At 37.7% G+C, this 210,393-nt stretch overlaps 1 protein-coding gene across 9 annotated transcripts; it reads right to left on the bottom strand.

Annotated features, from left to right (window-relative positions):
- Nucleotides 1–31,870: 31,870 nt before the first annotated feature.
- On the bottom strand, nucleotides 31,871–202,409 carry CCSER2 (coiled-coil serine rich protein 2). 9 transcript variants are annotated; one of them, XM_019795458.2, is made up of 13 exons: nucleotides 202,170–202,407; nucleotides 196,003–196,065; nucleotides 160,317–161,766; nucleotides 158,973–159,169; nucleotides 128,143–128,233; nucleotides 118,828–118,990; nucleotides 106,340–106,535; nucleotides 79,468–79,551; nucleotides 73,908–73,994; nucleotides 64,514–64,603; nucleotides 49,417–49,501; nucleotides 43,521–43,560; nucleotides 36,486–36,690 (listed from the first exon to the last, which is right to left on the bottom strand). In XM_019795458.2, the coding sequence occupies exons 3-13, from the start codon at nucleotides 161,725–161,727 to the stop codon at nucleotides 36,627–36,629; spliced, it is 2,508 nt and encodes an 835-aa protein (XP_019651017.1). In that variant the 5' UTR covers nucleotides 161,728–161,766; nucleotides 196,003–196,065; nucleotides 202,170–202,407; the 3' UTR covers nucleotides 36,486–36,626. The 9 variants fall into 9 exon arrangements, 8 of the variants coding, with proteins under 8 accessions (XP_034518687.1, XP_034518688.1, XP_034518689.1 ...); XM_011219940.3 differs by lacking the exon at nucleotides 43,521–43,560 and having other exon boundaries at nucleotides 36,453–36,690; nucleotides 202,170–202,406; XM_034662796.1 differs by lacking the exons at nucleotides 43,521–43,560; nucleotides 49,417–49,501 and having other exon boundaries at nucleotides 31,871–36,690; nucleotides 202,170–202,403.
- Nucleotides 202,410–210,393: the final 7,984 nt, after the last annotated feature.

The following is a 210,393-nucleotide window of genomic DNA, read 5'->3' as shown; positions in this document are numbered from 1 at the left end:
CAGCTCAACTCAGGGGACCGGCTGAAAAAGGTGTCCCCTACTCCTCCGCCATCTTAACCTCCCCCCTAGTATATATTCTATCTGGGCAAGAACTTGCTTTTCCCTAGACCACAGCATCCCTACTCTACTCACAGGACAACCTTGAGCAAAGATGTGTCAGAGCCTAGGATTTGCAGCCAGTTCAGCAGAACTCAGAAATGGTAACTGGGCTAATTCTACCATCTGTACTTGCATTAACTGTATTACTTGTAAAAAAACAAACAAACAAACAAACAAACACAAAAACCCAAACTTATCTAGATTGATATATAAAATAACAGTATTCCTTGATAATCAAAGAAATTTATTTTTAAAATACTATTATGATGAATAAGTGAATGTGAAATGGTGGCTAGAGACAAGATAATTATACAAAGATCAATACTGTTTTGTTCTGTTTTTTTTTTTTTCTTTTCCCCTGTACCAGTCAGAATTCTTGAACATATACAACCAACTTGGGTTAGTTTAAACAGAAAGGAAATGTATTAAAAAATACAAAATCTCTTAGAGGATCAGAGAGTCAGGCTTGGCATTTAGTCAGTGTCAAATTACTTCACAGAACTGGAGCAACAGAGTCACCATTGCTAGGAAAAACATTACAGCTTGCATCATTAACCCCATGGATACCAGGCACTGTATGTCACAACTAGAAAATGCGCTTCTGCAAACTTGGTATAGCTCCTTCACACCATGCCAGAATTCTTCAGTACATCTTTCTATGTCATTAGCTTCTGACTCAAAGTCTGGAAAAATATAACTAAGTGGCAAAGCCAGAGTCAAATGCCTGAGTCTCAGCTACAAGGGAGGCAGGGAAATTTCCATATGGGAGATGGTCTGTGCCTCCCACCACGATGCATAAAGTGGGAAATTCCTCAAAGATAGAAAATAAGTTCAATGCTCTTCGGTAGCCAGAGAGAATGAGAAACGTCTATTGGAGTCTACTCTTTAATTGTCCAACATCAACATATGACTCTCTTCCCTAATCTTCCAAATCACAACAATAATGATCCCACCAAAAATAATGAAACTATCTGCCCCAGCAAAATGTACTCATGCTCTTCCCTAAAACAGAGACAATACAAAGCCTTATTAGATACCTCACCCAACCCCTTATGTACGCTTACTGAATCATGTCTATTCCTCCTCTAGTTCTGTGATAAACATGTTTTGACATTCTGTAAATCATGGACTAAATGGTAGAGTTCAACATCATAATATGCCCTACATAAAATTATCAAAAAAGGAAGATGAAGGAAGAATATAATTAGCTAAAATATATCATTATATCGATGATATTGCAAAGAGAAAGTGCCTGTATTTATATTTCCAAACAATACAATCTTCCACCTAACATAGTGCAACTAGGACAAATAAGGGTATGCTAACCCACTCCCCAAAAAGGATGACTCAAAGCCGGTAAGTTACTAAATCCATATTTGGATGATATTTATTTATATCATTTAGTCATAATTCTCTCTAGAGTAACCTTTCTGGGGTAACTCACAATTGCTCTCCTGAGTAACCTGAAATTGTATTATAAGATTAACTCCAAATAACACATATAATACAAACTAGTATGGAGAAAAGAGATGGAAACTTGATGAATGTATGAAAATATATACATATCAACATAAAGATGAATTTGTATGGACACTGCAATCATTTCTACAACTAGATATGAGGTCATATTTAATGATTAAAATTTTCTGTTTCCACTATCCACCCTTCCACTTTTAGCCCGTCTTTTAGCTCATTGTAGCTCTTTTCCCAGGCATTACCCAGCCCAACCTAACTCTGTCCAGCAGTACTCAGCAAGCACTTGGAGAATGCTTGCTGGAAAAGAAGTCGTCAGCCTGTAGCAGAAATATGAGGCTGAGTAAGTGAGATGTGGGAGATCAGCTCTGCTTGCTGCTGGCATCTGTTCACTGCCTACTCAGTCCTTCTCAGCACTCAGCCCCTTCTGTCCAAGGCCTACAAATGCCTGGAAGGACCCACTGGCATAGGAGGAGGTCTGGTGACAACATGTGACTGCACATAAGCTCTATGAAGCGGAAAACAGGTATGCTTGGTCGGTTCCCAGAACCCAGTTTAATGTTTGATTCATAGTGAGAAGGCCAGATGAGGTTTGGGTCCAAAGCATAAATCCAGGTCCAGACAGAGCTAGATGAGAAAACAACCTCTGACTCTTGTTAGCTTTGTAAATTTGTGCAAACTTCTTCATCTCTCTGAGCCTCAGTTCTTTGTAAAATGGAAATAAAAACAGCAACTCCTTTACAGAGTTGTTGCCATGACTAAGGGAGAGAATGCACGCAAATACTTAGCAGGGTTCTGGGACATAGAGAATGCGCGATATATTCAGGTAGTATTTCTTTTTGCCATAGATGTCACAACAGATTTTTTTCCCTTGATAAGCGAGCCTACATTCAGGGAGCTTGGGGTCCCTAGCACAGCCTGGTGTGCCAGGGCTGTCCCCAGGTCCCTGCCCATTCTGTTTTGGTTCTAAAAGGTGCTCTGGGGCTGAAAAGGGTCCTTCCCCAGAGCTCTGGCTATTGTCTTGGGCTCAGGTCACCTCCTCCAAGCTTTTACATGTCCCAGTCTTGGCAGTATCTGGATCTGGAATCCCTCTAAGCATGCCCCCAGGAACAGAGAACTCCTATTGACTTAATCATCAACCCCACCGTCACCCAGAGGGTCAGGCTGTTGAAGCCTGATCCCACCCTCAGGATTCCCTGTCCAGCCCTCGCTGAGACCGAAAGCCTCCTCCCCCTCATTCTCTGTGGACAGACGGCTGGTCTTTCCCAGTTGGCCTTTCTCACTTCATTCTCAGCATACCTGAGGGCTAAGCTGTACTGGGGAAGAAAATGGACTAATTCACTGAAAATCAGTTTGCCAAAGCCAATTTGTAAATTATTGGGCCATCAGCTTATTGAGAATTAATTTTTGTTTTAGTTTCGTCATAGGTTTCTTGCAGCCATTTAACTATAGAGCAGAATGCTCAGGTCAACTGAACAGGAAAACCTGCTGTGTTTCACAGTTCAAAGGCAGAGCAAGGCTTAAAATGAACAGCATCTAACTATGAACAGTTGGACTTTCTTCTTTTTTTCTTTTTTAAGATTTTATTTATTTATTTGACAGAGAGAGACAGCCAGCAAGAGAGGGAACACAAGCAGGGGGAGTGGGAGAGGAAGAAGCAGGCTCCCAGCGGAACAGGGAGCCCGATGCGGGGCTCGATCCCAGGACCCTGGGATCACACCCTGAGCCTAAGGCAGACGCTTAAGGACTGAGCCACCCAGGGACCCCTGGACTTTCTCTTAAATTCAGTCCCTATCTTCTTTAAGTATCTTTCCCTAACCCTTACTTTGCTTCAGAGTCTTCTTTCCATGTGCCTCTTGCTCTGACGGCACAATGTCTGCAGCCAGTCATCTAAAACACGGTGGAGGGTTGGACGGTGTTCAGTGAATTGGTCAGTAAGTTATTTAATGATTCAGCAAATTTATTTTCAGCTAATTAACTTTTAGTGAATTGGCTTTGGCAATTAGCCATTCAATAAATTAGCTTTCATCGAACTGACCTAGTTCCATTGGCAATCTAAGTTCCCAAGTGATATTTCAGAACAAAATGCCAACTGGTAGCAAAGAAAGAGTCACATTTTTCTTATACTCTAAGAGAACTAGGACTCACTAACTCTCAATCAGTGTGTGTGTCAATATGTGAGTGTAAACACACACACACACACACACACGCACACACACTCATGCTCTTTTAACAAAGGATGCATTTGCCACATTGCAATAGCCAGAGTTTATCTGAACAGATCTGGCAGTCCTCAAGAGAAAGGAGGTAAAGAGGATGGGATGAGGCCCCTTAGCATGGCGCCACCCAGAAACAAGGCATTGTGGAAGCCTGGATATATTCAAGAGTTGGTTGTTAAAACATAAACAAATTACCTGGTTGAGAATCAAGTTCAGTGGCTTCACAATGATGACTGGGTCTGATGATTGTAATAACATACACTGAGTACTTTATAAATACAGGCATCATCCTAGTCCTTCCATCAATTCTGGAAGGTGAATATTCTTATTATCCCCACAACAACCAAAGAACAGTGCCGTGAAGTAACTGGCTCAGTGTCACACAGCTAATGAGTGGTGGAACCTGCATTTAAATCCAGAGCCCAAAACACACTGTTTCTCTGGTGGTAGTCAAAACTTGATCTCAGCTCAGATGGACCCTTGGGAAAGATGGTGCCTGGGCCACAGTCCAACAGTGTGGAACAAAGCCATTGCCCAGCAGTAGGAATAGAAGATCAGAAGAGAGAGAGAGGAGAGAGATGAAGAGGAATGATTAGATACTGAGCTCCTGCACTGTGCTAGGAATTGTGGCCAGCACTTTATTCCCAATAGTCCCAATGCCGAAGATATGTCCCAGTTGCACAGAGAAGGAAACTCAAGCTCAGAGAATTGTTCAGGGCCCACAGCCTCAAAGTGGGAGAGCTAGGCTTAGCATTCAAATAGTCAGACTCTAGAACCTACAGAAATCGGGCTCAAATTTGGGTCGGAGCAGGCTGAGGAGAGAAGACAAAAAATGGAAAGATGATCTGTGTCCGAGGGAGGCAGAATCTGGTTCCATCAGGAGGACCACTTGTTTTCTCAGAGGCAGCATTCAAGGAATACCCAAGACCAGAAAAACTATCACTTGACTCTTGCAAGTGTTTGCCAAGGAGTGGCAGGATGTTCTAAGGACAGCCCCTGCCTCCTGGCGGCAGCCAGGCACTTGTAGTCCTTTTATAACCCCCCTTCCAGCTGTCAAAGGCAGCCCACCAAACCATTTAATTTGGCAGAGCAAACACTGGTTATCAGTTAGAATGCTTATCAAATGTCAATTAGTACTTTGCGGTAATTGATGTCAAATTAACATACCGTCGCCTGTTGTTGGATGCCAATTAAATGCCTAAACAGTCCTCTCTATTTTATTGCACCAACAAGACAGTAATTGTACATTTCTCAGTTCAGTAACTTTGGAGTTAATTTTACTGTGAGCCTTTGGAATATGGAAACCCAGAGAGAACTCTTAGGCAGATATTTAATTGATATGCCGCTTTGATATTGCTAAAGTCTACCTTATGCTCTCTACCTTCCTGAGAAATCAAATTATTCCTTTCTGTAAAGGTCAAACTCCACTGGAGGTGTCGGTGCCACGCTTGGGCGAACACATATGACAGAAAGGGGCTGGACAGGCTTAGGAGGGAAGGGAGAAAAGCATGTACTTGGCTTCCCTCCCTCCCAGACCAAATGTCTCTGGAAAGGGGCTTGCTCACTGCAAGAACTCACAGTAGAACATGGGCTCTGGGGCACCCAGGAGTGGGATGTGTGCTGGGCTGTCTCAGCCTCTGTATGAGGACATACCACGGACACTCCTCAGTTGGGTTTGGAGACAGACCTTGGCACTCGGCCCCCTGCATCCCATGGTAATGTAACAATGGCTGTGTGGAAGCTGAGGCATTGCAGGGCTCACTGCGGGGCACTGCAGCCAACCAGAGTCCACCTGGGTAAGGGGCATGTCCCGAGATATGAGAGACAAGGCTGATGCGCCAGTTACTAAGTAATTGTCCTTCAGCTCCAAACCCACCATCCTGTCTCCCTTATGTGATGCTGAAGCCGGAACCCTGCCCACCACACGCAAGCATTGTCGGCGGCTCCCATTAGACTCTACCAGTAGGGGGCGCTGCGGAGACTGTGAGGCTGGAAGAAGGAGCCGGGCTTGCTCCTCCCTTCTGTTTGCCTCCTGTTCCAAGGAGGGTCACCCAGCATCGTGTCTTCTCGCTGGCAGAGGCAGTTCCTTCCCGTAGCAGGAGCTGAGTCTGTCTGCAGGTTTTTCCTCTCAGTCTACCTGCCCTACCAGCCATGCGGAGACCCCGCTGCGACCCGCTGAGCTCCAAGATCTGAGTCTTACTAGTTCCATTGCTCCAGCCCTACAAGCGGCTATGGCTTCTTCCAGTCACTTACTGGGGGACACCCTAGAGTCCTCTGACCCTTTCAGTCATGCAATAAACAACTTTGTTTTCTTTTGTTTTTAAGATTTTATTTACCCATTTGAGAGAGAGAGAGTTCACAGCAGGGGGAGGGGCAGAGGGAGAGGGAGAACCAGACTCCCCGCAGAGCAGGGAGCCTGATGCTGGACTCAATTTCAGGACCCCAAGATCATGACCTGAGCCAAAGGCAGATGCTTAACCGATTGAATCACCCAGGCGCCCCAATAAGCAACTTTGTATCTAGTGAGAATCCTTCGTATTCAATGCTCTCTGCTTAGATGACCCGTGTGGCTTCTCTAAAAGGACGACAAATGAGCCGTGAGGGCTGAGGGCGAAGAAGCCCACCTGCTCAGGTGTGGTGGGGAGGGGTAGCCTGTGGGGTTGAATCCAGTTCCGCCTCCTGTTCTCCGTGTGGCCTTAGGCAAGCTGCTTAGCCTTTCTATGCCTCAGTTTACTCATCTGTGAAACAGAGGTGGTATCAGTCCCTGCCACCCAAATTTGCTCTATTTAATGATAGTTAAGTGAAGGCATTTGGCAGAGTGCCTGGCATAGCAATGTGCGATAAATGCTGCCTATTATCGTGATGATGGTCGTCACGCTCCTCATCAGAGGGCAGTTGGAAGGAGTAAGGAAAATGATGTGCAGAAAGTACAATAGCTTGCCCAAGACCACACGGCCAGCAGCTGCCAGCCACTGCATTGAGAGGAAGTGCCAGACACCGAAGCCTGTGAGCGGGGGCGCACTCCAGGCCACATCAGTGTGTAGCCCTGGCAAGGGCTCCTAACCCTTCCTGGAACCTGGGAGGTACCCTCCCGCTGCCCAGTGGAGCTCTCTGACCTTGGGGTTGAGGGCTGAGTCTGTGGCCCTTCCCACATCCTCGGGCTCCTTCAGTGATCTTTCTACTTGGAACAGAGCTGTTGGGCAGAGACAGCTCCGGATCACCCACGCTAAGAGGCTGAGGTGAGGTGACCGCCCCCCCGACCAACCTGGAGGCACATCCAGGCAAAGGACAAGCTCTTTCAAACACCTTGGAAAAAGCCACCAAATGGTGGCAGCAGGGCCTCTGCAGACGTGACCACTGCAGGGAACCGCAGCTCTGGCCTGTGTGGCTGCCAGTCACAGGGAACCCTTGGCAAAGCCTAAGTGACATGGAGAAGGGAGTAGAAGAGGGTGTGGGTGCTGTCGTGTATGAAATGACTGAGCTCATGCAAGCAGCATGAAGCCCGGCACGTGTAACATGCAGGCGGTCAGTAACTGGCGGCTCTCGTTCCCTGGACTTATGGGCATTGCGACCCTCCTGATAACAGCCTGTCCTCCCTCCAGGCCCCACACGGTGGCTGTCAGACATGCCTGCACCTTACAGTCCCCCCACAGTCAAAACACCACCTATGCCCTGCCTGAGCTCCAAACGAAATGAGAACTTCTGGGGGCAAGGTCCAGGTTTTCATAGGTCTGGAAAGTTCTGTCACGGTCACTGCTCACCACCACCCCAAATAGCTGGATATTCAGCCAGGTCAGGGGACCACTGACTTAGGGCTGTGATTTCCAATGCCAGCTGAAACATTAGAATCACCCGGAGCGCTTTTCAAAAATCCTAGCTTCTGGGCCCTACTCACGGAGTCTGCTTGTACACAGCTCCTCTGGCAAGGGAGGAGGGGCCCCACCAGCCACAACCACCAAAGCTCCTGAGGGGGGCTTGTTCTAGAAATCAGCCAAAGATGGGCTCTGTGTATTGGCCTCTAGGTTGTATCTTTTCTTCACTGCAGGCTGAGACCCCTTACTTAGCCCCAAAACCTGCAGGTGCCAATCTCAAATATGTACATATCCAATTGTTTTAAAAATAGTCGAACAAGCAAATTTTTAGCCATTTAGAGAATGCCAGCTTTGCATAGCCCACCTCACCCAACAGCTGTTACCTATTGATAAGACTGGGCTTTGTGGCTAGAAGGTGCCAAGCTGCTTGGGCCCTTCAGAGTTCAGACTCCCTACCACGCCGTGCTGCTCAGCACCTCACCAGACACATAAGCCCCCTTTCAGGCTACTCTCTCCCAGGGAGTTCCCTTGCCCCCTCCCCTCTGAGTAGTGACCCTGAGCTACCACAGGCTCTAGACAGAGTCTTGCTGCAATGGGCTTCCTTCCCTGAAATGCAACCATGTCCAAGCCTCACCCAAAAAAATCTCACTGTGTGATACTGCATCTTGAGGTCATCCCTTTTTCCTTGATTGGCACCCCCCCCCGATCCCTACAAGACTGCAGCCTCCTGAGCAGAAAGGCCAGGTGTGGATCCAGGGACCCATGCCCATCCTTTCATGACAGGCCAAGGAAGGGGGGCTAGGCCCAAGACCCCTCCATTGGGAAGGCTGGAGGCAACCAGCAATGCAGCCTGGCCTGATGGGAATTGGAAATGCACTCTAGAAAAGACACCCCTGGGACCTGGAAGTTATTTTTGTGCATGGGATGAAGCCAAGATTTAAATGTTCTTGTTTTCCAAATATTTTGCCAGAGGTTGCAACACTATCAGATAGATAATTTTTCTACTGTTTTGAAATGCCATATTTATTATGAACTAAATTCTGATATTACTTGAGTCTATTTCTGCATTTTAATATTGTCCACTAATATATCCCTTTCTCTACCAGTACCATATTCTTTCAATTATTGTCCCTTTATAATAGGTTTAATATCTGGAAGAAGCTTAATATCTGAAAATTTTTCATCTCAGGATTTTCTTGGCCGGTCCATGTTCATTATTTTAGATGAACATCATTAAAAGTTAAAAAATAAAATAAGGCCCCAGTAATATTTTAATTGAACTGGAATTTTATTTATAGACAGCTCTGGGAGGATTGCCACCTTTAGAGTTGAGTGTTCTGGTCCCTTCGTTCACTGGCTGAATAAATCATTACTGGGGCTCCTCTGTGCCAGGTGTAATGCAGGTGTTGGGGTGCTGGGCAGTGTCATCGATGATCCCTGTCCTCTCAAAGCTTATTCTGAATGTTATATTTATTTAAAGAATTATTCTACACATAGGTAAGAGTTGAATTCTGGCTGTGAGTGCAAGTGGGTCTTGGCTAATAAAGGACATGATCAGGACTCAGGATTCCATTCCTCACTTCTCCTACGGTGACTGCAGGAAGAGAGGGCTGTTAGCTCACAGTCCCTGAACAGCACCCAGGAGCTGTCCTCCCTCGAGTGTGTGATCAAATGGAGAACGCATAGGAGGCTGTTTAATGACCCAGAACAGTAGCAAGATAGGAAGAAACTGGAAATGAAATGTCTAAATCGGAGTCCTGAGAATCATGGCAAATGGGTTCACCTTAGGAAGCGGACTGAGATCCTGGCTTTTCCGGGCACATTTCTTCCTGCCTCCCCAGGATGTTAGGGAATAACTTGCAGACAAAGTCAGCAGGACCCAGAGACTCTTCATGGAGGGTGAAACTGACTCCTCAGCCTCCCTGCCTCCTGTCCTGGCCTCCCGCAGCTGTGGCCTCATTTCTCATGGGAGCTGCTCCTGCTCGACCCCTCAGGCTTCTCCTCCCTAACCTGCTCCCCAACAGAGGTTTTCTTTAAAGTACAGCCCTTTATCCTTGGCTCAAATCCCTTCCCAGAACCTCCACTTCCATCTTCCTGCCCAGCTGGCTGTTACCTCCTTCCTATTCGCTCAGATTCGAGTCCCTAGCATGTGGCTTCCAGGCAGACCCGTCTCCTAAGCAGGCCCTGTGCTCATGCGTGTTACTTCACATGCACAGTGAGGCTACTAGCTTCTCTGGGCCCATGGGCTCACCTCCTTCATTCTGCCTGAGAAAATTAATAAGAGGGAACTTCACTAAAATGGAATCCAGAGGCTGGAAAGGGAAGCCAAAACCACTCCATGTCAATTACAGGAAAAACTGTCAATTACAGACACTAATAGAAGAATCCTAGACTGGAAAGGACCATCAATTTCAGGTCCCAGAAAGGAAAGATGTACATTGCATCTCCTGCAAGAAATCGACCAACACCCTTGCAACTCAGCCAATGAGAAACCGTCATCACCCTGAAGTCCTGCTTTTCTGCAATGGACTTGCATTCAAAGCAGCCCCTCCCACTTTTGTCCTTTTTCATAAAATAATATCCTTCTCCTTTGTTCCTTGGATTTATTTATGGTTTTGCCACAACTTTTGCATGTTTTAAATTGCAATTCCCTGCTATTCCCAAATAAGTGCATTTTTTTTTCTGTTAAGATAACTATTTGATTTTTAAGATTAATATCTCTTTCCAGCAGACATTCACCAAGGGCTGACCCTGTGTCTGCCACTGGGGGAGTTGCAGGGATGCAATGAAGGGTAAGAGAGGGTTGTGTATAACAGAAAAAGAAGTCGGCTTCAGAACACTCTCAGAACGACAAACAAGTCATTAGGAAAACTGGCAACTCACAGGAGAAAACCTGAGTGACCTGCAAACATAAGAAAGAGGCTCAGCCTCATGAGTCATGAGGAAATGCAAATGAAACAAAACATCATTGCCTTCTAATCAGCGTGACAAAAATTTAAAAGTCTCACAACAGTAAGTGTTGATGAGATTTGAGGGCAGCATGGAAATGAAATCCTTTGGAGAGGGGGTGTAAACAGGTCAAACACCCTGGCAAGAAGTCAGGCAATGTTTATTAAAGTTGAGGGTGCAGAGACCCCACTTACATACTGGCCAACAATTCCACCACTACCAGTATATCTGCTGATGCCTTCCTGCCTGCGAGCCCAGGAGACACATGCAAGAACATTCACTGTAGCAAATCTGTAATGCTGAAATACCAAAGACAAACCCATTCATGGGAAGGAGAAAGGTAAGTAAGGTTTATTGTTAAAATCAAAAGCACTCCGTTGTTGCACAAAGAAACAGGGCATTTACACAAATCAACACAGATAATTCTCAAGAGTGTGACGTTGAATAGAGACTCCATCCAGTTTCAGGAGCCTGGGAGCAGAGGGAAAAGGAGTAGGGGATTGGGGTTTTAGTTGTATTTTCTAATTTTTATTTCTTCAAAGAGAAAGATAAAACAAATGTGGCAAGCTGTTGTTATCTATTAAATCTGGGTTGTGAATACATATTTGCTATTTTCTGCAGTTTCCTAATGTTTGAGATGTTTCATAATAAAACATTTAAAAGAATATTTTATGGCACAGTCCTTAAGAAGTTTCCGGAGGCCTGGGGGCATGAGACAAGGAGGCAGCTATTAAAACTGATAAATAAAGGGCCAGCACAGAGAGCCAGAGCATAGATAAGACAGCTGCCTGGGAGAACTTGAGGGAGGCATCACAGAAGGAGTGACGCAGTTTGGGTCCTGAGGGATATAGAGGAGTTTTCTAGCTGGCGGAGGGGCGGGGCAGGGGGGTGGTCGGGCACCTCAGACAGCTGCAGGTGCAAAGCCCAAGCATGGGAAAAGCGTGATTAGGGGACCTAGACTCGTCCAAGAAGGCTGGAGATGGGGACACACTAAGGTCCTGGGGCCTCATCTTACAGGAGTGGGAGCCACCAGGGTATCCGAAGGGGAGTAGAATACTCAGGTTTTGTGTTCCTCAAAGGTTTCTCAGACAACAGTGACTCAAGAGGGAAAAATAAAAACAAATAAATAGGCCTATAGCAATGCAGGCATGAAAGAGGACAAACCTAAGAGCTGTATGAAAAGAAATCCCACATCTGTAGGGTCCATGCGGATCTGCCTTCCTAAACCACTCCAGCAGGCTCTGGGCCCGACCCTGCTTCGCCCACCCAGCCTCCCTGTCATCAAGCGTTGTCGGCGACTATGAGTCACCAGACTTCTGACAGTGACTCATGGAGGAGCACCCTTTGGGGACCATGTGGTTCAGGGAGAGTCCATGGCCCCGGTCTGGCTAAGCACAGCAAGTATCTTGACTGGCACGGGGGTTCAGGGGTGAGCACGTGGCCCAATCAGTGTCAAAGGTAGGCAGTGACACTTTTAGTGGGTACTTAGAAAGGGGCACTCTGTTTCCCCAGAGCCTGATAGGATGTGTGCACTGCCAGGAGGTGGAGCCTGACCACGACAGGGAGCCCGAGACAAAACCCAGCGTGGAAGGGAATGGAGCACAGAGAAGGAAAAATGAGAACTAGCCTCCCTTGGCTTCCTGTAGGCTCAAATCAAGCCACACCTGACCCCCTTCTGCTTATCTAGTTTTCTGCCACCTACTTGAATCTATCCCATGGCTTCACTCCCAACTCAGCTTGGAGTCAGCTTCTCTGTATTCAATGTCAGGGCCCTTGCAGGGCCCCTAAGACCATGGTCTGTCTCTTCCTTGGCCTGTTGGTGCCCAGGCTGATGACCGGCAGTGTTCCTCTCTCTCAAGGACCTGCTTGGGACCTTCCCCTAGGCCTAGATGGCCAAATGCCTATTGAGAGTCCAGAGTGATGGCCTGAAAGACTCCAGGGGAGGGGGCACAAAGAGGCAAAAACACCCTCTCCTCCAGGAAACATGCAAGTCACGCACTGCCTCCTCGCCCTCCTTATTGGTAGGGGGCCTTCCACCATGGCTGTGTTGCAACAGGCATATTTTATATCACCCCTTTCCAGCGGTGACAGCCACTTCTGCATTCTTTTCTCAACGCCATTAACATAGAAATAGCTCTATAATGACACCAAGCCTTACCGAGCATCGCTATCCATTCATCTCATTATAAATGAAACTATCTTGTGATCTGGGTAAACTGGAAACAGAAACGTTCTGTGTCAGATGTCATGGGGCAATTGTCTTATTATTTCCTCATACCTAGAGGAACTGGAGCGGCTGCTAAAATCTCCTGTTTCTTGAGTTTTAGAAGCCACATATCAAAATAGAAGCTTGGACATCACATGCAGTGAATCCTACGGGGCCCCTGCACAAGGGTACGTTTTCTGATGTCAACTCTCAGGCATGCATTGTCTTTGCACAAAACGTTGCCCAGGGAAGACACAGTAGGAGGGCAAGGGGAGATGGAGGAGGGGTCCAGAGATGTCCAGAAAGTCCCCCAAATTACCATTGTGTCCAGATTGGCAGTGAGGTTGGAAAGGGAGCCCGCAGTGATGACCAAAGGCCGGCTGTTAACAGCCTGCATGAAACCTGTGGAGATCTACCCACCTGTCAAACCAGAGGGAGCGATCTCGTGAATCTCCCTTGCCTCCTGCTTCTCTGAGTTCTAGCAGCAAATATGCATGGGATGTGGCCTGTCCCCCACACCTTGGCCCACTGCTCCCACAATGGCTTTTCCTGGCCGTTGGTGAATTGCCACGGGATACCTGCCTGCACTGGGCCCGCAGGTCCCCGGCTGCCGTACTTTACGGCTGTCAGAAAGGAAACCACTTATCCAGTGTGTAAAGTCAAGGCAAATTGGAATATTTAGAACACATCTGACTTAAATTACAGGAGGACCAGAAGTTCATAGTACTTGGAAATGCTGATCTAACAGGCAGCAGTATCTTCTGTGACCTCGGAATGGAGACAGGACAACTGCCCCACCTCCACTCACCAGGGGAAAGGAAACAAAATCAGACTCTACCATGGGGGTCAACCATTCCCTGAGTGGAAGGCTACAGGACTGTGAGATGGCTAAAAATGCTATTGTAGCACCGAGTACCGAGCTGAGCTCATCTAGAAGGTCCATGAGGAATTCCCTGCCAGCTGATGTTGGGCGGGACGCCTGCTCCTCACCTTGGACTGGTGTGTAGGCCATTTGTCTGAGCTCTGACTCCCCAAACACACACACACACACCACAGACCACATATTATACACTCACACCATACATACACACCATACACACCTTCCATATGCCTTACACACACATCACATAGCCAGAAACACACATACCATATGTATATACCATATATATCACATATGCACACACCACACACATACACACACCATATATACACCCAAATATCGCATGAACATACCACACATACACACACCACAGAACTCCTCTCCTACGTAGGACAACAGCAATCTGGCTTGCACAATCTTCAAAATATTATTGTCCTTATGATGTCCTTTATATCATGGTATTGGGCTGTAACTCATTCAGGACTGACCCAGGAAAGGACACTAGTCAGCTTTGCTGGACAACCAGCACAAACTCTTGGTGGTGTAAGGCCATCGGAGTTGATCCTGATGCTTATGAATGTGGGCCTCTGAGTACCGCTGGCCAGGCTGGGCTCCATGGCAGGTGTGCTGTCCCCACGGTACGCTCAGGCCTGTGCTGCCTATGTGTGCTCATGGCGGGGCCCAGGATCTACTTGGGGAAGCTGGTCTCATGTTTGATTCCAGAGTGCAAGAGGGCAAATCCAATCCGTCAAGCACATTACGAAGCCTCGGCTAACGTCATGTCTGCTAACGTGCCACTGGCCACAGTCATATGGCCAAGGCCGAAGGCTGGGGCCTGGAAGTACACTCCACACAGCATGAGGCCATGGTGAGGGTGGGTTTAGGATCTTGTTACAGGTTGGATCCGGACCAGTACTTCAATCTACCTAGGGTAACTTCTCAGGGATTTTATGGGTGAGAACCTCAGATTTCTAAGCAGTTAGTTGACAGCTAAGTACTTTCACAAGAACGCAAGAGTTTAAACTAGGGTAATGCAGAAAATCCACTCTTTAATTGGGTACCTGTTGGGGTACACTGTCTCTCTTCCAGGCTGGTACTCTGGCTGTCCAAACGGGCTCTGCCCCTGTTCTGATGCCATGAGAAAAGAAGACAAGGGCTAGTCCCTGACTGGGGGCTGAGGTTCTGAGAGGCAGGGCAGTCCCCCAGCCCGAGGGCCAGAGAAGAAGACCAGAAGTTTCTGTGTGGGACTGCGATGTCCTCATGCCAGGCTTAAGGGCCAGACCAGATTCCTGCCACTTTGTCCTACTCAGCCCGGGGAGGGAGGGCTGGCATGGACTTAGGGTTCTTTCCTCTCCTTTTGCTTCCAGCAGTGAACATGTGGGTGCCGGTGCCACATGAAGGGGCACAGCACTGGCTCAGCTCAGCCTGAGCGTGGTTCTGTGTCCCATCCCCGGCCCCAGCCTTCACAATGCGGTGCTGGGGAGAAGAAAGCGGGCCGCAGCACCTGCCCCAGCGGTCAGTACCCTCCACCCCGCTGAGTCCTCAGGCAGAGAGAGGCAGAGGGGGACACAGGCTGAGAAGCTCCTGACCTCAGGCAAAAATGAGGCACAGAGCCTTCCACACCCCTGCTGAGGGCCTGGGCTCATGCATGCATGCATATCATGTACACACACATAGAACACACACGCATACATACTGACACACAGAACCATAGAGAAACACACGCGTGCACCCTCTCACACTCGCACAAAAACACATGCATTCACAGTCACACATAAAACACACGCACACACAGAGCCATATGCATACACACAGAATGACAGAAACACATATGCACACTGACACAGACTACACACCTAAGTACGCATACAGAAACACATGGAAACACACATACAGAGAAACACACACACACAACACACTCCCACAGATACCCCAAGGCTCCATCTAGTAATCTCCACAATCCAGAAGCCTTGGTCGGCTGACATCTTAACAGCATGCCTGGGCTCTGCAGCACACATGCGCCCCCAGATGGGTGACCCAGGCAGTCAGGATGGAGGAAGGGCCTTCTGAGAGTGCAGAGGACAACGGGGCTGATGCTGCCTGGAGAAGCTGGCTCCTGCCTCTAAAAACCCAGGTCTAGGCCCTGATTCCAGTGCTGCAGGCAGTGGGGTGGGTGCCTTTGATTTCAGCCAGGGAGAGGAAAACCCAGGAAGTTTCCAGAGCTTACAGGATTGGAGGAAAACCCCACAACAACTTCACAATATGGACGCTGGAGAGTCCACCATGACAGGCAGGCCTAGAGCCGGGCAGCATGTCTGCCGTGTGGGAGAGAGAGGCCAAGGGGAAGGCCAGGGACAGGCACAGACACTGGGTGCCCATCAGAGAGGGGGCTCAAGATACACTTCCCCAAGCAGATGCCAGGAAGGAGAGCTCAGAGGAGGGGCTTCTGCAGGGCTTCAGGCAGAGAGACAGTGGTGCCAGGCCAGGACGCATTCTTGGATGGTAGGGGAGAGGGAGGCAGATGCGGCCCAGGACACTTCCTGAGCCCTCCTTTCTGTTCACTTTATTCTTGTTACTCTCACAGGAATATTGAGGCTCAGAGAGGGTAAGTAACTAGCTCGAGGTCCCACAATAGGCTTGCACTGACATCTGTCAGACCACAAAACTCAAAATCACATCCCCGCAGCTCTAGTCTAGAGTGAGGCTGGGGGACCCTCAGGCCTGGGCCTTGGGTTAGGCTGCCAGCCAAGTCCACATTCCTTGTATGAATGCAACTGTGTTCCGCAGGCCCTCAGAGGTTGTCCGGAGGCCACAGATGGTGAGGCAGGCAGGAGCCCAGGAGGATGGCTGGTCTCCCAAGGACACTGGGCAGCAGAGTGACCAACCTTCCAGGTTTTCCCTGGACTGAGGGGACCTCCCTGGTGGTGAGACTATCAGTTCCAGAGCTGGGCCAAATCAGGACAAGATGACCAACCGCTCGGCCTTCAACAGAGGACTACCTGACCCCTGGACTGTAGTCATACGTAGGGCTGGGGCACCCACGTTTCAAGGAGATGTCGAGAATCGTGCTGGCAGGGAGCCCTGACTTCTAGGGCGACCTAGAAGAGGGTGACCTCTTGCAGGCCCATCCACAGAAGACCTAACAATTCCCAAAGTAGGACCCTGGGGTTACATACACCAGGCTGGGGCCTTGTAAATGCCTCCTTAGCACATTAGCTGGCAAAACTTCTAATGCTTTTAAATAAAACAGTCTTTGAAGGTCAGATTCAAGAATTTCTGCCTGCTATCCAAAGTTTTCAGTTCTGAGTATTAAATGGTCAAATATAAAACTGTAACCAGCGACGGATCTCAGAGATATTCACTTTTTGTAGTTTCTTGTCTTGGTGTCCCTGGCCTTGCTTTTGCAAGAACTGCTGTCTCTGGAGCTTGGAGGTCATGACCCATCGTTTTTCTACAGATGCTGCCCTGAGGATTCCGGGAGGCCTCGTGACGCACCCATCTGTACCAGGGCTTAGAAACTGTGCTTCTCCAGCCCTTGCGGCCTCAGGTCAGAGGATGGGGTCACCTGGCTCACTACTGCACATCCCGCAGGGATCCAGTGAAACAGCCGTGACCCCCAATCAAAACCAGAATCCCACACATACATTCACACACATGCTCCTCTCCTGTCCTGCTTTTCTTCCTTAGTGCACAGCGCCATTTAAAGGTCCATTTATCTTACTCATTTTCTCTCTTTCCCACCAGAATGTGAGTTTCATGAAGGTAGGGGTTTGTGCCTTCCCCCTCCCCCACACTGGCGCATCCCTAACACCCAGAACTGGATCTCACATAGAACAAACACCCTATAAATATTTACCGAATAAATGAACTCCAGACTTCCATTTATAAGACACAGAACAATCCTCTGGGAGTTAAGAGACACCTCCCTGACCCTTTGCACTTGGAACTCTGTGCCCTGCATCCACGAGCTCTTGGCAGCTGCCTGCTGGCTCACTGGAAAAACTATTTCCTAAACCCCACTCTGGGCATGGACCTGCCCTCATGGGCTTTCAAGAAGCTCATTTCACCCCAACAGTGAGAGAAGGTCTAGGCGATGTTAGACAAGGATGCTGAGCTCAGGTAGGAAGCCCAAGAAGCTCCTGGCTGCGAGGAGAGCGGAGATTCACCCCTGGGGGGAGTCTGGGTCCTGCAGTGGTAACCCCTAGAAGTGGGCGGCTGAAGGCAAGCTCCTCAAACTGACTGTGCTCTACTTCCTCAACTGTAAACTGGGGACCAGGAGCCCTATGTCCTGGGGCAATGTTTGGGATTAAGCAAGGACTCCAGGCATCGGGTGCCAGCCTGTGGGAAGTGCTGACGTTGTGTGGGCCCCAGCCTCTCCTGTGAAAGTCAGAGGTAGGCTCCCAATATCACTCTGGGCAGAACTGAAGCTCAGAAACCTCGGCTTCGGTTGTCAACTGTGCAGCTAGTCCCTTTGTCTAACTGTGGGTTCTCTGCAGCTCAAGGCACAGGCCTGGGGCCTGCTAACTTCAGACAGACAGACCCCCGCCCTGGGGGATGTGGCCAGTAGAGCCAAGATTGCAGAGGGTTCCTGATGGAGCCCCCTGCCCGGCTGAGGTTCCCAGTCCTAATTGACACCCTGTCCACCCTGCCATCTGCAGGACTGCCCCCCCAACAACACCTCCACCCACACCCCTCAACCCCAGCAACTTCTGTTCTGGAAGAGACCCCCTTGCATCTTCCCTGCACTTGAAAGGGACTAAGCATACCCTGTGAACTAGTGAAATCTTTCATTTCTCAACAGCCCTGCAAGGAGGGCGCTGTCATCACAGCTCGCAGATAACCAGCTAGAACCCAGGCTGCATGGCTGTAGAGGCCAAGGGCAGGCCACCCAAAACGTACCACCCCAATGGCATACTGATTATTTTGAATTGAAGCTACTTGGGAAACAGCAGGTTCAAGGACACTCAGACCCTCCTCTGCCCTCTGAAAGCAGGAAACAAATCTCCCATAGGTAAGGTAGCCTCCTGGTGCTAAGAAGTAAAACGACACCCTTATCACCAGATAGGAACTTAAAAAAATTTTTTTAAGATTTTATTTATTTATTTATTATTTATTTCTTGAGAGAGAGAGAGCACGTGTGAGTGGGGGGAGGAGCAGATAAAGAGGGAGAGGGACAATCTTAAGCTGGCTTCACGATCAGGTGCAGAGCCTGACATAGGGCTCTATCTCACAACCCCGAGATCAGAACCTGAGCTGAAATGAAGAGTCAGATGCTTAACCAACTGAGCCACCCAGGTGCCCTAATTTATCATTTTTTAAGATTTTGTTTTTAAGCAATGTCTACACCCAACGTGGGGCTCAAACTCACAACCCCGAGATCAAGAGTCCATGTTCCATCGACTGGGCCAGCCAGGCGCCCCCAGATAGGAACTTTAAAGCCAAGAAAGCTGTAGAAACAAACCTTGTCACTTTTTAAATAATCTACTTAGAACTCCTTACTAGTTAAAGCTCCCAAACATCTATTTTCTTTATCCTGTCAATTCTTCACAAATGTATTGTCTCTGTCTAAAAAGTATAACAATTGCCTGCCTTGGTGTCCTTTCTTTAGGTCTCAATTTCATTATTAGGCGTCCGTGCGCACATAATAAAACGGGTTTTTTTTTTCCTCCAGTTAATCTGTTTCATGTAAATTTAATTCTTAATCCCATTGTAAGACCTTGAAAGGTAAAGAATTATCCCCCCTCCCACAGCGCTCAGTCCTTTCCGGGCTGTCCTTGGCATCCTCGGAAACAAAGTCAGAAAAGAACTCAGGCACAGTGGCCTGGCCGCTCAGATGCTCAAGGAAGATCCCGCCCTCAGACAGGGCTCCTGCGACCCTAAGAGAAGTCCTCCTCTACACCCCTGACCTCCCGCCATCCCCCAGCCTTTCTCCCTCCTCTCCCCATCCAGACCTAGGATGAAATTGCTCCAGAGAGGGATCCACGAGCCCCCTTGTGGCCGTGCCTGGGAACGCAGGTCCTGTAAATCGGCCACTCCAGGCTCAGGCCCCGGAGCCCCTCTTAAATTGGAAAGCACTTGCCAAAACTGGATCTCCTAGGACAGCCACCCCCCTGAGGAGCATTGCCCTCAGGGGAGGACTGCCGGGTGGCACAGCTCCCACTCCTGAATCCCAGGTTCTTGCTCCCCAAGGACTTTGCCCTCCCCTGACAGCTTTACCCTGGTCTGGGTATAAGCCCCGCCTCCCCCACCATCTCCTCCCTGGCCAGGGTTTCCCTAGAGATTTAAGGGCAGCTCAAAAGCAATGGCCCAGAGTAACAGGCAAAGAGACAGAGCACAGCTCACTAGGCTTCCTCCATGCATCCAGCAGGACTTACTGAACACCCACCTACCTACTCAGCTCTCTACCTACTTACAGAGCATCCCGCCTATGACAGGCTTTCAAATCTACCCACTGAATTTCGGACTTACCAAAGGACCAAAGCCCCACTGTGAATCCTGTGTACCTCAGCGGGGGGCTTCTCATCTCAGGTGTGAGCCCCAGGAGAAGGCCTCATGCACCTCTGATATTTAAGAAAGAGCTATCACGTGGGAGGCACACACAGCCCTCCACTAATCTGGGCGGGGTTAGGCTGCCCACATTGTACCAAAGAGCTGGTGTGTGACCTCAGATGTACTAGGAGTAAACCAGAAAGTTTGAGGAAGCCCGTGCAGACAAGTTGCTTTCACAAGTTGGCCAGTGAAGAGCCTGATGCCATTTTTGAGATTCTGTGAAAGATTCCCAAATCTGTGATCTGTCCTGTTCCAACAAGTCTCTAAACGAATTTTGTTTCTTTTGGTAATTATGCAAACATGGTGCCCTGGGATCTGTTGACATTCACTGGATGTGACTGTGAGAGTTTTATTCGTATAATTGGTGCAGACAGAGAAAAGCTGCTAAAACTTCTGGGAAACTGACTCTTAATATTGTAACATATGATGTAGAAAAAACAGAATCACAGCCATGATGAGACTTGTGGTTCCCGCATGGTTGAAAACGTATGCACTTGGAACTTTGATGGTTTATGAAAGTTGTGTGCTAGAATCTCCCCACTTCCAGCCTTTCCAAAATCCAAAGGAAATTTGCAGAGACTTGCTTCCAGAAGTTATAACCGATGTAGCAGCAAATCAGAGCCTGCCTTAGCTGGAAGTGAAACCCTGGCTCCCAGGCCTAGACCCTGCAGAGGACTGAGCAATATACACCCGGAGACTGGGGAACCCTTTACAAAAGGGAGACCTCACTTTGGGTACACAGGGTTGTTCATTCTGGACTCCAGAAAAACAAACCTGCTTTCCCCTTCCTCCTCTCCCACGGCTGGCAACACTCCCCTTCCCCAGCACTGTGCGTACACATACAGCGAACCAGATGTCCCAACTGGCAGAGCAAAGCTGTTTGGGAGTACTGAGCATTTTAGCCAAATTCTCCAAATCTAACCCAGCTTTGGTGTGGTTCTTATCGAGGTCTTGAAAATCCCCTCTGGAACCAGCTTGTATTTAGAGGACAAGGACAAAGTTCCTCCCCTGGATGGCACAGAACATTCTTCAGAGTCCTGGGCATTACACATGACAACCACAGTGCCTTGTCCATCTGGCCTCTGGCAGGAGCCGGGTAGAAAGGGCAAATGGTCAGGACCCCCTCTGTGTTACAGAAATACAATGCCAGCCACGTAGGTAATTTAAAACTTTTTAGAGGACACATTTAAAATTTTAAAAAGAAGTGAAATTAACTTTCATAACATATTTTATTTAACCTAATATGAAATAATTTATTTCAAATGTAATGGGTATAAAAATTATTAATGAACTATTTTACCTCTTTAAATATGAAATCTGGTGTGGATTTTATACTTACAAGACACCTCAGTCAGTCTAGCCACATTTCAAATGCTCAGTAGCTCTCTGTGACTCACAGCTACCTCACCGGACTGCGCGGGTCCGGAGTCCAACTCTGGGAGTCCAGGGCACAGCTGAGCAACATCACTGACATTCTCCAAAATCCTAACCCAGGGGGTCAGGTCCTCAGTGCTGCTTTCAAAACATAACTGAACCTAAAGTATTGAAGTGCGGGAGACTGGGGCTGAAAGACCGAGTGGATAGAGTTTGCCAAAGCCTTCACAGGGCATTTCCATCCGGGGAGCCATGGCTCAGGGAGAGGAGGAGGAGGCTGAGCAGGGCTGTTATATAAACAGGCACACCTGTTACCCTGAAACCCTAGGTTGGCTTTTCCAAGTTAATGTCCGCATGGAGGGCGTTTCTTAGTACTATTGTTGTTGAATGACTGATGAGGTCCAAGATCAGGCAAACTCTTGTGACTTACCTACTATTTTGGGGCAGTGAACGCAATGGAACGCTTAAGTTTCCTTCTTTGCCTTAGCTACTAGGAAACTCAGAGTCATGTGTGTTCTCAGTGCAAAGATACTGCCTCAGTAATACATCCATTATTAGCTAGTTACGCTTTCACTCTTATTTGAATATTTTGGGGATTTTGCCAGGTTTCTGTCTTCTGAAATTTTTAGAAACCTTGAAGTCTTTTGGAAACGGGTATGAAATGTGTAAGGAAGTTTCCATATATTACCACTAGATGGCAGCATCGTGTAATAGACTATCTTGGTTTCATCCCCATCAGTCCTATTCAGCTATTTAATAACTGTGTGACTATGGGACAGTGACCTTTAATACCCCAAGTCTCAGTTTATCATGTGAGGAAGGAAGGGCTATTGTGAAAATGAACTGAGATGAAATACAGTTTGAGAAGTGGAAATAGCCCTGGGATTAGTTGCAAGAACTCTGAGCCAGATGTCCTGCTTTTAAATTCTGTTGTGTCATTTAATAACTGTAAGGTCTCAGGTAGGTTATTTAACTTCTCTGAGTCTCAGCTTCCTCTCTGTAAAACAGAGATACTAGCGCCTGCCTCATAGGATTGTTCTGAGAATTAGATGGCAGTATATAAGGTGCTTAGAACAGTAGAACACACAGAGAATTCAGAGTTATTGGCTTTTATCATTGTAATTAACACATAAAGTACCCATCAAAGTGCTTGGCATGGTGCCTATTTAGACACCAAGGTTTATACTACGGTGCCTGTGAATATCTAAGATGTTTGAAATGGGGCCTCTATATGGCCTATAGGCTCCTGTGTGTGTGAGGCTCTGGGACTGACTCCTGGCCTTGCTGCCTTGGGGTAAGAGACATGGTGTGGAGGGATGCAGTGGGTGAACAGGGCAGAAAGATACCTCAGAGTGGCTCAAATGTGGTGAAGGCTTGAGGGAAGTGAGCTGGACAGGTGGAGAGACCTCTTTAGGAACGTTGCTGCAAAGACTTTGTATTTGGATTCCATCATAGTTTTTCCCAAGGCAAGTAAAGAATTTACACTACCGTGAAATTATTTTTGGTAGCCAGATTGCGTTTGTATTTTCCATTTCACCTAGCATCAACACTGAACAAAATGGGTCCTTCATTTATAACAGTTGCATTTATAAAGCATTTAACTCTATTCTTGCAAATAGAAAGCCCTCACCAAACATTAACCCTTATTATGTGCGAAGCTTCCTCATTGAGCACCAACCTGGGGGCCAGAGTAATGGTATTTCCCCAGTATAATCTCTACCAGCAAAGCGGCAGCAACCCTACATTCCATGTTTCCTTTGAGACTCACAGTATCTTCTGCAGTTTTCAGTAACAAAGATAACTTTGTTGAATCTAATTTTTTTTTATACTGCAGCAAAAAGAGTTCACATTTGGAAAACAAAATTCAAATTATAGAATTGAATATTCTTTCTTTAGAGTGTACCCATCAGACATTGTAATCTACCTCAATGAAGGCAGCTTAACCTGCCTTAAAGCTTCTTGGTACCCATGAAAAATAATCTCCTTCCTCTCACTCCCTACATCTCTATACCTCTTACTGTGCTAAAAAATATATATGTATCAGGCATGAGGCTCTATATTCCATTTGGGGAGCATATATCTAAAACCATAGGTCCTACGGTCTGGCATGCTCAGCTTCCCAAATGCCTCTATACTTTATTTCTAAGATTCCTGATATTTCAGTAAGGGAAAATACAAGATGAATTTTATCACAATGTAGGGCCACCATTTGGGGCCTAAGCAGTCAGCACCTGTGGCAATGTGTGTTTGCAGGAATAAGATACTTAAAGCCTTCAGTGGGGCTCTCAGAACCAGGAGATCCCAAACTAGGGGGTCCAGAGGCTCTGCACACTTTATGTGCTTCCTGGCTCCATGGGCCTGTGTGACAAGCCTCTGACGAAGTGAGCACGGGCTTTACCCTCCTTGCCCCACAATGCTATCCTGCAGGCCACTAAAGACCACACCAGGAGTTTGTGGCCACAGGGAGTCTCTCAAGTTTGTCCCACATCAGCAGCCTGAGCCTCTAGAGGGCCATGCAATCAGACCAGGAGAAGAAGGAAAAAGACACCCACATTGAAAGGAATAAGTAAAACTGTAACTGCCTTTTTTTTTTTTTTTTGCAGATGACATGACCCTATATGTAGAAAGTCCCATAGAACCCACAAAAGTTCTATTAGAACTAATACATAAGTACAGTAAGTTGTAGGATACCAGATCAAGATACAAAAATCCATTATATTTTTATATATGAACAATGAATAATCCGAAAGGAAATTAAGAATGTAATTCCTTTCACAATAGTCAAAAAAATAAATAAAATCTTTAAAAGTTAATAAATAAATAACTGAAGAGATATTTCATGCTCATGGATTAAGAGACTTGGTGGTGTTAAGAAGACTATTGTCCCCAAATTGAATAGATCGCATGCAACCCCTATCAAAATTCCAGCGTGCTGTTTGCAGAACTTGACGAAATGATCCTGAAGTATATGGAATTATAAGAGGCCACGAATGCTCAAAATAATCCTAAAAAAAAGAACAAATTTGGAGAACTATAACTTCCTAATTTCAAAACTTACCATAAAGTTACAGTTAGGGTAAAAGCAAGGTCCTTGTAAAAGGATAGACATATGAACCCATAGACCCTAAAAGAGAGCTGACCGTCCAAAAAAAAATTCTTTATATTTGTGGTTAATTTACTTTCAACAAAGGTGCCAAGACCATCCACTGAGTAAAGGATAGCCTTAACAAATGGAGTTGGGACAACTGGATATCCACACGCAAAAAGATAAACTTTAAAACTTTAACTCACACCCTACACAAAAATTAATGCAAAATGAATCACAGACTTAAATGTAAGAGCTAAAATAATAAAACTTTAAAAAGATGACATAGGGGAAAATCTTCAAGACCTTAGATTAAGCCAAGATTTCTTAGATATGATACCAAAAGTACAATGTATTTTTTAAAAATTGACAAAGTTGATCTCTTTAAAATTGAAAACTTCTGAACTTCAAAAAACATTACTCTGAAATGAAGACAAGCAGTGGATAGGGAGAAAATATCTGCAAAACATGTATCTGGTAAATCTAGAATATAAATAGAATCCTCATACTTCAATAATAAGACAAGCAAGCCCACAAAAAAAAAAGACAAAAGATTAAAATAGACATTTTACCAAAGAAGATTTATGAATGGTGAAAAAGCCCATGAAAACATGCTCAGCATGGCAGTCATTAGGAAACCACAAAGCAAAACCACAATGAGACACTGAACAATGAGCCACACCTGGTAGGGTGGCTGTAATAAAATACAAACAATAACAAATGTTGTCAAGGATGTGGAGAAATAAGAACCTTGTACGTTGTTGTAGGGACATAAAATAGTACAGCAACTATGGAAAACAGCTTTGCGGTTTAAACAAAAATTTGTCCTATGGCCCAGCAATTCCACTGTTTAAGGTATCTACCCAAGAGAGATGGAAACGTATGTCCAAACAAAGACTTACACATGACTGTTGTTAGCAACATGATTCACAGTAACCCCAAATTGGAAACAATGTCAATGCCCGTCAAGAGCTGAATGTGGTGTTTCCATGCAATGGAAAACTATTTAGCAATGAAAAGGAATGAACTGATTCATCCTATGACTTGGATGAACCTTGGCACATTATGCTAAGTGGAAGATACTATACCCAAGAGACTATATCTTATTTGATTTCATTTATATAAAAAGTTCAGAAAAGGCAAATTTATAGAGACAGAAAGTAGAATAGTGATGCCTAAGACAGGGGGCAGGGAGTAACATTAATGAGCATATGGGATCTCACCAGGGTGAGGAAAATGTTCTAAAACTGATGTATACTGAGGGATGCACGATCTGGTAAATTTTTAAAAAAGCGTTTGGCTTGTATGCTTGGAATGGGTGAATTATATGATATGCAAAGTGTGCCTTGATAAAGTAGCATTTAAATAAAAAAGTAAAATGAGGCCACACAGCTTTGGAAAAAACAACCTACTTTATCTCCCTACCAGTGAGTATCAACTCTGGGAGGGGGAGATGTAACAAGCCGGGGAATGAGATCTTATTTAAGGATGCTTAATCAACATAAAATACAAAGACCTCAGGGAGGCTGGGGCAACATCCTCTTGCCTATTGGGAACACTCAGAAACTGGAGTAAGAAAGTACAGGCAGCAGGAATCAAAAGGGTTAAAAAGGGCGTTGTGTCTTCTTGCCCACGTCATGCAGAAGAAGAGCAGCCCCTCGCCCCATTCCCCACAGAGCCACCCACCCCCTGATCTGCACAGCTCGCTGCTCTGAACATTCGTCTCTTCTCTCTTCTCAGGCCCTGCAGAGAATCACATGTTGGATGCATGTGGCACAAAAGCACATGTCTTTGAAGTGCTGAACTTGTCACATACGATTTACAAGTGTCGAGTGGCATAAGGACAAAATGGTTAAGCATGGGGGCTTATTCAGATAAAAGGAAAAATTACCATTTCCTAAGGCGGGAGAAACACAGTCCTTAGTCCAACAACTTCATTTGCAGTTAGAAGCTACTGGGGAAGTGGTGGCGAGGTTAGGCCGCCAGCTACAGAAAAACAAGTATTGATAATGAGAGAGACACAGTTGTCATAGGAAGAATTCTCTCTGCACAGTGAGTGAATACACGCTTAGATTTTCACCAGGTTGCGTGTTAGGAATTCCTTTTCCTGTTCTGCTTTTCGACCTCATGCAGTTGTGCGTGGTGTTCCTTAGGGGAGGAAGCTGTAAGCCGACCCTGGACTGTTCAATACTGGGGACCGGGACTCTGGCAGACTTTTCCCACTCACCCCAAACTGAATTGAAAATTTAACGTTAAAGAAACCATCAATCAATGATATAATATAAGGCGGAGGTCTTCCTCGTTGGCTCAAAGCAAGCAGAGCTGGGTGGACTATTCTTCAGCTTGCCCAAGTTTGGTCAAGACAGGAGGCAGCAGAGACCGAGCTGAACTGACCAGATGAGTCTTTGGTCTGTAATCAAAGCATGGCCAGGCAAAGCTCTGAGACTTGTGTGTTCTGGTTTCTAGCATCACTGAACCATACTTAAAAAATCTATACAAGCACATGATGATAGACCTGAAGGTCCGGTTATATAGGATGAGTTAATATCCCACAACAAACAGCTCTAATGATGCAGCGGGACACAGGTAAGGATAAATCAACCTATACAGATTTTCACTCATGGCACTGACATTTGAGAGCTTGTAACTAAAACCAATGACTAATAAGAAAATACTACAGGGAGAAGGGTTGGTATAGATATGAGATGAGTGTCTCCAGGCCCAGTTAGTACATGCTAAGTGTGTAAACTATTCAAGTTTGGAAGAAAGATATTTTGTCACTGATAGTGGCCCTACCTCTGATGCAAACCCCAATTACCGAACGCAAAATGGAGTAAAACAATGATGCAGCGGCACTACACTTGGTGTCAAACAGATCTGCCACTAGCTGTGTCTTTGCATAAATGACTTAAAATTTGCTGACACATCACCCTGTACCAGGACACTGTGAACAAAGATGGTTCACCACTCCGTGGCTGTACCCCTGTAACCAGAGACTGCTGGGCCTGGGGACCCTGCAGGGGGTTGAAGGAAGCCCAGGACACATCTATTCCCACTCCAGAGAAGTGTAGAGGGACACAGGAGACGGGGAACAAGCAGCTGTAGGAAGGGGACAGTGCAGGTAGATTTAAACAGGTAGATGAGAAGGAATTGGCTCTAATGGATACTGACCAATATACTGATGGGATCCTGGTGGTCATGCCAGGGCAATGGGCCCAGATGCCACGAAAGGGAGGTTTCCAAAGCTCCTGCAATTTTCTTCTGGCTTGGGCACTCGCTATATGTAGGGATCATCACTGCCCGCCACATCTTTTTGGAGTGCCTTCCTCTTTAGGGTTTTACCCATGCTGTTGAGTGGGGCAACATGGTTAATAAAAGTAACCATTTAAGAAAATGCAACGATTTTGTATGCCATGGATTTTAATAATAGTTCCAGTTCCTGTCCAATAGCCCCAAACGTATGTCCTTGCTCCACATAAGTCTGGTGGGGCACAGGAATAAAATTCTGCTAAGGCCAATGTGACCATGTTGTGACATACTAGTGACATCCCATGTTCCGTTATATCATGTTCCTAGAAAACTAAGTATCTTCTATTTCAAATGTTTTAATTCACTGTTGCTAGTTAATAAGAGAAATTTTAAAGAATTGAAATGCCCCACTCCATCCCCAACCTTTTCCCAACTTCAGCTCAATTGGTTGGGGGTTTTCAAATTCATGGTCACTCTGCAGGTCTTATCGTGAGTGTCAGTCCCAGAGGAGTGGTGGAGAGGACCAGCTCGCTCCAGGGTGTTGAGGGCTCCCACTGAGGAACGGCTTTCGGGTGCTGTGCACACCCAGTGGAACCAGAAAAGGCTGGACAAGATGGAACCCTGAAGGATGAGTAAGGTTCAAAGGCAGACCAGGCAGCACCAGGAGCTTGGAGGAAGCCTGGCTGCACTAAGGATTCCTGTCCTCCTTAATTTTACTAAGTCACAGCCCAAGTCAGCTGGGCTCAAGGAAGGCTCTAGGTCTACTTCTGGGTTCAAAACTTAATTGAGGACTGTAGGATTGTGGTGCTAGCCACGAGTAAAGTCAGAAATTCCTAAGGACAAGGTGACCCAACTTTCCTTTCCCATAAAACTTTTTCTCTAGGCTCAAAATAGTGTGCGTGCTAGGGGAAGTGGGGTGTGGAATAAGGAGAATCAATTATTCAGTGCCTTTGTGCCAGGTGCTTTACAAATGCTGCCTAGGCAATAGAAATGACCTTGCTATTTAAAACAAAAAATCCCTTTTCAGACTATAAGAGCACAGTCTCTTGATTTAAAAAAATATATAAGATGAAGATTAAAAAATAAAACCATCCATAATCTTATCACTATTCTTAACTATTGTTCTTTTATCTAGGTCTTCATAAGCACATATAAACTGGGATTGTCCTGCATTCACAGCTTTGTTACTTTGCTTTTGTCCCAGTTATGGTGTGAATACTTTGAGTAAATGTTATAATGTGAACACTCTAAGTATTTTTTAAGACATTAAGAGACAGTCTATTTTCATAGTGGATTTTCCTATGTGAATAATTTAATTATCCCCCTCCTGTCAGAAATTTATCTCCCATTCTTTTAAATCGGTTTTTGTATACAAAGGTATATAAATGGCCTGCCATTCTATTTTGCCTCACTCTACTAGCAAAGGTCAAGTTTTCATATTTCATTATACTTTTGTCTGTGGTTGGTCCATTCTGCAACTTCAGTAATGTTTTATGTAACATTCACAAATGATTGTAAGTCCATGGTCTCCTCTCCTTCTCCCTTAAATTCTTGGGGAGCTCTTAAAGGCGGCTTACTATGCTCCATTCCCCAGCCCTCAGCCCAAGCTCCCTTTAGAGGGAGAGCAGTCAGACCAAGGTCTAGGGTTCTCAGGAAGTCCTGAGATGAGCTGCCTAGGTCAGGCCTAAACCCATTCCCAAATGTCTCCTCTAAGCTCTGCCTAACCTTGGATCTTTGAACCGGACTGCGGTAGCAAGGTGCCTGGAGTACATGTGTTTGCATCTCAGCATTAGTCTGGAACACAACTTAAGAAAAATCATGAATTAATAATTCATCAAAGATCCTCTTTTTTCTTTTCATTGTAATTAATGAAAACTACTTTTAATTTACATTACATAGATGTAACATTTCATCTAAAACTTGTCATGAAAACTCCTTAGAACTCAAAAGTATTTTGAACTAATCATGTCCTTAAAAAGGACTCAAGTTGGTTGAATGTATCATTACCTACTACATATTATGTGATAATAATTTTTACCTATAGTTGAATAAAAAATTCTAACACAAATGCACATTTGCCAAGGGAGAATGGTTTTGGAGGTAGCCCTCCACTGTTTGGGGATCTGTCTGTTCTGCTGTAATGTGATCTCTTCCATAGCAGGAACGGTCTCATTCCTCCCCTACAAGATCAAATCCAGGGTTTGGCACACAACAAGCATTTTAACAGTATTAATTGGGAGGAATCAAAGAAAACTGGTACCTTTTTCACTTTAACAGATGAACATTTTAGATGTATTTTTGCAGGAAACTATGATCACCTCAAGTATTACCAAAGAAGCATTATTCATACTCAAAATGAATGCCTGAATAAATTTATGTGTGGATTAGATCAGATGACAGGTCACATTCCCAAATCTGGAAAACAGCAGTACTGTTTTTATGGTTGGGAAATCAGAGAAAGGCCTGTAAGGAACGGTTTCTCTTTTGTTTTTTTTAAAAACATGGATGCTAATTTGAGGATTTTGGGGGAGGAATTCATGAATGAGGAAAAGGCTCTTCCAGATGACCTAAATTTCTCCAGAGAGATCACACAGCAAAAAATGGCAGGTAACCAAAAATATCAACTAGGCCATACTAGATTTTATATGTATATGAGAATGGGACAGAAGGAAAATAAAGCCTGGGCATGAACTGTGTGAATGGAATGTTAGACTTCAGGTATACTTCAGAATGTGAGATCCTATGGGCCAAGGTCTAAAAGGGAAGGTGATTTAAGAGAGTTGAGAAGCCTCAAAATTAAATCCTGATTGATGACATAAGAAAGAAAGGGCAAAGATTTTAAGAATATTTGATATGGCTAAAGAAGGAGTTCCTGAATCAAATCAGATTATCAAAGGGAAATGAAGGCATGTAACCAATAATTAATACAGAAGCAAAGATGTGAATAGTAAAAGGCAGTTAAAGCCCAGAATGGAATGAAATGAGGGGAAAGGAGTTTTCCTGTTATGTTCTAAACAATATGATGAATAGGGCATTCCTGCACAGGATTAAAATCACTTGCAGCTCCTTAAGCTCCATGAGGCAGGAACCACATGGTCTTCACCTCAGTACACCCACCCAGCAGTTAGCACAGGGACTGACTTCTGTAAGATATCCACAAAAATTACTTAAACCCCATTAATAGAAGGATAAGTCAGATTCAACTTCTATAGATGTCTTTCTGTGGGGGGAAAAAAGGATTTTCAGAATGGAAAATGTGGAATGAACACGAGAAACAAATGAAATTACTACACTTGATAACAACCTGAAAAATAAAAATTTGGAGTTAAACTAAGAAAGTACTTGCTAGTAACTCAGAGGGCTTTAAAACTGATACAGATGTCTTAGGAGGTGGTAAACGTCATTATTAAATTTATTAGTAATGAAATTTCCTTCATTCTTTTTCCAGCATTTATAAGACCATTTTGAATATCACTGTGTCAACTTTTTACATCCCATTATATAATGATTACCACATATAAATTGGAAAATAAATTATAAATGCCCTGTTCCTTTTGTTCCTAAAAACTACATAAAATTTCATTAAGCCCTCTTGTTGCTTCAAGCTTTTTAATATATGTTATGTTTAAAAAAAACAAAATAATTAAAATTATAATGTCTGCCTCTTTTATGCAGCATTCTTACTCAAGGTGCTAATATTTTTTTAAGTAAAAATTATGTTATCCCAATTATTCTTCTGAGATAAAGCAGGCATTTGATTAAAATGGAAACTGATGTATTAGATCACTTACAGAGTCTGTGGAAACACTACACTATTGTTCACCTCCTACTCAATCAGGGCTTGGAGTGTGGTATGTGTGTAGAAGGGAGTGTGTAAAATGACACAGTTTGAAAATCACCCGAATGAAGAGCATTTTAGATCTTTGTGGAAAAAAAAGATATCCAAGAAAAAGTACACTATGGAAGGCAGTGTTGAGGACAAGAAAACTTTTATAATTATGAACTTTATTTTTATTTACTATGCCAACATTTTCAGGAAAGAGACTTTACATCCAGTTTTTATAACTCATTTTACAAGCAAATTCTAATATACAGTATTTACTCTGGTTTTTAAAATCAACGGGGAAAACAATCCTGCAGGTATTAAAGACTGTGGTGTTTTTGTTTTTAATTAGTAATGACTTAGAGACTTTAAATTCGTAGGGTATTATTTTGTTATGGTGACGCTCTAACGAGGAGAAAGTGGGTAGCTTTTCCCCCAACACAGTTAAAATAGAAGATGTATCTTCAATTCATAGCATAGTTGTAGATCGGCACCCACCATCATAATCATTTATCCAAGTGTATTCTTTCAAATTGCTGCAGCAGAAAAACCGAAGGGAGGTGTGGAAAGAAAATTAGAAAATATAATTCAAGCATCAGAATTAAGAAAAACAGCAAGGCCATCATCTTCAAGGAAAAACATCAGGTACTGGTATTACAGCTATAATTAATTTTCAGATGTGTGCATAGGCATGCAAACATAACCACCCGAACTAATTTATAAACACGAAAACGACTGTGTAAGAGGAAGAGTAAACTGAAACTATGCTGCAGTCTTACTGAACTTCATTGCAAGCCTAGTTGGTGACTCCAAATTACATCATCAGTGCCCCAGAGACCAGGAAACCATCATGACAACTCTGCTCAGAAATGAAAAGTACACTTCTGTGTCTGTAACAACCATCTATGCTACAGGAAGACCAGAAGTGACAGCTATAGGAGGGATCGTGTTCTCCTTGACACACTGAGTAAAATACTTAAGGGTACCATGAAACATTCAAAGAACTTAGTGCTTTAATGAGTAAAGTGACATGCTGAGGATATAGTTCTGTGAAAGGCTGTACTTCAAACAGCAACAATTATAGAGAAATTCATTTCAACAAAGAAAGCCACGCCCAAGAGGCATTTTGATATTTCAGGCACAACTCCAAGCAATTAAGCTCATTTAAAGTGCAAATCTGATACTTTCTCTCATTATTCAGATTTTTACTTGTTAAAATACTTACTAAGTTCCCTAACATCTATATAAATACAATGAACATAGTCTATATGCCTGAAAATATTGCACAAATTAAAATGAGACTCCAAAAGAAAAATGCTAGAGGGTCTCAGTTATTAGAAACATTCTAGATGATATAACTATATAATCCTTTGTTTAATGCCTTAAAATCATCTGCACCTGTACTGATTAACTCCTTAGGCCAAGCTTTCTCTAAAGAATTTGATGTACATCCATCCCATCAACAGCCGAATGTCTAATTCTACATGATCTATTACTTTTCTCATTCACAAATGTGAAACTTAACCAACCCCCACAAAACTTTTTCTTCAGGATTTACAATTCATATACTGCAGCCATCTTCACCGAAATCACAAGAACTCAGAAAAAAAGTGATCTGTGTTCCCTTACAGGAGGATTTTGGCACAGAGTTGACTTATAGAAGCACTAAACAGAGATCAAGCCAAATCTGAGAGTGATCCCTGATTATTCAGGTGAGTTAGAGCCTCACCTCATTTCTGACTTAATTACTATGGAGTAGTTTTTAAAGAAATACTCATGCAGTTTAAAAAAGCAAACTGCAGGCAAAACTTGTTTTGTACAAGCATCCTAGATTTTTTTCTCTTAAATATATTATGCTTCATAATTATATTGCTGAGCCAAGACTAAGGCTCAACAAAAGCACAGAGAAGTTGATAAACTGATGGGTTACTATTTCTGTAAATTCATCAGGGAGAAAAAAATAGAGCAGGAAAAAGACTGGAATAAACAAATTGCAGGAGTCAACATTTTTATATAACAAAGATATTTCCCTCAGACTAGGGGGTCAAAAATTAAGCAAAAGTTTTGAACTTTTCTCTTAAAGGCCTACTTGTAAATAATATTTTACAAGAGTCTACACCAACTTCTAAATAAACCCAAAACCAATTCATCAATGTTTACTTTAGGAAAATACAGTGTGATAACATCCCATTTGCAATATATGAGATCAATTTTCTTTGTCCTTCAAGATGATATACCACATGCACCCACTTTCAGCTGCCAGACATCACTTCTTGTCTCTATGAACAAAGAAGAGTTTGCTGAGACGTCTGAGTACTTTACACTAATAATATCTGGACTATGTGAAAATCTTTCTGAATTTTAGAGCTTCTCTGACAAAAGTGCTGTTCAATGAGACTATGGTACTAGATTTATGTTGCTCACCTATTACCAAATCCAAGAATGTTTTTTTTTTTTTTGTATCCAGTGAATGGCAAATTCACTGAATGGTCCTCTGGTAGGTAAGGGAAAACTGCACCAAAATGACAGTGAACAGCTCTTCCTAAATTTCCACTGAAGCACCTGCTGTTGTTTTCCTTAAAAGGGGCAATTTCACCAGTGTACATTTTTTAAATGAAATCCCTAGAACTTTGAGTAACTAACTTTTTGGTCATAATCACTTATGATACATTTTTGGTCAGCTGATCACAACAAAAACTGACTTTGTAAAAGGCTATCTGTCTGAAAAACATTAATTCTAATTAAAGCAGCAACAGGTGAGCAGCCTAAAGATGACATGATTTGGGAGAACAGAGGGCAAATTACTGAACCATCTGATGAGTGGCCCGCGGCATGATAGGGTTAGTGCATATGGTCCCCTTGGCGGTTCCCCAGCTACCTTCCTAGAACATTAAGATAGCTTTTAACACCTTTCAATAAAACACAATGTCCCCTCTCCAATTCTATTTTTCGTCCCAAATCTACTTCTCAAGAAACTGCCATTCAAACACACTAATATAAAAAGGAAACCTGGAAAACTCAGAAAAACAAAAACTTAAGAATTCCAGCTTTCTCAAGATAGTCTTACTTAAATTTATAATTATTCTCAAAATATTTTAACTGTTTTGCTATAGAAAATAGTTTCAATTCTGTGGGGTATTTATAGCTCATCAAAGGTTTGTGCAAACATTTCAAGTCCATTATTCCAGTCTTCAGATATTAGCAGAAAGTCAATAAATATAAATATCATAATAAAGACTTAATTTAAAATATAAGCTGTGGAACCTTAAAACAGCTATCATGGATCCACATAAGCCTACAGGGCTCAAAACAATTACCAGCAAAACTCTAGCACCAACAATACGTTACAAAATGAATACATCTTTAGGTACAGGCTTCAAGATGTAACCCAGGCTTTCCAGAATTTATGGAGTAGTGAAAACAAATACAAATGGGGGGTGTGTGTGTATGTGTGCGCACATGCGCATGCACGAACAAGATGCTAAAGCAACATATAATTGGTTTTTATATCGCACGAAACATTTTTAGCCAGGGGAATTTGGTAAATAAATAAATACTGAGACTAATTGGCTGATCCTAGCAAGGAAAAATAAAACTTACATAGACTTCCCATTAAAAGCCTGATCTCCTTTATTCATCACAAAGCTTTTGCATAGACCTTTTGAATACACAAATCACTGGCCAGAATTTTACTTACAGTCTACCATCTTCAATTATCACCGTATCTTTAGTTAAAACAGTGACCATATTCACAGGAGGGACAAGTGAGAAAGGGTGAGGCTCTAAGAACCACATTTAATACAGACCTTAAAAGGACTAAATGAACAAAGCACATTTCTTGCCTGCTAAGTGGAATATGATGAACTTTCTGATGTGTGAGGGATGGATAACATGATTACAGCCTTCTGCAGGCCTCTGAAATGGGTAAGCAAACTTTTGTGTTTACCTGAGACGAATATGCTCAAATGCTGTGTACTTCAACCAGGATATAAAATGGAAGAGCCAAACTATTAGAAGCTTCCACATTTTAATTTTAAGATTTGCAAGCTTTCAATGGAACCTCCATCATGGTAGCAAACTGCAAACTGTAAAGCTATTACAGAACAGATTGTTTTTTAAAAAAACAAATTGGCAGGTGATGGCTATGCACTTAATGTATCTTTGGTTTAGGAAGACGGGAGTATCGATTAGAGGCCAAACAATCCCCAGAATTCAAATTGCCATTCAGATTCTGCATGATTTCTTTTCTTCTTGTTAGAGGCCTTGGGATGCTTGTCTTGGCCTGGAAGTTTTGAGGCTCTAGTTGGGAGATGCTTATTTGTTTTTGTCTGAAAGAGCCAGAAGGGGGGCGGAGCTTAGATGCTTTTGGATTTGGATTACTTGCAAGATTTGTTTGACTAGATGTTGGCGGAAGTTTTGATGAATTCCATGGTGTGATTATTGGTGACTTTTTACAAGCGGGAGTCCTACTTGGAGATGATTCAGAAACTGGAGGAGGTACCAAAGAATTTGAGATGGATGGCTTACAAAGCGGTAAGGATTTGGGCTGGGATGTGTAGCCCTCCAGTGAGGACTGATTTTTTCCAACTCTCTTAGTCTGGTCTACTGTACTTGACTGGGGAAGCGTCTGAAGGGAAGTAGGTACAAATTGCATGTCACTAATTTGATTATTTGCCGAATGATAAGGCTCTTGAGCATTCGTGGTCATGTTCAAGTTTGCTTCAGAAGGTGTACTCTTAGTAGCCACATCCTCAGCGAATTGTGGGCTTGAAGAAAAAGGCCGGTCTTCCAGACCATAGCTGCTTTCTTGCTGTAAGCCATGTGTAAAGCTTTCATCCAGATGTGCAACACCCTGCTGTATGCCCTGGACTGTGCATTCACTGTGGGCCTCGATATGTTGCGGCTTTATTAGTTTTCCCTGGGCGTGGTCTGTGGGTCTGGGAAGGCTGCTGGAAGGCTGTAGTACTTGAGGCTATTAAAATTAAAAACAACATTAAGCAGCAATTCATTTTACAAATGCCACCCAGAATTTATGTAAGTTCCAATTAGGCTGTGTTGATACTTATGTTTAAATATGAGAAGTACGTGGGTTTTTTAAATAGAAAAATAAATTGCAATATTCAAGTGAATTCATGAGACACATACAAGAGTGATAATGCAAACAAAAAATGATACAGGCAGCAAACACTAAACAAGATTCTAAATCAAACAGGAAAAGAAAAATCTTAAAGTACTTATTTATTGTAGAAAAAAGATTTCCTGCCTTGATTCATTAAGTATTTAAAAATTTATATGTAAGATGGCTTGACAGAGTATCTATAGCACTTTGATTTAATCTTCAGAAGCACAGATAAAAACTATGACCATTCAGAATATTACCCATTTTAAAGACTTTTTTTTTTTAAAGGAAAGCTGTGTAACACTTTACCACACTTGGCCAGAGAAAGTATTAATTTAAAAGTGTCAAGGTGCTGTACTTCTATCAGGAGTTAAAATTACCAGCAGATAAACAAGGCTTAGATTGATTATATTCTCCGTTGATGTGAAATTCTAATTATTTAAACAAAAATAGGTCAATACATTTAGCTAACACTAACCTACCTTTAACATTCTTGTTGAAAAGTTTCAGAATAAAGTGTTTTCACAGCTTATTTGTTCAGTCTCACTGCCAAATGAGGAATCAACTAAGGTTCTGGTAAATGGAAAAGACTTACCCTGCCCAAGAGTGAACATTCATTTAAGATTTAAAATGATCAGTCTTTTGAATAACAACAGAGAGTAAAACGAATTTGAAATTACCTGTAACTTTTTTTTTTTAAAGATTTTATTTATTTATTTGACAGGCAGAGAAATAGCCAGTGAGAGAGGCAACACAAGCAGGGGAAGTGGGAGAGGAAGAAGCAGGCTCCCAGTGGAGGAGCCCAACGTGGGGCTTGATCCCAGGACCCTGAGATCACGCCCTGAGCCAAAGGCAGACACTTAACAACTGAGCCACCCAGGCGCCCCTGAAATTACCTGTAACTTGAACTAAAGCTGAAGCCTACAATAGCAAAATTCTTTAGGCCAATTTGCCTCACACACATTTCTCTGGAGCTCACTGTGTGATTATATTCTATATAAATCAGAGTAAACATGCAACTCTTGGGCAGTCAGTAAAGAAATACGAACCTTAAAGTTATCTTTCAATGGCCCAGATAGTTAGAGTATATAGGGCAAAGCCTACTGGTCATCCTATTACAGGGGAAGTTGTTATCAATGTATAAACACACTTTAATTTAATTTTCTATTAAATAATGTGGGCCGAAAATATAAAAAAGTTTGCCAAAGGGCTTTGAAACATAAACTTCAAAGGGTCAGCTTTTATTAATAACTTTTTTTGTTGTTACACTAATCCACAAATAAATCTATACACTATCTCTAATTTCTCCAACAAAAGGGGCAAATCTATTTATACTGCATCATTCATGTTTTGTCACTTTTTCACCTCCTTCACCAGTATTCGATGATGGCTGCTGGGGCCAGGAGTCAGGCAAATTATGGCAGGGTTAAGATGACTGACAGCAAAGTTTAATGACTTGTAGACAGAGGGCAGGCCAGGATGACTACTCAAAATTCATACAGAATATGTTACATTAAACTCTTATTTTAGAATATTTAAAACAAACAAGCCATCTCAGTTTCTGCTTCAAGCTAAATGTCCTAAACTTTAAAGTCCAGTGGGCATTTTCACAATAAATCCCCACAGAGATGAATAAACTGTCCTTCAAGAAGGAAGGTACTAAAATCACCAGGAAATGACAATTAGCTGGGATTCCCTAGAAAAAAATGACAGTCCCAAAGTGATCATACATTTTAGGAAAATTACTAAAAATATACAGCGGGACGGTATTAAGCGAAGCAAAATTTACCAAAAGGAAAAAAAGCAACCAAAGAAGGGAAAGGTGGCAGCATCAAATGGCTGATTGAAATGGGGACTTCCTTTCCCTTTTCACCTCTTTTCAAAACTTTCAAAAACATCAAAAGATATTCTAATCTTGAGTTAAAAATCATAAAGCAACTTAAGACCTTTGAAAATATGCATAACAATTTAGAAATGACTTTATTGTAATATGCTTATTGCTAGTAAGAAAAAAAGTTTAAACATGTGCTATCAGCTCAGAGCATAAAAAGGTATAATTTCCTAATTAAGTAATAAACTTATCATTAAGATAACCAAACCTCCAGAAAAGGGGCACTGTGAACTGTAGATAAATTATCCATTTGCACTGATTATAGTCATCCCCCCTTATCTGCAGGAATAGGTTCTAAAACCTCCAGTGGATGCCTGAAACCGCAGCTAGTTATGAACCCTATATTTACTATGTTTTTCCCTAAACGTACATACCTTTGATAAAGTTTAATTTATAAATTGGGCACAATAGGAGATTAACGATTACTAATAATAAAAAAGTATAACAGTAATAAAAGTTATGTGAATGTGGTCTCTCTCAAAATATTTTACTGTACTGTGTTCACCCTTCTTCTTGTGATGTGAGATGATAAAAGGCCTACATAATGAGGTGAAGGGAGGTGAATGATGTAGGAGTTGTGACACATCATTAAGACTACAATTGATCTTCTGACAATATGTCAGAAGGACAATCATCTGCTTCCAGATGGCAGTCAACAGCAGGTAACCAAAACCATAGAAAGCGAAATGGTGGATAAAGCAGGGGGACTACTGTACTTTTATTACCCAACTGACTACTACTGCTTATCAGAGAACTAAATGGAAGTCCAGAAGGAAGTCGTGCTGCCTGTATTAAATGCAATAAAGCTCCATATCAAATATTAAAGAATTAGGAAATAATCAGGTTTTTAAAAATAACAAAATTTTTAGTTTTCTGAGAGTAGGTTAAACAATATATAAAAGACGCCTATCACTTAATTACAGTGAATAAATTAGTGGTTTCTAAGTGCTTTATAAATAATGCAGATTTTATATTTTTATTAAAAGTTATTTTAGTGGTATGATCTAATTTCCCTATCCCCAAATAAATGTTCTGTTTTATTATTTATTTGGAAACTAGTTTGGAAATCAATTCCACCACTGTAAGAAAAAAGTCTCTCAAAGAAGATGAAGAAATGACTACAGGGAGGATCAAGAAAATGACTTTTACAGGCGGATGACTGTGTAGAACTGGTTATCCACGAAGGACTGAATTGTCATTAGTTACCTGCGGGCGAGTTAAACAACAAGCTGCCTCTTCACCTCTAGTAAACAAAGCAAAGATGCGTTCTGATAGCCTGTTGTTTGCAGCACAATTTCCCCCAAATTCTAAGCACGCAACTGTATTAACATAAAGGCAAGATATTAACAATTCTTCCTGCCCACATTCATTACTGATTCTATGCCCTCAGACACCTTTAGAATGAATTCTAAATAAATAAATAAAAAAGATCCCATATTCTCATGGATAATAAGACTAATAGAAGGAACATCAAAGACCATTCATTTTTTTTAAAGGTCTACAATATATTATGCATTGTACTAGGTATAAAAAAATATGGAGCTGAATACAATGCTGTTCCTATGGAACCTAGAGACCTAGTGAGGGAGATAGGTAAACAAATGACAAGACCATGTCTCAAGCATAACAACATATGAGAACAAAAAGAAAAATTACGCCTGATTGTAGAGGTCATAGAAGGCATCCAAGAATCACAAACATTTGAACTGAGTTTTAAGATGAGTTAAGCATTTGCCAAGTAGACAAGAAGGGAAGAACATTCAGGGGAGAGCACCAGTACATGCTAAGCACAAAGGCAAAAAAAAAATATGGTATGTTCCAGTACTTCCAACTGTTAGACTGAATTTGGAGATCACAGTGTTGGTGGAAAAGCACAGGCAAGTGCCAGCTCATACCTCCCATCAGGCTAAACGGTTCTGACTTTATGCGGCAGATAATGGCAGATGCTGATCAATTTTACACAAAGGAATCATAAGATCCAATGTGTATTTTACAATGCTATTTTGGTAGAATTAGTGAGGAATGTACAGGAAGGGTGACTATAGGCAGAACCGCCAGGCAGTATGTTATTGCTGACAGCACAGATGATAAATTATAAGGGTCTAAAATTAATACACTGAAAGCAAAACTGGAAAGGATTGAAAGGTTTTTTTAAAGGTGGTCAGGTAAGCAGCTGTTTGGAAGGAATTCAAGACGAGTTACAGGTTTCTTGCTTTGGAGATGCATGATGAGGTCCTAATCTGTATCCAAGAAAGTTGCCCACCGGCCCATTCATTTCATAGCGTCTGCAGCCCAAAAGACTCAGAGGACAAAAGGAATCCCACCACCTATTGGGGGGTGGGGCAGACTGCAGGAAATATCCTGTAGTCACAAATAAGTAGAGCTTTAGTACTCCATCCTTGCAACTTTCAGAATGGTTGGTTACTGAAGCTTCAAAATGTGGGCACATCCCCAGGCCTGAAGAGCTAAGCACTTCTAACTAGACCCAGTAATTCCATGTCTTACTTTAGTAACATAAACCTCAGCACACCATTCTGAGAATTCTCAGAAGCAACGGTTACAGGTGTCAAGGTCAAGAGTGAGAGCGGCACTACTGGATAACTGTGCAAGGGGACTGGTAGGATCTTCAGTGATAATCTTAAACATCTATTCTGGGCTGCCTACAAAGATAACCAGAGATACGAGCTCCTTACAGGAATGTGCCATGTTTTATTTGTTGTTGTAGTTGGTATTCCTAGTATTTGGCACATTGTAGGGATCAAATACATATTTCCTAGATAAACTAACAAATAAATGAAATTAGTAAGTAGTATATTCCAAAATTGCTTCTTTGGTAATAAATGACCAAAATGATACTTCCCTATTAGGTCAGTGATAAATAACCAAATAAAAAAAGTATTTAAAAAAAACTGATGAAAAAGAAATCTTATAACAGAAAAAAAAAGTTTATCTAAATAAGTTTGGGGTTAGCATAATGATTAATGTTTAGAAGGGCAGCAGGAAGAATTATAAGTTAACCAGAACACAGCACCTCTCATGACCTACTAGCAAAGCTACAAATATTTTTTATCTGGAGATCAACATTTCTGGATGAAATAAGCTGGGAAAACTATCTTAACAAGCATTCAACTATTTTCCATTTCTAATCCTAATAATTAAATATGATTATACATGTAAAACATGTAGCACAGGACCTCCTAGCACATCAAAAGGGCTCAATAAATGTTACCTATGATTATTAAAATGTGTGAGAATGATGAATTCAAGCCATGGCCCTTTTGTAACTGGGTTTTGAAAAAAAGGGGGCAAGTTTTAGAGCAGTATCCTAAACTAGTGGCTGTAGAATAAGAGCTTTCCAGGCTTCAAATAAGTATTTCAGTCATGTCAGTTATATCTAAGTGTTTTAAATCCATAGCAGGCATATCTGATATGATATAGAAGTCAAGGTTCCTTAAGTACCTTCCTGAAGATAAAAGAGAGCTAGGACATGCAAGGCACTTTAAAGTATAGAAAGAATTTATATATGGCTATATGGAGGAGCTAGTACAACACAATACTGAATCACTGAGCTTTTGGAATCAGACTCACCTGGGTTTGAGTTTTGACTCCATCACTTACTATTGGTGAGTTATTGAGTAAATTATCTTACTACTCTGAGATGGAATTTCATAATTTATAAAATGAGGATAATAACAGTATTTACAACTTACTGAATTGTTTTAAATAATAAACGATAACATGCATACCAAAGTGCTTAGTATAGTGCCTGACACATTATAAATACTTGAGAAATGCTATATTCTGAGCTCTGAGAGAACAGCATTTCCCTTCTTCCAAGGGCAAATAGTCAAATACTAAGTTTGCATGTAAGTTTGCATGCGTGATCTCTAATTATCACAAGAGCCTAAGTGGAAAGTACTGTCTCATTTATGTAGATGAGTAAAGCAAGTTTAAAAGAAATTAAGTAATATTGAAATTCACATACTTTAGCAAATGGTAAAGGCAGAATTTGAACTGACAGAGAATTTAAAATGCAGCACTACAACTTTATTATTCTGTGTTACTTGGGTAATTCCAATGAGTTCACAGACTTTCAGAATATGTAGTATAGCAGGAGGATTATTTTAAAAAGTTAACAGGCAAATTCAATACCAACATTCAGATACCAACTTCCCGGATAATATCCTATGTCTTTCTCAGCTGATCTATCCTACACAAGATAAGTTTCAGACACCAAACTCAAGCCACACTATGCAGCAGTATTTTGGGAGGAAAAAAAAAAAAAAAGGTCCAAGTGACCTACTGGAGGAAATACACTGAACACAAGGAGAGGCAAATTAGCACTCATCACTGAGAAAAACTTCACCTTCACTGTTTCCTACCATTTCAAAGATTTCTAGCATTAGCATAAGAAAAAATACTCATAGCAGTTTCTGTAAACATTTTTTCTAGAGTTACCAAATGATAAGATGCCAGTTAGAAATGTCAAATCCCGACTGAGAAAAATATGTCTAAGTGTGTAAGGCAGAAAGCAGGAAATGTTCTGAAGCATAATAATGCTACTGCATAGCAGACAGGAATTACTTAAAATGATTTTCTTGGTACATAGAAGTTTATTATTATTATTAAATACATTTTAAAGGCTAAAAAGGAGATGGAAATGGAGCCATCTGTAACATGCCTGTAATTTCATGCAGGCTCTGACATGCATCATGCAAACTGGGAAAAAAAAACAAAACCAGAAAGTGACTATGAGGAAGGTGGTAGGAAGAAATCTGAAATTGTACTGTACCACGCTTTGTCAGAGAAGTAATGGACTAACTTCTCAACTCCTTGCCAATGGCATAATGGGAGAGCAGAGACAAGAAAAAGACAGGACAATGGTGTCAGAGACCACACACAACACCAAGGAACTGCCATGACTGGGTATAGCAGCCAACAGTATTTGCTTAGCTTTTGTTGTGTTTTTCCAGGCAGTATTATTTTATTTAGTATATTTATGTAAAATGAAAACATTTTAAATAAATTTATACTTTCTTGCTAAAGAGGTTTGCAAGTTAATATAAATATTCATAACCACAGAACAGTATATATAAAACTTCTCACACTTAAAAGGAATCACTTGAAGAATCTTACCAAATAAAATATTGAAAGGGTTTTGACACAATTTAATATTCATACTCCAAAGATCTAAAAAGGTTTAGCCACATGTAATCCCTTACAGAGCAAGTAGAAATTATTTCTTTAATAATTTCAGAAAGTCTTGCACATTATAAACTAAATACAATTCAAAATTAGTTTACTTATATTACTATTGCTGCATTAAAGGCCAATTAAAGTATAATCTGATCTTCACGTATGTCTATCTTAACCATGATGTTCTAATTTATAAGGGAAGCTCCACACATCACTAGAAAGATGGAAGACATGACTGGATCGCGAGTATAACTAGATTCAAAGAATTTTGCTCTGTAATTTACATGAACCCAATTACAACTTCCAAAGTTTTCTAGGAACTAGGAATGCTCTTATTCCTCTAGATCTCAGAATGATGCCTCTAGATCTTAGAGAATTTAGAGAAGATAACTGATTGATAAATAGAAATTACATATAAACAAATTCTGAGATAAGGAGTTCAACAGCTTTTCTAAGTTGATCAGTTAACTTCTTTAAAAACTATCAAACTGATTAATATTGACTTAAGTAATAAGCATTTACAACCGAGGCACAATCAGTGTGAGATGCTTATGTTCATGGGTCTTTATCTCTAAGACACAGAACTCATTAGCATTAACCTCTGGGATTCAGAGTAGTTCAGAAAACAAAACTAAACATCATAATAGTACCATTCCATTGCTGTGACCAATATGCATGGTATATTTATCCAGAGAACGATACTGCAGGCATTACGGTACAACAAATACAGCTAACAATTTTACAATCTACAGAGCAGGTTGTTATAAAAGTCTTATGCAGAAAACATCAATTGCTGTGTTTCTCATAATTACAAAGTGCCCAGAGAAACTAGTTTATGGGGCAGCCCCCTGGACCATGAGTTTAATGCACATTTCCAGTCAATTAACCAATGACTAATGTAAACAGCACTTGAAATTAGCTACAAAAATGGACAGAGTGTCATATTCTGTATTATTTGTTCAGTTTTTACTGAGTTACCCTAGTTTCCATTTCACTGAAAATATTTTATTTTTATGAAAAGTCACTCCCAGAGCTAATTTCTCATTAAAGCACTGAAGCTAATGCTACCCTTACATACAAAATTGATTACAGTCACATGGTAGAGCCAATCAGATTGAGCCACATGAATGTACACCTTATGAACATGTTTGGCAGCTCAACAATACACATCAAGTGTTTTTAGAAAGTGCACAACCCTCTGATTAAGCAACATCCTTCCAGTAATCTATCTAAGAGAGACGGTGATACTGATATATACACAAGGATAAACGGCATTGCACGGATATCTCTATTTAATAGGGAAAAATGGAAACATCAATGCCCAACAACAGGAAAAGATTATAGTACAGCCACATAATGTATTATCATGTACCCATTAAAATAATGCTTTTAAGAAATATTTAATACATTGAAAATGTTGATATAATGATACTATGTGAAAAAAGCAAAACAAAAAATTAAGAAAATAGAGTATTATATGTTCTAAGAGAAAGTACTATTTCATTCAACTTTTTTTTTTTTTTAAGATTTTATTTATTTATTTGACAGAGACAGAGACAGCCAGCGAGAGAGGGAACACAAGCAGGGGGAGTGGGAGAGGAAGAAGCAGGCTCACAGCAGAGGAGCCTGATGTGGGGCTTGATCCCATAACACTGGGATCACGCCCTGAGCCGAAGGCAGACGCTTAACCGCTGTGCCACCCAGGCGCCCCTTTCATTCAACTTTTATCTGAATTTTAAACACACTCACATGTTTGTTGGGCTGTTAAGTACATAGTTTCATTTAGTAAATACACACTGGGTTGTGATATAAAATGAATTTTAAGTGTCATTTGTCAAAAAGGTTTGCGAAACATCTCCTGAGGGTTATAAGAGGAGGAGGAGGATATAAGACAATGTAATCATCATTCTTAATGTAATTCTGGGTGGAATAGTTATTTATTATAATATAAATTTAAAAATCAGGCAATGCTAATGCTATATCAAGAAACTGCTGAGTTATTAAGACATAGGTAGATGCACTTATATTATTTTTGTTGTTTAAAAACAATTTTTGTCTCACCTAAGTTACTGCACATTAAAGGTAAAGGTTGGTAAGATTTCTAAATTCTTCCAATCAAGGTGTTAAAGAGCAAATTTAAAAGTCTTTTTAGGCATGACAAGAAATAGGTATTACTTCAAAATACACTTTTTGAAAAGTCAAGTCTTCCTAAAAGTATATGCTCTGACGAGAAGTGCAACTTGAGATTACCATTAGGGCTTTTTACTTGCCAAAAGCAATTACTTTTATTAAATTTTCCTACTATGAGGTAGGTTATTTATCATTCCTAATTTTATACACTGGAAATCAAAAAGGATAAACTAATGTTAGTTAAGTCAATTTGGACAAAAGCTGAAGTCAGGACAACAAGAAGACCCCTTCTATGTCCAAAGGTAGGTATTTTCTACTAGCCCAGAGAAAAATTTAATTTGAAATTGGAAGACAAGCATCATCAAGTTGAGACTAGTAATATACTCAAGAAAAGAAATGGAAGTCACGATTTCCTGACAAAGAGAAAAATATGTAAAGACCAGGATTTTCCTTTTTTCTCCATTCTTCTAGAGTTATTCTTAAATTCAGCAAGAACATCCTTGGCCAATGCAGCTTTCCTAAGTGACCAGAGCTAAGCATTCCCTGTAAACATTATTTCACTCTTCACATATCCAGAACAGGCTATCTCATAAATTAAAAACAAAAACAAAACCAGATTGTCCTTACTGAAGCCTGCCTGACTTTTGCATTTAGAAGAAAAGTCAGTTCACTTATGTTATTCTCAAAAAGAATTTATTAATGAAACAGATTATAATAAAGAAGAACTCTCTCAACTATCTACCATCACTTACAGAATTAACCTCTCCAAAAATCAGCCCTAAGAATCACATACTAACTAAACATGGAGACAAATATTGTTTTACTAAATATAAGTTCAGTGTAGGAAGGTGAAGATCTATTCCAAAACTCTATGAAAACCATTGGACTCCATACTTTTCTATATATTTTTAAAAGATTTTATTTATTTGAGAGAGAGAGCACATGCATGCATGAGCAAGGGGAGGGGCAGAGGGAGAGGGAGAAGCAGACTCCCCACTGAGCAGGAAGCTCGATGTAGAATTCGATCCTGGGGTCCCAGGATCATGACCTGAGCTGAAAGCAGATGCTAAACCGACTGAGCCACCCAGGTGCCCCCTTTCTATATTTTAGAAAAATTAAAAATATTCTTTAAAAAATTAAAATTCTATATTTTAGATAATTTACATATAATTCTATATTTTATATTCTATAAAAATTCTATATTTCAGAGAAATTTAAAATATCCTTTAAAAATTAAAATAATAATAATTTTATTAGTAAACTGCTTTGGCTGTTCTCAGGGTAAATCCAAAGTAGTGTAGTAGTTCAGAACATGTTTTTCCTTTAAAGGAAACTTCCCCACTCAATAAGAGGTATCAAAAAGCCATTAATAAGCCATCTAATTATCACTTTCCATAAACAGGGTCCTACAAGTCTCAATCATCAAGTTCCAGGGCCAGTTCTCTTAGCTACGTAAACTGTTTAGAACCTACTCAAGAAAAGACTCCAATATGTATTATCTTCTGAGAGGTGGCAAACACATCCATACTCTAGAGAACAAAAACTTTCTCCTTACTAATTTAAAGATGAGGAGAAGGAACTTTGATCTATAAAAGCCAGAAAGACAGATCTTGATAGTGTTGCAAGACAGTGCCTCTTCACAGTTGGGAAATGGAAAAGGCAGCTCTAACCCAAGAGGAAAGAAGGGAGAAACATTTAAAAATGGAGGGCCAATGACTCAAGGGAGGGACAAGAAAAGTCTAAAGCTTTGCAAATAAGAAACTAGTGAAATGAGTGCTTCTAAGAAACATGTTTTAAAAATAAACGTAAATCTTTGTTTTCAATATGACGTAATTAACCTTAAACTTCAATTCCACATTATAGCTAGCTGAAGGGAAGGAAAACGAGGGAGAAGAATGGTAGCGTAAGAGGATAGGAACTAAAAGGGAGCTACAGTAAATTCAAGGAAGGGATGTTAATCTGAGGTGAACCTGTCAAACCATGCAATTTACTAGCTACAAGCCTAAAAATATATTATTACGTTATAGTTGCCTTTGAAAGTTGGATTAGTTCACTAGCGTTTTAAAGTAATTTCTTATGTGCTATGAATACTTAAATAGAGGAGAAAGGAAAGAGAAGTACTTGAAGACAAGAGAAGTAAAAAGGAGGCCAATAGAGGTGGTAGGGGATGGAAAAAGAAGAGGAGGAGGAAGAATCCCTCTTCTCGTTGCTTCCACTAAAGAAATTAACTTGCTACTAAATAATTTGACATAAACACCTATACAAACTTTCTATTCCATTTTCTTTGAAACAAAAAACACACAAGGGAAGCAGAGGCATAATAGCTATAAATAAATAAATAAACAAACAAATAAACCTCAAACCTTGTCTCAAATTCATACTGATACCTCATAATTTTGCTTAATTCAATAAATGAATTTTTATTTGAATAAATCACATTTCTTAATTTTAACTGCTTAAAACTTTGGGACCTTTGATACTTCACATGGATAAAGATAATTTATGAAAAAATTGATCTGAATCAAAAATCAGGGTAAATCCATGCAGGAGGCATGAAAGTGACTGACAATACTAATATCTCTTTTTCATTAATATTAGCTTTTTTGGGTGACTTTTCAAAAAAGATAAAATATAACCAACTTACCAGGTGTACTTAAGTACATAATATAAAATAATAAACACTGTTTTGGAAAGCAGATTCAATGTAAACAAAAATTTTTTTAAGTCAAACAATTACTAAATCATTAGAAATGTTAGTAAACCATGCATATTCAAAAGCCATTTTCTTCTGTACTGTAAAGCAGCTGATGAATTACAAAAACGTATTAGTTGTTAAAAAAAAAACCACCCTTGAAATGATTAGAGACTTCTTTTAGATGACAGTGAAATGCAATCAAAGCTTCTTGATTAGGAAATATTTAAAGAAATGTGCAATGGTCTAGTAAGCCTGCTCCCTCAAACAGTATGCATCTGTCCATGTCACTGAAGATAGTGTGTACATTTTTGAAGTAACTAGATAAAAAAATTTGTTATTCATATATCTCAAGGTCACAAAAAAAGAAAATACATTAAAGGCAGATGCATGTCAGTAGGTCTAGGGTCACTGGCAATAGGTTTAAATAGCATTAGAATGAAATAACTTCAGATAGTTCTCCTAAAGGCTCTAAGTAGAAGTCTATTCACATGCAGTCAAAGAGGAAGGGTTAATTAAGAGAAGAGAGCCCAGGGAGTGCTGGTTTAGCACATGCCTGCAGGTCACTCTGGACAGGAGATAGGGTGCTGGGGGAGGGACAGGTCATGCAGAAGGGAAATACCATGAATGGGAAGCCAGAGCAGGATAGGAGTGAGAGACACAGACTCACTCTGTCTGCGGTGCGGCGGAACAGTCCGTGGGATCCCCTGGAAGGAGCCCTGCCAAGGAGAGAAGGAGGGAGCAGAATACCCACCCTGTGCAGAGAGAGACAGGGTAGGGAGGTATAATAAAAAAGGGAACCGAAAAATAGAGAAACCAAAGTCATACTTTAAAAAAAAATAACAACAATAATGTTAATAAGAAGACAGATTTCATTTTTTTAATATATGTAGTTCAAATGATTAAAAATACATCATAATCCAAACCTAGGTATTATTCATATATTTAAAAAATTATTTCCCCCTAATATTTATAGTTAATGCATAAGAAATGAAATACATATTCTTCCTGGTATACATTACATTTATCATCATATAGCTCTTTTTTAAATAGCAGATTCCAGTCTTTTAAAAAAGTGAAAGCATTTAAAAAGGGAGATAGACTTTTAAGTGTTAAACACAGAAACTGCATCAATTATAAATCAGGCAACAAAAAAACTATCATACAAAAATTTTTTATTTCTTTTTAAATCATAGGTTTTCAGAGGATTAGCAGGTAAAGTAAAGAACACTGGCTGAAGAGAGCAGAACCAACACAGCATTAAAAAGACTTAGGATGTTCTGAGAGTGAGTACTGTCAAGAATGTGACATATAGGCCACAGGTTAAACATGCATGCTTTTTAATATGAGTAACTTATGGCTTCTTATATTTACTTAATAACAGGCTATCAGAATTGGAATACATCTGCAATGGCATTTACTTTAATTTCCTCACTTTCCAGATAAAACTGGGTAATCAAGAAAAAAGTCTGTTCAATGTCTCACAAATAGAACCAGACTGGGTCTCAGGTCTGTTCCTACCACCCTCACCAACTGAAATATATCCATAAATAAAACTATTAAAATACTAACAAAATCATCAAGGAAAATGAGCTGTAAATCATTATCATACCCAGTTCAATTTTCAAAAGAAAGTCTGCATAATTTTTCAAATTAATCTGACACAGAAATAATTTATCAGAAAATTACTAATGTAGTTTTATTGGTGTTTACAGATTTCATAAACACTCGTCCAAATAAAATTTTTTTCCACTTCTGATTCAATATTTCTTGGTTCAGTTCAGTGTAATCAGATACTCCAAATTTAAGAGTAATCGTATCTACACTGCTCAATATAAAACAAAAACAGAATGATCCACTTTCTATGTTAATGAAGAGGAAAAACAGCTCCCAGAAACCATGTGGAATTAATGATTTTTAGAATATCCTAGTAAATAAAGATCCTATCTTTTGAAATTATTATCTTTTCTCCACTAATTTAGCCACAGATGTTTGTGAAAATAGCTTAGAAAATATTTAGTAGGGTGATAATCCCAAGTGTTCTCCAAAGATATTGCCTGATACAATTCTATTTTGCTGTTTCAGAAATATTTTGGTTCAAAAGCTTTACAGAAAACAAATCCTCAACCAAGAAGAGGCGCACACTTTTCCTATAGTTTCAAGGGCCAAGCTTCTACCCACTGTACTGGGTGAAGACACTTTCAGATGGGGATTTTTGTATATAAGCTAAACCAGCAGCCAGAGATTCCTTTTCAAAGAAATAAATTCTCTCTGGAGGTTTGTGAAAATAGTACTGACTGGGGGCCAGGGGAACTGTTTTTCTTTGGATCTTCCATTAGTCCTGTAAGCTTAAAAAGTCACTGATCTTCTTTGAGCCTCAGTTTCCTCATTTGTAAGATGCAGGATTAGAAAGTGCTAGAGAATGAATTATTTGTGTTCCCCCCAAATTTCATATGGTGAGACCTATTTCCCCAGTGTGATGGTATTTGGAGGTGGGGACTTTGGGAGGTGAGTAGGTCATGAGGGTGGAGCCCTCGTGAATGGGATTCTTGCCCTTACAAAAGAAACCCCAGAAAGCTGTCTTGCCCCATCCACCACGAGAGGACACAAGAAGATGGTTGTCTATGCAGGCCCTCACCAGACACTGAGTCTTTGCTCTTGGACCTCCCAACCTCCAAAACTGTGGGGAAAAGATTTCTATTGTTTATAAGCCACCCAGTCTATGGTGTTCTATTATAGCTGCCCGAACACACTAAGACAGAATGGTTCATCTCTAAGAAGATCCTCACTTTCAGTTCTTAGAATTCAGTTACTCACATATCTGTCCTTATCCCTACTCCAATCATTGTTATCCTTTAGTTTTATAACTGCTTATATAGCATCTAAAATAATCAACTTTGTATTAAATTGTCTCTCATGATAATTCATTAGCTCTTTGAAATAATTTAAGTGAAAGATCTGTCACAGATACCGAGAACCTGGCAGGAGTTTTAAAGGATGTTAAATGTCTTACTTTCTTTGCCTAACAGTCCCTAACACACAGCAGGCTCTAAATAACTGTTTATGGATTTAAACAGAATTAAATGAAGCTATTAAAAGACAAATGAAGTTATTGTATTTAACTAGAGATAAAGCTATAACATCAGGCCTGGATACACATTGCAAGCACCTAAGAATTTTAGAAACAAAAATAATGATACCCGTCTTCACTCACCCAAGATCAACAAAACATGATCTCTGGGATGGGTTTGAGCATGAGAGGTAAAGACAGACAACCTTGTGAAATAAATACATAAATAGCTCTTGCCTGCTCCTGCTAAGGGGCACCCGTTTATTACCAGGTGAACAGCTGTCATTTCAGCTTATGCCTAGTAAGGCAAAAAATATTACTCATTTTACTTACTTCACTTTAAATGTCTCCTTCCACTTCTCCACCCATCTACCTAATTCCTATCATGCCTTCCAAGCCCATTTCAAACCCATTCCCTAAAAGCTTCTCTGGATCCTACCTGAACTGATTATGATCATTGTTGTTTATAAATATCGACATCATTTGGTGGGCACTTGTCTCAGGGAATTTTTCTTCTGCTTTTCATTATGTTGATTTGAATATTTCTCTTTTTCTAATATGAAATATAACCACCCTGAGAATAATGGCTTTCTCACTTTTCTTGGTGTCAATTATAGCTTCAGTAAGTGACTTTCACAGAACAGAAATATACTTTGATTAAAATTTAATAGAAGTGGTATTTCCAGTTTCAGCACAAGATGGAATAGATAACACTTCCCCCTTTTCCTTCTGCAAAGTACAGGCAAAAACTCTCGACATTATATATAAAACAAACAAAAAACTCTGAAAGGTGAAGCTAAGAAGATGATAAGCTAGGGACTTTGAAAATCTGAGGACAAACATAGTAGAAAATTCTTGGGGTATCTTTTTTGCCTAATGTACCCTAGACTAGGTGATAGAGAAGCCAGCACACAGAAATGCCAATGGGCATGGACAAAAACAAAAACAGAAATAGTGTCAAGAAAATCCTGAACCATGCCAAAGAACCAGGAAAGAGGTAGCTTAGCAGTTCACAAAACCTGTATACAATGACCTGCTAAATGCCACGGGAAAAACTGCAGCCCCAGCCCTATTCCCAACAGAAAAGACCAACGAGGGAGCCTAGGCTTCCTTCCCTGGCTCTATTATTATCTTATGTCACTCTTAATGTATGTATAGGAAATATTTAAGACACTTATAAATGGGGGAGAGAAAGGAACTTTGGGCAGAAAGGTTCTCTACTTAGTAAACTACTAAGTTATCTATGTATAATACCTATAATACCTAAAAGGTATTAGTAAAATACAGAAAGGCAAGAAAAAGAAAACAAAAATAAGAGAGGGAAACAAAACAAAAAATAAAATGGCAGACTTAACATATCAGTAATTACATTAAATATAAAGGATGTATAGACACCAATTAGACAGACTGGCAGAGTGGAGAAGGATCATGACCCAATCATATACAGGACACAAGAAATTCACTTTATATATAACAATATAGTTGTTTTAAAGTAAAACAGGAAAAAGTTATACCATGCAAAAAATCACAAGAAAGTAAGAATTGCTATATTAATATCAAATGAAGGAGGATTCAGAGCAAATTACCAGGCAAAAAAGTGACCTTATAAAATGATAAAAGGATCAATCTACCAAAAAGACATAGTGATCCTAAATGTGTACACACCAAACTATAGAACTGTGCAACACATGAAACAAAAACTCATAGAACTGAAAGGAGAACAGCCAAATCCATAATTGCAGTTGGAAAGTTTAACACTCCTCTCTTAATAATTGATAAAACAACTAGACAATAAAATCAGCAGTGATATAGGAGGACTCAAGGACACCATCAACAATCAGGATCTAGTCAACATGCATAGAATACTTCATTCAGCAAAAGCCAAATAAACATTCTTTTCAAGAGTCCATAGAACATTTACCAAAACAGACCACAGTGTAGGCCACAACACGAACCACAGCAAACTAAAAGCATAAAAATAGCACAGAACGTGTTTTCTGACCACAATGGAATCAAATTAGAAATCAGTAACTGAAAAATGATAGAAAAATTCCCAAACCCTTGGATACTAAACAATGTAATTCATGGTTCAAAGAAGTTTCAAGGGAAATTAAACACACACACATGCACACACAAACACACACACTGAATACAAAAGAAATGAAAGTTGTAGAACACAGCTACAGCAGTAACAGAAAAGAGAAAAAAAAACCCTCAAATCAATAAGCTGAACTGTCACCTTAAGAAATTTGGGGAAAAATACCAAAATAGACCAAAAGTAACTAGAAAAAAGAATACAATAAAGAGCAGAAACTGCAGAAATTGAACACAGAAAAACAGAGGTAATCAAGGAAACAAAAAGTTCGTTCTTTGAAAAGTTTGATAAAATTGACAAACCACACTACAAATGATTAAGATGAGAGAGATGATTCAAATTACCAAAATCATGAATGAAACAGGGTCACAATACAGATCCTCCAACCATTAGAAAGGGATACTATAAACAACTCTACAGTCATAAACTTGACAAATGAGAAGAAACGGACAAATTCCTCAAAACCACAAACTATGAAAACTCATCTGAGATGATAGAGATCATCTGAATAGATCTATAACAATTAAAAAACTCCCCCCAAAAGAAATCTCCAGGCCTAGATGGTCCACTGGAGAATTCCACCAATGTTTAAAGAATCAACATCAATTCTACATAATCTCTTCCAGAAAACAGAACTAGAGGAAAGAATACTTCCCCACTCATTTATGAAGCTAGAATTACCCAACAGAAAACAAAAAATAAGGATAGTATAAAACAAAAAGCCAGAAATCAACAGACTATTACTCTTCATGAATATAAACATAAATAAGCTTTAATAAAATATTATTGATTAGAATTCAAAAATATATAAAAGAATTATACACCGTGATCAAGGGGGGTTTAGGTCAACAAGACTGATTCAAAAATGATCAAAGCAATCAACAGGCTAAAGTGTAAAAAAAGACATGTTCATATATATTAGCATAGCAAAATGACTGAATAAAATCCAACACACATTCATGATGAAAATTCTCTGCAAACTAGGAATAGAAAGGAAATTCCTCAACTTGATAAAAAGCATCTTTCAAATATCTATAGCTAATTTTTATTTAATGGTGAAAGACTGAATGCTTTCCCCCGTAGATCAAGAACATGACAGCAATGTCCACTTTCATCATTCTTATTCAACATACTATTGGAAGTCCTAGCCAGTGGCATAATGTAAGAAAAGGAAATAAAAGACATATAGATCAAAAAGTGAGAAAACTGTTCCTATTTGCAAATGACATGATGGTCCACACAGAAAATCTAGATCTACAAGAAAAACCCAGAACTAGGAAGAGAGTTTAGTAAGTTTATAAGATACGAGATCCATATACAAAAGTCTGTTGTACTTCTAAATACCAACAATGAACACATGAAACTCAAATTTAAAAGACAATAAATACCATTTATAAATAATCACTCAATATGATGAAATACTTAATAAATCTAAGAAAGCATATGCAGAACTCATATTCTGAAAACTAAAAATGTTGATTAAAGAAATTCTAAAAATGATTTAAATTAATGGAGAGATATACCTTATTCATGGATTGGAATACATAACATACTAAAGATGTTAACTCCAAAATGATATTTAGGTATAATACATTTTCTCTCAAAACCCTGGCAAGATTTTCTTTTTTTAAGATAAACACAAGCTAATCTAAAATGATGCGGAAAAGCAAATAAATTAGAATATACAAACAATTATGAAACAGAAAAAGTAGAAGAAATCACTCAACTTAAGACTTTTTACAGTTACAGCAATCAAGACAGTGCAGTATTGGTGGAGGGGTAGATACATAGATCAATGCAATGGAAAATCCAGGAGTAGATCCATACAAGTATATAGTCAACTGACTTTTGACAAAAACGCACAAGTAATTTAATAGAGAAAGGATAATATTTTTTAAAAAATGGTGCGAAGCAACTGGGTATTTGTAGGAAGATAATGAACCTTGACCCAAACCTCATATCTTACCTAAAAATTAACTCAAAATGGATCACAGATTTATTTATTTATTTTAAAGATTTTATTTATTTATTTATTTATTTATTTATTTATTTATTTGACAGAGAGAAAGAGAGACAGAGAACAAGCAGAGGGAACACCAGAGGGAGAGGGAGAAGCAGGCTCCCCACTGAGCAGGGAGCCCAATGGGGGGCTGGATCCCAAGACCCTGGGACCATGACCTGAGCCCAAGGCAGACACTTAACTGACTGAGCCATCCAGGTGCCCCGTGGATCACAGATTTAAATGTAGAATATAAACTATAAACATCTCAGAAGAAAACAATATTTTCAGTGTCTTGGCCTTGGTAAAGAGTTTAAACATAAAGTAAAAAGCACAATCCATAAAAGAAAAAACCGATAAATTGAACTTCAAAATTAAAGTCTTTTACTCTTGAATGACTCTGTGAAGAAGATGGAAGACAAACTATTGGGGGAAAATACTTGCAAACCATATACCTTACTCTTATGTAAGGACTCAGGAGTATACAAAGAACTCTAAATTCAACAGTAAAAAAAATAAAAATCAGTTAGAAAATGGGAAGATATGAAGACATATTTCAAGGAAGATGGCAAATAAACACACAAAAAGGCATCAACACTATTAGCCATTAGGGAACTAGAAATTAAAACTACACTGATATATCAATATACACTTACTTAGTATGGCTAAAATTAAAAAATATTAACACTACTAAATGCTGATAAAGATGCAGAGAAACTATCACTCATACAATGTTGATGAGAATCTGTTCTGGCAGCTGTGATAAGCAGCTCAGGAATTCTTTTGAGTACTAAACAGAATTGTCATATGACCCAGAAATCACACTACTGGGCATTTATCCCAGAGAAATGAAAATGTGTATCTACACAAGTCCTCTACACAAATACTCAAAGCAGCTTTATTTGTAATAGCTAAATCTAGAAGTGATCAAAATGTCCCTCAACAGATGAAGTGGTTAAACTATGGATCACCTGTATCAATGGAATTCTACTTGGCAATAAAAAAGGAACAAATTATTGATAGACACAACTTATTGGATGAATTTCCAAGGTGTTATTCTGAGTGAAAAAAGTAATCTCAAAATCTTACACACTATAATATCACTTACATAACATTCTTGAAATGACCGAATTATAGATATGGAAAACCAGATTAGTGATTGCCATTAGGAATAGTAGAGGAAGAAGGGGATGATTGTGACTATTAAAAGGCAGCACACAAGGCAGAACTTTGTAGAGGTGCAATAATTCTGAATCTTAAATATGGTGTTGTTGCTGGAATCTACACAGCAATAAAATGGCAAAGAACTACATATATACTACTGTCAATTTCCTGGTTTTGATATTGTACTGTACTTATATAAAATGTCATCATTGTGGGACATTGGGTGAACCATACAAAGAATCTTTCTGTGCTATTTTAATAACTTTTTATAAATCTATAAGTATTTAAAATAAAAACAGAGGAATAAAACCATAATGCATATTAGAATAATAATATAGAGGAAGATTATTTAAAATGCTGATTATATTGGTAGGGTCATATTTTCTTGGGGAGAGATAGAAAACATGTCTAAGAATATTCTCATCTCTAGAAACTAAAGGTAATTTCCCTGAGTATGAAAAGAAGAAAGATTATTTACTCCTTTCAACAGTAAACAACTGAAATAGCTATAAAATACATCACTAACTAAACCCTGAGACCAGGCAAGTTCAGAAATACTAGATATCTGAGCAACACTAAGCAGCAACACTAAGAGCAGGCATTGTCTCCCCATGATTCCCTGTCTATTGGGAGTGTTTCTAAAACAATAGACAACTTATGGAGAAGAATTTAACTTAGAAACTTAGAAGACTTAGGATTTATAAGATGTAAGGAAAGGGTGGGAGACCTGATCTACAGCAAAAAGACAGCAGAAGCAACACAAGTTCCCAGATGCACGGACCTGTTCCATTAGTGAGCACTGGACCATGCCACACTCCTGAAGTGTACCATAAGTGATGGCAGTTTTAAGATGGATCTGAAAGCCAGGTCTAGTCCCCAAATCTGCAACACATGTCCACCTTCCTCTGGTCCAGAAACAGCCTCACTCTCCTACCAACTCAGATTTACCCTTTGCTGTCTGCTCATGAGGATCATAAACTAAGAATCAGGCAATATCTTTGATTTAATATCCAAAACCCTTAGCACACTGGGATTGAAATATAGAATTAACTAGCCTAATTTCACTGAATGAACAAATAAATGGCTCTATGGTTTAAAAGCTGAAGGAATGTACCCTTTTTTGGGGGGGAGGGGTGTCATTAATTCCTGCTACTTAGTTCAGGTTTAAAGCCTAATCCAATGCCCAACACACAGAACTGATTTATGGATAGTCTAAAATGAAATGCTGTATAAATGTAAAACACCCCCAAATGTCAAAGACTTAGTACAAACAAAAACCAAAACTAAGAAAGTAAAATATCTCAATATCTTCTTTATATTGATTCCATTCTTAAACAGTACTACTGGGTTAATAAACTATTTTATTAAAATTAATTCTGTGTGTTTCTTTTTACTTTAACTTGGATACTAGGAAATTTACATTATATATGCAGCTCACATTATATTTCTACTGCAGCACTAATCTAGAGGACAGAGAGTGCATAATTCTTCCTTAGTTGATGCCATGAACTCATGAAATTCCCTAAGCTCTAGCCAAGAAACTACCTTTTGCTCATCTGAATCTACTTTGAATCTTCTGATGACTTTTAAAATGAAATGGTAGATATGAGATGCTTTCTGCTAGAGAAACCACAGTGGTTTCTCTAAAACACTTTGTTTTATATAAAACAAAGAGCAGTAGGTACACATATGAATATATTCCACCCAAGGGGAGGAATAAAATCAACTTGTAGAAAAACATACCTGGGATATCTGACATACAGTTTAATAATATGCATAACATTCTAATTATACTTTAAATTGGTGGGACATTAAAAAAAAAAGTAAAGGAAAAAGAAAACATGAGAAACAGAAGTGTCTGAACTCAGGGTTTTAGAGGCAACTTCATTTCTCTTAAGATAAAGCCTAGCAAGTCTTCACATAAAACACTGTGTGAACTCTGGGATAAGACAAGGAACTATGAGGCAATTCCTCCAGAACGCTTGTAGCTTTTCCCTCAAACAGCTGCTTTTTCTTAACCGCAGAGGTGAGAACATATGAGCGTTTTCACCTGAAGCTAGAGTGTGGGGTAGTTTTATCTTAACACTGAAGACGCGAAACTCTTCCTGATTCATGATTAGTTTGCCTATTTCTCCCTCTTCTGGGAGAGTTTAGGAAGCTTCCTAGAATGGTCTTTCTTGCTCCCAAAGGGTCTGTGGCACTTGGCACTACAACACTGAGCTTTCCTAGTAGATGAAGCTCTATCACTAAGGATTTCTGCCTTCCATTCACTCAAGTCCCCTCCACACCCTGAATCTACATCTCCACCTAACTTCTCCGGAAAGACTGATTTGATCAAGTGGCTTCTTGAAAGCTAACAGGATTACCCATTTCTCAGTGATCATTAAATTGCTAAGAGTAAAATCTATGTCCTGCCTACATCCTTGATGTACAAGTCAGTAAATTAAAGTCTGTATTATACAAATGAAATGGATCCCAGTAGTAGAAGACTTTAGTAAATTCCACTGTTTTCTAACTACAGTGTAAATAAACTTTGCTTCTTCAATGGATACTTTAAACGAAGTTTTAAAAATGCTTTCTATAGTTCTGGCATTTGGTATTAGAGGGTGCCGATTTAGATATCCTTAAAATTTATGACTAGATAAGTCACTCAATTGCTAAAATCATCATATTTAATTTGTTCTTAGCCTTGAAAAACAATTCTATTTTTCAGTTAGTGGTTTCAGATGTATCCACGAAAGTTACAGTACAATTGTTTAAAAATCAATGTAAAGCTACACATAACTGGATTCTTGTTGTACTGTCATAAATACATGCGGCTAGCATGTGATGTCTCAGCTACAAAGATGGCTCCTGTCAGCATTTAGCTCACTGAAACATAGGCCATATTCAACGGTCTGTATCTAAAAATGACTAGACATCAACAATTTTAAAATAATTACATGATCACATTATAATTATTTGTTTAAACACCAAAGTATATGTACATGTTACTTAAAAATACTTCTAGTGGCATATGCTATATATAAACTAGTGAATATAAATAAAGACCTCCACAAAGAAAGAAATCCTTTAATTCCCTCTGGAATATATATGAGTAATAATATAACACCTCTCCAATTGGGATAAAATGAAATACCAAAGTTTAAAATCAGCACATTAATCTCTCATAAAAATCAACTAATAATGCTCCCAAATCAGGAAGGCGTACAGCGTAAAAGAAAAAGGACTTAAGAGAGAGTCCTCTCAAGACAAATCTTTAGGTTGTGATGTTCCTTTCATTTAATATTTTATCTTATCTCCCAGGCAAGCAAAAAAAGGGAGGGAGCAGAGTTCTTTAATAGTACATATAGCATGCTGCTAGGAAGTAGCAAACTCCTCCTTTGGAAATTATGAGCAGTTGACATGATTTCTGTGATATCTCTGTGACAAAGTTTTCCGATTTTATGTTTTCTATTTTATAAATAGTTATGATAGGAACATACTTGACTATGATATTTTGAACTATATGCATAATCCAGTAAATCTGAGACATGAGAACCTAATTCTAAGTACAAGGAATTGCTGATAATGCTGACCATACTCTGTCGAATTTTTATAAGTTACATACATATCTATCAAATACACCATAAAATGGATGAAATCTTTGATTCACTACTAGAAACTAATTCTAAGAGAACATTTTTAAATGCATATAAAATCATCTTTCCTCACCTCTTTGCTATCTAATAAAGTGAGTTCTTAAAATATGAGAGAAAACTAGTAACAGATCTAATTGTGTATATTCTGAATTTCAACTGGTAGGCAACTTTCCCACTGATACAACAGAATTTATTTCTACACTCGATTTTAAGAGTAATCCAGTGGGTCATTATGTGACAGGCCAGGTAGATCCTTTGGGTCCATCTTACAATCCTTTCTGTGAGATTCAAGGGGATAAATAAGAGAATTGATGGTTTGAGTCTAGAAATGTTTTCTTTCTTTTTTTTTTTTTTAAAGATTTTATTTATTTATTTGACAGAGAGAGAGGCAGCGAGAGAGAAACACAGGCAAGGGGAGTGGGAGAGAGAGAAGCAGGCTTCCCACTGAGCAGGGAGCCCGATGCGGGGCTCGATCCCAGAACGCTGGGATCATGACCTGAGCTGAAGGCAGACGCTTGATGACGGAGCCACCCAGGCGCCCCTAGAAATGTTTTCTTTTTTGATATTTTGGCTTCTCTAGTTCATCTGAGATATTTAAACAAAGGCTCGTAAAAATGCATATATTGTGAAAATTTAAAATTTACTTAATGTGCAAATCTTCAAACATTGATGTTAAATGCTTTGAAACAATATTGGAAATAGATTAAAAATATTTAATTCAGTCCAAGATAATGCTATTTATAAGAACATACCTGTACACAAATCAATAATGTCATAACTTTAAAAATAAACTTTTATAAGTTTATACATTTTAAATGAATCTTCTCACACAATCACCATCTTTCCTCACATAATCACCATCTTCCTAGTGTTCCTAGTCTTACTTCAACTATTTTTGTGCAAATGATTAGATACCTTCCACACTGTTGTTGTTCTTTTCCATGTTCCCCATTTCACCACTTTATCTGGGTATTCTGTCCCTCAGATGAGAATATTTCACCAGAAGCAGACTTACCACGTTCCTCTGAAGGTAGCATCTTCTTCTACAGCTCATTCTTATCTCTTTTCCCTCTTTCTTTCCCTCCCTAAATCTGAAATCCATCTCCTTTATTTCCCTTCATTTCTTCCAAAAATGTCTATTTTTTTTTCATGTTTCTTTCTATATCCTAAATGGCTGCCGACAAGTATTATGGATGGTATCTCTCTCTTCTTCACCATCCTTCTCTGCCTTCTACTACAACCAGATTTCTTCCTTGGATGCCAGAAAATATTCTGAGGACATGCTTACATATGCCTCACAAACCTCTGAAGTAGATTTTACTTTAGATCCTCAACTAAGTGTGTCAAGAAGGGCATTTAAATTTCCCAAGATATTCAGGGAATGGTAAAGAACAAGGACTCAGACTATAACTTTCAATCTTCCCAAAGTCTTATTAGCCAGATCAAAAAATGGTACCTACACTCAACCTAGGGATTTTGAAACATAACACATTTTGATTCCCCAAACTCCTACCTAACAAACTCATTGTTGCCAAAGAAGGATCCCCCTGCACCTCCCCATCATCAACATCTTGTTTAAAGATGTTGGGTTCCTGCTAAAAAATGAACATGTAGAGTCAAGTATAACTTTTTAGAAGAGAAAAGAAAATCTTTATTATAGTAAATGGTTTCTAAAATAATTTTATTTCAAATGAATCCTAAGTCCAAAAATAAAATAAAAATCAGAGAATAAACTCAATATTTAATGTTAACAGTTAATAATTATGATTCAACTAAGTAAATAAATACATGTAACTACCTCTTTAACTAAATACAACTCAGTAAAACTACTTTTCTAGTAATTCCCGGATAAAATTTTTAATTCTATTTTCAAATGGGCTTTATACCAACTTTGACTACTTTCCTAAAAATACAACTGCGTTGCAGCCAAAATCATGTATTTACTATTGCCTAAATGGATCTTCCTACCTCATCACCTTTACTTGTACTATTCCTTTTGTCAAGGATATTTCTCCCATTTCAATCTGCAAAACCTCTCTCAATCCTTCAAGGCTCCTCAGTGTGCCTTTGGGGGAAGGAACCTTGAACTAGCAGTCAGTAGCCCGATGTGAAAGAGCACTATCTCAGCCACTGATTGATTATGGAAATTTCAATAGGCCATTTAATCTCCCTGCCTTTTGTTAACTTAGATAGCTATAAAACAAAGGTGCTAAGCCAGGTGATTCCTATATGACAAGGAAGCCTAAAGTCTGGGTTTGTTAGCAGTGCTAGGCTGGAAAACTGACTCTCATTTCACCCAAAACTAACTGAGGAATGTCTTGGGGTTGTTCTGTACCATTTACTTTTGTCTGATTAACAGCCAGTTTTCAGAACAGAAAGATCGAGGAACACAGAGATGGTATAAAAACACCCAGGAGGATGGGAAAATGGAACCTCTCACACTTGAAGAAATCACCTATTTACTTAGTAACTGTCTGAAAGCACAAACACCTGTGAGGAAAACTGGAGAAATGGGAAAGCCCAAACCCCCCATCTAGAAGCAAGAGGCATGGTCTTATTTTACAATTTCCTTCAAACAGGAAAGTTACACATCCTTTAAAGAAATACTGTATCATCGCTGTCTATTGGCATCTTTTACTTTCTAAAATTCAACCACAACCTTCACCTTTTTCACCAAGCTCCTTGATTCTTCCAACTAGACTTTCCCAGTCCTTTGAACCTAACAGACTCACTACACTTTTATTTTATCACATCACCAGTTCCTTTAATAAATGCTTGCTAATGGAGGAAGGAATCCTTATTGGTCTGTGTAATTTTTCTACTTCAAGAGCCTAATAACTGAGATGGGAGAGGCTTACAAACTTTTGTTGAATAAGTTTATTATTAGCATTATACCTTATGTAGAGCACACAAAAAAATAATTACTTACTAGATGAAAATGAAGAGAGTATTTTATAAACTTTAACGCCTATAGCTAAGTTTTAAAAATTGGATTGTTGATTATATTAACCATTACGGTTCCCTGTTCATTTCTGTTGCTAGGATTCCACTGCTAAAATAAGATAAAGAGGAGTCAAAGGTGGCTTATTTGGCATTTTCTTAACAAAAAATGTCTATTAGTTGGCATCCAACAACAGGATTATGATGACTGGATGGCCATGTGATGATTCTCTGGTGCAGGCACATCCTGAACTAAGTTTCAGAGCTCAGATTAAATTATGGTCAGTGTATATTAGCCTAAATCTGTTTTGAAAAACAAGAAAGCATGGTCACTTTCTACTGTTCAGAAGAAACCATTCCCTAACCATGCCTAAAACATACACTTTACTATCTGTATCTTAATGCACGTATACTTCTTAACAGCCTCAATATTTGAGTAATTATAATAGAATATATTTGAAAAGTTTCAACAACAACAAAAGAATAAGCTACATCACATATTTCCAGAGAGTCATGCTGCTAAAGAGGGAAGACTGCAGTTTTTGGATTTCTATTTCTTTTAGGGCATGGGGAAATACTACTCTCATAAATACATGCAATGAGAGGAGACTAAACACTCAAATAAAATGGGCTATTGTGTGCAGAATGGAAAAGCTATTAAATGTACATTCATTTATATAAGACACACAAAAGAAGCTTTAGAAAGGACACAAACACCTAAGAGACAAGAAAAATCAACTTACCTAAAAAAAAAAAATTATAGCCATGGCAGAGTCAAAATTATTAGATTAAAAAGAATGGAACAAACATCAAAAGAGTAAATGACATGAGAAGAGGTTAAGGGCATATGTTACTTACAGGAATTCTTCTCCAAGGTGTTTGAGTATATTTATCAGCATATGTGCATTTTTCCTCTTTAGATTTTTGGTGGCAGTTACACCGAGTTGCCTGAATAAAACCACAAATTTTTACACTGGTATATTCTATATATACACATATACATACAAAAATAGAGACTCTCTTAAAGGGTGTAAGACCACCATCACAAAAAAGGGGCAAACATCCAGGTCTATTCAGTGGTGTCCCATCTTATTCAGGGACTAGATTCTAGAGTCAGTCAGTAAAGCTAAAATTTTGAATAGTAAAAATTAACCATGGGAATCTCTTACATTGTCCATAAACACACTATCTATGATCTTATGTATACAAATATGTATAATACTATGTATATAAATGTAGAATATATATAGCAACATACAGATTACAAAGAATACAATTGCAAAATATAGTCTCTAAACTATGATGATACTATAGTCACTACACCATAGTTTCTTAAATTCATTTGTGATAGCACTCTATGGGTATTAAATACCACCAGTCCACAGGTTGTCTATTCACATGTGTAGTGCTTTTTAGCTCCCTTAATGATGTGTTAATCTTATTGGACTAAAGAATTTGACAAGATCCATCTGACCATTTCAGTTCACAAATGAATTCTCTACATATGATTTCACTCAAAGCATAATCATTTAGTCACTTATATAACACAAAGCAATGTACCTATTGTGGAAACTTTGGTCTCTCAAATAAATAATGATTAAATTTAAAAAAAAAAAGAAAAGATTGATAATGAGAATTTCTCCCTAGTGTGAAGTTGGAATATAACCATATTATTTATTAAACAACCTCACTGGAGGTAAACATATTTTCTTGTAGGAAAACCTACATCACAAATTCTTGACTACTGCATCAAATTAAAATTAGGTGTCTATTTTTAAAAATTTACCAAATTTCAGAATTTTTCTTAATTTTAATCAGATCATTCCATTTTCCACCTATAAAATAAGATCTAATTAAAAACAAAAATCTCTGTAGTGCAGACATTTTTCCATTCCTTATAGTACGGACATATTTCCCATTCCTAAGAAATGGGATAGTGACTGAAAAAATTCACTATATAAGTAGGCAACTTAAGAGTCTCACGGGGGCACCCGGGTGGCTCAGTTAGTTAAGCATCCAACACTTGGTTTCGGGTCAGGTCATGATCTCAGAGTCCTGAGATGGAGCCCCACATCTGGCGCAGCACAGAGTTTGCTTGAGATTCTCTCTCTCCCTCTCCTTCTACCCATCCCCTTGCTCATGCTCTCTCTCTCTCAAAAATAAAATTAAAAAAAAAAAATCTTAAAAGAAAAAAGAGTCTCACAGAATTCACTGTAATAGGATGTAACTTTTAATATATACAGAAGGTATATAAAGAAAATATAAAATATTTATCTTAATGCGAGCACATTATGTATTCTATCCTGACTACTGCAATTCCAGAAGTAATTTCCTTTTGTAGTCTATTTAACATATGAAGAACATTATTTGGCAAATGTTTGAATTTTTCATAACTTGAAACACCTAGTTTTTGGTGACACTTCAACAGATGTAAAAGAACTATCCAAATCATTCCTTGCCCAAATGCTTTTCTTTTTGCCGACAGATTGTTTGGATGCTCACATTCTATGTTGTCCCATATTCAGGGAGTGTATCCTACTTTTTGACCCAATGATGTATTTTGATTAGTGAACCAATCAGATTAATCCCATTCCACCATGCTTAGGAAGGGACAAAGAATCCAAACCTAGCCAATAAAACATGTGAAAAGTCTGGGTAATTTCTGAGAAAGTACTCTTGATTTTAAAAATAGGCATGCTAGAGGGGTGCCTGTGTGGTTCAATCAGTTTAAAAAAATATATATATATATATCAAGAATATATATATCAAGATAAAATTGAATAGAGTGAAAAACGGGCTCGTATGGGGCATAAATCTATAAAACATAGACGTGAAAAAAAAGTTAAAAAGTGACTTAAAAAACATAAGGTGGGAAATTATTTGAATCAGGAACAGGGTAAAAAAAAAAGAAAGATTAAGAAAAGAAACAAAAAAAGAAATGTAAAATTTTAGCGGGAAGTATAAAGAGTTATGAGCCAACACCTGGAGCTCCCTATATTATTTTCCCCTGGTGCTAGAGTTTTACAGTCCTGTGGGAAAAAAGCTTATCATTCACCTGCTCCTCCAGTCTGTCTTCTGGGGGAGGGGCCTGCTGCTAGGTTTCTCAGGCATCTTTGCCTGGGTAGAGATGCCCCACCCCTTGTCAGGGGATGGGCTTAATGTGAACTGGTCGGCTGTGTGGCTTTTGTTCCCTGGCGTCTTTCCAGTTTTCTTTAGAGGGTCAGAGCAAATATGGCCATGCAAGAATCTCTGGCCCAGAGCTGCAAGATTACAGTCCCCGTTCTTCAATAAATCCTCCAGGTCAAGCCATCTTTACTTCTGTGCTTACCAAACTCCACGGACTCATGCTATTTGTGCCAGACGCAGCTCTCCTGGGGGGAATTACGGGGTCCTGTGAGCGTCTCTGTGCTTTGTGACTTTGCAATTGCTAGCGGCCATATGCTCGCAAGTGCACCCTCTTCCACAGCTCCCAGGTCACACAGGGTGCTGCCCCAGTGTCCCTTCAGAGGACACACCACCCTGAGAGCTGTTGCCCTATCATGGGCGCAAGCTGTTTTATATCTCCCTGAGGATATTGAACAGCCCGCATCCTTTAGTCCTTTTCAGGGTGGCCAGGCAGAGATCGGTCTCCCTACTCAAAGGTTTATGGTGACCTGAATTGAGAGCCCCTTCTGGGCTTGCTGACTATAACCAGTCTCCCCTGTTCTCTCCGAGTCTCCTAGAATCCTGAGACCACAATGATTCACCTAGAATTCTGTCCTATTCCTCGCCCCCCGCGCCCTTTTCAGAAAGGGGTGTCTTTCACTAGAGCACATTTCCAAGGGTCCTGGTTTTTTGCTCCGGTGATATATCACATTCTGGTGGCTGGCTTATGGAGGATCTCTCCCCTGTCCGCTTATCTTCGGATATTTCTCCCGAAGATTCAAGCTTTCGCACCTACTCCCTTGCAAAAAGTAGTCGTTTTTCTGGTTGGAGAGGTCCAGATAAATCTTACATCTCAGGCTGAATTTGTTATGTTCAGAATGGTTTGACAGATATCCAGCTAAATTCAAGGGACCAGATGAAAGGAGGTTCCCTACTCTGTGGTCATCTTGCTCCCCCCATCCCAGAATGTTCTGATTATATCTGTTAAATCCATCCATCCCAGTGTGCCATTCAAGCTCCCTGCTATTACTGTATTACTGTCAATTAGTTCCTTTACATTTGTTATCAACTGTTTCATGTATTTGGGTGCTCCCATGTTGGGTGCATTAAATATTTACTATTGTTATATCTTGTTGGATTGTCCCCTCAATGATTATATAGTATCCTTCTTTATCTCTTGTTACAGTCTTTGTTTTAAAGTCTATTTTGTCTAATACAAGTACTGCCACCCTGACTTTTTCACATCCATTTGCATGATGTTTCTCCATCCCCTCACTTTCAATCTGCAGGGTTTTTTTGGTCTGAAATGTGTCTCATAGCAGCATATAAATGGGTCTTATTTTTGTTATCCATTCAGTCACCCTAAGTCTTTTGATTGGAGCCTTTAGTCCATTTATATTCAAAGTAAATACTGATAGATATGAATTTATTGCCATTTTGTCACTTGTTTCATGGTTGTTCTATAGTCCTTCTCCGATCTTTTCTTTTCTTGCTCTCTTTCACAGTTTGCTGGCTTTCTTTAGTGATATACTTGGATTCCTTTCTCCTTATTTTAGATTCCTTTCTCTTTATTTTTTGCATATCTTTTACTGGGTTTTGATTTGTGGCTATCATTAGGTTTGTATGTAACATCTTCTGCATATAGCAGTCTATATTAAGTTGATGGTCACTTAAGTTTTTTTTTTTTTTAAAGATTTTATTTATTTATTCGACAGAGATAGAGACAGCCAGCAAGAGAGGGAACACAAGCAGGGGGAGTGGGAGAGGAAGAAGCAGGCTCATAGCAGAGGAGCCTGATGTGGGGCTCGATCCCCTAACGCCAGGATCACGCCCTGAGCCAAAGGCAGATGCTTAACCGCTGTGCCACCCAGGCATCCCAGATGGTCACTTAAGTTTTAACTCATTCTTTACTCCTCTCCTCTCCACATTTTAGGTACATGGTGTCATATTTTACATCCTTTAATATTGTGAATCCCTTGACTGATTTTTACAGATATACTTATTTTTACTGTTTTTATGTGTCCTACTTTTCTTACTCTTACTTACAGTCTTTCCTTTCCACTCAAAGAGTTCCCTTTAACATCTCTTGCAGGGCTGGTTTAGTGGTAACTCTTTTAGCTTTTGCTTGTCTGAAAAATTCTCGATCTTACTTTCTACTCTGAATGATAGTCTTGTGGAATAGAGTAATCTTGACTGCAGATTTTTCCTTTCAGCACTTTGAATATATCATGCCACTCCCTTCTGGCCTGAAGTTTCTGCTGAAAAATCTGCTGATGGCCTTGGCGGGGTGGGGGGGTCTCCCCTTGAATGTAACTGTCTTCTTTTCTCTTGATGCTTTTAAAATTTTCTCTTTATCACTACTTTTTGCCATTTTAATTACTGTGTTTGATGTGGACCTCCTTGGGTTAATTTTGTTCAGGGATCTCCATGCCTCCTGGATCTGGATGTCTGTTTCCTTCCCCAGATTAGGAAGTTTTTAGCTATTATTTCTTCAAATAAATTTTCTGCCTCCTGTACTCTTCCTTCTTCTAGGATCCCTATAATATCATGCTTGATGGGAGTCTCTGAGTTCCCTAAGTCTATTCTCATTTTGCATAAATTTTTTTTTCTCTCACCTGCTCAGCTTGATTACCTTTCGTTACTCTGTCTTCCAGGACATTAATTCATTCTTCTGCTTCCTCTCACCTGCTATTTATTCCATCCAGTTATATTCTTAATTTCATTTGTTGTGTTCTTCATCTCTGATTGGTTCTTTTTCATCTCTTTGTTAAGGATCTCACTGATGTCTTCCACTCTTTACTCAAGTCCACTGAGTGTCTTTATCATCACTACTTTAAATTCTTTGTCCGGCATATTACTTCTATCTGCTTCCCTTAGAAGTCTCTTACTGTGGTTCTGTCCTGTTCTTTCATTTGGGACATACTTCTCTGTCTTCTCATTTTGTCTAACTTTCTGTGTCTGTTTCTATGTGTCAGGAAAGTCAGCTATGTCTCCTGCTCTTGAAAAGTAAAGCCCTTATGAAGAAGAGGTCCTATAGTGCCCTGCAGTGCAGTGTCCCCTGTTGCCCAGGCATTTCGGGGGTGGGGGTTCTCCTATGTGTGTTGTGTGTGCTCTGCTGTTGTGTCCTGGTCACTTTTTCTTTTAGTCCAATTGTTTGTAGAGGTTCTCTTTGCCTGTTGTGGGCAGTGTTTGGTCCCTGGCCGGGGTGCACAATTTTTTAACACCTTGGGCTTCCACAGGGCCTGCTGCCAACCCAGCCTTGCAAAATGCCTAGGTCAGGAGACAGTGTTGGCAAGGTTTGTACAGGTCTTCTGGGGGAGGGGATCTGCAGTACTGGGGACTGAGGCAAATGTGACTTGGAAGGGTGGATCCCCCAAAGCATGAGGGGGTGGGCGGGGCGTGGTGTTACCAAGTTAGGTAGTGAATGTCAGTACTTGGCTAGTTCACACAGGTGGCCATGTGTTTATGCTGGGGGGTGGAGGAGGCAGATGGTGCCTGCTGTCTCCTTTGTTCCTGTAGAAATCCCTCAGCAATCCCTGTCACTCTGGGACATGCTCCAAAATAAGTAAACTACTCTCCCTTACATACATCCCAGCTGCTTCCATACTGTATCTCTGTGGGTTGTTTGTCGTGCTATCTCTTTAAGGGCATGGATTCAGCTTCCTCTCACCTTTCAAGCTCTCCCAGATCCAAGCTCACTGATTTTTAAATTCCAGGCTTTAAGTCCCCCTGTTGTAAGAACTCATGAAATTCAGCCCCTCTTGCTTTCAAAGCCAAATGTTATGGGGATTCACCTTCCTTACACAGGTGTCCCAGTATGATAGTCTGTTTCTCTCCCTTCTCTGTGCCTGGGGCTCCCTCCCCTCTGCCGATGGATGCAGTCTGTTTTGCTCCCAACCACATCTCTGCCCTTCCTACTCTCTTCAATGTAGCTTTCTCTCTACCTTTAGTCACGGAGTTTGTTCTGCCTGCCTTCAGGTCATTTTCTGGGTTATTTACACTGATGTGAGTGTTATCTAGTTGTATCTGTGGGATGAGCTGAGTTTAGGGTCCTCTTGCTCTGCCATCTTCCCAGCCTTCAAAACCTTCACATTTTTGATAAGAAAAGCACTGGAGAGGGCTGGAAACTGCCTATGTCATTCAGCTAATTAATACTGAAGGCAAAACAAAGTCCTTTATCCCCTTTTAAAATTCTCTTGATTTGAAAAGTGACTTCGTAGAGTTCCATTACTAAAGTAGGTGATGAGCTCTTCCAAACTAAATATGATTTCTAGGTTTAATATAGCAAATATAGAGAACTTCAAAGCACTTCTTGCTGAAAAGTAATGCTTTCACTTTTCTTCCGTTTTCTTTCTTTAGGATTCTCTTAGATATTTCTAAAACCTTTCTAAAAGTTATTTGCAAGGTAAGATATTGTTCAGGACAATTGGGCCAGTCTCTTCAATAAGTCAGTATAGCAACAACATAAAAGAATTGTTCTAAATGAAGAGAGACTTAAGAGATGTAACTAGATGTAATGTACAAAGGCAAAGAATATTTTTGAATCTAGGGAAATCAGAAGATGGACTGGATATTAGAAGACATTAAGGATTTACTATTAGTTGGTTAAAGATGGTAATATTTCAGCTATAAACCATTCTTATTTTTTAAAGAAACATATTAAGATGAACAAAACACTATTAAAATTTCTCAGCATAAAAATCTTTACCTTTTCAGTCCTTATTAATCATATATCAATATAAAGTGACCTCTTTTCATAATTCTTTACATCTTAAATTTATTTTTCTATTGCAACCCCAGCTTTTCTGATGAGAATAATTTCATTGTCTCACCCAACCTTTTATGTTCAGCATTATTGTACCATTTTAATTGATCTAAATTTCTTTTATATACAAAGAAAATTAATGGGTTTTGCATTAAATCCTCAATGAAACTAAGGGAGAAAGACCATTTTCATTTACTATTATATTTTCACCTTTGATCTAATTTCTGTCACCTTAGTTCTGCTCTTTTTAGATATCCTTGGTATTTTTGTACTTTCTATGTCTTTTTTAAATTTTATCTTTTGCAAGATATATTATTCTAACCTAATAGTTATCTTAAAGCATTTCATAAACATTTTATAATTTATGTGAGTATATCAAAATAATTTAAAAAATAATTTTAGATATCCATTTGTAGAAGATAAAAACATCAGTACTTCTGACTTCTTCAGGATATTCCTTATTTCCTTCCTCAAACCTTTAATGTAAACATTTTCAAGAATTTAATAGTAAATTAAAATTTTAAAAACTAAAAACTTCTAATTTCAAGAAAATAAAAATGTGTAAATTCAAAAACGTCCAACATTCAAATGATACATAATTACATAAGATAAAATAATGAGCAATAAGTTTTCTCCCATTACTGGTTGGGAAGTTTATCTCATCTAGCATACCTAAAAATGGTTTTCTTTCTTTTTTTTTTTTTTAAGATTTTATTTATTTATTTGACAGAGAAAAAGAGAGAGAGAGAGACAGCATGCACAAGCAGGAGGAGCAGCAAGCAGGAGAAAGAGAAGCAGGCTCCTCACTGAGCAGGGTCCTGGGATCATGACCTGAGGCAAAAACAGACACTTAATAGACTGAGCCACCCAGGTGCCCCAAAAATGGTTTTCATTTCATTCCTCATTCATTTTCATCTTTACCTCCTAATTCTTTTTTAAGATTTTATTTATTTGAGAAAGTGAGAAGCATGAGCCAGGCAAAGGGCAGAAGGAGAGGGAGAAGCAGACTCCCTGCTGAGTAGGGAGCCCCCATGTGGGGCTTGATCCCAAGACCCTAAGATCATGACCTGAGAAGAAGGCAGTCACCTTACTGACTGAGCCACCCAGGTGCCCCCTTTACCTCCTAATTCTTGAGTTATTTTTAAATTTCTCCCTCAAGTATTTGGAATGCATTATTAAGCAATTTTACAAAGATAACTGGGTGGCACAGTTTTAAAAATTTGTTTAGATATAAAATATGAGATATAAAATTTTTTAGTGCACTAGACACAATTCCTGTGCCCTGTAATATATTTTTGCAAAATCTGAAGCTCACTTAATTCCTAATGCTGTTTTTCTTCTCCCTGAAAACTGGCTAGGTTTTTATCTTTAGTTTTGAGATACAAATATTAAGGTCTTATTATTTTCCTTTTTCATTTTATATTTGGTAGGCCCTCAATTTGCAATATTCATTCATTCATTTTTCAGATTAAGTTTTCTTCATACTCTTAAAACATAATATCTGATCCATTTGTCCTTATTATTTATTCATGAGTTGGATCTCTGTGATCTCACCTCAGTGGTTCAGAGTTCAGTACATCCTTTATATTTGAAGTGATATTAATATTTCATATTACTAAATTACTTTGCTATACCAAAATATGCTTTTGACTTCCAACAAAGATTTTCCTTGGTCTACTGTCATTTTTATGACACTATGTTACTATCCTGGCCTTTTAGATTTTACGAACTAAATTATAATTATGTCCAAGACACTGCACATATTGTTTTTATATGAGACTAACATTTGAAATTGTAAAAATTATAAAATTATAAAGATCTAAACATGAGTCTGAGGGATCACTCAACATCATCCACGGGGAAGAAGCATTTTCTTGGAATACTGTTTACTCTGACAGTCTTACTGACAGGAACCTAAGCCTAAAATCCAGTTTAGTTTCTGCTCTCAGAAAAAATGCCCTGTTCTCAACTCACCAGTTCATTTCTTTAAACATATATGAAGAAAGACATTTACCCTTCATCAATAACATGAACGTAAGTTGGTGGATTTCAGAATCTCCAAATGAAGGCCAAATGGATTGATGAAGACTTTCTTTACATTTTGAATACTTAATGTTTAGACTAAACTTTTTTAATTTTTAGATTGAAGTAAATCACATACTTTTCAGAGTGCATATAATCTAAATATAATATAAAAGTGCAACTCTGAAAGCCAAAAATGAAATCAAATTCCAATTCTGGCCAGACTTTTATTAAAACAACAACAACAACAACAACAAAAACAACACATACCTCATGCAATTTGAAAAGCCTCTACTTTATGTACTACACTATAATACTTACAAGCTGATTTTCTAATAGTTGGATTTTTTCATCTTTTTTCTTTATTTCCTCTTTAAGTTGTTTTATTTCGTTTAATAAATCTTCATTCTGAAATATTTAAAAAATTAACAAGCATTAAATCAATGATGAAGACTGAATAATGAATGGTTTTTGTTAAGGGGAAAACTCTTTTTAAATATGCCAGCTTTAACCTATACACAAACAAAACAAACAAACACCCATTTTGGTCTTCTAAGAATTCATAGTGTAGGGGCGCCTGGGTGGCTCAGTCCATTAAGCGTCTGATTTCGTCTCAGGTCATGATCTTAGGATCCTAGAACTGAGCCCCTCCTGGGGCTCCATGCTCAGCGGGAAGTCTGCTTGTCCCTCTTCCTCTGCCCCTCACCACATTCATCCTCTCTGTTTCTCTCTCAAATAAATAAAATCTTAAAAAAAAAAAAAAAAGAATTCATAGTGTAATGGAGTCCAACATGTGAAAAATGAACAATAACAGCAACAGAGCTAGCATTCATTAAGTACTTATTAGGTGCTAAGAAGGAAATACTTTTAGATATCTAAGCATTTGATCCTGAGTATGACCTGACACCCTGAGGTAGTTACTACTATCCCCCTTTGCAGATAAGGAAATAGGGACATAGGCCAACAGTATAATAAACTACATATGAAACAGTAATAAGTTCAGGTAGATTTAAAGGGATATATGAGAGTTGCCTATTAAAAACAATGCAAGGCACAACCAACAGAAGAACAGGATAATTAAGGGCACAGAGTCATTTCACAGCTGGTTCAGAAATCAGCAGAAAGATAAATATGCCTGGCAGGGTAACAGGGAGATTTTTTTTTCCCATGAGCCACTTTCCTGAGAACTGCCTGACTCAAAGACAAAATACCCTGTCAATTTAGTCTATAAGAAATTCCTAATAGTATTAAATGGAAACCTATTGTCAAGTTAAGCAGGAATCCAATTACATTTCCAAGTGTAAACTATCATTACCTTATAGTTAGTCCATTGTGTTTACTACTATTCAATTATCCAGAAATATCTACTGAGGAAAGAGTACAAGCAAGGAAATAAGAATATATATACATGAATGATATATCTTTCTGGAGAGAAAAATATGTAAGCAAATAATTATAATATGTTGTTACTGAGCAAAGTATGCCATCTCTTGCAGATAATTTGGAACAAACACAAAATATTGCAGTCTCTTTAACAAGAGATCAGGAATAGACATTTTACAAAGGGTTTAACATAGCATACAAGCATCACAAACAATGGGGAAGAAAAGATTTTTTAATGCTGTTATGTATACTGCAATGGGACAAGAATGTTAATTATATATAAAAAAAGATTTCCAGATGAATTTAAAGAGTTTAATATTTTTAATCATAAATCAGGACCAAGAAAAGAGAGAATCAGATTGCAGATCATGAAGGATACAATTGTAAGCTCTGTGGCAAATTAAGCTATTAAGAAACGATAAGTGTATTTGATTATATAAAATTTTAAAGCACCTATATAATTAACATTAAACCTAAAAGCTGGTGAAAACCTATGCAAATATGACAAAGGATTTATACTCAAGATTATTAAGAGCCTGTTCAAACATACAGGATCATTTTCTAGGCCCCAAAACAAATAAACCAGTTCTCACAAATATACAGATAACTAGTAAAATATTCTACATGACTTGTTGAAGAAATGCAAATACAAGTATAAGGTATTATTTTATAGGTATTAAGTTGGTGGGAGAAATATTCAGTGTGATTAACAAAATTGCAGGAAAAAATGGTACATTATCAGACCTCAAAGCTGGTCTTTCTGAACAAACATGTGGCTTTACAAAGAAGAGTCATAAAAATGCTTGTACTCTGCTTCAGTTGTCCCACTCCTGGAAACTATGCCAAAGAAATGATCCTAAGTATGGAAAAACCCACAACAAGGTATTATTTAAAAGTTTACAAATTTATAATTGTCCAAAAAGGGGGAAACTGAAATACAATGTAGCAATCTGATGAAATACTATGTAACCATCATTCAGTCACTGCTAGGTCCTGCCAGTGTTGGAGGAAAGAGGCCTGAAAATGAAATCCAAATACAATGTGATAACATATTAATAGCTAACATGTATATAGTACTCAACTTTAGGACAGAGAGTGCTCTAAGGACTTTACACATGAAGATGGGCAAAAACATATCAGGAAATAGGTAACTCCAGTGACTTCTTAAAGGATGGATGAGTAAAAAGTTCTGAATTCAGACACAGAAGTGTATCAGGCTTTGGATTTTAGAGTAAGAGATTCTCAGTATCATACAACAATACAGAGATGAAGGCAAGCACAGCATAGCATAGGAGAATTACAAGCAATGATGTTGTCACACAAAGGCTATAGTGAACAGTGGGTACCAATGTGGTTAGTAAACTAAGCAAGGGCTAAATCATAGAAAGCCATGAACATCAAGCATGGCCTAATAAACCAGGGGAGTGACAGTGCATTTGAGATGTCTTTGACAGCGGTTTAGAGAACCAACTTGACAACAACAACAAAATTAGGCTAGGGAACTTGTTACCAAGATGTAATACTTCAGATGACGTAGGAGCTTGAGCCAAGAGAGTGATAACAGGGAGAAGGAGGAAGAGCAAGAATCAAAATTAGGAGATTTTGGTGATTGTCTCCATGTGGAGGAGCACAAGGGGCAGTCAAGAGTGATTACCATATTGCTAGCTTGGGTGATATGGTGATTAGTTGTGCCACCAAAAGAAATGGAGAATAAAAGAGGAGAAATACATCCAAAGAGGAATATTTGTGAGTTTTAGATATACTATTAGAGGTACCTGTGGTGGCACACAGTGAAAATGTTCAGTGGGTAAATGGATCATCAAGTATGAAAGAGAAACTGTATATGTTATCAACACATATGTCATATATACAGTAAAAAATTCAAAGAGAACTGGACAAAATATATAAATCTCTATTCTAAAAAAGAGAAGGAACCTACAAAGGAAATGGGAAAATGTGAAAATGTTAAGGAGTATAAGGAATTTTAGAGAGAAGTGACATAAAAATCAAGGAGCTGCTTTCATCTTTCCAGGTTTCCATGTTAACTGGACAAAGGTTTAAGGAGAGTCAAGGAAAGGTTTATTTGGTTTACTGAATTTATGACAAATTTATGATACAGAAATTTATAAACTGAGGGGTGCCTGGGTTGCTCAGCCATTAAGAGTCTGCCTTCAGCTCAGGGTGTGGTCCCAGGGTCCTGGGATTGAGCCCCGCATCGGGCTCCCTGCTCCACTGGGAGCCTACTTCTTCCTCTCCTACTCCCCCTGCTTGTGTTCCCTCTCTTGCTGGCTGTCTCCCTCTCTGTCAAATAAATAAAATCTTCAAAAAAAATTTATAAACTGAGGATAAAGAGAAAGTAGAGAAAGCACACTGAAGAGAGATGAAAGGAGGAGGTGGTAGTTAGGTCCTTAACACCACAGCAGAAGATAGTCAAGAATCTAACAAAGGATGGTCTTCCACAGCACAGTGGCTATTTTTGTCCTATAACTAGAACAAAGTGAATGAGAATGGTAACAGATACAGGTAAGTCAGAAGGCACGTAGCAGATCTTGCTTGATGAACACAAGCCCACCTTCAGAAACTGAGAAGAGAGGCCTGAAGAGAGCTAGTCTCATCAGGGGAATGGGAGAGGGAGCTGTCTTGAGATAAAAGAGAGATTAGAGACATGGCAGGTCCAATGGAGATTTTAGACCCTAAATTTGCCATGACACAAGTCACCATATTTGTATCATTTGAAACTGTACTGCTAAACCATCTTGGATGAACAGGGGACATAACTGGGAATCTGATCATCAAAGTGCAAGAGTCTAGTGTACTGGAGACATTATCAGCTATAGCATCTCACCTTGGAAAAGAAGGAAGACTAGGAATGACCTGCTTGGAAGGAAATGGAATAGGGACAAGAAATAAATACTGTATACTGTTAACAATATATTTATCATGTAACATTAAATATATAAACAAACTACAAAGGAACACAGGAAAAACAGACACTAGTTCTGTAAAAAAATTATTTTATATGTAAAAATTTTTCACAAAAAAGAATGCAGGAAAAGTCAACTTTACTTTAAAAATGTCAGTCACAAAACTTAAAATTGAGAGATAATCAGAGACCATCTAAGTCAATGGTTCTCAACTGGTGTGTATGTAAAAGTTTTTTTAAAAAAGAGATGTCTTACTGCAGACCTGCTAATTGACAATACTATATATACCCACAACAGAATGGAAGCACAGAGATGGGAAGAAATTTGTGCAAGAACAGGTAAGGTAATATGTTGAAAAACTAAGACTAGATAACCAGATGTGACTATTAATCCTATATTCTTTTGATTTTGGTTGTTTTATATACAGTCTTGTTCCCACTAAGTCATCCCACATCCTACGAGAAAATTAGGCTTCTCTGACCTCTAATACCAGCGTTGGCTACTTGTTGGAAGTGAAATAAGCAACATGCAAGCAGAATCCACATGTGGTTCTGCCAATGCTCTTTTCCCTCAGGTACAAAAGCATGTCCCAGGATAGGGGCTGATCCTTCAGCCTGGGTCCCAGAATGAAGAAGCATAGAGTCCCGGCTGATCTACAGTCAATATGTGACATATTGAAAAATAAGAAGTGAGAAATACATTTTTGTCACAGTAAGCCACCAATATTTCAAGATTATTTGTTGACTAGCAAACCCTGAAAATAGAACGTAAAAGAAAAAATAATTTTACTTGGAAACGTTAAACCAAGAATGCTTTAGTGTGCTTAAGAAATATGTACTTCAGAAATAACTGCAAAAGAAGAGAGCTTTTCTTTTTCTAAAAAAGATTTTATTTATTTATTTGAGAGAGAGAGAGCGAGAGATGGAGAAAATGAGTGGAGGGAGGGGCAGAGGAAGCAGCAGACTCCCCACACAGTAGGGAGCCTGACGTGGGACTCGATCCCAGGACCCTGGGATCATGACCTGAGCTGAAGGCAGATTCTTAACCGACTGAGCCACCCAGGCACCCTTTTAGAAAAGAGCTTTTTTTCAACTAAAAATGAGATTTATAAAAAGTATACTTTCAAAAACTAAAATGCTTCTGTTTTCTATAACTATTACTTTTAAGCATGAAAAAAGATAAATTAATCTCATTTTCTGTATATTTCTTCAATGTTGTGATTATATGAGGAGTACATGTTAGTCATTTTAATTGGTAGTTATATTTTAAAAACTGTTATTCATAATTATCAAAAAGAATTTAATAATTTCTTGATTTAAGAAAAAGAATCCCACACCGGTAATAGGGAGACACGTAATTATCCAACTGATAAAATAAATTCAAATTAAAGTACCACAATGATATCATTTTAACTTAGTAAGGGAGCAAAAGTTAAAAGCAGATCTAATTAAAACTCAACACAGCAGAACCTCAGGTTTTAATACATTTATTATTAAATGTTTTAATTGTTACTGCTTTATAATTTTAGTAATAAAAAAGAATTTTGAAAAATTTGGCATGACTCTGAATCATACCTTATATATTTGATCACCATCTTCTGGTTCTGGACTGGACGGCAATGAGAGCTGAATATCATGCAATGAACCACTTCCATCATGCTGTCAGAAGAGAAGGAAAACATGAGATTAATACAATAAACTGCAGACACTCATTTCAACCTGAATTCACCCCAACCAAATGCTAGCATGGCAAAGAACAAACAGGAAATAAGATTTTAGAAATCTCCTTTTCATCCCTATGCGCAGGTAAAAGAAAATGTGGAAGAGGGAAAAAGAGAGCTAGTGCAAGAATAATTTGTGGAAATAAATAAGATACTATATGAGTGGACGAAGCAAAAAGCCACTGAAAGTTTTAGAGTGAGAAAAGGAATATGGAAAATTTCCTAGAAAATTGGAAGATTATCTCACCTACAAAAAATACAAAATGAAAGTCAAATGAAATCTGCTTTAGTTTAGATATAGTTTTTTGAGTTTTGTTTTGTTTGGTTTTTTTTAGTCAGAGATAATAACCCAACAAGGCATGGCCACAAAAGTCATTTGATTAAAAATACTAGACAGGAGTATACGCATGGCATGACTCTATTTATATGAAGACTCAGAGCAGGAAAACTAATTTATGGTGCTAGAAATCAGAACAGGAGTTGACTCAGGGGAAAGGGGCTACTGACTGGGAAAGAGCATTAGGGAATCTACTAGGATGCTGGAAATCTTCTGTCTTGACTGTATGGTGGTTATGTGGATAGGTACATATGAAAAGTTCAAGTTGTACACTTAAGACTGGTATACCTTAAGCACCTTACTGGAATGTATGCTACACTTCAAAGAAGGTGAAAAAATTAAACTTCTCATCCTTAAATGCAGTAACAAAAATGACAAGATAAGAATTAAGGCCTACCCCTTGCTGAACTGGTTAGGAATAACCAACTAAGAAATGCCATGTTGAATAATTCACAGATAACTTTGAGAAAGAAGAACCAGTAAAGAATATGCCTGGGATGATGCTGAGGGACTGAGCCCCTGACAAAGGCAGCACAAACATGTGGCTGGACACCTGGTTTGTTCAGATGGTACCTAACTGCCTTGGGATACCCACTGAATCAACAACCTTCAAGAGTGCTACCATCATAATCCTCCTCAGACATATCTGTCCTGAGGAAATCTCCTAGACCATAGAAATGTCCTGTATTAAAAGAAGAGTGTTAAAGTAGAAGACATAAGCATGTAGGTCATTTTCTTCTTTATTTACTATACTGTACACCCACTGAATCAGAATCTTTAGGTATGGGGTCTACAAATGTATATTTAGTAAAGTTCAATAGGTAATATTGATTGACAGCAAAAAAAAAAGCATTTGTCAAATTTTTAAAATAAATAAATTATATTTTTATTGGTGATGTCATATAGAGATTAAGAATTTGACCTGAGAGTGAAGACAAGGTCCTAATGAATTACAAATGTCTTTAGAATGCCACATTAAATGTTTAAAATAAAAAAGAAAGAAATTTTACAAGATTCATCTCAGTAAAAGTTCATCTCTGCTGTAAATACCTTGACATATAAAAACAGTCCTACATATAAACTATATATATCTGAGAAAAGAGGAACTGTAAAATCTGACTTATTTTCAAACATCTCAATTATCATCTTCCTGCCCACTGAAAAGCAGGAACCCCAAAGAATGGGACACAATACAAGTATACACTGCTTTTGTCTTGGACACGGTTATAGCTGTGGAAAGTAAGTAATAGAACAGGAAAAATAAAACATCAGCTTTCAGGGTGGAGGAACAAAAAGGGGAGCCCCAGGTAAAGAGAAAATATCATGGAGCCCGTGAAGTACCAGCTCAGGAAAGTGACTCCAGACAGCTGTACTATGTAACTTTCTAGGTTCACCCCTCAGCAGCACTTGGCTTCAATCTGATCCTAAACATTATATCAAAGACTTTGAGAAATAAACTAAGACCATTGCCCAGACCCAATCTAGCCTCTGAAAGATGTATACTAAGAACAGATCTGACAAGCATGGCAAAGGCTTTGAAATAGAACTGACATTACAACCACAATCCAAAGGTGGCTGGCTAGTTGGAAATTATAGCCTGAATCCAACCAGAGTGTTTACCTGCTTTAAAATTAAAACAAAAAAACAAAAAACAAAACCCCAAGAAACCCCACAGTATTCTCTGCAGCATTTAAACAAAATTAAGTGTCTCATAACAAAATATGTGAAAATATACAATCCAAAACTACTCAACCCACAAACAACAAGGAAAATCTCAACTCACACAGGAAAAGACAATCAATAAACACCAATGCCAAAACAAGACAGAGTTTGGAATTAATTGAAAGAGATTTTAAAAGAGCTATTATAAAAATTCTCTAAAAGTAAAAGAGAACTCCTGAAGGGAATAGAAAGTCTCAGCAAAGAAACAGAATATATAAAGTGGAAACACATGCAAATTTTAAAACTGAAAAGATTCAATAACTAAAGTTTAAAATGCACTAGCAGGATTGAATACCAGCATTTGAGATAACAGACTGAACTTGAAGACAGATCAACAGAAATCATGTGATCTGAGCCATGAAAAGAAAAAAGACTAGAGGAAAAAAAAAGAACAGAGCCTGCTGAGGGAGTTATGGGACAAGAACGAAAAATGTAGTAATACTCGTATCATTAAAGTCACAGAAGGAAGGGTGGAGGGAAAAAAAGAAAAATGAAGAAATAATGGACAAATGCACCTCAAATCTGGTGAAACACATAAATCTACACATTTGAGAATCTCAATGTAAAAGAATAGAAAACAGACAAAGCATGCTCTCTGAATACAAGGGAATTTAACTAGAAATCTTCAAACTCCTGCAAAGTAAACAACAAACTTCTAAATCATCCATAGGTCAAAGAAGAAACCTAAGGCAAATAAGGAATTATTTTGATTTGAATGAAAATGAAGATACCACATTATCAAAATTTGTGGAATTCAAATAACACACTACCTAGAGGGAAAATTGCTGTAGGAGATGCTTACATTAACACAAAGGTGTCAAATCCACAACTGGAGCAAAATAAACACAGAACAAGCAGAAAGAAAAAAATAATAAAGAGCAGAAATTCATGAAATTAAAATCAAGAAGTAGAAATAATGAAAACTGGTTATTTGATAATTGTGAAACTGCCAAAGAACAAAGATAGAAGGCACAAATCAGACACATACCAGGACACTGAAAACATACATCAGGAATGAAAACAGGGATATCACTACAGATGTCTCAGGCATTAAAAGTAATAAGGCAATAATACTATGAGTGACTCTATGCATACAAATTTAACAACTTACATGTAATGGAGAAATTACTCAAAAACCACAAACTCAAAACTCACCCAAAATGAAACAGACAACCTGAGAAGATCTCTGATTATTAATAAATTTAATTTATAACTTAAACCTGTAAAACAAATATTGAAGGCCGGATGTTTTCCTAGCAGATTCTTCCAAAGTTTAAAGGAATAATATCAGTTCTACATAATCTCTTAGAGAAAACATAAATCAAGTTAAATTAGAAAATTAATCAAATCAAGTTAATGAGCCTTGGGGTGCCTGGTCAGCTCAGTCAATTGAGCATCTAACACTTGATTTTGGCTAGGGTCATGATCTCAGGGTTATGAGATTGAGCCTGGCATGGAGCCTGCTTAAAATTCTTTCTCCCTCTCCCTCTCCCCTATCCTGTTTACAAAAAAAAAAAAAGGCTAGCACTTTCCTGATAACAACGACAGTATAAGAAGACTTCTAGATCAGGGCACCTGGGTGGCTCATTCAGTTAAGCGTCTGACTCTTGATTTCAGCTCAGGTCATAATCTCAGGGTTGTGAGATCCAGCCCCATGTCAGGCTCATGCTGCGTGTGAAGCCTGCTTGAGAGTCTCTCTCTCTCTCCCCCTCTCCCTCTGCCCCTCCCCACTCCTTTCTCCCTCTCAAAAAAAAAAAAAAAAAAAAAAAAAAGAAAAAAAAAAAAGAAAAAAAAAAAAAACATAATGGACANATATCAATATCCTTCATGAAAAGTCCTAAAGACACAAAAGTCCTTAACAAAACATCTTTAAATCAAATTCAAAAATATATGAAAAGGAAAAAAACGATCCTGAACAAATGGAGTTGATCCTTGAAATGTAAAGCTTATTTAATAGTTAAAAAGCAATGTGATTACACATATTAAGAGATAATCTATATGATTACCCAACAGATACAGAAAATGCTTCTGCCAAAATTCAACATCATTCATGACAAAAACTCAGCAAACTAGGAACAGAAGGGAACTTGCTCAACCTGATAAAATCTAACTTAAAAACCCTCAAAATTAACATCATATTAAGTGAAAGACTGAGTGTTTTATCCCTAAATCCAGGAACAGGTATTCTATTATACTAGAGTTTCTACCTGGTGTAACAAGGCAAGAAAAATAGAAATAAAAAAGGAGGAAACGAAGAAATAAAACCATCTCCATTCAGGTAATATAATTTAGCTGTAGCAATTCCCAAAATATCTATAATAATACTAATACATGAATTTAGGAAAGTAACAAAATACAAGGTCAATATATAAAAATGTACTATTTCTATGGTAAAGAACTGAAAACTGAAATTTAAAAATTACTTCTATTTACATTAAACCAAAATCCATGAAATAAAAAACAAACAAAACAAAAAAAAATCAAAATCTAAAATTCTAAAAAAAAGAAATATTTAGGTACAAATCTAACAAAACCTAGACAAACTCTCTACATTAAAAACAAAACAAAAAAATCAATGAAAGAAATCAGAGGTGACTTACATAAATTGAGAGGCATATTCTGTTAATGAATTTAAAGACTTAGTATTTTTGAAATGTCAATGCTCTTCCAAATTTAACTACAGATCATTGACCCCCCCAAATTCCCAGCAGAATTTTTTGCAGAAATAGAAAAGCTGCTTCTAAAATCTATACAGTAAGGCAATAGAACTAAAACATCCAAACACTTTTAAAAATAAAGCTGGGAGATAACATATTACTTCAAGACTTAGTATAAAGCTATAGTAATCAAGAGAATGCGATATTGGCAAAAAGACATTGATCAAAGGCACAAAACAGAGTCCAGAAATAGACCCACATATATCTTCAATGGCATTTTTGACAAAAGTACCAAAGTAATTCAATAAAGAAAGGATGGTCTTTTCAACAAACGGTATTAGAACATCCGTATACAATTAAATTAACTTCACTCATACCTCATACCATATACAAAAATTCTCAAAACAGTCTGCAGACCTATATGCTAACTTAAAACTATAAACATTCTCCAAATAAACAGAAAATCTTTGTAACCTTAGATTGGGCCAAGATTTCTTAAATATGATACCACAGAAATGGCCATTAAAAATACTGACAAATTTGACTTCAAGAGAAGAACTTCTGCTCTTTAAAAAACGATTAACAGAATAAAAAGAGAAGCTATGAACTGGGAGAAAATATTTGCAATAATTCAGGTAAAATACTGAGCATAATGTCTAACTCATAGAGCGCTTTTATAAACTGTTAGCTATTTTTTAAACAATGACAGTAAAAATAATGATAATGTGAAGTTCTAGGGTTTTTAACGGACTTCATTAACTCAGAATGGTACATAGCTGCCTAAAAAGCAAATTTCATTTTTTCAATATTCATTTGTTTCATCATTTACATGACTGCTAAAGTACTTACATATAAATACATAAAGAACTATAAAAAATCAGTAATAAAACAGACAACATTTTTGTTCATGGGCAAAATAACAGACACCAAAGAAGGTACACAAATAGTAAATAAGTACATGAAAATATGCTCAAAATCATTAGGCATTAGGCAAATGCAAATTAAAACCACAGTGAGATACAACTACACATTTATGTGAAGGGCTTTTGAAAAACACAATACCAGGCACAGGCAAGGTTGCAAAACAACTGCAACTTCCGTTAATCGCTGGTGGGAATACAAAATCAGAGAGCCACTTTGGAAAACAGTTCAGGAATTTCTTTTTTTTTTAAAAGATTTTATTTATTTATTTGACAGAGAGATAGAGACAGCAGAGAGAGAGGGAACACAAGCAGGAGGAATGGGAGAGGAAGAAGCAGGCTCCCAGCGGAGCAGCCTGATGTGGGGCTCGATCCCAGAACACCAGGATCACGCCCTGAGCCGAAGGCAGAGGCTTAATGACTGAGCCACCCAGGCGCCCCAAGCTCAGTAATTTCTTAAGTTGAATATATACTTACCATACAACCCAGAAATCCTACACCAAGGTACTTACCCAAGAGAAATGAAAACATGTACACATGAAAATCTGTGCATAAATGTTTATAGAAGCTTTATTCATAAATGCCCAAAACTGGAAAGTGACACGAATATCCTTTGACTCGGTTAATGGATAAACAAACTATGATACATGCATACAACGAAATACTACTCAGCAATAAGCAGGAACAAATTAGTGACATGAGGACAGCATGAATGAACTTGAAATTAATCATGGGAAGTGAAAAAAGCCAGACTCAGAGGCCTATATATGATTCCATTTATATAACGGTCTTGAAAAGGCAAAACTACAGAGACATAAAAAAAATATCAGTGGGAGCCAGGAGCTATCAGTGGGTGTAAGGATGGACTGTAAAAGTTAAAAAAAAAGGGGGGGAGGTGGAATTTTGGGGATGACTGTAATACCTATGCAATGGTACAGATTTGTCAAGCTCATAGACTATACCACAAAAAAGGCTGAATTTTAGTGCATGTAAGTTATACATCAAAAGAGCTGTACTAGATTGAATAGTGTCCCTGTAGAAATTCATGCCAATCCAAAACCTGGGAATGTGACTTCATTTGGAAATAGGGTTTTTGCAAATGTAATCAAGTTGAGGTCATAATGGATTAAGCATCAAGCTTAAATCCAATATGACTGGTGTCTTTGTAAGAAGAGAGAAATTTGGGGACACACACACACACACAGAGGTTATGTGAAGGTTATGTGAAGATGGGAGGCAGAGAGCAGTGATGCACGAAGGCAAAGAATGCCCGTGATTGCCAGCAACCACCAGAAGCTACAGAAGCAAGGACATTCCTCTCCTAGATCCCTCAGAGAGCACATGGCCCTGACAACACCTTGATTTAAGATTTAAGATTTAAGATTTCTAGCCTCCAGAACTGAGAGAACAAATTTCTCTTGTGATATGTCACACAGTTTGTTGTACCATATTATGGCAGCCCCAGAAAATTAATAAAAGACCTGATTAAAAAAAAAATTAAAAGGAAATGAGAGTGTAACACCAGACAAATCTCAACAATGATGAGAAAAATAAAACTGACATACCGATATTATTATAACACAAGAGGCAAGGTAGAACTAAAGATAAAAAGTATTAATGAGGATAAAAAAGACTTTAGTGATCAAAGAAACACTCCAACAAGATGATACGCCAATCACAAACATTTATATTCCTAAAAAAATAGCCTGAAGATACTAAAACAAAAATTAACAGCATTAAAAAAACTGAAAAATCTGTAATTATAGCAGGAAATTAACACTTCATAGATCAAAGACAAAAATTTAGTAAGGATGAATAAGATATAAATAATGCGATTAAAAAGCTTAATATAATAAATATACTGCTACCTAAAATATAGAGAATATATGTTCTTTTCAAACAAACATAGAATGGTCACAAAAATTGAATATACTCTAAGCCAGGGAATAATAAATTATGGTCCACGGCCAGCCAGATGTCTATTTTTATTATAGTCCATGAGCTTAGAATGGCTTTTACATTTTTAAATGATTCCATTTTAAATGATTTTATAAATATCAACATAAGAGCTACAATTTTTCTTCTAGCCCAAAAAAGCTAAAATATTTACTATGTGGCCTTCTAAGGAAAAGTTTCCCAACCCCTGCTTCAGGACACAAAAGCAAATATTGACACATCCCAAAGAACTTACATCATATAGATGCTCTTTTTTATTAATGTACTAAGACTAGAAATCAATAAAAAATGAAAGCCCATACACAAACCAGTATTTTTGAAAATTGAAAAAAATATTATTCTAAGTAACATAAGTTTATAGTACAGGCCAAGACAATTGAGAGTTACTAAAGTTTAAGTTATCTGCTATGCCTCAAAGAAAAAAAAATTCCACTTTTTTTTTTAACAGTCTAGCAGTCTAGATTTAGGCAATCAAAGAGGGAAAAATTTATTTCCATCAGAGTACAAGAGCCTAAAGATCATGAATAAAATCTCCAAATGAATCAATTAATAAAAACCATTTCCCCTTCAAATAACTCTGACACTAACCAATGATAGTACTCCCTACTAAACTTTGACTCAAATGAAAAGTACCCAAGTCTAGGTTAGGAAAAGCTTTTTTAAGCATTAGAGGGGGAAGAAAAACATAAAACGGACAGAAAACCTTCTCTTTCTAAAAAACACTGAATAACAATCATGCATGCAATGCTTCATGTTACATATACTAAGAAGTTAACATTTATTGAACAATGCTGGCACTGTTCTAAGCATTTTGCATAAACATATTTAACAAACTCACAGATGCAAAAATACATAATAACTATAACACACCACTGCATGAAAAATAAGCAATTGATAGTTAACTGATTATCCAAGTATGCTGGGCCGCTTTACTAAGTGAAGTGTCTCAGAAGCTTCTATGGGTTCTAGTTAGGATTTTTGAACTCTAAATACAATTAACCTTAATTAACTCTTGTGCCATTCACATTTTATTTAAGATTCAAAAAGATAGATAAACTTTCCTTTATTCTAAAAGCATTAGGAGACTACTGTCAGCAAGTCATCTTTTACTTTTTTCTTTTAACATAGCACCAAGGTAAACTTTCGTTCTAATATTATGATTCTTCCACATATTAACTTATTGGAAAACCCTATGACAAACTCCATCTTACCCAAGTGGTTCTTCCATGAGTTTGCAAAAACTGGGATCTTCCTATGAGTTCCAGAGCAGCTGCAATGGACATGGATACTTGAAATGACTAACAAAAAAGTTTGGCAGCGTTGACCAATCTCTGCTGACAAGCATCATCAGTGATGTCAACAAAGCTGCCTTGTTTTTCAGATATGCTACAACACAATCACAAGAGGCATCCTAGGAAAGGGAGTAGAGGAAGAGGAGAGATTGATTTTTTCATTTTCTTTTTGAAAAGTTGTTTCTTTAAAAACAAATGTATATGGATGAACAATCACATCACATCACAAAGACTCTACAATGTGCACTGAGAATAATTTTTGAGTAATGCTGTAATTCATCTATGGGATTTAACATCTAATCATTCAAGCTATATTTGAGAGGATTTCTAAAACACAAACTTATAAAGCCTGATTTTCAATAAGAGCTTCAGAGACGAGGTGATCCTAACAAATGGTTGGGAAAAAGATATTTTTTAAAACAGAAAAAGCTGGCATTTCAATTGACTAGAACACTGTTACATATGGACAGGTCTGTAATATTCTAAGCAAGTATTTACAAATTTCCTGTTTCAACTTTTATACTGAACCTAATTATATATATCTGAGTCAGGATATCCTTCTCTATAGATTTCTTTCGTCACTTGAAATTATTAGTTGTAAATTTCTTCTAATTTTTATAATTAAAAAAAAAACCTTTCCAAACCACCTGTTTACTATAGTATGAACTAAGTAACTGCTTCTATACTACTGAGTTTTTCCTCAACATTTCCTTTAAAATCCTTTTGTGTCCAATTGTTTTTTAGTAGATACCTCAGCACATATGTCTGCATTTTCTATTCTTTTCCACTGCTTTATGTTCCTATTTGTGTCAGTATTATATCCTACTCTAAAGAGCTCCCCTCCCACTCCCCATTCTCTTTTCATCTTTCTCAAAGAACACAAAGAGTAAGCTCTTTGGTGTTAACAGTTGTGGAGTCACTTTCATGAATACCACAAAGGTGTTTTGATTTTGATTGAAATGGTATTACATCTATAAAAATAATACTGGGAAGAACTATAAGTTCCAATCATACACAGTTTGTATCTTATCTTCTGCCCTTCGTAACATATCATTTTTATAATTACTTAATGCTTATATGTTCTCCTAGAGTATAAAGTAGTTGCCTTGGTTACAACATCAATATCCATGAAGTAAGTTAATTTTCACAACATTTAGCCTTCCTATAGAACATAGGTATTTTCTTCAAATCTTTTATACAAAATTTTACAGAAGTCTTTATAAAATGTCACAAACATCTTTCAGCATATTTACTGATGATTTAATGTTTTATTGATGCAGTGATCATTTCACTAATTTCAATTTAAATCTATGATTTATTATCTTGGGAGTTTGGAGTATAGCATTGTTTATGTACTAGAACAGGTTCATCCTGGGGGGAACCATAACCCATAATAAATAATTTATAATCCAACCAAACATACATATTCATGAATATCTGTGCATGTATGTGTGTGTCTGCATATATCTAAATAAGGATGGATGAGTTGATAGTGGACATACAGATAGAGATATCACATTAAAAAACAAGTTCTACATGCTATATGTGATGGCCCGATAGTGTCTATACTATTCTACTTTATTAGGAAAAAATTCTAGTTATAATGGTCAAAATTTATTTCAAAAACCACTAACCAGTTGTAATGTGTAGTTTTAACAACAATTCACTACGTATAAGACAAGAATTGTGTCATCTTTCTTTTTATCTTTGTTATTACCACAATCTTAGTACAATCTTAGTACTCAACAAGTGCTTAATAAAATATACTGAATGATGGAATAACACTAATTTAATGAATACTAAAGTAAATGGAATTAGCTTTTTGAGCAGCCACATAAAATTTTGAGCAATGCAAGCAATTTAAAACCCTTGACCTTCACATTTTTGTCATTATTGTTACCACTATTGTTAGTAATATCTAACATTTATTAATTACTTTTATGCATCAGACATTATGCTTAGCATGTTATTTGAATTTCCTCATGCATTCTTTACAATAGTCCTAAGATAGGAGCTATTATAATTTCTGTATTTTTTTATAGGGAATTTGTCCAAGACCACACAACAAACAAGTAGAAGAATTGGTCTAAATTCAAATTTTAATTTTTTGAAATTACATTCATTCTTATTAATTTTCATCATTAATATTTAGAAATTCAGCATTATCCCAATTACCCCACAACTAAAAACAACTCAAATGTCTATCAACAGGTGTATGAATAAAAATAAAATTGTGGTATGTATGTGTGTGTGCATATATATATATATATGCACACACAACAAAATGCTATTCAGCAATAAAAAGGAATGAACTACTGATACTTTCAAAACAGATGAATATCAAAACCATTATGGTGAGTGAAAAAACCCAGAAACAAAAAGAGTACACACTGGATGATCTCATTTAGATGAATTTCTAGAAAAGACAAAGCTTCAGTAACAGGTTTGAGAGAGGACTGACTCAAAAGGGACACGAGAGGATTTCAGCAGCTATAGAAATATTCTTTATCTTGATTGTGGTGGTGGTGGTTATACAACTGTAGATATATTCATCAAAACATATAAATTGTATATGTAAAATGGGTATACTTTATTTGAATGTGAATATACCTTAATGAAGTTGAGAAATTTTTTTTTCTAACTTGCTTCTTCCTCTTCACTATCTTTTCCCTTCCTGAAAAGCCATTAGGTGAGACAGAGCAAGGTAAGTCTCTACCCAAAAAAGCCTAAGTAGAGAACAGGTCCCCGCAGGGAGGGGCGGCTTACCAGGCATGTCAAGAGTCCACAAGACTGAAAAGGACATCCATAGAGGGAGTAGGTGAACAACGTGATATCTGCCAAGCCTGAGTGGAATGAGAAGGGCACATGCACTAATGGGCAGCCTGGTATGGACTGTCAGAGACCAAGATGACTGAGGTGGGCATACACACATGAGATGCCCTGGAGAGGGCTACCAGAGCTCAAGCAGCATGAGGAGGGCATCTATTCAGGAAAAGAACTAGTGCCAGGTGTCAGAAACAATTATGGCAAGAAGTGTGTCCATGTGCAGGCATCAACTGACATGTGAAATCAAGCCCAATAAGATTAAGGAGGCATCCATGTGGGAAGGGAGACTGGTGCAGGATGTCAGAATCCAGAGGGCTGGCTGACAAGGAGTCAAGGAGTTAGAGCCCAAGAAGGATAAGGAAGGTGTACACTGAGGATGAAAAGAAGCTATGTATGGGGATCTCACTAAGATACACAATCTTAACGGGGTGAGGAGAGCAACTACACAGGAGATGGTGGCAGCGGTGGCAGGAAATTGGTTGCACCCTGGATGACTGATTAAATGAATAAATATATTAAGGAAAACAGAAACCACTTTTCTCACTGTTGGAGGAGAGAATTATAAATACAGAAAAAGAGAAATGCTGTATTTAGACTGGAATTAAACTTATGAGAACAAACCCACAGTTTTCAATAATAGAGGCAGATACAGAAATAAAGTTATAAGCACACATATAAATACCCACAAATACACACATGCACACTCACACATCTTGAGGAGGCTTAAGGGCGCTGACAACCCAATTGCAATAAGCACACCTAGCCCCCAAATCTTGGCTTCTAAATATCATTCTCCACTACAAGTAACCAGGGTTCCTTAAAAAAATGACCTTCCAGATAGGAATAGGGAAAATACTAAATAAGAATGGGCTATCTTACATTGCCAAAAAAGTACTCAGAGAATGATGGGTACAAGAAGTCAAAAGCACGCAGAAGTCAACCTGAAAGTGTTCTCAAATGCCAAATCTTGGACAGTGTGAGCATCACAGTAAATTATATTCACAGATTAGAAATGATGATATAAAATCAGGAACCATGAGTACATGCATAATTACATAAATAATTCAGTGAATAAAGTGGAAATCTGACAAGGAATAGGATATTTATATAGTTTCAAAATTCCTCCCTATAAAATACTTATTACAAAGGGGGAAAGAGTAATGTCACAGTAGAGAAGGCTAATAGATAATACCTTTATCAAGTGATCGGAGGTAATATCACTAATGAGACAAACCGAAGTCATGAGCCACCTGAGGAGAACAATGCAGCACCGTTTCTGTGACATTCCTGTTGAAGATTTGTAACCTGAATCCAATCACATGGCTACAAAGACAAACCCAAACTAGGGGGTGTTCTGCAGAATAACTGGCCTATAATATTAAAACGTGTCAAGGTCATCAAAGGTAAGGAAAAACTGAGGAAGTACTAGTTTGAAGAAAACTAGACACATGACAATTAAAAACAGAATGTGATTCTGAATTGGATCTTTTTGCTATAAAGGACATTATTAGGACAAATGGCAAGCCCTGAACGGGCTCTGAAGATTACATGGTAATAATGCATCAGTGCTGACTCCCTGATTTTGATGACTGCATTTTGGTTACGTAGGAGAAAATCTTTATTTGTAGGAAAAACACACTTAATATTTGGCAGTGATGCACTCAGCAGTCAACTTACTCTCATATGGTTCAGGGGGAAAAAAATTATGAAACTTGAAGTACTTAAAATGTTTTTGTAAGAATGACAATTTTTTAAAAAAAAACTTTCATATTAAAAAATAAAATAAAAAACAAATTTCTTTCATCTCGTTAAGAGTCTCCACAAAAAAGCTACGGTGGATATCATGTTTAACAGTCAAACATTGAAAACACTCCTGTGAAGTTCAGCAGCAAGACAGAAACAATTCAATATTAAACTGCAATTCCTAGCCAGTCCATAAGGCAAGGAAAAATACAAACACTGAAAAGGAAAATGAACTGTTATTATTGCAGACTATATAATAATCTAAATTAAAAAATTCCAAATAAATCTATGGGTAAATTATTAAGTAAGTAATAATTGTATCTAGGGTGCTGGATACAAACTCGATAATATATCAAGAGTCTACTGTACTTCTGTAAACCAGCAACAATCCGTTAGAAAATGATAGCACTTAAAATTGCAACAAAAACTTAAAGTACTAGAAATAAATCTAAAAAAACTATACAAGTCTTTTAAATAAAAAAGTGTAAAACTTTATTGAAAAAAATTCTTAAAACTGAATCAATGGACCTGTTTATATCATGGTTTTGGATACTAAGTCTAAATATTCTAAGATGTGGGTCGCCTGGGTGGCTCAGTCGGCTGGCTAAGTGTCTACCTCCGGCTCTGGTCATGATCCTAGGATCCTGGGATCTAGCCCCATGTCAGGCTCCTTGCTCAGTGGGGAGCCTGTTTCTCCCTCTGCCTGCCACTCCCCCTGCTTGTGCTCCTGCTCGCTGTTCTGTGTCAAATAAATAAAATCTTTTAAAAATAAATAAATAAATATTGTAAGATGTTAATTCTTTCTGAAATTGATCTATTAGTTCACTGTTATTCCCATTAAAATCCCAAAAGAATTTTTCATAGGACTCAACAAAATGATTCTAACATTTTATGAAAAAGCGAAAGACTAAGAATAGTCAAGTTATTTTAGCAGAAGAGCAAGATAGGGAACCATGATGATGTATTAACAAGCCTTATTATAAATTTTAGATTCTGTTACTTGACACTGGGATAATGTCACATACATGCACAGGCACTGCATATCTGAGGAAAAACAGTGGATTCTTAATACTTTTAGTACTGAAGTCACCGATTATTCACATAGAAAAAAATGAAAGTGGATCTCTATCTCACACTTACACACACTGAAATCAATTCCAAGGTATTTGTAATTTAATTGTGAAGGTCAAAACTTTTAATTTTTTAGAAAAGAAAGGGAGATAATGTCTATAACCTCAGGGCAAGGAGAGATTTCTTAAAGACTTCTGAAAGGAAAAAAAACACACAAAAAAAGGTCTGATAAATTCAACTACATTAGACTTGAGAATATTTGTTCATGAAAAGATACCACAGAATGAAAAAGGAGGCTACAGAAGGGAAGAAAAAAATCTTTATAAAAAAAACAAAACAAAAAAACCCCAAAAATACTTATATCTAGAACATACAAAAAACTCTTAACACACACACACACACAAAATACATGACCAGGCAACAAACATTCCATAAACATACAAAGACACTCATCTTTATTAGTAGTCAAGAAAATGCAGAGTTAAAACCACAATTAAGTATCACTATATTCCCATCACATGTCAAAAATTAAGAAGTTAGATAATAGCAAGTATTGCACAGATGTAGGACAATGGAAAACAGCATAAGCTACATAAGGGGAGTGAAACAGATTGAACAATTTTGGAAAACAGTATGGTATTTCTACAGTACAATGTTTCTATGTCCCATGATTCAGAAATTCCACTCCTAGTTAATCCAGAAGAATTTTCACACCTATGTAGCAGGAAAAGGTTCATCCTATTTGTCATAGCAGAAAAAAAATGGCAAACTGGAAAGAAACAAAGTGTACACCAAAAGTAAAATGGGCAAAGAAATTATTGTTCATAAAATACAGAAATGAAAATTTATGAAACAGAATATAAATATGAATGAACCTTAAATGGTGAATAAAAGAAGCAAATCACAGAGAAACACTTACAGTATTATTTCATCTATATAAACTTCTAAAAAAGTCAAAACTAGTATCCATAGGACTACAAATTTAGACAGTTAAAAATTAACAGAAAAACAAGGGAAATGCTGGATTCTGGAAGAGAAGTCACTGCAATCAGGAAGCAGTACAAAGGAGTTTCTTGATGCCTCACATTTCTTAGCCCGAGTGTTGAGTACAAACGGTTTCACATTATTCTTTTAATTGTACCCTTTTGTTGTATATGTGTTTTCCATGTATATTTCATAAACGTTTTTCCCCCTAGAATGATGAAAGAAGTCCGGAGATAAAGAACCATGAGTTCCCTGGCTTTTCCGTGGTTCTCTGCTACCAAGAGGCATTATTTCAGCAGCTCCTTTAACTCTTAGTACACTCACCCAGGATGCTGCTGCTTCAAATATTCCATCCGTTACACACACACACACACACTCCCTCACTCACACAGAGAGCAAGAACCAAGGTAGGGGGCAGACAGGAGCAATAGAACAGGGAAAAATTATTGGTTTTATTTTCAACATTGGAGGTGAGAGGAAATAATGAAATAAAACATTTGTATATTACACTTGACCGCTCATAAACACTATTATACACTTCTTTATTTTCATCCCCTAAACAGGTAGATAGGGTATGAATCATCACGACCAAATACTTTACAATCCCAAAGAAAATGTCAGAAAGAGGTATCATCATGCTCTTCTCATTATTCCATCTAAGAGTTTTCATTTCCTACCCCAGGGTCAAAACAGATGCTGACAATGATAATATGATAAAAGCAACTGGGAAAATAATGAAAAGAAATGGGAGGAAAGCAAATGGATGGGCATAACTACTTTGGAAAACTGTTTTTGCACTATATACTAAAGCTGAGTATCTACATACTTTATGACTCAGCTACCCCACTCATATAGACCCAACAAAAATGTATATATATGTTCACCAAAAGACACATACTAGAATATTATAGCAGCATTATTCATAGTAATCCCAAACTGGAAAACTGCTAAATGCTTATCAACTGTAGAACAAATAAAGCAATGTGAATGAATACAGAAAATGGATGACTTACAAACAAAATATTCAGCAAAAGAAGCCAGATACAAAAAGAGTATATACAATTTCACTTATATAAAGTTCAAACACAGGCAAATGAATCTATGTTTTCAAAAACTGGTAGTCACCATTAGAAATGAGGGGTAGTGATGCTTCTGTTTGGGGTTTCTGGTAAAGCTCTGTTTCTTCCTGGGTGCTGTCCACATGTGTATTTTCAGTTTGTGAAAACGGAGACAGACATTTATTAACTATACCCTTCCCTACATGCAAGCGTTTGAAACAGTATACAGAATTTAAGTAAGGAGACAAGACACCACTGAAAAAAAATTTTGGGGGGGTATGTCCCCATGTTCCAGGTCAGGATCAAAATTCTTATTTAAATATCTCCAAATTAGGCAACAGGAACTAAACTAGAAAATTTCAAAAGCCCTGAGTTTAAAATGCATTCTGCATTAGAATGCAACTGTGTGACCCTGAGAAAAACAATTAAATCTGGGAATCTCAATTCTCTGCCATTAAAATAAGATGACTGCAATCCTCTCTGTCCCACAGTGTCTTTGTGATAAAGAAAATAGGGTACATGAAAGTGCTGTTTAAACTGTGAAATAACCTTGAACTACATACAACAAAAACAAAAAAATAGATCAAAGCCCAAATAAAATAGTTTACAATTTTAAATTTTATCTGTGTGCAATGAGAACTGTTCAAGTGAATGCTTAAATATAGAGGCTTATTTAATAAAGATTCCATAGCTGTGGGTTTGGCTGAGGGGATGCAAGGTGATGGTGAGGAGCTGGGGGCTGCCTTCGCATTCTCCTCTCCCTGTTCCCCTCAGTGAATCTCCTAAGAATGCCACTGTGTGCAACAGGCCTTAGAGTCATGAAGATTGAGGGGAGGAAAATCCTGGTTTTATCACTAATTAGCTACTTTTTTTTTTTTAATAAGATTTACTTATTTTAGAAAGCCCACGAGGGTGGGGTGCAGGAGTGGGAAGGAGAGAAGCAGACTCCTCACTGAGCTTGGAGCCCTATGCAGCTCAATTTCATGACCCTGAGATCATGACCTGAGCTGAAATCAAGAGCCCGATGCTTAACCAACTGAGCCACTCGGTGCCCCACTAATTAGCTTTTTGAGCCTCAACTTCTTCAGCTGTGAGATGAAGCAACTATCATCGACTTTTCAAGGACCAGAGATAATGTACATTATTAAAAAAACCAGAAAAATGCCCAGTATGCAATATAGACAACTATATAAAAGTTTTACATACACAACTCTGTAGGACATATGCATGAAAGAAAGCACAATTTTAACTATTTTCAAAGCAATTAAATTTAACAAATTTAGGCTAAAACTTGGATGTCTGCAACAGCCTCTTAAATATTATGATTTAAGTCATTCCCTCTGCTATTCATTTTCCACAAATCCCTTCAAATAATATTTTTAAAATTTTAATTTGGCCATTCACTCATCTGGCTTAATAGTGTCTAAAGAGTAAAGCTCAAGCTCCTTTTGTGGCACACAGGACCTTTACAATCCGCCCTAAACCTTGTATCACTACTGCCTCTTCTCTAGCATCCTATGTTTTAACCATATCCTGTTACGAACTGATCTTTGAATAGGACATGTACTTTTTTCAGTAACTTTTCCAAAATAGTAAACACATATCATAGAAAATTAGAAATTAGAAAATGTAGATTTAAAAATAAAAGACATCAGGGGCGCCTGGGTGGCACGGCGGTTACGCGTCTGCCTTCGGCTTGGGGCGTGATCCCGGCGTTCTGGGATCGAGCCCCACATCAGGCTCCTCCGCTATGAGCCTGCTTCTTCCTCTACCACTCCCCCTGCTTGTGCTCCCTCTCTCGCTGGCTGTCTCTATCTCTGTCAAATAAAAAAAAAAATCTTTAAAAAAAAAATAAATAAAATAAAATAAAATAAAATAAAATAAAAGACATCACATTCTCACCATCCGGGTACCATCACTATTAACACCTTAGTGCATTTCCTTCTGGAGATACACCTATATAGATATATGACTATAATGCACATACTGTTTTATAACCTATCTTTAGTCAACGATCTTTATCTTTCCATTTCAGTAAATTTCTACCTCATGTAAAACATAGGCCATATTCAAATTTCCCCCAGTTGGCCAAAAACGTCTTCTATAGTTGATCTGTCAACCAATAACCAATTTAGAATCTCACATTACATCTAGTTGTCCGTTAAATTTCTTTTAATGTAGCACTTTCACCTCCCCACATCAACTTTTTAGGACACTAACAAGTGAAAGGGATATTACTGTTTTTCCTACAGAGTTTTCAACTGTATCAATTTGTCTGGTTCCTTCCTTTTTCTTCTATCACCTGTTTATCCTATAAAAAGAAAGTTGTAAGCAATGGCTTGAGGAATTAAAACTAAATGGTTTCGCTAGACTATATTATGCACAATTATGTGTATCACATAGGCAGACACATACTATCTGGATAACTCAACTCACTAATAATGGGAAAACCATCTCTGGATTAGGGTGATAACTGTTTGATTTCTCCAGTGAACAAGTATGTTTTTCTCTTGCAACCATAAATAATTTATATGGTGTTACTCTGGCACAATAAGAACTGACTAGGAACCCATTGCCCATTCACCTAACAGTTATAGCAACAATAATCTTGGCATAAAGCAGAAATTTCTTTAGGGTTTGAAAAATAATGTTTCTCTAATTTTATCACACCTTTTACATTTATTTGCTGGCATTCTTCAGCAAAATTCAATCCTTTTTCATTAAGGATTTAGTTACTGAAATTTAGATGCCACTTTAATTACTGAAATATAGATCCTGCTATAAATGCAATATAATTGCTTAATTCTTCTTATTAATAAACATTTTTAAAGTAAGAAGTTGTATTAAAAGTTACCTCAAAGTGTATCAAGTGAGCACTGCTTTTTCTGGCCTTCTCTTTATTGATTATCTTACATACTCGTGGGTTTTCCCACAGTCATTATGACGAATACAGCTCATGCTCTCAAGAACCTGGAACTATGTTCATGCTGATTCCACAGATCTCCTCCAAATTCTTCACCTGATAAACTCAATTTACAGTTTCACATCTTCTCCATAATGCCACAGAATGAATTTCTTCATCTCCAATCCCAGAGCAAATTTTCTATTTCGTATACTACATAAGGACACCTTTAGTGTAATATTTGGTTGCATATCTTTTTCATTTCCTGGACTTCTCTTTCACAAGTAAGGCTAGTATCTTTCACCAGTGTTATTTACAGTTTGATTTGCAGATCACTTCTGGCATGAAGTATTTTCTGCCTGTGACACAATAAAAAGCTTGTACCAGACTATAAATCAACTAGTTACTAAACAAGTTTAATTTTGGCTCAGTTTTTTTCTTTGATAGCAAGAATTTCTGGAAGAAGGATGAAATGTGTTTACTTTGATTTTGGCAAGAGCTACCTTAACTCTCCATGGCCTAATACCAAACACTTGTACAAGCTACTTTGAATAGCACTGTCCAGTCATCAATTCACCCTTAACTGCCAGGAACACAAAAGGAATATAAACCATTGTAGAGAAAGAAGGCAGTGTGCAGGAGTAAGGACCATGGATGTGTCAAAATATACCTTCTAAGTTAAAGGATAAGTCACTGCATCATCTGGATCCTCCTATAACCAAAAAAGATGTACAATACCTAGTAGGCATCTTTGGATTTTAGAGGCAACATTGGGTGTGTTATTCTGGCCCACTTACCACGTGACCTAAATAGCTGCTAGTTTTCAGTAGGGCCCAGAAGGTTCTGCAACAGGTCCAGGCTGCTGTGCAAGCTGCTCTGCTGTGTGGGTCATATGACCCAGCAGGTCCCATGGTTTGGAAGTGTCAATGACAGGGATATTGTTCGGAGACTAGAATGGACCTTTGTAGGTGGATCTCAGTGCAGGCCCTTACAATTTTGGAGCAAAACCCTGCCATCCTTTGCAGATAACTACTGTCCTTTTGAAATACAGCTTTTGGCCTGCTACTGTGTCTTAGTAGTGATTGAATGCTTAATCTTGGGCCACCAAATTACCATGCTACCCGAGCTGCCCATCATGAATGGGGTATTATCTGACACACAAAGTCATAAAGTTGCAGGTGCATAGAAACATTCCATCATCAAATGAAAGTGGTATAAATGTGACTGGGCCTAAATAGGCCCTAAGGATGTAAATAAGTTACATGAAGAAGTGGCTCAAATGCCCATGGTCCCCACTCCTGCTACACTGCCTTCTCTCTCCCAAACTACACTATGGCCTCATGGGGGGTTCCCTAGAATCAGTTGACAGAGAAAGAGAAGACTCAGGTCTGGTTTACAGATGGTTCCATACGATATGCAGACAGCATCTGAAAGCGGACAGCTGTAGCACTACAGCTCCTTTCTGGTACAGCCTAGAAGGATAGCAGGGAAGGGAAATCCTTCCAGGGGACAGAACTTCAAGCACTGCATGTGGTTGATCACTTTACTTAGAAGGAAAAATGTCCAGACATGCAATTATATACCAATACATGGGCCAATGGTCAGGGATTTAGAAGAAACATGATTGGAAATCTGGGGAAGAGGTATGTGGATAGACCTCTGTAAATGGGCAAACACTATGAAGGTATTTGTATCTCAGGGGATAGTCTGATCCACATTCCTGGATACCAGTAAGCCTCTTTCCCCAGTGACCTCTGTCATCCTCCAAAGGGCTTATCAACAAAATAGCAATGATAGCAGAGATGGAGGTTACGCATAGACTCAGCAACACGGCCACCTTGGCTTTGGTCATTGCTTTGTGCCTAACTCGCCAGCAGCAGAGATCAACACCGAGCCCCTTATATGACACCACTCCTTGGATGATCAGCCAGCTACCTGGTGGCAGGTTGATTATACTAGACCACCATGGAAAGAACAATGTTTTGTCTTTACTGGAATAGACAATTACTCTGGATATGGATTTGCCTCTCTATTCACAATATTTCTATCAAAACAACCTCCATGAACTTACAGAATGCCTCCCCAATGTGGGTAAGCCTCATCCAACCCACTGAAGGCCTGAATAGAAGAAAAGATGGAGTAAGGGAAAATTCTCTCTCTTTCTGTCTGTCTTCTAGCAGGAATATTGGTCTTCTGCTGCCTTTGAACTCAGACTCATTCTGGAACTTAACTGTTGGCTCTCCTGGTTCCCAGCCTTCAGACTCAGACTAGAATTATACCACCAGCTCTCCTAGGTTTCTAGCTTACCAACTGCTAATCCTGGGATCTCTCAACCTCCATAACCACATGAGCCAATTCCCTATAATAAATCTCTTCCCCCCCACTCGGTTCTTTCTCTTTGGAGAACCCAGACTAATTCCAAAGGCAATTCCTCCAAACTGGTAACAGACACTAAAGGGAAATCTAGAAAATGCAAAGGTGGTTTCTCATTTGTCCTTATCAAGTACGGCCTCTTGATCAAGTCCTCAAGATCAAAAAAATAAAGACAGCAATGAGAGGCCACTGGATTAAGAAATAACCAGCAACTAACCAGGTAAGGCAATTATAAAACTGTCTGATTAAAATCAATCTAACATACATTTACTGAATAGTAGGTAATAGAAATTTTACATATTTATATTTTTTCAGGAGCTCTACAAAATTCTGTTGTTTCTACTAAGAATCAGGCTACAGAAATCATTTTTACGATACTTATATTTTCATTAATCATTTCTCTTTAGTTTCCTTTTATGAATTTAATCTTTTTTTAAAATTTTATTCATTTATTTGAGAGAGAGAGAGAGCGCACAAACGGGGGGAGGGGCAGAAGGAGAGGGAGAAGCAGACTCCTCACTTTGCAAGGAGCCCAACACGAGGCTCAATCTCAGGACCCTGGAATCATGACCTCAGCCGAGGGCAGATTCTTAACCAACTAGGCCAACCAGGCGCCCAATTCAATTCAATCTTGTAAGGTGAAATAGCCTAACTAAACTGCTGAAAATAATTAAAGAAAAGATTTCTGTCTAAATTTAAGGAACACTGCCTTGAGGTGAACCTTTGGAAGAGAGAACAGCAAAGTAAGAGAACATAAGAGATAATGCAACTACCTCTTTCTTTGTGGACATTCTTCTTTCTGAGCTAGCACTCAATCAAATCTTGCAGGGCTTCATATTTTACTGAAACCAGGGTGACTTCTCCCTATCATAATCAATCTCTCATGAGTAGGCCCAAGCAGATACTGGTTACCAGTGCTTCTTTAAGTTCTTATGTTTGCAAATGAGTGCAAAACCCCTCCTCTCTAATAGCAAATCCAGCAAACAAGAATGTGCAAAGAATAATCAAATTTTGAGCTGTGACAAAATGAAATTTCAAAAGAAGGCATTCACACAGCTAAAGTAATTTAAAAAATATTTTTACTATATTTTTTAAAAGAGGAGAACTTTTTTTTTAAAGAGAGAGTGGGGGAGGATGTGGGAGGGGGTAGAGACTCTCAAGCAGGCTCCACACCCAGTGCAGAGCTCGAGGCAGGGATGGATCTTACCACCCTGAGATCATGACTTCAGCCAAAATCAAGAGTGGATGCTTAACAGACTGAGCTACCCAGGTGTCTCAACAGAAGAGGATTTTTGACTAGAGATACTTTTATCTTTTCTTTTAAACCTATAATGAAATGATGGAGAAGAGTTTTTAAAAACATATAAACCATAATGATAAAGAGAATTACAAAGGGGACAGAAACTTTAATAAGTGATTTAGCAGGACTAGAAAAAGACATAACTGAAGTATGTATAGATGGGGAACATGGAACAAAAGAGAACCAATTTGCTCTGCACAACCCCAATGAGGGTCAAAATGCTAGATACAGGAAAAAAATAAGAATATGACCTATCGGGGTTAAAAATGATGGGAATTGGGGCGCCTGGGTGGCACAGCAGTTAAGCGTCTGCCTTCAGCTCAGGGCGTGATCCCGGCATTATGGGATCGAGCCCCACGTCAGGCTCTTCCGCTATGAGCCTGCTTCTTCCTCTCCCACTCCCCTTGCTTGTGTTCCCTCTCTCACTGGCTGTCTCTATCTCTGTTGAATAAATAAATAAAAATCTTTAATAAAAAAAAATGATGGGAATTAACTGGAAGTCTGCATAAGGCAAGAACAGACTTCCAGTCTTCCATTTCTATTCCAAGCAAAAAAATCAGAGGTTGCTTCTCTGGAGAAAACAGAACAACCTAAGAAGGAAAAATCCTTCACTCAACAGATATTGAGGGTCCTCCAATATCCATCTAGTACTATAAAATCAAGCCAACCAGTTGACCAGCCCAGCCCACATACAAAGAATCCTGAATCAACTTTTTAATTCTTCACTCTTAAATATTAATGAACAACAAATAATCATTAGATATTTGAAGAAAGATTCCAAAAGAAAGAAACCAAAATAAGCACAAAGAACAAAATGACTGTTTGGAAAAAGAGAGATAATACAAGGAACTTGAGAAATCTTAACAAAACCTAATAGGAACACTCTACTTAATATAGTCACTGATAAAACAAAAATTGAAAGATATGAATAAGGAATGGCATATAATAAAGAGTTCCTGGACACTGAGGATACAATTGCCAATATAAGTAATTCAACAGAAATGGAGAGCTGAAATATGATGTTGAGGAAATATCCAGAAAAGACAATCAAATCCAAAGGAAAATATGAAAGAAAAAGATAAAAAATTGAGAATCAATTCAGAAGTTCTGGTTTGTAATTACCAAGAATTCTGGAAAGATACAGAAAAAATGAGGTAAAAAAAATCATAGAAATAAGAAAATTTCACACAATATAAATCTAAAAGGAATCTACTAAATTAAACATACATTAAATGGGAAACATACAAACAACTACAACAAAACTCAAATCCCAGGACATCTCTGTGAAACTACACAATGCCAGAAATAAAAGATTAAAGTGCCAGGAAAAGAAAGAAAAAAGATTACAAATCTCTCAGATAAATAAAAACAGGCTATATAAAATGCAGAATGGATCAGAATGTAGACTCTTCTCAGTGGTTAACCTGAATCCTAGAAGAGCAATGCATTCAGGCCTCTAAGGGAAAACTCATTTCTTCCATCCCTGCCAAATCATTACTATTAAATATTAGAGTAGATAAAAGAAATTTTCAGTAATGCAGTAACTAAAAAAAATTTACCATCCATTTACCCTCTCTCAGAAAGTAAAGATACACTCTAGCAAAACGAAGAAATAAACTAAAAAGAAGAAGAAGAAGAAGAAGAAGAAATACAAGAAATAGTGGACCCAAGCCCAGAATATGACAAAAGGCCCTTCATGATAGCTCTAGAGAAATCTTCAGACGGTAATCTGTTCAGACTAAAAAGGTTGACTAAGATGGAGAGGACAGAAACACTGCATTTTCATTAAGTCTCTGAATACTATGTGAATTTTTTACAACTATGTCTATGTATCACACCGAACTTCTTTAAATTTAGTAATATTAAACAGGGAAAAAATATAGGTAGTTATATGAAATCTTAGACTCATTCAGCTTTTAACTTCTACTAGCATTCTGGGAAGTTTCAAAGATGCCCTAAAAAGATTCTACAATTTTTCTTCTCATAATTTTGTTTTCATTGCACAAACAAAAAGTAAAGTTAACTCGATCAGTGTTTACTGTAACATTTCAGAGGTCATAATGACAGAAAAGAGCCATTAAGAGAGTCACAGTTTTTCTTAAAGTGTCTAAAAAAAGTTTTCTATTTTTATGGTGCTTATCATTGGTTACCAATTCACGTATTCTCTCCTGAATTATACTACTTCTCCCATGATTAGACGTGGTCTGCTTTGATTAGCTAGTATTTATCATGCTTCACGTTTTAGAGCAATAAACCCAGACACAGAAGAGGGTATGTGGTATATGGATAGTATAAGGACTGATTCAAAGTATATATCAAACATATTTTAGTTATTCCCCACCACTTCTACCTTCTCTTTCCTTTGACTCTGAAGCTTCTGATGAGAAAATCTCCCCAGACTAGTGAGCAGAGAAATACTATAAACCGGAGTCTATCTCCTAGTTACAGTTAAAATTTTAAGCTCTATGTCTGGAAATTTCAGTCATGAAATCTCTTTCTCTCTCTAGAGAAGTCCCAGGATCTCAGATCTGAAAAAGATCTACTTCTTGCTCCCAGCCATAGCACAGAAAAGTTTATTTTCAAAAAGTAATCCAACATCCAAAATAATGGAGAAGAGAAGTCCGAAGAATCCATAATCAAGTACTTACGTAACAATTTTCATGACTTTAACAGGATATCTACGCTAATCGTCATTACTAACACAGGAGCCGTATTTCATTTCAACTAGCCTTTACTGAGCGTGTATCAAGAGACTGGTTTTGATGGACACCAGGAATTCTAAGAATTGGTCCCTAAGAAGCTACAACATACAACACTAAGGAAGGTAATCCAGAAAATAAGTTCAGCAGAGAAGCTAGATTGTTCGTTCTCAACCATAATTTTAAGGAAAATGTGGCTAGTCTACAAAAAATAAACATAGCTTTAAAACTAACCAAAAGATACCCATGATTTAAAATTAGTATTTTATTCCTCAGTTTTCTGCTATTCATCTGACCTTGTCTGAAAGCTTGAACAAAAAAAAAGTACTACTGAGTGAGAAGCCAGGTCCTAACATCCGCTCACCCTGTGTCTTTGGACTTTGGACAAGTCACATCACTGCTATGAGTCTAGATTCCCCCCCGCCCCGCGCGCAAAAAAGTGGAAGGACTAAGGAAGACTAAATTTGAAGATTTCAAACAAAAGTTAAATTATATGGCTATGATTATGTAAGTAAAAACTGCTGTTTATTTCCTACAGCCACTGATAACTAAATGCCTGAATACTAATCTTCAGGTGTTAGATCTCTAAATTTACAACTAGTATTCCTAATTCTGTCAATAACCTTATAATGCAATAAGGAAATAGGAGAAAAATTGGTTTACCAAATATCACACAGCTCATAAATGTTGGGGACTGTACTGAAAGCATCACATAAAATCCCACGTTTTTTCCTCCGACAAAAGTTTGTTATGTATTATTTACAAGCATTTTTTCTACAGAAATTTGAATAGACATCAGAAACCCAATTAACTTAAAAAAAAAAAGTAAAAACAATCCATTTTGCAATTCAAAATATCAGAGCTAAAAATGTTTATATATACTCACCTGATGCAACAGACGTTTCAGTTTGAGTAACTGAGTTTTTACAGCAGTACAATCTTGGACCATGTGCCGGAGCGTCATCTCATCCAGTATCACTGTATTTTCAGGTACATCTACAAACATCTTCTGAGCCTGGAAAAAGGGGGTCCCTCCATAGCTTTCAAAATGACCCAAAGGAGATTCTCTATAGGGAGAGCCTCTGGAAGGGCAGGGGAAGAAGTTGGAGGGAAAAGACATACAACATAATTTCAGAAAGAAATAGGGTAATGAAATTATCGCAGTGATTATTACAAATCATTTACCATTATCACATAGCCTTTGACTTTTGTTTACCTCAGACACTGAATTTGTTTCCACCAAAATTTCCAATCAGTTCTAGTTCTCATTAATATAATTATCTTCTGCATTCTTCCCCCTTTTTGTGCATTTTCAACATTGGTGAATAAACCTTATTCCTTAGGAAATGAAAGAAAAACAAAAAACTCTAGGGAAAGGCCTTGCCTGAAAAAAATTATACTTATTTTCCTTGCCTGAACAGACTGTCTGCACTTTAGCTTTTGACTTTCATTGGCCTCTTGAACTTCACATCTTTTTTTAGCCCCATAACTATGCTACCTATGTTAATTCCCAGTTTGGTCACACACCCCTAGTTTCTGATCCTTTGTTAGTTCCGGCAAAGAGTTAAGACAGACGAACTGTTGCTTCTTATTTTTTTACATTATTGATAAATTTTCTTTTCCAACAAAGGTTAAACTTGGTTTTATAAAAGTCTTATACTCACCACATATTTCCTAATTTTAAGCTATATTTTTAAAAAAATCTACTCTAAGAAAGTTTAAACTTCCCTCTAGTTTCATACAATATACACGCTGAAAAAGCAGGAAAAAAAATAACTAGGGCTAATGTGTTTTACGGATGTGAAAAACACAATGTTTTAATCAGAAGTCACTTGCTACAGCCATTTTGAAATTACTGCATTCACATAATACATAATTCCAGTTGGTTCTTAAGACATGAACTTTTTATATATGTAAATATATATAAATATAAAAATAAAAAATATATAAGATATATAAAATAACACACTGAAAAAGTATTCTCTTCAATATAATGGCTATGTTAATATAGCAGGATTAAAGTTAAATTCATGATGCATTAAATTTGCAAAAGCCACAACACATTAATTTTTAACCAGACTGAAAAAGTAGAAACATGGTTTTCACCAAATTTTCTAGTTTTTAAACAACTAGTCCCAAATCTCAAAGCTCTTAAATATTCAATATAAGCTTGGTTTTCACAAGATTGTATTTCTCTGAAACTGTATTTTGTACATGATTTCAGGTCTGATTGTTTTAACCCAAGGAAAAAAAAATTTAAGAACTTTCAAATTGTTGATCTATAGCTGAGACCTATGTGTTTATATATAACTCTGCTTTATTTTTATTGGTTCAAATTAGAGTTGAATTATTAAATTCAAATACTGATCAATTAATATTATTTAACCATTCATTACTGAATAGATGGGCAATCTATACATGGAATGATAAAAAATATATAGTAATAATAAGTTAGCAAAGCAGTAAAACAAAAATATAGAATCATCTGGCATATGAAGAGTAGAGATAAGCAATATTTCCAAAGAAAAAAGTTGACATACTTTGGAAGATTTTCTTAGGCAGAAAAGAACCTGGGATGAACTATAAAGTATGAGGTTTGAATTTGACTGGAATGAAAAGTGAAGGCTTTCTGGAAAAAGAAAATGAAAAGCAATGGCACAAAGTACAAGGCATGTTTTTCAGGGACAGGGACACTTTCAAATATGGCTTATGAGGCCAAAGATAGCCTGAATCCAATTTATTCTTTAACTTCATCCCTTAACACATCTGCCTCCCGCAGACCAACTTCTTAATCCACAGTCAATTACCTGAGATTGCCTGAAGCACAGTACAATCTCCCTCATCTCCAAACCTATGTCAATCTCTCTGTATTCTGGCCAAGCTACCCACCCTGCCCTCCACTGCACACTTGATCTGAAGAATGATAACTCTTCATCTTAAATTAGTTGGCATTTCCTCAGGGAGAGCTTTCTTAATCCCCCAAAGGAGGGCTTCGTACTTCCACAGGTGTCCTTATAGAGCCCTCTAGTATGCCCCACCATATTACCTGACATAGTATATTGTGTTGATTTGCAATCTGTGCCAAATTATAAACTCCCTGAAGACACAGACTGTATATTCTTTTCCTCTGTATCAGAGACCAGTTAGCTTTTTGTTTATTTTTGTTGCTGCTGCTTTCACTGAATGATTAAGGATCATGGATTTTAACCAGTAGGTTGTTTCTTTTCAAGCTTCCATCGCTGAAATTCTAAAGTTCTTTAGTTCTACTTTAAAATTATAATCTGGAAGCAGTTACATTAAAGTCCCAGTTAATAATAAAATTAAACTTTACCTTCTATGTTACCAAGTGAATAAAACAAAGATTAGAGAGGGAAGAGACTGAAGGAGACTACTCTGCAATCTACAATATGAGAAATAGGTACAGAGTAAAGCTTGTTCCAGGCTGACTAAATATTAACCACGTGGAAGGAACTAATGAATTAAAAACATTCAAAGGAAGAGTCACAAGTCTTTATCACTAACAATAGTGAAAGATTTGGTATCTAGAAAATCACAACGGTATAAAAGAGCCACCTCTTGACTAGGATTACGGTTTAAGTCCTGACTGACAATAACCAGCTACTGAAAATATTTAATGTTTTTGGGCCATAATTTCTTTAACTCTCAATGTTCTCCAGTATGAAATAAACAAAGTTCAAACACCTTCGGTGGAAGTTCAAATACTTACCCCATGAGTTCCAAAATGGAACTTAACATCTCCTCATACTAAAATGCTACTTCCTCTAAAAGCCCTTCCTGATTCCCTCAACTAGATAAAATTAGCATTTTAGGATTCTTAATTTATTTAGTACAAATTAAAGAAATCTATATAGCTATCACCTCTAACTAGATTACAAGCCCTTTGCAAATAAGACCATATCTTATTCATTTTCATATTTACCTGCACACATTTCCTGAGTTCAAATCTCAGCTTTGTCACTTACTAGCTAGTAACAGGACAAGTTACTTTAACTATCCTTCACTTTTTTGATCTATAAAATGAAGATAATACAAGTACTTACCTCATTAGATTGGTGTAAGTCTCAAATGAGGTAATATATGTTAAAGTGCTTGGAATAGTGCCTGATATATTGTAAATGTTAAATAAAAACTAATTGCTATTGTATTATTGTTGTTACTATAATTTGCAACTTCTTTATATTGAAAAAATTTTCTAACATAAATGTCAAAAGCATGCTATAATGTCATATAACCTTCACCTATATTCTTCAATTGATACATTTTAACACAATATGTTTATACTTTGTATTTGGTGTGAAACGATCTGACAATACATTGGAAATAACATTACACCTTACTGAACTTCGCTGGAAAAAAATGAAAATAACGGGGAAGGTCAAAAGAAGACAAAGATGGAACAGAAAGCAAATATATAATGGGTTATTTTCAGAAAATAAAAGGACCCTATTAAAGATAGGAGAGGAAAGAAAATAGAACCGAAAGATAATGAAGATTTTGAGATTCCACATTCCGAGAGGATGATGCAGTTCACACATGGGAATCTGAACCTTAAAACAGAATGAGAGGTAAAATCACTTTCTAAGAGTACAAGCACAAACCCAGGGTTGAAAACATAAAGAAGGTAAAGAAAAAGAAACATGAAAAATAGAGAAATTACTGGACACAACACCTCATAACACTGGACAGTAAGCAGTGTGTTAGCATAGGCAGACTCTCTGCAGCTGACCACAGGCCAGGTAGGCTACTGAACATGAAGAAATGAACCAATACAGGTATGGATTAAGGCAAAAATGAGTTCAGTAGTTATAGAGGCATGAGAAAGAAATGTCCACCATCACCAATATTATTTAACATTGTTCTAAATATAGCCAATAAAATCATCCCCCCAAAATGGGATCAGAATAACTGTAAAAAGGAATCTCTAAGAGATAAGCTTTTGTTTTTAAACCATTTAAATTGAATCCATACAATAGCAGCACCTGATATTCAATCCACACACCTAATAATCACAACACTGCATAATCATTATTGCCGTTTTAAAGGAATCTCCCCAAATTACGTGGCTGTACCCATATACTTATATCCTTCACTTCTACCCAAGCTTCTTGATTACTACGATGTGTGATTCTGTGCTAATCTGAAGGTTTGTGATTCACACATTAGCAGTTGGAAATGTGTATGTGAGAGAAACAGGGAGAAAGAGAATTTTTCTTCTTCATTTATTTCCTAATCTGAGTCACACTTTGATTTCACAAAACCTTTAGTGTTTCTTTTTTCATCTTTAATAAAAACTATATATTAAAAGTTAAATATATGTATTTTTATATTCATGGTTATTATATTTTTTCAATATTAGATTCAATACAGTCTCAATCAAAATCCCACCAAATTATTTTGTGAATTTCAACAAAGTGATTCTAAAGTTTATATGAATAGGAAGAAGAGCCAGAATAAACAATAAAAAGAAAAAGAAAGTCAGAATACTGACCCTATCTGATTTCCAGACTTACTACATAAAGTGAGAGTAATTGAGACTGGTGCAGATGAAAAAATAGACAAATAGATCAGTGAAACAAAACAAAATATATCCACACATATAGTCAAACGATCTTTGATAAAAGAGCAAAGGCAATTCAAAGGAGACAGGTTAACAGAAATACCATATGATCTAGTAATTCCACTACTGGGTATCTGCCCAAGAAAACAAAAACACTAATTTGAAAAGACACATGCACCCTTATGTTTACTGCAGCATTATTTATAATAGCTGAGATACGGAAGCAACCCAAGTGTCCGCTGATAGATGAATGGATAAAGAAGATGTGGTGTGTGTATGTGTGTGTATGCACACAATGGAATATTACTCAGTTACTAAAAAAAAAAAGAAAAGATCTTGCCATTTGCAACAACATGAATGGACCTACAAGGTATTATGCTAGGTGAAATAGGTCAGACAAAGAGAGATAAATACCATGATTTCACTTATATGTGGAATCTAATAAATAAACAAACAAAGAAACAGACTCTTACATACAGAGAACAAACTGATGGTGGCCAATGGGAATCTAGTTAGGGGGATGAGTGAAATGAATAAAGGGTATTGATGGGTACGAACTTCCAGTTATAAAATAATAAGTCACAGAGATGAAAAGTACAGCACAGAGAATATAGTCAGTAATATAATAATGTTGTTTTGGTGACAGATGGTGACAATCTTTATGGTGAGCACTGAGTAATGTACAGAACTGCTGAATCAATATGTTGTACACCTGAAACTACTATAACACTGTATGTTAATTATACTTCAGTAAAAAAAAAAAATAAGAAAATATAGGAAAAGAAAAAAAACAAAAAACAAAAACAAAGGAGACTGGATAGTCTTTTCAACAAGTAATACTAGAAAAACTAGAATCCATAGAGAAAAAAAATGACCCTTCACACTGTTCACAAAAATTAACTCAACATGTATCAAAGACCTAAATGTAAAATGTAAAACAAAAGGTAACAAAGAAGAAAATCCAGGTGACACAGCATTGGGCAACAACTTTTTAGATATAACACAAAAAGTATAATCCACGAAAGAAAAAATTTATAAACCTGACTGCATAAAATTTAAAACACTTGCTCTTTGAAAAAAACACCATTAGGAGATTTGAAAAGGGAAGTCACAGACTGGGAGAAAATATTTGTAAAATATCTGATAAAGGTCTGGTATCTAAAATATACAAAGAACTCTTAAAATTCAACAAGAAAAAAAACAACTAAATTTAAAAATGAGCAAAAGTTCTAAACAGACATCTCACTAAAGAAGATGTACAAATGGCAAATAAGCATATGAAACAATGCTCAACATTATACATCCTTAGGGAACTACAAATTAAAACAGCAATGAGATATCACTACCCACCTATTAGAATGGTTAAAATTCAATACGCACCACCAAATGCTGGTGAGGATGTGTAACAATAGAAGCTCTCATTCACTGCTGGAGAAAATGTAAAATGTACAGCCAATTTGGCAGTTTCATACAAACTAAACATCTTACTACATGATCCAGCAACCGTTGCTTCTTGTTATTTACCAAAATGAGTTCAAAACTTACACATGTAAAGGTTTAGAGCAGCTTTATCCATAATTGCCAAATTTTGGAAGCAATCAAGATGTGTTTCAGGAGGTGAATTGATAAATAAACTATAGTACACCCACACAATAGACTATTATTTAGTGATAAAAAGAAAGGAGCTATCGAGCCATGAAAAGGCATGGAGGAAACTTAAACGCATATTGTTGAGGGAAAGAAGACAATCTGAAAAGACGACAACTATATGGCATTCTGGAAAAGGCAAAGCTATGAAGACAGTAAAAAGATCAGTGGTTACCATAGTATTGGTGGGGGCTGAGGGAGAAGGAAGGGATAATACAAGGAGGACATGGGAGTCTAAGAGCAGTGAAATTATTCTGTATGATAGGTAATGGTAGATACAGATCATTATGCATGTGTCAAAGGCTACAGAATGTATATACAAAGAGCGAACCCTAATGTAAACTATGGATTTTAGTTAATAACAGTGTATCAATATTGACTGATTGATTGTAACAACTAATCCAAGATGTTAATAGGAAAAATTGTATTAAAAAAGGTGAGGGAGTATATGAGAACTCTCTGTGCTTTCTGCTCAATATTGCTAAAACTACAACTGTTCTAAGAAATGAAGTCTATTAATTAAAAAAAAAAAAAAAAAGACAGAAGGAAGTATTTCCAGAAAGGCAGAATAAAGATCTCCAAAAAGTCCACCCCTCCATAAAAGCACTGAGAACACTGGTGAATTTGTCAAAATCAACTTAGTCAATACCATGGAAAACAACCAAACGTCTGCCACAACCAAGGAGAAGAAAGAAAGGAAGAAAGGAAGAAAGAAAAGAAAGAAAGAAAGAAAAAGAAAAATGGAAAAAGAAAAGAGAAAAAATGAAGAGACAAAAGAAAAGAAAAACCCACTTGAATCTTGGTGAAAACAAACTCTGTGGATTTTAATTTACTCTATTGCCACGCCTATCTCCCCAGCTCTGTGGTAGCTTTAAAAACAAGAGCCTTACAAGCATAATAGCAGTGAAATTCAGTAATCACTAGAGGGAGGAGTGAATCGTGAACTGGGTTTGGAATTCTTTGAAAAGCACCATTTCCAGAAAAGAGTTACTATTTGATCTAACTAGCACCTCCCTAGAAAAGGCCCATTCTCAGTTGTTGTTTTATTTGACCCAATTCTGAGGTTTCTCAGTGGGAACAGCCTTATCTCTAGCGCATTTGTTGAAAAAAAATCAGTGCAATTGTTTAAAATTTCAAGCTGCCTCAGACGGGCGATCAAAACAAGAGGTGATCAAAAAACTTAAAAAGAAAAACCTGAAGAAGGAGATGCCCACAGGAGGCTTTGAAATGCCCCAGCATATTCTTGGACACAGAGAAGGCCATACAGCTGTGTAGGTCTGTGTGCATACCAAGGAAATACCTGGGAAGGCCTTCACCTCTCACCCTTGGCTGACCTTGAGTCTCTGAGCAAGGAGGAAATGAAGGCTAAGGCAGAGCTGCAAACTGCTTACAAGGTTGCTGAAAGTATCCCTAAACACACGCATATATAAAGCCCCTTGGCAAAGGCTGGGATACTTACTAGTTCAAGGCATTTAAAAAAAATTGTTGTCTAGTCATTATCTCAACAAACTCCAAGATATATTAAGAGACACATAAAATAAACTATCAAAAGCTAAAGAAAAAGTGAGAATTCTGAACAAAGCAGGAAAAATATGACTCATTAGAAGACACACTCAGTAAGATTAACAGCTGATTGTTCATAAGAAAGCATGGGGGTCAAAATGTTAAAAGGAAGACTGTCAACCAAGAATTCTATATCTAGCAAAATTAATGAGTCTTAAAAATTAAAGAGAAATTAAAACATCACCATATTAAAAAAAAAAAACTGAGAGAATGTGTTGCTATCAGATGTTCCCTACAAGATAAACTGTAGTTGGAAACTTTAATACTTCCTCCTCATTAATGGATACAACTAGGAAAAAGGTTAGCAAGGAAACAGAAGACTTGAACTATACCAAAAACTGACAAAACTCGGTAGATATCTATCTAGAGAGATTAAATTAGTAATCAAAAAATTTTCCACAAAGAAAAGCCCAAGCCCAAATAATTGCACCGGTGAATTCTATAAGCTCTTCCAAAAACAGAAATGAAAGAAACACTTTCCTACTCAATCTATATGATCATAATACCAAAAGCACACAAAGACATCTCAAAAAAATAAAATTATAGACCAATATTTATTATGAATATATACACAAAAATCCTCAGCACAATACTAGCAAATTGAATTTAGCAATATATAAAAGGATTATATACCATGACCAATTATTATTTAGCCAAGAAATCCAAGGTTGATTCAACATATTTAAATCAGTCAATGTCATATACCACATTAAGAGAATGAATGCAAAAAAAAAAATTTATTATCTCAATAGTCACAGAAATAGCATTTGACAAACTCCAACACACTTTCATGATAAAAACACTCAACAAAATATGAACAGAAGGGAACTTCCTCAACTGATAAAGACTACCTATGAAAAAGCAGAGCTAACATCATACTTAACAGTAAAAGTCTACACGCGTTACCCTAATATGAGAAAGGCACAAATGTTTGCTCTCACCACTCCTGTTCAACACTGTATTGAAGGTTCTACACACAGGAATTACGCAGGAGAAAAAAATGAAAAGCACCCAGATGGGAAAGAAAAATGTAAAACTATATCCATTCTCTGATGACATGACCTTGTTCGTATACAGAAACTCCTAAGAAACTAATGAGTTAGGAGGTTAAATGAATCATATACCTGAGCACTGGAGGCATTCAGGATTGCAGCAAAGCTTAAAATGACAGGGAAAATGAGCCAAGGGTCAAGATTTTTGTGAGCAAGGGGTAGGGACCAATAAGGATGATTTGATACAGCCAAATGCCCTAAGTCTCAAAGGAAAGAGACTGAAAAATACTTTGATTAGAAGCAAATAAGAAGTGAAGACAAAGACCCCAACTCTAAACACTAAAGTACTGGAGTGATTGGAAAATAAGAATCCCTCATATAAAAATACTACCAGAGAATTAGTACATTTAGGAAACAGATTTCAGTTATAATCAGGAGAATGTAGGCAAAGAGTAAGTAAAAAATGTTGAGTTTGTTCGGATGTGAGAGAATTCCATATAGCATAATGGAAAGTACAGGGAAAGAAGGAGGTTGCGGGAGAAAGAGGAGTGAAAGGTTAGGCCAGATGAAAAGAGAGCATAGTATAATGATAAAAATAAAAGGAAACTGTTCAGTGGTTCTGAATTACCAGTCCCCTACATTATGGATAAGACAGATTCCTATAATTAAAAAAAAAAAGACAACGATGGGAATTAAAGAACAGAAAGGAAAGGGAACTTAACGCTCAAGAAGTCATAGAACAGGAAGAGATACTTTTACACATGTGATGTCAAAAAGGCCTTGGGATTAGCGCATCCAAACTTTTTAAAATCAAGGCATGGAGAGAAAAGAATAGTTTTCAGGTGTACTGGAGAGTAAGGCTTGTCTTGAATGGGGTTTCTCTCTGTACCACCCAACCTCATAACTAGCTCCAGGGGATCTAGATATACCAAACCCAGATGGCCACCTCAAAGGCCAAAGGGATCAATAAAATGGTTAACCTGTAACTATTCATGACAAACCAGTGTGCCCACTCGTTGGGAAGTCCTGCATTGAGTCAAATGAGCAACACCCAAGAAAAGGTGCATATCTCTTTCCTCCCAGAGAATCACCAGGGTGGATGATCCACAAATCACTAGTCCCTCAAAACACAACGTGTAAAAGAGATCTGTGGTCAAGTGTTTTGTGAAATGGCTACATATTCTATCTTTTACCACATTTTGCAAAATCATAGTACTATATCTATGTATTAAAGGCAATGCAAAGTCCACTTTTAAAAAAACTCATTTAACATTAATTTGTTCATCCCTGTACTTATTTGATCAGATAATCGCTCCTCTATACCTATGAACATCCAGGAATATGGTTTTTGGAAAATGTTCTTGAACTTTCTGAAAGATGACTAATCAGTCTCAGCTTGATCATTCTCAGGGACAGAGATTACTACCTCTATCCAGGTAATTCATTCCATTTGGAACAGTCTGATTTATAATCCCATTTTAAGCTGAAATTTGCCACTCTTTATCTTAAAATAGGAAGTTTTGCTGTTAGAGATCACATCTATTCATTCCTCCAAATGACCTAGCAATCCAACTAAAAACTTAGTTCTCTAAAAATGCCACAGTACTGATATATGGTTTTGCACATGTTATTTTTTCCCATCTGAATACTCATCCTTCTCCTATAGAAACCACTCCTCTGCAATCTCTAGTCACACTTACCAGTTCAATAGTAACTTCCTTTACACACCACTACCTTAGACAAAAACCAGATGCTGCATACTTCTGGAGTCCTATATAAATCACTTTAATTAAGGCACCCATCATCATTGTACTGCACTAATACTGCAATATACCTGCCTCTCCCACAGACTTAACATCCAAGAAGTATTACTACTCAACTTTGTATGGGATGGAAGAGGCACATGAATCTTCTACATAACCAATAACTGTAATGACTCCAACTGAGCTCATGCATTACATAATTGTTTTTAGCATCCTCAGAACAATGCTCTAAGAAGTCATTACCAAGCCACAGCTATCACCTCTCACACTATCTCCAAATACACCCCAGATTGAGAATTTAGCACAGGGTTCAACATATAGGTTCTCAATGAGTATTTGTTAAATGGATGAATAAATCTTACCAGAAGTATAAGCAATGGTTCACATTTTAGTTAGGCTTCTAAATTTTCACAAGTTGGCCTTAAATTTACCTCCATATAAACCAAATATCAATGATGAGGGAAGCATAATCTTTATTATTTGCAATTACGACTATCTTTACATCATATTCTTGCCTGACAATAACAACTCTCTGATGTCCCTTGTTTATCAAAAGCCCAGCTATAAAAAACAACAGCCAAAATAATGCCTAGAAAAATATATACTCCATGTATTCTTCTAGATCTTCTACGTTTTATCCTTTTGTCAAATTATACCAACAGAAGGATTCTTAGTTAAACCTCATTATTTTGTGACCCACTGCAGAACTGCCTTTTCTCACTAGTCTAGAGTTCTTTGTAGCTTGCACTGAAGAACACAGGTACAAAATGGACTTAAGGAATTTATCATTTCTACTTTAGGAAGCTGAGACCTGTTCCACTATAACACAAAGTATTCCCCTTCTAAGAATTCACGTAAAGCAGCTTCTTTCAAGTTTCTGTCTCATGAAAGCAAGTCAATTCAGGAGAAACACATTCTTTATCTTGTAGTATAGGATAAATCTTGTAATGGATTAAGGTCTGTTCTTTGTTTTTGCTGCAAGGATTCTTAGAACCAAATTTTTTTCTTATTTCAGGAACTATATGGGGTCATTTTCCTTCCATTGTTTCCTTATCCAATTTTATTATCTGTATGGTAACTGTGCCCCGAAATGACCTCAAATCCCTAGTGAAATGAGATGAGGAAGTGAAAAGGAAAAAAATTAATAATAACTACCACCGCTGGGTGCCTACTCTAAGCCATATACTGCTCAAGCACTTTTGTCTCTCATCCTTGAACACTGGAAGAAAGCTATTATTAACTGTGTTTTACAGATGATAAACTAAAGTAGAGAGGGTTTTAAAAAATTATTTAAGCTCACAAAGCTAATTTGTGTCAGGCCAGGGATTGATCCCAGGTTTGATCAACTACAGAGCCATATTATACATAAGATCTTATGAATTTAAAAACTATGCTATGCTTCAAAAAGGAAAAGAATTCTGGTATTGTACAGTATCTTCTGTTTCTAATAGTGCTTCAGAAACTTTTAATTTATCTATAAGCAAAGAAGATAGTCACTTGGCACTAATTTCATACATTATTTTAAAAATAATTAACTTTAACAAATTCAACATATAATCATTCCCAAATGAAAACTAGAAAATCATAACAAAACATGAAGTCCAAACAGCAGACATAAATAAAATACTTTTATTTATGATAAAGCTAATGAAAAAAGATTTGGGCCGAAAGGAAAGAATTAGACAAATTATTCCAATTAGTACCACATATAATTTGAAATATTTTTTGGTGCCTCTAAGAACCAAATTAAAAAATAGTTTTGAGGGGGTAGGGGAATATTATGATTCAAAATTAATCAAAAGATAGGAAATGTAATCTAAATTAGACTCACCTGCTCAAGTCACTTTTTCCATGGTGATGATAGTGGTCAGGATGGCTAAGGTGGTAATGCTCCTGTCCACTCCACCTCTGGGGTGGCCTTTTCCAAAATCCTTCCTGAGACTGCCGAACATTTCTGTCTGACCGGTCAAAGCGGTTCATATTGTCACACTCCACTAGACACATTCAAAAGCAAAACACTATTAACATGTACACACTCTATAAAAGTTAACTCTTAAGCTTCATAATTAAATGCTGCTGAGAATATAAAAACGATGTGCTAAAAATACCAGCCATTTATATTAGCTAATCACAAAATCAAAATTTCCAGAAGAAAAGTAACCAGTTCTTTTGGTGAAAACTGAACTTTATAGTATTCAAATTGAAGTAAATTATAAAACTTTCATATCACAGGCACTTAAGTAACAACGGTCCCAGTGTTTTAAAACAAGCAAATTATCCTTGTTATCAACATTATACATTTTAAACACCAGTAATCAGTTTTTAGTGGTTTTCATCATTATCACTAGCTGGTTCTGACTTCAGAATGAAAATGATTAACAAAAGTAGAAGATTTTAAGTCTAGTAGAGAACTTGTTCGCAAAAATAAATGCCACAATTAGCTTTCACCGATTTCAAGAAGCACAAATTAAGTTTTCATCACAAAAAAATCATATTTTTTAAATTAAGCTCACAGTTTAGAAAGTAAGAAGCTTCACTCTGTCTACGGTAGAGCTTGTTCAAAAAGTCTAAAATGCCACTGAAAACAAAGCCAGTACTTTGCAGCAACAAATAGTACACTCCCTGAAATCCAAATGCCACAAAACACAAGAAGAATCTCCTTGAAACACCCCAAGCTTCTCCTTCACTTACCCAAACACTTTTTCCTCACATATCTGAGCACTCACTAAGAGAGTTACTTTGTACAAGGGAGACATTGTGTCGCCGGCTGCCTACTCAGACATAGTTGCATACAAGGCACTGACAAACAGGCCTTCCTTCCTGCTCAACTCCCAGCCCTCCCTGTGGGAAGCAAGCCCAGTTTACCCTGTGACTCCATCTTCGCTCAGTGGTTACATAGCTACTGAGTTAGGACTGTTACTAAAAATACAACTGAACACTAACTCAAGCCAGGGACAGAAAAGGTTTCTCTAGTCTGAGAATTATTACATGAGAAAGTTCAAATCCGGAATGCTTAGAATTCCTTGATAAATAAGCTGTAGAAACCAATGTAATCCCTAATTTTCAAAAATTCATTATTTAAACGTTTATTTTCACCTAACCTAAAACTTGAATTTGAAATATGGAAAGTGCTTCATTACAGTACACCACATAAAAACAAACTTCCCCACTTCAAAAAAGTAGTCAAAGTGCAGATGTCCAATTCTCATATACACTAAACTCAATGTAACATATTTCTTCTAAATACACAAACGTTTTATATAACTTTTTAAAATACTTTGAAATTTTGTTCATAACCTTTAGAGAAATCAATTGTGGGGAAAAAAACTATACATTTTAAAGTTAAAAAAAATTTAAAGGAAAATTTTTTTAAAGAAGCCTTACATTTGAAATTATTTCAATTTCTTGTCATTTTATTGAGATAAATTATAATATATTCTTAACATATTTTTTAAAGTTCAATTATAGAAAACCTGACAGATAAATAAAGGCATGGTGACCATTATAATGAAAAAAATGAAGAGTAGAAGATGAGATCAGAATAGAAAAATTAAATTTAAAATATCCTAAAAAGGCTTAAAACTGATTTTAGTTCACATCTGTATTACACTCAGAGACTCAGTAAAGCTCATGAAGTATTTCAACATGGCATTAAAATGTCACTTTAGTTCAAGCAATTCTACACAGCTAGAGATGCTCTGTATCTACTTTTATCTGAATTCATTAATTCAGGCAAGTAAAATTCCACTCACTCCCCAAACAAGAAATTCTGTCATAAGAAGAATCTGATATGTAATTAGGATATCATCGACACAGGGCATACGGAGTAACAATAAGCAAATGAACCAGGCAAACAGGCCAGGAGATGGGGTTAAATACCGTGGGAAATTAAAGTGCATAAAATTGATGTGCCACTTTTGTTTTTGCTAAAGAGGCTGTTGATAACAACAGAGAGGCTACAAGTTAAAGCACCTTTATTGAAACAAGAACTCAACCACAGGCACAATGGCAAATAAACAGTGGAAACAAACATTTGCCATGACCACAAAAGACTACTGATAGACACTGAGATAGAGGGGCCTAAATTCTCAGATAAATGACTGCTCCAAGACTCTTTAAGTATTCTGCTTATATAGTTGACCTTTGAACGATGTGGGTGTTAGAGGTAGGGACCCCCTGCATAGTCAAAAATCCCTGTATAACTTTTGACTCCCCAAAAACTTAACTACTAACAGCCTACTGTTGACTGGAAGCCTTACCAATAACATAGTCATTTAACACATATTTTGTACATTATATGTACTATATACTGTAATCTCACAACAAAGTAAGCTAGAGAAAAAAAATGTAAATAAGAAAATAAGAAAAAATGCATTTACAGTACTGTACTGTACCAAAAAAAATGTTAAGAAAATCATAAGGAAAATAAACATTTACAACACTCTCCTTTATTTGTTGAAAAAACCCATATATAAATGAACCCACATATTTCAAACCTGTGCTGCTCAAGCATTAACTATACTCCTATCTGAGGCACCCACCAAACATATATTTATATAATTTAAAATGTTACTAAGAAGATAATGTGAAATAACATTAGTGGTGGTTTCTTAGATAAGATTAGGCGGTTCTCTGACAAAATGAAAGAAATAACAGAGAAAAGAAAATGGAAAGCAAACAAAATTACAAAATGGAGATAAGTCAAAACCGTTTCCATAGCCAATGATGGAATGGACAAAGACGACTAAGAAATGAAATAAATCCCTCTGAACATGAAATACCATAGGGCGTTATGAGGCAAACCAAAACATATCCTGGTTTGAAAAATTGTAACCCAGTGTGTTGATCACAGTTCTCTACACACCATTTCACCCTAACTATGCATTTAGGACTAGAAAATAAAGAAAGGCCCTGTGAAAGAGGCTGCCAGGTCCAAAAGTAAAAGGCAGCAGGTTTTAGTTCTTTTACTGTGAGCAGGAGACACAGATAATATCAGGACCTTTACTTTCTGGAAAGGGAAAAAGGATCTAATACAGATAGCTAACTGAAAGGTATGGGACATGGGATGCCTAGATCTACCACTCATCGCACTCATTTCTTCTGATTTGATAAAGGAACAAAATATAACACCAAAAGTAACCTAGATTATTTCTCTGATTATTTAAAGTCATAGGAAGGTAATGGATGACATTGGTAGTATTTCCACCTGTGAATAACAATTGGCTACAGAAATGACAGGAAGAAATTAAACATTACAAAGCCTAGAAAGAATGAGCTTTGCAGGAGGTTTTACAATCTGATCAGAAAAGCTTTGAACTAATATTTGGCTTGAAAGTAGAAAAGTTCATCTAAAAAAAAAAATCATGAACATTGTTATTACTAAACACAATTAGCACTGAAAAAGAAAGATAAATTTCCAGAAGAAAATACAGTAACTGGAAAGTGATCAAGGACAATACTATAGAACTCATATGACTATACCTCAATAAAAAGCAAAAATGTGGCCTTAGGAAATATAACACAGAGTAAGTACAATTTAATAGGAACCATAACTTGGTGGTGTGGAATTCAGGAAGTAATTAGAAAGATATCTTTCTTTCTTTTTTTTAAAAGATTTTATTTATTTATTTGAGAGAGAGAGAGAGAGAGAGACACAGCAAGTGAGTAAGAGGTGGGGGGAGGGGCAGAGGAAGAGGGAGGAGCAGACTCCCTGCTGAGCTTGGCTTGATCCAAGGACCCAGGGATCATGACCTGAGCTAAAGGGAGACACTTAACCAGCTGTCCACCCAGGCACCCCAGAAGACATCTTTTTCAACAGAGAGAAGTTTAAAAACAGGAGTAGATGAAATAGCACACGTAACAAGGTATACACTATGGAAACGTCATAAACCTCAGGATTAAACTATAAATATGCCAAATGCCAGGCTTTTTTTTTTTTTAAGATTTTATTTATTTATTTGACAGAGAGAGAGATAGCCAGTGAAAGAGGGAACACAAACGGGGAATGGAAGAGGAAGAAGCAGGCTCCCAGCGGAGGAGCCTGATGTGGGGCTCTATCCCAGAACACCGGGATCACGCCCTGAGCTGAAGGCAGACGCTTAACGACCGAACCACCCAGGCACCCCCAAATGCCAGGCTTTAATCTGTAGGCAATGAGTGACCATTAGATGTTCCAGAGCAATAGAATAAAGCAATACAATTGTGTTTTTGATGTAATCTGAACAGTTCATTTGAGAGACACTTTAGAACAAAAAAGGAGCAAATATCAAATACTAAGTAGTCTGCCAAAAGTAATTCAGACCCAAAACTGTTTCCTTAAGAGAGTCCTTGACAAAGGTAAAAGGAAAAAAATGTAAAAGAATTAAAACAATTTTGTCTTTCAGATCCTTCCTAATCACAACTGAAAACTGAAGTCCTTTCTCCTTTTATTCTTCTTCCCTCATTCTACACTCCTCGATTTTGCTCTGCCCCATCTCTCCCTTGACCTGTTTCCCTACTCTGAAGCTGGCCAGAAACCTCAAAGGCTCACTTGATCTCTTAAAGTTAAACCTCCTTCTGAAGCAGGAATACCCTGTAAGACTGATTTTTAAGACCTGGTCTCATTCTAAAAGCTGAGAGTCATGGCTGCATGTTTTCTAAGATCTAAATAAGACTGGGAGAAATCTAAAGAGGAATTTAGAATAGATTTAGGAATTGGTAACCCAGAATCTCTAGATCTATTATCCATTAGTTCATATATTAGAGGGAACCTCAGGTGCAAAAAATAAAATGGAAAAGGCACAGTGTGAAGAATCTGAAGGTCATGTAACTTAAGAACCCATGACTGGTTGTGTAGAAGAGGAAAGAGTTTTTCTTGACCTTTGTAGGGTCAGAAAATTAAACTGACAAGACAGATTAACAGATGGAAAGCATGCAAATTTATTTAATATGATATGTGACATGGGAACCTTCACAAGGAAATAAAGACCCAAAGAAACAGTTAGACCTGTGTATTTTGATGCTAGTTTTGATAAAAAGTGGTCACTCGTGGAGGAATATGACAGGTTAAGGAGTATGAGGTAACTGTAGCAAACTGAGGGAAACTTAGCAAGCCCTATTTTTTTAGGATTCTTCTTGGGAGTCTCTTTGTCTTGGAAATAAGAATGTGCCTTTCCGCTAGGTATGGGGAGGGTACTCTCACATGAGGGTTTTAGGACCTGTTTCAGGAAAGGAGGGTGAGGTCAGGAGGAGGTCAAAGTGACTTTCCTGCTTCCGCCACTTTCTCAAACTCCTTGACCTTAAACTATTCAATATGCCAAGGTGCCCTATTTTGGGGTAGTACATATTGAAGTCCATCAACTGCATAGGAAACTAGAAGAGGTTAGAAAAGGACTTTCAGAGGCTGTCAACAAAGTCTTCTCTATGAATGCAGATCAAGCTCTGATTCAGTTCTGTAAGGAAAGAAAGGATAAATCCACTGCAGACTTCAAGAGTAGACTCACACCTTTACATAGCATTCAGAGGTAGATTCTGAAAGAGATGTGACCAATCTCTCTTCTCACGTTCTGTAAAAGATTTTAAAGTAGAAATAGGATAAATATAGCCTCACTGTCAGACTTCTAATACTTGGAAAGAGCCTTAGAAAAAAGCAGAATACAACTCAGAATAAAATGACGTCCTTCACATATCACAACGAGGTGCCTCCACCACAGCCAGTTAAACACTAGAGGAAGAGGTCTCTTAGTACACTTATAGCAGCAGGGCACTGGAAAAACAAGAGTCCTGCATTGCCTAAGAAATAAAAGAAAAAATAAAGTAGGTCATTAATCAAAGTGTTCTGAAGAGGAGATCAAGTACTCAATTTCCAGTTTTATCCTTGTACTCAAAAGATAATTTTCTCTAAATATTAAAAGAAAATCTTGCAAATGTTTTATTGCTACAGGCACTACAATATCAACCCTAAACCCTACTATTGTTATATAATCTCCCCCTCAGTGTCACCAAACAATTCAGTTATGAATATTTCCAAAAACTCTCACTTCCCAAATCCTACACCGTAACAACCCAAGAAACACCTGACCAACAAACATTCTTTCCTCCTTTGTGTTATCACATATGCTCCCTGATGGGTCATGATTTACTACACAAATGTAATTGCCAGATGAATATCTTCATGGCCACCTCCTTGAAATCCCAGAAGATCCCTTATTCATAACAAAGTCGTAACAAGCTTGTGTCCAAAATCAAACCCAAACTTAAGATCTCAACAAGGTCTCAGACTTCTTATTGGTAAAAATTCCACTGATATTGGCAGAACTAGCAATGCTGAACACACCAACCTTCAGAGTGACCCATTCAAAACTTTGACCCAAATTCGCATAATAGCCACCAAAACCAGAAGCTAAAGAGAATGAAAAGCAATAGTCAAAAGTATATTAGAAGACTCCTTTAAACTTAGTACCAGTCCTTGTAACATTCCTATCCTCCCAATAAAAAAAAAAACTCAATGGGGGGTATAGTTATCCAGGACCTCAGAGCTATAAAGAGAACAGTCATTCCTTACTCCCCAGTAGTACCAAACCTGAATACTATTTTATGTTTGGTGCCTCAGAAAGCTACATATTTTAGACTTATGTTCTGCTTTCTTCAGTGTTCAGTTAGCTAAAAACAGTCAATACCTGTTTGCCTTCTCCGAGGAAAATCTACAATATATGTGAGATGTTATACCTCAGGGGTCCCTCCTACTTTTCACAAGTCCCCAGCCAAGATCTCGAAGACTTTAAATTTCCTATGATTCCAATTTTATGTAACATGAGGTTAACTTTTGTTGTCCTGTAAAGATGAGGCAGGCTCTAATACCGATTCCTTTAGCTCAGAAAGGGTATACAATTTCCAAAGAGAAGTTAAAATCTGTCAAAGTAAAATGCATTATCTAGGATGTGATTTATTCCAAGGAAGTATTTCCCCCACTCCTCACTACCAGCTCTTAAAACTTCACATGAAATCTCTTAGATCAACATCTCATTTCCCCCCCATAACTGTCCATGGTTATGTTTTCCCTCTGTGTTCTACAATATTTTTCCACTTGATCTTCCAGGCCACTAATTTGGATTTCAACAGCCGCTATACTTTCTGTCATCTACTGAACTGTTCTGTTAGGAAATCCAGAAAGCACTGTGCTGCAACTGTATTTCATTAAGTGCTTTCACTATTATACCTTGGGCCACTCTAATCCTGGGAGTTCTGTTGTTTTCCCTATTCTTCCTGAATGTTGGCTGTGCTTTTTCTTTCTCAGTTGACTGGAACTCAGCTCTGGTTGCCAGAGTATCCCAGGTGACAGAAGAACCATGAGAAAGTGCTACAGTCTCTACCCCTGTGGTAAAGCAGATATTGTTCTCAGCTCTTCACTCTCTCCTTTAGTAGACTTATATATTTAGTGTCCTTTGCCACAGCGTTTCTCACTGCAAACAGAATACACTTTCCAGTCCCACTGGTATTAGGCTTGGCCATATAACTTGCTTTGGCCATCAGAATGTGGGCAGAAGTAACAGTGTGTTGGTTCTAAGTCAAGACCCTAAGAGATATTATATGCATGTTTCTGTTCAGCCTGTTGTCCTTCTGCCATCTGCCATGAGAGCAACCTGCTCCAGGTAATCCTGGTCTCAAAATGAAGAAACAAGGAGCAGACCTGAACTCGATCCCACAGCCTGAGCTGTTCCAGCTAATCTATAAATCCATAAATAAGGAAAATATATATTTTGAAAGCCACTGAGATTCTGAGATTGTTACACAGCATCCTGGCAGCACGGAGGGAAAAAAAAGTGACAAAGGTGAGCTCCTAGTACCCTCAATAGCACTAGAACAAATACCTGCCGTCTCCGAAATATCCCTGAATTTTTCTAAAATCGTGTATAAAAAGGACTTCACCACCTTGCCCCTGAGAGGCCCGAGAGACCAGGCAAATGTTCACTGACAGGGAATCCACAGATCTTCTGAAGCCATTCCTCTTCCCAGAGGATTCCCATTTCAACCCTTGCCCCAGGGGCTTTTTTAGGCTGGTCTCTAATTCTAGATCAGTCCTTAAGATAGAAAATCCTACAAATAGGGGCGCCTGGGTGGCACAGCAGTTGGGCGTCTACCTTGGGCTCAGGGCGTGATCCTGGCGTTATGGGATCGAGCCCCACATCAGGCTCCTCTGCTATGAGCCTGCTTCTTCCTGTCCCACTCCCCCTGCTTGTGTTCCCTCTCTCGCTGGCTGTCTCTATCTCTGTCAAATAAATAAATAAAAAATCTTTAAAAAAAAGAAAATCCTACAAATATTAAGTCAGCGGGGGCAAGAGTACCCAGGTCCCTCTTGCATATGGATTGTCTAAATCCCTACTCCAGCAGTTACTGGGATCCAGAGAGGAAGAGAGATTGGATGTGGGAGTAAAAAAAAAGTGTAATGATTCATTCAGGAGGTCACCATTTTCCCAGAATTAATCTTTTTAAAATTTTCAGAATTGATGTTTTAAAAATAATATTCATCCTTAGTAAAATTATTTATCATAAGTAAAACTTAATGAGTTTTACTGATGTTTCACAAGTCAAATGATATCTGTTTCTCTAAATTATTTCTTCTTAGAATCAAAATGAAACAAAGGGAGGGGCGCCTGGGTGGCACAGCGGTTAAGCGTCTGCCTTCGGCTCAGGGCGTGATCCCGGCGTTATGGGATCGAGCCCCACATCAGGCTCTTCCACTATGAGCCTGCTTCTTCCTCTCCCACTCCCTCTGCTTGTGTTCCCTCTCTCGCTGGCTGTCTCTGTCTCTGTCGAATAAATAAATAAAATCTTTAAAAAAAAAAAAAAAATGAAACAAAGGGAGGAAAAGTTGGATATATACACAAGGACAAAAAGGACAAATCCTATCTATTACTTACTTTGTAATACAGATATACAATTTTATTGGATCACACAGAATTAGATCTAAGGCCTACAAAATCAAGGTTTTAAACATTTAAATAAGTTTGCAAATGAATCTGTTTAATATCACTTAAGAATGATTCTCAGTCTGACAAGACTTCCTCCATTGAGACAAGGAAGTTTGTAAATAACAAGTATTAAATTGGCCCTAGACAAGCAGCTCAATGATATATGCCTCTGGAGTCTCAAAGTTGTCCTCGCTTACCATTTTCAAGAGGAGCATCCTCAGGCAAATCCACATCAAGCATAAGGTCATCGTCCTCAAGGTCACATGATTCAAGATTATTCAGAATATCCTGTGAACAAAAGCAGTAAAAAATGCTATAACCTACCTCAAAAAATGTATGTAATCATTAGTTTTAAAAGCATCACTCTATGATAGTCTGAATTTACTCAATGTTTATGTTATAAAAATAAATTTTTAGATAAAATTTTTTAATAAAAAAGATTTAGTTTACTTGTTAAACTATCTGTAACATTCTCTCCTACTCTTCCTCCCACCAAGAAATTTTTAATTCATTTTTAAAAACTTACACAATGCTCACTCTCTGTAAGATATTGTTCTAAGTACTTTAAAAATATTAATTCATTTATTTGATCTTCAAAATAATTCTGTGATTTAATGGTTAGTACAATTACTAGAAATTAATGTACAGAGAGCCAAAATAGGATGTAAACACAAAAGGTCTACCTCCTGAGTCTTTGCTTTTACCAATTTCCTTGATAACATGAATAAGCAAAGCTGGTAAAGAATCTCCCAAAACTTACTCATATTTGGTGTGAGATGTTGTGTTTATTATTGGACCACGCATTAAAATTAACAAAAGCATTTAATTACATGATTATTCCATTTCCTTTCTTGTGCCAAACCCACCTACTCTTACCTTCAGCACCACTACTACCCTGGCTTGGTTTGCCTTAATTTGTTTTTTCTATAAAAGACAAATAGTACTGGACTAGTCAAACTGTTATAAGCAGCCACTCCTGGGTTCTATTTGCAACTCTGCCAGCTCTCACCTGTCCTGAGAAAAGTAATGTTTTGCTTTCAAAGACTCATATTCTGAAGACTAACTAGCAAAATAAAAACTCCTTTAAAGTCAGGAACTCAGTTTGACCCGTAGCCCACTAAAGGATCCTTCCAATCCAAGAACTGATTCAATACTGAAAGACCTTCATTAGTATATATAAATAAAAAGATGTAAAAATCCACAAATTTTTAAACAATTTAGAGATTATGGACTTGAAAAACTCCTATAGATGGGGGATGTCTACTTTATTACAGATGATATGAATACAATTAGAATTTGTTTCCTATGTTGGGTATTCCACCCAAAGCTTTCCAATTTTGTGTTGTTGGCCTTCCTTCCACAATGCACTGAGGACTAAAAGCAAATGGAATAATTGCTTCTGAAAAAGCAGAAACAAACAAACAAAAACACCTCTGGATAATTATTTAACCTTGACACAAAAAGAGATTATTTCACAGAACCTCTTTCCATCATGAAATACCTGCTGTCCTTAACAGATAAGTCTTCCTAAAAGCAAAAAAAAAAAAAAAAAAAAAGGACATGGAAAAAAACTGGCAAAGGCCGTAATAGACAATTCACAAAATAAAAAATAAACAGCCAATAAATATGTAGGAAAAAATGCTAACACCAATATTGATTTACCACAATTGAAAAGAATCTAGTATTCATTAATATTCCAGATAGGATTAGATTCATAAACTTTCTGAAAGCCAATTTGTCAAAATTTAACTAAAACCTTTTTTAAAAAGACAAGTTTTTCCTTTGTCTTTTTAGCCCTCAGAAACAGACAAATGCAAAAAAATCTATGTTTAAGTATGGTTACTGCACATTATTTAGAATGGCAAAAAAGTAGACATGCCCAAAAACAGAAAAATGGCTAAACACAAAGTATGACACAGTCGTACAACGGAATATTATGTTTTCTTAAAAAATAATAATGAAAATATATTTATAGACATGGAAAGATGTCAACTGGGGAAAAAACAGACTGGGTTGTTCCTAATCTGTTGCTCTTACAGATGTTTTGATGAGTCCCTATAAGTCAAAAGTAAATTAAAATAAATGAGTCTAACTGTAAAGTTGATGGCATTATACTCAGAAAGAAACTATTTCAATGAGGAAAAAATTTCAAACTATTTTCAGTAGTTACATTATGGACAGTAGTACTGTTGTCATTATCCTGGTTGTGCATACATGGGTATAAGTAAAAACAGTTATATTGGTGTTTGTTAAAAAATGGATTCTCATATTTAAAAAAAGAAAATAAGGATGTAAAAAACAATGAAATTAAAACCCTATGTTCCTGAATATAAGTACAAAGTATTGGTGTTAACACAAAATGTTTTTAATCTTAAATGAAAAAAATACATTTTTCTACTGAAAAGGCCTAGATATTAATTTAAAAAAACTAGGTCTATAAAACAGAATGTACAGAATTATCCATTTTATGAAAAAAAAAAAAAAAAGAAAACCAACAACATTGTATAACATGCAAAGAAAAAAGCTGAAAGGGAGCCAAAACATAGGTTATGGAGTTTTTCTTTTTCTTTGTTTTCTTTTGTTTTTGTTAGAGTACTTGCATTTTCTAATTTTCTGCATTAAGTATTGACTTAGGTAGTTTTACTAAAAAAAAAAAATCATATCTCCTACAAAAACATTTAGCTGTCTGTGTATATCTAAGTATGTGTGAAACAAATTAATGTTGGGTGCCCCAAGACAGCTCTGATAAATAAGGATGCAGCAAAGAATCAAAGGCAACAGAGAACCTCATTTTCTAAGTCTAGAACAGGCCTTGGCTTGCTGAGACACGCCAATCAGCAAAAGCAGCACTGCCACCACTGCCAAAAAGATGTTCAACTTTTAATAACTAACTAAACCCTACATTTGTTTTGTGTCGTTTTCTGTAGGTTTCATTTTATAATGAAAGGTTTAAAAAATTAATCTTAAAGAATGAGAATGAGCCTGTTCTAATGAATGTCAAAGTAACAGAATAATTATGATATCACTCTTAGAAGGTACTAAGAAAGCCCAGTGGAAAAGGAAGGGGAACACAGTTATCAGTAGTTACAGTAAGGAAGGGAGGGACGGAAAAATATCCATATTTATGCCTCAAACTTAACACTCACCAATAAACCATTGCATATGTTTCATAAATTTATCTAGTCACATGGGAAGATGGTCTGTAGCATGGGGGTAGGGGAAAGAAGACTGCATATGTAAAATATGACTTCATCTTTAATGCTGAAAAATACATCAGGATGGTGATAAGCCAAAGTATTATTACAATTTTCCAATATGTGAGGTAAAACGTACTTATGCTCTTTATATTCTTTTTAATTTTTCTGTAGTAAGCTTTTATAATATGCAAAACTTCATGCTGGAAAAAGTCTACCCTTCTTGGCATCAGCAGAGAAGTTCAAACCACACAATCCTAGCCTGAGTGTGGGAACCCATCAAACTGACACATCCCTTAACCACACTAAAAACCAGAGCTATCTGCCCCTTTTAACTTCACTCAAACTATCCTGGGCCACTTTGGGTACCTGCCCTGCTCTCCCCAGAAAGCATCATTATGTGAGTAATAAATCATTTCATACCCTCTTAGTATATAGTCTTGACATCTTAACAAATTTGGAAGGAGGGAAGTTGACCCTGTCCCTCCACATGGCAAATTAAAGACACACTCTCTTTTTTTTTTTTTTTTAAGATTTTATTTATTTATTTGACAGAGAGAGACAACCAGAGAGAGGGAACACAAGCAGGGGGAGGGGGAGAGGAAGAAGCAGGCTCCCAGCGGAGGAACTTGATGCGGGGCTCGATCCCATAACCGGGATCACGCCCTGAGCCAAAGGCAGACGCTTAACGACTGAGCCACCCAGGCGCCCCAGAAAGACACACTCTCAATAACTCAACACATATAGTAACCAATATATGGAAGGCACAAGATATACCCACGTCTTTGTCAAGAGTTTAGCTAAACTACTCTATGATATCACTGCTTTGGCATCCATTTTGTGTGGACAAGGGACCTGCAGGGGACTTGAACTGAAACTAGCCCCTCCCATGAGTTCATGCCCTACATAATAGCCCCAGCATCACAAGCAAATATAAATTCCTGATATGACTTCCCAACAGCCCTGGTGAGCAATAATCACCCTGCCTCCCACGGCCTTCCCCTTGTGCACCCCTTAAATAATCCCACGCGGGGCTTATCAAAACCCTGCTCTTTTCAGTTTGAACTGACCAATTTAGGAATCCCAAAGCACTCTAATCATCGACCCTAATAAAGTCACATACCCCAGGTCCTGTGACTCTCCCTACCTGCACTTCTATGGCCCCTCCAGGCATACCAAATACTTCCTTTAGAACCTGTTAGTAATAAACTTCTCTATTTCAATTTCCCTTGTGGTCTTTTACTGAACTTGGGTTCGCCATCCAAAACTCCAGGGCTCTACTTTACAAATGTTAATTTAACAAAGTTGCAACAGCCCTCTGAGGCTACCTGTCTTCCCTCAAACAGTTCCTTTACAGTATGGTTATGGCTCAACTACCATGAAAGCACAATGGATGGATATTTAAGTCTTGGAATGTCAAAGAAAACCTAAAACAAAGTCAAGTCAGAGAAAATCTAAAGGACAAGCAAATATGGGGGCCTCTAGAACATGGAAGAGGGAAATACCTTCTGCATAAACAGTATGCTAAGGACAAGGAATCAAAAAGCATAATCTATTCTAAGTGTTAGCAAATTTATTTTTAAATGACAAAAAGTAAATAGATTTTGCAGGCCCACAGACAAAATCAGTATATTATATAGGTACATATATAACCATTTGAAATGTAACCACCTAAAATGTAAAAAACATTTTTCAGCCTGTGAAAAACCAGGTGGTTGTCCAGGTGTGGCTTATATGACACAGTCTGCTGACCTGCTCAATGCAAATAATTCCAAGTAGTTCATTAATACTTGTTAAGGACTGAGTGTCTGTATTTTCCCAAAGTTCTTATATTGAAGCCCTAGCCCACAATATGAGGGTATGGGGAGCTGCGTTCTTCAGGAGGTAATTATAGTTTTAAACAGGGTCATGAGGGAGGGAATCCCCTAATGGGATTACTGTCTTTTTAAGAAGGGAAAGAAACCAAAGCATACACTCCCACCCTCTCCCAACCACATGAGTATATAGTTAGAAGGTGGCTGTCTGCAAGCCAGGAAGAGGGTCTTCACCAGGAAATGAATTTGCCAACACCTTGATCTTGGACTTCTAGCCTCCAAAACTGTGAAATAAATGTCTGTTGTTTAAGCCACTCAGTCTACAGTATTTTCTTATAGTAGCCCTTGGTGACTAAGACAACACTCAAACAGAGTATAACAGGAAAAAACAGAGAAGCAGATCTACATCATGAACAACTATTTAGGCCATATTAAGTAGTTTGGACTTTATGTCAATGAAAGGGGTATGACTGATGAGTTTTCACAAGTGGTAAATTGAGATTTACATTAAAGAAACATTATCCTGGCTGCTGTGTACAAAATGAATTTAAGTCAGAAAGAAAAAGCAGTTTTGTGGATACTGCAGAATCCATATGACATATGATGGTGGCCTGACATTCATCAGTGTCAGTGAGAATGAAGAATAAGCAGTTATGAAACATACTGAGGAGTTAGGATCTATAGAACCAAAACTCGCTGAGAAGTAAGGAAGGAGCCATGAATAACTCCTTGGTTCCTGGCTTAAGAAACAAATGGATAATTCCTACTCATTGAAATAAAGTATAAAAAAAGGAAAACCAAACCTGGTAGGCAATAAAAGAGTTAATATCTAATTTTAGAACCTGGTAATTTTGACATGCTTGCTGCATCTTTGAGAAGACATGTTCAGCAGATGACAATATGATTTAGTTGGGCAAAGAGATTTGATATGTGGGAGTCAGCACCACAGATGACGGATAAAAGATGCTGAATAAGGAGTTTCACAAAAGAGACAGTGCAGAGTTGAAGACTGGATTCTAACATCTGTTTTAGACAATTTCCCCTATTCATCTTTATAGGAGGTCTATGTTTCTCAGAGTTATATCTGAGATATTACTGAGATTTTTCAGTAAGGAACCAGGCAAAGAGAGAAAGAAAAAAAAATTGATCTACTGTAATTTTTCTTCACCAGCTTAGAAATCTGTCGTCTGTACAGGTTAGGAGCTGTATTATTAAAGAAAGAAAGAAAAACATGTAGCATGGAGACTGGTTAACATGGGAAAGAGTTTCTGTTCCCATGTTTGTTATGCCAGGCTCCTCTAACTGGCAAGCCTGCACTTACTGAGAGCCAATATTCACATATATCTGTTTTAGTTGGGAGACCATCTAATAAGACCATTAGCTGGGAGTACAACAAAGAAAACCTAATCTGTATATTCTGGCTCCCAGAGGCTTCCCACAAGCCTCACTGGAATTAAAACTCTGAATACATATTAGCGGAATCATCACAGGATTTCCTTGACTTCTGAGAATACTTTTCCATTCAAATAGAGCAAGCTATGAGATGGTGGGCCACTTCTTCCTTCCATGAATCCCTCCTTAACTAATAAACTGGAGAAAGCCTCCAAGTTTTTGAGAAATGAATAGCACTATCACTATCTGCTATAATTATCATGCAGTAAAATCAATTTTTTATTATGGTACATAGTTTATGAATTTTAAAATACATATTAATTTGTGTAAACACCAATACAATTAGGACACAAATAGTATCTTCACCTGAAAAATCTCCCTTGTACTACCCAGTTATAGTTACACCTGCCGCCCACCCATATCCCCAACAAACAATCCTCTGTTCTCCATCACTACAGTTTTGTTTTTCAAGAATGTCATATAAATGGAATCATACAGTTTGTAACCCTTTCAGACTGGCTTCTTACACTCAACAGACTGCCTTTAAGATTCACCTAAATCAGGGCACCTCGGTGGCTCAGTTGGTTAAGCGTCTGCCTTTGGTTCAAGTCATGATCCCAGGGTCCTGTGTTCGAGTTCTGCGTCAGGCTCCTTGCTCAGTGGGTAGCCTGCTTCTCCCTCTGCGTCCTACTCCCCTGGTTGTGGTCTCCCTCTCTCTCTGTCTCTCTCTCTGTCTCTGACAAATAAATAAATAAAATCTTTAAAAAAAAATTCACCTAAGTCACTTAATATATCAATAATTCATTACTTTTTATTGCTGAGTGGTATTCCTCTGCACAGATGTACCAGTTTGTGTATCCATGTACTCACTGAGGGACATTTTGGTTTTTCCAGTTTTTAGCTATTATAAATAAAAGTATTACAAACATTCATGTACAGGTTTTTGTGTGAATACAAACTTCATCTCCAGGAGTGGTGGGGATTGCTGGGTGACATAGTAAGTGTATGTCTAACGTCTTAAGAAACTTCTAAAACAGTTTGTGGAGTTGCTGTAAGGTTCTGCATTCTACTTATCAGTAAGACTGGCCTTTCCCATACTTGACTGCAAATCTGAAGACAGCATCTCTTATTCCCAGTTTAAGACCTTGGTCCCTGTTTCCAAAGAGCTCAGTGGAGACCTTATTTCAAAAAATTGTGTTTCTCTGTTCTAACCTGTCTGGGGTTACCTGAATGACTGACACAAAGTGCATGTCTTTGTTTTGCCTAACTTGGAATTCACACAGGGTAGAAAAGTAATGGGCATTGCTCAAAACCACTGTGAGGCAAACAATCCACAATCACCCTGGAGCAAAATATTATAGTTGACACATATAACTGAATACTGAAAGACTAAGAAAAAGTCTAGGGAGAGTGTTCCCTTGGGAAATTAGATAATTCAAAGGTGCCATGTATAGTGGGGAATTTATTTATTTATTTATTTTTTTGTGAGAGAGGGAGTGCACCTGTACACATGGCGAGGGAGAGGCAGAGGGAGAGAGAGAATCTTAAGCAGGCTCCACACCCAGCATGGAAGCCAACACAGGGCTCAATCTCACAACCCTGAGATCATGACTTGAGTTGAAATCAAGAGTCAGATACTCAACTGACCAGGCAACCCAGACATCCCTATAGCTGGGAATTTAGGAAGCCACAGAAAAACCCAGGGCAGGATGCATTCTCAGTAAAGACCAAAGAGGACCCAAAGCTTTCAACTCTAACTGATCTCTAGGCTTAGAAAAAGTAGTAAGTGAAGGTTAAGGCAGAGTTGTAAATCATCAGGCTAAGCACTGAAGGAGTACCCGAACAAAGAGCCAAAATGCAAAGATGAAGGATTTTTTTTTACCACAATTAAAAGTTAAGAAAGAACAATTAACTGTTAACTCTTAAGAATTAAGAGAGTATACAGTTGTAAACCTACATTTTGCATACCTACTTGATGCCAGGTATTGTGATAAGCATTTCAAATAAATTATCTTGATTTGGTCCTCATGAAAAAAAAAAAATCACAAAAATTTCAATAGCAGATTTGAACAGGGAGAAGAAAGAATCAACAAATCTGAAGATTTGTCCATTGCAATTATTCAGGCAACATAGAAGAAAGAAAAACAATGAATAAAAATAAAAAGCCCGATCAAAACCACGACAAGATACTGCTTCGCACCAGTCAGAATGGCTAAAATTAATAAGTCAGGAAACAACAGATGTTGGTGAAGATGCAGAGAAAGGGAACCTTCTTAAACTGTTGGTGGAAATGCGAACTGGTGCAGCCACTCTGGAAAACAGTACAGAGGTTCCTCAAAAAGTTAAAAACAGAACTACCATATGACCCAGAAACTGCACTACAAGGTATTTATCCAAAGGATACAAACATAGTGATTCAAAGGGGCACATATACCCCAATGTTTATAGCAACAATGTCCACAATAGCCAAAATATGGAAAGAGCGCAGATGTCCATCGACAGATGAATGGATAAAGAAGATGTGGTGTGTATACACATACACACACACACACACACACACACAGAGAAATATTACTCAACCATCAAAAAGAATGAAATCTTGCCATTTGCAACGATGGGGATGGAACTAGAGGTTATTATGCTAAGCAAAATAAGTCAGAAAAAGACAAATACGGTATGATTTTATTTTTTATATGTGAAACTTAAGAAACAAAACAGATGAACACAGGGGAAGGGAAGGAAAAATAAAGTAAGATGAAAACAGAGAGGGAGGCAAACCATAAGAGCCTCTTAACTATAGGAAACAAACTGAGGGTTGCTGGAGGGGGAGGTAGATAGGAAGATGGAGTACTGGGTGATGGGAATTAAGGAGGGCACTTGATGTAATGAGCACTGGGTGTTATATGCAACTGATGAATCACTAAATTCAACCCCTGAAGCTAATAATACCCCATATGTTGATTAAATTGAATTTAAATAATTTTTTTTAAAAGCCTGAGAGGTTTCTGAATATTCAGTCAAGGCATTCCAACATATGTATGCTAAGAACTTCAGAAGGAGAATGAAAAACAGGCAGGAAGAATATTTGAAAAAAATAATGGCCAAAAACTTCTCAAATTTGAAAAAAGACAGGGATTTACATATTGAAGAAACAAACTGAATTACAAAAAGGATAAATGCAGACAGCACACCAAGACATATATTCGAATTCTCAAAAGCCAAAGATAAAGTGAAAAGATGTAAAGCCCCAAGAGAAAAACAATGCACTGTATGCAAGGGATCCATAGTAAGATTAAGAGCCAAGTTCTCATCACAAAGCATGGAGGCCAGAAGCCTATGGGATGACATGTTTAAAGTGCTGAAAGAACACTCAACCAAGAATTCTCTATCCAGGAAAACTATCCTTCAAAAATGAAGGAGAAATTAAGAGATTACAAAATAAAACCAAAAAACCTGAGTTTGTAACTAGTAGGCCTGCCTTACAAAAATGCTAAGGGGAGTCATTCAGGCACAAATACATAAAACAAGAATTTTATGTTAATGTGTACGCAATGTATTAAGGTATAATTTGTGAAAATAACATAAAAAGAAGGGGAACAAAATCTGTATAGGAACAGAATTTTTGTATACTACTGAAGCTAGGTTTGTATCAATTCAAAATAGGTTGTCGTAAACTTAGGATTTTCACTGTAATTCCTATGTAACCAAAGTAATCTATATTTTCAGTGAAATCTTTCAAAATTCGAATGGCCTTTGTGGTAGAAATGAAAAAAACTGATTCTAAAATTCAAATGAAAGTGTGAGGTGCCTCAAATATCAAAACAGCACTGGAAAAGTACAACAAATTTGGAAGACTCATACTTCATGGTTTCAAAATTCATCTTGTGATCAAGTAATCAAAAACATGTGATTACAGATTACTACAGTATTCAAAACAGTGTGCTACCGACAAAATGACAGACATACAGATCAACAGAACAGAATTGAGAGAACAGAAATAAATGTATACATCTCTGGCCAACTGATTTTTGACAAGGGTGCCACTATCACTCAATAAGGAAAGAGTCATCTCAACAAATGATGCTGAAAGAGGTAAATGTCCACATACAGAAGGAAGTTGGACCATTACTTCACACCATATTAACCTGTACAAAAACTAAATGGGGGGGTGCCTGGATGGCACAGCGGTTAAGCGTCTGGCTTCGGCTCAGGGCGTGATCCCGGCGTTATGGCATCGAGCCCCACATCAGGCTCCTCCGCTATGAGCCTGCTTCTTCCTCCCACTCCCCCTGCTTGTGTTCCCTCTCTCGCTGGCTCTCTCTATCTCTGTCAAATAAATAAATAAAATCTTTAAAAAAAAAAAACTAACTAAATGGATCAACAACCTAAATATAATAACTAAAACCATAAAAGTTTAGAAGAAAACATAGAGGTAAATCTTTGTAACTTTGGATTTGCAATGAATTCTTAAGATATGACATCAAAAGCATAAGCGATGAAAGAAAATATAAATTGGGCTTCATCAAAATTAAAACTGGACTTCATCAAAACGGTGCATCTTAGGATATTATCAATAAAGTAGAAAGACAACCTACAGAATGGGAGAAAATATTTGCAAATCATGTATCTGACAAGTGTCTAGTATCCAGAATATATAAAAACACAAGCAACCAATTTTTAAAAAATGGACAAAGAACTTAAATAGACATTTCTCCGAAAAAGAGACATAAATAGCCAGCAAGCACATGAAAATATGCTCAATATCACTATTCATTTGGGAAATGTAAACCAAAACCACAATAAAATACCATTTAATACCTGGTAGAATGGCTTTAATAAAAAAAAAATTTTTTATGGTAAAAAAAATTAAAGGAAAAAAGCAGAAAACAAGTACTGTCAAGGATATAGGAAAACTGGAAGCCTTATACATTGCTGGTGGTTTATAAAATGATTCAGCTGCTTTAAAAAGTTTGGCAGTTCCTCAAAAAATTAAGCAGAATTACTACAAAATACATGCCCCTCAAAAATTTAAAGCAGGTACTCAAAACCATGTACATGCGTGTTCATATCAGCATCTGTGCGTGTTCATATTAGCACTATTCACAATAGCCAAAAGATAGAAACAACCTATAGTCCATCAATGGATGAATGGAATGTACACATGAGGGATATTATTCAGCTTTAAAAAGGAACGGACTACCAATATTATGTGGATGATCCTAAAAAACATCATGGCAAGTAAAGGAAGCCAGACAGAAAAGGTCACATATTGTATAATTCCATTTATATGAAATATCCAAATTAGGTAAATCCACACATACAGAAAGCAGAGTCAAGTTTCCAGAGGCTGGGGAGGGGCAGGTGGGGAGTAACTACTTAATACCTGGGTACAAGGTTTACTTTGGTGTGATGAAAACATTCTGGAACTAGACAGAGTGCTGGTTGTACAATATTGCAAATGTACTGTCACTGAGATGTTTGTTTTAATATAGTCAATTTTATGTTACGTGAATTTCACCTAAAGGGAAAAAAAGCTTCTGGAAATTAAAAAATCATTGCTCAAACATCTTACAAAATTACTTGCACATTTAACCTTTGATTCAACATCACAATTTTATGTATCTATCCCCAAAATATAGAAAGATAAGGTTATTTATCAAAGATTTACTTGTAATAGCAAAAGCATATTATTTCATATGCTTAGAAGTTGAGGGAAAATAAATATATACATATTTGCTAACTTTTTCTAAAACTACTGGAGTAACAAAAAAATGTTAAAAAATTTAAACAAAAACAGATATATTCATATCTCTTCCACTACTTAGCCTCCATAATATTGTATTCTTACATAATATAGATATTATTTGGATATTTGGGTTGTTTCCAATCTTCTTACTATTACAAACAATGCTTGAATGAATCCCTAAAAATCTAAAGTAAAACATTATACACAAATCCAACTATGTATCAAGTTCATGGAATAACGATTCAGGGAGACACTATTTAAAGTAGGAAAATAAGAAAAAAAAAATTCTCAAACTGTTTTCAGTAATTATATTGTCAGTGGTAGAATTATTATTCTAAAACCTTCACAGAACAAAACGATCCCATCAACTGTTGCATCACTAAGGGTAGCCTCTATCATTAAGACTTCACCAAGCAGTTCTGGTTTTACAATACTAGGAAGGCATATTATTTTACATAAAACATTCAGGTAAGGAAAACCAATCATTTCACATAAAGCCTATTTAAACATTCCAGCTTTCATCTGAACATTTACCTGAATCCCATCAATCCATACATTACTATATTCTCTCAGTCTAAAAGTAACCACAGTCAGGACATCATTAACAGGTTTTGATACCGAAGCACAGAGGGCTCCTGTGTCAAAGAGTCCCAGAAAGGTCTCGTTTATACCGAGTCACCATTTTACCCATTTGTAAGGGACCCAGACCCTTCTTCAATCTTCATTTTAACTAATCTACCAGACCACTGCCCCAGGTAATTCCAGGTCAGGTTTTTCATTTGCATCTTTGCCTTTCACCTTAGAAATTCTTCCAAACTGGGATAAATAGGGGGGACTTATTTAGGGCCCTTTAGGGTTGTAGGACCAACACTGGCTTTTACTGGTATACTCAATCTTCAATAGTGCTGCATTAACACCTCTGATTCAACCTCATCAATGTTCGATATATTCATTTCTAATAAACACCCAGCCCAGAAAGGCCAAGTCCCTAGGCTCGCTCCCCTTCTGTCTTCCCCTCCTTTCTTGTTAAATGGTTCTTTTTATTTATTTTTTGGGGGGAGGGAACTTCAAGGGAAATGGAGACAGCAAATATGACAAAGCTTCTCGAACAACTGCTTGGTTTTACAGCATGGTTACATGGGATGCCCATGTAAAAGGGGCCCCCTAAATCATAGCAGTTACCATGATCTGGGTAAAGGACATATTCAGTAGATGACTATCCCAATCACCATAAAGCCAGTCCAGCAGGGCTTGCTATAAGGTATACAGCCACTTCATCTAGGGTTTCCACTAGGCATTTATAGAGGAAAGACAGTCTCTCTTTTCAGGCAAACAAACTTCACAGCAGCTTTTATCCAGTCCACCAGGCTACCTGCTCCCTTGGGAATAACCTACTCTATACAGCCATCTGCAACTGTTATATAGTTAGCTGTGGGTCCTATATCAACCAAACATTCTCTTCCACTCTATAGCATTCAAAACCAGATACTGCCCCTAAATTAGTCACTCTCACAATCCGTTTCAGTAAAATTCTTCAAGAAGCTAATGACGAACAGATCCACAAACTGAGACAACTCCTTGGCACTATCACCACTGGTTTTAGAAGTTTCTTGGTTTTGCCCTCCCTCCAACCGGACTACTTTTCTTTTCTTTTTTAAAGATTTTATTTATTTATTTGACAGAAGTAGAGACAGCCAGCGAGAGAGGGAACACAAGCAGGGGGAGTGGGAGAGGAAGAAGCAGGCTCCTAGCAGAGGAGCCTGATGTGGGGCTCGATCCCATAACGCCGCGATCACGCCCTGAGCCGAAGCCAGACGCATAACTGCTGTGCCACCCAGGCACCCCCAGACTACTTTTCTGGTAGCAATATTCATAGCAATATTGTCTGTTGTCCTAGAATAATTTTTCCAATTGTGGGTGGCTTCAAGACTATTGGTTGTAGTTCAACTGACTGAAATCTAAGCTTGGCTCAGCATCAGAATCAGCTCCAGAACTGTATTACTTTCATTTTAGCTATTACGCATAACAATAATCAAGGAATTGTATATTTAGTTTGTTTCTTAGGTATGTATCCAGTGAGCCATCTCATTAGGAGTTGAATCTATCATCATTTCTGAATTCCATACCGTAAATTTGCCTTTAGTAATGGATCACAGCACAGCTGCAGTTTCATATTATGCATGAATATATAGCCATCTAAAAATAAAAAATTCCAAACTCCTTTGCCCCTTCATCCTTTCTCTTCTCAAACCACATGTTTCAGTGAGTCAGGGTTGATATAGCAAATTTCACTTTTTATGACCCAAACTCCAATTGGACTTTTCACGCTAACCAGAGTTAAAACAAACTTCACAGGATAAAAGCACTTCCAAAGACTGACCTCAATTCAGACACCACTAGCTAAAACTCAGGGGTTCCCAGGCCCTAAACTTCTGATTAAGTGGCTACAAATCCAGAGGTTCCCAGTACTTCCTCAGGTTCAATAATTCACTAGAAAAACTCACAGAACTCAGGAAGGCACAATAGTTTACAATTACAGTTATATCACAACAAAAAGTGTATCAATCATGCCCAGCCAAAAGAAGACACACACAGAGCAATGTCTGAGATTATCCCCAATGCAAAACTTCCGTATTCTCTCTCTGTGGAGTCAAAAGAGGTCACTTTCTTGGTATAGTGATGAGTAACAATATGCAGAGGGTATTGTTAACCAGGGATACTCATCTGTGATTCAGTGTCCAGAGTTTTTATTGGAGTTTCATTACGTGGGCATGATCGATCAAATTACTGGGCATATACTGAACTCAATCTCCAGCCCACTTCCCCTGCTCCTCAGAGGTCAGACTAATTTTACATGGCTCAATGCCCCAACCCTATAATCACAGGTGTGGTTTTTCTTGCATAGTTTACCCCATCCTGAGTTACCTCATTAGCTACCTATTAAGGCCATCATGAACAGAAACACTCCTGCCACTCGAGAAACTCCAAAGATGTGGAGGTTCCCATGCACAAACTAGATACAAAAGCCAGCTGAATTCTTTGTTATACAACATAAGACTTACTATAAGACAAAACAACACAATAAGACAGCATGTTATTGGCTAAAGAATAAACACATAGGGGTGCCAGGGTGGCTCAGTGGGGGAGCAGCAGAGGGAGAGGGAGAAGCAGGCTCCCTGCTGAGCAGGAAGCCTGACGCAGGGTTCTGTCCCAGGACCCTGGGATCAAGACCTGAGCCGAAGGCAGATGATTAATGACTGAGCCGCCCTCATCAACAGAACAGAACAAAGCTCAGAAGTGGACCCAAAAATATATACTCAACTGATTCTGACAAAAAGGAAGAAGAGGCAGTTCAATGTAGAAAGGACAGTCTTTTCAACAAAGAGTGCTGCAAGACTATAAAACTTCTTAAAGTAGAAAACCTACATGACCTTGGGTTTAATAATGATTTGTTAATTAGAATACCAACAGTATTATCTCTGAAAGAAGACACTGATAATCTGGAATTTATTAAAACTTCTGCTCTGTGAAAGACACTTTTAAGAGATTAAAAAGACAAGGCACAGAATAAATATTTTCTATATTTGTAAAACACATATCTGATAAAAGATTTATATCCAAAATATACAGAGAACTCTTAAAACTCAACAATAAGAAAACAAATAAATAGATCTAAACTGACACCTCACCAAAGATATACAGATGACAAATAAGCATATGAAAAGATGCTCAACATTATTATTAGGGAATTGCAAATTTGAAAACAATGAGATACCACTGTATACCTATTAAAATGCCTAAAATCCAAAACATTGACAATACCAAATGCTGATAAGAATGCAGAGAAACTGGAACTCTCACTCACTGTTAGTGGGAATGCAGAATGGTACAACGACTTTGCAAAATAATTTGGCAGTTTATTTTTTTTATTTTTTATTGTTTTTAAAGATTTTATTTATTTATTTGACAGAGAGAGAGAGACAGCCAGCGAGAGAGGGAACACAAACAGGGGGAGCGGGAGAGGAAGAAGCAAGCACCCAGCAGAGGAGCCTGATGCGGGGCTCGATCCCAGAACGCTGGGATCATGCCCTGAGCCAAAGCCAGAAGATCACACCCCTGATCTTATGGCTGCCAGTCAGCTGACCTTAAAATAGGGATTTTATCCTGGATTATCCAGGTGGGTCCACTGTAATCACTCTTTAGAGTGCAAGAGGGAGGCAGAAGAGAAGCAGAAGAATGGTCAAAGAGATGCAGTGTTGCTGGCTTTAAAGATGGAGGAAATGGGGAGGGGGTCATAATTTAAGGGCAGCTGTTTAAAACTGGAAAAGGTTAAAAAAAAAAAAAAAGGATTCTCCTTCTCCCCTAGAGCCTCCAAAAAGAATGCAGCCCTGCTGACACCTTGATTTTAGCACACTGAGACCTGTATCTGACTTCTCACCTACAGAACTATAAGATAATAAATGTGTGTTGTTTTAAGACACTAGGTTTGTGGTAATTTGTTAAAACAGCAAAAGAAATCAAATATATTCTACTTCTTTAAATTCTATAATAAGACTTATTTCTGTTTCTTCTGTTTCTGAAAAGGAAGGAAAGAAGAGTCAGTGTGTGATCTTGTGTGGGACTTCTACTGGAGGTAGGTAAACTGTCTCTGTCTTGTCAGTCTTGCAATATGTTGTAGACTTTGGCAAAAAATCCAAGTCAGGTTCTGCTTGACTTGACTTAACCCTTTTTAAAATTTACTTTAGCCTTACAGGTTTCAGATGAATAATTTTAGCAATTTTAGCCACACTGATTATAACAGTGGGTGGCAGATTTCAGTTAACATGCATGTTTGTTGAGAGTTTAGCTGAGCTATTCCATCATATTGCTGCCTAGGCATACATTTTTGGCCAAGCTGCCTGCAAGGGCCTTAACCTGACTTTCATGCCTTGTGCAAGTACAAGCCCTAGATAACAGCCCACAGTCATAAGCAAATTAAGTTCCTTGCCTCCCAACACCTTCCCCCTGTATGGCCCTTAGGTAAAACCTCTGTGAAGCTTAACAAAACCCTCACTCTTTATGGTCTGATTGGACAATCCACCTTAGCCCAGGAACCCCAAAAGTACTCCACCCACAGACCCTAATGAAGGCATGTGCCCCAGTTCCTCAGTCTTTCTGTCTGTACCCTGCCTTGACCTTCCTGTGTGGTCCCACAAGGCAAGGGGTTATACTTCCTCCAGGGCCTGTGAGTAGTAAACTTCTCTTTGTTTCTCTTGTGGTCTTTTGGCTCACCATCCAGCACCCTGGACGCTCTACTTAAAAATGTTGATTTAACAAAATCATAACAATGTTTAATAAACTGAAATGCCAAATGCTTTGGTGATTTAGTGTAATACTCTTATTGGATGATGGAAAAATTAATGTATTTAATGGCCCCAACTCCTTCAGTAGTCTGAATTTCCTTCTTTGAGATTCAATTTTCTGTCCTTAAAACCGGTCTGAGCATCAGACTTATTGCACATTACATTAAATGGAGTTTAAGGGGCGCCTGGGTGGCACAGCGGTTAAGCGTCTGCCTTCGGCTCAGGGCGTGATCCCGGCGTTATGGGATCGAGCCCCACATCAGGCTCCTCTGCTATGAGCCTGCTTCTTCCTCTCCCACTCCCCCTGCTTGTGTTCCCTCTCTCGCTGGCTGTCTCTATCTCTGTCAAATAAATAAATAAAATCTTTAAAAAAATAAAAAATAAAATAAAATACTTTAAAATAAATAAATAAATAAATGGAGTTTAATACGCTGTTTCCTGTGCCTAAAATGAACGTTTACCCTCTCTTTTCGTTGGCCAATTGGTCAACTTTGTATTCATTCTTTTGAAACTCAACTCAGATGCCACTTCCTCTTTGAAACCTTCTGAACACACACACACACACACACACACACACACACACAGAGTTAACCTCCCTTCTGCATTACTTTGAGACCACATGCATACTAATCATAGCATGCATATCACTTACACAATTACAGTATGGTAATTTATTTATAATATATCTGCCCATCATACGAGACTTTGTATTCATTAAGGACAAAGGTAGCCTTATCTGTATCAGTATCTTCAGCACTTAACAGTATGTCTGGAACACAGCAGAGGCTCAATACGTAATTACTAAATTAAACTTCAGATTGTAATAAACAATCTATAATAAATAATATAGAGTGAAGAAAAATATTGTGTTTGAAGGGTCACCACAACTATATTTGATAAATTTAAGCTTTTTTCATATATAAAAGTTACATTAACAGGTCAAAAAAGAACCTACAATAATAATTAAAAGCAAACAGAAGATTTACTAGTTCGGCAAAAAAATATAAATTAAAAATAATTTAGTTTCCTCATCTCATTTCGTCCCCTTTAAAAAAAAAACAAACTGAGTTGGATTAATTCTTTCTTTGTGTTCAAGTTCTGTATTCTATATCACAGCATAGCTGAAAGTATCCGTATCAGTTTGAAATTTTCATTTACCTATATTAAGACGGTCTCAACTTTCTGTAAGCTGTCCCTCCACTATGACATCCATCCTAATGTCACATTTCTAGTTACTTGTACCTTGCCATTATGACACATGGTACCTTAGAAACTTACTTTGTAAATAGGTTATGTCACAATATGAATGGAAAAATACTGAATAGCATTAAACAGTACCTTTAAGTTTTTCTATTTATCTCAAATTAAATGGCATGTCATCACAGCACCCATTTCAACAAGTATATATTGAGCTCTTACTTAGTGCAAGAAACCTAAGAGTGATGAGAGAGATAATGAAATATGAAGTATATTCCAGTATATTCTCCTACGTAGTAGCAGATTAAAAGCAACCAGACAGACCAGCATAAGATGACAACAACCTACAAAGAGCCAACGGAGTTTAGATTTGACATTACAAGTAATGGGAAAACCAACAGAAAAATAACAAGTCAAACCAACAATTTAGGATGATTTTGGCAGAATGAACAGAACCAACAATATTATCAGAACTTCTAAAACTGAGGAGGTAACACTTTTCTCCCCTACAATTAAAAAATAATTCAGTTTTGCCAACTGTACCCACTAAACCTGTTTTCAAAATCACCCACCCCTCTAGATCTCCACTTTGCCACCACTTTAGCCCAAGCCACTACCATCCTACTCAAGAACAGTAGCATCCAGCATCTTGTCTAGCTCCCTTCTAATTCAATCTTCATACAGAGCATTTTTTAAATGTAAACCAAATTATGTCCCTTTCAAGCTTAAAACCCTCCATCAGCTCCCTTCAATTTTTAGGACAAAGATCCAAATCCTTTGAGCTCCATAAGAGCTCTGTACTTATAGCCTCCTCTCCTGCCACTCCTCCCTTCCATGTCAGCAGTCAAGCTAAATAGTAGTCTTCTCATAGTTCCTCAAATATTCCATAATCCCTTCCTGCTTCAAGGCCTTCTCATATGCTGTTTACTAAAACAGGTAACATCCTTGCAACTATATATACCCTTTTAATCCTAGGGCAACTTAGCCTAAATATCATTTCCAAAAAAACGCCTTACGTAACACCCACATTAGACCAGGTCTTCCAGTAACATACTTTCATACTTTGTAATTCTCCTCTGTAGAACTTTCCTCGCTTATTAATTGAAGATAGTTACTAAGTTAGCTAAATATTTCAACTACATCTGCCTCATCAGGCCACGAGCACCACTAAAATAAAAGCTATAGCTGCCTGACCAATGTATCCTCAACATCTTGCACACAACCGTCACCCAAACATATAATGGATTGATGGATACCTTCCACTGGAGGCCAGAGAGAGAATGGTGCTAGAAATAACAACAAAAAGAAAAGTGAATGCCTAAAGAGCTTACATAGACTTATACTGAGTTTGAAAAATTAATTTCTGAATCTTTAAAATTATCTGTAGTTTTCTAACGCGGGAGTCAGCAAACTTTTTTAAAAGACCAAATAGTAGGGGCACCTGGGTGGCTTAGTCAGGTAAGTGTCTGACTCTTGATTTCAACTTAGGTCATGATCTTAGGGTCCTGGGATCAAGTCCCAAATAGGGAGTCTGCATGCCCCCCCCGCCTCAAATAAATAAATAAATAAATAAATAAATAAATAAATAAATAAAATCTTACAAAAAGAAAAAAGACCAAATAGTAAATATTTTAACATTTTAGGTTTGTGGGAAATACAGTCTCTGATGCAACTATTCAATTCTGCCATCACAGCACGGAAGCAGACACAGACTATATATAAATTAAAAGGCGTGGCTGCACTGCAATTAGCAGTCTGTAGGCTGCGGCTTTACTGGCCCCTATTAATACATCCCAAAGCAGGAGGCAGAAATTAAACAAATGCAAAAAATAAAGCTGTTCTTTCATTTTAAACTCATAAAAAAGCTTTTCTTGAGATGCCATACAAACTTCCCCAAATTCTGAACTCAAAATGGGTTAACATGTATTAATTAAAAGCACACATGGAATCTTCCTTTAACGGTCAGAATTAAGTACATCTCCTCTCTTAATGTGGATCATGAGTTTCTGTTGAGGCAGCAACAGAATGTATTTCTGAGGAGAGTACAGAGCACACAGTGGAAATTTAAAACACATGCTGAACAAATGAACGATCCAACCATAGATTAGCCTTTCCCCTTTTCATTCTTCTAGTCTACTATAGTTGGGTGCAGACACAAGATGAGAAGAAATTAATCTGTATGTTTTGATTTTCAAAAAAAGTATTCTCCAGTAAGACTGCACAGGAACAATTTTCCAAAAGGCAGACGTTTAATAACAAAGAGAAAACAGAGTACAGCAGTAAACACCTTCTTTACCTTAAAGAAGAAACCCAGTATAAATTTATCGTGCCACATCACACAGTATAGACAATAAACTGGGAGCCAGTTTATTCCAAGTTTTAATTCCTCTGTGTCTCTTAGGTGATTGTGTGACTTAACTTTTCCAGGCTTCAGTATCCTTATCTATAAAATGAGTGGATAAGAGTAAATGATCTCTATGTCCTCAATTCTATAGTGTCTAATTTTTCTGTATATTAAAGACTACACAGCATTGCCAAGTGGATGAATGGAAACAAATGCAAAATATCATAAAACTGAATAATGAAGGGTGGGAAAGGGTAGTATACAATCTCCATTGTGATAGGTATGACCAATAGATCTAAAATGAAAATTCAGAGTAAATGTATAAATTGCCAGAGTATATATAGGTCCAATGTCCAAGAAAACAAAAGCTGGGAGTTAAAAAGTAATCCCATCCTCCTTTTATATGAAATCATAGTTCATAGTGCAGCACACCTAGCATGCTGAACAGATACATCTCAACAGAAACACAACAGAAACGCAGGACAATTAAAATAATCAAAGGAGTGAAAACAGTCCTTAGGAACAAGACAAAAATGAAAAATAAACAACAAAAAATGCTTTTACCTCAGTCAGAAGAAATCTAGATCTGTAGTTACTTTAGGCAGCTACTGATGTAAGGCAATCAATAATATCAAACAGATACATTTACCATGTGCACTGTTAGCAAATAAAGACTATATTATACTTTGTAATCAACACTGTGCTATCAGTGTTACACTTTCTTCACAGTACTGGATACTGTTTTTAAGTCAGTGTCTATAAAGAATTTTTCCTAAAAATTGAATAAAAATACCTAAATTTTAACAGACCAATGATTCCACCATCCCCTTAGTTGCCTTTCTTAGAAATCAGTCATCTTTAAATTCCATGCCAATTTATAGAAAATACAAACACACACACACATACACACACACTGCTGTAGTTATTTCCAGTTATTGGAAGATATCAAATATTAAGAGTAAAAATATTCAAATATCTCCAAATACCTATGATTAGCTACAGTGATGACAAACCTTAGTGAAGGCCACTTCAATAACTATGTCATCAGTTTAGAATAACTTAAACTGAAAAAAAATGAGTTTGGCTAAACTATGCTTAAAATTTAGTATTTTATTTTTAGTACTAGAGCTAAATTTGTCAACCTCAAAAGAATAATTTCTTTAAATTAATAATCGTATTTAAAAAAAAAACCTCTAATATGCTAGGCACAAGAATAATGGCCACCTCAAAGATGTCCATATCTTAATCCCTGGAACCTGTGAATATGTTAGGTTACATGGCAAAGAAGAATTAAGGTTACAAACGAATTATGATTGCTCATAAGGAGACCTCAAAATAGGGAAGTATACTGGTTTATCCAGTTGGGCCCGATGTAATCACAAGGGTCCTTAAATGGAAGAGAGAGACAAGGTCATAGTAACATGATGTGAGACTCAACCTGCCATTGCTGGCTCTGCAGATGGAAGGGGGCTGTAAGCCAAGCAATGTGGGCAGCCTCAAAGCCAGAAAGGCAAGGAAAGAGATTCTCCTCCAGACCTTTCAAAAGGAAAGCCTTACCTACCTTTCTTTTTTTAGTCCAGTGAGGGCCTGGGTCCTAAAACAGTAAGATAAGTTCATGTTGTTTTAAGCTACTAAGATTTTTGGTAATTTGTCACAGCAATAAGAAAAAACTAATACACCTATAGATTTATAAATGTTTGTAATTAAAGTCTGAATCTGGTTACAAAAACAACAATAAAAATCAGAATGCCGGGGCGCCTGGGTGGCACAGCGGTTAAGCGTCTGCCTTCGGATCATGGCGTTGTGGGATCGAGCCCCACGTCAGGCTCCTCTGCTGTGAGCCTGCTTTTTCCTCTCCCACTCCCCCTGCTTGTGTTCCCTCTATCGCTGGCTGTCTCTGTCTCTGTCAAATAACTAAATAAAATCTTTAAAAAAAAATTTTTTTTAAATCAGAATGCCTAGTATCCTTAATGAGATTTTCTAAGAACATTATGTTGTTCTTTATTGCTACAGATACACAACAAAGATAGTATTGTATGTGCTATATTTTTTCCAAATAAGTACTATTTTTCCTCTCTGAAGCAGTTTTACAATAGATGCCTCTTAGATCTTTATGGTTGAGCCGATCCCAGATTCTCATAAATCCTTCCAACACAAGATACTGTGCACTTTCCTCATTGATTATAATTATTTTCACTGACCATTTAGATAATCTAATTCACATTTCCTAAAAATCAGAGCAGTTCATGTCAAACTTTGAATCTAACCAGTATCTGAAAAATGAACCTTTTAGCTATCTGGACACTTCTAGACCCAAATTTCCATATTAATCACATAAAATAATACAGATTCTATAAAATTTATTACATATAGAAGCATTTCTCATGATTTTTACAAATTTTTTTATCATTTGCTTTGATAATAAAACAGATACATGTACAGGTCTGGGAATGTTTATACTGTACCTATATTATTAAGATTAAGATGTCCAATAGCATCTTCATAAATATGCTTTCAAATTGGCAAGTAGGATCGGGGATGGAGGAGTGAGGCATAAGAAGTCAAGACTGAGCAAGCTAAGGAAGGCATACATATAAAGGGGCAGTGAACATGGGAAATTAGAACCCAAGTAATGTGAAAAGAGCATCCATGCCCAGGTTGGCCTAGTGTATCAGGGCTTGAGCACACCAGGGGTAATGACTGAAGGGTGAAGAGGAAGCATCTGAGGCAGGAGGTTGGCCTGGAATGAGATATGAAAATTTAAGCAGAATATATGTGGGAGATGGCCTGATACAGTAAGTCAGAGCCCAAAAAGGGTAGAGACATTATCCATGCATGGTGGTGACCCACTGTAGGGGTTTTAGAGCCCAAGTAGGATGAGAAAGACATAAATGGGAAAGAGGAAGTGGTGGCAAAGAACAGAAATCAGTTACACAGAGGAAGATAAATCAAATAAGTATGTATTTTAAGGAAACAGAAGCCAGGTTTATCACCATCAGAGAAGGGAGGTTACAAATATAGAAAGGAAAAAACTAGAATGAATCCTGTGGCATTGGATTGGAATTGGAGGTATTAGTATGAACTAGTGGTTTTCAATATATATAGATAATGTAGAAACAAATATTGATGTAAATGTGTATGTATATAAATACACACACACACACACACACATTCCCTAGTTCTGTCCACCGAAGATGCCTGGAAGCAGCAACTTTTCAACAGCAGAGTATACCTAGCCCCCAGAATTTGGCTTCAAAAACAGCATTTTCCATTAAAAAGAACCAGGGCTCTTGGAGGAATGGCTTTCTTTCCCTTTAATACATTTATCTATTTGTGAACAGTAAATAATATTGTTTTATATGTGTTTTTACAACTTATATAAGTGATACATAATGTTCTGCAAGTTATTTTTTAGTTTTACATTCTTGTGGTACATGTGTATTGTAAGTGTAAGTTCATTAATTTCACTGCTTTATAATATACTGTATAATATCACTTAAATATGTTAATTTTTTAAATTTCCCTGCTAATGGACATTTGAGTTATTCCTAATAGTAACATAATAATGATAGTAATATAAGCACAGTGACGAACATTCTTACTCATGTCTCTGATCATATACGTTAGGGTTTCTTTAGGATATAACTTAAGAATAACATTACTGGATCAGAGCATATTTGGATCTTCAACTTTACTAGATGCTGCCAAATATTTTCCAAAAATGATTTAGCAATTTATCCTTCCCAGCAGTGAAGAAAGATTTCTATTGTTCGTCATACTCACCCCACTTGCTATTATCTGACTAAAATTTTAGCCAGTCTGTTAAGTGTGAAATTCTATGTCTCAGTACACATTAGCTATTTATTATTTTATTATCTTCTATCTGTTGTATTATTTTGCTTTTTTCTTATTGATAAGGAAAGTTTATTATGTGGTCTGACTTTAATTCTTATTAAATGTGTCACAAATAATCTCTCAGCCAGTGGCTTTTAACTTTGTTTTTTATTATCTATGTCTAGTTTTCAATTTTGATGTAATTAATTTTTTTAAGATTTTATTTATTTCTTTGAGAGAGAGAAAGAGCATGAGCAGGGGGAGGGGCAGAGAGAGAGGGAGAAGCAGGCTCCCCGCTGAGCAGGGAGCCCAAAATGGGACTCGATCCCAGCACCCTGGGATCATGACCTGAGCTGAAGGCAGCGCTTAACCAACTGAGCCACCCAGGCACCCCTGATCTAATTAAATTTAGTGATTTTTTTTCTTGATGGTTTTTACTGTGTGTCTCTGTGTGTGGGTGTGTGTGCGTATTTAAGACATTCCTTCCCATCTTAGGACCATATAGGTATTTTGCATATTGAGAGGCAATACAGCACAGTGATTAAGAGCCAGGGCTCTGGGATAAGCTAAATTAAAAATCCCACTCTGTCATGTATTGCTGTGTATCCTTGGATTCTCTCTGTTTATTCCTTTCTTTTAAGATGGAGATAATAATAATAGCATCTACCTCTTGGGCTGCTATTAGGAAGTACATGCCTGAATACTGTAACAGCCATGTGATACCGGTATTGAGTATTTTGAGTATCATCTCTGACTATCTCATGGGGTTGCTATAAACATTAAATAAGGTCATACATATAAGATACTTAATGCCAGGACTATAGCAAGAGCTCAGTAGACATCACTACAATACCATAAAGATGTTAAAAGGTAGATAATCCAGGGGTGCCTGGGCAGCTCAGTTGGTTAAGCATCTGCCTTCGGCTCAGGTCATGACCCCGGGGTCCTGGGATCTAGCCCCACATTAGGCTCCCTGCTCAGTGGAGAGCCTACTTCTCCCTCTCCTCCCCACTCCTGCTCTCTCTCACTACCTCTCTCTCTCTCTAATAAATAAAATCTTTGAAAAAAAAAAGAGAAGGTAATCTTGAATAACTTTTTTTGTTGTTGTTTTTAGAGACAGCATGCCTGCGAGTGGGATAGGGGGGTGGGGGGCAGAGGGAGAGAGAGAGAGAGAATCTTAAGCGGACTCCACACTCAGTGCAAAGCCCAACATCGGGCTTGATCTCACGACCCTGAAATCATAAACTGACCTGAAATCATGAGTCGGACACATAACTGACTGAGTCACCCAACGCCCCCTGAATAACTTTCACCAACAAATGACAACTTAGATGAAATGGAAAAATTCTCTAAAAAGCAACACACAAAAAAATACCTATATATCTTAGTGGGCATGTCTACTTAAAACATTATATCTGTTATTAAAAACCTCTCACAAAGGAAACTCCAGGTTCTAAAGTTTTCATTTGGTGAATTTGTTGACATTTAAGAAAGAGGAACATCAATTTTCCATAAATCCCTCGAAAGGGCAAAAAAACAGGGAATACTTCTCAACTCCTGTATGAAGCCAGCACAACCCTGATACCAAATGTGAAAAGAAATGAAAAGACAGAGCCATCTTGCTTATGAACAAATCTAAATAAACTATTAGGATATCAAGCCCAAAGACATTTAAAAGAATAACACATCACAACCAAGTGAATTTATTCCAGGAATTTCAGAAGGTGGTTTAACATTTGAAAATCAAGAAATGTAATCTACCACACTAACAGATAACAGGAAAAAATTTTTTTGATGATTTAAATAAATGTAGAGAAAAATTAACATCTACTCACACACACAAGAAAAATTACAAGCAAATGAAACGGAAGGGAACTCACTTAATCTGATGAAAGATATCTATAACCACCCCCACCACAAACACACAGAAATTTTAATGGTGGACTATTAAAACTTTGCTGAAATTCTATCAGCATTTCAATTCAACATTATGTTGGAGGTCCTAACAGGTCCAATAAAAGGAAAGGTGGGGAGATGGAGACTTTTGCAAATGGTATGACTTCATAGTATGCATAGAAATTCCAGGCAAATTATTAAAACTAGTAAGTGAATTCCCCAAGGTCACTGGAAAAACAACTCAAAATACAAAAGTCAGATACATTTGTACATACAACAAAAACTAAGAAAATAAAATTTTAAAAGTGGTACAATTTAGAACAATGAAATCGAATACCTAAAAATAAAGCAAATATGTATAAATTTTTATAATAAACATTATTAGCAAGAAACATTTCTGAAGTCCCAAGTAAATGGAAGAACACATCACATTCACGAAGTGGAAGATTCACTATAGTAAACTGTCAATTCTTCCCAAACTGGTTTACAAAGTTAATGCAATCCCATTCAAAATCCCTGAAGGTTCTTTGCAGAAATTGATGTGTTCACTCTAACAGTTAAAGAGATTGCAAAAGGTGAGCTAGGGAAACCTTGGAAAAGAAAAAGTTGTAAGACTTCCACTATCAGATGTCAATACTTAAAGCTACAGAAATAAAAACAGTATAGCACTGACATAAGGATAAAAGAAGAGACCAATGAACTAAAAGCGTCAAGAAATATATTGATACAATCACTGATTTATGACAAAGATAACTCTGCAGTAGAGTAGGTAATAAAAACTTCTCAAGAAAAGAAAAAAAATTAATCTTGACCTCTACCTCATAGCATGCACAAAAATAATTTCCAGATGTCTCATAGATCTAAAAGTAAAAGCTAAAAAACAAAGCTTTTGGAAGAAAATATTGAAACATATCTTCAAGACTTTGGGGTAAACAAAAATTTTGCAGTTCAAAACAGTGCTAACAACAAAGGAAAAAATGTAAACTGCACTATATTGAAATTGTTAATTTCTATTCAACAAAAGACACTATTAAGAGATATAAAAAGCAGCCATATATATGAAATATATACATACGTATATAAATGTGTATGTATAGGTATGTGTAAAAAAAACTTATATCCAAAATATACAAAGGGATTTTTAGAAACTATAAAGAAAAAATACGTACAGCTTAATATAAGACATGTCACAAAAGAGGATATCCTAAGGGCGAATAAACATATGTGAAGGTGCTCAACAAGCAGTTATCACAAAACACAAGACAAAAATCTCACTGCAATACTATACCTCCACCAGAATAGCAAAAATGCAAAAAGACACACAACACCAAAAAAAAGTGTAATTTCTAGAATGCTCATTTATGACCAGTGGTACTGTAAACTGGTACAACCACTTTGGAAAACTAATAGCATCTGAAGCTATATACATAAATAACTAATAATCCAGTGGTGCCTCTCCTACATATTTTACCAACAGAAATGCATAAATGTTTACCCAAAAACATGTAGCAAAATCTTCCCAACAGTAGCAGTTGCCAGAAACTGGAAACAACCTGAACATCTATCAATAGCAGGATAAAGTTGTGCTACCTTCACACAAAGGAATATTATATAATAAAACAAGAAACAGACTATAAAAAGTACAAAATATTGAATCAAAGAAGCCAGATATAAAATAACCATGTTTATAATTCTAATTATATGAAGTATAGGCAAAATTAATCTATAGTGATATAAATCAAAACGGGGTACACCTCTGGGGAGGGGTTGAAAGAATGAAAAGCACAGGAAACATTCTCGGGTGACAGAAATATTCTCTATCACAATGTGGATGACTTAAACAATTATATACAAATATTTAAAATTCTCTTTGTTGTATGAAAAATATTTGTGCATTTTATTTAATGTAAATTATACCTCAACAGAACATTATTTGCATTTAAACAAAAAAAATTGCCCAGATTCTAGATAAACACTATGCAAAGCAGTCAGTCTACAGTTAGGGTCCATGACAAGATAAGGAGCTTGCACCACAATGATATCAATGCACTGCTTTTATCAAAGAGAAAGTTTTACTATGAAAACAGTTATCAACTAAACTAAATAGTGGGTTGAACTAAACTGTGTTAGTGGTGACACAGTTGATACACATTCTGATGAAAGCTCCTTATCTTGACCTGGGCTGGAAGGAGTACTGTTGTAGAGAATAACCCTGACAGTAGTTGGGGAATGGGCGGGGCGGGGCGGCATGGGCTTTGGTGAAAGGGATAGGGAGGCCAAGAAAAGTGAGAATATGTTAAAGTTCTTTTTGGATTAAGTTTTAAATATTTACTTAAACTATTCTAGGCAAAAAAAAAAAAAAAAAGGAGAAAAAGTGAGACAATTAAAAATAGTAGTAAGGTGGCAGAATGAAGTCCAAGTATATCAGTAAATGCAAATATAAAAGGACTAAACTCACTGGTTAAGAGAAAAAGAGAACCTGTAATTTAAAAAAAATATATGACCTATTTGCTATGTATCAAAAAGGTTCATAATAAAAGGATGGAACATACATAAATAAAACTGATAAAATATACTCATACCTGAAAAAAGGCCTTAAGACAAAAAGCATAATGAGGAATAGAGATCATTAAATTATGACTTTAGGTCCAATTTCACCAACAAAACAATTCTAAACAGGTACACACCTAACAAAATACACTCAAAATATAAAAAGCAAAAAACTGATAGAATTTCAGAACAAAAATAATAAATCCACTATCACCATAGGAGATCTTAACAATTTTTTCAACATTTGCCATCAATTCTCCATCCTTTCTCAGACTTTTTTCCTCTTAAATCAGAAGCTCTGAGATCTTAAAGACTAATGGTCAATCTAGGTGCATTCTGAACTCTTTTAGAGGTGTCATTAAGTTATAGGAACAGTGAACTGAAAATAGTGGGAACCTCTGAAAAATGTCAGGTACTAAGTGGATTATTGCTGCCATCTGCTGGACACAATGTTCATTCCTACTTTGAACATACTTGCTTTAAAAAGTCCTAATAAGAAAGCACATAAGGCCCTAAAACTATAATCTTTACTAAACTTCCTTTATCTAATGAGAGATACTCCCTCTAAATTAAATGTGTCCTCTCTATGTCTGTGCAATTTTAAAATCCTCTGGTAACGATGCTTATTTTTTCCAAGTCACAGGTTTATGAGAGTATAGAAAATTACAATGCCTAAAATCCACTTGGAATTTAGTATATCCATGAAGACTACCAATTTTCCCATACAACTACTGGAAAATCATATTTTATATACTGAGTAATTACAATGAGTCACTTCAAACACACAAACTACACTTTACTCATACAGCGTATTAGCCACATTACTTGAAACGTCTCTTAAAATATGCACATAATAATGTATTACGGTAGGTCTTCTACTGCTCACCCATATCTGGTTCCCTTGCCTTCCAGGCACACAGGAAAATTACACTTCTTGCCCAGTTAGTACTTAAGATTAGTTAGGGTCAATAGGTTGTGAGTGAAAGTACCATGTGCCATCTTCAGGCCACGGCGAGTAATTGCACATGTGAGACCTAGCAGCATTCTTCCTCTATAATCGTGACCTTTTGATGGGGCCTCAAAAGGAGATGTGAAAGCCACCTTCTTTTGGTGCTGGTGAAGATGGTGAAGATGAAAGCAACTTAGAACACTGAAGTTGCCCTATAGACTTTTCCAGACTTACAATAGACTCTGGAAGAGTAAAAAATAAGCTTTTATTGTGTTAAGCCACTGAGTTGGCACTTAAATGTTACCTCAGCATAGCCCAGCCCAGGATTTCTCAACAGTGGCATTACTGACATCTTGGGCTGGATAATCCTTTGCTGTGGATACCACTGTAGGGCATAAAGCAGCATCTCTGGCATCTTCCTACTGTTTGTCAGTAGCACCCCTCAATATGACAACTAAAATTAGATCCAGACCTTGCCTTCCTCCCCAAATTTGAGAACCACTAGCCTAGCTTAACCTGAATACAGTATATCTATGTCTGTGTGTATATAATGTATGAGAGTGTATTTAACTCAAGTGTCATGTGACAAAAATATATGCTTTACTATGTATTAAGGTCAGATGTTTTGTAGATTCTTAACAGATATGAATTTCCTTTTCTTAAACTAGGAGTGCTATTTATAAACGTAAAAAAATCCAAGCAGTATCAAAAGTCTTTCCATAGTAAGGTAAACAAAATGTTGCCAAAGGATATATAAATTCATACGTACTATGCTGTTCATTTCTGAGGATTCATAGCTCCCAACCGGGTGGACATTTCCAATGGGCTCCAAACCCTCTTCATCCCACATGTACGTTCCATCAGAGCTATCAGATGGAGAGAGCTCAAATGAAGAACCGGCTCTGTAATCTGTATCTGGTGAAATCAAGTTATTCCCAGAAGTATGTTTTGTACATTCACTCCTGTCTTCAATTGATTTTAAGAAGAAAAAGAAAAAAAATGTTATTAATTCATAAAAATATATTTCTCAGGTTCTAAAAATATAAACTCTAATAATTTAATATATTATAGCAAAAAAAACTGGCAAAAAAGTATTACTAACTATAGCATTTTCTAAATCCTAAATAATAAAAAGATCAAGAGATAAAATCTTAAATAACCTACTGAAATGTTTCCCAATACACATAAAGAAAATTCACTGAGCCACCTTTCACTTCCGTAACATTTCTAGAATTATAAAGCCTCATATTCTTTTAATATTTCCTACGATATTTAATTTTACACATTGGCCATGAAACTCCTTACTCTGTATATATCATTTAACCTTGCAATTGCCTCCTTACAAGAGAAATACTTGTTCTGGCACTCATTTCTAACTAGAAGACCCTCAGTCAAGGGTTTATGGGTATCTCTAGGCATGACCTAGACCCTTGACCAGATCACATGCCTACACCCAATCCCTTCAGTTTGCTCTTTTTTTCAGGCTATATGGGCACAAAGATATAATTTCTCCAGAATTTTAGTACCAGGATGACCAAGTATAAGAGGAAATATTTAACGGGTACTAATCTCACTTTTCTCAGTTAAAAAAATAAAGTTCCTCTGAAAGTATAACTATAAAGTTTGCTAAACAAGAAATCTAAGTCCTCCTTTAAAAAAATGAAAATTTCCTAGGATAAAAACATTCATTAGATTGGACATAACCTATATTATTATTAGCTCATTTACCCTTTGGCACAGCTTTACTCTAAACAAATAGCATCTATTACCATAAGGGAAGAGACAGACTAAAATGGCATGCCACTGTTTAGGGAAGCAGGGGAAAAGAAAAAATTCTGAAGCAGTATGGACTAGGCCTGTACATGAGAGTCAAAGAAGAACAAAGGTAAGATACATTAGGGAAGAGTATTTTTATTGTTGTTTTAAATAGTGAAAAATAAGACTGGGAGAAAAAGTCACAGGACAATAAAAGGTGCCCCACCCCAAATTTATCTATATCCATCCCTCCACAAAATTGACAGTATCTTGGAATTAACCAAAAGGTAATCCTAAATATAAGTTCTATTATATTATCTAGGAAAAAGCAAACAAACGTAAGAATATTAATATTTACCAGAGACACTTATATCTATCCACTCGTCAGTTTTGCTTTTTTCATTTTCCTTGGGGGAATCAAATATATCCTTTGGTGGTACATTTTCATGCTTTTCTTCTTTGAGAGAAATTTCCTCTGGAGTTATTCTAGTTCTGTTGGAGTCTTCTATATCTATAAAATCATCACTAAAGTCTTCACTTAAATCATTCTTATCAGAAGATGACAAAGACGACAAGGAAATATCATCCACATCATCACTCAGGTATCTAATTTTAGCATTATGCTTCATGGTCTGGTCATTTTCTGTTCTATAACTATCATTTTCAATTAGTTCTTGGTCCTTATTAGTAGCTCTCTCCTTAGCGATAAGTTCAGCATCTTCTTCTACACATGAATCAGCAGGTGAATTTTTATTACCATCAACTGTGATACTGCCAGAAAACGGAGGTCGGCTAGATTTCAGTAGAGAGGGATGAACCATCCTATAACCCAAAGTAGAAGTTACACCTGCGCCATTTGGTAAAGCCAATTTCTTTCCACCAGCAGCATAAGGCCTATTAAATCCATACCCTAAGTGATCATTCCCATTGAGTACTTCTGACTGCCGGGAATTTCTTGCTAGCATACTTGACCTCAGAGGCACTCTAACGGGTAGCTGTTGGTTCTGATAAGGCTTTGTAAGATCTGCAGCTCTATTGAAGGAATGTGATCTGGTTATCGATGAAGGTGGAAGGAATGAATTCTGAATGGAATGTGAAAAACTTTGTGACCTTACCATTTTTTCACAAGTAAGAGATTTAATATTGTCTAGGGATTGTGCTAAGCCTTCTCCAGAACTGCTTCTGGTGGCACACGAGTTTGCTCTAGGCCTTTGTATGCTACCAGCTGAACGGTTTCCATACAATCCATTCAATTGTGATTTTGGAGCACTGACTGAAGAATATGAAGTCCTTCCTAATAATGTGCCTTTGGTGAATTTTCCCAAACTAGATGGTCCAGACAAAGACTTTTGGTTTACCTCCTCTGTCGATGACACAAACATAGTGGATGGCTTTGCTAACTTTGATGTGAGTAAAGAAATACTTTTCAAGCCTCCCTTTACCCCATTTTTATCAAACATTCCTTGAGTAGGTGCATGTTTTTCAGGATCAATTACGTTATCATGTGAAGTTTGAGTACTGTTACGCTCTTCAACACTTTGTGCACTGAGCTGGTATTTAGTTGCCGTTCTCCAGTTAAATGAATGGGATGATGGACAATCAGAGCCATTATTTTTGATGTAACTTTTGACATTGCTACTCTTGGAAGTTCCCAATAAATTAACAGGTGTCCCATTTGGCATTGGCTGCAGTGTACTTCTCACAGATTTTGTTCCATATTTTGGCAATTTGGAACCCAAAAATGTCTTGATTTGTGTTTTTTCTTCCATGAGCTATAAGATGCATTTGTTCTTAAAATTTGACAGAATCTGAGGAGACAAAAAAGCAGATTAAACGTTCCTAAATAAGCATAATCACATGGGTTATTACATAATAAGAATATATACCCCTAGACAATGAAATGCAGCAAAGCCCAAAACCTACTTATGATTCCTACAAAACTCTTAATAAACACTGAATGCAGTAATTAAATTAATAATGTTACGAGAAAGTAAAGAAATTTTTATAAACAATTTTATAAACCTAGGCTATGCACAATGATAGCAAAATCCAGAAATAATAAAACTAGACTGCCAATTTTGACTGTATTTTTTAAAAAAGAAACACTTCTATAGAAAACACATCTTCCAATTTCCAATCCAAATTATTTTTTTCACTTTGGACAATATTATCTCTTTTAAAGTAAGAAAATGTGATTTGTTATTTTTTAAAACATATGTGATCTTATAAAAACTGGAATACATTTTTAAAATTCATTACTAAAGTCACAGTAGGATGTAGGAAAAAAATACAACAGCACCAAAAAGATTTTTCTGACATTAACAATGGAGATATCAGGTATCATTTTAAGCAACTACCTCAAAAAAATTTCCAGCTGGTAATATAAACGGATACTACACTAGATGTCATGGTGAAAAGTACAGTGGTTTTAATAAAGTTGATTAGTCCACTAATCTCAACCTCTCAAATTTATTTTAAAAGTAACACAAAACACCAACACAAGAAGGTTTAATGCACAGACAAGAGCATAAAACTAGAAACACCTAGTGTTCTGTATTTAACTGTTTAATAAGGTATGACATATGTCACAGTCACGTGGTGAGATTACAAAGATGAGTCAGAAATACTAAAATGTTTATCCTAACATTAACAGAAATATAATATGCTATATACTTACTGCTCACTATGTGTTCATCATGATTATATAAAAATACAACAAAAGCATACACAAGTGCAAAATGTGAATAAAAGAAAAATATATGCCTTACGGTCACTGATGGCTTTTAAAATTATGTATCTTACAACACTGTAATTTGTTGGTTTTGTTTTTTTAGTAAAAAACAAACAAACCTGATTCTAAGCCATCCCTATATTTTAAAAATTGAGAGTTTCTAGAGTATGTATATGTTATTACTTATGTTAGAAGTAAATATTTAGGAAATCATACAGACATTCAAGTAAAGATGGTGGGGTGAAGCAGAATTATAGAACTTCCTATCCCCAATAACTAAAAAAAGAGAAAGAATGTGTGTGTGTGTGTATAATTTTTAGCCAAAAACTCACCAGCTTCAAGCAAAAACTGCTTAAACTAAGCACCTTTAAACTTTAAAGTAGTGGACAGAAAAAGATTCTGTACAATGTGGTCTGGTTCCTAGTCTGATGACACTACCTGAAAACAGTAACGGGGAAAATAGGTGAGTCGATAAAACTTCAAAGTTTTAATAACATCCTCCAGTTTGGATAGATATATCTGGTTTGGCATGCCATGGGGAAGTCCAGGAAAACATCTTCAGCACCAAAGCTCTGAAATCTCAGTAGAGATTTCAGAGGCACAGTGGGAGGCACAGTGGGACCAGAACCTATCAACTACCAAGGCACTACTCTGACTTGAAGGAAGGGTCTGAAGCCCTTAAAATTATACTACACCTACAGCAGGATGGAGTGAGGCTAGCAGACATTTAACAAAACCTAAGGAGACAGGAGAGCCTGCAGCGCCAGAAGAGTTCTTCCCATAACACCACCTTATACCCTTCAACCACAGAGAAGCAGACAGAGAACAGCATACAACTGCTCAAAAGGTGTATTGAGGGGGTGCAGTAAAAGGAGGAGACAAAATCACAGCTGAAGTGAAAAAGACATTAATGGGAATTCACCCATGCTCTATCAGGGCAAATACAAGTCTTGATCTAGCTATTAAGTCTCTACCTAGAAAGATAAAAAGAAATGGCCACACAACTGTATCCACAAGGGAGTAGAAGGAAGGAGAGAAACAAATAATGACTATAGCAAGCAGAACAAAGGAAGAACCCAGACTGAAAGAAAACACACACAAGGAAATAAGGAAGTTCCCAGTGACAGAGAACAACCTAGTAAAAACAGGTAAGTTGAAATCTGCTAAGGAAATCAATTAGGAAGTAAAAAACCAAAGACTGAAAATCAAACTAATTGGCAAGGAGTAAAGTCTTAAAATAACCTGAGTACTGAGGACAAAAAAAGATAAAGACATCAGAGCACTTAGAAGATGTAGGACAGAGATTGAATGGAAAGATAATTAGTATCCCTGATACAGAATAACTAAACAAATAGAAGAGAAAAAGCAGGTAGACATAATAGAAACTATCCCTAAAATAAAGGAGAAAAAAAAAATCTACAGAACAGGAGGAAAATTAAACCACAGATCTAAGTACATACGTAGGTTAAGTTAATAAAATATCAAGGATAGAGAAAGAACTAACTCTCCAGGAATGCAGGTAGAAAAAAAATTACTTTGTAACAATGATTGAGAGTTTGATTTCATGGACTGCCATTTACTAATCCCTGAAGGTTTATAGAGACCTATTCTGCGTTGGGTAAAACATAAAGGAGAATTTAGAATTTGATCCATTAGTCATTTTTTCGTTTATCTCTTCTGTTTACCTATTCTGAGCTCAAATCAATTAAGAATCTCACGCTGACCAGAAAGAAGAATAGCTCTTTGGTATCTGGACAGGTCAGGTTTTGTGTTTCTGTGTTAATTCTATAGCCACAGCTAAAATTATAGAATTGAAAACAATAAACTCTCTTACTGTCTGTAAGGCTATGTATCTATAATTCAGAAAGTTCTTTATTTCTCATCCCAAGTACATATTACCTGGAGGGTATTAATAAATTAAGATTAAAAAGTCTCTTAAAGCAGCTCTATTCTGTTTAGCTTATTGATAAATATGCATTTATGTAAACTGATTATCAAAATTCCCAGATAATAGGAACATTGATGTTTTAATATTTTGAATGTATTTTTAAAAATTATTCTTACAGGGGCACCGGGGTGGCACAGCGGTTAAGCGTCTGCCTTCGGCTCAGGGCGTGATCCCAGCGTTCTGGGATCCAGGCCCACATCAGGCTCTTCTGCTGTGAGCAGAAGATGAAATCAATCATCTAGGGCTGTGGTCTTAAGTATAAACTAATCTGATGGCTCAACTGTAAAGCTTGCATATCTGCTTATATTATGAATACTGTCACTTCATTAGTTGATTGACTACCTATTATTTTCATGAAACTTTCTCCTGTATTTGGTTATGCAACTATGAAATGAAATAAAACAGACATTGTGAGTCCGCCTCATTTTAGTAGCTATGCTACCTCTGATGAACTTTCCCTGATATGCATTCTGTTAAATGACTGAAGAATGCAGTCATAACAATTGGAAAAAGTACATGCTGGCTACAAAATCTAATGATATCATCTTCTCTGAAACACTTCAATATTGTCTGTGAGCTTTAATTTAATGTTGAACTAAGAATAATACCTGGCACAGGGCTTGGAAATGTCTGAGATTTTCTGATTTAACTTCTGTAAAATGATTTTTGAAGCATAGCACATTTACAGTATCGGTATTTCACATTTGAAAGAATGTTCAAAACTACATATAAATTTCTTTTTAAAAAATTAGTAAATCAGGGGCACATGGGTGGCTCAGTCGGTTAGGCTTCTAACTCTTGATTTCGGCTCAGGTCACGATCTCAGTGTCCTGGGATCCAGCCCCATGTTGGGCTCTGAGAGTCTGCTTGAGATTCTTGCTCTCCCTCTGTCCCTCCCCCCAACAAATAAATAAATCTAGTAAATCTAATTTTGGGGGGGTTTGGGTTTTTTTTCTTTTTTTTTTTTGGCTTTGGTTTTGGTTTGTTTGTTTCATGCTTTTAAAAGGAATCCACGATTGGATGGGAAGGGAAAAGAAAAAGCAAATTTTATTGAGCATTTACATGATGGATATATGCTTACCACTCTATCCCTGTTTAATCTTCATAACATTATAAGGTTGTGGATGTCCTCCCATTTTAAATAGATAAACCAAGATTTGGAAGCTAAAATACTTGTCCAAAAATTCATGAACTACTGAAAAGGATTCAGGTTCAAGTCTACCTGATTCCAGGATCCATGCAGACAGCCTTCCTGACAAAGCAATGAAATACTTTTTTTTTTTTTTTTTAAGATTTATTTATTTATTTGAATGAGACAGAGAAAGAGAACACATGCGGGGGCAGTAGAGGGGCAGAGGCAGAAGGAGACAATCTCCAGCCAGTCATGGGGCTCAGCAGGAACCCAGGACCCCGAGATCATGACCCAAGCTGAAATCAAGAGACTGAAGCTTAACTGACTGAGCCACCCAGGCACCTCAGGAATTAAATATTCTAAGAGGCTAATTGAGAGGTACAAGAGTTAAGGAAAGGACTGGATAATTAAGGTTAGGAAAGCGTAAATACTGCAAAGAACCTAGGTATAATTAAACGAGAAGTTTTGCACAGCAACAGTAGAAACTTTCACCTTTGCAAACTCCTTTCATATCCATTACCTTATCATCTGAGGAACCACCCACTCACATTCTTTTTTTAGTTTTTCAAATAGCTTTTTAGAAGGTATGAACTGCCTGCATTTTGGCAATTTACATAGGCATAAATTCACTACTGAGACCCAGAGCAATTAACTGAACAGCAATGCAGATGGTTGCATACCCATAACCAGTGACTTCTTAATATGTGCTTTCATATTCAAATAAATATATCTTAATTTAAATTTTTTTTTTTTAACTTTGTGTTACTCAACCACTTACCCCAAATCCCCTTCTGCCCTGTTTCTCCTAGTTTTCATCTGCGGCATAAATTGATTCAAAGGCTTGAGTACAATAATCAAATAAAAATGACACCTTCAGCCAAAAGTAAAGGTTTAAAACAGTACTTCATTCCTTGCGGATTGTTTGTGGTTTTAAAAAGAGCACACCAAGCTCAATACAAAGCCCCATTATTGTATCAAGCTGACGTTTTTGTCCTCCAGCTACAACTTGTTACTACTCAGGTAGATGGGGATCAAAGCAACTCCTGAAAGTGAGGCTTTAAATTACTTTGTGGCTTAGGAACATTAAATAATGTTATTAAATGTAGATTCAAGGCATATTACTTTCTGAAGTTTTAATTTAAGGAACAGGAGAATACCACCAGATAAAGAGGAACCAGAAGCTCCTCTGGCCAAACCACAAAAATTCTCTCCAAACTTTACCATTCAGTTCTGATAAACTTAAATAACTGTGTGGGATATGCAAATGACATTAAGGTGCTGAGGGCTAAGTAAAGATGATAGGTGCCAAGCTACTTGAATATTGATGAAGCCTAACACCCGACTAGTAGTTGCACTGCCTTTTAAAATAGTATACAGGCGTAACAATTAACCATAGACATTTTAAAAAACACTGGGTATTGAAAAGTCACAGTATGCAATCTGTTAATATTTTGGTCTATTTAGGACTTGCTCAAGCGAAGTTCCTAAATAATGGCAATGAGAACAGGACTATAGAGAATCAAGTGTCAGGGAGAAAAGCGACAGGGGTATCATTAACACAGATGGATCATTGCTAGGCTGTAAGCTCAAGGATGGCACAGAACTAAGTTTGATACACCAGTATACATTACCCAACCCTCGGCTTGCTCAGTATATGGCAGACACTCAATCAATACCCCAAAATGAAACATTTTGTTAAGATTTAGATGTACTGAAAGAATATCATAGAAAAAGAAATTTTAGTAGTAATTTTGACTTAATAGAATACAACATTGTAATTTAAAAAAAGAGCTAACCATTGGTTACATGCAACAATACAGATGAATCTAGCAAGATCCTTTAAACAAAAGAATCTAGATATTTAAGAGTACATATAGTGTGGTTCCATTTACAGAAAGATCAGCATGTCACTTCCACTTAGGATGTAGAAAGCTGCAATGAGGGGCGCCTAGGTGGCGCAGTCGTTAAGCATCTGCCTTGGGCTCAGGGCGTGATCCCAGCATTCTGGGATCTAGCCCCACATCAGCCTCCCCCGCTGGGAGCTGCTTCTTCCTCTCCCACTCCCCCTGCTTTTGTTCCCTCTCTCGCTGGCTGTCTCTCTCTCTCTATCAAATAAATAAATAAAATCTTTAAAAAAAAAAAAAAGAAAGAAAGAAAGCTGCAATGAATGTCACTACTACCTAACAACCTAGAACAGCTAGATAATCAAAATCCTAACTTTTCTTGAGCCCATCAGAAGACAACCAAATAAGCCAAATTCCAAAGGGGGCCAAGAACCTCCAAGAAGAGACATTTTTTAAGTTTCACTTTTGGCAGAGCATAAAAGAAAGAAGTGACCATCATGAGGAGTAATAAGCTCATATTTTCATGGATGCTTAAAAGCCAAATGTGGAGTAAAATGTCAGCTTGGAATAGGAAGCTCTTTTCTATGGGCCTCAACCTACTATTCTAGGAAAATACACCAGAAAGCCTCCTCTCAATGGCACAAGCATGCAGGAGGTAAGAGGCTAAGTTGCAACAAGGATAAAGCCCCAGTCGCTTCTATGCATCCTTCTATTTTATGCAGCAAAGCCTTAAACTGCTGGGGAAGGGGCAGCAAACCCTCTTACTCCTGGGACACAGGGAAAAATCCACTGCACCTAGGGAAATAGAATGGAACATAAAAAATGTTCAGTTGATCCATTTCTATAAAGGGAAGGTCAAGAACAGGCTAATTATGATAATAAGGATGAGGACAGAGCACTGGTCCACCAATGCTGGTGTGTATCAGAATCACCTCGGAGGATTTATTAAAACAAGATCATTGCCCCACTCCCATCCCAGAGTTTCCAAGTTAATATGTCTAAAACAGGGTCTTAAAACATGTATTTCTAATAAGTTCCTAGGTGATACTGAAGTTAGTTACTGATCTGAGGTTAACATGTTGGAATAGAGATTACCTCTATGCGAAGGGGCTGACTGAGGTGCTGGTAACAATCTATGATTTAATCCGGATGGTGTTTCTCAGGTGAACACTTAGTAAAAATTCACTAAGAGGTACATCTTTTAAGATTTATGCACTTTAGGGGCGCCTGGGTAGCTCAGTCGTTAAGCGTCTGCCTTCGGCTCAGGGCGTGATCCCACGGTCCTGGGATTGAGCCCCGCATCAGGCTCCTCCGCTGGAAGCCTGCTTCTTCCTCTCCCACTCCCCCTGCTTGTGTTTCCTCTCTCGCTGGCTGTATCTCTCTCTGTCAAATAAATAAATAAAATCTTAAAGAAAAAAAGATTTATGCACTTTATTGTATGTAAGTTATAACTCAATTTAAAAAAAAAGCACTTTATTGTTTGTAAGTTATAACTCAATTTAAAAAAAAAGCTTCTCTAAAGAATTAAGTCTTTACACTAGTATTTCCTATATTTCAAGGCAATCAAACAATTGATGATGAAAGTTTTCCTTACAGAAGAATCATAACAAATGCAGAAAAAATGAAATTACAAAATAAGACAACCAGATATACTTGTTGTGGTTAGCAAGCAATCCCTAAGGCATTAATATATCCAGGTAGCAATCACTAATGACTGTTAAATCCATTATGTGAAAAGAACCTGATTCTGAATCAATCTTAATGTCCTGTTATAAGTACAAGAGGACCTACACAGTACCATCTATGAAATATTCTTGCCAAAACAAACTCAACTTGAATCTATTCAAGCCTCTAGATCTACCAGTTTATAGGAGAGACAAGGAACAGAAAGACATGTTAAACATTAGGACATCACCAGCCAAATCTAGAATGTGAAAATGCTACAAGAGGAAGAATTACGTTTCTTTCCTCAGCAAATAAACAGGAAGAAAATTTACAAGTTTAAGAGATATATTAACCAAATGCAATGTGTGGACTTTGTATGGATTCTAATTTGGATTTTGTATAAATTCTAATTTAATTGATTAAATTTCAACCTCCAGTAAAATAAATAATTGTTTTTGAGACAATTCAGGAAAATCAAGCATGAAATGAGCATTGGATCATATTACAGATTTTATTTTTTGTTGTTGGTAGTGTTAAGAGTATAATGCTCATACCTTAAAAAAAGTGTTATACATAAAACAATACTGATAACTGCTAAAAGCTGAGTGATAAGACACTGGAGGGGGGGATTCACCATACTGTGGAGAAATATGTTTGATACTCATGTAATTTTTCCTTTAAAAAAGTAAACATCGGGGCACCTGGGTGGCTCAGTGAGTTAGGCATCAGACTCTGGTTTTGGCTAAGGTCATGACCTCAGGGTCCTGAGATCTAGCCCCAGGCCCATATCCGCACTCAGCAGACTCTGCTTGAGATTCTTTCCACACTCCCTCTCCTTCCCCTATGCTCCTTCCATCCCCTCCAAATAAATGAATAAAATCTTTAAAAGATAAATAAATAGTAAAAATTTTAGAAAGTAAATTTCAAATAAGGGTGTTTCCATAAGAGGAACAGAAGTGTAATAAAATACAACACCTGTTCCCCCTCTTCTTCTTAGCATTCATTCTCTCTCCAACCCCCTCTCACCTCTCTCTTTCTTCCTTCCCTTCCCCTCAACCAACTAGGAGTACTTCTCTTTCTACCTCAGTAAGTGTTAGTTTGTAGTTCCATTCAGAGAACTCCCAATGTCTGGATCTCTACAGTTAACTTCTCCCACAAAGGCTTCCTGATTTACCAGTATCATAAGCCGAAAGGCTTGAGAGTTTCCAACAAGAGAAAAACTATCTTGTAAAGTGGTAAAGGGTAATGGTTATGAGGGCTGCGGAGTTACCCAGATTAAAATCTTAACACTCATCACTTCCTAGGAGTGTGGCATAGGACAAAATATTTGGTCTCTCATTAATCTCAGTTTTTCATATGTAAATGATAGATAAATAATAGTACCTAATCAGGGCTTTTCTCTTAGGCTAAGCTGTTTTTAGATTAACATAACAATCTGATCTGATGAAGCCACTCCAGAACTGCTGTCTTAACATTTGCAAAGGGTTTTCCTTAAAACACTATCAGATAAAAAGAACAGCAGGCACCTGTGACCTTCACCACACCAAAGTGCTAGTCTTCTACTACAAAGCTCAGAACTGATGCGGAAGTGGCTGTGCAACACATTACTTTGTGGTTCACAAAAGTGAGATACTTAGTAATTTATTTTTTAGGTAAAACAAACTTTTTCACCAAAAAGTCTAGGTCACAATGCAATGTATCATTTTCAGTTTCACATCAGCATGGCACAGAACCTCTCTATAATACTCCCTGCTCCTTTCCCATATTTAAGCTTTAAAAACACAGTATTAAAAATATATATTTAATATAAGACAGTATATTATATCATAAAGCTCATATTTTAATACTAATCTCGATTATAACTGAACAACAAATAAGCCACGCTGGTAAATTAGGTAACAAATTGTTCTGATAACCAAGTACTAAATAACGTACAGAATTAAACAGTATACATTTGGTGCAAGAGCTATAGTAACACCTAATGTAAGCTTTCTCTGATGATTCAGGAAGCACCTCAAGACCACAGGATCTGTCTCAGAGTTATCCCAACAATTCAGTTATTTCACTGAAAAACTGAAATAGAGATTTCACTGATCAGAGATTTCTAGCTAAAAGAATAGCTGGATTGCAGCCCTCCATTCTTACAGAATTTCAAAAGAATGGTCATTCATGCTTTCTAGTTCCTTCAGAGTTGCAAGCAACCATAAAGCAGATAAATCAAGTTTCTGGTCAATTTTTGAATTATATACAATAATATTAGTAATGACTGAATTAACTAATCCTTTATAAATAAAGCTCTAAAACAAAAAAAAAAAATTCTACCTGTAACTGAGAGTTAGATGTTTCCATCATTTGAATCAGTAATAGTGAGAGGAGGTTATAGAGTTCTTTTGAGAAGCAGACTTCACAAAGCCAATCAGGACCACGAGGAAAGAATAAATGCTGAAGGTTCACAGATCCTACATACAAAGGCTCCTTTACTCACTTTCAACTCATAAGCTTTTGTACATGTGAATGAAGCAAAGTGAACATATGATTCATATGAAAACATGAGTCTTTTTTTTTCCCTCAGTAAGTCTGTTTGTACATGCTCATCAGCATGGGCATGTTACCAGAAATGTGATACTATCTGAAGATAGATTTTTCTTGCATAAGCCGACTACTGGAACTAATGCTCAGGCAAAGGTGCAGAAAAGAACTAGGTTGACCTTAGGTCACCATCCGACTTTTCAAGGGCAATCGTGACATTACAAGATTTTTAACCTCCATGCTAACTCGAACCTAACCACAAACAAGATGTCCTTTGTCGTTACATGTGTCTTCCAAATCACTAGAGATAGAGGAAATTAAGATAAACAACTGAAGATACAAGTCTGTTCTCTATGAAGTCTAAATGGCTAAACTACAGCCTGAAGGTAAGGAAAGAAATCTGGCCTGAAATTAAAAGGAAAAGAACCCATAGCTAAAAATATGCATTAAATCACATTCCCTTCTCTAAAAACTATTACTGTATGCTTTCCATAACACTATTAAAATGTTATCTTTAATACCATTTATTTGTTGACCTAATATTTACTGAGCACGCATTATAACCCAGTCACCGGACAAGGTCCCAGGGAAATAGTAGTGACTAAAACAGACATAAACCTTGCATTCACACAGCAAAGACTGAACATGCATGTAAAGACAGTAAAACATGCATAAAAATATAATCAGTGTTATAAAAAATGGTATCAGGACATACAATGGGAACCAAATCCAGTGGGAAGGTAAGGGGGGGATCAGGGAATTTTCAAGGTTTCTATGGACAGTGTAGGTAGTCATCAGGCCAGGATTATTCCACTAATTGCTTATAAAGGCTCATGGTTGATTTGCTGAGCTTTGGGACTCACAGCTCCCACAACATACCAAGGTCTCCCACTATTAAACATAGAGTTTTTTCTGCCTGGAATGCACAACACTCACCCTTCACACATTCTTCATACTATCAAGCAACCTTTGCAGGGCCCAGTCCAGCAGGCTAAAGTTGTCAGCTTCTGTTTTGTCAACAGAGATGCTCCTCAGACCACTTCAGGTTTATGTTCCCTCCCCTGGAGGCCAAGTTCTTTGAGAAACGAGACTATGCCTTTTACTCATCTGTTTCTTTACTCTAGTGCTAGGATATAGCCTGGCACAAAAGTGGTGTTTTATAAATGTAGGTTGTTTATAAATGAACAGCATATTCCTTAACAGTGTCTTGCTGAGAATTGTTAGTTTTACTTCAAATCCACAATATTAATATTTTTGTATAAAAAGCATAAGACAGCTTGACAGAAAATAGGCAGGATACTTCAACTAATATCTGAGGTCCTAGAGAACTAGCTTATAGCTTCTGTTTATAAGCTTCTCTTTTCCTAGACAAAAAAGGTACCCAAATTCATGATACTGGTTTTTTTCTCACCCCTCCACAAACCACACTGGGTTATGAAACCCGATTAACAAGCCAGTCTCCTTCCTGATAGCTTCTTTCTGGCTTAATAATTGATTCCAATTTGGAATCTCAATTCCTACCCATATCCATGATGCCTAACTCTTTAGTCTTTTTCAAGAAGAAACCTACAATTTTTGGTATAAAACGTCATTTAAAAAAAAACTAAATTACAAAAGAAATTGGACATGACACAATCAGTCTCAGTCTGATTGTGTTTTTTACCTGCTGACCCCTTGTGTGATTTAATTACAAAGTATTTTATTTTTAAAGATTGATTTATTTGAGAGAGAGAGAGAGCATGAGCAAGAGGGACAGAGGGAGAGAGAATCCAAAGCAGACTGTGTGCTGAGATCTACATGGGGCTGGTTCGATCTCAAAACCCTGAGATCGTGACATGAGCAGAAACCAAGAGGTGGATGCTTAACTGCCTGAGCCACCCAGGTACCCCTAGTTACAAAGTATTTTAGATAATTACCCCGCAACTTTCAACAGCAACTAGGGCACCCACACTGTAACAGTTTTAAAAAGTAAAAATCCTCAAACTAGTTAACAGCATTTAATCAATCCTTTGAGTATTGACACTGAGAATCATCTTGATTTGGCAAATATCAAAGTGATTAAAGTTAGGTGCAATGTTTCCATCTATAAACTGATCAAGATGTATGGATAAAACATAAGGACCATTAAATATAAGAACAATCATATTGTGCTTAAGATCAACACAATTCAACTTCCTCCTCTTCAGGGAAACCCTGCTTAAGACACTGCATACCTAGGGGCGCCTGGGTGGCACAGCGGTTAAGTGTCTGCCTTCGGCTCAGGGCGTGATCCCGGCGTTATGGAATCGAGCCCCACATCAGGCCTCCTCCACTATGAGCCTGCTTCTTCCTCTCCCACTCCCCGCTTGTGTTCCCTCTCTCACTGGCTGTCTCTATCTCTGTCAAATAAATAAATAAAATCTTTAAAAAAAAAAAAAGACACTGCATACCTATACCTCCAATTACTACAACACTTTCTTATTAAGCAGCTACGAGACAAAATCTTGAAAACTAGACAAGGTAAGATAAAGTACCTGCTAGGAGAAGCTTAAGATCTAGTAAAGGAATTCCTATCTAAAGAAGAATGTCTCATTATGGTAGTAACTTATATTTATTCAGATATCAAACATTTACTGAAAGCCTATTACAAATCAGGCTCTGTGTTTGAGGATGCAGATTACAAGACATTCCATACAGAGAAAAAGACATATAGACAAGAAAAGAGCCATGAAGCTCTATAACGGCTATAGGAGAGTGTACAGAGTAGTACATGGGGGTACACACACAAAACACAAAAAAATTCCTTAATTGGGAGAAGGCGATATCATAAAAAGCTTCATAGAGGAGGCAATATTTAAGCTGTCTCAAATGATAAATAGCAAATAATAATAAAGACACTGAATGTGAAAAGTAATACAGCCTAAGAGCATAAACAAAAGCACAGAACCAGCATAGTACATTCAAGAAACAGTCATTAACTATTATTAAAGGTAGAGAACAGGGTTCAAAGAAATGCAGCAGGAGAAGAGAACATTGGAGAAAAAACAAACCCACAGAAAGCCTTATGTTTCATACTAAGAAATGTGGACTTTACTATGGGAGTTAGGAAATTGAAATTTTGAAATGATTTCAGTATGGAGGATCGACTAGAGTAAGAAAGGGAGATAGGTCAGGTTATAACATGAGAAAATGGCAAGGAATGTAACAAAAAGTTTAGAGAAAAGATAAAAACACAAAAGATATTAGTAATACTGAGTCATAAGAATTTTATCACAACAGTGGGCACAAAATGAGAGCACAATATTTAATTGGAATAAATGGATGAATAATTGATTAAGTGATTAAATGCAGGGGATGAAAGAGAAAATAGGGTTCAAAACTTCAGGCTCTCTGATCTGACAGAGGGTAGTACCTTTAATTGGGGGCAAACATTATGTCAAGAAGAAAAGACCATGAACTTAAGCAAGTCAACCTGACTTTGCGGTACCTACAGTGGGTACAGGTGGGGTGTTCACTAGTCATGTAAAGAAGTCTAAAACACAAGGACAACGTCTCAATGGAGATGATGATTTGAGAATTGTCAACATAAAGACAATGGTCAAATGTTCCACCAGAAACAGTTGAGGCCACCTAGGGAAGAGGTAGAACAAGGAGAAAAAGGCTAAGGGCACTGTCCAGAGGATCACCAACATTTAAGGAACGAACAGAAGAAAAAAAAAATGCAACAGAGAAGGCTGAGAATGTATAATCCAAAAGGAAAGGAAAGAACTGGAAGAGAATTTTTAAATGGTAGTGACAATAGTGTCAAATTCAACAGATAAGGAAAGAAAATCTAAAACCTAAAAAGAATGATTTGACTTAGTAGTTTACATATTTGGTCACTTTTGCCAGAGCAGTTTCAAGATGCAAGATGAGGCACAGACAAATAACTACAGTTATAAATGAAAAGACTAAAATAAAATGGACCCCCATTTTTTTCCCAGTACCTTCTTTAGTGCTGGATGAGGTGGCTGAGATCCTGGAGATGGCAAACTGAAGGAAAAGCATTGAGTAATGGGTATGTTTAGTTCTGTAATGGGTGGGGAAGGAAGCAAATTTAACAGTGGAGAAGTACTCAAGAACTTATTCCTAGAGCACAAATCAGGAAATCTCTTTCTTCTTTCATGAGTATAAAAGTTTCATAGAACAGATAAGAGGAATGTTTAAGGGTTATTCAAGGTAACTGTAAAGTAACTGAAAGAAACAAAAAACTTTTTTTTTAAAAGAAAGCAACACTTCAGGGAAACTTCTAGAAGAATATGAGGAAAAGGGTGGGGAGCTGAGAGCAGAAAGCTGAAGATGCTCAATTTAACTCTAATAAGAAAAAAAAAAAGCCACCAAACACAAGTATGCAAAATTAAAAGAAAGAAAAAAAGAATCAGTTACCAGAGCCTTTAAAGAATTGAAAACAAACAATATACAAATAGCGATTTTTTTCAAGAATATCATAGTAAGAAAAAAATTCATTTTTTAATAGTGAATTGTAGCATGGGTAGGAACTGTATCTTAAAATAACATTTTTTTTAAAGTTTACTTTTTTTAGTAATCTCTACACCCAAGATGGGGCCTGAACGCACAATCTTGAGACCGAGAGTCACATGCTCTTCCAAATGAGCTAGCCAGGTACCCCACGTATCTTAAAATAATTTTTTATGCAAACATAGCTAAAGCTAAGAAAATGATATATAAATCAGAAGAATACTACAAACAAAAAAAGAATTAAAGTCTCTTCTACATTAAGCCAAAGAAGATACTTCTCACGACAAAGAAATAAGAGGTGGCTAAGAAATCAGCAGAAAAAAAACAAAAAGCAATGCTCTAAATAGGGAGACGACCCCAAAGAATACAAAAATACTAATTCAAAAGGATACACGCACCCCTATGTTTATTGCAGCAAAATTTACAACAGCCAAATTATGGAAGCAGCCCAAGTGCCATCAACAGATGAATGGATAAAGAAGATGTGGTGTATGTATACACCATACACACACACAGAAACACACACACGAATATTATTCAACCATAAAAAAGTAAAAAAAGACTTGCAATTTGCCACAACATGGTAGGAGCTAGACAGTATAATGCTAAGCAAAATAAGTCAGTCAGAGAAAGACAAATACCATAGGACTTCACTCATATGTGGAATTTAGAAATAAAACAGATGAACAAAGGAAAAAGAGAGAGAGAGAGAGAGAGAGAGACAAACCAAAAAATGGACTTTTTAACTATAGAGAACAAACTGATGGTTACCAGAAGGGAGGTGAGAGGAGGAGGAATGGGTGAAATAGGTGAAGGAGATTAAGAGCACACTCATCTTGATGAGCATGGAGTAATATATAGAATTGCTGAATCACTATACTGTACACCTGAAACCAACATAATACTGTATGTTAACTATACTGGTATCAAAATAAAAATAATTAGAAATAACCAGGAAGGTGACTAGAAAGAGCACTAGAAGCAGAAGTGGCTGATCCAGATGATGCAGGGAGAAATTTTGAAAAGCAGTTTGGAAGGAAATCTTTAGCAAAAGGAGAGATACTGAACTGGAAACTGGTCAGCTCCATCACTTTAAGGAAGTTAAAGAAAAGAACAAATAAGGAAAACAGTAGCTATAAAATGACAACTGAAAAATTTTCAGTGAGACAAGACAGATGAAGAAAGACTGATATTTTTGTAGAGAGTAAGCAGGTGAAGTTCAGGGAAATCTAAAACCTCTCATTAAAGCACAAATAGAAGGCAAAAAGATGTTAGACGAGAATATACACCGATGTAGGTATTGATTGTTTGAAAGAGAAAGACATCAGATAGAAACTCTGATTGATGTAACTGAGAAATCAAAATCAAAACTGTCTGAAGGTGACAAAGAATTATCTTATTTGGGGTGAATTACAAAATAATACTGGAATGAGCCACTGTGAGGGAAAACACCAGCAAAGGAGAAGAGAAGTTCTGGATTGCCTAAAAAGGCTTTATCTGAATTCTATAATCAAGCTGTCAATGAAAGATTAAAGTAGATTAAGGATTGTAAAGTGGTGACAGACTCAGTTTCTTCATGTGCAGTGATTCCATTTGCGTGTGGTACTGGTCTTTTTTTTTTTTTTCTTAATTTGAGAGGGAGAGAGAGTACACCAGCATGAGTGGGGGGAGGGGGAGAGGGAGAAGCAGACTCCCTGCTGAGCAGGGAGCCCACAAAGCTAGGCTCAATCCCAAGACCCTGAGATCATGACCTGAGCTGAAGGCACAGACTCAACTGACTAAGCCACCTAGGTGCTCCTGGTACTGGTCTTATTGTCAGATTAAAAAACCAAGGCAGGGGCGCCCTGGGTGGCACAGCGGTTAAGCGTCTGCCTTCGGCTCAGGGCGTGATCCCGGCGTTGTGGGATCGAGCCCCACATCAGGCTCTTCCTCTATGAGCCTGCTTCTTCCTCTCCCACTCCCCCTGCTTGTGTTCCCTCTCTCGCTGGCTGTCTCTATCTCTGTCGAGTAAATAAATAAAATCTTTAAAAAAAAAAAAAATAAAAAAATAAAAAAAATAAAAAAAAAAAATAAAAAATAAAAAACCAAGATGTCACATTCAGTGGACTTGGGAGTAAGAAACTTGCCTGCAGTGTTTCTTAAAACCTGAAACAGTACAATAAAATTATTTTATGTAAACATTTTTGCTTTTGTAAGTGTCTCATATAAGGAAAACCAATATAGAACCTAAGATGGTTATAGTTTCAGCAGTTTCTATAATGATCAGATGGATTTTCAAAATTAATTTTGCAACATTTCATAGTCATTTTATAGTTTGGAAATTAGATTTATCGTAGTAATATCCTAAAGCAGACTTTTCCTATTTAATAATAAATAATATCCTTGCTACACATACAAGAATAGAATATAAACAATATCAGAAGGCATCATGCATACATAGCGTTTCATGACACTTTAGCTTGTTATGTGTGTGTATACGTGTGCAGCATGTAATATGTTCTAAACATCCTAAGATTTAAAATACACAAGGATAAAACATTTTTATGTAATGTCTAAGAAATTTTTTTACACATAGGTAGTCCTTAAAATGTAAAGACCTTATCAACAAACTTTTGCATATACAGAAATCTTCATTGGCCACCACTCATCCAGAGGACTGCTCCCCTCATTCTTCCTCTTTCCCCAGGGACTGTCCCAAAACCAGCTGATCTGAGTGGACACTGCCACCTTATGGCCAGTACAAAGAAATGTTTGTCTTGGGGCCCTGCTCATATACCTCCTCTCCCTCATTCTACCTTCAAGATTGAGCCTCTTTTGCCTTAAAAGGATCATGCAGACAAGTTACCATTTTGTCTGTCTTCACGCTCATGAATAACCCTATCTCATACAATTTCTTATTATGGCACTGTCTATAGAACTTTCTGTGATAATGGAAATGTTCTATATCTGTCTCATCCAATACTGTAGACACTAGCCACATGAGGCTATAGAGCACTCAAGAATGTGGCTACGGTAGGGGCGCCTGGGTGGCGCAGTCGTTGGGCATCTGCCTTCGGCTCAAGGCGTGATCCCGGTGTTGTGGGATCGAGCCCCACGTGAGGCTCCTCCACTATGAGCCTGCTTCTTCCTCTCCCATTCCCCCTGCTTGTATTCCCTCTCTCTCTGGTTGTCTCTATCTCTGTCAAATAAATAAATAAAATCTTAAAAAAAAAAAAAGAATGTGGCTAGGGTGACTGAGGAACTGAATTTTTACTTTAATTTTAACTCATTTAAACTTAAATAGCTATATGTACACAGCTAGTGGCTACTATAATGGGAACCACAGTCTTACATACAAACATAAAAACAAAGTATTTATCCTTCTCTCCTTCTGTCTTTTCAAATTCTTGCCCAGTTATTATTTCAGAAGGTAAAAACCTCTTATTTATTTTCATTCCGTTATGAATCATAAAATGGGCCAATGGGAGATAGATAAAGCTTGAAAAACAGATAAACCACACCTATCAGAATGGCTAAAATCAACAACACAAGGAACAACAGGTGTTGGTGAGGATGTGGACAAAAAGGAACACTCATGTATTGTTGGTGAGAATGCAAACTGGGGCAGCCACTGTGGAAAACAGTATGGAGGTTTCTCAAAAAGTTAAAAACAGAACTACCTTATAATCCAAGAATCTCACTACAGGGTATTTACCCAAAGAATATAAGAACACTAATTCACAGAGATACATGCACCCCTATGTTTATAGCAGTATTATTTACAATAGCCAAGATATGGAAGCAGCCCAAGCATCCATCAACAGATGACTGGATAAAGAAGATATAGCATATATGGGCACCTGTGTGGCTCGGTAGGCTGAATGTCCAACTCTCAGCTCAGGGTCCTGGGTTCGAGCCCCCTATGTCAGGCTCTGTGCTAAGCATGGAGTCTCCTTGTGCCTCTCCCTCTCCCCACTTGCGTTTGCTCTCTCTCTCTAAAATAAACAAAATCTTAAAAAATAAAAAAACAGATGATGTAACATATATATACGATGAAATATTATTCAGCCATAAAAAATGAAATCTTGCCATTTGCGTTGACATGGATGGAGCTAGAGTGTAATGCTAAGTGAAGTAAGTCAGTCAGAGAAAGACAAATACCATATATTTCCAGTCATATATAGAATTTAAGAAACAAAACAAACACGCAAAGGGAAAAAAATAAGAGAGAGAGACAAAGAGAGCGAGAGAGATAAATCAAGAAACAGACTCTAAGCTATAGAGAACAAACTGATGGTTACCAAAGGGAATGTGAGTGGGGAGATGGATTAAATAGCTGATGGGGATTAAGGAGGGAACTTGTCCTGATGAGCACTGAATGATGTATGGAATTGCTGATCTCATATTGTAGACCTGAAACTAATATCACACTGTATGTTAACTAACTGGAATTAAAATAAAAACTTAAAAAAATAAAATAATGAGTAAATAAATAAAACTATTCTGTCCAGCATGGTTATTCATTATTAGGAAGAAGATTGGCTGGAATATCCTAGCTCATCAGGACCAGAAATGGAGTCTTCTCTTATACCTTTTAGAAAACTGAAATCTTTCCACACACAAACTCACCATATGAAAAATATAAAATGGACATCAACAAAAATAGATAAACCAGATAAAAATAACTTCGTAGCAAGAAAAATATTTTGAAGTGAAATTAGATGTAATAAATAAAAGTGCTATTAACCTCTATACCTTTGAAAATGCCACTCTGTCATATAGTGTACTTCAATAAACCAGAATTTTAGAACTGGGAAATTACAGCTCATACAGGAAATTGAATTCAGGAAAGTTAAAGAAGTGCCATTCAGAGTTTGTTGACCACAGAGCCAGCCTTTCTGACACAGAATGGGCCCAGCAATTCTTTCAGAATTCACTCAACAACCACTTATGACAAATTACTAGTTACAAAGAATAAGAAACCCTGATCCCATTCTTTCCAAGTGTCCACCTATCTCCTTAATGCTCCTCCAATAAAACCTGATTATTTTCATGTATCAATTAAAAGAATATTTCAATCAATTTTATTTTCTAGATTTAATTACTAATATCCAATGGTATCATTTTCTATTATTTTTGGATGACAAATATAAAATAATGCCTTTATGAGAAAAAAGCTTCCCAAGTTTGGACATTATTAAATAATTCAATTCTAAAGACATTTTTCTGTAAAAACAAAGTATGGATTTATTTTTAAGTCTGCTCTTGAATATACTAGTTTTAGCATATTAAGTAAGCTTTTTCTCAGAAATAACTGTCTAAACTCTAGTTATAATTACTACTTATTAGTTTTGATTAAAAATAATACTAAAATAGTAACCTACTTCAGGAAAACAGGAATTACAGTATTGGTACAGAATATTCAAATAATACAGTAGCAGTGCCTTCAACAAATAATTTAGATAGCAAAAAAAAATGCCCTAAACAATCCCTTGGTCATTCAGTGTCTCTCAGGTCTCTAACCCAATTTGATATGTCACCATCAAAAATTCAAATGTTTTTTAATCTCAAGGAAACAAATTTTGCTCCTTAATTTAACTTTAGCAATTTTAGCTGATGAGTTCAAAGGGGTTAAACAGTGCGATAAAGCCACAAAACAAGCAATCTTAGACTACACTAAAAGAAACACAGTATCTAAATCAGAGAAGTTAATGCAGACTATTGAAGGCTCACGTACCTCTAGCTGGAATGACAATAACAGTTCTTAGCATTACATTTTCCCCTTATTAAACTAACTATAAACTAGTGAGTTGGCTATAATAACTAGATATGATTTAACATTTTACTTTTTAAGTTATCTTAAAGTATTTCTCACATTACTCTAGTTACATTTATCATTTCGATACCTATCATATATTACTTTGAGATAATAAGCTTAAGTCATTTAATCACAAATTACTAAAGATAAGACCATCTTTATTCTTCAATATACCACTTTTAGAGTCACCCTGACAAAATGAATATATACAGAGGGGATAAGGGTGAAGAACCATGTTACATAACGCAAAGCATTTACAAATGTTTTAGCCTAACCAACAGAATATATGATTGTTACTATCGAACAGTTTAAGGTGTCAGAGAGGCACAGAACTAGGTTCAATGGATAAAAATAACAGAAAGGCAGTTTTCAGCTCAAAGTAAACCTTTCAAACTAACAGAATTACTCAACAAGGTAATGCACTACCACATAAAACACTAAGCTGTGCATCTGAAAACATTGGAAAACAAGCTGAATAATCACTTGCCAGAGAGAGTGCAGACTCTTACACTGAATGGACAGTAGGACCAGATAACCTCTCATGTTTCCTTTCACTAAGCATATTCAAATATTTAATCTCCTGCCATGTTCCCAGCAATGTGCTAGGTGCTAAGTATACAACAGTTGACAAAATAGACATGGCCTCTATGGTTTTTGCAATTACAGTCTAGTGTAGGAGACAGAGAAAAAGAGGGGGGAAAAAACAGGCAAAAAAGTAACTACAAATCATAAGTCCTGTTGTAGGAAAACAACAAAATGCTATAAGGAGAAAAACAGAAGAATGGGCATCAAGGAAAGCATCTTAAAGGAAAAATATTGAAATTATAACCTAAAGAAAGAAGAGCCAGCTAGACTCTAGTGCTCTGGCCCAACGAAAGGCCACTGAAGGTTCTGAGGAGAGTGACATGATCTGATTTTCTTTTCTAAAAAATCATTCTGGTTGCTTTGTGGCAAATGAATTGGAAGGGAGAAAACACGGAAGCAGGGAAATTAGTTAAGAACCTAGGTAGGAAGGAGCCCAGATGAGAAATGATGATGGGCTGAGCAGGTTGAAATAGATGGATAGAAAGTAGTAGAAGAGTTGAAGATGCAGGCAGGGGTAAACAGGAGCTATAGCACTTGGTGACAGATTAAATGCAAGGGATGAGGAAAAAGGGAAAGACAGAAATCAAGAATGACTCTCAGGTTTCTGGCCTGAACAACTAATCAAATGGTGCTGCCATTTTCTGAAATGTAAAGAATGGGGGAGAGAGATTTGGAGTAAAAGGGGAATCCAACTTTAAGTTTCTATGATTTTCTTTAGACCCTTAATAAAAGCTTTCTATTAAAAAATCTCATTCTTCATTTTCTGCTCTTTAAAAGCCAGTCTGTGTAAGGGTAGAAACACTATAAAGGACACTTGGTCGGTGAAAATAAAAAAAAAAAAAATTGGAATACAAATGGTAGATTATTGTACCAGTGCTAAATTTAATAAGTCCATAACTGCATAGCGATTAGATTTCTTTTTTTTAATCCCTATTCTTAGGAAATACATGCGGAGGTATTTTGGAGAAAAGTGTCATAACATATGCAACTTACTCTCAAATGCCTGGGGGGTATGTGCATGCATGTGTGTACAAGAGACCATTTATATGTATATAGACATATATGTATATGCATATATAAATACATGTATATGGAAGAGAGGAAATGATAAACAGCATAAAATTTTGACAATAGGTGAATTTGGATTAAGACTATGTGAATATTCTTTGTACTATTTTCATTCCCGCAACTTTCCTCTGAGTATGAAATTATTTCCAAATTTAAAAAAAATGTTAAGCAGTCAATACTACACTTATCTTATTCATGCTAATTCTAATTCTTTTCGATCCATCTCATATGTATTTCCCCCCAACCAGCCATCCTTCTTTTCCATTACCAAGAGTAGTGTCCCCATCAGGGAGACAAGAAGCATACACAATAGCTCCACAAAGAGAGCATGACAAGAAGTGGGGGCTATAACAAGAGACTTCTTGCAATTTGCAATTTCCCATGACATACAGTATCTGTACCTCTGCTCTCTGAAATGTACTAAGTCCTATGGCCTGATCTATATCAGGCTGCTAGATGACAGCTCTAAGGTTTTGTATTTTTGCTTCTCATGTAATAAATAGCAATAAAGCTCACTATAGAATGAACACGGTCATGTGACACATGCCTGGATTAAGTGCTCCTCCTGTATGCTCCCATACACCTCTGGGTATAGCAATTGTCACCCTATTTTACTTTTAAAATCATATCTACATGTGTTCTACTTTCTTTACAAACTGGGAGCTCCTTGAGAACAAGGACCACAATATATTTGGGTTTTTTCAATTCCTAAAGACTATCATGATATGTAGAAAAAACATTCAATGAAAGCTAATGAGTGAAGAAATGAAAGTTAGTGAAAAATCTAAATATGTACGACCACAGTTTTACTAGAAGGTATTCTATTTCTTCCCCTTGGACATAGCAGTACATAGAATAAGTCTTACTCTAATTCCATAGTAAGGGAGACATAATATCTAAGTGTTGCTGATAAAGAACTGAAAATGCCAGTAACACTATGCACAAGTACTGTTTACTTCAACAACACAAGTAATTGTAATTTTATAAAATATGATTAATTAAAAGTAAAAGGGTATTGTAGGCTGATGCCTAAGCACCAACTACACCTTAAAATCAAAGTACATTTCTATTTAACCTATACTCGCTACTGGCCAATCAATGCAAGGAACAGTTCAGTGACAAGAAAATACATGTCATAATATTCTAGGCAGAACTTTGTTCTTTATTATCAAAGAGTCTTTAAGTAAAATTATGTAAGGTAAGAATATTCAACTTAGTAAACAAGTTAAAAACTAATCATTTTACTGTGAAAGGCAGCATTTTTTAAATGCTATAATTAATCTTGCCGAAGAATGTATGATTACATGAGAATATACATTAAGTACTCCAAAAACAAAATTATAAAGCAGATATGCATCCCTAAGCAAAATGACTATATGTTAACATTTCAAATGTCCCAACTATCAAATGCTAAAACACCAAATGCTTAAAAGATACTTCTGAACTTGCAAAACTAATAAAACTTAGTTGAGTCCCTAGCAGGTTCTGACATTCTTTCAGCACATAGAAAGGGCAGAACCCAGAGATTCAAATCCAAACATAATTCAAATCTCCTTCCAGTCCCTTATACATTAGCTCTTCCTCTGTTTCAAGCCTAGTACTGTTTTTAGGTCTATTTGTGCTTTATATCACGTCCCTCCTGCACTCCTGAGAGCTTCCTGATACTTGGCACATTTTCCCTGTGTGCTGCCCAAAGTTACTGCTCTGGACTCATCTTGAGTTGCCCAAATACTCCAGCCCCATCTGGAGAACAGTAGGCAGCCAGCTCAGCCATTAGATCCCTGACAATGGTGAGCATGTGCCTCTAACCATCCTCTTCTGCTTTCTCCAATTAATGAAAGAAAGAATACAATGTCTCCTACCCAGCTGGGTACTCCATCTACATCCTTTCTGTCTACTTTTCTAGTTCCCTTTATTTTCCCAACTCATAGAATATAATGCACATGTCAAATTTATTGGGGGGGGGGGCAGAGGGAGAGAGGAATCCCAAGAAAGCTCCACACCAAGTGCAGAGCCCAAAGCAGGGCTCAACCTCACAACCCTGAGACCATGACCTGAGCCAAAATCAAGAGTTAGACACTTAACTAAGCCACCCGGATGCCCCACACATGTCAATTTTTAATAATTCTCAAATCCACCCTGTCTTCTTCAACACAACTTAATCTAGACTTTTATCATCTCTACCCAGTATTCTAGCATAAATTTCCTCAATTCCCTTCCTTCAGCTTCTTCTCCTTAATCCACCCTTTATACTTTGCCCAAACAAATTATAAACCCGATTATGTCACTCTTCAATTTAAAACCCTTCAATGGCTCTCCAAAAAATAAAAAATTAAAAAAAAAAAAGGCCTTAAAACAGTACTAACGACGGCAACTGGTACCTATTGAGTACTTGTGTACCAGGTACCTGCATTACCTCATTTAAATCTCATAACAATCCTGCAACATAGGTATCTTTATCATTCTGATTTTGCAGATTTAAGGAAATTGAAACATGGAGAAATCACATAGTCTATCCACAGACACAGAGATAGTAAGCAAGTACAGCTAAGATTACAAAGGCCTTCCAAATATGGCTTTGGTATTCCTTTGCAGCTGTTCTCTCCTACCACTACCCAATAAACCCTGCTTTCCACTCATGCCAAACTACCCAAGGATCCATTCCCATACTATGATCTTTCAGGACTCCTTACCACAGTACACACTACTCCCTTAGCTCAAAATGCCACTCTAGACTACGTTGAGAACTCTCTTTGAAGCCTTTTTCCTCTCTTTCCTCCACAGAAGAACTCCTAGGCAGAACAGTATAACCCAAAATGACACACACACCCCATTCTCAACTTCAAAATGCTACAATACAGAATGCTCAAATAGATTTTCCAAGGTAACTTCCAAGTAAGAATCTAGTGCTAGCTTCATAAACCCGAAATTCACTGGAAAATTAATAAAGATCAACAATACAGCAACAGCAAAAGCTAATAAAAAGACAATTAATAACTTGGCAAAATATTTGCAATATATAAAATTCAATTATTTTAAAATATATGTTAACTCATTCAGAATATAAGGGACTCAAGTATTTTATCTAAAATTTAAATTAAAAAAGGAAAAAAGAATATAAAGGACTCAAGTTTTAAAGTACTTTCTTCTGCAAATTTGACTTCTAATGTTACAAGCAAGACAAATTCTATCTAAAATCTATTAGCAAACCAAGAAAAAATTTAAAAAATTAAAGAGTTCTTCTTTGACTATATCTGAATTCAGAAAATAATGACTTAATACTAAAGGACTTGTGCTTATGAAATATATTAGATGATCCAGAGGTAGTAAGTACGGTACCACATCTGTAGCATCAGCACATTAGGCCAGTATCTTCCAGGAACATGCAAGAATGGTATCAGGAGTCTCTCCTGGGTATTAACTGATGGTTAAACAACATCTCTTCAAAGTACTACTCAAATGTGTTAGCTTATAATTCCCCACACTAAAATTCTCAGTTTTGTCTATTCATAGTCTCAAGATCCTTCCATGGTTAACTGCTCTTTAACTGGCATTTGGACACAAAGCACCAAACATTACTTTCAAACTTACAATATCTTTTCTAGTTCATTAAGAAAATGTCCTATAAGATCACTTCTGGTACTTGTCCCAGCCAGACCTCTGTCTCCCTATATCTTTCCTTGCTTTTTCCCTTTAATTCTTAGGAAAAGAATTCTTAATCCTTAAGCAAACTTATACAAAGCATAAATTATTTAACAATACCATTTTATAGAGATACTAAGAAATTGACCTTTAATGGATACACAAAGATAAATGGATTTTTTTTTAACGATTTTATTTATTTATTTGACAGAGAAAGACAGCGAGAGAGGAAATACAAGCAAGCAGAGTGTGAGAGGGAGAAGCAGGCTTCCTGTCGAGCAGGGAACCTGATGCAGGGCTCAATCCCAGGACTCTGGGATCATGACCTGAGCCAAAGGCAGAAGCTTAACGGCTGAGCCACCCAGGGCTCCTGAAGACACAAAAATTAATCCATGGTTGAGGTGCTATTCTAGGGTAGCAGACACAAAATTATTTTGCCTTTGGCATTCCTCCAGAATACAATCAACATGCATTTCTTATACAACATCCAGGATCAGGCAGAAGACTTACTTTAAAGGGACTTTTTACAATGGTCTACTCAGGATAATAGAGCCTGGCCCAAGGAAACGGTAAAGGGAATGGAGAGAGAACAACTCCAACAGCAGGACTTCCCAGCTAATGGAAAATGAGGGATAGGAGACTAGAAGTCAGGATGATTCCCAGGTTTATAATTTGAGTAACTGAGTGACTGGCAGCATCATTAACCAAGATAGGAAAATGAGGTGAATACACGAGTCTGGAGAAAAACACATACTTAATTTTTGATGTTTTTAAGTTTCAGGTTTTCTGCTAGACAATCAGGTGGGCATTCTAAGTAGCTCACCTAAGGACTGGAGTGCTCAAGAGGAAAACAGGGCTGAAGAAATGAATACAAAGGAGATAATGAAAAACAACCTGTGTTCCAAGAAAGCATGACAGAATGAAGAAAAAAGGCCAGACCGAAAACCCTGGGAAACACGAACATTTAGGGATGGGTTCAAAAAAGATAGCTGAGAAAAGAATAGGTAAGAAAGAGAAACAGGAGTGATGTCATGAAGGCAGAGACGGTGTTACGAACATTGGCATGATCATCTAAAAAGTTCACACTAGATTTAACAACTAGGAACTACATCCAAGTACAGATACAATTTCAGTAAGTAGAAGAACCAAGAGTAACAACACTGCTGGGATGGCAGAATGGCTCAAACAAGGCAAAAAAGGAAAAGTATGAAGTGTGTTTGGAACAGAATGTAGAAGGGTTTTGCTGGAATGGAGAGTTCATGCAGCAGAAGAGAAGAAAGAAAGTCTGGGCCAAAGCCTTTGCATTCCAGATTGTATTCTATTTTGGATTTTATTCCACAAGCAGAAAGAAGAAAGACTAGTAGCTTTTTTTTTCTTTTAAAGACAACGAATCAATCTGATGACAGCATTCATGATGAACTGGAATGACAAGAGAGGTAAGGCAAGACAAACTATTTAGCAGTCTTAAAATTATCTAGGGCCTGAAAGAGGTTGGTAGCAGCCAAAGTAAGAATTAAGGAGTATATAAAAGAGAGATGTTCTCTACTCCCGATGGGCCCTAGATATTCCACTATTCCTATGTGACTATACTCCTCATGTACAACAATAATTTGTAGACTGAGACCTTCTCTTATTCAGCCTCTCATCACGAGTACTAACATATCAGGAACAAGGGAAATGGCCGAAAAATGTTTGCTGAATTAGAATAGAACTCAGTAACGGTAANTCTAAAATCTATTAGCAAACCAAGAAAAAATTTAAAAAATTAAAGAGTTCTTCTTTGACTATATCTGAATTCAGAAAATAATGACTTAATACTAAAGGACTTGTGCTTATGAAATATATTAGATGATCCAGAGGTAGTAAGTACGGTACCACATCTGTAGCATCAGCACATTAGGCCAGTATCTTCCAGGAACATGCAAGAATGGTATCAGGAGTCTCTCCTGGGTATTAACTGATGGTTAAACAACATCTCTTCAAAGTACTACTCAAATGTGTTAGCTTATAATTCCCCACACTAAAATTCTCAGTTTTGTCTATTCATAGTCTCAAGATCCTTCCATGGTTAACTGCTCTTTAACTGGCATTTGGACACAAAGCACCAAACATTACTTTCAAACTTACAATATCTTTTCTAGTTCATTAAGAAAATGTCCTATAAGATCACTTCTGGTACTTGTCCCAGCCAGACCTCTGTCTCCCTATATCTTTCCTTGCTTTTTCCCTTTAATTCTTAGGAAAAGAATTCTTAATCCTTAAGCAAACTTATACAAAGCATAAATTATTTAACAATACCATTTTATAGAGATACTAAGAAATTGACCTTTAATGGATACACAAAGATAAATGGATTTTTTTTTAACGATTTTATTTATTTATTTGACAGAGAAAGACAGCGAGAGAGGAAATACAAGCAAGCAGAGTGTGAGAGGGAGAAGCAGGCTTCCTGTCGAGCAGGGAACCTGATGCAGGGCTCAATCCCAGGACTCTGGGATCATGACCTGAGCCAAAGGCAGAAGCTTAACGGCTGAGCCACCCAGGGCTCCTGAAGACACAAAAATTAATCCATGGTTGAGGTGCTATTCTAGGGTAGCAGACACAAAATTATTTTGCCTTTGGCATTCCTCCAGAATACAATCAACATGCATTTCTTATACAACATCCAGGATCAGGCAGAAGACTTACTTTAAAGGGACTTTTTACAATGGTCTACTCAGGATAATAGAGCCTGGCCCAAGGAAACGGTAAAGGGAATGGAGAGAGAACAACTCCAACAGCAGGACTTCCCAGCTAATGGAAAATGAGGGATAGGAGACTAGAAGTCAGGATGATTCCCAGGTTTATAATTTGAGTAACTGAGTGACTGGCAGCATCATTAACCAAGATAGGAAAATGAGGTGAATACACGAGTCTGGAGAAAAACACATACTTAATTTTTGATGTTTTTAAGTTTCAGGTTTTCTGCTAGACAATCAGGTGGGCATTCTAAGTAGCTCACCTAAGGACTGGAGTGCTCAAGAGGAAAACAGGGCTGAAGAAATGAATACAAAGGAGATAATGAAAAACAACCTGTGTTCCAAGAAAGCATGACAGAATGAAGAAAAAAGGCCAGACCGAAAACCCTGGGAAACACGAACATTTAGGGATGGGTTCAAAAAAGATAGCTGAGAAAGAATAGGTAAGAAAGAGAAACAGGAGTGATGTCATGAAGGCAGAGACGGTGTTACGAACATTGGCATGATCATCTAAAAAGTTCACACTAGATTTAACAACTAGGAACTACATCCAAGTACAGATACAATTTCAGTAAGTAGAAGAACCAAGAGTAACAACACTGCTGGGATGGCAGAATGGCTCAAACAAGGCAAAAAAGGAAAAGTATGAAGTGTGTTTGGAACAGAATGTGGAAGGGTTTTGCTGGAATGGAGAGTTCATGCAGCAGAAGAGAAGAAAGAAAGTCTGGGCCAAAGCCTTTGCATTCCAGATTGTATTCTATTTTGGATTTTATTCCACAAGCAGAAAGAAGAAAGACTAGTAGCTTTTTTTTTCTTTTAAAGACAACGAATCAATCTGATGACAGCATTCATGATGAACTGGAATGACAAGAGAGGTAAGGCAAGACAAACTATTTAGCAGTCTTAAAATTATCTAGGGCCTGAAAGAGGTTGGTAGCAGCCAAAGTAAGAATTAAGGAGTATATAAAAGAGAGATGTTCTCTACTCCCGATGGGCCCTAGATATTCCACTATTCCTATGTGACTATACTCCTCATGTACAACAATAATTTGTAGACTGAGACCTTCTCTTATTCAGCCTCTCATCACGAGTACTAACATATCAGGAACAAGGGAAATGGCCGAAAAATGTTTGCTGAATTAGAATAGAACTCAGTAACGGTAAGATATAGAAGTGAGACTTAAAAATACTACACAGAAACTTAAGTAACTTACAAGACAATGCTACAGAAAATACTAATGTAGAAGTCAAGATCAAGTTTAAAATGAGTTTAAGATATGCTTAGGGTAGAAAGGGTGAGTAAGGATAGCCAAATAGAAACATCAAAGAGAAAAAATTGAAACCACAGAGGAAAAATATTCAGATATTCAGACAAAAAAAAGATTTGAGATACATAGTGAAATCAACAAATCTCATTATTTGCTCAGAACAAATATTTAATAAAATATTAACTTCCTAAGACACTTTGTATGTGACTCTGTCTTTAAGAATGCTATCTGGGGGCGCATGGGTGGCTCAGTTGGTTAAGTGTCTGCCTTTAGCTCAGGTCATGATCCCAGGGTCCCCGGATCAAGCCCAGCATCAGTCTCCCTGCTCAGCGGGGAGCCTGCTTCTCTCTCTCCCTCTGCCTCTCCCGGAGCTTGTGCTCATGCTCTCTCTCTCTCTCTCAAATAAATAACTTAAATCTTAAAAAATAAATAAATAAATAAAAGAATTGCTCATTTGTATAATCTTTACAAATTAAATTGATGTAAAAAGCCCAACCAAATGGGTCAATCAAAACTGGGTCAGTGTTGAATAATCGTCTGCTTTACTCAATCATTCATTCAACAAAAATTTATTGACTGACTCTAAGTTTGGTGTTGAGGCAAGTGAGACCAGCCATGACAGCAAACAGATTAAAATACAGCAAATACTACAACAAAATAACTGCAAAATGTTATAGGAATACAGGTAACAGAGAATACAATGGAGGAGCGGTAGAGGAGGCATGGTAAAAATATGCCCAGAAGCTCTCCTAGAAGAGGAGACTTTTATTTGGGTTTTTAAAAAGACGAACTGATTTAGCAAAGTAGCTAAGAAGTTGGATGGTATTCTGGAAAAAAGGAGTATTACATCCGAAAGCATAGAGATGTCAAAGAGTTTCTCGTCTTCATAGAACCATGACAGAAGATAAGGGCCACATCAAATGGATGACTTTCTGTACACCAACAGCCAATATGACCATTATCCTGTAATAAGAAACATCAGATATGCATTAGAACCCAGTAAGGAGCACTCCAAACCCCTAAAGCGGAGTGCAGGTACAGGCAGGAGGTACGCTAGAAGCAAAAAAAAAAAAAAAAAAAGGGGNAAAGGTGTCTGACTTCCGCAGACAATAGAAAGCCACAAAAGATTTTTAAGCAACAATAAGACCTTATCAGATCTGTTTCAGAAATTCAAAAGTCAGTAGTATGACCAAGTGGCTAAGGGAAGAAAATCTGGAGGGAGACCAATGAAGAAGATTAAAAAGCAACTGCAGTAATGCTTCAGCACTAAATACTGACAACTACTTACTCAAACATAAATGAACCACAGAAGGAGGCATATAAAGTAATGTAACTGTAATATGGGCTTCCAACATAAGTTTCTGAACTCATCTCAAATATCAACTCAATAATCAGAAGCAATTACAGAATAAGTGTGGTCAGGTACATTAGAAAAAAAGGAAAAAGAATGGCCATCAAATCTTTCTCTTAAAATACCTGACTTACATTTTAAGAAGTTTTCTTTTTAATTAAATAATTTTTTCTTTTTTAAAAAGTATTTCACAGTAAAACTACCATATCGGACAGAGATTACCAAAACAGAATTTAGAACCACAGGGCAAGCACTGTGCAAAACTGCTGAGAACGATAAACAGGGAGAAGTTACCAGACAAAAATAGGTTAGCAAAAAACAAAACAAAACAAAAAACCAAAAAACACAATCTTTATTACTTACGTATAAAAACTAGTTTTGAACTGATAAAAATTCATCAAATTGGGGGTAGGACGTTCTCCTTAACACCTCTCCCCACTAGCCACTGTCTCAATTTGAAAGGAATAGGTCAATACATAATGACGTATATATGATAATGACAGACCCTGGGTTCACAAATTAGGATTAAATTAATTTCATTTATTTTTCAGGGGCACCTGGGTGGCACAGCGGTTAAGCGTCTGCCTTCGGCTCAGGGCGTGATCCCGGCATTCTGGGATCGAGCCCCACATCAGGCTCTTCCGCTATGAGCCTGCTTCTTCCTCTCCCACTCCCCCTGTGTGTTCCCTCTCTCGCTGGCTGTCTCTATCTCTGTCAAATAAATAAATAAAATCTTAAAAAAAAAAAAAATTAATTTCATTTATTTTTCAAAGAAATAGCTCCTTTATTTTTTTCTCTATTGGATCATTACATCAGCTAAAAGCACCCATCTTTAAAAAAATAACAATTCCTTGTCTCCACATCCCCTCTAGCTATCACCCTGTTTTTCTCATCTTCAGTTTATAGCAAACTCCTTGAAAGAATTAGTTGTTTCCAATACCTCTCCTACAGTTCTCTTTTAAACCCCCCTCTGATAAAGTCTTCATCACCACTAATCTGCCAGGAACTTGTTACAGTCACCAATGATTTTCATACTGTTAAATCTAATGGTCACATCCTAGTCCTGGATCTAATAACATCTGACACAGCTGTTCACTCACCCCCTCCTCCTTAAAACATTTACTTGGCTTCAGGGATACCATTCACTATTAATTCTCCTCCTCCTTCATGGAGTGCTTCTTACTCTTATTCTCTTAGCTCTAGCTCTTCCTCTCCCTCTCCCTGTCAACATTACAGGATCCTAAGGCAAAATCTTTGGGCTTCTTCTCCAGCCACACTTCCTTCCTAGATTATCCTAATTCAGTTCCCAGGGTACTTAACACACTATGCCAATGACTGGAAATATGTATCTCCAGCCCACACCTCTGGCCTGAACTGCAGACTCACGTATACCTCATTGTCTGGACAATCATTATCTCCCACCTTGAATTGCTGCTGGAGCCTCCTGAATGATCTCATTATACCTAGCCTCAGATATTCTCTATGTAACTGTTGAGAGGTCTATTTAAAACAAGTCAAAACCTTTCAGTGTGGGGCACCTGGGTGGCTCAGTCGTTAGCGCCTGCCTTTGGCTCAGGTCATGATCCCAGGGACCTGGGATCCAACCCCACATGAGGCTACCTGCTCAGCAGGAAGCCTGCTTCTCCCTCTCCCACTCCCCCTGCTTGTGTTCCCTCTCTCGTTGTCAAATAAATAAATAAAATCTTTAAAAAACAAACAAACAAACAAAAAACCCTTCCAATGCTTCCCACCTTCAGAATAAAAGCCAAAGTCCTACTGGCCTACAAGGCCATATATGATCTATCATGCACCCCTCTCCCAGTACCACCTATGGCCCCCCACCTCATCTTCCACTAATCATGCCCCTCAATGCTTCCAGTGATCTACTTGCCACTCCTCAAATAAGACAAGCATGCTTCAGCTACAAGATATTTGCCCTCATTTCATCTTCTTCATTCTCTCCTCTAATATCTGCACAGATCAGATCACAATCTCACTTCTTCCATATAACTGCTCAAATACAATTCATCATTGCAGCATTCTCTAATCATCTTATATAAAACAGCACCATCCTCCTTGCATGCTCTCTGCCTTATTCTGCTTTTTCTCCATAGCGCTATAATAAGTGACATATTGCATATATACTTGTTTATTTTCTGTATCTTGTCATTAGAATTAAAGTTCCACAAGGGCAAAAAAATGTGTTTTCTTTACTGCACTATTATTAGCAAGTGCTCAATGGGTATTTCTTGAATGGATGGATGGCATGAATCAGGAAAATCTAGACTCAGGATCTGGTCTCAAAGCCTGGGTTGAGGGAATTTATACTGTAGAACTTCTCAAGTCCTGGGAAAATCCTGATTGCCAAAAGCAACCATGAAATGAAGAAAATAAGCCTGAAAAAAATTTTAAAAATAAAAGGAAGAAAAAGAAAAAAAAAAAAAAAGGCCATCTCTGCCTCCCCACTCCCTGGATATGTTTCCTATAACCTGACCTACCAACTCAGACCAAAATATCACCAGACCAATTTTACACTTAAATAGCTGTTACAAATAGTTCTTCCTTTTCTAAGCTATGATTGTCAAAGAAAACTGTAACTGCCAACCCCAACACTGGCTGCCAAGACATAATGGTCAGAGAAAGCTCTCAAATTTCCCCAAAGCACTCAGGCTGCAACCAAATATCATTAATATGATGACAACAAAATTCAAAGTATCTTCTGGTGTCTGCCTAAGTTAGCCATCCCTAGTGTATTCTCGAGGGGCTCTGTCATCAAGATCATGGTATTTTGGTACGGGGGGCAGGGATGTGTTTGAGGAAGCTGGGGGGAGGACAGAGAGAGAAAGGAAGAGAAGCAGGAGAGAGGGAGGGAGGGAAAGAAGGAGGGAGGGAAGAAGAGGGAGGGAGGAGAGGGAGAAAGAGAAGGAATGGGAATTAAAGAAACAGGGCCTGAATTTATTTTTTGTATTTTAAAAAGAGGTAGATTGCCAGGGAATGGAAAGCATCTACTAAGCTATAAGATATCACATTACAGAAGGACCAAAACCCTGAGACATCCAGCGTTCCTCAGCTAAAAAGCTGTCTTGCATCTCCCATTCCCACACATAGAATTGAAGATATGGGGTAGGGGGCCATGACAAATTGGACAGTTGGGAGAAGTGATTGGGGTGAAGAGAGTAGTAACAACTACAGAAAACAAGGAAAACTACCCCATTTTGTTTTCTCCTTTCGCCTTCCTATTGTACTTACCAAGTACAGAAAACAGCCAGATGAAAACTGGGAAGAACGCAGAGAGTGAAGAGTAAGGATGCTCTGAAACAAATAAGAGCAGAAGAAATCAAGCACAAATTCCTTCTCTAAGTGGCTCTTTGAAAACCAGTCACATGAAGTAAGTTAGAAACCGACCAAGGAAATTTAAAACAAGCCCCCACACCTTAGATAACTATAGAACTGCATAAAGAGAACATTGATTCTTAATTATTTGGAATGATGGTCCTGGGGCATTTTTAAGATAAACAATCCTCAAAGATGATCCAACTATATTCAAACTGATCCACATGGAAAAGTAAACAGGTGAAAAACCTCAGCTTTCATAGATCCAGTCTTTAAGAATCCTCTGGCTTCTCAAGGGTTCTAAATCTCAAAACAACCAATCAGAAGTCTTGAAAGTCAGAGAAGTAACTGGGAGAACATTCTGCAATCAACTCATCAGAGAAGAGCTGAAAACTCACAGATTACCCCTAACAAACTCTGATTTGCCAACACACTTAAAAAGGAAGGAGGGTTCTGACTGGTTGCTCTCATGGGCTGAGTCACATTCCAGCATCAGCACCACCAGCACGTGTTAGAAGCTAAAAGAAGCAGGAAATCATAGGATACTCTGAGAAAGGTACCGGAGGAAAAAGTAAAGTAAAGACAACTAAGCCATATAAAACTGCTGGTCAGCAGCATATCACACTAGGACACAACAACTAGAACTGTCTGTAGCCTAAAGTGGCATTCTGTATTTACTTTTGTGCTAATACTTCCCTCTCCTTAACACTCCTCCCCAGTCTGGCACTGACTGACAGCTCTCCTTGCTCCTCCCCAACAGCTGCCACTTTCTATAGCTTCTCTTCCTCCAGGCACTCTTTGATTTAGGTGATTTGGTGTTTCCCACCCCCAATTCAGTCTTCTGCCTTCTTCCTGTATTAGCTCATCCCGCGTATTAGATCATTCCTTCTACTCAGTCCCTGTCCTTGAAAAGCACATAATCCAGTGGGGCAGGTAGACGTGTCACTAGATTAGGTGCAAAACATCACACAGTCAATCCTATGAAAGAAATATAACGAGGTACTGGAAGCACATATTCATCTGTCATTACCCTACTCCATATCTTCCAAATCAACACTCCCGTTTCCCACTCTCTTATAAATCAGTTACTAAGTCCTGTATCTTTCCATAATATCCCCTGATCTCCAAATCCACTTTGCACTTCAGGCTTCATTTCTCATATGACCTATTCAGCCACTTCCTATCAGAAACACAATTCAATATATTTCCACACCACCACATCAGCCAACTCCCTAAAAGCCATACCCTATAACCCCCTTGCTTTGAAACATCTAATATCTTTCCAATGCCTACAAGATAAAGTTCAAATCCTTAGCACAGAAAATAAGATAATACAGTTCTCAAACAGAGCCTTTTAAAAGTAGGCAGACTGAGCTCCAGTTCCATGGCTTACCAGCTGTGTTACCTTTGGCAGGTCCCTTTACCTTTCCAAGTTTCCTCATATGCAAAGTGAGGATAAGAAAACAACCTACCCATGGTTGTTATGAGAATTAAGTAAACAACTCCATGCCAAGTACCAGCACAGTATCTAGCATTCAATCAACGTTAACTACTATCCTGGGATATCTCATCTATCTAGAATGCCTCACTCCCCAAAGGAAGCAGACAAACAAAGTGGTACTCTCATATATTTTAGAATGATTAACAGTAAGAGTTAAATCAGAAATGACCTTCTGGTTAACCATGAACCAACAAAAACTTCAATTAACCAAAATATGCGTTCCTGAAATTTTTATCTGTCAAAATTTACTATATTTAAAAACAAGTACCCATTTATTTAAAAAAAAATAACTAGATTAGTTTTGTTTTGTTTCCTATTCAAGTTCAGGAAGGAAAAAAGCAGCTGCTTACCAAAGGAAACTCAGATATTTATAGATTCTCTATTATAGTATAAAATCCACCTAAACTAAATTCAATCTCAACTGTATATATAATTTTCTAAAGCTATATACATATAACAAAACAAACTCTAGAAGCTTAACCAACTAAAGGTGTATAACAGATAGATGGTGGAGTGACATTCATTCTTAGACCTCATGATCAAAGATGAAATCACAAAAATTTTTTGTAAGTCAGTGATTTTAATAATTTTAAAAACTGCCAAATCCACAATAATAACAACAAAACAGATTAGACACATATTTTAAGAGATTCATAAATTTATGATGTTAAGCGCCAATGAAAATTGGTAAAAAGACTCCCAATAAATTTATGGGCAAGAGACAATTCATACAAAGGAGAAGGCAAAACTAGAAAAATACTGCATTTGCTTTTCTATTGTGGATAGTGATGTTAGACAGTAGATACCTTTACACCTATTTTTAAAAAACAAACTTTTTTTTTAAGATTTTATTTATATTTGAGGGCAACTCCCTCTCCCTCTACTGTTCCCCCTGCTTGTGCTCTCTCACTCTCCCTGTCAAATAAATAAATAAATAAAATCTTAAAAAAAAAGATTTTATTTATATTTGGGAGAGAGACAGAGATAGTGAGAGAGAGCATGAACAGGGGGGAGAGGGAGAAGCAGGCTCACCACTGAGCAAGGAGCCCAACATGGGGCTGGATCCCAGGACCCTGTGATCATGACCTGAGATGAAGGCAGACGCCTAACAGTCTGAGACACCCAGGCACCCCTAAAAAACAAACTTTCAAAAACAAAAACCTATAAAAGTATGATGAAACTAGTCAACTGAACTGCAGGAGGCAGTATAAATCAATAAAAAAAAACTTTGAGAAATAAATCCGGCAATATTTTTCATAAGTGACAAAAACCTTCATACCCTTCAACCTTGTAATTCCCCTTCCTGGGTCTTTTTAGCCTAATGTAAAGAAGCAAAACAGCACAGCTATATGATAACTGCATTAATAGCAAAACAAGAAACAACTTGGATGCCCAACTATAAAAAGTAAGTAACTCCATTTACTGTAACATTGTATAATTTAAATGTACAAAAAATTATAGCAAAAAGAAAACACTAAATATGAAAAAATATTAAATATCATTTTTATGCTTTGATTATAGTATAAAATCACATACATATGGTAAGAATTAAATGAGAAGAAAAACTAAACTTTTTTTTTCTTATTTCTTTCATCATTAAGTTGTTTGTAAAAATAAAAGACTGTTGGAGTTGATCAGGCCCCCTACATTAAGTACACATTTCAAAACTGGCTTTTCAGAGACATAAAACCACAACTGTCCATTTTTTTCCCCAAAAAAAACCTATCACAGAGGAGTAATCAGATAGGCTCTTCTCACATACAGACTAGCCATACATGTAATTTTAGCCATGCTACTAGCCATCTGTAACCATATTACATTAAAATCTCATTTTACCATCAAAACGTAACCGTATGTGGCATCTCCATATGGGAAGCAGAAGCTACTTGTTATGGGGCATCTGGAGAGAGGGCCCCAAGCATTGAGGTTAAAAACTATCCAGCCAATGGAGTAGTGAAGGTCAGGTTTCTCCCCTATCCCCAAATGAATAATCATGTTTCTCACCACTCAAGGGCTCTAAGTTCCTATGAGTGGCAGCTAAGCATTCACGGAGGGAGAAAATACAAGCTGATTTGTTCTCCCTCTGAAAATTGGCAGCTTCCTCATTTTCCCCAAAAGCACCATGAAATAATGAAAAATACACAAGCATGAGGTCAGAAGATGTGGGGTACGACTGACTCTAAGCAAACTCAAATAAGGCACTTTTCTTTCGAGTTTTAGTTGCTTAATGGGTAAAATTTTTACAGTTGAACCAAATAATTTATTAATTCCTTCAAATTCAACACTCTATTTATAGACCCCTTTACTAATACATGTCTATGACTCTCAAAACCTTCCACTCAGATTGTAGAACAATTATTAAGACCTAGAATTAGGAAACTGGGGGCAAAGGTAAAATAAAGATAGTAAAATCGTATCCCATGTCTGTCCCTTTCTACCTGCATGACCTTGGGCAAATTACTCTGCCTCAAAATAAAGTCCTAAAATCAACGAAGCAGGAATCCTTACTGGCCATGCCTTTTTTAGTTTTGCATCATAAAATGTATTGGTTTTTTGCTGTCATAACTGGGGTTTCATTCCCAACCAGTAACAAATCTGTGTTCTTGGATATTTAAAAGTACCTTGCATATCCATCTTTTCCATGTTTTCTGATACTGAAAGAGATAGCTAACAAAGTTTGACTATGTTAAACCTATATTCAGGATTAAGAACATTCCTCAAAAATGTAGTCAATAAATAGCTGAGTACCTGTGCCACGTTAACAGTATATGCTAGAGTTGCAAAGGCCCTTCCCTGAAGAACCAAAAGTCTTATGGAGACAGACATATAAACTAATCATTACTAACTGACAAATGCTAAACGCAGAATATATGATGTGCTATTGGATCAGTCAAGACAAGGGGGATAAGATATCTGGACCATTTTCAGAGGTGATATTTTCAGTAGGTCTTGAAGAGCAAATTGTTTACCAGGCAGAGAAGAATTCTCAACAGAGGGAACAGTGTAAAACCACAAAGGAAGATGTCATTTTCAGAGAACTCTTAAGTAGTCTTTGTATGGAAAGGCAGGCAAAATGGTAGAAATGAAATCAGAAACACAAGTTATCGGAAATTGTGAAGGACTTTTACTTTTATCAAACACAGATTATGTAGTCACTGAAGGACTCAATAACCTATACTGAGTCATCGATGGAAGCAAAGTCCCCTTTCTCTAGCACACAGTCAAAGGAGTTGAGTCAAAACACAAACAAAAAAAATGCAAGTCTCAATATGGAAACACAGAATAAATGGCTGGTTGTTGCTGTTGTTTTAAATGGAGAGTTCCTGCTCTTAGAATGGGTACTAGCAGTTTCTTACTACGGCAAATTAATACGACACTGAAGTGAAAGAGTATGAATTATGGCTAAAGGATTCAAGAAAGTGTGTGTTTTTTACCTAAAGATTCTTTGAAGTCAATGTTGTTGAGAACACCAAAGAAAACAACGAAATAATACTAAAGAGCTATAATAAATCACAAGAGGCAAACAGTAGTCTAAGCAGACTGACTTCAGGCGAAACATTCAGGAATGTTTCAACACTTACCATATATTGATTGCACATAAGACATGTTTTGTGCAGAAGGGTATCTTAAATTCCTTTTGGTTAAGGAAGAGCTGCCACCACTAAAATCTTTAGTCTAAAAGATGATGAGTTTTTTTTTAACTGGGAAAATTAATAGGTTCCATCATATTTTAATGATCAGAAAAAAAGGAGAAAAGGAATGCCTTCTCAAATGTCTACTCTCAAAAGACTAAAGCTCAATTTTTACCTCACCAATGGGAGCAAAATATCCACATTGCAAAATGGGACCAAGAAGAGTCCCTGCATCAGTAATTTCCACACTGCTAAGGCCTAGTCTTGCAACTGCAAGCCTAACTGGCTGGGTAGCCTACAAAGATGAATTTGCAATTATTGAAATGCAAACTCAAGCTCAGCCACCGAGGAATACCTCAAAGGAATCATTCTTCCTTTGACTTTGATTTAAAAAAAAAAAAAAAGTAGGAGCATAAAAAACAAATATATGTATAAAAACAGCAGATGTCAAAAGGACAGAGAAGCGGCATCTGAACCTATGGCAACGGTGTGGTCCACCAAAGTTTGATCTCAGGATGTGTATTAGGGTGTGTCTTTGTTTTGGCCCAGTAATTTAAAAAAAAAAAAAAACCTTCATTCGGGGCACCCGGGTACTTTCCCCTGTCAACCCTCACAAGCATCCTGGCTCTGAAATCACTGGGTAACTTGGCCTCGCCCTGACTCCTCCTGAGAGAAAGGCACAGTCCCAGCGCCTGAGGCCCCCGGCGCGCCTGTCACAGCCCGGGGGCGGGAGGCAGGGGGCGTCCGGCCTCCAGGCTCCACTCTCGCCCCTCCTCAGGCGGCTCGCGGGGAGCTCGAGAAGGTGCCCGGAAGGCGGGAGGCCGGACAGCGTCACTGCCTCTCCCCAGGTCCCTGGGCCCGAGCCCCGCCGCGCCCCCCTCCCTGGACTGTCGCGGGCGCCCGCCCCTCCCCAATTCCGGCCCCGGCTCCCTCTCGACCCCGACTCTCACCGTGCGGAGGTCACGCTGCCTCCTCCGCCGCGGCCCGGCTGCGGACCACCCAGTGACCTACAGGCCCAAGGACCGCAGGTGAGGCGAGGGACTGCCCGTCACATCGCCGCCGGCCCCGCCGCCGGATCCGCAGCAGCCAGCATCGCGTCGGCGGCCTGAGGGAGCGCCTGACTCCAGAGACACCGCACCCCCTCCCTCGGCCTGCGCCCGCCCTGGACTCCGCCCTCCAGGTCCCGCGCACAGCGCGCGCGCAACCCCGCCTCCGGGACCCCCGTGCGCAGGCGCAAACCCCACAGGGCCAGGCTCCGCCTTCAGACCCGCCCCCGCCGCCTGACTCCGGCCTCAGCCCAACTGAGGCTGACCTCAGCCTTAGCTGGCGCCTTGGACTAACAACATTTGCTGCTTGACCACAGTCAAACTTGTCAGCTCCACCTCCTGACCCCGAGAAGTTAATAGTCTGAGCTTCAGGACTGACATAGTCTCCTCTGACCCCTTTCAGTGGTGTGAGGATCTCCAGCATTGTGTCCGTCCCTGTTCCCTGCCCTCCCGTGCTCTGGGGCATGCCTGAACCACGCACCCAACCCACCACACCAAAACACCGGGCCTTGCTGAGGCTGAGGGGAAGGAAGAGGCACCCTCAAGTGCTGACACTTGCAGCATCTCCACGGCACCATCAATCTGGGCTCCCTTTGCCAGGAATTGGTTCCTACTCTCTTTTGGAACTTCCATCACCCACAGACCTTCTCCCGTTCCTTTCTATCTCAGTGGCTGGCTCTGCCATGAGCGCTACCCTGGAAGTCTCTGAGGTCTGACTGAGTGTTAAAGTCCGCAAGCTGCACTTATGTGGCAAATAGACTAGCTGCTCACTGAAATCCTTGTGGGCTGCACTTATCAACAGCTCTATTGCAATAAATAACATTTAAGGACAATTCTATTGTTTATTAATGGCTCTTAAAAGCAGAGTATACATATTTAGGGGAAAACCATAAATATATATCCCTTAAATATCTTAGAGCTCTGTAACTCCTTTCCTCTCTGCTTTTTCTCAGGTCAGGACTGTCCAACATTTCAATTAGCTCTGTGTTTTTCCTCCAGATTTGGACATTCAAATTAGTTTTATACAGTATATGTTTTCTTATAATTACACGTTTATCATTTTTCCTTATTATTTATTGTATTTCATATTTGCTCGGGGATCATACTCCATTTTCTTGAGCTATATCCTTTGAAAGTTATTTTTAGTTGAAGCCCATTAATAGTAAATTCCGTTAGTTTTTTTAGCATGAAATATTTTATTTCATTTCATTCTTGAATTTAACATTAAGTTGGGGGTAAAGTTTAGTGTGAGAATCTTCTCGAACATTTGATGTTATTATTCTATTGTATTCTAGCTTTCACTGTTGCTGTTGATAATTTTTGATTGATTTCTTATTGTTTTGGGGTAAACTGTCTATACACTGGGGTTGTTTTAAGATAGCTTTGATTTTAACATTTTATAGTTTTATTATTACATGGCTTACAATGGATTTTATCTATTTATATTGTGCAGTGTTTATTGTGCTTCCTAAAACTATAAATTGAAGTATATCATCATTTCCAGGTGAAACAAAAAAAAAGGGAGAGAGAGAGAGAGAACTTATTTATTTATTTATTAGTTATTTACTTTTTTTAAAGATTTTATTTATTTATTCGACAGAGATAGAGACAGCCAGCGAGAGAGGGAACACAAGCAGGGGGAGTGGGAGAGGAAGAAGCAGGCTCATATCAGAGGAGCCTGATGTGGGGCTCGATCCCATAACGCCAGGATCACGCCCTGAGCTGAAGGCAGATGCTTAACCGCTATGCCACCCAGGTGCCCCTATTTATTTATTTATTTTTAAATATTTTATTTATTTATTTGAGAGACAGAGAGAGAGCATGAGCACAAGCAGGGGCAGGGGCAGAGGGAGAGGGAGAAGCAGACTCCCAGCTGAGCAGGTAGCCTGACCTGGGGCTCCATCCCAGGACCCTAAGATCATGACCTGAGCTGAAGGCAGACACTTAACCGACTGAGCCACCCAGGTGCCCAGAGAAAGTATGTTTTAAAGTCCATTGTTTGCTCACTGATTTTGATGTGATTTGATGTTTGGGTCCAAGAGTGAATGGTAAGAAAGAATTCTTGAGATGTTTTTGGTGCAAAAAGGTGGTTTTATTAAAGCACAGGACAGGACCCCTGGGCAGAAAAAGCTGCATTTTAAGTCTGAGGAATGACTGATTATAAAGGGTTTCTTATCCTATGGAGGGGGAAGGTGAGGCTCCAGGAAATGGAATCTATAGGTTCCGGAGGTCTGGCTATTATTAAGATTGCGTTTTTCTTGTAAATCATTAAGACAGTGACAAACTGATAGAGTTTCATGTCCTGCATGACTGTGATCTTTATCAGTTGACCATTTGTTTTTCCTTTCTTTGTTCTTGGGCAGTAATGAGTGCCTGAGGAATATCACACATCCCACTGCCACCTTGAGTGTGTGGGGGGTGTATGTGAAGTGTCAGTTTGCCTTTTGCCATCAGCTTGCCTTTTGTTATCTCCTCATTTTTCCCCCTGAGCAATTTTGACCCTTAAATCTTTAAGATTATTGAAGGAAGAAGGTCTTATCTTCTGTAGCTTCTTTCTGCTGGACAGTGGCAAAGAGATGTCCCTACTTTTGGGTCAACATCAGTCAGGGCATGTATAGGGGACTTATGAAAGGTGAAGGCAGCTGAGTCCAATGTGGACTCTGTGGGTGGTAAGGACCATCTATCTATGTGAAGTTATTGTAGTGATGGAGTCTCAGCACCAAGCGGAGGAACTTTGAAAAAGGCAATGTATTAAAGTTAAAATGGCTATAAGAATGAGAAGTCCAAGAAAGAGACCATAGTCCTTCCCCAAACCAGGAACTTAACCAATCATTGAAAGAGAGGGAAGGATTTTGTAGAGTCTTAAGTTGGGTATTCACATCATTTAGTAGTCCTGTGACATTTTTGTGATAACCTGGGATATATATACAGAGCACTCTGTTTTAATAATGCCACACGTAGCTCCTCATGCAGCGGTTAGGACATCTAAAGCCATTCTATTCTGTAGAACCACTTCGTGCATTTGTGTGACTTCAGTATTAAGTAAAGAGATGCTGTCTTGTGAATCATTGAGTGACTTCATGGTATACTTATTAAGGGCTTAGATATGCCAAATTATGCTTTCTAATCCTACAGATGGAACAAAAATGGATACTAAATGGTCATACCATTGAAAAACAGATCGTGTTCATCTTTGTTTTAAATTGGAAAGATTAGGGGCACCTGGGTGGCTCCATCAGTTAAGTATCTGCCTTCGGCTCAGGTTATGGTCCCAGGGTCCTGGATCAAGCCCCTCACTGGGTGTCTTGCTCAGCGGGGAGACTGCTTCTCCCTCTCCCTCTGCCTGTACCTCCCCCTGCTTGTGCTTTCTTGCTCTCTCACTCTCTCTCTGTGTGTCAAATAAATAAATAAAATCTTAAAATAATAAATAAATTGGGAAGATTAGCCAGGGTATTGATGATGTGCACATGAATCCAGGCCAAACCTGAGGTGCAATGGCCTACTCACCCTGGAGGAATCTAGGGCCATAGATTAGTTCCCACATAATCACTGGGTTCCATTTGGAGCTAGCCAGCCAATTCCAGGTCGCCTTATCCAATCAGTAGCAAACCTGTCAGTAGTCTGGAGTATATGGCTTGAGAAGATGTTTCAGTGATAGCCATCCTAAATGTCCGGTGTTATTTTGGGGTATAAAGATTTTCCCCTCATGTTTAATAAGCCAGTCCTATGCATTTTTTTAATATCCTCGTTCCTGGCTATGTGAATTTCTTGGTCTGAATAGACTGGAGTTAGGGACTTTATTGGAATCAAGACTGGTATGACTTGATATTTATTTTGTGCTGCCTGCTTGGCTGCACAGTCTACCAAATTGTTTCCTTTAGATTCTAAGGTCATATCCTTTTGATGCCCTCAGAGGTGAATTATAGCTACCTCCTTGGGTAGGTGTATAGCCTCAAGAAGTTAATGATTTCAGGCCCATATTTGATTGGAGAATTATTGCTTGATAATAATCCCCTTTCCTTCCAAATTGTCCCATGGGCATGTAGCACCAGGAAAGCATATTTGCAGTCAATATAAATATTAATTTTTAGACCTCTTGCCAATTGAGGAGCACAGGTAAGTGCTATTAATTCAGCCTCTTGAGCAGAAGTGCTTATTGGAGGGGCTTTTGCTTCAACGGTCTTACTTAAACTATAGCATGTCCAGCTTTTCTTTCTGCCTAGTCATGAAGCAGCTGCCATCTGCACCTGTGGATTGTAAACCAATTGTCATCTGCATTTTCAGTAGGGGAATCCTTCAAATCTGGTCTGCTAGACCAGATAAACAAGATCAATAATCTCTGACCAGTCATGTTCTAGCATAGAAGTACGACGTCAGGTACAGGCATAAGGATAGCTGGGTTAAAGTTTGACAGGTTTTAAATATTATTTTAGGTGTGTCTAAATGCATAGCCTGGTATTTAATAAGTTGGCCTCCCATCATCCATTGGTGGCCTTTGGTCTCCAGGACACTTTGGACCTGATGTAGAGTCATCAATGTCAAAGATTGTCCCATAGTAAGTTTTGAAGCTTCTTCTACCAGGAGAGCTGTTGCAGCCACTGCTCAAAGATAAGCTTGCCACCCTTGTGCTACATTATCAAGTGACTATGAAAAATAGCCCACCGGTCTTGCTTCACTTCCTTATCTCTGGATAAGAACTCCCAAAGCTTTGTCCCTGTTTTTCTGTTACATATAAATGCAATATTTTTGTAAATTTGGTAAAGCCAAAGCTGGAGCTGATGGAAGCTTAGCTCTTATGTTGAAAAGCTGTCTGCTGGGCTTTAGCCCAGAGTAAAATTTCTTCATCAGGACCTTTAATTGAATCACACAATAGTCTGGCAAAGAGCCCAAATCCAGAATCCACAGGCAGCAAAAACCTGCATGCTTAGGAAAGTACAGAGTTGTTTTTTTCATAACCAGGGGTCCTAGATCTGATATAGCCTTTTTCCTGATAGTAGACAGGGTGCAGTGACCTGGTGTTAGTTCATATCCCAAATATTGTACTTTCTATTTAGACATGTGTGCCTTTTTAGGGGAGAAGTGTTACCCTCTGTCTGCCAAGAAACGAAGTAAAGTTATAGAATTACTATCAGATGTTTCTTCTGTGGGACTACAGATTAAAATATTATCCACATATTGAACTATAGTCCCTTGAGAAAGGGAGATAGCATGGAGGTCTTTACTAAGTGCAGCCCCAAATAGGTGAGGATTATCTCTAAATCCCTGCAGCGAGACTGTCCAAGTTAATTGAGCAGCCTGTGAGCTTAAAGTGAGGCCCATTCAAAAGCAAGTAGCAGTAGCGTCTGTGTTTCTTCACTTAGAGGAATGCAAAAGAAGGTGTCTTTTATTTTTTTTTAATATTTTATTTATTTATTTACTTATTTATCTGGCAAAGAGAGAGAGAGAGGCCATAAGCAGGGGGAGCAGCAGGCAGAAGGAGAGGGAGAAGCAGGCTCCCTACTAAGCAGAGAGCCTGACATGGGGCTCAGTCCCAGGACCCTGGGATCAGGACCTGAGCCGAAGGCAAGACACTTAACTGACTGAGCCACACAGGTGTCCCAAGAAGATGTCTTTTAAATCAAGTACTGTAAACCAGTTGGCATCACCAGGGCCCTGGATGAGAATAGTATATGGACTTTGCACCGTCGGACAAGTAGGCACAACTGCTTCATTGATAGCTCTTAAATCTTGTACCATTTGATAGTCCCATTTGACTTGTTTACTGGTAAGATTGGAGTGTTATAAGGAGATTGACAAGATTTTAAATTACCGTGTTTGAGAAACTTATCATGTAACCCAGCTTTTGCCTCAGGTTTTAAGGGGTATTGTTTTTTATGAGGTATAATGGTTGAGTCCTTTGATGCCATTTTAACTGGTTGGGGCTTTAAGAGCCCATCCTGGGACATGGAAATCCCGTACCTATGGATTTACTTCCTTCCAGATATTAGAAGGAATATGAGGGTAAGGTTTTAATTCTCTGGGTGTTAAAGAGAAAATGCCATCCATCCTCTTCTTTAGTAAGAGCGAACCGTCTCCCTAGTTTGTACATCAAATCTCATCCAAGTAATGGAGTGGACAAGATGGAAAGACTAGAGAAACATGAGTAGGCCAACTGACATCTATATTTACAAGTTAAAGGCATTGTCTGGTGGCACGTTTTAGTTTATCATTCTATGCCAACAGTTTTATGGTTAGAAAGACAAGTAGGGCCGGAGTGCTGAATAAAAACAGAGTTAGTGTCTCCTGTATCAATAAGAAAATTGATACACTTACCTCCCACATCCAGGATAACCCAGGGCTCAGTCATCCTGATATCAAAGGGAGTCAGACCAGCCTGAGGGCCCCATCAGGCCAGATCCTCCAGTTCCTGCTCTTGGGTGGGGAAGTGAGTTCCTGTTTTCCTCTTTCTCTGGAGTTGAGGACAGTCTCTCTTCTAAGGTCCTTTTTTCTTACAGACAGGACATGGCCCTGGTGGAAAGCATTTGTTTGGACATCTTTGCTCCAGTGTTTGAATTTGGCCACACTCACAACATGGGGTCTTACCTGGCCCTTTGTCTGATACTGGCAGTTTCTTTGGCCCTTGGTTGGTCTGGTGTTGTGGGGAATCTGCAGTAGCAGCAGCCAATATTTGAGCTTGTATTTTATCTTGCAATTTAGCTCTCCCGTCCTTTTCCTGCTGTAAGGCCATACCTCTATTATAAAAGATTCCAGTAGCTACCTCTCGTAGGTGCTGGGTGGGGGTTTGAGGACCTAAACTCATTTTAGTCATTTTTTGGCAAATGTCGGGTGCCAATTTATAAAATGCGTGTTTAGTATAGTTATTCCCTCAGGTGAGATTGGGTCCAGATTTGTATATTTATGGATTGTTTCTCTCAAATGACCCTGAAATAAAGCTAGATTCTTGTCGGCTCCTTGAGTAACTTCCTGAATTTTATCAAAGTTTACAGGTTTAGAGAATCCTTTTTTCATTCCTTCTATTAAACAGGTGATTGTGGTCTCGTCTTTCGTTTTCCGTCTCTTTTTGGTAATTCCTGTGAGATTCAGTATTGGGAACAGCAGTGCCCCCTACTGGATAATGATCTCTATCTCTGGCTGCGAGCTCCTCAGCAAATTCTTGAGCCCCTGCCCAGATACAGTTCTTTTCCTCAGGGGTGCAATAATGAATTAGTGTGATGTATATATCTTGCCAGGTCAAATCAAACATAATAGATAATTGTTGAAAGCCCTCAATAAATTGAGAAGGGTTTTTGGAATATTGTTCTATTTGTTGTTTTATCTGAGTCAGGTCTTCCATGGAGAATGAGACATGGACTGTAATTGTGCCTATTTTCCATTACCAACCTCCCTGAGAGGATGCAGCCCAGATTTAGGTGGAGCTACCAGATGATAGGGGGTTCTGCTCCTGGTATATCCAGCTGGGATGGGAGCAGAGGGGTCCTGGGTTTACAAGGAGGAAGTATAGCAACAGAGCCAGTGTCCTCTTTGTTTGGACTGGCTGGTGATTCCTCCAGAAGCCCAGGTATATTAGGAGGAATGGGCCTATTTAGACAATCATCATTCAATATGTCCAGAGGGGGTTTATTAACTTGGTTGGTGGTTAAACACATTCTTCAAGAGGCCCTTAGGTCAAGGTCCTGATTCAGGGACATGAAGGCCTGGACATAGGGTACCTCAGTCCATTTGTCCTGCCTTTTTGCAGAAGAGTTCTAACAGATAGATCATATTGAAGCTTAATGTCCCACTAATGGGCCATTTTTCCTTGTCTCTTAAGGAGTACTGAGGCCATGCAGTGTTACAGAAGATCAGCTTTTCCTTTCTTAAATCTTGTAATCCAAAGTGATTCCAGGGGGTTACAAGGCATCCCAAGGGAGAATCCTTGGGAACTGAAGAAGATCCCATGTTCCTAGAAAAGTAGAGGAAGTAGAGGAAATAGAGGAAGCCAAAAAAAATCCACCCCCAACTTCCAGGTGGCATCCCATGCAGGATATATCAGAGATTCCTGGTGTCAAAGAGACTGGAGGCATCCCTCGAACAAAATCGCTACAATCACCACCCTGACTTGTAGGAGGGATGTGGGTGTCCCCCCCCC

Source organism: Ailuropoda melanoleuca, chromosome 6 (genome assembly GCF_002007445.2).
Source record: "Ailuropoda melanoleuca isolate Jingjing chromosome 6, ASM200744v2, whole genome shotgun sequence".
NCBI classification, from domain to species: Eukaryota; Metazoa; Chordata; class Mammalia; order Carnivora; family Ursidae; genus Ailuropoda; species Ailuropoda melanoleuca.
The sequence above is the reverse complement of the archived record's forward strand: the minus strand, read 5'-3'. Positions and strand labels throughout refer to the sequence as shown.

Excerpts from the sequence above, each read along its gene's own strand:
- CCSER2 (XM_034662796.1), bottom strand. The coding sequence starts at position 161,727 with ATGGAAGAAAAAACACAAATCAAGACATTTTTGGGTTCCAAATTGCCA. Across the intron at positions 128,234-158,972 it reads CCTCAGAAATGAACAGCATA|GATATTCTGAATAATCTTGA; the intron begins GTACGTATGAAT and ends TTTTGTTCACAG. Across the intron at positions 73,995-79,467 it reads ATGGTGATCAAATATATAAG|AATGAAGATTTATTAAACGA; the intron begins GTATGATTCAGA and ends TAAATATTTCAG.